The following is a 288,358-nucleotide window of genomic DNA, read 5'->3' on the forward strand; positions in this document are numbered from 1 at the left end:
ATTTTTGTTGTTAGGCTGGAAACCCAGCTACGTACAGCATCCTGAGTTCTTTCGTTTCATGGTTATTAAGGCTCCTTGCACAGAAGGTGATGTGAGGCAGGCTACCCCTTTGCACAGCTTCACCAGCAGCCTGGCCTCTTCACCAGCATGCAAGAGTGGGCTTGGAGAGAAGAGATGATGATGGCATATGAAGCTGCTTTCAGCATCTTTGTCTCTGCTAGGATTGTATATCTCGTATCAACACTGGTATCACATTGGAAAGTAGACCTGGTTATACTGGGATAAAAGCAAATACATAGTTTTAACTCTTTGCTACCCGAGGAACACAGTGTACTACTGATCAAATGGCCGGTAAATGTTTGAAAAGCACAGGCAACCTTATCATTTGCACTACTTTCAAAATAATCATTTACAAATGGCTGCACTGTCACTTACTTCGTTCTTTTCTGTGATCAAACTAAACAAGTCTATATTAAGCCAAAATAAAAGTTTCTGTGTAGTTTATTGCACCTGATTAACAGCCTCTCTTGAAAGTAATACCTTAAACTCAACCGGTGGAGGATCTAAGCTTTAGCTATTACTGGTGCTGGGAGAGAAGATAGCTCCTCAGAATAAATAAGGTTGCTTTTTTAATGATTATTTCCTACTTCACATTGTGGTTACTTTGCATAGAGTCTTCTTTTATTAACTTTTTGTTGGGGAGCCAAAAACTTTCATTCTGCTCATATTTAGGTAAACTTATTCAGTGCACAAGAAAAATCTCTGCTCAAATCCAGGCTTCTATACTTGAGAACAGTCAGATCTAGGGATTTGACGTTGTGCCCACATCTAGGGTATGCAATGGTATTTATCCCCCAAAGCTGTGTTTGCTAAAATTCTTTTCAGTAATTTGTTCATAAAGAAAAGTTTTTATGATTTAAAAATTATATTTTCCACAGCTTTGTGATCTGAGACATAAAAGATTGTGACTGAATAAGAGAAAAATCACACAGGTTATAAACAGAGAAAATTACTTTCTTTAGAGAAAGAGTTGTTGTATATAAGGCTGCACTGAGAAAAAAAAAATCCTACATAAAATACATGAACATTTCTCTCTTTCCTGCTTTATGTTCTGTCATACCCACTGTTGTCTGTTCAGGGCTACTGGAAAGATTTCACTGGGTAGTGTGACCACTATAGAACAGCCTCCTCTTCCTAAAATACATCTCAGTTCACTTTGAAGTGCATCATGCAATCAAAAATAGATGCACTTTACTCTGTGCTTGTAGAATTTTCCATTTAAAAGGAAAAATGTTGCTGTATATATGCATGCTCAAAGTCAGAGGCTTAAAAAGCCTGGCTCATGTTTTGAGAACCCTTAAGGTAAATAGTTGTTATTTTTAAACAGACCTGCCCTTCATAAAGACTGCTGAATTCCCAAAGAAAACTCATTAAAACCTCTGGCAAAGCTTTTTGGTGACCTCTAGCTGCTTCCTGAATCACCTCCGACTCTGCTAACACATAAGGTATTATATGCCCCAGCAGCAGATTTGTAAAGACCATCACTCTCTCGCTTATTCAGTGCTGATCACAAAATTGAGTATGAAAAAACCCAGACTGCTCCAACAGTCATAAACTCTGTGTGCTGATATCTAAACACTTAAAAGGCAAGTTTGACATTCGTACATCTGAAAACCTCACAAATCCCTGAATTGAGCCATTTAAAAATGCTCTGAGCTTGGCTAGTCAGAATTCAGTACCCATACATAAAAACTATGGCTGGTAAAATCAACCAGCCATTCCTCTCTCTTCTCTCCACAGATACTGCCCTCTCCATCCCACAGAGGTGAATTTCAAGTGGACCAACACAAAATTCTTTCATAAAGTTGGCAGTAAGGGCTCAAGAAAAAAAAAAAAAAACTTATATTAATAATCCTTTTTGTTTCAGCTCATTTCCTTTGAGGTCAGGAGTTAGTAAGAGATCCAAGGAGCTGGCTTAGACAGCCTTCAAATATTTAAAGGTTCCCCAAATATCTTTAATTGAGTCAACTTTAGTCCATTTTCAGTCAGGGAAAAAACCAAAGAAAATCCAAACACCAGAATATGGGGAAGACCAGAGACTAGAGGCATGAATTTCAAAACAGAGATGGTGAGACTCTAACATTTTTCTTTTTCTCTCTTCCCTCCACCATCCCCCCCCCCCCAAAAAAAAAAGCAACAACAAAACAAAGAAGCTACTGGGATAACAAAAAAGTGAGGTAAGTTTTTTTGATGGATTTTAGGTTCAGACTTTCTCCTTATATAGCTAAAGATTATTAAACCACACATCTGTCTTTGGATAATGGAGTACATTAAGTGTACGCTGAATCCTGACAAAGCCAGGCTAGTTTTTCACAAAATATTATTTGAGAATGCTTTTGCTTATACAGAAATGTCAGTAAATACCCTTCCTGCAAGTTTTATCCTTTCTTCCTTTTCTCTTTCAAATGAATGCACTTTAAGGGTCTGCCTCCCAAATTCTTTAATATCATCACATAAAAAAAGAAAAAAAACACGTCAAGAAATTTATATTGTCCACTATTCTGAATAGCAAACCAGGCAATATTTATTCCCTCAAGTATTTGCTAATCTGTCCATCTGCTTTTGCACATGTAAACTAGCCATAAGAATCAAGTAAATTTTCTAAGATGAGTGGAGTATTTTAAAGCCTTCTTACTCTTATACACATTAAAAAAAAATATTTACTTCCAAAGTTCCAAATATAAAAATCCTACTTAAAATGCAGCCTCTGAAAACACTAGTGGCAAGGTGGGAATTACAAGCAGAATAAAGTGGGAATAAAAGTTACAATGGGATTAAATATTGCATAAGAAAAAGGCAATGGGAAAACTACTTATAATTGCCAAAATACCTGCAAGTAAAAGAGTATCCTTCAGCTGTGTTGAATTTGAACAATTTCCCATTGTATCACATCATCTATTTCTAGGCCACCTATAATTCCTGCATTGGCTTGTTAGGTAAAGCACACAACAACAACTCAGTAAAACTGAGTAATTCCCTGGAAACATTTCCAGTTCCTTCTCTCTCCCTTTCTCCTTATTGCTTTCCTTTAGAAAACAGAGAAATAAAATACATTTGAAGCTATACTTTCCAGCAGAAGGGTTAGCTATGAATATCAGGTTTTAAAGTGTCAACTGTATTCCTTTTTTTAGGTTCACAGATTTATATTTATCAAAGTATTTGCAAAAGTTGCCTTTTGAAATCCCCAAAACCATGGAAAAATCAGATTGCAGAGCATTGAACCCATAGGCTTTTAAAGGTGGTCTGCCAAGAGGAATGAATGCTGAAGTATTTGTTAATAGAACTTCACATCTACTGAAGTATTCATGTTTGATGATTTAAACTATCATTTAACATTTATGGTGAACAAAAGGATTATTTCTGTGGATTGTTCCTGCTCTTCCTTTCTCCTATTAGAGTCTTTATGTATTATGATAGTCATGGCATCAAAGGCTGAACTACTTCCAATGGATGTGGGCTGCAGGTAATTCGCCGGAAGCATTGGAAGAGATGCTGACAATCATGCAAATGTGAAAAGAAAGAAAAAAGTCTATCTCTTTGGAAGCGTATAATTATCTCTCCTTGAGTAGATGCTCACCTGATTCTTATCCCATACTGCTGCATTGCTTTCTGAGAAGTTTGGCACAGCTATGCTAGAAGCCACAAAGAAGTGTCATTTTTAGATTTGGTTTGGTGAGATTTCATCCAGGAAAGAAGTGAACAACAAGATGGCCAGGTGAACCTGGGCAGGGAAAGATCTCTTACACTAATATCACAGTGCAGGGCTTTCCAGCTCCTGAGAACTGGTTGTGCTCTTATTGTGATCTTATACAGCATGCCTATATGGCAGAGGCTCAACTCAAAGCCATAAAGCCTTCACATGTGTTTAGGGCATGTGTTGAATAGGGAACTGATGCACGGTGCTGCTGCCGTAGCCTACCAGCTGAAGAGCCCTGATGCACAACGTTCCTAGATAGTTCTTAACGCACTGGACTATTATCTGCCTGTAATTTAATACATGTGTTAGTGAGAGGTGACTCTTCAGGAGAGGCTTGAAGGAGGGGAAAGGTTACATGCTTGAAGGGACTTCATAGACATAAGGTCTGGCACTGATCCTCTGGTTCATTGCTCTTCGTACCTGTGGCATATATGCACACAGCCTGGAAAACAGAGATGTAGAGCATTTTTTGTCAAATGAAGCAAAGATGTATGTCAGCAAATTGCCATGGGTATCTTTTTAACAGCAGCTCCTGGCTGTTGAACTGGAATTGCTGACAGCCTCTGCACGTTGGTGGCTTTTCCCTAGCGTGAACAGCAAGAAGCAGTGGAGCTAACCTTCAAATATGTGTGTACTGACGGAGTGATATATGGGCAAAATAAATGGCATCAGGTGAATAGGAACAGTGTTCCACTCTAGAAAAGACTAACTTTGGGACTGCCAGTCATTTGAAGGTGTTGCAAATTGAGCAGCACATCTCAGCTTTACTGTTGCAACCTCAAATGGGCCAGTGCCCTCAGAGAAAAAAACCCTAAGTAATTGCTGTTTGTTTAGGCCAAGAGCAATCATTGTGGATAACGGATATTATTTTTCTCCTTTTCTTTTTTAATTTTTTTTTTAGCTAGAAAATTCTTTGCGTGGCAAGTGGCATGTGTAAGGGTAGAGAGCACCAACCAAAGAGGGTAAAGAAAAGGTGTTCCTATGCGATTCTTCACAGCACTGAAACCGAAACATCTGAGAACAGCTTTCTTTTTTTTTCCTTTTTTTTTAAAAAAGGTGTTACTATCATGCAGCTTGAGAGCTGTAACCAGTCCAAATGAAGGAAGTAAGTTGTCTTCTACTGCTGCCTCTGCCACCGTAATTTTAAATGGTTTACTTTAAATGGTTTCTTTTAAACAACCCCATCTCCTTTCTTCCCTTTGGTGCAGCTTATTAGCATTTTCAATGACTGGAACAGCAGAAAACCATCACTTATAAAGTAAATTGTCCCATTAACAGAAGCAATGTAGTAAGGACACTATAGGTTTGCGAGAGAATGACATCTTATGCTCTTATTTCTCTTCTTCAGAAATTAATCTCTAAAGATTACATCTAAATCATTGGTAGTCACTGGATTTTTGTATGTGCATTAATATAAAAAAAAGAAAAAGGTAGTTAAATAAATACTTGAATTTTGTGTTTGTTCCATTTTTTGGCTCACTGATGAGACGTTTACAATCTCAAACCACTCCCGTCTTTGGAGTGTTGTATTTTGTTTTCCTTTGCTAATTTGTTTAGATCTGCTGTCCAGACCAGGAGAAATTATAGTTTGGGGTTCAGATGGGGAAGAGATGATGGTATCTGGCCAGCTCAGGTTGATCCATTTTTAGAAAATATCTCTTGCTCTACTTGAACTTAAAATGAGAAAGCTCCCGGGTATTGATTTTTTTTTTTAATTATCAAAAGTTGTCTAACTGCACTGTTTTTCAATTCATACAAGTGTAATGTAGTAATGACAGGATTTTGTCAATTAACGTATTTTTCTTAAATACAGTAATTTTATGAATAATATGCAAATGTTTGGGGGAAAAAATGAGAAAAAACCCTGATATTTCTTTTATTAAATATCAAACCACAATTTAGTTCCTATATTTCATTTAAAATTATTGTGTGCATTGAAACACTTTTTGAAATGCTTATTAATAATACTTCAAAAGTTTATTATTAAGCTTTCTCTACAACACTAGGGTTGAGACCAGGTGGTTTAAGTATTCTCCACATTTGAATGTTGTAGAGGGATGAGCTTTTAATACACAGAGCTTTATGGAAAAGCAGTTTTCCAAAATATGAATGTAAATCCCATTTTAACAACTGGAAACAGAGCAATTCAAGCTGTATTAGTAATATGCAAAACACAGTGATCTGAAGAAAAATGTATTAAGCTTGAAATTACTGATTCTTGTCAAGGCAGCATAAGCTTTACACTGAACCAAAACCAGCACTCTTGCATTTTAGATAGTGAATATGAATTTACTTACTTTTACCTGGATGCATTTGTCAAAAGTAATATCACTTGAACTAGTTCAGGACAACACTAATATCCATACAGCTATTTCATTTCAAAACTTTACTATAGGCATATAACTATTCAATATTAAGTTAAATGGGATTATTTGGGGAATATGGATTATTGCATATAGGGTCAGGAGTAAGGGAATCTGAGTATGAACTTTGCTTCTAGAGTTAGAAGTCAGGAAGAAAACAGAATCAGGAGTTTTAATGCAAAGTATTAATGCCTCAGTCGTTTTTAAAACTGCAAATGCAATTTTTAATTCTTGGATGGACTTTGCATGTTATGTTAAAGCAATTTACCCCCACACACCATGCTCTATGTTGTCACTTGATGCATCCTTATTACTTCTCCAGGTATTAAAGAGGTATGATATGTTTTCATTTCATTAATCTTCTCTCAAGGGGCAGTGATGAGTTCATCCAACTCTCTACTCTCAAGACTGTAAATTCTTTTCAATTAAAAAATCATCTCCACAGATGTTACTGGCATTAGCAGCAGCCTATTCTGTCTGCAACAACAACTATTGAGATATTTCAGGAATTACCCTATAAATCACTGGGCATGGAGTGATCTGCAGGATTTTTTTAAAAAAAGGCTACCAGAAGTTGAGATGTTGAGAATCTGGCCCATATGGTTTATTGTCTCTTCAATGTTTCAGTTTCATCACTGTGTCTGGGCTGTTCAATTGCATGTTAAGATAAAATATAGTGAAAAATTTAACAAAATTATTAACTGCAAATATGTTATCTACAACATTAGGATCACAAAGGTTATAGTAGAAAAGGTTTAAACTCAGGGAAAATTCTCTGTTAAAGGGGATTAAAGGGGCCATTTATTGAATAGTATGGATTTCTTCCAACCCCCTATGTGCAGAAAGCATGCAATGCGTGAATAATTCATCCAGAAATTCTATCGTGAGGTTGTATCAGTTTCCACAGTAAAACCTGGCTGTGGAGGAGGAAAATACATCAACATCTGTGACAGGCCTTATGAAGAGACAGTTGCAAAGCCTTTCAGGCACCAGGAGCAAACCAAAATATAATAAATTCACCAAGTGTCGAATTTGTGTCGGCTGAATAATGACACCATATGTCTGGGTTGCTGTGTCACTGCAGGGCTGCCCCACAAAAGCAACCCCCACACCTCCTGTTCTCACCAGCCCTCCTCTCTGACCCCCTCTCCCCCCCCAGCTTTATAAAGTGTGCGTCAGCAGGGGAAGTGCTTCAGCTACTGTTTTCCACCCAGAAGATGGATAGAGATCCACTTGATAAATATGACTCTTGGCTGTTCTTTTAAATCAGAGCTCAACCACGTCTTTTCACCCCCACCTCAAGTTAGGTGAAGCGGTCACTTCCAGTCCAATGCAAGCTCTCTAATTTATTGTCTGATGAAATGGAGGCATCCAGCCCCAAAAGGATGGTTAGCATTCCAGAAGAGACAGGCTTTTCTCGTCCTGAGGGGCATGAAACAAAACTTAAAACTGCAGTTGGAGCCGGCTGACTGGGCTGGTGGCAAACTATTGATACTCCATAGGAGAGGCTTTTTCTTGGATGTAGTGATCTTCCCTGCAGTGAATAAAGCAAATAAATCCTGGCCCAGTGCTTGTGCCTCAGAAAAAGGTGCTGACTGCACTGTTCCTACTGTCTGATCCCTGCTGGCAACTGCTAGACAAATAAAACAGGGGAAAGAAAAGGGGCGGGGGGTGTGGGGGAACAGCAAGTTTTCTGCTGTTAAATTAGATTTCCTCTACATTGAAAAACAGGGACAAAGAGAGTTCCTTGAACTGTCTGTGCTGACAGGTGAAATCACTCCAGATGACATATTTGAATCAGATTCTTGGAAAAGCACCTAAACTCTCCAAGTTCTGCTTCAAACCTCAGTTCTACAAACTGCCTCACAAGCTGCCAACTTGTATTTTGTTTTAGAAAGCTCTCGTTTGTCATCAAGAGCCTCCCTGCTCTAATGCTGTGACTGTTGTTCCTCTTACCACAAACAGCTTACCCTTGCTGGTAACTTTGACAAGTTTGTGTTTCATAAATCTCAATTTAAGAACTGGGAGTAAAAGATTTTTCAATTATCATGAAGACGGTCCTGAGAAGATAAAGAACTAGTGTTATTGTGAAACAGATAACATATTACACTGGCTGGTGACAGAGATGGTTATGTTCTCTTAAGAGAACACCAACAAACTGTTATCCTTGCAAAACAGAAGAAAATTAGATAAACAAAATGTGAGATTTTCCTGTTATTGGCTGGGGTAGAGTTGATTTTCTTCCAGTAGCTGGTATGGTGCTCTGTTTTAGATTTAGCGTGAAAATAACGTTGATAACATATTGATGCTTTTAGTTGTTGCTAAGTCACTTTTATACTAAGTCAAGTAATTTTCATCCTCCCATGCTCTGTCAGTGGGGAGTGCACATGAAGCTGAGGGATGACACAGCCAGGACAGCTGACCCAGACTGGCCAAAGGGACATTCCATACCATATAATATCATGCTCAGTGTATGAACTAGGAAGTTGGCTGTAGGAAGGTGATTGCTGCTTAGGGAATGGTTGAGCATTGATCATTAGCTGATGAGAATTTGTATTGTACATGGCTTGTTTTGTATATCTATTATAATTATAATTATTATTGTTGTTGTCGTTGTTATTATTATCATTCTCTTTCCCTTTTGCTGTCCTATTAAATAATCTGTATCTCAACCCACAAATTTTACTTTTTTCATTCTCCTCCCTATTCCACTGGGCAGCAGAGTGAAGATGAATAAGTGGCTGCATGTTTCTTGGTTGTTGACTGTGGTTAAACCATAACAAAGATCAGTTAGAATGAAGCTTTTCATTTCAGCAGAGTAAAGCACATCTGTGCAGGAGAGAAGAAAAAGTTGATAGAAAATATTACTGCTCAGAAAAATTCTATATTTTTGATACTAAATAATTTTGCTCTGGAGAAATGGAAACCAAATAAGCAGAACAAAAAGCAAAAAAAAGAAACATCTACCAGAAGAAATGAAGCCCACTGTGGTTTGTTCAGTTACAGACGTCTATCTGTCACCATTGCTTTAATGAACATCAGAATCAATTACAAGTCTGTCAATAAAAGGAGGGGAAAATGAAACCATGTCTCTAAAATAGAGGGAAATATACCATATATGTATATCTGCAATTCTGTATGTATATCTACAGGCTGTCAAGCTAACATATGCATAGAAAATTAAAACCAGAATACTCTCTAAGGAGGTCATTGAAATAGAAAGACGAAGTAAAATTAGAATAGTTTTGGCTTGTGCTATTTGCTCATTCAATGAAGAGCAAGAGATGTCTGAAAAAACTTCGGTCGAAAAAACCAAAACAAAACCAAGAAGAAGTTTGATATTTCATTGAAGATAAACTTATAATTTGTGATGAATAACATTTTGCATAGGAGGACATTTTTGCTTGTTATTGAAGGGCTGGCAGATGGCTCTTTTCTTTTGTTGATTGATTTTGTGGTAAGTAATCAGAGAGTAATAAATTATTTTACTAAGAAACTATTGAACCAGTTTTTAAGTAATAATTAAATAAATAGAATCCTTGTCAAGATCTTCTGGAGTGTCCAGTCGAAAAGGTGGTGAACTTAGAAGACAGGACACAGAGAGATGTTTATCAAATTTTAGCAGTTTAGAAGCCCTTCTTCTCTGTACAAAGTGGGCTATTCCAAATACATACCTCTTAGAAATGTAAGTAAATGTCAGGTTGAATAGTGAAAGAACAGAAGAGTGTCTTTTAGCATCTCAGTTTTATACAGCAGTCATATGGGCATGGGCATGTAAATAAGAGAGGTCAGATATTGTCTCGTTGATTTGAATTATTCCAGGTGAAGTGTCAGGGATCTCTATACACTTGGTGTTGATGTATTTCATCTAATAATATTTACTACAAGCAGAACTTACTGCTTGATTTCTCCAAGCCCTTGTGTCATCCTTCAGCATGAAAATGGACATAGTAGCAGTTCTGAATACAAATAATTAATGTTTTGGCTTGAACTAATTTAACTTGATAATGCTTGATAATTTTAGGTTTGACAGAAATAGTAATTTCTTCTCAGATTCTTTATCTGCAAGCCTCACTCAGCTCTACTTAGTCCTTTCCTGTCCCCCTTATCTGCCTCTTTCTCTTCTTTAGCAACCACCTCAGTTTCTACAAGATCTTTCTCATTTTCCCTCCCAGTGCTTCTGCTCACACTGAGATGACAGAGGTTAGCCAGCTGCTCCTGGACCACCTCACTTTCTCCTTTCTTCTCTGTGGCTTGATCTCTGGTTCTAGTACGAGAGAACACACTGCTCTCTGGATGAGTACAAACAGTTGGAGATATATGGGGAAATGTATCTGTGAAAGTGACCTTTACCCCTGGAGCAGTGTTCTTTGATGCATAAATCTCAAGGAGAGAGAAAGAGAAGGGGCTTTAGTTACTGATTAAACTCTTTTTCAGTAATACTGGGGCCAGACAGCAAAAAAAAGCCTGAGAGTTGGTTACTTAAGAGGTGCTAAAAAGTCCTTTGAAGGAAACAGACCCCCAAAAAGGCTGAAGAAACCTCACATTAATGGCTCACTGTGCTATTTTTAGCTGAGGAAAATGACTAACAGATCCACTGTATTTTTTTTTTTTTAACAGATGTAGTTTGAACTCCCCCCATGACAACAGCAGCCCAATCTGTATCCTTCTCAACTGTTCCAGGGCTTTAGGCAGTTACAGAGCATTCAGGAGAAATCATGGGAACGTTACAGTGCTGAAATAAAGCTGTGTGAGCCTATACACATCCACAAATATTTCAAGTCTCAGAATCTCAGGAGACTCATTTTGCACTTAAAACTGACACATGAAATTTTGTGAACATAAGATTCTGAGCAACAGCAATCCATTTTCTTCAGTGGGCTGCATATGAAGAAAAGGCACTGCACACAACCTAATGGCCCCACAAGCTGATTATCTCATTTCGGAAGGCTCTTAACTACTCCAAACCCAAACTTCATGTAACAAATCAGATGCAGCAGCAGCTTTCTGGGAACTGTATCATTGACTTTACTCCCTGTCAAATTCCCCACAGACTTTCAAAGCTGGTGCAGTCAGTCTTATGCATTTTGACTCCACTGAGGCTTCATTTAAGTGCATGCAAACACATGGTAGGATTAGGGACCCTGGCATTGGCTTCAGTTCACTACTGTCTTCCCTGAGTGTCTGTTGTGTAGTGGAAACTACATAAATACTCAAGAAAACAAATTAAAACACTAGTAAGTTAAATGCCAGCATTAAATAAAATAAGCACAGAAACATGATTGTAATGGCGTATATTATGCAGTCATCTCAAGTGAAATATTAGTTCCCTCGCTATATAAGTCAAAGGAATTAAAAAAGTTAGTCTGCTGGAGCAGAGATGATCTTAATTCAACAAAAAGAGTCTTTAGATTGTTGTTGCCATGGATGGTTTTCTAGACACCACAACAAATGGAATGTGAAATTTTTGTAAAATGCAACAAAATTTCATTCTCTGCAATAATTGTAAGTATCTATATCAAGTTTGACTTCATAAACCATTTCTATCCCCTTCTAAGAACACAAGGCAAAAGGATGCATGAAATGTATAATGTAACTCAGACAACCAAGGGAAGACTGAGAATAGAAGCACATGACATCAGCTGTATCATGGGCTAAAATATTTCCAGTAGAAACTTCAACTGTGTGTTGAAGCTACTAGTATTTCTCATTCTCATAAATACTAAATCTGAAGAACATTTTCTAGAGGGGTAATGTATTTCAGTGGAAACTGAGCACTCAAGTGAAAGGGAAAATAGAGGAGAAGGGGGAAAGATTTTTCTATTAACAGACGTTTTTCTATTGACTCAGTCTGATGCTTGGATGAATGCACTGATTTTTTGTTTTGGCCAGTGTCCCATCTCCAAAAGGCTTCTTAGTACAAGGTCTGCCTCCTTCACAGTTTTATTATAAATCAGATTTCCATTTCCTAAGCAGAGGTGGAGAGGTAAAACAGAAAGTTCAAATTGCTATATGACAATCTATTTTGCTATTTTGCCAGAGTGAATTTGATTTATATTATATTTATATTTAAATAACTTCAATTTCACACTCAGTGTAACAAAAATGAAAATAAGAAAGACCATATCTTATACATAGCAGCACCATTTCTTACGGCAATTCTAATGGCTCGGTAGTTTGCCACGGTGACAAGTGCAATGGACCAATTCGAACAGAACAGCCTGTTCCTGACAGTTTTCAGTAAACTGAATGTTGAACTCTGAAATAATAAACTGTCATGTATGTATATATGCCCTCGCCTATCAGAAGCTGTCTCTGGTCTTTTGTTAAGAGTATTTCCTAGTTTTGCTTCTTTACTTTTTTCTCAGAGTTCTGTTTCTCACTTTGCCCTAAATTGTAATTCTCTTCATAGAAACATAGAATCGCTTAGGTTGGAAAAGATCTGTAAGAACAACACATTGCTCTTCATATTCATCTCCCTTTTCAGTCTTGATTGTTAAATGTCACCCTCCCATGTCCACATTATTGGATTATTCATAGGAAGGGTAAATGAACAATAATTTGTTGCCTGAGATAAACAATACAAAATCAATTTTAGAAATCTATTTTCACCTGTAGATCTCACCAGCTCCAAGATTATGCTCACTAGAATATATAACAGTACTGTAACACAAAATAATGAAACAGAGTATAGGCATATTGAACTTATGGCTGCCATATTAGAGAATCTGAAATACGTAAAATAGATATCCAAAGCTGAACACATTCCCCATCAATTTTTTTATGTAAGATACTGTTTGCACCGTCAAAGAAATCCAAACATCTCTCAAGGATCTTCTAAAAATTAGACTTTACATTTTTTTGTTTAAGTAAATACTTTAAGGCTTTGATACAGAGTTGCCCTGTAGCTACAGCAGAAAACCTGTGTGTACCAGAAATCACCTCTAGGCATTGAACTTGCAGCCTCAAAAAACACCAGATAAGTTACTTTCTCTTTCACAAATCCCTTTTACACAGCAAAATATTCAAAGTGATGCCAGAAACATAAAGAAGATGAGCTACCTCATAAACTTTTGGCTACCGATGCTCACCCTGGAGTCACAAGCCCATTGTTTACCTTTTCTTTTGAAGCCTGGGAAAATAATATATCAAAGTATTTCAGGCTGCCAGAACTTTGCACACACAGACACTGGCATTGTGACAGGAAAATCAGATGAGAAAAGATGTCTAGGCTTAGGTATCACACTCTTCCCTCAGCTCTTCTTGGGAACTTAAAAGCTAGCAGGCTCAAGGTAATGATTATAAAATCTTGCAATAAATGGAAGTATTGTGCCACTGATCTAGTCTTCCTTCTGTGAACCTGCTGGGCCAAACATCACCTGAAATTTCTTCACCCAGCTGCAGTGGGAAAAGACCTGGAATGGGCCATTCTTTTTCCGTGCCCATGTTTGGCCAGTCCAAATGATCTGCCATTGTCTAGTGGAGGAGAGAACACCAGTCTGTAGCATACAATTTCTTGTATAGCAGAGGAAGTCAGTAATTTTCTAGGGTAATGTAGTGATTTGCCAGCTGTACATAGACCCATTCTTTATCAGAAAATGTGGCACAACTCATCATAAACCGCATAGCTCTAGTAGCAGAAATCCTAGCTATAAAAACGTCCTTTTTCCTCTCTCCTTCCAAGTACTGGTTTTTGCTTTCTGCACAGTTTTCATCTAAGCCTTGCCTGTCCCGAGATAAATATTCCACTTCACCAGGGGAAACCATCTGCTTCCAACCAGCGCCTTTTGGCCACACAGAACTTGTGTCATTCAGATACTACATAAAATGCCTTCAGATAGCCATGGATATAATAGTCCTGCTCTCTATTCATCCTGCAGCATTAAAACCCCTAATTATGCAGTTTAAAATAATGCAACAACTCTTCTTTCTTGGTGTAAATATTGGCCACAATACCCCTGAGACAAAGAAACTATATTTACTGTACCAGTTCTGTATATCAGAAGTTTCTCCCAAGATCACAGCCTTGACATGTCCAAGACTAAAAATAATTGCATGATCTTAATCCTTCATATGTTCCAAATATACGTGGTATGTTGTCAGGCTGAATGGAGCAACCGTACTGGTTTATTTTAAAAACTGCTCTACCACAACTTTGAAATACCCTTGTAATGAAGAAGAAGGAAAAAGGCATCCCACCAACACACACATTTCTCTGTTTTGAAGTACTAGTCCCTTCTCTCAGCAGGTTCCTTCATAAACACAGAAATTGGGCAATGGTTCTAGCTTTCTCAGGTTGGCTTCCAAATACATTTAAGCAATTGCTCTTTGTTTTTAAGGCAACCCACACAACCCTCTTGGTTCTTTTTTTACACAGAATATGTCATGTTTGGGCAACAGAAAGACTACAGCCACATATAGACACAATAGTGAAAAAAGAATGAGGCATAACAAGGCAAATATGATTTTCCACATTATGCATTCCCCATTCATTCACCCACAGCCCTGCCATCACATTCCTTCAGGAGACCACCCTATCACACCACATAATAAGGTGATACCATCTTCCATCATTCCTTGGGATTTCTCTTTACTTAAATGACATAGCATCTTTGTATTCCAGATGTTCCCATTAAAATTCATTTCAATAGTACATTGAAGATTAAACTGTTCCAAGATGTTGGCAACTACCAGCTGAAATTCCAGTAACACACAATTTTGACATCAAGATCCTCTGTTTGAGCAATCTGTTTGCTCTGGGCTATATTCCAGCAACACCCTTCTCCATTGTCCTAGCAGCAGAAATAGGAACTGTGAACATGCAAAAACCGTGGGGACCAAACCCTTCTGAGCAACCAATTCCTTGTTCTATGATGGGACAGTTTTTGCAGATGTGGTTCCTATGAGGCCACCGGTAAAAACCACCTGTGTCTTCTCAAGACTATAGGTTTGTCTGTGAAGAGGTAGCCTCACCACAAATAAGTCTTTTTATTACAAAGAACTCTTCTTCAAACCTATATTTTATTTTTACTAGAATTTTATTAGATGCAAGCAAATAAAAATAATACTACAGGCAACTGCAAAAGATTGTGATTTCAAGTGGTTCAATATTTTTGTATGTCAGAAACTGACTCATCCCTCTCTTCAGTATTATTTCCAGCATACCTTCATCTATGCATCAAGTACAGAGTCTCAAAATGCAGCTCAGGTGACTGTAAGGCCATTTGAGAACTATTTTTACCTATACAGGTTCCCAGCAGATTTAGGGAGTAAAATCCTGTTTCCTTTTTCTATCCTGAACCACGTAATAGCTTTGGTAATAAGAAAACAGACCTTCTGTACTACTAGTGCAGTCCTGTAAAACTTAAAGACTCAATATGACTGGGGAGTTAACCGGACCTATACCACTCATGTTTTCTCTTGTCAGTGGAAATTCCCTCTGTGTTGAGCATGCACCTGAAGTAGGTGACCTCTTTCTGAAAGAGCTCACATTTCTTTGGATCTTGTTTCCAACTGACATGCTTAATCTTATCAGAACTATCTGTGAGTTCATCAGTTCATTCTGGAAAGAGTTGGTGTGAACCAAATTCTCAGCCAGCCACATACACAAGCAGGAGGCACGTCAAGAAATAACTTCTTCTGTAATGTAGCAGAGTTCTTAGAGGAATCACACAAGATAAACCCAAAACTCTCACTCTGATAACACTCCTGTCCCCATCTTTTGGATCCAATTCCACCTGCTGAAAGAAAAGTTCAAGAATGGGTTTGAAAAAGGGTAGATGAATCTGCTAGCTCTCAGCCTAACTTGCCTAGGTGACAAAAGGTAGTATCTTTAAGATACACTGAATTACTTAGAAACCAGACAGTTCCGGTCTTGGTTTGGGGTTTTTCCTTGGAATAACTGAAATCACAAGTGAGACTGTTTGAAAGTGTAGTGATGCTAGTTAGATACCATAAAAATCTTCTTCTTCAAAACAGTAACCACGAAGAAGTCTATTTGACTGTACCTGATCTTGCCTTATCCCACAAAATAAAATTCACAGCTCTGCTGTGTTTGGAGAACTGTTTCCTTTTCCTCATGTTTTTAAATATTTTTATTGTACTCCATTTAAATGTACAGCAGTGCCTGAAACTGCTCCAATAAAAACTCAGAGTCCCCAATCTCACTTTATCTTGTAACATTTTCCTGGAACCAACAGTTACTGGAATTACACATCTTGCCACCATGGACCCCTTCTTTACCTGTTGCTGGTTTTTTAAGAAATATTTAGTCATGGAACACAAACTTGATCAAGCACACAGCAATGCTAGCTGCTAGAAATTGCCTTCACATTTGTTTACTTTCAAATCATTACCCTGATGCAGTGATAAGGGTGACTGCATTCACCACAAATCAAACAAGCCCCTGTCTGTGAATACACTTCAGGAAAGCAGTTGTTCTGACCAAACCACTTGTTTTTGGGGTTCCTGTAAGGCTTTTATCAGCAGACGTTACAAAATTAGATGTGCGATTTTTAAAAGATTTTCACGATGCATTTAAGATGTAAGTTACTAATATGCTTCAACCCTGACTGAACTTTAATGTATGGTTCTGTAATAGCAATGACAAGATCAACATTTTATTATTCGTTTATTCCTATCCCAGTTATAGTTAGGAAAAAAATTCTTCCAGTTTATCCCAATCCACTATAATTTTCTTTCCTCACTTTTTCCCACTTTATCTTAGAATATCTTTTATCAACCTGTTTCCGACATGGAAATAATTTGGACAAAGTTCAAACCATATTATTAGAATTATTATTAGATTTGTTCTCTCTTTAATTTGAAATCCAGAAGTATTTAGCAAAAGCAACAAGAGACTTTCTGAACAAAAATGGTTAAAGGACCCTTTCTTGACTCAGGAATTTGTCTGGGCTTGCAGACTTAATAGCTCACAATGATTGAGCTATAACAAAACCACTTCATCCCCAAGACAACTGAAATTTTGAGATAAACGCTGGAAACAAATCAAGGATTTTTGTGGGGAAACTCATGCGGTCCCGTGGAGCAAGAAGACTTGTAGGAAATGTCTTTGAAATCAAAGTTTATGAATTACTAGTGTCTATAAAAATTGTCTGCAGATGTTATAAAGTGCCCTTTCTATTTTTATTGCTAAAAAGGTAAACTGGAAACACAGTAAATGTAAAATGAAGTCATGAAAGGCTGATCAATGTTATATATGTAGAGGAGAAAACCTGTTATTTTTATTTTCTATATTGTCTGTTGATACAACTGTACCTGATATCAAGATACAGATATAACAAATCACCTCTTAATTCAGGTTAGTCCTTCTGTATATGTGCTGTGCTCTACCATTTGCTTGTATATGCAATTTAAAAGAGTTCCCATCAGCAACTCTTACACTCCCCAAAGTGTCAATCTACTTTGTTAGTAGAGCATTCACGTCTCTTCTCACATCTTTGTGCTGCCTCATGATCCCCTGCGATTTTTTGCTGGGTTTTTTTGCCTCCTTACTTTTATGCACTTCCCTATGCTTGGGAAAGACTGTACCACATCCTTTTGGCCTTATTTTTCTGGAAACAAAAGCCAAAGAGTAAAAATTTCAAAAAGGTATTAGAGAAGCCAGGGATCATGCCTATTTTCCAGTCATGCTCCTGCCACTGATACAGAGATTCAAACACACTGGAAAAGTCCTTATCTAGATGTAGTAATACTTAAAAAATCCTAAGTTAGCTAGCAACACTAGCCTTGTGAGTGCTGGAGCAGTGCAAAGTGTCTGTAATGTGCACCAGAATTTCCTTCTGTTGCCATTTGTTAGGCTAGCTGGCTGCTGTGGAGTACTTGGCACACTGATACTGTCCATAAATGTAGAGTGTTGTCCTATAAAAACTAACTCTGCAGGACTAGTGTAGCTACTCTGCCTGATCACTTTAGTAAGCCTTAAGTTATTTCATCAATTGTTTATAATACTCTCAGTTTTCTGGGTCACATATTTAGGAGATGGGAAGCATTCTGAGATATCAGCCTTAGTTTGAGTCAAAAAAACTTTAATGTAAATGTATTTCATGACAACAGCACCAAGAACAAAGATATTTTGGTGTCATAGTTATGAAACTATATTTAATTACAGCAGAAAGGGGAAAGTGGAAGAGACGTGTTTCCTTTGCTTTGCCCTTCACAAGGATGGTTGGGTACATCTGAAAATAAAATCTGGCTGGGAAATAATTCACTGAGTTTAGGTAAGTGATAAAACTGCATGCTGTATAGACTTAAACAAATTGTTCAGGCATGTGTGCATAATACTTCAAATATGTAACAGGACATTAAGCAATCTAGACTTCTTACCAAATAAAAAATACAGCGTGTCTTATTAACCCACTCTTCTGAGCATCTATATCAAAGATATTCCTTTAAGACTATCATTTTCATTTATGCCAGTGAATGTTGTGCTATATAGAGGGGGAGAAGTTAAGCTTAGTACTTCTTGTCCTTGGTTATTTTTAGCAAATTGCAGTACTGTATACATCCGTGAAACTGCTGCATCAATACAAAACACTTTGTGCCAGGCTAATTTTATATTGTATTCAGAGTGTGCTGAAGGCAAAAGTCAAAACAAGTGGTAGTCTCATAAAGCCCTCTATCTGGCATAAAATGCGAGTGAAGATGGCACAGGGTTATGGTGGAGATGGCAGTCATGCCGGGAGCATAGACTTATTTTCTTTTTTTCTTTTCTTTGTTGGTCTCCACTTGCACTGACTGAAGAGGCAGAGTTTAGAGCAGCCTGGGCTGTTTTCCAAGACGGTTTTAGGGATGTGCTTGCGACAATATTTCACACATATTCAATATATATATTTGACTATATATATATGTGACACTATATATATATATATGCATATATATATATATGTATGACAATATATTTCACATTTTCTTTGCTTGCACTGTTTGTTTGCAGGTTTTGTTCTCATCTCACCGGTTATGCTTCTACCCCTATTCTCCAAGATCACTATCCAAAACTCCAAATGGCCCAAGAGAGTCTTTCCAGACCTGTGACTCTTTATTGGCTGAGTTTGTGATTACTTTCACTAGCACCCCATCACCAGTTGTCATAAACTACCTGAAACGAAGTTATCCCAGTCAGCTCTTATCTGTATTCTGAGGCATGATGCTTTTGCCACTCTCAGATGGAGTCAGATTTTCCATTTGTGACGGAAGACAGTGATTGCTATCACAACCAACCTAACAACCACTACGCTAAACACCTACTTAAAAAACTCATGTTTTACTCTTCAGTTTAGAGTGGTTCACTATTTCTTTCCAAAGGGGCTGTCAAAATAGCCCTGCACTCTTATTTATTTTGCAAAACAGAGCTTTTAATTTCCATATTTTATGCATTATGGTTGCTTCTGCTTGTTCATATTTTCCTGGTATGCTCCAAAAACTACAGGTACGCTCTTACAGATTTGCCCTGTTTTTTTTTCCTGAATCCTGGTTACACAAGTGGCATCTTTATATTTACATGAGTGTGTGTTGAAAAATAGGCTTTCTGAAGATGTGCATGTTTCTGCTAATTCTTTGATTTCTTTGTGTTGTGGACAGAGCCCAAGAATTAATTTCTGCAATTATCAGGTGTCACCTTTGCCTACAGTTCTAATCCAGTGAAAGGCCCTACAAAATGCATTTCAAAGTGATTTTCCTTCCACAGAGGAAAAAGGTAAGTCATTCCTAAACTCCAACCATGGCTAAATTATCTGATGTTGGCAGTGGTTCAGAGACAATCTACAAACAAAACTATAATCACTATGCCTTCAGTTTCCATAGGTCTAGCCAGAAGGGATTTTTTTTTCTTCCAGAACTTATCCCATTTAATCTTGTTTCCTTTGTCTTCATCCTTTCACTCTCTCCTTCATATTTAATTTCTCACGCTCCTCTCTGAGTCATTTTCTCAATCCCCACTTTGGTTTCCCATTCCAATTATCAACCATCTGTTAATAACAGTAGGTGCAAGAAAATTCCAAGTTAATAAAGTTTGGCTCAAGATTTAGGATTTTTTTCTCTTCTAAATGAACTTAGATATGAATTAGAGTCTGAAGTACAGATGCTAAAACCTGTATTTTACCTCCTATAATTGTATTTTAGCCTAAAAACATAAGTGGTTATTCAATGATTTTTAATATCTACAGCTGAAGTGTTAGATGTTGCATCTAGATGTTCACTTATAAAATGTTTTCAACTACACAATTTAAACATTTATGTGGCTACAATCTTCTGTAAGTGAACCATTAATCTTGTCTAGAAATAAATGTTGCATACCAGTAAATTTTAAAGTGCAGCATTCTGGTCTCAGGAAGGCTTTTATTCAACACTTTCAGTGAGTGGATTACAAGAGCAAAGAAGAGCAAAGAAGAGCACTAGTACATTTTTGACTATTTATATTCTAGTCTTATCTTTCCTTTACAGCAATATGATAAAGATTTTTAAAAAATAATTCAATCAATTTTTAGAGATTGTAGTGTGAGCATTTGAGGTTAAAATGAGCCTGTGTCTTCAGTTAAGAATCGGAAACCCCATGACGATCTGAATCAGATTACTTCCAACACAGATGTACTCCAGAGCAAGGCTGTTGTAATCTCCCGGGGTGCTGGGCTTGTCCAAGCCTGGTCATGGTATGGGAGAAAAGGCCTAAGAAGGTTGAACCAAATTCAGGTACAAAGAAAGATGACCAGACACCAAATATGTTTGGGAGTTTGGCTCTTTGCCATACAGGTTTAGTGTTCTCTTTATTATTGATTGATTGTTTGTTTTGTTTAAGAATGAAGGAAGGAGAAGTGAAGACCATGACCATTTACCAGGGGCCAGAGGCACTAAACAGGGTGACACCATGAGTTACTATGAGGTTAATAAAGATCAAGACCTACTGACTCATGATATCATTCTGCTGAAGAGTGGATCTTACCCTAAATCTCCACTGTGCTCTCAGCCTTACAAATGCAGTTTGAAAGCATCTACTTCAAAGCTACTTGCCTTTCTCTCTCCTTGTTTCCAGGATGAGAGGAATTTAAGCAGAAACATTGGAGTTCTAATGATTTAGGGGAAAAGGTACAATAGATGTCCAATCACTTTGCATTTTTAACATTTAAAGACTTCATGATAGGTATGCTGTAGCCTGAAAAGTAATCTCAACAATGTCATGTTTCTCATATTATGTTTAATCAAGGTGATTCTTAGCTAATATAATGACATAGGAATTCAAAAGGAGCTGAAAGAGCCTAATTAATAATAATCCCCATTCCAAAGAGTATAGAGAAATTTGGGAAATTAGTATGAAGAGAACTAGTAGTCTTTCTAATCCATCTTTTTCTTTGAACTGCTATTCATTAGCCATGCCCTAAAGTACTCTCCACTAGCTGCCGTTCAACTCCATGCTGTTGGAATTTTCCTCTTTTGTTAGACTTTTCAATATTTTAATTATGTTTTGAAGTGAAAAATCTCTCACTAAACCCCAACCTAAACCTCCTTCTCATTTCTCATTTCAAGGCACAGTGGAAACAAGACAATAGCCATTACAGAGTTAGCCCTTTTTTATATGGCATTTGTTACATTTAAGTTTTTTCTGTCCACACCATTTTTCAGACTACAGACATCCAAGCTCTGCAAAACAAGCAATGGCTGTAATATAGCCAAAGGCAATTGCAGCAAGGGAGCTTCATTAAGCAAGTTTAGGGCAGATTTTACATTTGGAATTTTCTTCAACTCATTGCTAACTATTTAATTATTAATGACTTTATTTTTTTTAGACCAGTTAGAGGAATACAGACACCAAAATCATATCTATTACCTATCTACATAACTACTATAGTGCGATTTGTAAACACAGAGTTTTTGTTCCTCAACCCAATCTCTCCCTCTGAACCAGGGGTCAAGATACAAGTAGCAAAAAGCTTTTTTCCCCCATTAAAAGTGATGAAAAACTTCCTTATACAATTAAATGACATGTCCATGGTGGTATGTGAAAGATTGTCTCCCCACAATGCATTTTTCTTTGCAAACATCCTGTCAGCATGCTTCAATGAGTTCTGAATTGTCTTATCTCTGCCTCAAGGGGAAAAAGTCAGTTGTCTCTATAATCCTGTGTTTTAGGATGTTTTAAAGGGTGATCTAGTCTATGAGGAAGAGGCATTCTGTGGCACGTTCCTTAATCTGGGTCCCAGTGATGGCTGCATTCATAGCAGAGCAAGTGCTGGAAGTTGATGGAGGTTCCTTCTGGGCTCAGCATCTGTGAAAAGCAGGTTATGGGAAGAAGGCTTACATCAACTTAGATCTCCTGAAATGGATTTGCAACATGCAACTCAAAACACTCAGACCATGGAAGTGCTCCTGGAGTCCCCCATTGCAGTCATAATTGGAGCATAGCATTTAAAACTTTTAATGGCTGCAAGTAGGAATGTTAAACGCTTCCAAAACCCATGGGGTTTTTTTTTGGCTGTCGTTGTTGTTGCTTTTGAAACAAAGGACTGCCTCTCCACAGCCCTCCTGGAAAACCACTAAACCTGTTCTCTTGTTTGCGTGCCATCAGATGCAAAGCGTACACAAGGGATTAATAGATGACAGCCCCAAAACTTTTGAAATGAAGTAAGGAAGGAATAAATTAAATTCCCATACGCTATTTGCTGCCAATTTAATCAATTTCCTCAAAACATCACAACATGAAATGCTACAACCAAATCAGTTGTTTATCATTACTATCAGTAATTTGACAGCTGTAGCCCACTTGATTCTCAGGATTTATTAGGTGTACGGATCTGGCCAACATGTTCTCTACTCTTAATAAAGTAAATATATTACCTTGTGTTGTAAAAATCTCATCATTCAGCATATTTATGTGGACCTCTTGTCTTTGCAGTCAGTCTCAATCTGTGTTGGATTTTGTGCACTTCAATAGGCCTTAGGATTATGATTATTTTGCATTTTGCCTTTACAGAAACCACAGTTTGTTTAACAGCAGATCTATGCTGACAGGTACATTCCCCAAGTAGGAAGTTCCACCTCACAAGTTTATGTTAGGACCAGCTATAATAACTAACAGCCTAAAAATCTTAAAATATCATGTAAAGCTACATGACAAATCATTTGCCTTCTTCCACAAGCTGGTAAAGGGAAAGATATAGCTCTTCAAGTAGTCTTTCTTGGATATCTCATGTCTGGACATTCCCCAAGCATTTGATTCAGGCTAAAACATTTGTTCTTTGCTTTGTTCTGATTCCTATCACATAAATATACTGTGTCTCTTTCTAGATCCCAGGAGAGAAAATATCTCCTTTTCCCTAAATGAGGATAGGAACTATTCTATAAAGACCAGCCAGCAGACAAACCACGTGGACCTGAGAGAGTGACCTTTCATGTGTTTTGGCAAAATCCTTTCCCACACAGGGTTAAAAGCTTTTACGATACTTACCTATTTTAAGAGAGCATCTGTGACTTTCTCTGTCTTAACAATACCAAGCTGATAAAATAGGAAACTGGTGTAACTAAGCCAATAGGAGTTTTAATGGCTGCCCAAGAAAATGCTGTATGAGTTCAGAAGTCTGGGACAAGAATTGCAGTGAGACTGGAGTAATTCTGACTGACTTAAGGTGACTCATTTTGAAGATTGGCACCCCTAGTAACTTGCACTCTTTTTAATGAAAATCCACATGAAAAAAAAAATAGGAAATAATAATAACAAATATTTGTTGCTTAATACATAAATTAAGAAGGTTTTACCATTTGTTTTCTTTGGGGAATGGAACTTTTAGTGTTCACAGGCAACACAATCTTTTTGAAAAAGACACAGATTGATGGCTCCAATATATTCTCAGTGTTTGAACATACTCAGATTTTCACCTGAAGTATCCATCCGCCTTCTTGAAAGTCAGTAGAAAGAATTAAACCTTCAGTATTATTTTGGGACACAAAAGGCTTAACTCAACAGCCATTCGCAAAAGTGATCTTTACACCCCTCCATACCACAAAAACAACTAAACTGTCAGTGGAGCCACAGCAAAAAAAAATCAGGTTGACTCAGTTTGTCATGGACAAAGATGATGTAACCCTGTCAGGACCCACAGCCCAAAGTGGCCTGGGGAGGTGCTGAGAGAAGGCAGAATGGGATGGCTGCCCTGTACAACAGGACAGCTGCAGTTTTCTCACATGGCACTGGCAAAATTACCCCTCCTACGCTGGGTCACAAGAAACCCAGCATGCTGCTTCAAGCCAGCTCAGGTGCTGGGCCATGGCCAAAAAGACATGCACAATCCTGGGCTTCAGCTGAGCACCGCAGCCCAACTCCTGCTCCTGAAGCCCACCCACCAGATGCAGCTGGTGGAAATAAGGGCCAGATGTGTGAGCTGGATACATAAAATGTGTAAGCTGACATGCCTGCCAGGGTCCCATGCCCATTTATTCACACTATGTCATTCCCTTGGTAAATCCACCCCAATCGTGGCAGACCAAACCTGCTTCCGTCAGTGCTGACTGTACCTGAGCTTGCCTGTCCTGGCTGCATAGGCAAGATTTTTAATGTTGACAACACTGCAGAAGTAAAACAGGAGCAGTTCCTGAGGAGGGAAAGGAAAAGAGTATAGTCACCACATTCTCGAACTGTGGAGCTGCTTCTGGTTGAATTTGCCTTGTACCTCTAGCCATGGCTGGCTGACTCCTGTCAAGCAGTTGGAGAACCCATCCACGGTCCCGAAAAATAGGGGTCACCTATACACCCCTTGAGGAGAGTGTAGAATTGCATGTTCTTAAACAAATTATGTGATTTTAACTTCTTCCAATCTACATCTCTTAATATTAATCGTAAACAAAAATAATATTCTAACAGTAGTCTGAGCATTGGCTTAGGAACCAGCAAATCCCGTACTTTTATACTACTATCATGTTCATTTGTTATGTGACTCTGATATACTTCATTCATAAAATACAGAAATTTTTATATTTTCCAAACTAGTAAAATCACAAGAGCTATTTTTCTAATGTATAGAAAGTGATTCAAACATATTATATACTGGTGATTAACCCCTTACAGTTGTTCCTCTCTTGGAAGTCTGTTTTGTTGCTGACTCTGATGAAGGATTAGTCTTTCTTTTAACACAACTGTATTGTCTGTACTTAGATTTGTCTATTTGGACTTTCTATATATTTTGGTATTTTTAAATATTAAAATAGGCATGTTTGAAAATGATCTTCCTTGTGAAGTCTTCACTATGTCTGTTTTCATAGGTCTCTCCTGCAATTATTTATATAGCGAGAGCTATGTTATCACATAAAATCACACATGTAGAATGCACAGTATAGATTTTTCTTTCAGTTACTACATATTATATTCTTTTCATTAAAACAAAAACATCTCTTCCTCAGATGACTCTCAAGAGAATGTGAGCTCTGTGTTGTGATCTGAAGGGCTTGCATTACATATATATTTGCCTGGAGCTTTGATTATTAATAGACCCTCCTTGAGCATCTCTTAGCTAACTGACATTCATCTGAGAACACTGGATTCCTAAACTTCCCTGACCTTGCAGTATTAATTCAAGATTCATGGTCTCAAGATGAATGGATAAATAAAATAAAATATTTTTATTACGTAGTCTAAAAAGTTTTTTAATCGGCAGCAAAAGAGATGCAATAAAAATATATTCAAAAATTCTTCTCTAGAACAATAAGACTTTATACCCCAATTTACAATATTTTCCCTATTTCAATTAGAGTGAAAAAATAATTTAAATTATTTTCCATTAAAGAGAAACTTCTAGCATGACACTAGTATTTTAAAGTAAAAATAGCTATTGATTATTTTGTGTTTGTAGTCATATTTGCATAGTAAATTTTTAAAAGATTATTTTCATGAGTATTTAAACAATCAAATGAACATTGCTGTTTTATACAGTAGCATTAGTCTTTGATAACTATAATATGACAGTCAGTACAATGGTAATAGGAAACTCTGGTAGGGATAGGTATTGGATTTGTTTTATGTCAAGGCTTCCTTTGGATTTTTCCACAGATTCCCTGCTGAATGTTTTTTTCTTTTAGACCTGTCCTGAACCTCTGCTGTGTTTTGAGTCACTTATTCTGAGCACTTTGTTCCTTTGTTTCTGGCACTTGGAGAAGCAAAACTCCAGAGGAGAAGGCACTTCCAGAAAACTCCCAGGCCCTATGCAGACAACACCAAAATTCCCTTGTTTTTCAGGGAACCAGAATGTGAGCCTCAGCAATGTGCAGCAGGCATCTGGCAGCAACTGTAGAAAACTGCCCTTTTGGTGTTCTTTTCACCACTGAAGGTGATACTCGTGCTGCTAAGGAGGGCATTTCTTAAACCCTCATAAGATATCCAGGTATCTGTGGCACACAGTATGTATTGGAATCCCCGGGGTTCATTATTCCTAGCATAGCTGAATTTCCAAGCATCTAAAGGATGATTTTTCCCCTTGTCTTGATGAAAAATTTGTCCATCTGTATTGGGTTTGCATGCCAAGGTTTTGGTAGTGGGATGGCTACAGAGGAGGCTTCTGTGAGAAGTTGCTAGAAGCTTCACCTATGTCCAATAAGGCCAATGCCAACTGGCTCCAAGATGGACTTGCAGATGGCTGAGTCTGAGTCAACCAGTGATAATGGCAGTGATTCTGGGATAGCAGATTTAAGAAGGGGAAAAAAATGTGCAAAAAAAAAAGGCTCTGGAGAGAGAAGTGAGAACACGTGAAAGGAACAACTACACACACCCCAAGGTCAGTGAAGAAGGAGGGGGATGAGGTGCTCTGTAGCCCGTGGAGGACCCCACACGAAAGCAGATGGATGTCCAAAGGAGCTTGCGACCCCCATGGGAAGCCCTCACTGGAGCAGGCTTCTGGCCGGACCTGTGCACCTGTGGATAGGGGAGTCCATGCTGGAACTGGTCAACTGGCAGGGCTTGTGACCTGGTCGGGGACTCTGCTGGAACAGTCAGCTCCTGAAGGACTGCACTCCACAGAAAGGATCTGTGCCGGAGCACTTCATGAAGAACTACATCCTGTGGGAAGAACTCATGTTAGAGAAGTTCAGGGAGAACTGTCTCCTATAGGACAGACCCCTCAATGGAGTAGGGGAAAAGTGTGAGAAGAGACAACACATAATGAACTGACTGCAGCTCCTTCTCCCCACACCCTTTGTTGCTATATGGGGAGGAGGCAGAGAAAACTGGAAGTAAAGTTAAACCTGGGAAGAAGAGATGGGTAGAGGGAAAGTGTTTTAAGATTTATTTTATTATTTCTCATTATCCTACTCTGATTTTATTCGTAATAAATTTTCCCCAAGTTGAGTCTGTTTTGCTCATGATGATAACTGATGAATGATTTCTGTCTGTCTGTATCTCGACCCACAAGCCTTATATTTTCTCTTCCCTGTTCGTTTGAGAAAGAGAGTGGTAGAATAGCTTTGCTGGGTACCTGGCATCCAGACAGGGTCAACTCACCACATTGTTACCAAATTTCTACTAATTTAGGACAGCATAAAGTCCCACTTGGATCTCTAGTAGAATTTCACCAATGAAAGTTCAAAATGTTTGTGACAAGTCAGAACAGCTGATTAGTAGCATAGTTGTATATGCCATGTGTTTAAGACCAGATCTGAGGAAACAGGTGAGGAAAACAGAGCCTTTAGGCAAACAGTCCTTTGTCTAGGTGAACAAACTGATTCACAGGAGCTCTTTTTAGAAGCTGTGCTAGCAGAAGACACCTAAGCTCTAGGCCATGTCCCAGCTCCATCACTAGTCCTGAAATCCTCAGAGCTGAGCCAGATTACCCTCTCTGGCGTACATATTTCTGTCTGAGTGATGCAATGTAGCATGTTTTCAGAAATAAAGTCCATAATTTTACTTCCAATACAACTGACACACCCCTTTTCTGTAGATTAGGCAAAGGGTGCTATACATATATTAATTAAGCACTGTAAAAAAAAAAGGGGGTAAACTGTGCCCAAGGGTACTTGTCTACATAAGCTCTCTAAATTTTCCTTTGAAAGCAAATAACCCCCCAAATGCAAATAAGAAGGTTGCATTTGATGTCCCACCTTAGGAACCTAACATAAGTGGTTTGAATATATGCCTGGAAGTATCTTTTTCCACTGACAGCAGAAAAAGACCAGGGTAATTGTCTGGAATAAATTATTCACTAAAGTTAGGTTCCTGAACTTGGTATGTCTGTCTCTATTGCCCATCTCTTATCTTAGTCTACTAAAGGTGGGCAATCAGTAGCTGGTGATGAAAAAATATAAGCAATGTCACGGGGTCAAAGAATGAAACAAGTAAGCCAAAATATTTACAAAGGGACATGTCCCTATTTTTTTTTTTTAAATCTTTTGAAAATGCTCTGAAGATTTTCCCTACTAGGAACAATTTCTTCACATTCCCTAAAGTAGAACATTGCTTCTGGAAATTGTGCCTATTTTGACTTACTCAGGACACGAAAATGGCTTTGGATTAACCCAAGGCAGAACAACACCTCTGAAGTTTTTGTGTCTTTTTCAATGTCTGGAAGCCCTTCAAAGGGCACATCAACTCACAGCGAGTTAGAGTAATATTAAAACAACACAGAAAATATGGAGCAAGAACAATACCAACTCCTTCCTAGAGGTGTTTGTGGCAAATTATATGTCTGTGTGTGGCCACCAGTGGCCCCTCTGCCACTGAAGGGGAGGTGCTGTGGCTTGCAGCTGCAGGGGAGGTTTAGGATAAGGAATCAGGGCACAAAGCAAACATGTTTCTGCAAACTGTGGGCTGTGGGGCTGACTTGAGGGTGTCGAGTGGGATAGGATATAAAGGGATTTGCTCTGTTCTTGTCCAGCGTAGAATAAACTACCAGGCATGTTTGGCTGTATTTGGATAAAAGCCAGGGGTTTATCCCACGGGAAACAAATTATATGCATAAAATATGAGGCATCAAGTAATGTAATTATCCCAATTTAGATGCACTATTGACATGACACTAGTGCTTATTACTAATGAATACACTGCTAGTGAATCATTAATAATGGGGTATCTAGCTACTATGCTTATGAAAGCTTTATTGTGGAAAGGTGGAAAGTTCATTTAAGCTGTGGGATTTTGTGAGCCAGTTGTTTGCTTCATTTCTGACCTTTTCGATCAGCTATTCTGAATTAGATTTGTAAATAAAAGGACAGAATGTAAGTTGAGTTTTGCAGGAAATTGGGTGTCAAGGGTAATGGGCATATCTTGAATATCTTCACTGCATTTTGTTCACACCACACTTCCAGTTAAATGCCAGGAAAGGTGGATGGAGAAGAAGAAATAATTGTAAGTAAGAAACAAATCAGCAATGAGCAAGCCTAGCAGCAGATACACTGGAAGAAGAGCCACTGGAGTACTTACACTCTGTAGGTGTGCTGCATGACTTTAGGGTTGAATGAAGGGCTCAGGTTTTGTCCAAGACTTGTGCAAGTTCATTAAACTTCCACTGAGTCTTCTGGCACCAGAAAGTTAATAGCAATCTGTGGCTTGACAAACTGGTGGTTTCAGGGCAGAACTGTTTTTTAAGTCAGAGCTCAGTGAAGGTTGGAAGCCTTTGCAGTTGCAGCTGGTGCTGGGCAGACAAAATAGCTCTGTTTTTTTCTCAGGAGGGCACCAGCACTGCCAGCAAACCTGATCCCTTGTAGCCTGATGTTTCACTGGTCACCAGAGACCAGACAGACCGACAGAGCTGGATTCAGAGATTGATCCATGTTTCAGGCCTCTTGCAGGACTTGCTGCTACCTCCTGGGACAAGCTGACATAGCTTCTGCTTTTTTAAGCAATTCAACTAATGAGATTTTGCAAGCTCAGAATCACCCTCTTATGCTCTTGCTAACTGACTGAAGCTTTGCTGTTACTGATATTTTCCCATGCAAAAAGGAATGTCTTTTTAAAAAATGTCTGTGTTACAGGAAATATAACTTTTGATTTTTTTTTTTTAAAAAAGTATCAATAATTTCTCTAAATTTTGGGGTACTCGAAGTTACTTTATCAGTACAGAGCCTGGGCTGCTAAACAAGCATTTATGGAGACACTCTCCATATGACCACAGTGCAACCTCTAGCAGCAATTTTGCGTTTTCAAACCAGGCCCAAAATAAATGCTGGATTTCACAGTTCCATGGTCCTATGTATTTCCACAGTACTTAAGACAAAATTTCCTGTGAACAGGTCATATGTAGGAGGTCAGCTGAACATAAATTTTATAAATACCATTTTAAAAAGAAGAATTATCTCTAACATCTACATAATTAATGGAAAATCTGCATTGGATGAGGATGCCCCAGGCACAAAATTCATAGCTCTGAGCAAGATGACTTGTAGAAACTTTTATTTTACATAGCCCCTCATCTTTCTTTAGATTTCCAGCTGAAAAGCAAACAACTGTCATGAAGGCAAAATACCCTCTTACGTGTCAGTTTGTGCACTTTTTCCCCTCCTGAGATTCACTAATTCAAAATCAAATTGCATTTGCTTGGGGGTAAGCATTTTACAAGTTTACAGTCACATTTTTATTCTGAATTCCTAAATGTGGATCTAATCTGTGTGAGTAGGATTTTATCTCTGATGCAAACTCACCACCCGAAAGGACAAACTGGTCAGGATGTTTCATGACCTTGACCTTCACCTCTGATGCAAACTCACCACCCGAAAGGACAAACTGGTCAGGATGTTTCATGACCTTGACCTTCACCTCTGAGCTTGCTTTATTAGTCTGCGCTCCAAACCCAAAATAAATGTCCTCAGACTTGCTTGGTCTTTTCAGCTCACAGCCTGCACAGCCTCTTTTGCATCAGTTTTTGTCTTCTTTCTTTAATCCAGACTAGTCGTGTGAGCTGTAGAAATCCACTAACTCTTCATATACTGGACTGTATCAAACAGTTTTGATGAAGATGCCAGGTTTTTAGATGCAGTGGATGAAAAATCCCACAATAGTTATGATTTATGAACTGGAGCAGTTCCTCTTATAGAGATGATTTGCTTATGAGTAAAACAGCTTGTACAAAGACCATCCTCTGAAATAAAATGGAACCATAGTGAAAATGTGATGCATTGTTCTTCATAGATCATGTGTTAATTTAGAACAGCTATATGAATTTATAAAGGAAAATAAATAGACTTCAGGAAGCAAACATAACTTGTGAGCTAGATGATTTCTGTGTGTGCTTTCCTGGGCTCTTCTTCTCTCACTTATTACACTTCTTGGAGGGGACTGCAAGTGATTCTGAGTTTAATAGGCAGCCATAGAGCATACAATAATTCTCCTGGAAGCCAGACTTTCATTTTTTTCTGACATACTGTACATCAGGCAGAGCATTACAAACTGGACTGCAGCTGATAAAAAATGGGAGTCTCCTCCTCCTTGCAAAAAGAACAAGTGTTTGCTACGTTTTTCCCCAGCAGACTCTTTCTGTGTGAACATGCAATAAAAGGTCCCAAATCTCTGATCAAATATGGGGGGATATGGGACCTGAGACCCAACAAGGCTCTGCACAAACTACAGCCCTATAACCACCCCACGATGGCTCAGATTTCAGGATCAATGCTCTAATTATCCCAAACTTGAAAAGTATGTTAAAAAAATGGGTTTTGCCAAATAGAGAAGAAGGAAATGGAAAAGCTATTTCCAGTGTGAACAGACATGTCTATGCCATGGAGACAATTGGGGTTAGTTTCAACAAGTTGTCAGCTGTCACTGTCAACCCTGGGAGTGTTTAATCGTTGTGGTAGTGATATATCCTTCAGTATGGGAGGTGCTATTAAGGTGTTCTGTTTCCTTCTAAAAGCTTCTAACTATCCCCTTTCTTAGAATGACTGCCCTGGTGTTACGCAGTCAGTAGTTAGGAGCAAGCAGAGTACTTACCATCCAAGACTCAGGTTTTTAGTGGGTATTTTGTGCCACTAGGGTCTTGAAAATGTTTGATGTGAGGATTGTGTGGCCCCAGTTTTGTCCTTGCTCTTCTTCCAGACTTCTCGCCTTCCCAGTCTCAGTTCTTGTTTCTCCAAGTTCTGCTCCCTAAATGCCAAATATTTCCATTCCATGTACACAAATGAGCTTTACAGCATGTACACAGTAAATCCAATACTTATGTGTCACATTAGACCTACTGCACATGTGCACATGCTATGTATACTATAAATGTGCAGAGGGTCCGATGTCTATTTAAAACAATATGCTCCTGCATACAGGGCTCCACAGCCTATGCACATTTATTTTTTCACAGCCAGTTCCTGACTACTGCATGCCTTGCTCCTTCTCCTATCCTACTGCTCACAGTGGGACAATCTTCCATCTGGATGGCTGTGGAGAACAATGTGCTATATGCTGATTTCCTGTGACATCACAGCTACAAACACTGCATAGCAGGGCTGTAGGATATTTTGAGCATTTCTAAGAACTTGGGTGTCTGAACATAAGTTTCAGAAAATCTAGGCCCAACAGCAGATCTTGAAATATTTGAAAAACTGGATCCCAGTGTATGTACTTCCATCTGCTCAGCAATATGCTTTGAACAAAAAATGTATTAATGATATTGGAAAGAAGATTGATTTCAGACCACATTTCAGCTCTTCAGCAGCACTAGTTGAGCAGGTGGCTGGCATGGCCAGGGTCTCACTCCTTCGGCGAGGCAACTCTCATCTGCCCCCACTCCACTCTGCTGCAGCTGCTGGGGGGGCAGAAGAGCTCTGTGGGTGATGCTACCTATCTGGAGATCCCCTGGTGCACAACATCTTGGCACATCTCTGCACTGCTACCCTGCCACGGCAACTGCTTGCCCCATGGCATTGGTGGCTTTGTAGAAAGCCCTACAGTATCACTTGAATCATCTTTGCAGACCTGCTCGTCTCCAGCAATGTTTCTGTAGTGCTTCAAAAAAAGAAAAAATAATAAGGGACTTAAAAATTTTGGAGGTGTATTACTCTGTTCAGTAACTCTGCAGAGGAGCTGAGAAATATCTGCCAAACAGACAAGTGAAATGAACATTAAAGTAAAGTTTCATAAATCTGGAAAAGAATTGACTACAGGATGATTTCAGAGCTGTGCTCAGGAGGTTATTTTTCAGTATAAGGCACATAAAGGTACACAATTCTGCAGCATTCTTCAGGCTTTGTAATCATGTGCTGAAAGGTGGGCCAGTATACTGACAGCAGAGGTTGGCTGCAGCCATAAAAAGTCCTAAAAGGTTTCCTGTAGGAGGCACTTTATTACCCACAACACCTGTACAACCATATATATGCATATTTTTCAATCCTGCCCTGAGTATCTCACATACTGCAGAAACCAGTGTCTGTATTGAGGATACTGTAACTTGCAACTAATAAATTAATAATCCTGTGAAAAGAAAGACTTCTCTTCCTTCCATACTTTTATGGGGTCTTTTGTAGCTTGTTACTACGGTGATCACAATGTAAAATTCTGTGTATGCGTATGAGTATGTTCACATATTTTGAGGGACAGCTGCTATTATTCAGTAGTTTTCTCATTTAGATTTGCATTGGTGAATATTCTTAATGTTAATTTGTGTGCACATGGAAGTTGAATACTAAGGTAAATCAAGTGCCTTGGAAATTTATATTTGAGAAATTTCGTATGTTTCTTTGTAAATTCAAAAAGCTAGAAAGTTTTATTAACCTTTCATCCTCTCACTAGCCTCCAGAATTTCCTACATCTCATCCTGTTCATTACTTATAATAATTCACTTCCAGTAAAAAGATGTATTTCTCACTAAGAGGAAGCCTGTGCCATGATTTTGCAATAGAGTAACATTCTTCCAGTCTTCAGAAAAACACAGGTGAACTCACACAAATTAGTGAGCTCTGTTCCAACAGTATCTGTTTAATTATGCAATGGCTCTTCAGCTCATTTTTCTTGTGGTCTAGCTTAACTCCATTGAAAACATGGGCTTCAGTCAACTGAAGCCAACGTGCAGTCTAATTTATAGCAATCTGACTAATAATCTTTACTGTACCCCCTATTGTTCTTCATCTCTCTCTTAATCACTCTTCAGACCGAAGAAATGAGATAATATCTGTGTTTAACCTCTCAAACACATCATGTTCAAATTGGTTTGAACTTGGGGAAAATGAGTTCATAAGGCCAGCAAACACAACTGCCCTGCAGAAGTGTCTGAAATTGTCCATGATAATTGTTTTCATATTATCTGTACTGTAACTCTACAGTGATACATTTGCTGCCTGTTCTGGCAGAGATACAACAGTGCTATGTGGGCAAGTACATGTCAGACATTCCTGTGTTTGTAATTATGGTTCCTTGTACATTCCAGATGAACTGAAGCATGGCACAAGTGCTTGTGTGTTTCTTCAGTTTAAATCCGTACACTTGCTCTAAGCTTTCACCAGTCTGGCACAGGAATCTGTTGTATTCAGTCTTTTCTCTTCAGCATTCAGAAATTTTTATTAAATAACAAAAGTGATGAAATGTTGAGACTGTCTTCTGAACATCTGATACAAAACAGGAGGCCAAATTTTTTACTCATGTTTTACTCATTTACTCATAGTTGAATTAATTTCAATGAGATAATTTTTATGGGCAGAGTGGATAAATACGAACAAAAATAAAGACTTAGTTTTTTTTATTACATTTGTTATGAATGAATGTGACATAACTGCAAAACTGGGAAATGAACTTAGTGAAACTGTTAAGTACCACAAAGGGCACTGCCAGGGAAATCCTGGTTCCAATGAAATTAATGGGAAACCTGATGTATAGGACAAGCATCAGAAATATGGTGTATAACCACAAGAATTCCCAGGCATATGCTCTTTGTTAAACAGTTTAGAAATTTTACTTCTTTCATAAAATCTAATATTAAGAATATTTGTGTTAGTTTAGAACTCAAAGAATTTGAAGAGCTCTTCATTTCAGCAGATCACTTTTCACATGGTGGGTTTTCTTATTTGTGGTAGAAGACTTAAATTTATTTCCACTGCAGAACATAATTGTGTTCTGTGTGAAGTATTGTAGGTGAATCGGGAGTATGTGATATTTTTTTCCAATTAAAGCCAGGTTTTGGCCTAATTACATCTGAGTAAGGATTTAAAAATTTGTCTCTGACAGATTTTGTGTGTGTGATAATTTTATTGTGGCAAATAAATTAGATTCAGTCTTATGAAGCTACATTCATTGCAAGACTGGAAAACAGAACCAGGCCAAGATATCTTCATCCTTGCAACTGTCGGAAACTCCTTGTGAAACGTAGTACTCTGTAGAATATTTTGAAATAATATCTAATTTGGAAGCTGCAATGGTGGATGAGAGTTGCTCCCAAATTTTCCAGCTATATTTGTTGCCTTCAGCACGGCATTCTGCAGAAAAGCCCTGGGAGGTGGGTTTGGGAAAAATATATGATATTCATATATGATGGAGGCTATAGGAAAAAAAGCAAGCCAAACTACTACTCTTTTTATATCTGAAAAGTATTTGAGTTCTTTCAATAACTAGCCAGAAAATATTTACATTTTAAGTTCCCCATAGTCTAAACAAATTTACTCATTAAAAATAACTAAGTAATAAAAACAAACATATCCAACCATGTAAACCAAATGCAAAAATCTGCCAGTCATTTGTGAAAATGCTTTGGATTTGACTATATCTAAATTGATGCGGGTATTATTTTCCCTCAGTACCACTGATATGGTTTTACATAAAGGGTTTAATAAAATAGGTGGCTTTAGAGAAATGCAAAAAAAAAAAAAAGTGTACTAGGGTTGTTATTTTCACCTAAAAATATTAAGAGAAAAAAGCAATAAGCATTGTGGATTTTTTTAATCAAATATACTCTGTATCATCTTTTATGAGGGGAAATCCAGAGCTAAAGTTATAAATGCTCAGTTACAAATGATCAGTCAGTTAAAGAAAAAAATGACATAAATTGTGCTCTAATACACTGCTTTTCCTACAGTACACATGTAGCTCACACTGAGTCTGAGCACACTATGACCAGACTATGAGTGTTTCTAGTGATCTTGATTCTGTAAAGCACAAATTTTATCAGCAGTGTAAAATACGTCTCACCTAGGAATCACTCCAGGGACAAATACCTGTTGTTGTTGTTCTCTTACAGTGTTGTTAGTAACTTTATCTGTGTATGAATTGCAATATAGTTCTCTGATTTGTGACAGAGAGAGCATTTGGTTGTTATTATGAGTTCATTAAGTGGTATCTCATTATTTGTTACTATACCAAAAATAAGAATAGCTGAATTATTTAATGGTATGAAAAGTGCCAGACAACTTGGGCTCCTGAAAGACCAGGAGGAGGGATGCTTTTGTCAGAAGGTTGAGATGTTTACTAAATACGAATATCACATCTCAAATTTATATCAAAACATCCTTTTGGGTAACATTAATTAAAAATATTGCAATTCAAGCCTTTAGTTTCAAAAGAAAATATTCTCTCCAATTTTATCTGTAAAAATGTTGTCTAAACATAATGAGTTTCAATGCTTCCTTGCAAATATTTTTCATTTCAGCAAAACACCGTGTCCCCTGGGGAGCAAATTTATTGGCCAAAAATTTTGCATTTAGTACATTTCCACAAAATGAAATGCCAGTTTGGGCTTATTCTGTGCCTAGTATTTCTGTAATTGCATTTCTATAACTTTGTGGCTAGCTTTCATCATACTTTTCCAGCACAGCATGTTACCTAAATTAGATCAATATTTAATTATATGCATTAACAAACATAGTGAGACAAGTCTGCACAAATCTGGAACAAGATCCACTGGCTTCCAGGGAGTTCATAAGGATTTACATTATTACTAGCAGAGAGCAACATTTGGCCCTGCTTCTTTGCTGTATGCACGTACATAATTTATAAAAAATTTGGACTCAGCCTCTTCACACATTAATTTCCTTATGTGATTGCATGAAAGTGTCTAAGCCTCATCACCTAGGATACAGGGAGATTTGCCAGATGTTCAAAATGCCATTGGATTATACCTGTACCCTTTGGAGGTCAGGAGGAGTTTTGCCACCTCTTTGCAGCAGCGGTTCACCTGCTACAGGCCTGAAAGCTGGCATCTGCTCTGCTTTGCTGGATCGTTTTGTAATCATTGCTGTGTCCTTGTACAAACTCTTCACCTCCTCTTCACTCCCACATCATCCCAGTGCAGTGATTGTGCAAGCCACCAGCAGCCTGCTCAGCAGATCTCCTGCAGCTCTGGAACGTGCACAGGACAATGAGAAGACAGTTTCATGTGGATCACAAGGCACTTTGCTGTCCCAATTTGTTAGTTTTCCAGCCATTTTCAGTGTCAAACTCTTAACTGTAGATTAGGGAGCACTTTTATTTCCTGCCCCTCTCCTGAACACAGCAGTGTGGGATGCCTTGTAGGGAACTGGCCATGGGAACGCTGAAACTCTGGCATAACTTCATGGAGACAGAGAAATGCTGCTGGCCCATTTACAGACTTTTACCCTTCATGGCCAAATACATGTCCTCCCTTTCCAGAGTATCTTCTCTTCCAGGGACAGAGGAGTAAGAACCAGAGTGCAGGATTTGCTCTGATTTTGCCATCTTGATCCAAATTAAAATCATAAGTGAGGGGATAGCATTTAACTGCCCCCTTTTAGGCTAGAATGGATTTAGCTGTAATTATGTTTACCATGTCTTTAAGGAGACTTGCATTGGGCTTTCTGCTATGAAAAAGTACATTGGAAAATGCGTAAAATTCCACAGCCTGTGAGAGCAGGAAATCTTTTTTCCTTCAATATGTCTGCAGCAAGTCTTCACCTTCCTCAACACCACTGCATGATTTGCTCTCTGTAGGTATATTGACAACTTTTCTCATGTGAGAACTTTATAGCTTGATAACCATAAAAGTTTAGCTGGCTCAGCAGAGTGCTTACGACTCACTATCTTCTCCTAGTTAGGAACTTAAATATATAGAAATGCATGTACAATTCTCACTTGTAACCTAATCTGTGAGAAATATTCCTTTGAGTACAAACTTATTACTGTAGGGATACATGTCTTATATCAGCAGTGGCTTTGTAAGTGCCCTTGTCATAATAGAGCTATTATCAGTGGGCTTAATCTGAATACCACTGAACTCTGAAAGAGACTGGATCCAGTCTTCAATCAGGACCAATGAGTCAGGCCTATTTCCAGCTTTGACTGCCTCTGAACATGCAGTACAGAAAAATCGAAGTCATAGTATTATATAGAAAAAAATACTTGAATTGCCTGTGCTGAAAGTATTTTTGTAGTTGCTTTGATAAATAATGAAAAGATCAAGGCATTAAAAAGTTTTTTTCCATCTTTCCCTCATCTTTTCTCAGTGTTGTGCTGATGATGTTTAATTTTGGGGGTGATATGTTGAGTTCCATTTGTGTGGGACTGGGAATCCCTGTGGTTTCCTGTCTGCAGGAGCAGCAGACTGTCTCATACTTTACAGACCAGTGACCTTGCAGGCAGACCTTCAAGGACAGTGACTAATTACCTTCATTTATCATGCTTCCAGGCATCCTTTCAGGTGATCTGATTGAAATCTCCTACTTGTCAGGAGCTCAGAAGTCATCAGTTCACAGGGCCGCAGAAAAGTACTGAGGTTTGGTGTCCATTATTGATCTGGCTGCTAAGGAAGTGAGTTACTATAACACAGAGGCAATAAATTGCACGTGTCATTTGCTAATAAAACTTAAGTCTTCAGTATTGCCTTTAGAAATCCTAAATTCAACAATAAATTTAATTTGTTTGAAAGAATAAAGGAGCAAGCAGGAACATCACTATGTCTGACCTGTGCAACCTGTTACTATTAAACTGCTTTCCTTTAGCTTCCCAGCAACATTAAGGCATCTTGTGTAAGGCCTTTTCCACAGGGGAAGAGGTGGGGATCAGTCACCACATCTCATCAGTGAGCTCCTGCTGGAGCTTTTCCTCCTCTCATGCCACCAAAAAGAGGTCCTGACCACAAAGAAGGTGTTTAGTAGGACCATAAAAACCGGCCTGAATGTCCTGTGGTGAGGAAAGGCACATGCACAAGATAGGGATGGTGGCTGGAACGTGGCCACCATTACTTGAAAGCCTTTTCACTGTTGTTACCTTTTGGCTAGCTGAACCCTGGAGAATCTTTTAGGAAAAAAAAGTTAGAGCTAACAAGATGGAATAGCTAAAAGTAACAGCTATCACGTTTCTCAGAAGTCTGAAAGCCCACCACCTCTCCTAGCAACTGCAGGGGCTTCCCATAATATGATAACAAAAAGCTATCTGTGTTTGAAGGGTTCTATGAAAAAAATTCTTACACCTGGATTGCTTTGATGTTGTTTTGAGAAGTTTCCTAAGATTACGTTTTTTCTGCCAAATTAGTGGTACAACTTCTCAAAGCCTTGCCAGCATGTTTTCTTTCCAGTTCAAAATGTGAAAAATGTTCTTTACTTTTGCACAATGCTTTATTAAAATCTTATGAATTAATGGGATGTGGCTTAAATTCTGTAATATGAAAGTCCCAATTGTACCATTAAAATTTTAAACGTCATGCTCCTCTCTCGGTACAAGTCCTAATGCTCTACCCAGACTCTTTAAGTTTGTTTGTTTACCTGAAAGATATTTTAACTTGCAATTCCAAGCACTTAAGAAACATGTTTGTAAGTGGGACTGGATTCATTCATGCAGTAGGCACCTTTGATTCCTGTATTCCTGACTAATTTCTTTGTTACCTTTTTCAAAATTCAAGACAAAGACTAATCTTCAGTCAGAAAGAGTTGTATTTTATTGTGCTCATTCTCTATACCATTAATCTGAACTTTTCCCCTTGAAATGCCATGATTCGAGCATAAAAATCTGATGCATAGAAATAGGTCAGTTTTCAAGAATGAAAATGAAACAGTAATTTTTTTTTCAATTTCCACAAGAAGAAAAAAAGGTCAATAAAATTAATTATTGTTTAGAAAGAGATAGAATTTTTGTATTTGGTACATTCTTGGAATGGAAAATATTGAATTGATCCATTGATTTAAGATCCAAGATTTCCTTTATTTAATGTTCTAGAGCTCTGCTAAATACGTTTTCAGCCAGATTAGTAGCAGTGTAAGACTATGGTTTGCTAATCATAGACTGTATAGTATTGTGTTGCCTCAATGATATATTTTGTATCCCACACACATCCATTACTGCATAATGGGCAAGTAACTCCTTTTTGGTTATGCTCTCTTTGATATTTCCTTACACTTGACTGACATGCTCAAATACTTCTCTGTTTGTCAAATACATATTTATAATTTAATAATGCATTCCAAGAACAATTGCTTAAAGCACCAGGTACTTGGAAAGTTTGCAGAGTAAAGCCAGTGCATACTTGTACATATTTCATCACTGTTTGCCAACATATGTTGTGTTTTCCTTGACCTTCTCCTTGCTTTTACAGCTTAAACCAGAGCTTTCCTGAAATAAATGTTTCTCTTTAGGATCACCTCATAAGTTGGAGTGAAATCGCTTGGACTACAGATACTGGCTCTGCCATTTGAGTTCTGCACCTAAAATCATAACTTGAGTCCAGTCAAGTATCAGAGATCATGACTGTCTCCCAAACATTTTGGGTCTCGTACCTTGCTAATTTTCCATTCACTGAGTGAGTAGGAAGTGTTTGCATCAATGCTGTCCTACATTCCCTAGCAATTATTTGAATGCAATACAACTTACATTAAGATTCTATAATTCCCCAGCTTTTATACCTGAAGGAAAAATTGTTACTGATACACTTCAGAATGGTGATAGGATTGCAACGTTCACAGAAGCCAATGAAAAAGTTCCTCTTCCTGGGTGGAGGGAAGGAAAAAGTCTATGGTATGTAATTATTGCTTAAACTTATTTAGAAATATATTTTACTATGACCTGATCTGTTTTTGATACAGATGAAGTGCCTAAAGAATACCTGAAGAGAGATTATCAGTAACAAGGAAAAAAGAAATAATATGCAACATGAGACTCTAGTAAAAGTCTTTTCCAAATCTGTATCTTATCTCACCTAATGAACTTTGCTTGAATGTCACTGGAACGTCTATGGTCACTGGACTGCACATTCATAATAGTTTGCAGCAAGAAACAGAAGGTAGAAAGCTTTCTGTGTGATTTTATGGGCCACCAAAGTGTCATTGATTTTGAAAGGCACTTACATCCCGCTATCCCCTGACATTCCAGAAACTGTCCAATACCATTGCATGATATCTTATGCATAATGTTATGCCAGATATTCAATGAGGAAAGAGGATCTTTGCCTATCCAGCTACCCAGGGAAGTTCAGCTCTGAAGCAGAAAGGAGAGATGCTTCTTTTGGCCACTTAATAATTCTTATACATGAAAAATGTTGTTCGAAATTTCTCAGAGGGGTTCCAGTTGTTAAAGGGAGTTTTAGGAAAGATGGATTAATGGATGTAAACAGGTTACTAACTGGTCCAAACTGTACTTTATTCCTAAGGTAGGTTTACAGTTTAACAAAGCAAGAGTATATTTACAGGTGAGAACACTTTAAACCTGAAAAACTTCTGCACATAGACACAGCTCTTAAATTGAATACATTTGGCCTGATTCCAGAGTCCTGAAAGGCTCGAAGGGAACAGAAACTCACATAAGAAAATGACTGTAGTAGTGCTACTCAGGGTTTGGGTGGAGGTGAGGTGAGCAAAATTGGGGTTTTATTTTTGCAACAGAGGCCCAGCGCAATTCTCCTGAAGGATGCTCAGCAGGAAGGAGTGTGTCTGTTCCAGCTGGGCTGAGCTAGGGAGGTGCTGCATTTTGTTTTCCTGGCAAGAAGTGGTGATAGCTCACCACATCTGCTGCCCCAGGAAGGGTAAGAGGTGCAAGTCATGCTGCGGGAAAGTGGAAGGCAACATATGCTCAGGGCTGGGATGCAGCCTGGGAATCCCACCCAGAAACCGCTGACTATGTGGCTCTGGCTGGCAGTAAGGTCAAAGATCCTGGAGACACAGGCCATCACTGATGATTTGATTTAAATTCAGCCGTCCGGGTGACTTCTTAGACAATTAGCTGTGCCTCATGTATAATCCACAGATATACCTCTGTAACCCAGGGGTTGAGATAAAAAAAACTGAAATGATTTCTCCAGGTTGAAAAATAAAATCTTGTAGCCATGTGAATATCTTCAGAGGCTGTGCTTCCAGGCACAGATGATGTCAGTAATCATTAATGTGCTATCATTAGGTATCACAAGATTTTCAACTGTAGAGAAGAATTAGCGAAGTTATATTTTCAGTGCTGGGAAACTACCTACAACTCCCTGAAAGGAGGTTGTGGAGAGGAGGGTGCTGGCCTCTTCTCTGGAGTAACATGGGACAGGACAAGAGGAAATGGCCTCAAGCTCCACCAGGGGAGGTTCAGGCTTGACATCAGGAAAAAATATTTCACGGAAAGGGTCATTGGGCACTGGAACAGGCTTCCCAGGGAGATGGTTGAGTCACCTTCCCTGGAGGTGTTTAAGGCACGGGTGGGTGAGGTGCTGAGGGATATGGTTTAGTGTTTGATAGGAATGGTTGGACTCGATGATCCTGAGGGTCTTTTCCAACCTAGTGATCCTGTGATTCTGTGATTCTGTGAAATTACCAAGAACAACATAAACCAGCAAATACCTCTAAGCAGTCCTAGTCTGAGGGTGAGATATCCCAAAACCACTTGTTGGATGAAAAAAGCACAGCTGTGAGAGAACTCCACGCAAATTATGATGTAAAAAATTAAGACTGGTTCTGTGTGGCTGACCATACCCTTTTAGCATTGCCTAACTGCGGCAGAAAATTAAAATGATTTGACCTGATTGTATAATTTGTGTTATCTTTTAAACGCATATTTTTCTTGCTGAGAACACTTTTTTTTCAGAATTTTATTCATCAAACTCTAATTGTTTTAATGTCATGAACCATGAGCCATCACAAGGTTAGCCACAGATTTATTAATGTGATTGATAGGCAAATAAAGCAAGTGAACCCACTTCCACTGGGTTCTGTTGTCCCTGGAATTGATTTGCAGTCAGGATTCTCTCTTCACTGCAGTGGAATAATGCCAGAGCAGGCTTTCACTACCACCTCCTGTTTCCCTGCCTCTGCAGCCATGGGGATCCCCAGTGGGTTACCGCTGCAGGAAGGAATACAGCAAGTATAGTCTGAACAGTTCCTTGGAAGAGTTTCTCAGCAAGGTTTTAAATTCTTGTAGATTTTTTTTTTAAAGGTTCACAGAACAGCTGAAGTTGGAAGGGACCTCTCTGGAGACAGCCGTGTCCCACCCCTCCGTACACTTTGCTGTCCATTTCTGTAAATATGTGCTTTGAGGTGAATTAAATCATATAGGAGTAATCAACCAAAGCTGTTAAAGTCAATTAAACCTGTTAAATATCTGCCTTGAGATGCTTTGGTTCACCAGATGAACAGCTCACCAGTAGTAAACAAGTGACCATTCAATAAAAGTTTTGAGAGCTTGGAATTATCTGCATGACTTGAATTTTGGTGTGTGCGGCATGAAGAGCATATTTGCTCAAAAGGAGGAATACTGGCTTCTTATATGGGAGGAGGTCACTGGCGCCTGAGGAAAAGTTACATCAAAGCATGGGCAAGACATCAAGTACATGAGCACTGCCACAGTATTCGGTCAGACTGCTCCTGAACTGAAGGTGAATTCAATTGTTAAATGCTTTCCTGGGTTTGTGCTTTACCTTGCATGGACTTTGAAGGCATGACTTCAGAGATGGTTCCTTCTTTCAAGCATTACACAATATTTCATGCTATTGCAGGCTAATATAGCAAGGCGAGTTCACCTTATACACTAAATTAAAAAATAAATCTGTCCTTAATTTATTAAAAAACAAATTCATCCTGAAGTTGACATTTCCCTGCTCTTTTTGTGTATAATTTACAAAGTGATAGCCAAAGGGAAGGCATTTGAAGAATTCTGTTTATAAATGGTCTATATTATGTTTTACGTATGCAGACAGCAGCTAGAGTCTCCACGTTTAGGCCTGAGGGGAAAGCAATGGTTTCCTGCATCACAGAGCTGCAGCTCCCGTCTGTAAGCAGGTACACAAAGCTCCCTTTAACTGGCTCAAAAGGAGCGGTGAGATGAAACATGCCCACTGATGGTTAACAGATCTGTCCCTCAAGACTGCTTTTCGCTTAACATGGCATTTGTTTACACTCAGCTAAAGTTCTTAGCATTTTCAGGCCTATAAGAGGATTTGGCCGGTAGCTCTGCCGTTGATTGTCATATTCCCTAGCTGTAAATGTCAGTTACCACTTCTCTTTCTTCTTCCTTTCGTTAAACATTTTGTATATTTTCTCTGTCATTCCCAGGAATTAGTGATGACATGTTCCATTTGCATATTACTATAGTTCTTCCAGTTCTTCAGTGCACACAGAGCTTGCAGCTTTTAACCCGCTAGCGATTCAAGGGACCATGAGCGACATAATATCATTTGAATACTATTTAAAGCATCCTGTGTATTAAAAAGGCTAGTGAAAAAATAAGAGCTGTTCCCCTGGAAGGGAATATGCACACATGTTGCTTTTCTTTCATGACCTACCACCGAGCATTTTCTCTGCAGATGACAAGAAGGTATTTCTGGAAATCTATCACAGTCTAACAAACTGGAAGGATCTTGCACCTAAAATGCTTTAACTCATCCTTTCATTACCATGTGGTGCTGAGTCATAAGTGTGGCTGCACAGATGATTTCTCAGATATGTCACTGAAGAACACTTGTGGGGTTGTTGCTCCATACTGCCTGCTTAAGAAGATACTGCACACTTTCTCTGCTTCTCTCCTGTGCTAATGTACAAGGGGCAAATGGTCTCTCCCTTTCCTTAGGAAATTAGACCTTCATAATAACAGAGAATACTCCTCTGTGCAGGGCCAAGCCCCAAGCCCACAGAATTAAAGCTTCAGTCATGGTTGGATGATGTAGTCCGCCTGCTGCTTCTGCTTCACGTTTGGTGGTTTCCACCCCAGATCTCTCAGCTGTGCCATTTCCCCCCTGGTTCATTCACATACCCAAAGTAAAGTCCATTGACACCAGCAGAACTGAGGAGGCAGCAGCCTCAGTAGGAGGAGGGTAGGAGTAAGCAACCGGGCATCAGTGGCAGTTGACTTAATTTGCCTACCACAGCTGTCTTTGACTTGTTGCAACAATGAAGTGGAGATTCTTATCTACACTGAAGCTATTTCACATATGTCTACCTAGCTAAAAGTGATGAGCTTGTCTTGGCTCATGAGCTAAAGTTCCTTTGGTGTCTAGAAAAGAGACAAGCACCTTCAGAAGGAAGTTTATCTATCTTAAGTGCTTTCAGAGCAGCTCTGTCTCCCTGGATGGTGGTGAAAGCACAGATTAGAACAACGAAGCTATGTGGATTAGTCTGAGACATCCAGTACCCAAGAAAGCTTTCAAGCCATTATCTTGTCCAGATTTTAGTAGCACCAGTGAATATCCAGGAAGGGATTCACCTAGGACGTCTCTTCCTCCTTGATATGATTCTTAGGCCCCTTATTCATAGCAAACCTGCAGTGGGACAGAAGGGAGACTTTCTATCTCTCATGCTCCCTGATATGTTTGCCATTCCCATTATAGCCATTAATCCCACATTTAAAGTCAAGCTGCTCTGTCCCAGATGGCTAGATTGGACTATCTTTCTAACCCGAGATGGTTAAAATCTAGGGAAATAAACTGCATTTTTAAATGATAAGTATGGCACGCTGTCTCTAAACTAGTAAGTTCAGAGAAGCAAGTAGCTACAGCAACAGGAAGCTCAGCTCAGGCTCAAAAACTGCCTTTATAAAAAATGTTGTCAAATACTCAGTCTGGCACTCCATTCAACCAGGGCTTCATCCACAGCAGTATCCAGTAACTACTCAAAACCTAAGGCAGTATCACGCAAGTTACCTAGGTAGTAATGAAATGTACACGATCCTAGTCAGCCCCAAGTGAGACTCCGGATAGTCTTTGGCACAGACTCTGCCCTAGAAAAGCTGTCATCTATTAAAAGACCCACAATAATCCCAGCTCCATTTGTGGCCAGTGCTTGGCTTTTATGTATGATGAATTAGAAAGTAGGATGGTTCCTCCTCACACTACAGGTTTCATTTTACTACTCTTTGTGAGAAATTCCTCCCTTTCAATCTACAGACTTGGAAAGTATTTCAAAGCCTGTCCTGTTCATGTGATAGTTTGATGGCTCCTCAAGAACTAGTGAATTTAAAAAAAATTACACTCTTCTCCACTTTCAATTCCTGAAGCATATCTCAGAGCCACTCAAGTTGTTTCCATTTTGCATCACTTCTGGAATTTCAGAGATAACTTATTTGATCTTAGCTGATAAAATAATGCAACTGCATTTCTAATAATTCAACTAGACTAGCTCGACGTCTTCTATGTCAGCATGAATACTGAAAAGGGGAAATCCTTCTCACAGAATCTTTATTAAAAATGCCCCACAGGAACTTGCACAAATTATGAGTAGATGCTTACTTTTTTTTCAAACACACCTTGTTTATTTTGGCTTTTTTTTTTTTCAGTGAAACAGTCCCTTTAGTCCCTTTAAAAAAGCTTTATGATTATTTTTTAATTTTAAACTGTAATGCGCATGCCAGGCTGTACATCCTCTGTCATTCTCTGGGCAGTCCAGTGAAATCTCTGCTAGACATCGTATGCAACACAGCACAGCTGCTGTCGGATTTGGTTTCATTAGCCACTTCCTGCAGCTCTGTGCTGTTGCTGGGACATTCAGCTATCCTCCTTCCCTTCTTTCAGTTCACCCCCCCCCATTTATTCTCAATTGTGTCGTATACTGTAAGGTACGTCGGCTCCGGTGTCTTTTCTGAAAAGTTTTCAAAAGAACTAGTACTCTTAAAGTATGCACAAATGAATGTATCCAGTTTCATGAAAGTATACATAAATTAATTGCAAAGGGAAAATCTGGGCAATGGCCTCAGAGCCAGCAGGTAGCATGGCTACATTTTTAGCTCGTACACCGGCCAATTATTTACACTCCCTGAAACCGTAGTGAGAGAAAGGAAAAGACTGCTATGATTTTGAAGCATGGATGAACTTTCTGTGAAAAATTAAAAAATAAGGGCATATGCTGTAACTGGTCACATTCTGCTCTCTGAGATACTCTGCAAAAATATTAAGTTGTACAGGTTTCACAGAGTATAACTTGTCATGCTGCATATCCTGTGAAGTTGTTTGCAGATAATTGGCTAACTTGCACAAGGGTGTTGTACTTGTTCTATTTAGAACAGAGACTGTTTAGCGCAGAAGGTATTTCTTCATGACTGTAAAATACAAACCCAGTGGAAGAAGGCAGCTTGTCAATGTTATATGATAAGAACAGTAAAACTACTTATTTAGCAGGTACTTATAACTGCCAAGAAAATTTCTCCATTTACATTATTAATATTGTTCTTAAACCTCCACATTTCAAGCCTAATTACACTTCTGAAGGAGTGTTTTTGTTTGTTTTGCAGCTGTTCATTTGTCTTTTTTTCTGTTAGTTTACAAAATATGATCTATTCATTTTCAAGTACACAAAATATTTTTTATTTTATAGCAAATATTGACACTTGATTTAATAGCTGTATCTTCTAAGTATTTCTTAGATAAAGATTTGAATTTGGCACACAAATAGTTCCATGGTCTGAAATTTTCCAGCATTCCAACACCCCAGAGAAAGTCCATTTTCTTTTGTTCAGATTATCACAGTTAAGTATACTCAGCTTTTGTAGAAAGCACTGTTTTCCTAACTATCTGCTTCTCAATTCTCTCCTGCCTCTGTGCATGTTTGTGTAAGTAACCTGAGATGAGCGTTCAGTCTCTGAGGCTACAACTATTCTAGTAAATTAAAAAGTGGCAAAGGAATGTTCCCAGGCACTGGGCTTCAGTTGCCTCTACATCTAGATTTTTAAAAAGATCCCAGGGATGGTTTTGGCTCATGTCAAATAGCACTCTCCCAAACAATACTCAGGAATGGTCTAGGGGTGAGCACGGGACAGAAAGTCTTTCCAGTGGGCAACAAGAATGTGGGTACCCTGCTTTGGAGGGCAAGAGTGTGATGATGTGAACCCAAGTGCCAGCTGTGCTCACTGCCAGAGAGGGGTTCCAAGCATGTTTAGTTTATTAGTTCAGATACAGTTTGAGTAGTATGAGGGGACCTCTACCTCTTTGATATTTGACGGACCTATAAAATACCCCTCTCATTTCAAAGGAACTGTTAATGGACCCACAGAAACTTTGATGTGCTGAGATGCTTAACTAACTAAGTAGTTCTGTGACAGTCAGCAGGGTAACTCATACGCTTGAGGTCAGCTCCATCCTCATCACCTCTCTAGGCTGGAGTCTAAAGTATGTGAGCTTTGAGCTGTCTGACCTCACTGAATTTGAATCTTCACAGGACAGTCTCTTGTTACATCCTGTAAAGTATCTGAGGAGAAACAAGACAAATTCAGTCTAAATTCAGAAATGAAACCTTTTTTAATGCAATTGCTCTCTTTATCTGCACTGAACTATTCAGCTTCTGACCGCTTGTACAGTTACTCTCGATCTAACTTGCATAGTGTAGACACAGAAAAAGACATCATGTGTTGCCTCATGTCACCTGTCCCCCAGACTGATGGCAGGACCCATGTTGTCATCCAAATTAGCATTTTCAAAACTTCACAACTTAGGGACAAGTCTCACATGGATGAAGGGTAACATGACTGATTCAAAACTGGCAGAAGTCATTCACATCTTAAACGATAAAACAGAAAAGGTAGTACCTTTGTCACTGATGAAAAGTGAGAAAGCTTGTTTCACTTAATTTTAAACATCTGAAAGTTAGATGTCTGATTTAACCTAGCTTATGTTTCCCTTGAAAAAGTTACTACTCTGAAGAGAAATATTAGTAGCTTGAAGAGTGATCTTAAAATGAAAAGCTTCTGAATGTACCCTGAGGTTGTTGTACACTGAGGACCTGACTTTTACATAGCTAGAACTGCATCCTACTTTAAATCTTTACATGAGCATTTTGATATCTTTCTGAAAAATAGATGCTCTTTCATTTAGATATAATAGGCCTGCAGTTATTCAGTGAAATTGTATCTGTGTTCATATTAGAGGAACTTAACAGTACCTCTGGGTTAAAAAGCTATTAATCAATGAAATTTTGCTGAGGGATGACAAGCCCTGAATGAAAAAAGGAAGACATATAAGTAGTCATACTGCAGACACGCATGGCTTTGCATGTTTGTGTCTGCCAGAATCCAGCCCCACATATTCAACATCAGTATTTGATGTGGCATCATTTGGTACTGGACAGCGCTTGCACCAAGCAGCCAAAACAACGTTGTCCTTAATGTGGCTCTTGGTTGCTTTGTTGCTACCTGTAAGAGGTGTTAGCAGAAATTTTGCCATAACAAAAAGGGATTCCCAGGTAGATAGATGAGCTTTGATGATGATTTATTCACATGAAACTAGATGTGGTAACAACTCTGACAGGCTCAGGGTAGACAAGCACTCAGTGCAATCAATAAGCAATACAGCTTTGACCAAGAAATAGGCATCTTCTGCTAGGATGGATTAGAAGGGCACCTGAGAAAGCTGACAGGAGATTAGAAAAGATAGACATTTATTTACCACTGTTAGCATCATTTATCAACAATGGCAAATCTCAAAAAAGTGAACCGTAAATCCTGAGTCTGTAGAAGTGGAGAAACAAAATCCAGGGAAATAAAATCTGTGTGATCTATAGCAAAACCTGTTGGCCAGGGCCAAAGGCAAAAGGCTGCTGTGAAGATAGGCAGACAGAATATCCATGTCAAGAAAAAGCAATGAAGAAAAAAAGGTCTTGTTATTTATTCAGATTAGAGGAAATCCAGCGTGATATAGCCTAATGTGGCTTCCCTGTGAGGACCAGGCTGGTGGCCAGCCTCAGCACCATGCATATTTCTAGCAGTCCTCTTCCACAGCATGGACCTGAGACAGTTTCCGTAACACCAGTTATCACAGGAACAGACTGGTTAGGATGCACAGTGGTTGGTGGGAGTACTTATCAGAGTAACAGGATAATCAGTCCAGCCTGATACAGTAACAAGCAGAAAGCAAATGGTCAGGGTGCGAAAGTACAGCCTGCCAGAGCTGTATATCTTAATTATAAATAGCTGGGCACATAGGCCTCTAGCACTTATTAAAGACATTATACGTCTCCCCCAGCTTTGACTCCAAAACCAGAAAACTTTTAGAAAAAATACCAGCAACTCATTACAATGAAGAATTTCTAAGCCCAGAGAGTGCAACAGCCTTGAAGTGGGAAACACGAAAGTTAATTGCTGCTTCTCTTCTCCTGCCCCTCCCCTTTTGAACAATTTGTTGTATCTGATTGAGGCTGGCTGGTTCTATAGTGGAGATGACAAGTCTAGGCAGGCAGCACTGCTTGTACAGTAGGACTAGGAGGGAAGCCTAGGCAAATCTGTGCCAACTCATGAAGTTAAAACAATTTTGCATATATAAAGGAAACCATAACTAATTAGCACCAGGCAGGTGGTCTAGCTAGAAAACTAAAATCCAAACTAGGTCACAAGGGAATAATGAACTTGGCAGATGAAATTTTAACTGAAATCATCTCCCAAGACCAGCCAAGTGAGAGCAGAGCCAACTATCCTTATGAAAAAAATATGCCTGTGCCAGTAATTTCTGGGAAAAACAAGCCAAGGACAAATGACTACAGCTCTCAGAATGAGCATGATTGATTTTAGTCTGCAGGGCTTTATTTCTAAAGAGTTTTTTTGTTAAACATCAGTCTTATTTGCTCAGATTCACAGTGAGATCAAAATTAGCCTTCATGGTGCTTTTGGAAAATCAGTGAGGAAGATGAGTGGGGGGATATCAAATATTAAAACAAGGAGGAGGGTGTGAGAATTTATGTTAAATTTAGGTGGGGCTTGGAGGAAGCAATAGTCTCTGTTGAGTTACAAGAGCAAAAGCAGATACTAGAAGAGTACAGAGCTGGCTACACGGAACTACAATATTGGGGACTATGTCTGTTACCAGGCAGGGGCGTGGGATTTTCGGAGGGAAGAAATTGAGAAAGTGAGATTTGTGAGGTGAAAGACTGCTCTTATACTGAAAATAAGGACCGATCAAACACAAGTACAGTGTCTTAAAACTTACCATGATTAGCCTATGGGCTTTTGGAAACTGAACACCCAGATCACACTTTCAATTGGTGGTCCTTAGGGACAGAGAAATTATTCCCTCCCCTCAGTCTCTTGAAATGTGATCTTATGACATACCTTCATGCGAGAGCAGGCTGATGGGGACTTACCCACATGCAAGAGAAATAGTTGTTGGATTTGGACTTTTAAAGCTTATGAATTCTTACAAATGTTAATGTAACAGTATGTACCAATCCCCAGCTTTTTCTGCTGTTGCGGGTAAAGTATTCCACTCACCTCACTATACCTGTGGTCAGACTATATGTAATTCTCCATGTGAGAAACTTCAGCCATGCATTTAAGGCATACCAAAAATACAGCCTGTAAGGTCAATAGACTGCAGTTTAATGGAGTCCTTTGGCAAGCAATTCAGTGAAAGGCTAATTGTAATCAGCAAGCAGGAAAAGTAGCTCTTTAGCTTTAATCAGCCTTGTGGTACCATTTATACCTACTACTACAAACACTATTATTGTAATTCTATAACAATTAATGTACATTCTTTACTAAGATTATGATTGTTGGCCTTTGTGCTGCTCACATGCAGTCACTCACATATGTATGGCATTATACATATGCCTATAACACAAAGGGCCAAGCTGGTTAATACTGGCGTAACCTATTGCCAGGTAGAGCCCATATACCTGCATGAAATCTCCATCTTGCAGAATTTTAAACCCTATTTAAATATGTATAAGGCAAGACCTAAAGTACTAAGAGATCAGAGTTTGCTTGTAAAGGATATTTGGGGCACAGAATTATATCTTCTACCAGAGTACTTGAAGATCTATCTGTCCTTGTTTCTCCATTGCCAGGTCACTGATCCTTCTCCCATCCTTCAGCTCCATGATATGTAGGGCACTCAAGGTAAATGTGGTCTGGTAAACTTCAAAACTCATCAACATGCTTTGAGCTAATCCACTAACCCTGTGCTGAGGCAGATTAGCAAACATTTGCCAAGCTTACTGCTGAGGCTGTATTGGCATAGCAAACATCTGGCAGGGTAACATCTTCTGGCACCACAATGTTTGCAAGGTAAATAGGTCATGCATTAGAGAAATGTGCCCAGTCATAACAACTAGTTCTTCCCTTAGAGAGGCAGAAAGGAGAAGTGATTTGTCACAGGCATAGGAAACTATTTCATCTAGAAAACAGCAGCATAAGGGGAAAAAAGGCTAAGACTGGAAGGACATGGAAAAGATAAAGTTGATGCCAGAAGTTGGAACAGCAGCAGAAGGATACATTTTATAGCACATAGTGCATGAGAAGAGCTGTCAAGCTTCTCCACTAGGCTGGGAATAGAACGTGCAGGACTTAGCATCCATTTCATCAAGACAAAAGGAGAGTTTCATACCCATTTAATATCATGTTCTCACTAATTAACTGCAACCAAGACATTGCTCTGCTAATTGTTTTTCTTCTGTCCCTCTGGAAGTCCTCAGTTCTCAAAAAAATAACCTAGTATTTTTAAAGAAGAACAAACTAATAACTATGCAATCAGTATATCTTTTCTTTCTATGTTTTAATTTAAGCAAAATACTCTTCTACCAATATGCAAAAATCCTCTCTGAATGGGAGCTAAAGTAGCTGTGTACTGTTGGTTTACAGCTACATACCATTGCTGACCTGCTGCAGGAAACTTCAAATCATTTGGGAGCCTCCTGTAATGTGTGCACAGAGATGCGATGGACTAAATTATCCAGCCATCATAATCTCTATAGAAACACTTATTGTCGAGAGGGAAACATACATGAATCTGTAAGAACCTTTACTGCTTATATTAAAATTATTTTTCTGGACAATTATTATAGCTGTCGACTGGGGTATTCTGTTGAAACTGAGCTATTAAAGAATTACCCCGAGGTTATCTTTGTAAAACTTTTAATTATTGAGTTAAATAAAACATCAGTTGTCTTTTAATGAAATATGTCACTGCATTCAGTCTTTCCCTGGGGTTTACCACATGTTCAGATAAACAGTTAAAGACAGCTCTGTTATTATCATTATTATACTTACGGTGCCAGATAAGTGTCTGTTGCGTTCTAGAGAGAGACAGATAGTAGCCTATGTATGCTTGGACTGTCTAGCAATGTAAATGCAGGTCACAGGAAAAGAGGCTCTAGGAGAACGAAAAAGGAGGAGGTCAGCGTTTGGCTCCATAGAGCAAAGGGTCTGTGTTACAAACTAACAATACATGGCTACAGAAAAGGCCAGGCACTCTAATAAGAATGTTAATTAAGGCATTCAGTATGGGTGACAGCCAAATATTAGTCTCTGACCAATTTCATAGAGGTGCCAGATCTGAATTACTCCCAAAGCACAGGAAAGCAATGCCCCAGGCTGGACTATTCATCTGCCAGGATACATCTGCTGTTCATATGGCTCTGAGCCCAGGTGCACTGCGAATCCCATTATGGCTTTGTTGACCATGAAGTCCAAGGGAAAAGGGTGTCCAAAATGGCCTGGGAATCACATTATGGAACTTCACAAGGTTTGCCCAGAGGCCTTAGATGCTCCCATTGCTGTCAGGGCATATGCCAGCTTCATATGTTTATGGCCCTGGCCCCAGTAGGAATAGAGGCAACACCGATGCCCCTACTTTGTGAAGCAGGATTGGTCCTTGGTAGGCTGAAACGTTTCACTGACGTAAAGCATCTTCCCTGTCTTTAACTAGCAACACAGTGGCAGAGTAACATCTTTGCTATCACAGTGCTGCTGTTTTGTAACCACTTAAAGCTAAAACAATGGTTGTGCCATGAAGGAAGCATTATGTGCCTAGACGATACATACGCTGCTGCTGGACTTAATCCAAAGCACACTTTGGGTGACGTTAGAGCCACTCCATTGGCCTCCCTGAGATTTGGTTGATGCCTGTTTTAGCTCCCTGATCACCAGGCATGGTTTGTACTCTTCATACAGATTATATAGTTACTCTTTACAACTTGATTAGCCATGCCAAAGGAAACTAGAGCCTTGACAGTTATTCTCTTTAAGACGAGAAATTGATGATGGAATTGGGTAGCTTGTATGCAGTCCTATCTGGCTACAAACCCTGTGTTCTTGAACCCAGGTAGTATTAAACAATGGGAGATGACAACTTTGGGTTTAGCAGCAAAATTTTTAAGGTGGCTTCCCCACAAAAGCTCTTTTTTCTCTTGATGACTCTACTGGATCAGGCCATTCTTCAACATCCTTTCTGCTCTTCCTACCACCACATCTACACTGCCTTTCTACAAGGAGCAAAAGCACACAAACACACGCAAATGCGTACACACACATCCAACTCTATCCCTTTTAATGTAGGGCCAAAGCCCTCCTGCCTAAACTGTTTACCTCTCTCTGAGTGGAGGTGCAGGCTTGTGTTCTGGTTTTGGAAGCTGTTATAATTTCAGCTACATACTTCCACAGATGCATTTAGTATTTTTTAGTGTTTTTAACGAAGGGTGAATTAATGTGCAGCCTGTTTCAGGTTGCTTGTTTCACTGCAGCCATCTTCAGACTGCATGATTCTCTCTATACATTACTCTTTCATTTGCTATTGGATTTTCTGCACGTTTTGTGTATTTTATGCACTATGAAAAATCAATAAAACAGATTGAACAATGAAATGTTAATGAATAACAAATGAGACTGCATCTGTTTCATTTTAAGATGCATTTAATCTCCATTACCATAGCCAACAGCATGCTCTTGAATGACAATAGTTACCGAGACAGACGTACAGCCCTCGTCACTAACGATAAATTTCTGAAAAACCTACTCAGCTGCAGCGTTGCTGTGAGTGATGCAAGTCTGTTCACTGAATCTCCCCTGACAAAATCAAGTAGTCTCTCTGCAGGATCAGTTTCAAATGCCCAGATCCATGGAAGTGTTCTATGAAGTGGCTGAACCAGTGCAGCTCAGGCTCTTTCTGTGTTTTCTTATCTGCCTAGGGACACATGGGAAAGTCAAGGCGAACCAGCTCAAGGTGGGAAGTGATTGCACATAAATCACAGGATGCTAATCCCTTCTACAGATGCTCTCATTTATGGTATTGAAGTTCCATGCCACCCTTGGCAGGATTTATTTACATTTCCTGTAGGAGGCTGTGGTCTGATCTTACAAAATGGTTAAGAGTGATACCAGCTTAAGAGAAATTTCCCCGATTACTGAAACAGAAAAAAAAACCCAAAAAAACATGGTCAAAAAGCTTTTTAACTGATTTGGTATCCAGATCAGTTCACCAATCTTATTCACATTAAAGTCACACAAATAGTATGCTAGAAATTCTGGATACATTGAGATTTTATGTCCATGTTTTACTTGGGTAAAGTTAAGGGTAGTCCCATTGTAATCAGTCTCTGCCCTACTTAATAGCATTCTAACTGCAAAAGTAATTTCTAATTAACGTCCTAATTAGCTGACTCTGTATAGGCATAACTAAAGCAGAAACAAAAAAAAAGTCTATTCACAAGGTTTCCTCATCGACATGTACTTCTGCAAACTCTTTATGTAACTGTACAGTTACAGTGAAGCCTAATGCAGAATGAGTGAATAACGTGAAGTCAGTGCAGTCTCACTGGTTAGTGAGGGTACAACGCTCAGCTCACTGAAATTGTTGTATTTGATCAGTAGATTCCCTGGACTCATAGCACCTCAGAAAACACCTGGGATTTCAAGTCTCTGTAATCAGTCTTCTAGGTCAGAGACCTATGCAGAGATAAGTAGGTTAGGGGCAGGAAAGGAAGAGTTCGAAATGGAGTGTGAGTGAGTGTGTGCAAAGTGGAAGAGAAGTGTGTCAGAGACCAGTTTGGAGTGGTAGCACTTGAACCCCTCTGGGAGCTCTAGGAAACAGTGTAGGGTTTGGCAGTCTCAGGAACTGGACCCTGACATAGGGATGGACAGGATCTTCTTCCTGTTGTAGGGAAAACCTCATTAACTCTACAACAACGCAGCAGGAACTACTGATCCAGTACTACCTGACCAAACAAGAGGCAAGGACCTTTATTCTGCACTTTGCTGTGGTTGGATACACTGATGAAATATAGGAAGATCTGTTGTTAAGGTATGTGGGTCTATTCAGGAGTATTAATCTACACTGCTAAAGAATGGGTCAGCACAATTCCAGTGCATTTAAAAATGTTTGGAACTATTAAAAAATTCCCTTTCACTAAACATGTTTTCTGTTTAGGATTATTTCAACATTAGTCCATAACGTTCTTTGAATAGCAGACCTGTGTCCAGCTCCCTGGCAAAAATCGCCTTGATCTGTATTATCATTTAGACTCCACCTGAAAACATCATTAATTTAAATAAGCAATAGAGATTGAAATAAAATTCCACTCATGCTTAGCTCTCCAATGTGGTTTTGAAAAACCTTTCTTCTTTAGCCAGTCTTATGTTACATGCTGGATGGTCTTTGCTTTGACCACGTCATAAAAAAAGGCTCATAAATACTCCTCATGTGTTATTTAAACTAGTGGTACTCCCTGAGGCACCACACTTTTATTTTTAAAAATCCTTTGTGTATTCCTAAAACATTTCTAAACCAGTAGCAGAGGTGAACTTGTATTTTTACCCAGGAAAGCCATGTTCTGTCAGTGTCAGACCACAATTTTTATTACCCCATGCTGATAAAAGTAAAACAATTCTAGCGATTTCCACCTGATTTATGCACTTTCCTTCTAAAAATCATCAATTTTTGAGTATGAGTGAAAATAACTGAAATTATTTTTCTTGACTAAATGCTTTCCAAAACCAAAAACACATTCCTAGTATGCTACCACAAGCATAAGCAAAAGACCAAATGCCTCTTTCCCTAGTGCTGCCTAGGAATCATAGAATAATTTAGGCTGGAAACGACCCCTAAGATCATTGAGTCCAACTATAAATCTGACACTGCCAACTCTACTACTAAACCATGTCCCTAAGCACCACATCTATACATCTTTTAAATACCACTGAACCACTTCCTTGGGCAGCCTGTGCCAATGCTTGAGAACTCTTGTGGTGAAGAAATTTTTCCTAATATACAACCTAAACCTTCCCCGGTGCAACTTGAGACCATTTCCTTTTCTATCACTTGTTACTTGGGAAAAGATACTGAAACACTCCTCGTTACAAATATCCTTTCAGTTAGTTGTAGAGGGGATGATGTCTCCTCTCAGTCTCCTTTTCTCCAGACTAAGTAACACCAGTTCCCTCAGTTCATCCTATAAGACTTGTGTTTTAGACCCTTCACCAGCTTCGTTACCCTTCTCTGCACATGCTTCAGGAGCAAAACGTCTTTCTTGTATTGAGGGGCTCAAAACTTATCAGTGTTTGAGGTGCAGCCTCACCAAAGCCAAGTACAGAGGAAGGATCATTTCCCTAGTCTCCCTGTCCACACCATTTCTGATCCAAAGCCAGGATGCTATTGGCCTTCTTGGCCAGCTGGGCACACTGCTGGATCATATTCAGCCTGCTATTGACCAAATATCCCAGGTCCTCTTCAACCAGGTAGCTTTCCAGCCAGTAGCGATGCCAGCCCTTTAGGTCTGACCATTCATCTAGCTTTTTACCCAGTGAAGAAAACATTTAACCACTTTCTCTGGGAGAATGCCATTGGAAACTGTGTCAAAGTCTTTACTAAAGTCTAAGTCGACAACATCCACAGCCTTTCCCTCATGCACTAAGGGGATCTCCTTGTCATAGGAGGAGATCAAGTTAGTTAGGCAGCACCTGCCTTTCATAAACACATGCTGACTGGGCCTGGTGGCCTGGTTGTCCTGTGTGTGCTGCATGATGGCACTCAAGATGTTCTGCTCCATAACCTTCTCTGGGATCAAGGTCAGACTGACGAGTCTATAGTTCTCCAGATTCTCCTTCTGGCCTTTATTGTAGATGGGTGTCACATTTGCTAACCTCCAGTCAAATGGGACATCCCTGGTTAGCCAAGACTGCTGATGAATTATTGAAAGTGGCTTTGTGATAATTTTCACCAGCTCCCTCAATACACTTGGGTGGATCCCATCCAGCCCCATAGACCTATGTGTGTCTAGATGCAGTAGCAGGTCACTAACCGTTTCCATGTGGATTATGGGGGGTTCATTCTGCTCCCACCCCTGTCTTCAGGCTCAGGGGGCTGGGTACCCTGAGACCTGGTCTTACTATTAAAGATTGAAGCATTAATTACCTCAGCCTTTTCCTCATTCTTTGTCACTAAGTTTCCCTCCACAATAAAGGATAGAGTTTCTTCTTAGTCCTCCTTTTGTTGCTAATATGTTTATAGAAACACTTCATTGTATTTTTTGGCAGTAGCCAGATTAGATTCTGGTTGGGCTTTGACCCTTCTAATTTTCTCCCTGTGTAACCTCATGACATCCTTGTAGTCTTCCTAAATTGCCTGCCCTTTCTTCCATGTATCACAATCTCTCTTTTTTCTCTCTTTTTTCAGATAGTCAAAGCTCTCTGCTCAGCCAGGTCAGTCTTCCTCCCCTCTGGCTCATCTTTCAGCACATGGGGATAGCCTGTTGCTGTACTTCTAAGATTTCCTTCTTGAAGACTGTCCAGCCTTTCTGGACTCCTTTGTCCTTCAGGATTGCCTCCCATGGGATGCTCTCAACCAGGCTCCTGAATAGGCCAAACTCTTCCCTCTGGAAGTCCAAGGTGGTCCAGCAGAATACTTGGAAGGAAGCAGGGATGCACAAAAGCAGCAGTTGGGATGGACGAGAGCTTGCCTGAAGAAGAGCAGGACTGGTACAGGTGTGGTGAGCAGTGACCACAGGTACATATGCAGATGGATAGATGGGAATGCAAAATTTCAGCTGGCATAGGAGAATTTTAGTTTTCCTCATCTGACAAGTACAGATAGCAGTAGAATTAAGTTGTACTGCAAGCAGAAGAACCTATACTGACAAAGTATAGGAAAAAAAATATGTAGAGCAATATTGATAGAATATTATATTTAAGAAGATAAAAAATTAGAAACTTGGTAGGCATGATATACATTGGATAACTGGATAAACCCATATATTCCAGAAAATCTAGAGTGGTTCTTCCATGTTCCAGTCCTGCTCCTCATTTACCTTTCACCAAAGGGAAAAAAAAAAGGCAGTAAAAGACATTTTGGATCACAACCTGAGCCTGACAATTTATGACATGTGAGCTGATTGTATTATCATTACCTAAGGCAGAAATGGCATCATCCTGAATGAGACAGCTGTTCTCATCCCAGCTTTCTTCAAAGACTCAGGCTGTGGTGGCACTCAAAATTCTAACAATAAAACCGAGAGAAGGCAGTATTTGTAAGCTAAATCTTTCCTTTAGACACTGTTGCTGAGGCAGCATCTCCTTTGACACATGGAGATCAACTTGTAAAAGGGGAAACATCTTCTATTTGCTCATGGAGTTTGCTGTCTCTGCCAGCACCTGACAAGCCTTTGAAGGTTCACAGTTTTTTAATGGATAAATCCCTAATAAGCAGTTTTCCATTCCTCTAGTGCAAAGCACTAGTTCTTGCTGAGATAAATCCCTTACGCCCACTTACAGCTTTAGATGTAGATGACTTGCTAGATAGTACCTTTTAGAACAAATATTAGAGAAAACAGTTTACATAATATTTTTAAGAGTTGTTTAATCAAATACTCATATTGCCAAGACTTCAAATATCCTCACAGTTTAAAAAAAACAAACACTGAGGAAAACAAAATCATCAACTTCCTCAATCCCTGTCCAGATGTCTCAGTTACAAGGTAGCCAAGATGGAAAGAAAAATGTGAGGAAGAAAAAGAGTTTTATGAAGAATTCAGAATTATATTTGGTAAGGTTGAGGGAGATAAGCAGCATCAGAACTGGCCTAATAACATTGGAATTGAAGTAGCTTTTCCTGTATAACTATTTCTTCTTCCCTCTCTCACACTCAGACCATTCCCTTCAGATGACAGAAAACCTTTCACAACACTCTTTCTATTTAGTTGACACAATAACTCTAGGATTCAATTCCAGTTCAAATGTCATGAAGTGTGAAAGTCTGCTGGACTCTAGTTATCTGGCAAAAATCTTGACAGTAACCAACAGGGGACCCATGGCCCAGAGCAGAAGTGGAATTATAAACTCTACTTGTAGGAAGGTTTATCCCTTTGGTATCTTACCAAATTCTAGAGATGAGACTCCTCCCTGCAGAGTCACCAGCTTTAGAGAGATGGGAGACCAAAAAGTGTAATCGCCATATACTTTTGCTGTGTGATCACTGAGGTTGACAGCTATCTCTATAACTTACTGCAACCTAAACACCACAAGGAAACCTAGAGGTAGGACACAATGATACACTCTCAGGGGATATGGAAATTCAGCAGGAGGAAGAGGGATTGGAAAAAAGGAGATGGACTGTCTCACAGACATCAGAACATCTGGTTGACCTTCTGGGATCCATGGGGAACAATGAAAATAAAACTGTTGAAATAGAAATAACACAAGTAAAATGGAAATGTACATACAGTGAAACACTGACATCATTGAAAACATTTGACATTATTTGTATGTCTGTGAAGCACACAATGCTTCACAACTGTAATAATGACAGTGTCCCAAGAGCTATTTTGCACATGATATTTTCTTTACTAAGAGATAAGAGATGTTATAAAGAGTTGATAAGTCACTTAGCATGAAATGGGGAATCAGAGATTACAACCCAGCCATCCCGGATACTGGAGCTGTTTTCAGTCCTTGTTTTCCTTCCAGTGTCCTGCTGTTGAGTCAAAAAGGTATCAGCTTGAACTGAAAAGTGTTTTTCCATGATGTACGTTGGATGGAGGGCAGCAGTTATTAAGGAGAGGGACTTGTGCTCATGCTTTGCCTTCCTATGGGGCTTGAGGCAGTGTTCAGAGGATACATATGCTGTACAACTCTGCACAGTGTCCAATATTTTAGCTCTATCTCTGGAGTGGCACAAATGTCCCTGCAAGTGCAGCATAGGTGCAAGCGATGATCCCTGATTCAGGGGAGTGTCGTATGTGGCTCTGCTGCAGTCAGATGAACCCAGCTGCTCCTGCTGTGGAGCACTGCTTATTCTCCTTTTCACTCTGGAGAGAGAGGGGTTAAGCCCCAGCCAAACTATTACAAGATATTTCAGATAACATGGACTCTAAACTTAATCACAGGTGCTGGCATGGCGTACAACCTGCTGTGTAAGCCACATCATTTCTCCAAGTCTTGTTGATCCTTCTTCCCAAACTACTGCCCATTTTTTCGTTTCTGGGAGATAAGGTACGATTGCTGTCTTTCCACTCAGCTAAAGTGCTAAAACCACTTATTTATTTTGCTGCATCCCATCCCATCCCATCCCATCCCATCCCATCCCATCCCATCCCATCCCATCCCATCCCATCCCATCCCATCCCATCCCATCCCATCCCATCCCATCCCATCCCATCCCATCCCATCATTTAATTTGTTGTTAAAGATCCAGAATGGCTGTTATCTACCAAGCAACCTCAACAACACTTAAATGAAGGAACAGCAGTATATTTGCAGACTGATGTTGTCAGCATCTGGTGAGCTGAAATTCTGTGGCAAAGTTGCAGAGACCACAAGCTAGGTTTGTGGGCCAAGGCTTTTGCCATTATCCTATTTGGGTTTTTTTGGTTTTTTGGTCTTTTTCAGCAGCTGTGCCAATTAGTGTTACTAAAACATGGTTCTTTAGGATTTACTGTCTGTGCTACAGTGCTCAGAGTTTGGGGAGATCTGGCAGAACAAAACATTGGTGCTAATGGGTAAATGAAATGGCACAGTTGCATGCATTCAATTTCTGTCTGAGTAATTTAAAATCATAGCTGTGTCTTTTGATTTATATTTGTTTGCCTTCCTTTTTGCAATAAATAAAACTACAAACCACTGTAGGTTTACAAGCACATATAAGAATGTCAGAGTTGGTTACAGCCTGACCACTGGGGCTCTGTAGTTTATTTTTTCGTGTGCTATATCACTAACAGCATGCTTAAACTCTGTTTTGAAGAGGGAATGATTATTTTCATTTATAGAATTAATGCAATAGTTTCCTCCTTGCATTGTTTAGCCAGGCTTAAATTTTGCATACTGTTGTTAAGGAGTATTGTAATGAGTTTGAAAAAAAGTCTTTCTTATAGCCATAGCCATAAATACATGGTATTTTGTTTATTTTACCCTGGCCACCTTTGGAAAACATAGAACGTGAAGATGAAACCGAAAATTCTCTTTCAAGTAAAGTTACAAAATAAATGAGACCTGACATGTGACTCAGTGACTTTACTTACATTTAATAAATAGGAATCCAACCTGCACAGAAGAGCCAATATGCTATGACAAGAAGTCATAAATCTGCCATTTCACCGTTCACATTCTTGCAGTATTGCAGCACTGACTGCAAATGTAAGGAGTTGATATTATGTAGTGCCAAAAGACAAAGACCAACGGAGCTGAGGAATGTACTCTGAAGATATATGAAATAGGGCTGTATATGGAGTAGCTTGAAACAGTCATGGCAGGGCTCTCCCTGCACATTTGGTGTTGAGGCTGCTAATGAGAAAGATGTGCATGGACACATACACTGCTGCCTTTGCTTCCTGACTTATCACAACATGTGGGTGTTAGAAGATCAGGGTGATTGGTGGCTAAAATATTGATTTCGGCATAAATGTAGGTTAACAACAGAGTCTATCTGAAGATGGGTGGGAAGGACATGTGGTGGCCCTGGGCCCATTTGGGCAATCCTCATACCCACACTGATACTAACTGTGCAACTGATGCTGGAAGTGAAAGCCGAGTGCCTGGGAATAGAAACACATGGTTTGGAAGCTGAGGGCATACTTGTTACGTGTTTTAGCATGTTCATGTGTCAGTTCAGCCACAAACATAGTGCATCTTGGTTAGATTTTCTCACTTAGTTACCCTCTCATAGATTAAAAGCAATGTCATTTGGTTATTTAAGTGGATTAGTAAAATGAAGGACCAAAATCCAAATCTCAATCTCTCTGCTAAATTGTGGGAATAATTTGATTTAACTTCAGAATGCAATTGTCCCTCATTTTTTATCTGAAGTATGATTGAGGGGAGCTCTACTTTCCATTTCCAGTTAGAAAGGAGTGGATTAAATTATTTTTTCCATCTCAGAGAGCCAAAAATCTCCCTATGCTTTACGTCTCTGAATGAACACAAACCCCTGTGTCTCACCTACAAATTTAATAAAATGCGATTAACAGACTGATTTGAAAGCAGCGTTCATAGCTCGTCTTCAGATTTACATCACACAATGGAGCATTTACAGTAGTCTACTCGTCTTCTGCATAATAATTAGGCCATCATTTCAAATAAGATTTTATTTCTACAAAATTATTGGCAATTAGTTTTTCATCTGGATAGTAAAACCATCTGTCCAGAGCTATTCCCACCAGGAAACTGAGGGTTTAGAAATCCCATGTACTTCAACACTTTAGAGCGATACCACAAATATTCAGCAGAAAGCCACTGTCTAAGAGTTAAAGTCGTGCCTTGTGAAGCAGACTCTTTTTGCCAGCATGTTTTCAAAATTACTAGAATGGTTTTTAGAAACCTGACCAGAGACAACATAACTGTCCTAAGTCCTGCCAGAGGCCTACAAAATGTTTGAACATCACTCTATATTTGGTACAGATGAAAGAGTAATTAGAAGCCTGTGGAAAATATTAGTATTTGAACTGTAATTTTTTGTGCATATTTCAGGACAATATTCTACATCTCAGAACAGAAGGAAATGTATTATATACTATTATGGAAGTATTAAATAGCTTCTGTCTCAGATGTCAATGTTTAAAACTTTGGGAGTATCATTGAGCATGGAGGAGGACATTGCACCCAGTAGGAAGGAGATAAAATGGTAAGAAAAGGATCATAGAAGATCAGTTCTTCACAGACAAATGTGCATGAAAAGGTGGTAAAAAAAACCCAAAAAACCAGCATGAGGTCCGTATCAGAATTCTCTCATCACCCAATGGCTCAGCTCAGGACTTAGACTGCTCAGCAGGAAGGAGGAAATAACATTAAACCACATTCCCAAGGAAAACAAGGTTCAAGAACCAAATGAAAGTCTTCAGAAAAAGCTCTGGCTTGGGGTTGCCATAGCAGTCATCAAGTTTGTCTCATTTTTATTCTTAGTGGAAAAAAGCGCAACTACTGAGCAAAAATGCCAATGAGCTTTCATGTTCTGCTACAGTTACAGGCCTGAACAGATGCCCACAACTTTTATGGAAACCAATGGGTGACCCAATGTCTGGGATTTGTAATAGACAGTTTCCATTCAGGTTTTGATGGAAATTAATCTTTGACTTCCATGGAACTAAATTTATACCCACCATAAATTAATTTCTATTCTGCTTATCTGTATGAAAGAAAATTACAAAAAACAGGTCAGAAACTTAACTTCTCAGCTGTCATTTAACACAAAAATACGTTAGCCCGAAGAACACCTTCATTCTCAAGAATGTAGTAACATTGTTTGCTACCTGCTCCGAGCACCCATGTCCTGGTTTGGGTCTTCTGCAGAGAAATGCCCAAAGACCCTCAGCAAAATCTTGAGACCTGCTGGTTCATACGGCAACTGGAGCAATGAGGAGAGAAATCAAGTGGTGTAAGACCAAGTATTTGAGAAATGCTGGATGAAAAGATTACAGAAGGATGGATTTCAGCTTAATTGTAACAACACAAAAAAAGATCGTTAACAATCACAAGAGCTTATCTTTTTCCATGCAATTGCCATTTAAAAGGGGTATCACAACCTTGATGACTTCTGTTTTAGTTTTATTTTGCCGAGATTTCCTTTTCTTCTAGAAAACGAAATATATATAAGAGTTTAGAGAGTTTTTCATTCTTGTTCAAATATTTTCTGTCTTAAAACAAAAGCTCCAGTAAGGTTGTTACTGGGGATAAATCTAGGCCTTTTAAATTGAATTCGATACTCTCATTTTATAAGAAGATAGGAGTAGCAGTCCTAGAGGATTTACCTGCTGTGTAGTGGAGATATTACTGGACTAGCTTCCTATGACCCCAAGTTAATGACATGTACAAAATGGCATGTATGCAGACTTACAATATCTATGACAGAGGTGCCCCACTGAATGTTTAGTGAGTCACACATAAATAATGACTGCATAGACAGATTTAGAGGCTGGAACATCAATTTAATCCAATGTTAATTATTCCTTCTGGAATTATGGCGTTTATTGAGGTAAAAGGGAATATCATGATTTTGTTTCTATTCAGTTCCTCATCTTTGTACTGAGAACAGCATTCATTTACTCTGGAGAGTAGGGAGGACAGGTATTGTCTCTCCCTCCTGCTGAATCCGTTCCAGTCCACCCAATGGATTTTGCTGAGGAGAACAAAGAGCATGACAGCAATTCAGCGGCATGAGCGCATGCCTCAGAGGCGGAATGACCTATGTGTCAGCTCTCAGGACCTTCTGATTTTTAAATTAAGCAACTATACAGTGACAAAGCATTCTTGCTCTGCAAACAACATCCTTGTGTGCTTCTCTGAGAGCCTACACACACACACTCCCTCCCTCTCTTTTTTTATTTTTCCACTTTCACAAAAATATTCTGACTCTCCAAGAATATTAACAGCAGGCAGCTTCCCGGGAGTGCAACACATGGATCTGGACAGGGCTGAAAGCAGACTTGGATTAAAGTCACCTGTATCCTGTGCGAGTGGTCACTAATCACTAACAATCTGCAGAGAGGGTGAGCAGCAGGAGCTGTGCAGGACACAGGGCAGCTCCTGCCAAGTGCCTCAGCATGAGCAACCTTTGCCTCTGCACAGGAAAGGGCTTCCAGCTGTCAGTCAAAGGGCAAGATATAGTGCTCAAGCTGCCAGTGAGGGCACTGATCTGCTGCACAGGTCTGGTACTAGTAGCTGGCTCCTGCAGGTCCTTGCTGAGGTTCCTAACTCTCTCCATGGAAAGCATGCATGCCCAGTTGAAGGTCTAGATGTCCCAGTGGTGGCCAGACACAGTGACAATTAGCTTTGCTTAGTCTGACACTTTTTTGGGGCTGAGGCCCTACCAACATGTCTGGGTTGTTCTGTGGCAGAGCCAAGAAATGAAATTTGCTTTCCGAAATGTAAAGTTAATTCACTCCACCCTGGACAATTCATTATTCTTCTCCACTCCTTGCTTTGGATTAGTTTTCCCCAGATTTATGATCTCATATTTTTCGAATCAAATTACTTTTTTTCTTTCTCTTTTTAACCGCTCTCCACCTCATCTGCATTATTTCTCTGGTCTCTGCAGTCCCAGCTACTCAGTTTAATGCAATCTGTAGATGTCATCTCACTTCCATGTTAAATCTGACATGAGTTGGCAATGAAGAAAATTAAGCAGACTGGGGTTTCTTTTGCAAATGCCTCAGTTCCCACCTTGGAAAATAATGCTGCACCTATACATAAGACTGGAAATAGCACAGGGTCAAAGGCCAGCCCTTCGGGGAGCAGAAGTCAGCAGACCACGCAAAAGATTTCGAAGAGCGGGTGAGAAACTAAGCCACAAATACCTTTTCTCAGCAAAATAACTGCCAGTGGCAGTGAAGCAATGGAAAGGGCAGATTGCTAATAACATACTTATTTGTGTCTTGGGCTGATTTCCACAAGGTGTTAGTTGGCAACATCCTATGGCTTCCATGAGAGCTGACAGAGTTGTATTTTCCTTTGGGCAAATTAAAATCTTTTGTTTGCTTTCTGCTGTTATTCTGACACCATTAGCCACTTAAAAACCAGAAATGGCAATGTAGAATATTAGTACAGAATGAAAAAAATATGTTTTTTTCCCAGTGTATCAGAATGTGAAAGTTTATTTGCGCCTACATAAAATGAAATGTTGGAAAACAACTGTAAAGAAGGATGATTTGGGCAGGCAAAAGTGAGCTTTATTTATCTCATCGCTCTGCTGGTGAATGAGAGTAGGAGTGTGTTTGTATTGCAAACCATTTGTTTTAAAGTCAGTCAACAAGCTCAGTGACGTCCCTTTTTAATTCTGCTGTCATAAGCAAGCTTGGATACATATACATATACATATACATATACATATACATATACATATACATATACATATACATATACATATACATATACATATACATATACATATACATATACATAAAATTTGCAGCCACACAGACGTAATAGGGACAGGGCGAGAGGTTCAGGAGGAGCTAGAAGAGGGACTGCAATCAGCCTCCTCTTGATTGACGCTATCCTCATCTGAGGCCAGCCTTGAGTTCCAGCATGTCCTTGTCCTGGCCAAGCTCGCCATCCACACCATGAAGCTAGTGGGATACGGCAGCCAAGAGACTGTCCCATCACATCCCTGGGTAGAGCACTGGGCAGCTCCTGGGAGACCACCTGAAAGTGCTGGGTGCTCCATTCAGTGACCCTCCCTGGCTACCTACAGACCCTCTTCAGAGCTATGCAACACTCACACCTCTCCCCCCCTTTTATTTTTCAACCTGGGAGCAGATTGTTTTCCCCTGTTTATTCCCTTTTTGTTGTTCTTTGCCAAGAGAGCAGGACAGTTTTGTAGAGGCATTCCCTGGCTAAAATGAGAACAACAAAAGTGGCAGCTATGCAGCCTTGCCATTGACAAAGAACAGAGGAAGGCTGGTGTAGGACTGTGCCTCTCCCTAAGCGTATGACACAAAGCAATGTGTCTCTTGACACCCACCCTCTACTCATGTTGCAGGGCAGAATTCAAGAATCACTTGAGAGACTGAGAAAGAAAGCTTTGAGAGAACAGAAGAAAACACTGAGAGAAGAAATTTGAAGGAAAAGGCAAAAGATAATTTCTAACAATATTTTATTGGCTTGCATCGCAAGTATTTTTGAGGCAAAGCTGAGCATGCTTTCCACTCACGAAAGACATAACTAATAATCATTACTGTTATTAATTTAATCTCTTGGAACTACAGTAAAATAATAGAGGTCTAATGATTTTGACAAGATTAACTCTTAGAACTAAAGCTATTTCAGCCGAATATTGTTATCAGTGGGCATCTAAGAAATGGAAACTTCAGGCAGTACTGACATGCTCTAAAAAGCAGATCCCAAACTTATGAGCTACCTACATCATAACATGATGCTCTTCACTGTACAGGAATCCCTGCTGCCTTAGAAGATTTTAATTAAAGTAGGGGCTTTTTATGAAGTTGTTTAAAAAAGAAGTAATTTTTTGAGCCTTGAAAGGCTCAGAAAAGAAAGCCACTGATCTCAGAGGGGATTTAGTTGCCTGTTGCAGTGGACTGGTGCCATTGATGCTGCACTGAAAACGTATCGACATAATTTAACTCTGAGCATCCAACTTTCACAGCAGTGCCAAATACATAGAAGAATTTCTTTGCTTTTGCTCCCATTTGTTAATTTGTTAGCTTTAAAAGAAAGGGGTGGAAATATAAACAAAAAGCTCAATTTCATCTTCACGTTATAAGTAAGTTTGTAAAGCTGTGATTGTGAATTGCCACTGTAAACTCAATGGTCTAATGGGTTACAGCAGAATAATGCATTGCATCTGGCTTCTTTTGCTTCAAAACCAGCAGTAGTACTGTACATATAATCATTTTAAGATGCAAAAGTTTAAAATAAATGAGACCCGAGGCAACAGTTTTTAACATAAGTATGCAAATTTATGTATCAAGGGAGCTGATTCACAGCACAGAATGTGAACACAATCCCTCCCTCCTGAGACTGTAACTCTTTTTAACAAATTAAGAAAATCAACCAAGGGTAACAAAATGTCTGTATTTGACCTTGCCTCCACTAGTACTGAGTGATGTGACTGAGACGAGCCTTGTCTCACTGTGACAGGTTAGAACATGCTCTATAACTATCTCTTTGTCTCTCCCCTCCCACTCTTGGTTCCCAAGCTACAGGGTTAGTTTCATTTTTACTGTGTCAGACTTCATATTTAGGCCACATCATAGACTCTATAGGTAAGGTCAGACAACCTTTAGTTGCAGCCCTTCCATGGTTCTGGAAGCAAATGTTTGGAGCTAAGCAACACTTGCAATTTCATGTTCTTGTTTTAAGACTAATCTGTGATCAGAAGCAATGATGAAAGAGGATGTCTTTGAACATTGTGATCAGCCTCCAGACCAAACACCAAAACTAAGTCCAACTGTCAGCCCAACACCACCATGCCTAATGAACTATGTCCCAAAGTGCCTTGTCTACATGGCTATTTCAGCATCACTAGGGATCGTGATTCCACCACTTCCCTGAGCGGCCTGTTCCAATGCTTGACCACTCCTTCAGTAAAGAAATTTTTCCTAATATCTGATCTAGACTTCACCTGATGCAACTTGAGACCATTTCCTCTCATCCTATCACTAGTCACAAGGGAGAAGAGACCAACACCCACAACTCACTATGTACATTTAGTTATTTCACCTCTTTACAGGTGCCTAGTCTCGGTTCCTGGATCACTCTCAGGGCCATCAGAGAGTTGCAAAGTAGACATTTCTTCTCCTAAATCTCCTAAGAACCTCACTTGCCCGGCACTTCCAACACCTCAGATGCCAGTAGGATAGAGATGACCAGAAAATATGGCAGACATCAATTAATTCTACGCCATGCAGGGAACAGGTGCAATGCACGCCCTGTCATCGCTACTGTTTAAAACTGGACAATTACTTCAAAAAGCAGCTATGCTGACTGAATCCCTTTTCTCTCTAAGAAGACACAAACCCACAGTTGACTAAGCCATGCCTTTCTTAGCTTGCAGCACTGTCCATCCCTTTTTTTGAAATTGTACAATGTAGCGATAAAACCCAAGTCTCACTAGACCAGAAATTGAGAAGTGACCACTAGCCTCCATTCAAGGCTCTCACTTATGGGCAGCAAAGCGAAAAGGGCTCTTTACCAGCCACTGCAAAATGCCTGAAGGATGTATTTTTGCCTCCCGGCTGATCCTACTTCTCCCTTCTCCCTCAGATGATGGGAGACTTGCTGTAGCCCTGAGTGAAACGTGTGATCAATGGGAGTCATCAGTTTAGCACACGGATTGCTTCAGATGACATTCACAGGCACTGCGGCACCTAACACTCAGGCATTTATTTCTGTGAGTTACTTAGGCATACATTGCCAGGACACCATACACCAGGTCCCTATTCTGCACTGACCTCCTCTAGCTCCTCCTGACAAGCAAAACAACTGCTGCCCATGTAATTATACCTTCTGCAAACTAGATGCAAATACTTTTTATCCTGTTTAATGTCTCAGCTTGGCACAAGCAGGTGGACAACTTCCCCTTTTTGACAGCAAAGAGATGAGAGATGCTTCTGCGTTCCTGATGCAGAGAGAAGAAAGTATCAAGGACTTGCATACAAGACAATCAAGACAATAATTTAATGTGTTCACAAATCAATTTTATTAATTTAAAACAAAATTAATGAAGAAAAATTCTGTACACAATTGTGGACACAACACACTTTTTGTACAATAAGGCCCAGATAAACTGTTCATGTTTTTCAGTCTGCAAGTGACTAAAAATTGAAAAGAGCCAAAAAAAAAAAAAAAAAAGACAACCAACCCCCCATCACTGCCTACTCTGCTTGAGGAAAAAAAAAAACGCTAATTATAGTCTCAATTCTAAAAACTACCCACAACGTGCTTTAGGTATGTATATGAGTGCTGCGTGATTTCCAGCTCGCAGACTGAGTGAAGTAAAGCACATGTGCAAATCTCGGTAGGATAAAAACCTCTCTGTTGGTAATAAAGCAACCCACAAATATTGAAAACTAGCAGCAATATGATTCCCCAATAGAGAAGGGTGTTGGTGTGTTGCTACATTGGTGCTTTGTAGCTTTGTAGGTAGCTGTTTCAAGGCTGGTATTTTTAGCAATAGAAAACAAGAAGAAAAGCTGGAGAATGAACCAACAAAGCCACAGCTTCTTTTTAATGAAGAGATTTAAACTGGGTAAAGGGAGTTGGTACAATTAAAGCCGAAAAGTCAGACTAACAGCTTATCTGACCAAGTAGTTCATGGCCCTCAGGATCAGAAAAGTCACAAGTCACAGACAGACACAGTTTAACTTTTTCCTGTAAATGGGTATAGACAAAGTGAATTTTAACACCTTGGCTATTTCAGTACTTCCATTGCCGGCAATGGATGTCATATCTTAAGGAAAAACTGACTCCTGGTGGAAGTGGATTAAAAAACTTAAACGTATATGAGTATTATTGTTCAATTTCTCCAAAATATTCCCTTTTCTAATTTCTAAAAATAACAATGATGATATTTCCTTCATTTTTGGATGAAAAAAAAATATTCAGTACCAAGATTCCAGTTTAAGTCATGTTGTAAAATATATTTGTATTCTTTCTCTATTTTTTATGGAATGAATCTGCTAATTTGTTTTCCAATACCTAATAAAAGGGGTTAATATGTTAACTTTAAAAGAGGAAACAGAAAACATCAAAGGGCTCCTCTTCAGAAATATCTATATTTCCTTTGTGAGGGGAAAGAAACCAATCTGTTCATAATCAGAGTAGGTGAGAGAAGAAAAAGGTAGAGAAACAGCTGAGAAGAATAAAATCCAATTCTTATTGACACTTGACATCCATGCTTTTGGTCTTGACAAATTTATCTAAAAAAAATCCATTATCTACATATTTATATCCAACACATTGATAAGGCACTGCACAACAGTTTGTGCACACGTGGCCTTATTCTTCACCAACAAGGCATTACTATCTTTCAATAGCATTTACCTTAACAATATGTAAAAGAATCATTATTACAAATTTACACAAAAATTCTTCCTGTACATGATTGTCTCAGTGATGTACCTATTAGTTTAAATTAGACATATTTTAAACTACTCTGTAATGTGCTAAAATCAAAAGTAGTTGCTGTACCATAAGGCAAAGGCTTATAATAGCCTTTAATCCTATTATACATATCCTTAGTTATATGATGTCAAAATATAGTCTGTTCATAAATAAGTAAAGATGTACAGAGTACCCTGGGTATGAGAAACCAAAAAGTAAACCTTCTTTACAAGAAAATTACTCCACTGGTATTTTTTGAAAAATCTCAGTCTTCATTGTGCAATCAAGTTGCTGCGTTGAAGAAACGGTGTGTATCACATTGAAGAGTCTGAAAACTACAAAGCATTTGCAGGTCCTTTTTTCTTCACAGGTACGAACCTTGTATTTCCTTTTTTTTTTTCTTTCTCTATTTCTTTTTGGTAGCTAATACAGTAAAGATGAGTTGTTCAAATATTTGCATGGCTTATTTTCGTTGGAATTGCAGTACCAGCGTCAACAGCTGTTCTGAAGAAAAAAGACATGCTCCTCCGTTTACTGAAAGGGCGAGGGTTAAGACCAATTGCAGCTGTATGTCAACATGTTGAAATCACAAAGTTCTGTAGTCCAATGCTGACACAAGACACAGGCATCCCATCCACGGGCAGAAGGAGGCTCTGGGGTTTCAAAGTGCTGCTGAGCTGCTACAAGTACTCCAGTTCCAAGGCATGGTGAAGGGCCATAAGGTCAGAGTGGCTTGAGATCCTCCAAAATGGCATAGCATGCTGTGAACAGCACAGACAACATGTAAAAATAACCCCAAGCATTCTGGTATTCAGACCCACCCATTGTTTTTTGCAAGGATAAGGGAACACTGAGAGGAGGAAAAGAGTTCTTAAAACCTCAATCCCTTCATGTTTATCTCATGTCTCTGACTTACCTCCTCAGCATATATTCTTAATAATAGCAAATCTATTTACCAACAGGAACAACAGCAAACATGTCAGGAGATTATAAGGAAGGGAGGGGTTCTCATTTCTTTATAAGAAAAACAGATTTAAGCACATTGCAGAAGAAAATATTATTTCTAGAAAAAAATAAAGAAAAATAGCCTATATGAGAAACGTGGGTAGCACGAGGAAGGGAACAGAACTTGATTTAAAAAACAAAAAAGAAAGGAAGTGAAAGTATTATTTATTATGAAAATGTGTTTGTGCCTTGTGGAACTATCCCTGGCAGGTGAATTAAGAACATAGCCATAGTGATTCAGAATAGCTCATGTGTTGCTCACATCACTTTTAAAGTAATTTTCTCCCAGTGGTTTGTATAACATCACTCATTCTTAGCACTGATTTTAAAACATCTTTTCCATATGGGACAAGTTTAAAATAAATACATATTTTTTTTTCCTATTAGCTGTAATAAAATCTGTCTGGAACACAAATATCTTTGCAAAGAACCTGAATAATCACAAAAAACCAAACACCAGGAGAAAGCACACATTACCTCATCCATGAAGGGTAAAAATCTGATTAAGGACTATCTTTATACTCCAAGCCAGGGATTATAGTGTCAGCAAGAACTTTTGCATAAATAAAAATTAAGATAGCTATCAGTTTGCTTGACAAAAATATTCTATAAATCTCATGGGAAAATAGTTTCAACTCAACAATATACTGAATGCTAATGTGGTTATGTTCACCTTTTCATTGGGTTAGTTTGTGCTCTGGCTTCTTTAGGAGGCAAACCACAAGCATTTTATATCACAATTGCTTTTGGGTTCCCCAAGCATTTTATCTACTACTTTTCAGAGAGGTTTCCTCTGTCCTCTTTCAGCACTTCCTGAGTAAATTCTAATTCTACTGAAATCAGTGGCAAAATTCCATCTCTTCTGATTATTACTTCTATGCGGACCTCCTTTTTTCATTCAGGTCTTCTCCTCAAATTTTAAAGTGAGAGAAAAATTTTGAAAACAATGTGAAACACTGTTTCCAGATGCATTCTTACTGTATGCCCCGTAATTTTAGCTTTCACCTACCTCAGAAGGCAAACAACCTTAGCCAGAGCCTATCATAAACCTCTGTTTAGAAGCTGAGGTAAACATCTGTCTGTTGGTGTATAAATAATAATTATTTTTAGAAAAATGCTGCTTCAGTCCATATAATGATATTATGATGAATTGGGTTGAACTTACAGAAATGTAATCATGTAAGTAGCAGCAAATCTCTGAAGTCAGATGACAACTGTTAAGGAATGATCAACTGCTGCTCTTCTGAGAATCAGAGAAGATAATGCTGAATTAATCAATACTAATAAGTAAGATTAAAGAGTCATACATGATCAGCACGGGAGCGTAGTAAGGAATATGGAAAATGCACACCCAATGAAGAACAAGCGTTACCAAGTGCAGTTGCACAGTAAGAGGGACTACAGAGTAAAGGGGGTGGCACTAAGCAGCCAGTGCCTCTGTTTCAGAGTTTGCACTTCAGAAGAGCTCTAGTCTGCAGTCATGGAAAAAGTGACCATTAGCAGCTGGAGAGCATTTGGTGAGCACCAAGACAATGAATTCTTGTTTAGTTCTATCCAAAATATTTTTTTCCCTCTAAAATCAGTCCAGGATGTTAATCAAAGCATAGTAAGGAGGAATGTGTGGAAGTTCTGTATCAATATGACACTTCTGATCTGACGTAAAGATTCTTTATTGAAGATAAATGAATTTATTGAAGATAAATGAAGATAGAGGCTTATGGAGAGAACAAAGGTGCTTTTGGAAGAGATATTTATGATATTTCCAAAACACTTTTATACATTAAGCCTTTCCTTGATGTCACAGTTTAGCTCTGGCCCTATTTAAGAAGCAAGAGTTAAAAACTGACTGTGACACCTATTATTTCTGCATCTTCAATCTAGTCTTCCATTGCACTGTCTCTGTGCTTCACCAGCAATAGAAACTAGATGCAATTAGCTCACTGAGTTACAAATCCATGTCCTACTGTCTTTCCTTTTATGTTATGCAGACAGTCTATTCTCTCTACTCTGTTAGGTCAACTGCTTTCCAACTCGTATCTTTCCTAAAGATTCATTTCTTGCACCACATTCAGGAAACGAACCGGCAAGAACAAAAGGAAATAAAAATTCCTAATCTTGCTGTTCTATGGGCTCTCCAAAAGCATCTGTGTACTTATATCTTATGACAGACTACAACATCTCCCTCGCAGAATTTACAACATCTGATAGAAGTATTACATCAAGGACAAATAGGCACAGGCTGGTGCAGTGTTTCCCACCTGACTGCACTTGGCCGGTGGTGCTCAGCAGCGCTGCCTCCCTTTCTTGCATGTCAGCAGTCTCCCTCTTCTCTCAGAAGTCACCTGCCAGGTGAGACCTGCCTGCTCCCCCTGCCAACCAGCCACAGCTCCCTAATTCTCTTAGCCATCTTGGCACCAGCTCTGCCTCAAACACTGGGTCAGGGAGGTGTAAAAAGGATACCTAAGAAGTGGTATGGCAAACAGTTTAGTAGATGCCTGCCTTTGAGTAGTTTCTCTGCAGAAGCCAAGATTCAATGACATGGACAGTCTCCAAGGTCATACAGCAGACCAATGAATAAGAAGAACTGTAGTAATAAATTCTTGGCTTCCAGCTCCTACTTCATGCGGCTCCAGCATTATATTGCTTCCCTAGTAACAACCTCAGCATCACAGAACATATACACACCAGGCAGCTTGGGCAGTTAAAGACACTGATTGATTTAACAGAAGGTTAGCTTCTGCTAAGTCAAATCACAGCAACTCTTGCTAGATGTCAATAAGCAATATCAAGTTTTGGATTACCCTCATCTGTTTATGGTCAGATTTTAAACCAAAACGTTAAGTGGTCATTATTTTGATACATCTTTTAATTTCAAATTAACTTCAGTGTCTTCAGTTTCATTTATGTCTGTCTGTGAAAAGAGTATATCTCCACTTACTTTAGGTAGTCACAGGAGTGAGGTGTGGAATGATTCTGCCTGGAGAGCCCCATGAAAGCAAAGAGGTTGTGTAAACCTCAGGATGATAATTATTTTCAGTTCTCCTGCATATAGGTCAAAAGACCAGCAGCACACTCCCAAGAAATAAAGCATGACAGGAACGTGGTTGCTGTATGGTGCTGGAATCTGCACTGGTGCTCTCCACACACCCAAATGTGGCCAATTCAGATCTCTATCAGTCTGACCTTATGGCACAGCCTTCGTAGCTAAGAGGAGGGGATGTTAACCTGATACAGATCTATATATATCTATACTTATGTTTGTGTATGTATATAAAGTCTCACACATGTATCTGTCCCTATAAACATGCTTTTTCACAAGGCATATACAGCAATTTTCACCTTATATAAGATAACAAATGATTCTACAAAATCAAAACATTTAAAACAAAAACCTATGATACAAAACCTTATATGTTACTCCTGTATTAAAATGCCCCATTTAACCACAACTATTCAGCCCTGTTAAAAGTGGCAACACACCTGTGTGACAGAAGTATTTTTTTCTTACCAAATGACCATGCAAGAGTTTCTTTGTATACTTGTCACTTTGTATACTTAGCACACATCATGTACAACACATCTCCTATTCTGAGCACACTGAAAAATGCTAATATCTCATTTGTGGCTGTGGGAGAATGGATGACATGCTAACTGGTAATAAATATGTGGTGTAACTGGATGCATTAGTATCAAATGAAACTATAATATAGACAGCTTTTCTTACTGCATATTGGAGGAATATGTATCTAGGCTGGCAGTAAAACAATGATTTTGTATTATTGATACTATTTCAGTATCCTCCAAGGAAACATGAAGCTTTTGTCTTTTAAAAAACAGGAATTGTTTTGTAGATGATACTTTGTAATAAACACATTTATTAATTTTTTATTGACTTAATTTAGGGGAAATTCTGAAATGAAATATGGTGACAAAAGTTTGGTTTTGCTATAGAAAGCATGAAAAGCAAAATTATTAATTTAGTAACAGTAATAATTATAATATTATGAAATAATCAAAAATATTCAGGCATTTTATTTCTGGAACAGAAACAAAATTATTTTACAGTACTTATTTACTAAAAGAACAAAACTTTAACTATTTCATTCAACAAAATACTTCTATTAATACACATGCAAAACAAAGCCAATTTTTCACAGCAACATTGAAAAATGCAGACTATCCTCCTTCCCTTAAATGAATACATGCTTACACAAAAACCTTACTCCTGAGATTTCTGACGGATTCAAACAGAAAACTCATCAGTTTCTGTCATCTTTCACAGTATTTTTGTTGCGCTCCTGCCAGATTTGCTAAGCAGTCGTCTTTACTTCCTACCCCAAACCTGACCAGCACAGTGTGACTGTGACCTTAAAAGCATATTGGATACCCATTTATATTCTACTTATTGCTCCACAAAGATTTATGATTTTTCCTCCAATTTCCCTCCAAGGCAGCATGACCATTTTGGAGACAAAGGGAGAAACTGATTTGCCCAGGCTCTCCTGAATCACCTGATTTAAAATCCAGCTTCTCAGTGCAGAGAGCCTCCTCCTTTGTATCATCTCGCAAATTAGAAATGCTTTGGAGGATTCTCCTGAGTAGAAAAACTCTGAGGGTTTTTTTTTCCCTGCCTTATGACTATTTCCCAACCGTGTCTCCAAAAGGCAAAGGCAAAAGATAAGCTCAAACAAAACAAACCAAACCAAAACAAAACAAAGCAAAACAAAGCAAAATGCCAAGACAACAGAATCCCTGGCAGAAAAACCCAGAAATAACTTCTGTGAATAGCTATGTCACCACAACAGCTTTTGCCTGGTAGTAGCAGCCACCCTGAGCACCTCTTGGCTCTTAAACCAGTCTCTTTCTCCTTTCCCTCTTTTCCTGGAGAAGCTGATCCAAAGGTAGCAACCTCTGGATGAACCCTGGCATTACAGCCACCCTGGCTGTAAGTTGAATTGATCCAGAGGGGTATAATCCAGAGGGGTATATTCCACAGTTTGCAATGCAAACGTCCTGAGAATTTTAATTGTCTTATAAAATATTTGCTGGAAGTGACAGCTAGACAAAGGTGTTGATACCATGGCTTGTCCTGTGCTATGTGAAATGTAAGAGCCTGTGGTTCCCTCTGTGTATTATAATTATTTTCATCAATCAAAAGAGCCATTTCATGCAAAAACAGTCTATCCTAAAAATGTTTCTCAAAAGAGCAATGATCTTTTGAATGGTATTAAAAAATTTCTATCACTGATTATTACAATAATAATAACAAGATTTTAAATAGTTTTTATTTTTTTCTATTGTTCTATCAATTCAAGATTTTCTGTGAATGAAGGACAGACATGAAATTCTTGGTTGATGAAGAAGCAATTGATAAATTATTGGTAAATCATTTAATAACAAACCTTAACGCTCTTAGCTCCTAAACTGGAATTTCAGCTCTTTTTGCTAATGAAACACAGAATAAAAAAATATCCCAAACTGAATTGGTTTGAATTGATATGCTTAAAAATATTCATTATAGTTTACATGTGAACAACACAGTACTATTTAAAGAAGGGTGTACTGTTTATGTGCTAAACAGTGTAAAGAAATGTACATAGACAAGCCAGACTCCTTCACCGAAGTGCTGTGCAAAGGGACAACACAAACGTTGTCCCTGTCCTGAGAATATTACAAAACCCCCATGTGCTCATGAAAAGGAAGATAGAAAGGAACTAGCTAACAAAGTTCAGGGCTAAGCCAGGCAATGGAGTACATCATGGGATAGTTATGCCACTTTGGACTGATGGGCTTGGGGTGTTTTTGTGGGGGCAAATATTTTCCTGTTTTGTCTAGGCTTTTACTATTTTCTGATAGTAAAAGGTCTAGGCTTTTACTATTTTCTAATACAGTGATACTCTTTATTCCTTAGGCAAGGAATATGTCTCTAAACTGAGGCAGAGTATACACTAGGGTGCTCACTTCTCCTAATAAAGCTAAAAACAACCTGAGAAGCAGATAATCAAAAGGACATCCTTTGAGTTGGGAGCAGCTCCTTGTACCACAAGGTACTGTGTGGTTCTTGCTCTTGTCAGATGCCATGGTCAAAACTTAAAAGGCAAACTCTGCTTTCACCATGCGAAATGGTAAGCTCCTCTTTGGTAGAGTAAGAAGCAGGACAAGAATCACAGAAGCACTTTCCTTAATCAAATTAATAGTTTCTGCAGAAAGGCAGGGCTGCTGGTCTAGTTATTGACTTCTCTGGCATAGCTGCAGCAGATAATTTAATCCAGAGCATCTAACATGATCTGAATCTGAAAATTCCTTCCACTGAGAAATAATACACAGAAGTAATGTTACAAAGGAACTTTCTATATTGCTACTCCTCTTTGCAACTGGAAAGGCTTTTTTTTATGCTTTTCTGAATTACGTTTCCTGTTGAAAATAGCATTGAATTAGATAATGTAACCGAAAAGACTACTCCTGCCATTATCATATACAACACTATTTCACCAAGCAACAGAAAAGGAACAAAGAAAAGAATTTCCCCCCCGCCCCGATCTTAAATGCAGCTTTTAAAATGTAATCATTTACAGCGGGAAAACATTTCTCCACAAAGATGAAAGGGATTTCTGAAGGAGAAAGGAGCAAACTGTTCCCGTCAGTCCGCCAAAGGGATATATGAAACTGAGACTCTGTGAAGTGCCGGGACGAGCCGGGAACCTACCCACAACGCTTCGGGGGCACAAACCCTAGATTTCATGAAGTAAAGCCAGTCAATGGTTGTTAAAATGCCATGCAGACTGATTAGTTTCACTTCTCCAATTTAGAAAGTTACAGTGGAAACAGATACAGAAATACCACAGAGAGTTTCATGGTAAAAAAAGCAGCTGTGTAAAAGTAATATACCTATAAAGGGAAGCGAGAACAGAAATGCACATTTTCTTACTATTTCTCCTATTGTTCAAATAGCCAATATTATGCCTCATTACTCCAAGCAAAGAGTCTGTATCTGCTGAAGTTGGGTAGAATAGCAAGGCTAGGAATACTTCCTATTACTTGTCTGTATGAGGTACTGCTATTTATGCAGCTTACTCCACACTGAGTGAAAAAAAAGGTGAATTTTTCCTTTCTTCCCAGAGGAAAGCAAAAAGGCATAGTCAGATAGTATCCTTTGCTCAGTTAACTGAGATTATGAACGCAGGACAAGCCACAAGCAGTTACCTGAATGAAGAATCCAAACTATGGAAGCACAAGAAAACTGAAATTTATGTATCTGCTCCAGTCCTACATACTCTTTCAAGGTGAGACATATACTTATTTCATATAATCAAATAGCACACCGCCTTTGATCAGCAAGAATTGCCATATTTTGCTTATATTCCTAACATCCCATGTGGTATTTTGGGTTGCCAATGAAAATAGAACTATCAGTTCTTGGCACAAAAGCTGGGGTCCCTTTTCTGACTCCTTTTTGAAATACATCAAGCATACATAGCTAGCTTCGTGTGCCTTTTGGAGAACCACAGGGCATATCATTATTTACAGTTTTACCCAGCTTTCTACCAGGGTCAAAATGTATTTCATAAAGCAAAGATACAACATCCAATGTCAATGTATGTTGCCCTATGTTGCAGAAAAGACAATTTTGCTTTCAGACTCTTGAAATCAACCCATATTGAAAAGAGGCCATTACCTTTTTTGCACCTTGCTCTTCTTCAACACCATCCCCTATAACAACATACACTACTTTTCTTCCAAATCTTTGAATTATTCGTTCAAAACAACTTTCCTTTCCTGAAAGAAAAAGATCACACTATTCAACATAGGTGGTGGTGGGATGACATCAAATACATCACTTTTTAGCCCAGATCTCCCCAATGCTTTGAATATATAATTAGAGCTACTGAGAGAGAAGATTCTCTCCTGCAGGACAGTGTATCAAGGGTGACTGCAGCTTTACTCCTGCCATAACAGCCGATGGACAACCTTGCAATGTGCTCTGCGAGTCGTTTAGTCCACACAGACATAGATAAAGGACATATGTCCTTTAATACACAGTGGACTAGAGGTCTGCAATATCAACTTTCTCATCTTCTTCCCTAATCTGAGACAGACTTTTTGGGGAATTTCCTTACCAGGAGAATTCTCTACTGGCTCTTTACAGCCAGTATCCTGAACTGAACAAATTAAATCTGAGTTGAAATTCTAGCTATTTCTCCACAATCTGTGACAAGATTAATCACAGCTCCTGAAACAGTAGTATCCTGACTTAGAAGGTCACCCAAAAGATTTAGATTTACATGCCTGTAATCCAATACATTGGCAAGGTCCTTGATCCTGCACTACCATCCATTAATGTGCCTCATTACTTCACTGCACAAACCCACAACATGATCCCAGTGCTCCAGTCCTACATGTAGGTACCGATACTGGGAAGCTCCAGGTATTGGTACTGGGAAGCCAGAAAGAATGATTACAGTTGAGTTTTCTCAAATGTCCCCATACTGAAAGGTCCCTTCAGTTTGGTCATGGTACATGCTTACCCGCATGTTAACATTAACCAACAGGAAAAATCATGTTTTTCAAAATAGTTATTTCAGCTACTGAACAATATCAGTGTAAGAACAAATAGGTTGGAAATTAAAACAAAAATAAAAAAAAAGAGGTTTCTAGCCAGCAGAGAAGCCAAACTACTCAATGATGCCCTTTAACAGTAGCACCAAACATAAGAAACCTCAAGCACTAACTAGGTTGAAACAGTGCTTGAAAATTCTGAATCATGACATGTTACAAAAATCTCATGTTTTCCTGGGGCAGCTTGTGACTAAATGCAATTTTCCATGTATATTCCTCTGTCCTGTGTATGTGAAATAACAAGTGAATATTTATTAAAACATATTTTAATTAAAATAATATTTAAAGTATTATAACTCAAAATTTTAATTTCTTTGAAAGTTTTGACAGACAGTACCATAATATTTCTATCCATAAAATAGTTTTAAATCTTTTATGGTAATGCTTTGAAATTTTTACATAAAAGTCTTAACTGAGTTTTCTTATAAAAAACAACACCAAACAAAAACAACCCACCATTTTTTCTTGGCCATTTGAGCTTCCTGTATTACAGATACTTAAGAACACATGAAAAATGTTTTCATGTAGCTCAGAATTTTGAGGGAATCTGAGACAGAACACATATATCGTAATCACACTGAAAACTACAAGCACCATTGCCATGTGTGCCTGTGTACTTCTACATACTCAAAATAACATACTTTATATGGAACCAGAAAACAGAAATAAACATTGGCCTGGCTGAACCTTATTACAGTCAGTATGAATGAATTTAATTATATTCTGCAGTGATTATTCTTCCTTCTGGTAAATTGTTTATCAAAATTTGCTTCGGAGCCTATGAAAACAGATGGACACAGGGATTACTTTTAAAGAATTTCTTCTGCTAACTTGGGGAGACTGCAGTGCAGACTCACAGCCTGCTAAAAGTGCTACTTAGTCTCACAGTTTTGAGGAATGATGACAAAACAGCAATTACGTTTCATCTTGACAGAGGCTGCAGCAGTGCTATATGAAGCTTTCTGTGATAGATCAGGACAAACATTTGAAAAGCATTTTTAGGATGCTTTAGAATGAAAAATGTTTCAAGAGATCAGGTATTATTAATCTTTCTATTTGCTTCAGTAAATGCATAGAAGAAATAAATATAGACTACAATAAATTTTTATTTAGAATTACAGCTTTGAATGTACCATGACATTATAAATATAGCTCACCTATTTTAGTTGCACTGTAAATATTTTCTATGGGAAATACAACCCCTAGTCCATATAGCAAGACTTTTGCCAGAGCTGGAATTAGCTGAGTAGTCGTTACGAGAATGTTCACACAGTTTGTCCTAGGGAAGAAAAAATGCAAACATCCTTTTTTTAACAAAACAAAACAGAACAAGGAAAACCTTATCTCTCCTATCAAAACCCCTCACCATTATCATTGCCACTTTCAATGAAATCGGTTTTTATCTCCTAGCAGGAGAGCAAGACACAGAGTGGCATGGCCAGAGTAGATCAAGGAATAAGGAGAGGGTCCTCCAGGTTCAGTAGTTTGCCCACAGACCAGGCAGTCTCTTCTAGATCATCACCACACATCCTAAAGTTACCTAACTCCCTCATACTTTTCATACGCACCTCGAATGAATGAGAGTGAGTGCTTTCAGTGCAAGTGTTAACCAAGAATCCGTCAAAGCTTCAATTTCTGCTCTTAGTTGTAACCAAGCCTCCCTTTTTGCTGGACCAAGAAGACCTGTGGAGCAGATAAGGGCATGTCTGCACTGAAATTCAGTAACGCTCTGTCATTTTCCTTTGCTTTCATTAGCTCAGAGACAATTTTCTGCATATCGCAAACTAAACAGTTTGCTAAACACTACCACGTTAAAAAAGGAACAGAAACCAACAGTTCTTCCTTTTTACTATTTGTCTCTATTTGTTATATAATTCAAAGTCACTTGCCTCCAACATTATTTTTGTAGGTGTTATATATTTCTTTTACTCGTCTGTAGCGGAAAGCTAATTTTCTCATCCAGTCCACTCCTCCACGCACCCCTGTAGCGAGGCACAAATTCGCACTGGTGGCGGCAGCGGGAAAGCCATCTGTTCCAAAGTTATAGGTGCTAGTCAGAGATAAGAAAACCCTTAGATTAACAAAAGGCAACAGGCTACATTCAACCACCAGTTTCTCGTTTTCCTGGGTTGCAAAGGCTAAGATAACTAAAAAGATAGCAAGCTACTGTAAGCACTACAGCAGTTCATTGCCTTCCCAGGAAGGAACTCGCAAAGCAACGTCTTATCTTGTTCAGTTCTCTTGTACCTTAAATCTTGACCGTTGTCATCTGAAGACACGTCGTCAATGTGAACTTGGTCGCATTCCTAAGGTGACAGAAAGACCTTATAATTTTCTTGATCTTGCAAATCTCAAAAATAAAGTTATAAAAAACTATGAGCAATCGACTCATCAGGCATATTTTTAATTGTGGAAATCAGTAGATGGCAGTCTTGTTAAAACAACTATTTCACCTATTCCTTGTGCTCATTTCTTAGAATAAATGCACATCATCATTAGCTACTACTGTTAAATGGCTTTCGAAACACACATTTTTGTGTTTAGAAAGGAAAGTGGTTAAAAACAATTAGCATATGTGTTCCATAAATGTTCTTGTAGCCTTTCAGGTACCTTAAAACATCATGCTGCTCAAAGCTGACTCAGTCAGTGCATAAGTGTAACTGAAACCAGACATTTTGGTAAATGTAACATATTAGAAAAATTAAACCTGATGCTAACCGCCAATGAAATTATGACCTCTGATTGCTGTTGAGCCACACACTAACACAGCCTGAGGCCAGTGTTTCAGAGGAGTGCAGACGAAAAATCTGTTCCTAGTTTGCCATTCATTTGAGAGTTGTGAGTTTCCTTCTCTTTCTTTGGTCTTAGTGCATGAAAGCAGTAAGCAAAGATGAGGAAAATCTGAGCAGAAATAGCAAAATCAAACCATCGTTCTTCAGCAACTTGTATGCATACTAACACAACACATTCAGAATTATCTTTGTCCATTACTGAATTAAAACTTGTAATGCATGTTGTTTAATAATCAAAAAAACATTACGGCATTACTATTAATTTAACTTTTGGCAGAAAAACAAATAAACCTCTGGCACTCCAGATAAATCTCAATTCAGTGCTTGAAACAATAATGGATTTCAATTATTTTAATAATTTCCCCTATTCCCTATTAATGTGAAGTCCTATAACAAACAGGATCTATTTTAAACATGAAAATACTACAATCCTTTATTTTTGTATTACTGGCTTTCCTCTGGACAAATTTTTCTCTCTCCATGGATTTGTGAGGAAGAGAAGGAAGATAGAAATGGAAAGAAACTCAAACCAGCTGTTCCCTAACAGAATTAAAATCATGACCCTCAACCCTTTTTCTAAAACTTCTATTTTCCAGCGAACCCTCTCCCAGCAAGCAGCAAGCTCCAAGGAGGAAAAGACTTTGACCTTGTAACCTTCTCCTCCTCTCCTGAGGTCAACAATCTCAGATAAGAAAAAAGCTGAAGAAGTCTACTTGGCCTCACATGATGGCTGTGGATTCTAGATTTTTAAAAACATACATCTATGAAAAATTCCTAAGAAAGTTTTCAAATGCTTTTAAAAACAAGGTGTGGTCTTTTGCACTTGCATAACATATACTTATTCTTACTCCAATACATACTCTTTTATATCTTATCCGTAGGTAGCTTCTGCTAGAGAGAGAGGTAAGAGGAACAACCAGCACAGGAAAGACAATACTATATTTGCCCATATTTAACCATCATATAGCGAATTTCCTCCCACGGCAGTCAAAATGTATCAGATATACAGACAGAGCTAAAACTACAAGTGTGAACATGTTGTCAGTCTTTCAAAATCAATTTGGTTAAAAAAAAAAAGATGGAAGCTTCTTCAGCAAGTTAGCAAATTCACAGAAATTATGCTTTTTGTTTAAAACTGAAAAGAATCATCCACCTAAATACCTGCGAAGTTAACAATTCAAATATGAGTCATGCGTAACCTAATGAAGGGACACCCTCCTGCACCTGTGAGTGTCCCATGGTAGTTACTCGTTTACTGCTCAGTGACTTCTCAATGTCTCCATGGACAGAAAACTTAAGCTTGTGTTGTCAATGTAGTAGGGAAAATTATCAAGTCAATAACCTCCTCCCCTAGCTTGGAAACTATTAACAGCAACTCGAATAAGTTGCTGGAGAAGAGACCAGAAATAGGAAAAAGAAACACTTTTTCTACAGTGACCACAAAACTGAAGGAAGGAGTAGAAGATCAGCTTCTCACAGGAGTGGCTGAAAGAAGGAATAACTCAATGTATTTCCAAATTCGGCTCCCTCAGGCAGAAAAGATGACACCACTAAATCTTAGATCCCATAGCTAGAGACGACACAAGGGCTTGGAGTTTTAATTCACCCTCCAAGGTCTTGGGACCATCACATGCCCTGGGACATCACAGCTGCTCTCCTCTTTTGTCTAACCATCTGCTTGGTACGTAGAAAGTGAGAAACAAAATTATATATTAGACATAGAAATCATGGTGTCAAAAGAAAGAGCGATTTTGAAGAGGAAACCCCAGAAAAGAAATCAGAGACTAAAAATCGTTGGGGTAGAGGTACAGAAAAAGTAAGTACGCAAAGTGAAGAAAAGGTCATAAACATGATAAATTTCAGGTGAAACACTGAACATAATGGAGAGAGATAGTGTCATCTTTTTTCAGGAATAAAAGAAGAAAAAAGTAAAGTCAGGAAGGGAATAAAGTAAAATTAAAGCACAAGAGATATGTGGAAAGGATTAGAGACCACTATGATTGACACTTTTGTCACAAGCAAAGAAAGGTCACAAACAAAGCATGGCTATTTTGTTCCTGTTGAGTGGCAGGACACAGCACTGAGGCTAAATGTGAGCTTTGAGTGCCAGGTATTTTTTCACACTGTCTACCTGACTCAGGCTTTGGGCTGATTAGCCATGGGTGAATCTTCTAAGCCCCAAGCAGGGAAGGAAAACCACTCATTTAGCAATTGCTTTTTTAGCAGTAAAGCTGTCTAGGAATACCTCTTCAAAGAAGCCAATTACCTGCCCGCCATTCATTAATTGGGTCCAACTTTCTTTCAGAACATCTTGTATTTGTTTTCACCTGCTTGCTTTCATAAAATCATAGAATCATACAATGGTTTGAGTTGGAAGGGACCTTAAAGATCATCTAATTCCAAGCCCCCTGCCATGGGCAGGGACACCTCCCACTAGATCAGGCTGCCCAAGGCCCCATCCAACCTGGCCATGAACACCTCCAGGGATGGGGCAGCCACAGCTTCCCTGGGCAACCTGTGCCAGTGTCTCACCACCCTCACCGTGAAGAATTTCCTCCTCATGTCTAGTCTAAATCTTCCCCTCTTCAATTTATAGCCATTCCCCCTAGTCCTATCATTACATGCCTTTTGCGTGGAGTATTTTGTTTGTGGGAAAAGGCTACCTGAGACAATGTTCAGCCCCCTGATTAGTTATAAGCAAGCACCCACACATTCAACATACTAAATAGAGCAGTTTACTCAAAATGCACCATAATCAGGGCTATGATAAAACAAAGTTTGATGCTGACCAAAAAATGAAGTATGCACTTCTAACCAGTACATTTTTGCAAAGATATACTTTAATAAAAATACCAAGACTCAAATTCTCAAGCACTTACTGAAAAAGCTTCTGTGACAAAAGTCAACTTCAAGCTAAACAGTCATTCAGAAGAAGAAAGAAACCAAAACCTGGTTTGTTTGCAGGCTTACTATTTCTAACTTCTACTGACATATTCGACATATTTCATAGGAAATACAGTACTAGTATTCTCCCCCTAATTTCTCTGGCAAAGTGATATCTGAAATTAATATTGAAAGTCCCTGTAGAAACACTGTAAATACATGTAATTTATGCAGATGTACTTTATTATAATAAAATCAGGTTAGCAGTTAGTTCCAAAGCAGAACATTAAAATTGTTGGATTCTCCTTTAAAACAGGCTGAATTGGCAACTAAGGAGCAAAATATCCTGTGGTATATGTATAAAGATTATGAACCAAGCTGTGTTTTGTTCCTAAAGGTGTTGACCTTGCAACTGTAGCGTATCCAGATTGAAATCTTCATGAAGAACTACAAGTGATGACATGTTTGCACTGAAGGTTTGGATTTCAGTCAGGCTGAGATGCAGCTCTGCAATTTGGGATCAATCCCTGGAAAGCAAAATGCACTTTAGGGATAAAACTTTCATAAGGGCAAAGCAACTTAGGCATCCAAACTCTGTTCTCATATAGGTCTTGTAAACTGCACTGATTTTAATGAAACCCTTGCCAAAGTGCTTAATTCACATTTGAGAATGAAATTTGGGCTACTAAACATAAAAATCTTTAAAAGACCTTATTCATGGTGCCCCCTGCATGTTCTGTGTATAAGAGACAGACATGGGATAGGACAGGTATTCACAAAGGGTAATTCTGTCTAGGGAAGTGATGCTGCTTTGATTCAAATCTCTGCTGCAGATCATTTGCAGTCATGGCCAGCATTCATATGGCAAGTTCGTCAGAAGTCTGGAGCAACTGTTTTTTCTTGGTTGGTTTTCTGTGTGATCAACACACCAGCTCGACAGCCTCTGTGGGAAATGGCAGGAGAGTGAGGCTGGGTGGTGAGAGAAGGACTGGTCCTCCTGGCAGCAGCCTGGCAGCTGCGCAAGGCAGCACCCTGAGAGCCACGTCAAACAAGTGTCATCTAGAAACCGGGAAGGTTGGTTCTAAAGTCTTCATGGAGAATTACATTTTTTGAAAAAATCTGAGGCAGAGAGAAAATTTGTCTTCTGCAAAGGGAAAACACAAGTGTCTTCAGCTCAGGAACATCAGCACAATAGACAGCAAGCTGAGAAACGTAGAAGGATCTAAAAGCCTGCAGGAAGGAGATTCCAGGAAAAGCTGACGTCAAGGGACAGAAAGGAGACATTTCCTATAGACCTTTAAAGTCCAAGTTTGGATAAGAAAGGATGCCAGATAGGTGATTTAAAACATTAGTAACATGCTCAAAGATACAATGTTAACGTTGATATCCAGGGTTGTCTATGGCCTTCCAAATTAGCTGAAGGGAAAACGAGACTTTCAGCGCATGTAACTTAGCAAATCTACCTGTAGTAGTTTAAGAAGCTACTGTTGATGTTGTCCTTTTCTGTTCTCTTGTACAGCTGGCTTACATGGATCCATGCATTTGCGGTCCTCAGACCTTTCAAGTGCCACAACTGGTAGCTTAGCTTAAACCAAATCCCCTCCAGCACGTCAACTAAACCAACAGACATTGCATGTAGTAATTGAGACTTGTTTCTGTGTTCTCTTCTACCAGCTCAGCTTTGAGGCTTGCAGCAGCAGCAGGTCCTTGCTTGCAGGAGCTCAGTAAAATGGCTGCAATCATTTGCTAAGTGAAAATATGTCTCCAGTGAAACACAGTAAGCCAAAGAAAAACAATTGAAAATGAAGGACTAGATGTCTAGCCTAAGACTTGCACATGGAAACCTTGTGCCTTCTCCCCCTTCCATTCCCAAAGCATTTGCTAACTCCTTCCTGCTAACTTTTCCTCCTTTTCTTTTCTGTTTTTGTATGACAAGCCAAAAACTCCCAGAGATGCTCCACAGTCATCATTCACAGCTCTTAAAATACCTGGACCTATGTAATCCTCTGGAATCATTCCTTTAAACTAACTTATGATCTTCATAAAGATTCATATGCAAAGCATTAAGTTATAGCAGAAATGTTCTGCAAATATTTATATTACTTTGCTCCTTCGCTACCACCCGTCAAGTTGTGCACTTCAGCCATAATCATGTAAAATATGCCTCACTACTCAACTTACTGTAGGAAAATTAATAATAATAAAAACAGGAGATTAAGGAGGTTACAAGAGTTCCTCTTATCTGTGCCAATACCACAAGCCAAATGGAGTGACGTAACGGCTAGCACACTGATCATCCACATTTCTGTGTTACAAAACTAACAAAAATAAATCTAATAATTTTGCTGTCTTTAAATCAACACTGAATGTAAGATAACTCTAGACAAGTTTGCATACTATGAAAAGGAATAACATGAATCATATTATGAATATAACCTCAGAGAATGCTGAAGTATTACAGTCCCAAATCTGCTGATTATAGCTAAAATTCATTTCCACATTTGGGTAATCTTAATTTACCGTGAGAAAACTAACAACATGCTGTCAACTAATTGTTTCAATACCTTAGACTGTGAAGTCAAATGAGAGAAACGGGGGGAAAAAAAGCCAACAACCACCCTTCAGAACAAGCTATTTTCATTTTGCCTTTACATCAGCGTGCCCATTGAGACAGTCTGGAAGCTGGCCAACTCGCAGGAAATGATTGCTGGGATTCTCTGTTCCTCTCATATCTGTCATTATGCAATTATATCCACTGCTTCATTTTCCCTACTGAACAGTAGAGAAATCTGGTCATGTGCATGTGAGAACAGATCTGGCGAAACAAGTTAAAGCTCCAGTCCTTTACAAATACGCTGTATCAGAACCAACCCTAATTTAAAAAAAAAAAATTCTAGTGTACACAGCTGTGGTTTTTATGCAGCTTTTTATGACAGCAGTATCCTTGTTTATATCTTTTCCAGAAACAAGATATATACCTTTTAAGATATATATCCTTTCAGATTATTATTTGCTCCACAAATACTCATCACTTCCCTAAGACATCACAATGTTCTTTGGGAAACACAGGCTGACAGATTGTCTAGGAATGTTTTTTCCAAGGAACAATTGTATATTCCAAGGCTAGTTTTTGAATTACAATTTTTCTTCATAAATCTGTTGATTTCTACACCTTCCTACTTAAAGCTGTGATTGTCTTCCTGCAGCATAAAAAAGCAGATTGCTCCCTAGTCTCTATTCCAATTTTAGAAAAAAATGTGCAAGGATCCCAACATTATTTAAAAGTAGTTATTAAACTTGACAAGTAAATCTCTGGTTTTTACTTGACTAGAAGGACAGCACAACCTCTATTATGCAAAAGCTAGAAAATTGACATTACATAGAAAAATACACCTATTACCCTGTATATATGATGATCTTCCAACCCAAACCATTCTATGATATATGCGTACGGCCTGTTGCAAACGCTCCTCTACAGTACTTGCTAAATACACAAAAACCTCTGCACTTCTTTTCAAGCCAAGGCAATAAAGGCTGTAATGCTGAACTTCCAAACTCATCATTGCAGAGTGCCTGTTAACATACAGCACAAATCCATGTGAAAAAGCAGAGACTACGGTTCGCAGGTTCTCAATACTTGCACTCAATTGGCAGGACCTGTCATCTCTGCCTAGCCTGCACTTTGTGACCCTAACATTTTCTCTTCTTTCCCACCACAATTACTTGGCTCTGAAGAAAAAAGGTGCAGATTACCTGTGGGTCAGGCACAGGATATCAAGAACAAAGACAGTTCTTGAAATCCACTTCATTCTGTCCGCCAATTTGTGGATGAACAGTTAAGGAATTAAAAGAGGCTGTAAAGGCTTCCAAAACACTCCCATTTTAAAGTTAAAACTATAAAGAGGTGCTTTCAGTGTAAAAAACCCCTAATAAATCACAACAGAACCCCAAACCTCACCTTTTACTGTTAAAATAGCACATTGAAACAAAAAAAATAAATTTGAAGCTATTAGCTATACTAAGTGTATTAACTATTAGTTATTATAAACACTGAAGACTAAGAACTAAAATTATTTAACAAACTAATTTTCATAGCCAGTGACTTCAGAGTGCTCTCCTGCACTAAACATGTAACCCTTTCAGAACGCACAATGGATGCCATTCTTTTCTGATAGAAAAAGTGATTAATAACCTATTTTGCTTGCTTACACAAAGTACATTTGGACTAAATTCGATATTCCTAAAGTAAATAGCATTTGTTCCAAACAAAATACAGATTTTATTCTGCAGCTTTTGTTTACTGAAGTAACTATACTAAAATCAAGGTTTACATTTTCATTTCAGCTGCACCTTGTAACTTGAAGAATCCAATTTAAAAGAAAACATGACCTAGAAAAGTATCTATACAGAACAGTAACATGACAGTTACATTACAACAGTACAAGAAAGCTCTATTTTTCTAGTTGTCTTCACCTCCTAGGTGTCAAAAAGCAGATATTTCAAAAACTGACAGTGTCTCAGTATATATTACTCAATACATTGGAACCTTTCTAAGAAGACCAAAATGCAGAATAATGCGTCTAGCATTAGGTCAGCAGATCTCAGGACACAGTAAATGCAGTTCTTCAAATCCCAGAGCCTTCTCACCTCCTTTAGGGTTTAGACTTTTTTTTTTTTTGATTCCAGATCAGAGGTACTCCCTATCATTCTGAATACACTCATTACATTCCAGTTGTTCAGAAAAGGCAAAAGATAACACTATTCTACTTCAGTAATGTATGATCTTCCTCATGAAAGTGTTTTGGAGTGCCTCTCTAACAATCAATTCTTCCTACAACTCTGACAAAATAACTGGTTTTTCTATTTCTGTATATTTTGTAGGAAAAGAGAAGGGAAGAGGAGGGTAGAAAAGAGAAAGGAAAAGGAGGAAAAGGAGGGTGTCAGAGAAAGTATTTTACCCATAAATAGAAATGGCTAGGAGTGACTCAAGCAATCTGTTTAAAGAGTCTGTGTCACCACTGGAAAGGACAGTGTTAAGTTCAAAATGTCAAATTCACTTCATTTTAAAAGTTCAGCACCTCACATTGTAAATACCTTCTTTACAACATGATTCATGTTATCTGCGGGTACACACTTTTGTAAAAAGAAAAAAATTCTATGACTAATGAAAGCCAGTGAAAATAAAATATGAATGTGTTTAAAGTAGTAACAAAAGCCATGAACCTGGTCAGCATGTCATGAATTATTCCCAAATGTATTAACTTGAAAGTGTACTTCTAGGAACATACACGTTTTATTGAAACTATGTACTAAAGGTTGTTCATATATATTTAGATTTTAAACAATATCAGAATTAAACATATGAAAAAAAGATTTTTTCATAAAAGCCTGAAAACAACATCTCATATCTCAGGAAATGAGAGTACTCTCATGGTTAACCTGGAAATTTTCACAAAAAAAGATGTAAGGTCTAGTCCTATGCAACCAATTCACTTAAACACGATGTAGATCACCTTCTAAATTCATGCATTTGAATGGAAGCTACAATGCTTTGGACTAGAGAGTCTCCCATCTTTGTCGTTATCTGCTAATGGGACAAAGACAGGGATTTAAATTCTCTCTGAAAACCTTGCCAGTACAAACACTGAAAACTGGACAGCTTGAAGGCCTTTGCACAACATTCTGCAGTTTTCTTCCTCCTTTACTTTCCACCCCTCTCAATGCTGTGGGGCAGATGTTGAGCCCTATGCTGCTGCTCAGCAGCAGAAGTTGAGAGTGAGCAGTGAGGCACTGCTGCCTTGCCCAGCTGGAGCAGAAGACAACTATCTACTTTGCCAGAGCTCTAGGACTGCCAATAGGATAGGCAAGAGTTTTTGTGATACTTTACAGTCTTACATTTAGAGAAAGGGAGAAGAAACAGGAAGGCAAATAAAGTGACGCTACAAGCCTGGGAGGCTCTTGAGTTTTTCAGCTGAGCTGTACGTGTACAAAGACTAATCCACCTGATTTTCTTGATAAAAGGAAATCATATGGGATCTATTTTCAATGGCACCTAGTATGAAGGTACTCCTTACTGGCCACATGAAAGAAGTTAAGTGGTTAACAAGATGCATAAGCCTATAGGAATGATCATCTCAAGTAAGCTAAAGTGGTATTTGTTATTCTTTATAGCTCTAACACTCTTGAACCACACCAACACATTCTGCAACAAACAGGCATCATGCAGTTTGGATGGGTTGAAGCTGTTAGCCGGGTTTTGCACACACCAGCAAAGCCACAGTTCTGCCTATGAATAAAGACTTTGTTTTGCATTTCTGTTCATTTACCTCCAGCTATGTGTGCGGTGTAATTTAGTCCTACATTCATCAAGTGGAACTCCATAAGCTTTCTGCAAGTCATGCATGGTCTTAGTATCATGTAGATGAGAAACTATTCCCAGTCATCCCCTCATATACGTATCAGGGAAAATTCCTTACTATGATTTGTATTTCCTTTCCTTTCTTTCCTTCCTTCCTGCAACGAATCTGGACCACTCCTGTGGAAAACTAAATGCAAATAGATCGGCTTTGTGTCTCAGTCTGAATGTGCTAAAAAAACTGCTGTGATGTCTGCTGGAAGGTTGATGGGTTGACTGGAAAGTGAACTTTCCTGCTTTTCATAGGACTTAAAGTCCCTTAAAAATCAGTTTTCCAAATAAATGTAGTGCTGTAAAAATGAGGGGGACAAAAAAAAAAGCTTTTGGAATAATCCTATTCTGCTTTCCCAAACCTCTCTGTTGCTGAGAACAAACTACCAGAAGTTAAGTCAGAAGCTTCTCATAAAGCATACCTAGACACAGTCTGGTCAGGAGGTTCCCATTACAGACATTACAATCGGCAGGAGGAGGTGAACTCTTATTTCCGTCAAATGAGAAAAGGCATTTTTGAATAGCTATTCCTCTGCAGGGCCCTGGATGACTCTACTCTGGACGCCCAGGGATTAGTTCTGCTGCCATCCTTATGGAATTTGGGGGTGAGAGGGAGATAATTTAGCCAGCTCTGTCTGAAGTTTCCCTCTCCCTGCAACCACCCCTTGTATCTTACCAGGAATAAGGCTAATCCAACAGACGTTCCTGTAACTGCTTTTTCTTTTTTTTTGAGTTTGATGATCCAGAATTCTATTTTCAGTTTGTTCTAAAGTCCTTTCTACCTGGTTTTGTAATAAAAGACTACAGTTGTTTCTTTTTCAACATCCAGATAACCAATCAGGAAGTAAAGGGCTAAAGGTTTGCTGAAACTTTCCAGGATCCATCTTCCAATCACAGACAAATCAGACTAAGTCTGCCAAAATCAGATAGGTACCTCAAGGAAAACAGCTATTTCTCACAGCAGCAGAACCAGACAAAGTGATCTAAACGTGAACTTCTGTCCACTGTTCATTGATAAAAGAAGGTCATGTGGCAAACCCCATCACTTTATGAAAACCTGGACTGCTATATTCACAATTTTTATATTATCAGCAATAAATACTCACATGACTAATATGTATGATTGCACTCAACAATCACCAAGATCTGACTCTGCTGCCAGCTGCATCTTTAACATGATGCTTTTTTGAAAATTAGTTTCAAACAAAAAGTATTTCTTTCAGAGACCAGTTTTAAAATATTTCTAGTGAAGAAATATTTCTTAGAATATTAAAGAATGCACATGCTATTTTTGTGGTTTGAGAGAATGTGAAATGTAATATTCTTAAGGAATTTATTTTCTTGGGGATCATCTTAGTCAATATTTACTTTTGGGTCAGTAAACGAACCCCTTTACCTCAAGAGAGGTTAACCTCCACCTATCAACAACACTGTTGCTCTGTATTGGATAATTTATTTTTATTTCCTGACATTGGCACAGTTAGGTTGATATTCTTTCTTGCTGGTACATCACTGGTGATTCCAGCACAAAAACCAAAATTCATGCTATAATACTACAGGAAGGTCTTGCAATACTTCAAGACAAGGTCACAAATAAAATGTTTTAAGTACTTGTGTATGAGGGAAACAAAGAGCAGGAAGCACTCAAAGCTGCCATGTTTTCTTCTTAGACAGCTGCTATGCATTGCTTTAAAAAAAAAAAAATCAAAGTAGTATCAAGGCCCCCCATTCCCCAAAATTTTTCAAACTGACTGATCAAACAATTAAAACTCATAAAGTTGCTGTATGGTTTGGGAAGGATCATTAAATTCTATGTAATTTTACTCCTCATCTCGAATGGAAGATAATACCACTCTAACAGCGGATGCAGAATTAATCACTGGTTTAATCTTTCAAGCATTCTGAAAGCTTATCACCAACCAAACCTAAATGTAGTAACTGTTAATATCAAATAAGACCATTAACATATTTATGCATTCTCCATCACAGTTTCCTCCTACTATTTCTGAAACATAGCTTAAAAATATGGACAACAAAATATATAACTATTATACCTAATAATTATAAACTAATAGTAGAATTTAATCAAAGGGGAAATTTTTTCTCTTTTCTTCTGAATTATTTTAATTCATACCTACCAATATTTTACAATATCTCAAGGACAATGTCATAACTTTGCAGTAATTTTACTGATTTCTGAAGCACCATTTCACACCTCTGCAATTGAAAGCCTAGAAGTCTCACTAACTTTATAGACAAGAGAAATGGGAGCTATTAAATGGTACAAAAACTCAGAAGTAACTTGTTTTGGAACAGCAGTACTTAGAGGAGCAAGACTGATTTAGTGTTGTTCTGATTTCTTCTTTTTCAATGGGTTACCCCATCATTTTGTAAACACAATTTGTCACCAACACCAGCCAGAGCTCTCTGTAACTACCTTTTGCCTTTCTTTCAGATCTGTTATCCCTGCTGAGAGAATCTACTACAGAAGAATTTTTCATACTGACACCAACTGTAGTCTTGCTGTGAATTACCACATTCCCATAAAAATCATTCCATTTATTGCAAAGTTGTTGGCAGACCATAGGAATAATAGTCAACTCAGGAAACCTTTTATCCTGAAATCGCATAGCTTAACCCTTTGTATGACTGTATGAAGTTTCTACATAAAAGCTGTATTACCACACTGCTGATTTAATACTTTAGTAGAAGGATTTTCATTGCTGGCAAGTTTTAAAAATTATTTTTTCAAAGTACTTCTTTTAACTGAAAAGAAAAGAAAAGACAAGACTGAATGGGAATCAATCAAACAGTATTCAGGGGTTTTTTTTCATATGCAATGTTGCGATTAAAATTACAGTATCTATCCCAATACATGAAATAATACATTAGCATAAATGCTTGAGTGTGGTTTTGATTATAAACTAAAAATTTACAATCATATGGAACTTTATTCCCTCTCTGTTTTGCCTATCTTCCTATGCTAAAGAAAGATATATTAATTTACATTATAATGGAACAATTAGAAAAAAACTATTTGCTTTATAATTTTTTGTGGAAGATACTTCTGTTAGTCATTATATCTGCTTTGCTAAACACCAAACTAGTGGAGGTTAGGTTCAGGAAAGAGACATTAGTTTTGTTAGTCAGTCCTCTTGACAGTTTGGGAGTCAGAGGTTGCTTGTATTCAAATTTCTGTCTGACTTTATTAAAGTGATGGAACAAAAAAACCCAGTGTATGATTTCAGTGTCTTTTTTGTTCTGTTCATCAAACCTTATTTGTAGGTAATTATGGCTTGATTTATGTTTTATTCATTCCACCATAATGAGAGGTTTTGGACTTGTAAATGTACCTTTAAGAGAAATGTACACATTTGTTCTAATAAATTAATTGAAATATTCGACTTGTGTTTTTAAACTTTTCAGTCAGAGAAAATTCTTAGAAAATCTCTTACTTGAGTTACAACTGCTGCTACAATTGGTTCCCCTCCTTGCTTACCAATGTTATCGAAGGCATTATTCCCCTGTGTATCCATACTTCACATTTGCAATACAAGTTATACAAATATGCAGAAGAAAAAGAGGATTCACTGACAGAAGTAATTTTCTACAGTTCAGAAAGGATCATTTTTTTAGATATAGCTGATCTTTCTCGTGGCAATAATATTTCAGCTGAGTTCAGTACTTATCTCAGCAGCCTGTACCCTGCCCTCAGTGAGCATGTAAGAACTATCCTCTCCAAAATGCATAGTGCTGCAGGTAATGTTCAGAAGTGCCTGGATTGCCCTGTTGTGACTGGACAAGGATCTTGAAAAAAAAAACCCAACGACCAAATACTCCATTCCTTCAATACCTCATTGTTTCTTTTGTTGAGCTTTTTCATTTACACTTTTTAAAATTCTCATTAAATCCTCATGCTTTAACAGCACACATTAAGATCATTAACCACCACAGAATCACCCAGCTTCTTGACCATGTCTAAAGACAAATCTAAAAAATGCAATTAACAGCAGACAATTTTTACTTTAAAACACAGAAAAATAAAAGCGATACTGCAACAAGTAAAGGGAATAATCCCCTCCCCCTTTCTTTAAAGTTTCATTAGACCATTGAACTGGATGAAATTCAGATAGAGGCCTTATTGTAACCACACTGAAACAGTAGAAATCTCCTGAGACCATGAAACTCAAACATTTTGGGAATCAACTTGAAGCACTCCTTTTGTACTTTTAAAACAAATTGAACGGAAGATACTTCGTAATTTTTCTCCCTGTAGCAACATTTTAACAATTCCTACAAACGATTCAGCACAAACAGATCTGTTTACAACACATGTGCATGCATTTTATCGTAAAATTTAAACTATGGTCATAGCAATCACATGTAACCACACCAGCACAATCTGACGTGCTCTCAAGGTAACAGAAAACTTCACTGATAACATTTTAAATTCATGATAAAATCAAATCTAGGCTGAAGAGGTTGATAGAAATTACCTACTATACATACTGCTAAGATGCTTCTGCTGTGGTTTCAAACTTTGTACTTATGTGAAGATTGACTAATGTGTCCTCATCTTGCAAAAAGGCATGTAAGGATGACACTTAGTCTTGCCTAGCTTTCCTAAAACAAAAGGCACATCATTTTCCGACACTAATCCACTTAAAACACCAACCAGAGTAACGTAAATCAGAGGTCTGTGGTTTAAGATGGTACCCAAATTAACAAGAAAAGAATTTTTAAAAATATGACTAATCGCGTTTTCTTAAGTTTATCTTCTGGGTTTTGCATTGGAAGAGTCCAATGAGGAAAAAAAATGGTTTGCCTCAAAGTTGTGGAATCAGCACAAATTAAATGAATTACATAAACAGAAAGGGTGGGCTGGGAATGATATTTGAGTGTAAATTAATGTTGATCTTAGCTGGAATAACTAGCACTCTTCAGCACTTGCAGCTGCACTAGGGACTTAACTGGCTGTATAAGATTTTACACGTGTCAGTTTAATTAGAGACCAAACCACAAAATCTACAGCTCAGGAATGTTACTGAATTTGTGGAACTTTTTAAATGTTTAAGTTATGAACTAATAATTAGTTACTTAGGAAACTAACTGATGTGTTATGAATGAGTCACAACTACCATACAGATATCTGTAGCAGCAGACAGGCTTTTATTCAGTGCCTTTCATGATATTTAGAGAAAATGTAGAAAAACATTTTGTCCACGTCAATTCAGTGAGATATTAAAAGCCAAAGAGAAGCCTTTATACACAAGAATAAACAGAAAACAGTACATTAATTACTATCAATATTAACTGCTGTTACCATTAGTATCAACTATTTACTCATTCACTTGGCATCACTGTTCTATTATTTAGACTTCTGGGATAATTTAAATAACAAAAAGACCCTATTCAAATCTGAAATGACAATTTTCGCACTAAGAGGCCTTTGGGATGGATCACATCATTGCCTAGTTTTGTATCTAACATGCTTAACCATCAATTAGTGTATCACATCCGTGCCTACAGCTCAATCTGGATTGGCATAAGAGCTCTGTGGCATGTATCATGGACTTTGCAACCATACAAAAGTAAGTATTCATTAAAGGCAGGTGTTTATATGTATCAGCAATATAACATAAGCCAGTGTTTTGAAATCTGCTAACAGATTGACAGTAAAAGCATGAAAATACACTGCACACTTCTTAGTCTGTTAAATTTCTTACAGTGAGTTTTGCACCTCTGAATTTCCATCAAGCCCTAGATACGTTTTTTGAAAAACAGTATTGCTTCATTATTGGTTGTAAGTAAATTTTCAAAGCAGTGTCTCATGTCATTCATTATACAGCAATTTTTACATTACCCTTCAGAGCCTGTCACTGCAGAAAAACACTAAGGCTTCTGTTGCAAGTAAACCTACTATACCTGGGGTAGATCTGTGATTCCAGTAATAGACTCTGTGCATACACTGCCTTGCTGCAGCTATTACAATGACTTTGATGTACTTTACTGCTGCCATTCAATACGTTATCTCCTGTACCAGCCAATTCTAAAATCTGATATTTAAGGCTCTGCAGAACCTAGCTGTAATGCACTGGTACAATTGTTACCAAGAAAAGCTTGCCAGCATTTGGTATTTTATATCCTGGGAAGGGAACAAGAACTTGAAATCTGTCACAGGAAGAAACACCTTGGAATGTGCAATTTGGGAGAATACGTAGAAAAAAGCATGATTTTTTATCTGACAGAAATTACTTCAGGGTGTGATTTTGGAGATGAGTTTAATACCATTAAAGGGTACGTTGCTGTCTATCACAAACCATTTTTCCCTGTCGTGTATCCCACTGATGAATGGGATGCCATCCAGAGCGATATTGATGAGCTTGAGGATTGGGCCAGTATGAAACTCATAAAGTTCAATAAAGTAAAGCATAAGGTCCTGTACCCAGGCTGGGTGGTGAATTGATTGACAGCAGCCCTGCAGACGAGTTGGGGGGACTAGTGGATGAAAAAAATTGGACATGAGGCAGCAAGGCGTGTTTGCAGCCCACAAAGTTAGCCATATCTTGGGTTGCATAAAAAGCGTTGTCAGCATGTCAAGGGAGGTGACTCTGCCCCTCTACTCCACTCCCGTAAGATCCCCCCTGGAGTACTGCATCCAGCTCAGGGATCCCCAGCACAACTAAGACATGGACTTGTTGAAGCAGGTCCCGAGGAAGGCCACAAAAGGAATCAGAGGGCTGGAACATCTCGCCTATGAAGAAAGGCTGAGAGAATCGCAGTTGTTCAGCTTGGAGATGAGAGGGCTCCAGAGAAACCTTATTGTGGCTTTCTAATATATAAAGGGGTCTTATAAGATAGGGACAGACATTTTAAACAAGACCTGTAGCAATAGGGCAAGTGGTAAGAGGTAACAGTTTTAAACTGAGAGAGAGTAGATTTAGATTAGCTACAAGGAAGAAATTATTTATAATGTAGGTGGTGACACTCTGGAACAGGTTGCCCAGGGAGGTGGCAGATGCCATTGGAAGTGTTCCAAGTCAGGTTGGATGGGGTTTTGAGCAACCTGATCTAGGGAAGGATGTCCCTGCTCACTGCAGGGGGGTTGGCCAAGATGAGTCTTAAGGCTCCTTCCAACCCAAACCTTTCTATAAAATGCTCTTTACTATACTAAGCAATTTGCATGTACTTCTTCAAAAAGCATGCCTGCTTACTATTTAACTTATTTGGACTACAGCAAAATCCCAAACAGAAGCCATAGAACCGAACAGTAGAATAGAAGGAGTTCATTCCAGTTACGTACACAAGTACAACTACCCAAAACACTGCAAGGATCAGTGATATTTGACACCCTTCTGCTCTAGATGCTGGGGTGTTGTTTTAACCTGTGGTTTTAAAAAAAAACAGACTTTACTTGAAATGTATGAATAACTCAAACTGGAACTGTTACAGCTTACAAAAATCATCAAAAAAAAAGAAAAGACATTAATAAATAAAATGGAAAATTGGGAAGTTTTGTGGATGACTATTTATAATTTTTTTTTGTCCTTTTCTTTTTTAAAAAAAAAGTTGTTTGAAGACGCACATTTTCTAGTTTGTCAGCAGAGAAAGCATTCATGCAAGAATGTTCCTTAAGAGTGAGACATTAAGGAGACCAAGCTGAAACATTATTAGAAAGCCAACTACAACTGTACACAATAAAAAATATCACAAGCACCACATCTGGTTATCTCTTTTCCCTCTTAAGTACTTTATTACAGAATTATCATCCTTGTATCAGTAAATACTACCCTTTTCACCATCACCCCTATCTGTAGACAAACACACTAAGGCACAGTGATCAGGAATTACAAAGTAGTGGAAATCACAAAGAACGGACCTTGTGTCACTTCATTCTACACAAGTATTTATGTAAAGTTAAGTGCATCAGACAACCGATTAGTACATAACGCCAGCAAAGGCTTACCCTGTAAATGTTCAGAGCTTTAAGAACAGCTTCAGACACAGAAGCTTGATCTGACTCTTATTATGCAGAGAAGCTGAGTAAACTTTTCTCTTTGGTAATCTCATTTTCACAATCTTTCTCCTCCAGCTTCATGGTCTGCCTATGTCTCTGCAGCTCCCGCAAGTCCTATCACTGACTGTGGACCTCTGTACAGCTTAGTTAAGTTTAAATCTAGGCAACATCTTACCTGCCACACCTACTCAAAGCTGGCTCTACATTTCTACAAGGTGTGAGAGAATAAATGATGGACTCCCACACTGCTAACAGTGGCCAACCTGCTCTCCTGGCTTGCTCAAAGTCTGCACTTAAGGGCTGGCTTGCATCCAAGCAGTTTTCTTGCTAGATTACTTGAGTCCAGGACCAGATGTGCTAAAATGTTTTCAGAAAGAAGAGCATTTTACCTTAGAGTGGTCATGGTTCTTTGAGTTGTGCAGTAACCTGCACACAATAAGTCTGCTGAATACTATTATTCAATAATGTGTATTATCATAATGCCTACGACTCCAAATAATGCTTCAGAGTGCTACTGTGCTAAAAGTTACCAGCCTGACTCTCTGGCATGTTAGAGTATCAAGGTCTGAGGGGAAATAGTTTCCCCGTCTCCTTCAGATCAAAGAAACAGAAAATTTGGCTGTGTTTCTTCAAAGACATTCATTCCTACAGACCACTGTGCGCTATGCTGAGGACATCGTTGTGTGCATGGTGGTTACTGAAGGACCTGGGAGAAAAGTCACTTTATCTTCCTGTGGTGTTACTGAGACCTACATAGGAGAGAATTCTTAGGCTGACGAAAAGAATATATGTCCCTGTCATGAAGGGAATGTCTCCTTCAGGCCCAGAAGTGATTTGTATGGTGCATTTGCTTCCAGCAGCAGGGAGGCAGCCTAGCTTCATCTGTAAGAATTGAAGGCAAAGGCCAAAGAGGGACTCAAGTTGGAGAAAATCTGCTCTGTGATCAGGCTTCATGACCACTGGGCTAGGGTTTTGTTTCTCTTTTTCTTAGGCCTCAGATCTCATTACAATCTCCCTGGAGCACCTCGTCTTGGAGCAATCCCTTTAGTGCCCAGTGTTAGTACAGAAAGTATCACCCTTTGCTTTAGTGCCAGAAGAGTCTGTATCACAATGAGGGCCTTAAGAGTGCCTTTCCGTTTCTTTAGGGACCAGAAGGGCTCTGCGTGCTGCTGGCTGTCAGACAGCCCAGTCGCTGTTCAAGTAGTAAAAACTGTACTTCACACAGCTTTGAGCTTGCAAAGGAATATAAGGGAGAGGTAGTGTTGATGAATACTGATAGTCCGATAGTCCAATGACTGGGACCTACAAACAAGGAGAGCAAGCACATCCACATAGTAAACTATACAGACAGCAACCCACAAAGGGCAGTTTTCATAAAAAATACCTGGCAGTTAATTTCTCTCTATCAGCTTCTAGATCTGAGTAAATCTAAGCTAACAGTTACAGACCTATAGGAGTCCTGTAAGGTTTTGTTGCCATATGGGTGGAGGGAGAAGGTTTACAGGGCAAACACCAAGCATGAGAATGCAGGGATATAAATGCTGTTTATTCTTTGCTTTAAACTGTGCAAAGATGCATCTATGTGAGTCAATACCTCAATGCTTCATGACAGCTGGATATGTTCCCATATGTATAAAGTGCAAGAACTGTAAAATGTTTCACTATTAATTTAAATGTATTTAATGCAGTGAAGAGGCAGGAGAGTTAGAGCAATGCAGACAGCTGTTCTTGTGCTGCTTCTTGGCATGGGAGGACTAGCCAACCCTGCCAGCAGCAGGCATCAGGACAGAGGAGCAAAGTTGCAGCTCAGTAGTCAGGGGTGGGAAGTGAGCACCGTGACCCCTGCCTGCCTGGGCTGCCGCTCCAGCAGTCGTGGTTACAGACAGAGCTGCATCTTATGGAAATGGCATACAGCTTTAACGCAGGCAGCTTGCCGAGGGGGCATCTGTGCATAGTAATATGCTAACACAATGCCTTAAAGGTTCATTAATCTGAAGTAACACCATACTTGTAATCATAAAGCAGCTAAGCATCTCTTTGTGACACACAGAAGAGCTATGCTGTCAATTTTCATCAGGAACACATCAATATACATTCAGGTGGGTTTTAAGTAAGAATCTGAGAAGACATATCTAACTATTTTTCTTTTATTTCCTGAAGAGCCAAAGTTACTGCTTTACAATAATGCCTGATAGCAACCCCTTTAATCCTTAAGACAAATACAGCAACTAATATAGCCAAAACACTCATACCATGCTGCCATTCATTATAAATGACTCCCATACACATAGCATTACTTTGCATATAGAGACCAAACAAAGTGAATTGTGAAGCCATAGGTGTGCACTATATATCCATCACTGATGAAAGAAAAATGAATACTAAGCATCACTACTGTACCCTAATGCATTATTGCATTTCTCAGAAGTGTCACAATTAATTTTTATAGTGCCATAATATGTATCATCTTATTCTGATCTTCCCCCAAAAGCCCACATCAAAGACCTGAAATGAACAAAAAGAAATAAAAAGCCTAAAAATAATAACACTAAAAAGCAATTTTATTTTAATTACTTCAATAGAATTCAACACAGATCAAAAAAAGGTACCTTATTAATAGAAAATTGTGAAGTAAGATTTCTTTTTTTTTTTTTTTAAATAGGCTGTATAAGTGACATTTTCCACTTCACTACATCTCTAAAGGAACAGATCTAATGAGATGGCACCATTTTAAAATTGGGTTTACAAAGCACTGAATTATCTTTTTGAAATAAGGTGTTCATAATCATTCACTATCAGCAATTATCCCTTTGAAATATGTAGTTATGTGCATCTAATGATATGAAATTAATAAACTTATATTTTAAGAGGGTCAGCACATATATATGTAAATATATACAATTTTTAAAGATACCTAATAAGTGTAACTGCTCCACACATCCCATTAACATGCTATACCTATTATACCTATCATAACATCACACATTCTTTTCCAATGAGATAACTTTGCTTCTCCTGAAAGCACTACATCAATGTATTTATACCCTCCTACTGCTGTAGAGCAGAGTATGACATATTTAAATGAAAACCCAGAATTCCTATTTTGAAGCCCAAATAAAGATTTTGAAACCTAAATTTTGAGAACACTGCACAATTTTTTAGTGTTTGACCTAACAGACTTCTACAATTTCATTATGAAATTATGAAATTGCTAGTAAAGCGAGAAATCATTGCTTATGATGGCACTTAGATCAAATTATACATTAGTAAACATTAATATTTTCCTTTCCATATGTTAAAGAGCTTGTCATACTCCTTTAGTGTGCTGTTTAAGAAATCTTCCTTCGAGATCTGAAATTATTTGCCATTACATCAATTTGGAATGAATTATTCCAAATAAAACTTTAAGTGAAAGAAATAAGTCGCTTCCACTTTTTCTCAAAGAAACAAAGTAAAAACTAGTACAAACTGAGGGTGCAGTAACTAATTTTAAATCTAAGTGCATCTCACCCCTTGAGAAACAGAATACTGACTTCAGAGCTAGACAGTGAGATCCAACTTAATTTTTTTTCCAAATAGTAAAATTGCTTGAAATTTTTCATTGAGTCTGAAAAATGCCAATTGCAAATACCATTGTTATTATATACACACATAAAAAGCAATGCATACGAAATTAGAATATTAATTTACCTGGCGTGTATCCCCTACTAAATCAAAATAGGTAAAGCAGCTTGCATTGGCATCGATTCACTTTATACAGACTGCTGAAGTTTAGAATTTAACCTAATAGCACTAAATAAACTTCTATGTTGAGCTCTGAAAAGTCAGTTAGGTTATGCACAAATCAAGCAGCGCTTCAGAGATCACTGGTGCAACCCTGCCCTTTGCATTAAAAATGTTAATTCAGTCTACAGTAGTTTATCAGACAACAAAATGCTTTCCCACTAACTTGGATGACAAGAGAGCTATTCTGATTAAAGCTTTCTGGAATGCACCAGATGAAAAGAAGATTTTTATTAAAAAACATTAACTTGTGGTATCTGGAAAACTGTGCATCGTTGGCCACAGTTATGATAGATGATTGTCTGCCCGTAAACCCAGCCTCACTATATGCCAGGAAGGGTTCCCTCTGAGCCTGGGTGAGATGGAGAGCATCAGCTTTTAGGCTCCCGCTTTGAATTATGCCTAGACCCAAAGAAATGTCTACACTGCAGGTTAGACATGTTCCAAATACAGCGCTGCCTGTCCTCATATTATTTCTGGGCAAGGATGCCCGAGCTCTATGGCTTGCTGGTGATGTTGCCTCCAAAATTCTCAATTCCTAACAGCCCAGATGTTTGTGCACATGAATTGGAAAGCTTAGCCCTGAGCAGGGTCACCACTAGATTTTCCAGACTCAGTCCTTCATCAGCAAGAACAGATGCTTTAAGCCTGAGGCAGAGCCAAACCAAATTGCCCACAGTTTTCATGGAAGCCTGTCAAGCTGCAGCAAAGCCTGAACTTCCAAACCACCACGGAAGGACTTTCAGTTTCTGAGGTGGATGTGAGGAATCTGCCCTGAGGTCATAGGCCTTGGGAACCAGGCAGGCCCTGCTAATAATGGTGATGCTCAATAGAAAGACAAACTGTGGCTCTAAGAGGACACATTCCTTCAAAAATACCATGTGTCTGCAACATGCTTCAAAACACTTGAAATTTCTTATGAACTGAAAAGCCTTAGTCTGTGGCCAGGTCTAGTCCTTATGTGCTTCTTTCCACAAAGTACAGGCTCTCTTATGCCTTCACTGTGTATTTCTCTGAAGACTTCTCTATGGCAATCCACAGGCATAAACCCAACCCTCTGCATGCTGAACATGCTCTTCACTCCCATGGACAGGGTATGATCTTTCAGACTGGCGCCCACATTCCTTAGAAATAAGGACTTGAAGCTCATGGACAAGGACAGGAATACAACTGCTCACTCCTAAGTGTCTCTCTGTATGAACAAGACAGACTAGGGTATAGATACAGACTATTACACTTCCATTTGGAGATGTAAGATAAAGCTTGTTATGGGGGAAAGGCAAAGTCAGTGAGCTCCTCTGCTTCTGTGAACCACCTGGATCAATACTTTTTTCATACACATCTTCAAAATTCTTCAGTGAATAAACTGCTACGCAGTACTTTTAACGCTGTAACACGCCAATTAGCAGAAGACAAGCTACTTTCCCTAAAATGCAATTGATTAACTTCCATTAAAGTCAGTGATACTGACAAACACGTACGAAGAAGGAGCTACAATTCTATAACGTATCTAGGTATACACAACAAATGAAAACACACTGAATTTTATTGAATATGCTGGTAAGATACAGTACTACTTTCTCTTTCTGATTGGTATAAAATGAAACATAACCAGAAATCAGAAACAGATTTGGAATATAACTATCATTGCTATACTTTTGTACAAATCTGAAAAATCAGTCCCATCCATGCAACTCACTAATGTTTTTTCTTGTACCCAAAACAATCCTATCTTTACATACAGCTACCTCAATACTTTAAAGTTTAAAGAAATCATTTATTATTTTGTAAGTATAAAAACCAAATACTTTGCTAAGGACTGGAAGTAAAAATAAAGCACATTTAAATAAATTTCATTACATTCTAAGATGCCAAATCATCTGTGAGTGATTTCTTTTTAGATGAAAAGAAATCAAAATATAGGACAGATGTTGGACAAACCACATTTGAGGTCTATCACACACTGGCATTTTTCAAATTATTTTGGCTCATCTATTAAATAAGGTGTATTTTGCTTGATTTTGAAAAGGGAAACATCAGGAAATATTTAAAGGCCAATTGCTGCCAATTAACTTTGATCAGCAAAAGTTGCATTTGAATCTTTTAGATTCTTTTGCCTGTCTGGAATAACACACTATTCTAAAATCTAGCAAAACAACAACTTGATGATTAATGTGTGTTGGCAGCCTCACCACAAGCTTGCTTAACAGTTGGATTTTAAATAAACAGCTGTCTTCATTATGATGGGAAAGAAATCTGACTGTTTTCATGTTTTTATGTTATTAAAATATGATCAGAAATCGCTTTTTTCCCTTTTAAGATGAAACAGCCAGGCATTATGGTGACAGCCTCTTTCAGCAGTTCGGATAGTTTTAGAACTATCTCACAAGCATCGCCAAACCATAGCCTATGTAGGCTGAAAAAGCTCTTGGCATGCCAACATCAGCTCCTTGCCTCACGCTGCTTGGGAGAGGCAGAGAAACCCCAGTGCGTAACAAATCCCACCTGCTGCCAGGGAAGGCAGAGGACCCCCAGAAACAGGCTGCTGAGAGAGACGGCGTATACAACATTAATGATTTCTCTCAGGTATAGAGGTAGTGCTTGCCCACAGTGGGATATAAGTGAGAAAACTGTACCCAGACATTAACTGTTTATAGAAGGTGAAGTTTAATATTTAATGGCCTATGCAGAATATTAAATTCTAATGTTTATACATGCTTTTTGTGCATCCACTTCTAAAACTTGTCTACTATGGTCATAAATAGCAAGACATGTGAGAACAAACCCCCAGCATGTAAACAGTTGCAACCTTTGAGTGCCAGTACAGACATTTAGTGTAGATATTATTACACATCCTGATGACTAAATTATACAGATATTTTCTGAACTTTTCCATATTAAAAATGTGAAACAAATATTTTTGAAATAATCTAATAACATGTAAAGAAAGACAAATATTAAATTGCCTCTATGAAGAATGAACACTTACTTCTAAGTCGTTAAAGAATAGATGAGTGTCCGCCAAATTGAAAATCATCTCTTCCATTCGGAGTCCAAGAGATACTGAAGTGGGTGGATCCTTGAAGAAGAAATGAAGTAAGTACATCATGCCTAACGTACATACTGGAATACAAACTGGAGGAACTGCTTTTCAAGAGGAATTATTCTATGTGTTAAATGCAACATCCACTTGACCAGTTTAACCTCAGCAACTCTCTACTCTTGTACTCTAACACTTAAGAGCAACACTTAAAAATACGCCTTTAACTTGACTGCCACCATGGTTCTGCACTGGGACATCTGTGGTCGCTCTCATGCCTCCCTAGCATGGGTTCTCTGCCCTCCACACAGAAAGGGTAAATCCATTTCACCTAAAACTTCTCCAGATTTTACAACTGTTTACAAGCTTTAAGATCAGCTGGGGCATGATAATGCTATTGTGACTTAAAATAAACTCTCACTGGTCATGCGTGAAAGGATTCATTCCAGGGAATACCTAGTGGCTTTAAACAAATCACTGTTAATGTTTTATTGGCAGATGGCAATTATATTTAAAACCACTCCTTGATTCTCCACAAAACCATGCTTTAATTACGCTTTCAGTTTGGCCCACCCATGCAGAGTGAACAAACCTATTGTTTGTTATTAATACATAACACACTTTAACTTCTCTGCAGAAATTACCATAACAACTTATTCCTTACTGAGCTAATAAACTCGAAAAGCATGTTCAGCATTGTGGTTACCAAATGCATTACAGATGTTTGTCTTGTTTTGATTTTTTTTTGTGTTTTATATAATTTCAATCTGAAAAATAAAAAATAAAGTCTAATATATACATTTGATATAGAGTTTCTCATTTATAATGCCAAACATATCCAAATGCACAGAAGCATGAGTTTTGAAAGAAATGTTCTATTATTCCATGACACGCACTATTAACAACATTAGTTTGTTAGGAATTGTATTTTAAATAGAACTGCAAAAGTGACAACCTGTATTTTACTTAAAATAAGTTAATATCCTAAACCTGATGACAACTTGAAGTTAAAAACCAAGAGATACACTCACTAGTTTCTTTTTCCATCTCTCAATCAAATTAATAGGTGTTTCAACACAACCTCTGATCTTTGAAACATTTTTCTGTAACTACTGTGTTAAAGGCAGAATTTGTCAGTAGCCAAGAGTTAGAAAAGAACGGTGATTTGGCCGCCTGTTGGTCTTCTGGAAATGACAAAATCCAAGTAAAACTAAACAGAAAAAGAAGCATTTAGTAGAAGCGTTTGGAAGCAAAGCTATGTAGAACAGACAAAACATTTATTCTTGAACTCACATATGTTAAGAGTAAGTTTTCCAGTTATCAAAAAAAAAAATACCCCTTATAAATGGGGAAGAAAAATTGCATCATGCTATTTTAATGAACTTTGCCCTTAAAAATAAACCTTCTATTTAAACTGGCAGCACCAAGAAAAGAAAATTTGGCTTCTTAATTCATATGGAAAGACTTTAAAATATGAACAAAAGCATTCAGTCTCTCTATTTGAATATTGCTCTATTTGTAGGCTTACGCCTTCCTTTATTTTACTTTTGTAGGCATTTGAGGTGGAAAGCAGGTGATATTTTCTTTCTAGCTAGGCCTAAGGCTACTTTTCCTTCTGACATTCCTGCTTATCTTTGTGCCCAGTTACCACCCTGACATCCTTCATAGCTCATTAGACTTTCTTTCAAAAACAGACAAGAATTTTTCTTGTGCCTGAGCACTAAGAGAAGTCAATCCACAGAAGTCTCTGCTCTAGCTGCTTAAGAGTTAGAAGGACTAAGTGTCTAAGATGCAAATGAAGATCACTAGGTCCATCTTGATTATGTACTGCTAACATAAGGGTGTAGAACTAAACCCATTCTGAGCTTCCATACATAAGTTAGAACATCATTTTGAAAAGCAGAATAGACAGACAGACAAAGCGTTATATTGGCTAGGAGCTGATAAGGTTAATCTTAAACAAATGGTTGTGACTATGTATTTAAAGTTTCAATCTATGCATGACTTAAACATTTTTATTAAATATTTTATAACACCTCTGAGTCTGAAAAAACAGCTTTTTGTAAAGCTTTCTGTGAACATTTCAGTCCAAGGTATTTTTAAATGGCAGACACAAAACGGGGATTTCTCTAAAGTAGTATTAAAATAATGCCATTTATTAGGTTAATTTAATCAGGAGAAAATCAAATAAGAAAATCATTGGCACCTACTGAAAATGTCAGATTAAATATTGTAAAAGCTAAAATAAGAAACAGAACAGGCTGCTTTTCAAAGAAACCATGATTCCTTAATCAAACACAATCTTTTTCTATTTGAAGTTCTACCTAGGATAAAAACTGTGTTCAGCTGCAGCTCTGGATACCTACATTTCAACAGAAGCAAAAGCCTTATCTGCATTAGGATTTTGAATACCTGTGTAGTCACAATCTTGCAACTGCTCTGGTAAAAAGCACAAGAGCCTTGGTTTAAGGCATTGCAGTACATTTAATTCTGGTGTCAGATATTACAGTGGGAGCTGAAAACTTTAAAGAAAGACAAGGGTAGAATAAGGGTTTTTTTTAAAAAAAAAAAATAACCCAAACCTTCTTTTGCAATTTTAAGCCACTAATTGCTAACTAATTATTGGGAAGTATCACACAATGAGGAGGAAAGCTAACAATCTGTTCTTGTTGATTGGGATTTGTAGGTTCAGGTGGAGTGTCTTTTCAGGTATGGTCAAAATCGAGTACAAATCTCTGAGGGAGGTACAGTTTAGCTAAAGAAAAGAAATACCAATGTCAAACTGCTTAAGCAGTCCTCTTGTTTTGAATACTGGTACTGGAGCCAAAACATTGTCTGTATGTCATTTCTAAATTCTACCCACTTGATTGCTTTGTTTTGTGGAGAAACAAGAAGTTGAAAAACAGGAAAGTTCACTTTGGGTACAAGGCTTATTTTCCACTTAAGCCTACAGGTCACAAATGAAGGGTTAAGTGAAACCAGGCATTGTTTTTCTCAATCTCTAAAATACATGAAACGACAATAAAATAGCTTATAATTTTAAAGGAAAATTCCTTTAAATCCTCTGAATATAAATGCTTTCATGGAAAATGTAAATGCACATAAGGACCACAGTATTCTAGAGTAACTACTGAGACTTATTTCCACCTTCTCCAAGATACTAAAGAAATGCTCCCACTTTTTCCAAATTCCAAAGTTCAATCAGCTGACATCTGGCTGAAATGCAAGTTTCGAGGTGTTAGAAGCCCTAATGTAAAATAAAGTAATTGATAAGTTGACATTTGCTCTCTATAACTACCTGAAAGGAGGTTGTAGAGAGGAGGGAGCTGGCCTCTTCTCCCAAGTGACAGGGGACAGGACAAGAGGGAATGGCCTCAAGCTCCGCCAGGGAAGATTTAGGCTGGACATTAGGAAAAAAATTTTCACAGAAAGGGTCATTGGGCATTGGAACAGGCTACCCAGGGAGGTGGTTGAGTCACCTTCCCTGGAGGTGTTTAAGGCACGGGTGGACGAGGTGCTAAGGGGCATGGTTTAGTGTTTGATAGGAATGGTTGGACTTGATGATCTGGTGGGTCTCTTCCAACCTGGTTATTCTATGATTCTATGATTTGATCAATAGATCTCTATGCATAGTGAAAAAAATATCCAGAAGTAAATGGAAATGCTTTGTTGTTTTTTTTTTCTTCCTTTCTGGAATTATAAATCATATTCATAGACTAGTTTCCTACATTTCCATGAAATCCACAAAATTCAAGTCACTCTTAAATAAAATGAAAAATAAAAATGTAGCCATTTACATCATGACTGCACAAACTGAAAAAATAGTATTATTTTGTTCTAACAAAGGTGACGGACAAAAGCAGGGAGAAAGCAGAGCACAATAGCAGCAAAAGGAGAGCAGGTGATAAAAACAGATGAGAAAGCAAAATTATACAGAAAAGGGTGGCACAAGCAAGAAGTTATGAGGAACAAGGTAGAAAGGAAGGAAAAGAAAATCAATCCCTGTAGCAGCAGGGCTGCTCATCATTCACAGTCATTCACCATGAAATTCACTCAGGCATTATCAAAACTGCTGAATGCCAAGTTGCCAAATCCCCTAGTATTTAATTAGGATATTTTTGCTTGTTTGAAGAGCCAGCCTTTGTATTTTAATGATTATGTGAACAGCTTAGATTTAATTTTTGAAAAGGGCATTTCTAGTCCTCACCACAGTGCAGAAACACCTGAGAACGTGATGTTAGATTGCTCAAAAAGCAGAATACACATGAAAAGAACAAGAATTTCCCTCAACAATTTTTTTTTCAGATTGACTTAGGACCTGGATTTCAGATTTTGAAAGCCAGAAATCATTAAGAAACAGTCTTTAAAAAAAGTGCACCTCCTGTTGCTGCAAATAAATCCTACAGTTCTTATCTGATAGATACATGTTTTACCACGTTTGCTTTGAACATTTGACACTATCTTCCTCTAGTGTCTATGGAAATTGCTAAATGTTGTATGAAGCTGTCAGTAAGCCAAGAAAAATTGTGATATGAATGAAATTTAAAGAAAAAAAGCAAGAATGGCACACTTTCCGTGACTGCATGTGAGAGCCAAAGGCATGCATGTTGCTACCCCTCAACAGAAAGGGTGAGGGGTAGCAACTCTACCACTGCCTCTTCCACAGCAGAAGCATTAATTGTCATCATCTCCCTTAACATCAATGGTTGGTTGTCATTTAGCAATGCAGCCACATGGCATGCAATCAGAGTGATCCAGATGAAAGCAATATCTCAAGAAAACAGTGTCAGCTGTGATGGAGCTGCAATCAGGAGTCACCAGCCTTCTTGCAGCATAAGTATCTATTAAATCTTTGCAGCTGAATACTGGACACTTTCTTCAACCTCAAGCATCCAGTAAGAAAGGTATTTATGATCAGGCCCCAATTAATGAAACCACTATAGAGAACTAGTAACAAATGGAAAAATGTGCTTGCACAAATACTTCTGCGGCAAGGACTAAAAAGAGTTTTTCTGTGAGCACTGGGATTTGTTTTCCCCATCCTGAGCTGAACTAAACTGTCACAGATCTGGTGATATTGAGGTGCCATGCAAAATCTGCTTTTGGAGGGAGTTTGTCATATCTTCACAAAAGACTGAGAAACGGAAAACAACTTTCTGTAAATCTTTAGTACTCTATAATGCTACTGTCTATATCTATCCATACAATAACTGTCAAAACATTTAAAGTTCTAGCTAGTCTTTTTACTACCTAAATAGAAACTAACACATAGGAAACTAAGGCTGTTGAAATGACTTGAGTTTATAACATACAATGAAAAACAGTAGTTATATTCCTTAAACTGGTAAGCTGCTATTACAGCAAACACTTCTGAAAATACACCACACCTGAACAAGAAAGGTTGCAAAGAAGTACAGCTTTAGATTTTTATATAACTGTTCTTATTCACCAAAGACTGTTTCTCTCCCTACAGTCTGCACACATATTCATCCGTGCAGTTATGATTTACAGACTGTGTATAACAGAAAGTTTTGAGTCATAAGCAGACTTCCAAAAATATATGTCAATATGTAGATTAAACAAAGTTAAGGTAAAAAAATGTAGACTAATCTGTGTCCAAAAGTATTCTTCCTCTTGCTTTCTCAACAGAGAGTGCAGTCCATTATTGATATCTCAGAATGAAATGATATTTTTGCAATCACTCCTGGAGTTCTTCACTCTGAGGGAGCTAGTCCTTTACAGATTTTGATTATTTCAACAAGTTTCCGACACACTGTACCTACAAATCAAACATCAAGTAGTCAAGTTATCACTGCCTACACTATTTAAATATTTACGGAATATTAAAGCTTGGTAAGTGCAAAGAACAGACATGTGAAACAGCATTACTTCTTGATTTTTATGTCCTGAAACATTAGTACCACTTTGTCTCTGGAAAATCAAGTAATGTTCTGGTCTTCCTTGTGTATCAACCATACACTAGCAAATACTACTGAAAATTTCCACCAGTTTCTTGACACTTACCCTTCCATATCTGTTGGCATAGGACCCTGTAAGCAAGGAATGGAAAATGATGATTGTCTCATCCAAATCCCAAATGAATACTCTCTGTAAAAAGAGAATCAAATGAACGTGTTCCTCTGTGAAGCTGATACTTAAATTGGAAAGTTAGAATTTGAATCAGTAAGTGCACAAATAAGAAAATTGTATTGAAATGGTTATATATTAAAACCATAGTCTCCTTGCCATTTATTTTCAGAACTAACAAGTTTTTTTCCAGAATAGGGTAATACAATCTGTTAGCTTTTTACTACAATTGCTATTATACCAAATTTTTGTATTAGAATAAAATTATAGTTATTGTCAAATACACACACAAAATTAGATTTATGATGTATTATTTTAAAGCCAGATGTGCAATAGAAAGCAACAAATGAAGAGAAAACTCTGAAAATTAAGTCTTCTGGGTTTGAATTCTGTATTTCTGCAAGTCTTACAAAACAAAGTCCATATAACTGCTCTTGAAAATGACCTCTAAAACCAAAATAAAACAATCTTTTGCTAAGAACTTAAATCTGCTTAACCTATGTCCACTTTAAATTATTTTAGACATCTAAAGAATGAAAATAATTAACTTAGATGTTGCATGTGTAAGAATTTATTGCATCACTAAATAATTCGGCTCACAGCCAATGCAAAATATTCTAATTTGTCCTCTGACTGCATGCAAAAGCATACTTTAATAAAAAATAAAGCGTTCAAATACAAGTATTTTAAATCCTGGTGGGACTGTATTTCCCATGATGACAAATGGCCCAAGCTTTTGGAAAGGAAAAGCAACGCAGTGTGAACACTTGTAGCAATGGTGTGTCACTAAAGATGTGTTCTCAGCACAAAGTAAGGGCAACTGAAGGGAATGTGAACATACCATGAGAGAACAAAACCCACTATTGTGCTAGAAGTGTCTCCTGTCCAAATGCAAACTTTTCTTTGACTTGGGAAAAGCTTGCGCTTTTTTTTTCCTGATCCAAAAGAGAAAGAAAATCCTGTATTTTTCAGAGAAAGCAGGTGCTCTTCATGAAAGAGTATCTTTAGAAGAAAAAGTCTATCTTCTACAAAATACCATTAGAAAAAAAAAAGGGACCTTCTTCACATGTAAGTAATACTCCTCTGCAAAATAATGACAAAATAGTGCTTAAAACAGGTCAAAGATTTTTAATATAACGTACCTCTAGATCAGAGTCAGGTGGTGGTGAAGGATTATTGTTTCTTCTGCCACGTCCACGTGATTTCCCATCTGAACTACGACGCAATCTATCCGAATCTGAATCTTTAATGGGTGTTGATGGACTGTGGATTGTACTGTATTCTGCTATGGTAAAGAAATGACATCTTTTAGACTTCAGAATTTCCAACTTGTTTTTTACATGTGACAGTAAACCCAGGATGTTCACTAAAGAGTCCTAACTAGAATAATTAAATCTACCATAACAAGTGACAATACCGATACATAAATTACATCAATTTCAAGTTAAATGTAAAAACAGAGAAGTAAATTATTTCAGTGAACAAATAAAAATGGAGTAAATAAATAATGCCTTCAAATCATAGAGAAGATCATACCACTTCATAGACAAGATTACACTTTAACAAACAATTTGAAGAGATACCTGCTTTTTTAAAAAGAACATTGATTTAATTTTACACTTTCAAACATGGCTTAAGATAAACATTATGGCAACTGGAAAGAAAAAAACATTCAAGTGTAAAAAAAATTACATATACAAATTGAAACCTTTTCCAAACTTCCTGGTTTCAGACATTTTACTTTTAGATCACTACAGTTGACACAGCTTAATAGAATTCTTTCTAAATGTGGCATGAAATAGAGTCCCAGGGTAAGTTCAATTAGTAAGTTTTAAATATATATAATTTATGAAGATTAAATATATAGTATTCTTCTAGAGCCTACTCAACAGTGAGCATTTCCAGTGAGTACCTTCAAGACAGGATGCAATTCTTTATGAAGAATATTGTAAGCTAATTATCATGCTTCAGCAAAATTTATTTACAAAAATATCTCCTATTGTTTAACAGATAAGAGGAATGATGATTTAGGTAGATAAGAACAACAAGTTTTCCTGAAAACATGCTAGGAGGAAGATGTTTTGCCATTCTCAACATCCATAGACTCAGTAACAGTGAAGCTCTTGAAATTAAACAACAGAGGCATCCAGCATGAATTATCCTTCCTAACTCATTTAACTAGAGTATGACACTCCTCAGAAATGCAACACCTTTTTAGATCTCTTTTGAAGACTTCTTTTCTCACAGTCTTAAGTTCAAAGAGAAAAGACTTCTTTTAATAGTTATTGTTTGTTTTTCCTAAAACACCCTATTTTTTTGTGAAGGCATCTGGAATTCTCAGCCTACAACTCATTTAACAATTCTACTTCTCAGTTAACATTAAATACTCTTTAGAGTTCAGTAGATGTGGACATTTGCATCAATTTTGATTTACTTTTTAATCAGTCTACACCATGGCATTCCAGTTTGAACAGACAGGTATACATCTCACACAAGGGATCCTTTCTCCTAAAAAAACAATCCTGTTGAGGTCAAAGGTTAGATTAAGGCGGAGATTCCAGACATCTGTGTAGCACCACATATTCACAGTTACTCAAAATAATAACTGCTGCTTCTGCTGAAAGGAAAAGGTCTTGAAGTTCTCACATTCAGGCTTCAAATCTACACTTAATGGAAATTAGTATATATTATGTATTTCATATTATACTTTTACCTAGGTATCTCAGGCTACATGAAACAAAGCAGAATAAGAAGTCGATGTAACTCAGTAAGATGTAACTCTAGGTAAAACTAAGAATCTTCAAAAAAAGAGTCAACCTTTACCTAGAAGATCGATATTGTGTATGTGCCAAACAGTAAAAGTCAGTCAGCCACATCAGCCTACATCACTGAAGAAAAAGGTTTAAATGTTGAAGACCAAGGTATATTCCAATAATAAACATTTTTCCTATGACAATGTACACTTCAAAGTATTTATTTAAACTAATAATTTGAATGCTGACTGCTCTTTCTTCTACTATACTAAAACATAAATAAGATAACATAACTCAATTACGAAACCAACCTTTTAAACTTAAGTGCTATACATTATTTTTATTATAAAAACCTTATTAAAAGAAATAAAAAGAAAAGAAAGAAAGCATTGTACAAAAGTTTTGAAATAAGTTATAATTCCATAAAATAAGTAGATGAGAATTTCTTCAACAGGTATGTTGTCCAATGATGTTCTAACTATGTGCCCCAAAATGCAGATGTAATGAAAAAATGCACTTTCTATTGACTGAAATTACGGTTGCTCTTGGTCTCTGACAGTATTTTTAGGAATTTGGCTTTAGATCCCATTTTTTTAAAAAAATCTACAGATGTGATATGCCTAAAAATTTTAAGCATTAAACTTGGGGTAGTAATAATAATACTAAATAAAACAGGGAACAGATAGCATAGAAAAAGTATAAACAAAACTTCATGACAAATAAATAAAACCAAGCAAACGTGAAAACGTGAGCACATAGAGCAGAGTGTGGTGAGGATGGGGAAGAAAGTGTTTGTAAGAGCCATACAGCTTTCCATTTTTTTGAAAAACACCTTCATTTAAACACATTGCAAAAAAAATTCAAACACAGGGCTGCAAATTTGTGTGGAGGCTCATTTCCATCTCCCCTTCTCAGGTGCAAGTCATCTGTGTGAATGGGCCAGACCCTCACCTGACAAAAAGATTCCCAGTCCTGCTTTGCGACCCCAAAGCTGACCAGCACAACTGAGGCCAACCTTCTGGGGCCTGCTGTACCTGCATCGTTCCCAAGAGAGATCTGTCTGTCTTGCTCTTATGGATCTCTCCAGGGAATCTACTGTACTGCTTTAACAGCCATACCTTTAGAAACAAAACAAACAAGTTCAGCATTCATTACAGCAATTCAAGTTCTATCTGTGAACGTGAAGAAAAAATTCCTCCTTTCATGAGGAGGAATTTGTTCATGAACAATCTTTCTCTCCAAGCTGGACTCACTAATCTAAAGTGAAGCGAAGCAAAGCTTTCCTTTCCACGTTCTGCAGGCTACTCTCCCCTGGACACCTCTTGGCAGGCAACAATTTGCATTTTCTGCAATACTTTCAATAAATGTTAGTTTCAGGGTCCCTAGATCATCTTTGAAGGAAGAAGTGATACCTCACTGGTTGTTTATCAAAGACCTGGCCAAACATTGCATGTGAACTGAATACACAACACTGCTGATACCTGGAGCTTCTGAGCCTACTCAGGAGACGAGTCTGTTATGACCAGTGTGACATGGCAGTTACCAGTTGGAGGGAAAACATGACATAGCATGTCAGAAACTTATTCCATGTATGGAAAGAGAAAACATAGCATGTACTCTTTGGATTAAGGCTGCTTGACAGCAGCACGGCTGGGTTACCAGCTCACTGTCCAATGGTTGCTCTCAAGTCCTCATAAGGAAACTCAATTAAAGAATCCAGTATCCAGCTGAGCCCTGAGCCTTGACAAGCCCAAGGCCTGACAAATTCTGGACCAAGAAAAACAACAGCGGCTGAGGGTACTTGGTGTGACACTAATATCTGAAGTACTGGGAGTGGTCCATAGGGAAAGGTAGAGCCTGGAAGGAGCTGCCAACATTCCCCATCCCACATTTGTGCAGTTCATCATTCCCGCCTAAATGTGTACTTCACACCTGCTCCTATTCAGATCACATCTCCATTTTTTGAGTGCTCATCCTCTCTCCAAAAAGCTCACAGCCCCTCTCAGCATGGTGTCATCTACATATTTAATAGGCAAACACATTCTGTTCAGTCATCTAAATGATTAATGAAAATGCTGGGCCCAAGGCAGACACCAAGGAATGCTGCTGTAACCATCCTTCTATTTTAACAGCGAGCTCTCACTGACTTCTCTCTGACCATGGTTTCCTAAACAGCTTTATATCATTCTGCTGAAGTTTCTGCTAGTCTGTTTTAGCCTAGTTTGCTTATAAGACTGTTAAAGGAAAAGATTTTACTGTCAGAGCAGAAAATACTTGCTGAAATCAAGCTATACAGCCACAAAACAGGCTATTGTTATACCCATTATTCTACATTCATTGATAGAAGGAGGTTAGTTTGTTCAAACTCAGTGAATTCATAGTACCAGACTTATTGTAGTATTAGCCAAGGTAATTATTACGTTTCGAATTTAACTTTATCCTTTTCTTGAACATAAAAAACAGGTAGGTGCAGAAGAAAATCCAGCCCTCCACAAAATCATGAGCGGAAGAGAGGATGAGGATCAGCTCTTCACTGCTGTTGTGGTTTGAGCTAAATTAGAGTTAGTTTTGTGACTCTAACTTAGTCTCACCTAAGTAACTTCATTTTCTGAAAGCAAACTGCATGTTATTTAGACAATTTCTCTCTAGAAGTGCTAACACGTGGCATTGGTATGCAGAAAGGCCAATGCTTATACTTATTCCTATAGTAACCAAGGTCATCCTCAAACTGGTGAAAAAGAGCCACATCTGCAAGGAGGGGCACACAGGACAGGTGACAGGTGACTGTAAACTGACCAACAGAGTACTCCATCCCATATACATCACACATTATTTGCTACAAAACTGAGATATCATGAGGGTCTTGCCCTCTTCTGCGATGTCTGAACATCTAGTGAGGTCCTTGTCTGTCTGTTGGCCCCTAAGCCCCGAGTTTTGCATTCCTCAATCCAGTTCCTGAACCCCGACCCCTCCTAGCCACAAACCCATTCCCTCGTGTCTGTTCTACAGTATTTGTAGTGATGTATAGTCATTGAGGGGTGGGGGCACGACCTCATAGATTTGTATATATTTTATTGCTTTCTAATTATTTTCATCATCATCATCATTATTATTATTTCATTAAAACTGTAGTTTTAGTTCCCAACCTGCAAGTCTTTTTCCTGTTGCTTTACTTTCCCCTTTCCCTGGGGGTAGGGGTGAGAGAATTAAGAGTCCAGCTGCACAGTTTTAGGTGCCGAAATTAGCCCAGTGGGGGCTAGACCATGACAATTATCTGTCCCAAAACTAAAGTAAGGTCACCAAAGGAAGATCTCAGCAGCCACACTAAACACCAGGAGCAGTACAGATAAAAGCTAGGAGATTTGCGGCACCTTTTACCAAAAATTGCTAGGCTCTCAAAGGATTACAAGGGTTCAAAAGCAGCCTGGAGACTTCACTGGAACAGAAGCATGCAGGGGTGTTACAGCCATGCTGCATTAGCAGGTTGGGTCTGTGGGACAAAACAAGCTGTGGCAATGATCCCAGGCTTTACTGCCTGTTTCTGGGATGCAATTTCAGTGTAGATGCAGCCTGATCTAGTCTCCCGAGTATTCTCAGTAGGTGCAGAGGAATTAGGTGCTGTTCTGGAGGATACTTTCCAGGTTAGATTTGTCTGGAAGGACTCTAGCTGTGTGCTCTAGGACTGCTCCACTAAGCCAAAGCTCTGCATCAAACCAGACTCCTGCATCAAACCAGACTCCTGCTCCGAATTAAAACACTAATGTAGGCACACCCTGAACATACAAACAACAGCAGCTTTGGAAATCCCCTGAGATTAAAATATCTGGAAGCTGGAAAAGTGCTTAGGGCAAATCTTACACAACCTTAGCCTGTCCTTACTCCTCCCAAGGTGCCCGCTGATGGCCAGCTGTGGCAGGCAGGGTACAGGGCTCGCTGATGTGTTGGTCTGGACTTCTACAGCCATTTCTGTGTGTTGCATGTGCCTTCACAAAATTATATTAATACTGTAGCAACAGTTGTTCTTCTGCATCCATTAACAGACACATAATTTTAGATCTCTCTGCTACAGCACCTCTCTGCACTCTACTCCAGACTACCTAATGCTAAACGTTACAGCTTGTTTCTGCTTCACACACAGTTTCCTCTACCAAACCTTGACCAAGTGTAATCGACCCAACCTTGACTTCTCTAATCAGTCAGAAAAACATTTTAAACCCAAATTCTATAAAAGTATGCCTCTTTTACCAGGTGTGACTGGTACCCCATGCTCCTGACTCCTGGTTTTGTCACACAGAACAATTTTTCATCATCTCATAAATAAGAATACTTGATTACTCACAAATAGACGATACAGCCACAGAGATACAATTTGCAAAACCATATTCTGCAATTCCTTTCTGTTTATTATGGAATTTTCCCCTAAGTAACTGCCATATTTTCTTACTATTAAATTCAATGTACTATACGCCAATAATACCAAATGACACATCTGGGAAAAACTAGCTATCCCAGAAATCCCCAAATCAAGTCTATCCCTAGGCAAATCTCACTGGCAAGTGTGTGGGTAGAGTTCTTGGTATTGACAAAGGCATTGCAAATTTCATGAGACTTTTTCCCTACTACACTGAATGGGTATGCAAAAAAGAGTAAATGCACATTATCAAAATAATCATATCTCATGTCACAAGGTAAATCACATGGATAAGATGGGTCTAGGATAGTTGGTATAGTCAAATGCCTCTGCAAGTAGGTATGTACAAATATTTTCCATTTAGATTGTGCCCAGATTAATGGCTTTCCCTCAAATCTTATATATTAATTTTGAACAAAGACTTTAAATCCTCAAGCCAGTCTAGGTTCAAGTCCTGTACACCAAAATAAAAATGTATGACACAGGTGTGTTGAATATGCCAGCCTCATACTATTACTTTCTTACTTTTGCATAAATAAAACTATACACAAAATCTCATGACCACTATACAAACTGCCTACATACAACTGGACCAGGATTAAACAATGCAGCAGACTCATATAGGTATTTGAGGATTTTCTTTTTACTTCTCTATAAAAAAATACGACTACTACATTAGTAGTAAGTAAGTAAAAGCACTAAATAAGTATTGCTAGAAATATAATATCTATTGACAGGATGATAGAAGGATGTCTTTTGTGCCGTTTTGACAAAATGTCAAAATCTTCATCTGAAAAATTAACCTAATGTTTCTCTATGAAGACTATGAGCATACTATTGTGAACTTGACAGAAGCCCTCAATATTCCGCCAAAAATATTGGCAAAAATGTCTGTTTATTTCAGGGCTTGGGTGACTTGTTTATTTAGGATCATCTATTCAAAATAATGAAAAAACATATTAACAGTATATCATGTATAATAGTATACATTATGAAAACAACTATATTATGAAGCTCTATAGTGGTCCAGATTTTCTTCTCCAACTTCCAATGCTAAAGAAGAAAACATAAAACAATTCCATAACAGGCAGGTAGAACTTCACTCCATTGCAGGCATTTCTTCCTAACTCATTATTTATGCTTCCCAACAATCTGAAATGATTGTTACTTTCAGTCCTCCTAAACCTAATTGTGAACTTCCTATTTATCAATTTTTAAAAGTCTGTTGAAAAGTGTGTGAAGTTCTTAGCCTCAAGATATCTTGTGACAGTGAGTCAGGCTATATATTGTTGGATGCTATGCAAAAGACTCAAGATTTGTACAATGTTAATGTAAAAATAGGAGAACAACCATTATCAGAAAAGCAAAATCAGTGCTAGACTTTGCCATTCATCACTGCATCCAAACTCATTTCTGTTTTTACAGTTTTTCATTCCTATATAAATATATGCATAAACTCTAGATTTACTCTTCATTTATATTTATAACAAACAGCAAACATTAGACCATTAGTACTGTACTGTGAATACAGCAGTATTTGTTATGTGTAATAGCTCACATGAAAAATCAGCAACTCGCTTTTCATACCGGGGATAACCTACTTATGTATGGACTTAAAGGGCATCACAGAAGGAAACTAAGATTCTGTTGTTATTCTCATAAAAAAGATTTTATTCTGTAAAGAAAAAGAATTATGCAAGGGGAAAAAAAGCTTTGAAAATTCTTAAATTTTAACTGAAACAAGATTTCCAATTTAATTTGAAGCAAAGTGCACATTAAAGATTTGAAATATGATTCTGAGACCTATTGTTTTGTTTAATTATTTCCTGATTATGCCACTAGCAAAAATACAGCTTTCTGTTCACAAGAAAATAACATTAATTTCTACATCTGATGTATGGAGTGAAGCAGTACCAATCTCTGGGCAATCAAAAGGTTTTGTCATGACTGAGGAACAAGAAATTTTTTGAATCCACAAAGGAAAGAGAAAGAAGAAACACTGAGTATGGAAAATCTCAGGTTCTTCTGCAGGAATCCCTGGATGTCCTGGATAGCATGGCAAAAACTTGCACATTTAACTAAGAACTGTGGGAAACCATAAAAGGATTATTTTATATTTGGACAAGGAATTAAACATATTTTAAATGAAGTTACCTGAGATTTCCAGGTCTACAAAACTATACCAAAAATATCACAAGAGCTCATAGTAGATCTGCAGGTGACACTAAGGTTGCAGGAAGTATCGATCTGCTGGAGGGTAGGGAGGCTCTGCAAAAGGATCTGAACATGCCAGATTGAATCTGAACATGCTGGATTGGCAGGCTGAGGCCAACGGGATGAGGTTTAACAAGGCCAAGTACAGAGTCCTGCACTTGGGACGCTATAACCCTGTGCAGCACTACAGGCTTGGGGAGAGTGGCTGGAAAGCTGCCCAGCAGAGAAAGACCTGGGGGTGTTAGCTGACAGCTGACTGAACGTGAGCCAGCAGAGTGCCCGGGTGGCCAAGAAGGCCAATGGCATCTTGGCTTGTACGAGAAACGGTGTGACCAGCAAGTCCAGGGAGGTTATTCTGCCCCTGTACTTGGCACTGGTGAGGCTTTACCTCAAATCCTGTGTTCAGTTTTGGGCCCCTCGCTACAAGAAAGACATTGTGGCTCTGGAGCGAGTCCAGAGAAGAGCGACAAAGCTGGTGAAGGGGCTGGAGAACAAGTCTTACAAGGAACAGCTGAAGGAACTGTGAATGTTTAGACTTTAGAAGAGGAGGCTGAGTGGAGACCTTACCACTGTTTTCAACCACCTGAAAGGAGGTTGTAGAGAGGTGAGTGTTAGTCTCTTTGCCCAAGTGACAGGTGAGAGGACGAAAACAAATGGCCTCAAGCTGCGCCAGGGGAGGTTCAGATTAGACATTTGGAAAAACTCCATAGAAAGGGTTATCAAGCACTGGAAGAGGCTGCCTAGGGAGAGGTGGTTGAGTCATCATCCTTGGAGGTATTTAAAAGACACATAGGTAAAGGGCTTAGGGATATGATTTAGTAGCAGACAGGTACGGTTGGGCTTGATGATCTCAAAGGTCTTTTCCAACCTATGATTCTACAATTACTTTCTCTCTTTTCATGTTTCTCACCAGATTCTTCTGTTTTACTTACTGGCCAAAATTCATGGGAACCACCTATGATCTATTCTGGTGCCTCTATAAAGTCTGAAAGCTGTTCTGTGCTTGTCCTCGTATAGTTCAGAACTGCACAGTTTATGTGGCTTTTCAAAATACAGAAGTTGGATATGTATATATAGGAATATCAATATCCAACAAGAACAGCTGCAATTCACCAGCTGGAGCCCATCCCACTAAAGGAGTGCACCAGCCTAATGTGATGGCTCTGCAGTACTTCCTATCATCCCTAATACACAGTGTTCCAGTTGTGGCACAGAATAAGCAGCTAAACTTGACCAGATAGGGTAAAACATTCTACAGAAATCTGCCTAACTGTAATTAAAATTTGGTTTAGTTTGCTTCTTTGTTCTTTGGTTTTGATCCAAGAGTGAACTTCCTTCTCTCTTATACACCTTTCACTTTTTCCCACTTCACTAGAATTCCCTTCCTCCATACTGATCCCTCTTTTCTGTGACCCCAACCTTGCTTTACTGCCCAAGTATACTGTGTATGAGCTCAACTGAGGATTATGAGAAAGTAATAACAAAAATTACATTGTGCAAAGAGAAATGGCAGACAGCACTGGATTCACTGACAAGTCCTTGCTTCTCATCTACCAGGGTTTAAAGTTTGTGCGGCAGCAAAAAGTTCTCACCTAATTTTAACCTAGGAACCCAACACTGATATGTCAGCCACCTTAAACTGCTCTCATACCAGTGGAGAGAATTTAGCATCTCTGGATTAAAACTGTAGTTAAACTGAATTCGAAATACTGCTCTAGAGGAATACAGAAGAAGACTAAATGGGGTCTTAACTTAAACACATTAATACAAGCAAAGATTTTGCAAAAAATCAAGACTGAGATGATGAAATGATTTCATTTTAATATCTTGATAATAGCTAATACTTGTTCACATTCAAATCCACAAGAAAACAAAACTAAAAAAAAAACAATTAAAGCCAAAGTAAAAAGTATAATAAATATGCAGACTCCAATACACATCCATATATTTTAAAAGGCACAAACTCCAACATTCATTCATATATTTAGAAAGATTCCCTCCTCAAATACTTTGTACATGCATGTGGTCTCATGTACATAAACACACACGAGCTGTATTTTCTTCCCTAGTTACTTTCATCAAGTGTATCAAAAGAAACAACACTGCATACCTTATCTTCAGGTACACACTCCGGCAGAAAAGCAAGAGTCGTAGCAAATCATATTAAAGCTTACATTGTACATGCAAGATCAGTCCTACGAAGTACTCTGAGAAAACTAAAAACAACTGACCCCAACAAAACTCTGCAGCAAAACCTCCAGACAACATTGCAAGGTCATAGCTGCTTCTTACCGCATTATTGAGAAACCCATCTGCAACCTTGGACTTCCTCTCTGACAGATTTCAAACTTCTGCCATGTACTAACTACTGACATGCTTGAACCGTTAAAAAATGTATTTTTTTTTTTATTAATGAGAAAAGGATTTTTCACCCCTCATTTCCAAAACCAGCTGGAGTATTTTGGCATAAATGTTCAAAAAACATCTCAACTAGTCAAGCACTGCCAAATTCCAGCAAGAAAGGTAAAACAACTGGGAAAAAGGACAAGCCACTGAAAATCTTTTCTTAAAATGGAAACACTTGTGCAATTTCAACTCCCCATTACAAGCATTATTATGTCTTCTGAAAGCAAAAAACACAAAAGCTCTGTTTCAAGTGGGCAGTTGAGCTATGGTCTGAAGGCCTCTCGATTTCAGCCTTACTTAGGAAAAATCAAAGGAGTTTATCTTAATGCAGACAGAGCTTAAAAGCATCAGGTTCTGGTTTAATGCAAAGACCTTCCCATATCCTGCTATTTTTAACACAAGCATTTTACAAATAAATGCAAACAACTTATACTTCACACAAGCTTTAAAACTTTTACTGATCCCAATTTTTCTTTACTCTATTTTCTGCTAGAATCTGTGCAAGATGTGCCACAGGCTCAGGATTAAGAAATTATTAAAAAAAAAATCAGTGACTACACACACACAAAAAAAAATCCAATTCAACTCCCTTTCAACTTACAAAAACGTGCCTCATAGGGACCATAAAATCCATGTAATTACCTGCTGCAGGATCTGTAACCGCTTGACTGGTGATGCCAGATGGTGGTTCTTGAAGCTGGTATGTTGCATTTGTGGAGGGTGTTGTTGGGCTGGTGTTGCTGTTTGTCATGTAATGTGAAGGATATGGTGAGCTATTATAATACTGTGCATATTGGCCCTGGCCAAAACTGGGATAAGAAGGATATTCCTGCAAGACAAAAAGCAACCAAATAGTCCATCAAAGTTTTGCTACTTTTTCGTATGAATTCCAAAATATAACTAGAAACACATGTCAAACTTTCAGCACGTATGCTTCCTGGATTGGATGCTGTAGGAACTAAAACTGGGAGGCAGTAAAATGAAATCTAAATTACACATAATTCACTATGTCTACTCAAACGAATAGTTTATTAGGCACACTACTGAAGACGTGTGAATAAGAACATCAAGCACAGACAATTAGTTCTACTATTGGAAGATGATGAATTGAAGAAAAAGCTTTATAAATATTAATTTAACTTGAAATGGTGCTAATTTAATTAAAAAAAACTATTTAAAGGTTACATTTTTTCAGTGGATGAGAAGTCTAAGTTTTCCAAAGTTTCCTTGACTCATATTTACAAATTTACCTGCTGTGAACTATTAAATCCAGTAGAATTTGTGAGTGAATTATTTCCGGCATATATTCCTGATGATGTTGTAAAACTGCTGCCTGAAACGAAATGAAAAATTACGTGAATTACTAAAACACAGTAACAGAAAATAACTTCCACCATGTGATCGTATCATAAGGATACGGTGTATTTGTAATATTTCACATATGTTGACCAACTTGGTTGTTCCTACACCCTGTATTTCTCTCTGGCAATAAGCAGAAAAAATTGAAATTTAGACAGGAATTTGGAGCCACATCAGGTCTGACTGAATATTAGGCTATCCCACCCCTCTGAACAATTCCCACTGTTGTGGGAGCAGTAAGGGTTTCTTCACTTTCAGTTTTTGTGGAACAGAAGATGGATGCCGTCTGTCTCCCCTTAGTAAAGCGCACTGACCCTGTCTCTTTTGCTGCTTTTGAGAATGAGGTCCTTTCCCCTCCCTGAACCTTAGGGCCTGAAGGAACAGCAAAAGCTGTAACTCCCCACTCTGAACAGCTCAGCCTGACTGCAAAGCCATGAGGATTTGCTAATTGATCATGGACAGCCTTGGGCTGCAAATCTTTTTCTTTTATGATAGAGTCTATTGTGCATGACACAATGGAAAAAAAAATACCTCTCTGAGAAGGGAGACCCAAGAATGAATTTAGCTCAGAGACTGAATTATCACTTTCACCTCCTTCCTCCCAGAGCCATGAGTCACCAAAAATAGACAGATGGGGCTCTTGTTTAATACCTAACCTGAGAAGCTGTTCTACTAAAAGGGCAGCAACCCCCTTTCAGCTGTTTTGCCCTCACTGGTTATAACTCGGGAGTGACACAGCCACCAGCTGAGACATATGGATGTACAGGGTGAAGCTACATAAGCCACCAGAAAGTCTGTAATGAGGCAACCTATTGAATTTGTCCAGCAGGAGAGCACCAGACAGCTTGCAGCTTGCATTAAAGCCTCCCTTGCCACCAGAACCTGCCTTAGTGCAAAGATATACCGAGACCTTGGTAGCAAAGGTTTGCAGGTGAGCAAAGAAGCAAGGAGGAATGGAAATCAACAGGGAGCCAGGCACAGACACACTGACCCTCTGACATACCCAACATAACTCAATTAACAACCAAATTCTATGCAGAGGTTACTGATTGGGTAAAGTGACGTATCTTGCAACTCCAAACAGTGAGGAATGCAGGCAGAGCTGCGTGCTTACTTGAACACCCAAAGGGAACTTGTGACCTGTTTACTTTTTCAAACAACAAAAAAACCCCAATAGGTACCCTAGCTATAAGAAATCATATGGAAAAATATTTAAATGCTTCAATTCCAAAAGTTACTAAAAACACACACAAGTTAAGTCTCGAAGTAGATGTGAAGGATGTCCAACAGCAGTGGGAATAAAAGATTAAGCTTAAATTTAACACGTGATAATGACTGTAAACATTTCTCTTGTATTTGCTGTTAGTGCAAAAGCTCTGTGGTTGTTGATAGATGCTACTAATCCTGTGAACTAAAATCAGATTACTTCAGCAGAAGAGTTGACATCCAAGTTTAGCAGATAGTACAGATAAACAGCACTAATGAGAAAAACATGTTGGTTTAAATTTAATTTAAAATTGGAAAACAGATGTTATTTTTTATTATAAGAAACGCCAGACCAAAAATACAGCTGAAAAATATTTTAAGTTGCAAAACTTTGAAATGCTATTTTATTTCTAAGAGGGCTTTGGCTGGGAGAATGTAAGTCACTGTGTCTCTTTTCACTTATGAAGTTATTTCTGAGGGATGCAGTAATACATTCAAACACAAGTTTTATAGGTGCATGGTTTGAACCATTCTGGAAAGATATAAAAGAAACTCTCACAGTTCTCATATAAGACTTCACATAGAAGAAAAAAGAATAAGAAAACAAAATTCTTTTTGAGGAATACATTATCTTTCCACAGAAAGTCTGGCAAATAATTTGCAAGAGCAAATGAGAAAAGTAATTACATGCCAGCCAGCATCTCTCCTTCTCAGACAAAGACACATACATACTAACATGCAGATCTTTCTCTTTCATCTCATGGTCAGCACTGGCTCCTATGGAGGAGGGGTAGGGGTCTCCTAGACCGTAACAAACATGAAGCAGGTTTCTCAGAAATGTCGTTGTGGGCCACCCAGAACTACTGGCCTAGAGTTGTTTTTAAAATACTCCAATTTTGCCATTTGTTTTTTAAATAATCAGCCTGGCCATGGCACGGCATAGATCTGATGTTCCTGCCTTAGCTGAGCAAACACAAAAATGAGAATCTTTACAAAACGTGTGAGATTTACTGCCCCAAGTTCGCCTGCTACATAGCTTTAAAATGTGATAAAAGCTGTAATTTGCAGGTCAAAGGTCTATTTTGCAAAGAGCATGGACCCACATTAAAGTCGGGAATCCCAGTCAGCGTCAGTAGACAGCCGGACCCTGCTGAGACCAGGGCGCGGGCTCCAGGCGTGGGGCTTGCCCCCATGCTGCCGTGAGGTGCAGGATGCATTCCTCCCCAGAGTATTTGCCACAGAAGTCCATTTGCTTTCCTAGCTCAGTCTCCTTGCCGTGGGCTATGTCTGTCATCAGGGTACAATGTATGTGGCAGAAGTTTAGACCAGCTCTCCTGGGATAGCCTAAGACAGCCAGATGGGCTATTTAAACTCAAGGTTTCTTCCGTTTGCTTACAGTGTTTAAAAATCCTTGGCAATCTCCCTCTTGTTGTCCTAGTAACTGCTTAGCTAACCAACACAATATTTTTATACTGTAAAATAATGACTGAATACCTTAACATTTACATTTTTATGGATGAATTCCCAAATCAATTGGTTAGTATATCCTCAAACATCATAGTCTTGGTAACTAAACCAATGCTGGTGCTCTAGTATCCTTCCAGCAGTAAGATACTCAGGTGCACAGTAAAAGCCAAGCGGGTATCACAACCAAAGGGCTCTCAAGAAGACAGTTGCAAATGGTGCTCCTTCCTTGGCATTTCTCCTAGCTCTTCTCCACTCCGTTTACCCTCACTGAACAATGCTTATAACTCTGCCATTAGGAACAACAACCCATTCCCACAACCATCAGTAATGTAAGTGGTCTTTCAACATCTATGAAGCAATTTACATGAAAAACTGCTTAAGGAACATACTTGTTAAGGTAAAGCGGGGGAGCAGGGTGATGAGGCAGCAGAACCACGTAGGTCCCCTTCCCATCCTCTCACATCTTCACCTCCCATTGCAGGGATGATAAATTTGTAAAAAACAAAATCCCACTACCAGAATAATCTTAGCAAGGAGTCACAGGCAGCGATTTTCCTCATCATTTTCAAAAGCTGGCAGTCTCTCCCTCCACTATTGTTTGGTGACTAATCACGCTGTAATTTTAGCAGGGACAAGAAAAACACTGGGTTTAACTGGCTGTACACGCATTGCAAGGCAGCTCCTTTAGGTTGCAGAGAGACATTCACCCCAGGGAGGGGAACCAGAAGAACTCCCAAACTTTTGAGTGTGAGGCAACCTTAATCAGGGAGCATAAACATGGCAACTGCAAGGGCGCTAGGAAATCCCCTTTACTGCAGGCAAGAATGCCAGCAGGGCCCTGAGCACGCTGTCATGTAACACTTGGTTGTGAAGTAGGTTGTGGGATCCGTTATCTCCATTTAGCAGCTCAGCAGCCACACACAGGAGATGAAGAACAGCTACTGCAGGGCATGACAAAGCTGAGGCTGCAGCCTGCTCATATTCTGCTTGAAGGGAAAAGGATAATAAACTCATTTCCCTCTCTGGCGGTTTCTGCACAAACAAATGAACAGCAGCAGCACTACTTCCATCTTCTGTCAAGAGAATCAGTTTTGTCCTTAAATAATAGCTGAAATTATGAATAAGTTCTCCCTCCAAAATGAAATGAGCAAAGGGAAACAAAGATTCCTGTTTACTTTTAATATCTGTTCAATCAAAAGAAAGAATTAAGTCAATTTAAGGTTGTTTCAAATTCAAAAGTTAGCCTAATGAAAACATTAAAAGGACACATATTCTCATGTATAGCATAAATACATACTGTCAACATTTAACTGCAAGAAAGACCTGTTTAGCAATGTGATTATTTTCTGCTTAGCTTCTAACAACTCCACCAGTATTTTCACTTGAAATATTCCCCTTCTTTCCATTCTTATGGTCTGTAAGGTTTTTGTAGGAGATCAGTACTTCACTCATCCACTATGAGCACAACAGAAATGCAAACATATCACGCGGACTCTCGGACTCTCCCACTCTGACCTGCGGCTCTGCTATGCAAGTCAGACTATCAGCAATCTGCTGCCTTCCCTAGGCGGGCAGCTCTCAGCCGAAGAGAGCCAAACACAGCTGGAGCATATCCAGGCTTGGACTCCCTCCTCCCTCAGCCCTACAAACAACACTATTGTGAAACCAATGCCTCTGACCCTCCTCTCGTTAGAGCTTCAAAATTGGTCATCTTTAACACATTTCCTTTGCAGAATATTTTTAGATCCTTGCCTTTCAATACATACAGCTGAAATGCTTTCCAAGTTCTTACTATTCCATCTCTTGACAACCACTTCCCCTTCATGACCTCGACAATTCTGATCTTACATATATTTTGCATATTGCAGAAAACAAAGCAACACCCTTTATGACAGACCTCTACATAATTCATTGAAGGAGTCCTAGCTTTGCTCTACCAATGCCAGAATTCACTACTTGCTCTTAAAGATTTCCAACAAGCACTCTTTCTCATTATCCCATGTTGCTTCTCCTTTCCTCCCTCCATCAAGTGAGTTTCCCATAGACATCTGCAAAAATACTTCATTGTCCTCCCTAAAATATCTTCTTATTGACATCCCTCTCCTCTTTATCTTACAAAACCTCCACCGTTAGAGCTGTTAGATAACCAATATGAAGTGGAAGAGGATGACAACTGTTTATTATGCCTAAACTGTGTCAGTTCTATTGTTATATTAGGCCCTAATAAGCCTCCCTGTTTTATTTTACCCTCCACCTTCTATGGGGACTATATTTTCATTTGGCTGTGTAAATTAGCAAAACAGTATTTGGTTTTTGTAGTGTGGCTATCTGCAAAAAGCAAAACCAATAACTTGGTTATGGTTGTATTACTCTGATGAGTAGAAGATCACCACTATTCAGCATGTAGATGAAAGTCTGCACACTGTTCTTATACTCTCTACACGTAAGCAATATTTTATATGTCAGATGGTCACTTCTGCCCTATGGAGCTCCTGAACACACAGCTCAAAAAGGGATTTAGAAAAAACCAACACAAACCATTTCTTTTGTTTCCGAGTGAAGGACTGGATCAATATAACCTTAAAGGCAGCGAACAACAGCAAAACCTCATCCATTTAGTCTCTGAAAGCACTTCTGCCTCAAGACATTTCATGGAGCATTTACATGATGGTACAAAGTTTAAATGGAGCCTGATAATAATAAAGAGAGTCGCTAAACTTTTGAAAAATGTGGTTCAGTTCTATGGGTGATCACTTACTTCAACAGCCTAAAATCTGCAACACACCTGATTTCAGCTGTCAAATTCAGGGGTGAAAAGTCCTGCAGCAGATATCCAAAATTAGCTATTTGTAGCAAAGATGGTATTATTGGTAGTAAAAAGTAAAAAGATTTTTTTTTTTAAAATATCCCTTAAAGCTGTGAAAATCCAGAGCCACATACATCTAGTAGTTACCCAATACAGAAGGGGAAAAAGGAACTAGGAGAAAAAGGGGGAAATATATTAAATAAACTAAACAGGCAAGGCTACAAAATACAATTTATAATAATAGCCTGCACATACAAAGACTTACAGCTTTTAAATAGACTTCAAAGAAACAGACTTCAATCGTTATTCCGCTACCTCCACAGCTGCAGTAGGTATTTTTATCTTCTTCTCCCTCCCCGCACACATTCAGGTGTCAAATTATATTTGGCACTTCCTAAATTCATAATCCTGACACGTTTTACAGGACTTGCTTTGTCACATTGACCATTTGTTAAACTATTGCTATTCAAAGATACATTTTTACTGTAATAACACTACAACACTTCACTACTCAAAAAAGTAATGAAGTCTCTAAGTGAGGGATCTTCCAAACTGCTGAGAGCTGGCCTGATGCTACTCTCAGCAAAGGCAGTCATCATTTCAGCTTGAACTGCAATAACATCAGAGGTAAGTGCTCACACAAACATTAATTTTTATCCTAGAAATGTAAAGGAAAAAAACCCAAGTAATAAAGCATTAACTGTATTTAATTAGTGCTAACATCTACTTATACAGACCTTGCATCTGGTAGCTATAGGGAGCCTGTCCAGGTTGAGGTGTGCTAAAGCTGGCACCGTAGCTTAGAAATCCTGTCTGTCCAGGTGACTGTGATTGTGCCAATCCACCTTCTGTCTTGATGCCTGCCCACAATGCACCTAAATCAGTTAGTGACAGCAAATCTATTTGTTCATATTCAAACAGGGATGGAAAATAAAATCACTTAATTAACAGCACTTTTAACATGTATCTGCTATTGCATGCATGAGAGAACAAATACCAAGAGCATGCACAAATAAATGGGGTAAGGGAAATCTATAAGCACACATAAAACTGAAGTTCACCAGGGAAAGGTTAAATTCAAAACTGTGTTTCCAGTAACTGCAAAAGAAATTTATACATGAACAGGAAGCTGCATTATTCCTTCTTTCCTTTCCTGCCAGAGGCTGACTTTTCCATATTTTCATGACATTTCACAGAGGAAGATTAGCAACTTTATATGATTTTAATGAAGCATAACGTAGTCAAGCTCTCCTGCCATCCACCCATTAATGACATAACTGAGACCTGCATTGTATAATATTCCTACACAAAAATTACATGGCTCTGAGGGCAATGGCTTTCTAAGGAATTAGAAATGGCTAGAGAGAACTAGCAGCATTAAATGTAATGATGATTTTCAAAGCTAATTAAATGCTATAGGAGGCATTCAGTCTTTTAACAAATAAACACCTAACAGACAGAAACTATTCCTGCAGCAATCTCCCAAACCAGGAAAAACACAACAGAGAGTCATTAATCTAGACTGACAGGGAAATCCATTACACATCACATCCCCCTCTCATTTCCAAATTTAGTAATAGAAGAATCCAAAGTCCAGTCAAATGAATGACTTGCCTCCCAACTTCAGTGATTCTTCCCCTGATTTGTAAGGCAACAAGCAAGTAAATAGAAGCAAGTGAAACACTGAGGAAATGCACACAATTCAGCCTCTGTCTCTTAGTTTTAATTACAAGGTTGTCCCAACATGAACTACCATTTAAAAATAATTATAGCCAAAGCAATGGAAAAGTAATACAATACTCTGAGGTTTCACTGTGGCTTTCCTTGATACCTCATTGTTCAGAAACCACCATTATTTGAACTGAATTAACTAAGTGTGAATTAAGTAACATTCCTTTGAAAATGACTGTTAATATAAGTCTATTTCCTGGTTATTGATTTTTTTTTTTTTAAGAAGATTGAACAACGTTTAAAGGTAGAAGAGAGCTGAAAAGTTACTGTGTTTGCGAAATGTCAGCAGCTCCCTATACAGAAATAGCAGAAATTCTTCTGTGATTTAAATAATTATTTTTCAACTGTTGTCATTAACTGCACTTAGTTCCTTCTGTCAGACCTGCTAACTGCCAGGCTAACTCTGTTTGCTTGTTCTTCCCTGGTGCTTACTTGCTGCTTCTGTTTCATATTACAATTAAACAATCTGAATGACGAATCTGACACTTCGTTTCCATGGGGAAACTCCTGCTATGGATGTTTCAGCATCCCTATTTGTTGTCTATTTAAGGGCTTCATGAAAAGTTGATTAACTATTGCTTAGAGAATGGCTAACTAAATCGAGCATTAAATTTATAGCCCAGCTTTAATGGCCTGATTCAACTGTTCATCTTAGACCAGCGTGAGGAAGCAATCAAGGGCAGCAGCAGAAGGATGCCACTCGAGTGGAGACAGCTTGGCACTGATGTGCCGTTTTGCAAACCTCCATGCCATAAAGAGCCTTTCATCTCCTGGTACCTACTCTTCTCACCTGCTCTCATCCAGGTAGCCTTCACTCATCAAACCTTGATGCTCCCTTCTCCTTCTCCCAAATGTAATGTATGCAAGGAAGCGGGAAGGGGCAGTAAGAAAACATAAGGGGACTGCCAGTATCTAGAAAGAAAAGAAGTTGGTAAGCAAAGCCTTTGCTTGTGCGGGTACCAAAGCAGGCAGGAGGAGGGAGTTTCAGGAAATTCTCCAGCCTCCTCAGGGGCTTTGCAGATGAACCAGAGCCAGGAACCCCTGGGAGGCAGCTGTCAGTGGCATTCCCCTCCGCCCCCCTTCCTGCCTGCTTGGCTGCACCACGGTGGAGGTGGGGCAGTGGAAACATGAAGAGGCTAGAGGTGCATTTGAGACACCACCTTCCCAAACTCTGCCCTAGAGAGAAAACTTGAGGGATGTTGATATGTGAATTTACGAATACTTTTTTCTTCCAATAATCCCCAGAGTAAAGAAACAAAATGAAAGAAGTTCCTCACTCCAACTCAGAGTTTTTCTTTTCACATATACATCTCCTATCTTTATTCCTGCTGGGAGGTCTCAGCCTGGAAGATAAAAAGGCATGGGTCTAAGCTGTTGACCCAAGATGAGAATTTTGGCTCTGAACAAGGCTTCAGTTCTTGTCTTGTTGCAAATTAGTGTCCCAGTGTTCCCCATGTAATTTATTTTGGGAACATAGACTATATAATGTGTCTTAAATATGCAAAAAAAATATACGGTGCTGTATATATTACTGCTATAAAGTACATCAGCAGGGAGTACCTTAGCCCCAGACACAAGGCACTACCTAAAAATAATAAAATGCACTAAAATCCACTTGGCTTAGGAGTGAGGAGATTCAGTGGTTAGGCAAAATTATCCAAAATCCTAGGCATGGAGGATGGACTGGGAAAATAAACAGAACAAAACAAAAGAGCAGGCAGGCATGTTAACCCCCGGCAAGCAGCTGCCAAGTAAAGCAACTCTCAATTATAGCTCCGACAACAACAAGACAGCTAAACTCAAGTAGTGAAATCAAGGCCTTGCTGAAGTCAGTGGGAGTTCTATAGTTGATTTCAGTGAGGTCAGGACTTCATCCAAAGAAACAAGAGAAAAAAAAATGTCACTGTTTGGGCTGCCCAAGCCACCAGAGCCAGTGAAGTATGAACACAAGGTGGACACCTTGTTTCCACAGGAGGAAACAGGTCAAGAAAAGCGCAGTGGGGAAAGGGGTTGACCATTACCACATCACCTGATCCAGCTGGAAAGAGCAGACAAGCTCTAATCAGCAAGATGAGCTTGCAGTGGTGGGGGAAGAATTCCCATCTCCTTAGTCTTGAAAATGTACTTCAAATACCCTTAAAGTATTTTGTTTGTGTAAGTTTAAAACGTGGAATGGAACTGAAACATCCCATTCATATTTGTAACCATATTTTTGGCAATAAGTGATCGCTGTGGTCATAGGAAGAATGCTTCTTTGGATCATAATTATTGATGACATATTAACGAAACCCATTTTTTAAAGTAAGGCCAAGTAACAATCTATATCTTGAACCTAGTGTTTTTACAGTAATCTTCTGTAGGATATGATTGAGACCCAGTAGATTTCAACTTGCAGATTTCAGGACAAAACGTTCAACAGTTTTGCACTTAAAAGTTTTAATGATTTTGACTGACACAGTTTGTACTGCAAGTTCTGTCCTATTTGTATAAAATTTACATTACTGAATTTGTCTTTACAAAACATATCACTAAAAGCATGTGGATTGTATATTTTTGCTACATTCCCCCAGAGAAATACAAGACCTATTTTCTAATAATGCATCTTCACTGCTGAACTGCTATGCGGTCTGCCAGCAGACAGTCTGGCAGCAAAATGGTCTCACCCACAGCAGCTTGGTTTTAAATTAATTCTTTTTTTCTTTAAAGATTTGCTACTTAGTACTATCTCCTTCATCAGTCAGACAGAGCTTTAATAGCAATTTACCTCAATTTTCACCTCCAGGGTGTTTTAAAACATTGCAAATGAGATTTTTTTGGTGGGGGTCTTTTTGAATCAGCTCCTCACCTGCTGAAAATCAGTGCAGCTTCACTGATTCACCTGGGTTCCAGTAATCTGGATCAGCTCAAATTCAGACCTTTATTTTCTGACTTATCCTTATGGCATTGCTGGAGAGCAGAGCTCCTCGGCAAGTCACTAGGAGCTCTGCCTGTGTAATGGAAGTCCCTAGATCTCTTTCTCCACTTCACAAATAAAAAACCTAATGAATCTCCTTGATCCCAAGAGAGTCATCCTCTCAAATAACTTCTTAGTATTTTAATACATAAATAAAGCATCACTCTCTCTAATGGCAAAATTACCAGTCTTTCACAAGTAATGCTTGAGCGCAGTTGTCCCGCTAAACACTGACACTAAGATCATGTAATCTTGTTCTAAGAAATATTTACCTCAGGAACAAAATAACAAGGACATGGTTTCTTACCATATGAAGGGATTCCATAGGGTTGGCCAGGCTGGGGGTAGGTTGCATAAGCTGTAGCTTGTTGCATCCCCGTTGTAAACTGTGTCTGCCCATACGCAGCCATCGCTTGTGAAGAGGGGGTAGGAAGAATATGTGGGTATGGTCTGCTATTGATTACAAATGACAGAAAATAGGATAGACACTACATTAGACAGACATGTGGGTACTTATTTTTAGCCTTATTATAATCCCGCTGCTTCATTAACACATAATCATAGGCTGTGTTAGACAACAGAAACTGTAAGACAAAACAACAAGAAGTCAATAATAAAAAAGAATAAGTAAAATAAGAACTTCCCAAATATTTTTCAAATACATTCTTAGCATTTAAAAAAATATCAATTTTTTTTTCCCCATAAGCTGCTGCGGTTTAAATTATGACTTAACAGATGGACCCAATTATTATTTTAAATGAGGTTAAAATCTGCCTATTTCAGTTATTATTATTACTACTACTACTATTATTATTTTTAAAAGATATCATACTTGGAAGGGTAAATCTGTGGTGGGGAGAACTGGTGTGTTTGTCTTGGGCTGAAACCACTGCTTCCAATTGCTGCACCAAGGAGAAAAGAAAGCACACAGAAGTGTAAATACACACACCAAAGATAAATATTATTTTTCCTAATAGAATTTCAAGGTATTAACAAGATTTTAATTAAATTCAAATATCATTGATACTTTAGATAGAAAATAATTTATCAGGAACTATACAAGAATGCTTAACATTAAAATCTTGATTACAAATTTCAAATACTAAATTGCTCCTTTAAATATCTTGTGAGCAATAGTTTGTTCTTTGTTCACACACAGACAACATTTTCAATGCGAACAATCTATTTCCTAATGGAAACATTTCCCTTCATATTTTCAAAGGATTATTAATATCTCAAGTGCAACATTTTATTAACTTTTAGAAATTTTAAGAGCTACATTTTATGAAGGAGATTTATGCATTCCTCGATTGAAAACATATGGCCAGCTCCAGAGCACGTGCCTCTTTTTTTTATTTAAAAAAAAAATTTCCATAATGTAGATGATGTATTACTATATTCCACTTCCTTCTCTTTTCCTCCATCTTAACTTCTTTCTTTTTTTTAATGCTTTCACACTTTCAAACCTCTCATTATCGCATAAAGGTGTCATGACCAATGTGCAAATTTCTTCAGCGAAACACTTAAACCTGAGAGCACGCTTCTCCCAGCAGCCCAGCCACTGCTGACCCAGGGCTTTATGCTTCCCCATCCCAGTTCCGTCCAGTATTTTTGGATGCTGCTGAGAGCACGGTGGGTGTGCTCGTGGGCTCCACTCTGGGAATTACTTTTGGGAGCAATTCATTTTCTGGTTACCGTTCGGGTGCCATTTCTTCTCTGGGTCCCATGGCTGGTTTTGAAGGCTTTGCCAGGAAGGGGTCAGCTGCAGGTTATGAGACTACTGTAAAATCAGACAGCCAGAGAAACAACAGGCCCTATTGCTAAGTACTTGGAAATAAACAAGGCACGGATAATTACCCTTCACCAGCTACCCCTTTCCTGGCCAACTACAGGAAAAATCTATCATCTTTACAGGCTGGGAGCGCTCGCGAAGCGCAGGGGGAAGCAAGGAACCTCTTTCCATGCCTTGCACACCTGATGGCTTTCTTTTCTGTGGCCTGTGAGGGAAGCTGCAGACATGCCAAATGTTACGGTCCAGCCTTTAGTCAGATCACCACAGAATGAAATGCCATGAAATGAAACATACTGCCTTTTCTTCTTTCAGAGATTTAAAATGCTCCATAAATTAAATTTTTTTTTTGCCTTTCCAGTTTGCTACTTTCATATTCAAGAGCAAGTGCTGAAAATGGAGGCTGTGACAAGATCAGAAAAGGCTTAGCTACTTGGAGCCTGACTGGTTGCAAGATGTCAAATTTTGCTACTCTGGAAATACAACCCCACAATATCAGATCCTTTTTTCATTTGATTTGCACTGCAAAAATGACATGGTCAAAATACCACAGTCGATACATAGGTAGGCAAAACTGTACAATCATTAGGCTTTTCTCACAGTGTTTGTCTCCTGGACATTAGCAGTTAATATGTGTTTCGCTTCCAGGAAGAAAAACAACCTGATGAAACAATGAATACCTTGATAATAAATTACAATCAATGAGAAAGATGTACCCCTCAATGACAACGCTAATCACAGAGGCAGGTATACTAATTACTCTGGGCCAGAATACTCCCTAGTGAGACTCCCATCAAAGACACCAATAGACATCAATAAGCCTGATGCTGTAATGCTCCTTACTTGGGGAAAACTCTTATTGAATTTCACTGTCTGAGTAAGATGAACAAAAATAGGCATAAGCTATAACGTGCACAAGATGTTTTAACAGCTGTGCACAGGTTTAGAGCACATGGGATAAGAAAACAGTAAATGAAAAAATGCTAAGCTTAAAACCTTTGTTTATTGCTTACCTGATCCTGAGAAATTGTCTAAAGACCCGTCTGTGGTAGTAGTACTAGCAATCTCACTGCTGCTCATTGGTTCGGTTTTAACTATAGAGATAGAAATAAAATATATTCTATATGCACCTAATATTCTTGCACACACATGCACACACACACTCACTACAGCCACAAATTCAATAAAACAAAAATTTGCCAAAAATGTTTCAAATCATGGCTATCAATATTTCGCATTTTATGTATTTGCATATACAAGCAATGCAAAGTACTGGCAGCTATGATTTACACATACATATAAAATGATCAAGAGGGTTATTTCTGTCCCCAAGGAATAAGAGCCACTGTAACAAATCAGAAGTCCCCATGCAACTCTCTGCACCTGTCCTGATTCCTCTTAATCCCACAGACCCAACAATAAGGGTCCACATTTAGATCAGGTCACGCTGACAATTACAGGCTTGAAAGAAGGCAATTTGAATGAGACAAAAAAGGAAATAATTTTTTAATAGGTTTCTCTGAGGGCTGTTCACATTTTTTTTATGCATCCAAATAACTCTTCAGTGGAAAAATGAGAATTTGTGATGAAGTAAAACACTTTTCTCATGTTGGATTTCCCTGCTTAAAATGAAAACCAACTTCGTACTCAGCAACCCTGAATAAACAAAGAGGGCACAGTCCTCACCAGATACTTCAAAGAATGCTTTTACATTTTATTCCCTCTGCACCCGTGACCCAATGCATCTTGTCAGAGAGTGAAATAAAATGGAAGCAAGAGATTCTCTCCTGGCTCATGCTGTTTCATAATTAGTTATAAATTAATGACTTTTAAGAAAGTCTCAGGCAAATATAAAAAAATCCCTTTCTGATACTCCGACACAATCTCTGTAACAACAGTATTCTGATCCAGGGAGCAAGGACAGGGCTGACCAGGCATGGATGCAAACAGGCACAACATCTACTCCTAGGGAGTTATCAGATCAGTGCTGCAGTCTCTCAAATCCATTTTTACATGCCTAACTTTTGGAGTTAGAGCACACCAAAAGCAACTGAGGATGACATTTCGGAAAACAATGGAGCTGATTTTACTATCAACAACCCACTCCTTTCACTTGTGTTGACACACAGAGTCACTGCTTCCTACGCACAAGTGCTGTTGCATACCTGACCTTTCATCGAGGCAGTTCAGTAACACTGCGAAAAGTGAATCCAAGAAAACCAAGGTAAAGTGCATCCTATTTGAGATGGAAAGCCTCAGTGTCATCATGACATTGATGTGCATGTGTGCATATATGTATGCCTTATACACATGTGTTCAGGAATTGCAACCTTCACTAGCAGAAAACCTTTTGGTTCCAGGTTTGTAAATGGTGAAGGAGAGGTACCTTCCTCTTTTGATGAAGAACCTTTCCTTGCCAATCCAAATTCTTATTTCCACATGCCTCACTGCTTCCTTTACCTAATCTCATTCAAGGAATTTACATGCAATCTCTCAAGGTTTTACTAATCATGCACTATTTTCTTTTGACCTTCACACAGGATGTTTTGTCTGTGCATGCTAACTCAGGAGATCTATACTAGCTCCACATAAAATTCTGCTATGCCTGCATTAGCAAGCAGTGCAGCCCAGTTAAGAAAAGTTTCAAGGAGTTAAACGATTGGTGCAGAGGGTCCAGTATGCACAGTTTAGGCATTCTGGGGAGAGTTATTTATGCTAGGTTTAGTCTTGTCTCAAAGACTGAGCACCCATCAGCAGCTGGAGAACATTACATGCACTTTCCTGCAGAGCACCTTTTGTGAAAGAAGTTAAGTCCAAGAGACTCCACAAGGTCGATTAACCAGTGGTAGAAAAGGGTGGGAAAGACTTCCAGAGTGCACTCATGATCTTAACTACAACTCCAATACAAATATATTTCTAAAAACACAGCATACAACATATCCAACATCTATTTCATAACAAATAACTGTAAATCTAACACACAGATGCAACAAAATACTTGTTGCAGTGCCTATCACAAGTACTTTTCCAGAAACTACCAGATTTTTACAGCAAATTCTACAGTTTGTTAATCTAGATACAAAGAATTATAGCATCTACAGTATCAACTGCTTTTTCTTAGAAGCTTATCATAGCTAAATTTTTACAGTCAGACTAATACCTCTTTTATAGATTACTCCACCTTTCTCAAAAATCTGAAAGTCTTCTGAGCCTAATTTCCATAACACAATTATACTGTTGGAAATAATAATGAAAGATTCTTTTCTCTATAGCTGACAGCTGTGGCAAAGTCCAAGGAATATGCTGAGCCACCTCACACAATACAGAGACCTACAGCATCATTTGTTCTAGATAAAGATTTTTAGGATAATTTCTTTCCAAGTGTATCAAAATGCCTCTCATCATTGTTTTAAAAGCCTACTGTAGCTCTCTGGATCTCAAATCATTCAAGATATCTGTCAAATATCTCATCAAAATTGAATTTCTCTCTGTATGACTCATGAACAATATTTCATTGCAACAATGTTTATAACTGAATGCTGTTGAATTCTAGTTGCTGACTGAGGCGCACACAAATTTTTCATAACGACAATTTCTGATGTCTCTTCTCTCAGCTGCTGTACTTCCTGAATATGCAAAAATAGTATAAGAAAGGGTGTTTGCGTTATTACTGATCTGGACACCCGGTAGTACGGTGATAATAGACAAGCCCTATCATGCCACCTTTATGAAGAACCATGATCTCAACAGACCTCGGTGCTGCTGCTAGTTGGGAATTTAATAAAGGTGGATAGGAACTGAATAGCCATCCACTCCCCAAGCATTTTAATCACAATGACAGAAAATGACTGCATATTTTCTTCTGTCTGAGCCTAAGCAGATTTCAAGAGGATAAAAACTTGCTGTACAAAGAAATAAACTAAGAACAACAGTCATGTTTTCACTCATTGGAAATAACTACTTCAGGGACTCCTGCTGCAAAGGAAGGTCTCTCATTTGCCCAAGGAAAAAACTGACCTGCAATGGAGCATATTTCCTCTCAGAATCACAGGGGAGGACAGCTGCAAAGGGATTTCCTAAGGTTACAAGTCTGCCAGTCTAGCACGGTAGCGCATCAGTAATCCACGCCTATCGTAAGAGATGTATGGAGCTGTCCAAGGAAACAAAGCTTTGGATGGGCACAGTTCTGCTCCTGCCACGTGTTCTTTAAACATGTTCTGGATTTCAGCTCTCCATATTTTCCATGACAATTAGCATTTCTGCAACATGTCCTAAGCTTTCACAGGATGACACTGGGCAAGGAGTGGGAATATTGCCACATCAACACTGAACGTGCTGCAAGCTTGCCAGTGGCTGTCAACAGCATGCTCAGTTCTGGTAGAGACTGCAGAAAGCAAAACAGGAGAGTTCCCATTCTGCTGCACTTTTATGATAACAGACCTACACAGAGTTGCAGAATTATCAGACTTGCATCAGACAGTCAGACTCTGATTGGCGACATGCTACCAAGTTTTAGTGCTGGCAAAATCATTCTTGCAGTAAAACAGATTATCAACAAAAAGTTCAGGAAGAAATCTAATCTGCTGTGAAAATTCAACAGTTATTTAGAATTACTGACATATATTTGCTTTATATACCAAGAAGCTTAAGGAGCTATGTCAACAGAGACAATTTTCCTCCTTATTTTTCTTTTCTAGTAATTTACGAAATACTAAAAACAAGATTTAAAAAGAAATCGTATAAGAAAGCAACACAACAGAATAATAGGAAAAATAGGAGTAGCAGATAATACACATGCTAGCTCTGAGAAAAAAAAACCACAAAAATTCTGAGATAGCATAACTGCTGATCCAACGTTATATTAATTGTCAAGATATTTCTACTTCAGACACGCAGAGACTGCAAGTGCAAGGTGTCACGTGCAATGTTCGAGAGAGAGAGAACTTCAGATCAGAACCCACAAGTCCATGTGGTTCACTGGCCAATTGATGACTTTTTGAATACACAGCTTGTCATGAAGTCACTGGTATTCATAGCAGTAAAGAGTGCTATGAGGAATAAGATGCTGGCTGTTTAAAATATTAATTTAAAGAAGTAACATTTGACTATTCCTAACACAAAAGCCATATGAACACATCATACAAATTGCGCCTTCAAGAATGTGAAAAACAAGGTTTTAAAATATCTTTAAAAAATTACTTTGATTATCTGAAATACATATAAGGCTTGCTCTGCTGAACTAGTCTTTGTTAACAGCTATGCTATATACATTAAGCTAGAAGAGAAATATTGTAAACATGGCTGAGTTATTAAATCAGTTTTACTTCTGCAGTTTTAAGACTAAATTAATACTATAATGTTATAGCCTTTGTACTATATGAGTAAGTGGGCAAAATTAAATCATTCCTGGCTGACAGCTCTCAAAGTCCACAGAGCACAAGGAATCTCAATGAATTAGGGGAGGCTGTTAGTTTGTTTATAGACATACGTATAAATACAATCTCTGGTTCTATTTTGTCTTAGGGTGACATCTTCAAATAATGTTAGCAGCTAAGAATCAAATAAGTACCTTGATTAAGTACTTCATATATACATTATTATTCATACATTATTTTTACTTGGTAGCATCTTCTTTCCATACCCATTAGAAGCTCAAAGCTCAACAGCAAGTTCAAAGATAATTGTCACTAACAAAGTGACAAAAATTCTACCCTGAATCTCTAAGGTGATGGTATTTTCCATTATTTTATTCAAACTCTGAACTCTTTGCACTGAAAAATCTTGCAGTTATAAATAGGTTAAAGATTATATGTTCTGTATAAACACATTACTTAACAACACTAATTCCTATCCAAGACATTCTTCTCTCTTTTTATCACAGGCTATCAAATTATCAGCTCCTGACCATGAAGCCTGATAAACTCACTTGCTCCTGCTTCTCAAAGCAGAGGATTTTTCCTGAATCTCATTTATCTGGAAAACACCAGAAGGTAATTACTACTAGGTAATTTCCAGTCTAAATTTATGTTCACTTTTCAAAGAAAGTCCCTGCTCAAAGCAGCACATTCTAGTTCAAGCCCAGACTGTTTCCTGCTCTCCTCTTCTCTGATGTCAGAAAGCTTCAAAACTTCTGCAACTACTGACTAAACCTACCTTTCACTGCATGCACGGTTCCCCCACAACCCTCATCTTCCTTTTATGTTATGCATTACAGCTGAAAGAACCTTAATGTCATTGTAACCCGCTCATCTAGCAGTTAAAACCTTAAATTTACCAAGAAATGCCGTCACCACTACCGTGCAAAATCAGAAAGAAAATTCAAAACCAAAAACATCTGGGTGGAGATAACTTTTGACGGTATTTGTAACTGCTAATCAAGTTTTAATCTGGATATTCATCTGACAGGTATAGTCATGAGTTAGAATAGTCTTATTCACTGCTGTTAGGAAATGAGAATATCTGAGTCAAACTAATGTTCCTACCCCTTCACGCTCACTTGACCATTATATCTCTCCTGTCCAAAATGAGGCAACATATATCCATAAACAATCCTTTTAGAGGTGTTATGGCCAATTTCCTTTCTGTCGTTTTCATTCTTAAATCTCGATTGGGAATTTGACCATGGTAACTCCCCTACATGTGTGCAACCATTTGCATGGCGTCTACATAAAATATCCATGCTCTTTAACCAAAGCCAGTCAGAACGATCACACAGTCTCACAGACCAAGCCATTAAAGAACACTGTCTTCTGCTTCCTCTACATGGAAGGCTTCAAGTGAACAGAGTGTGTCATGGAGAAGTCAAGCACTTTCTACATTTTATGTGTGCAAGATGCAACACTGAGGAACGAAGACAGAAGCAGAATGACAAAGTGGGATCTTTCATAAGCGGGAATTAACACCCTCTACTTTTGGCTAGAGTTTGAGCTCCACAACTGCCAGACTTAGAGACAAATTCACAAGATGGATAGCACCAGCTTGCATTCCCCTCCACTCAGCTTGATCAAACCAGGTGGCATAGGTACTGACTGATAGGAGATCAGATGATCCAACTAACCCTGAAGTGTAACCAAGTCTCAGGCAGTTTTCTGACACTACCAAGCTCCATTCAGAGTCTGAGAAGGCATGTGCTGCAAAAATGTTTATGAGAAGCTTGCAAAAATATATTATATTAAAATAATAGTGCCTCCAAGATGTTCCTTTTTTTTTTAAAGTCCTTTGTCATTTACAGTATTTTATTTCCCTCAAATGTCAATAGCTATTGACTTTTCACTTACATTAGGCCCTTTCTTTTGGTAAAACGTTATTTCTAAACATGGATGTACCCCCGTTTCAATTACAAGTTTCATGCCACTGAGCTCTTCATCACAAACCCAAGCCTACAAACTTCAGCACACATAAATACACAGAAACTCCAGGAATGAGAAATTAGAAGACACCAGAACCCAAGCATCATCTCCCAAAGGAGCATCATTATGTCTTGACTGCCATCACCTAACAAAACTTTGCACCCCAAGGTACACAAAATTATGAATATCTATTACTTATTAAAAGAAATTAAAAACTATTCACTGCTGGTATGCAGGCTCAACTGCAATACTGAAAGACTATTTTGAGTGCTACGAAGTATTGTTAGAATTACAATGAACACTCAACATACCATTTACTTGCAGAGACCTAAACCATGTGCCGTAAGAAACAGCTCATTTCCTCTCTATAGATTTCAACATACTGCACCATCGCTATTTCTGAAAATACTGAAAACAAGTTTGACTCTTCTATAATACTGCAGCTCAACAGCAAACATACTACACAGCACTGCCTTTTGAAACCCTGAACATGGATTTACGTTTACCAGACTTAAAATGACCTTTCTGAGTCCACACCATGAGATCGTGACATAGTGGGGATCTTTGAATGCCTTTGTGTGGGATCTTATTCTCATGTTGCAGCAGGTACTTAAAGAACGAGAAACCCTCTTTCCCAAAGCAATTTTGATGTCCAACTCCCTTTGAAGCCTCCCTTCCTATGTATCTTTCAATTTGTTACCCATTTTCCCTTCCTGCTTGATATGAAAATGCCTTCTATCCTTCCTTCCAGACACTCAGAAATGAGGGCAGAAGCAGCTCTATACTGCTAACATGAACGAAGTATAGTTGCTTGGAAAACCACAGCTCCTTCTCCCAGTATTCATCTATTTTTTTCCATTGCAGTTGTATAAAACATCATCATGATGGATTACAGGCTTTTGTTTCTCACTCTATGTATTCCATCAGAATTCACTTACATTCTTTCAATAAAAGTAAAGAACACTGTAGGCCGTTGTCCACTATGGAAAACAGCTTTCCCACTCCTTTCAAATTTGTTGATTACTCACAGTCTTCCCCCCTCCGAAGTACATCTACCAAAGTGGGCACTGTTGTTGGAATAGCCACGAGCTGTCTGATAAAACTTAATGAATGGTGATTTTATTAGCTTCTGTTGTTATTGTTTCTTTAACTCCTTCCATATCAATCCACCACAGCAATTAGCTGACAAAGAAAGATTAGAGATAAGGCACAACTTTGAACATTTTGATCCTTGCTTGAATTATCTCCTTTTTTTTTTTTTAACAGATTTTTTTAGGCAAGTCACATGTAGCCAAATTTTTAATGGTGTCCAGTGTCTGCTGTTCCCTAGAACAGAGGGTATTCTGTGGAAATATACTTAAAGAGATCATGGAAAACTCATATACTGCAGTATTCATATTATCAGCACCATCTTGGCATGCCAGAACAGATCTTTCTGTGTGTTTTCAGCCAGACATTTTAGTATTACTCCTCTGCATTTAACCCTGGGCAATTTCTGACTGGTCAGGGTCTATAATTTTCTTGTTACTTCCTGATCACTGGTTTGAAGACCAAGCTGCCTGGCCCAGAGAAGAGGAATTAAAAACCAAAGCATCAGCAAAGTAATTAGTTCTTATTAGCTAAGATTTTTTTAAATTAAGATATTGAGGAAATGCTACTTTTCTCTTCATCACACAAATATCCAGAGCTATGAAGACTGTCTTGTTATGTACAATAAACTTACAACAACTGTGTTTTTAATACAGAAATCACTATGCTCTAAAAGAATACTGTAGAGGAAACAGAAGTAGTAAATCTGACTTGTATAAAAATGTTTAGATAGAAGAAAATAAATAGCAGTCACCCAAAACCCCCTGAATTTCTTCAACTGCAGTCCTTGGCCAGCGCTACCTGGTCAGTTCTGCACTACAGCGATTTTGCTCTACCAAAGTGAAATTAAGCACATAAAGAGTTACTATACCAGACCTGCACAAAGAGATCAAACTCAAGACTCAATCACATAACTAAATTTTCATCCAGCGCTTTGAAAATTTACCACTAAGTGTGAAGCTAAAAATATTACCTAATAACTGTGAACTATCTTCCAACCACATCCTCTTATAGAACAACATCAATGAGAGCTAAGTCTGAAAATGTGCCTTAGAGGAATTAATGAACATATTTGTTTGAACCAGGGCCATTTCACTTTGGGACGGGGGATGGGAGGGTTTTTTTTTTTCTCTCTTCCTCATCTAGTGAACATATCCTGCACTTCAGGGTATGGAAACTTGCCTAAATCACACCCATAGTCAATTCAAATTTAACATATCTTTACAAGATATGTATGACACACAAATACCTGGAGGCCCTGTTTCTCATTCACATGAAGGTCCCTTATGCCACAAAGGGAGGGATTTTTCATGTTAGTAAGAATAAGTGCATAGTAGATTAGATGTTGTTTTCACATATTGTATTTAACGTGTAAAGGTTCAGCAGTTTACATCTCAACTCCATGTGCAACAAGCAAGCAAACCATACTGCAGCATTTTAAGGAAGTTGTTTGGTAAGCCCTTACGACTGCATCCTTACAATCTGCCACTTGTGTCTCAGCAGCATTCTGCTTCAAGAATCTCAGAAAAAAAAATTATATTTCACCCTTCTTTAAAAAGAAACCCTTGCTTCATTCATTCAATTATTTTCTTAAGCCTTTCTCTTTCTTTGTTTCTTTTCTAATTTTCTTTCAATGTTTAGCAGCTCAAGGAACCCAAACTAAACAGTTTTTTGAGATAAAACAGATTAATAGCAAAATATCCACCTACAGATTCTTAGGCATCTGCTTCACTCAAAAATGTGTCTCTTGGCACACATCTAATTCAGAAATAAATTATTCAGTTATGCTTCTTTCACAAATATTTCCTTGTCACTTAAGAGCAATCAGAGACAGGAATTTTCCGTTCAGAAAGTTTAGATGAGAGTCGCCAAGCACAAGCTATTTCTCAGGACATTTTCTGGACAATATCTGAAAACGCATGCTGAGTGCCCATGCCTGCTGTGCCCACCACAGCCACCCAAACCTGTGGGGCTCTGTGTGCTAGGGCTTAGCAACCAGTCTGCAGTGCTGAGGAGGGTCATGTCACCTGAGGGAAAATTGCAAACAAAAGAAAACCATTTGGCTTTGTCTCAGAAGGTAAGCATGTATTGAAAGTTATAGCTTTCTTGGTATAATTCACCCAAAATGAATAAACCAAAACTTTAAAATTCTAATATGAGATAAATCAGTTACTGTGATTTAATTTACTTTCTTTGATAAACTCTGTTACCTACTGAGAAGCTGCTATATTAGTTCCAAAATTATTTGCCACCTGAGGTCAGCGCATGAATAGATACAATATATAGCTAATTTCCTGACAAGGTGATATTAAGCACCTCATTTTTCAGAGTGTTTGCCTGCACAAAACAACTACTTAGAACAAGAAGTCAAGCCAGATGGTGAGTGCCTTTCAGCATTTCAAGGAACACTCCCTATTTTCATGCTACTAAAGAAACTCCAAGCTACACAGAAGGTACAAAAGCTGGTGAAGTTTACAGCAAAGGCTTTCGTGAGCAAAAGGAATTTTAATTTGAAAGGGTAGAGCAACTTTATCCTGTACCAAAACCGGTATACACCTGATAATATGATATCAAATATAATAATATATTAATATACTTTGGTATAAAAAAGAAAGAAGGCTCATCTGTGGACATTAAATATTTTTCTGCATAAACTACATTAACACTTTAAACGCTTTATTTATTCTTTATTAAATATTCTTTTTTTTCTTTTTCAAATGGCCTAAAATTTTATTGCAGCTACACTTCTGCAGCAGTAGCAAAAAGTAAATTAGAGACAACTCTGGCACAAATGTCTGTTAATCTGATAACCCATAAACCCTCCCCACTACAGAGGACTCAAATTAGAATGAATAACAGAGATGTTTGGGGAATTGAGGGGGAACGACATCTGTTTGATTGACATGTGCCTTTCCTGGAAGAATGCAATGCCTGTCCATAATCCTAAACAGTCTGACAGCAGTAATACAGCCCAATTCTTAGGAAAAAAAGGTATATATCTGCTACAACAGTTGTTTAATTATATGCTTGTACTGAAAAGTAATATTTGAAGCTGTGCGACTGTTTTCTAGTAATGCATTAATACCTGTTCACAGAGCTAGGCAAATGTCACGTACGATCTTCCATACTATTGCCGTAGAAAGAGTATTTTTAACTGCTTATTATATAAATGTTTCTGTGTTTCATTATATGCATTATTATGTGTATTATATTACCAGCAAAGCTGTTGGGTTGTTCTGCTGTTAGTATTCTACTGAGAACAAACATAACTTATCAACTGCCTGACTGCTTCTTGAAAAATAGGTATCAGTTTACCCCATTGAATTACTACACCTGTTTGAATTTTGGCCACTCTATCAGACCAGCAAGCTAGCCTGAGGAAATTTCAACACTCAGTTTTATTAACCTACTTGACAAAACTTTCATAGCCTTAGGAGCTTGCAAAAAGGTGAGAACATAAATACCAAAATAGTGAAAAAGACTGAAAGACTGTGTTTTGCTGTACATCAATTGTAAACACCTCCTTTTTTTCCTCATCACTAAACTATCCTTCCAGATTTTGTGGAATTCTTTTTTTTAAGCTCTGCACATACTACTTGCTCATAGAATCATAGAATCATAGAACAATTAGGGCTGGAAGGGACCTTAAAGATCATCTAGTTCCAACCCCCCTGCCATGGGCAGGGACATCCCACTAGATATATACTAGATATATACTAGGTATATACTAGACATATATATAAATGAAAGCTATTGCTGAGACTTGATAATAACTAGTGATAAACATTGAACATTTGCTCTATATGACATATTACATAAATACATAACACTGGAAATAGTAAAACATTTTTTCTATATAGATTACTGAGTGCTAGAACACCAATGCAACAAGGAGAAAAAACAAACTATGAAACACTAAAAAAATGGTGGCTCACCTTCTGTGCCATTGGGTGTCATGGAATTATTATTTATATGGGAGTTATCAAGTTTTGGACCACTGGGGGATTCACTACTACCACTTAGTCGGCTATGCGGGCTGGCTAGATCCTGCATTTCCATAGACCTGAAAACAAGATGCAGCTAGTTTCAGTGACATATTCAGCATGGATTGCAGAGGAATAACCTATATGAGACGCAGACTGCTATTAATCGACATCCTGAAAACACTTAGTAAAAACTGAACAGGTTCTCCCAAATTGATCTTTTTAAATGCTAAACTAATTCTGTAACTTCACACATGACTGCCCAGCTACTGTAATTACTCTTGCAGCTTCTAACAGAATCAAATTTAGGTATGAAGTACTGTGCTTTAAACATTTGTGTCACCTTGTATTTCTGCGATACATACAAAGATGGAATCGCCAATATATGAAGACATATATTCTCTTAACAACAAATTAACACACTGCTTTATCAAGATTTACCACTCAGTGGCAATATAATGGTACTCCAAACCAAAAAAAAACACTTGAAGCAATTGTGGAAACCTATCATCTACTGACAGGGAATGAGATATTCCTGATGTATGTGTTTACTCTGGCAAACTACTTAATTGTTCCTCTGTTTCCGTTGAAACAAATGCAGCATTAAAACATTATTATGTCTGCTCACTTGTTTGCTTTGTGGATTACATAAAGCGTGTTCAATTGAAAAGGGATATGACCAACATACAGTGAATCCATATAGGCATTACTATGCCTTAGCACTGCCGTATCTCAGCAGCTGTCACTTACTTAAAGTAAGGAGGGAGCAATTCAGATTTAAAGCAAAAATTAGTTTATACAGCACACAAGCAGCTGAATATTTCTGATTTACATATTTAATAGCCTCATAGAAAAGGGCCAACAGCCATTACCACTATGACATATCCTCTGCTTGATGTTGGGGAAGCTTATGATTGAAGTGCCCCATCCTTCCATTTCTTCATACCTAAAGCTTTGATAATGTTATTTGATGTACTCAGTCTAAGTAATTGCTCCCAGTAGAAATTTCTTAGGTTACTGTGCCTCCAAGGCATCTGAACCAGTAATTTTTCAGTTTAAAAGAAACACTTAGGCTCTTTTAAAGACTATTAAAGTTATATAAAAAAATTCCTCCCACCTTAATAGTATAAATATCCTCAAGTCTAAGTGTCATTTCAGCTATGAAGTAGTCACATTTTAACTGAGATTTTATCACAAGATCTAAAAACCAATCCTTCACTTTATATTTCATTACCCAAATCAAACTACACATAAAGAGGAACAATGTCACAAAGAGTCTGAAAAGCCGGTATCTAATATAAAGTCAAACAACTTAGTGAAAAAGTATACATGCTCGTGGTTTACAGACGTGGTTGCACATATGAAAAAGCAATGCTCCAGCACTTACTCATCTGTTTAATGCGGAAAACAAGAATAAATATTTACTTCTTATCTGCAGTTGAAAACAACAATAAAAGGCTTGTAGAAAATTTGCAATTTTCAATCAAATCCTTACCTGCAGCTTGACAAAACAGCAACATCTGAACTGGTTTGGGACTTCTGCACCTGTAAATCAGGGAAACAAACAGAAGCCTCTGTTACTCTGCTTTACTTCGAGGCCTTAATTTAAAGAAAGGCTATCACCATGGATGACAATTCTGTCCTTTAAGCCCAAGAGGAGAGGAGGAGGGTGCGGTGCCCGTGAAAGGCATATTGTCTTTAAATTGAAGGCTCAACTGTTGTTTCCCCAGCAGGTCTCTCTCCCTCCTCCCCGCGCCAGGGGACGGCGGCCAAATGACGGGATAGTGATTCATCAGGGGCCCGTGACAGCTGCAGAGGGGCTCACTCCTCCCACGGCACCACAGCCGCACACCCTGGCGAAGGTAACCCCACTGCGCCACCCTGCCAAGGGCAGAGGGTGGCTCCAGCCCTGAGCCCCCCAGTGCCCTCCACCCCTCTGGCCTCTTCTTATTGACAACCGTGTTATCTTTCCCTCCCCATCCCCTTAACTCCTGACAGCTTCTTGCCCTCATCACGCTGGCTTTCCTCTTCCTCCACTCTTGGCCATCCTTCCTCCGTGCCTGAGCAGCAGGGAGCCAGCAATACAGCTCACCCCGAAAGGTGAGGGGCAAAGCAAGCTGGAGAGGCTGACGCTATTTTTGGGGAGGAGATACAACATGGGGCAGGCCTAACTATCATAAAGATCTTCAATATATGACGAATGGTACCACACAACCATCTCCAAAACAAACCCGTGTAGAACCAGGGCAAACTGAAAAAAACCAACCACACATTATTGCACCAAGGTCTTGCTCATAAAAACTCTGGTCACTAGTGAGTTTTCTGATAAAATTACTTTAAAAAACACTTATGGCTAAATAAATAGGAGGAAACTGTAGCATTTACCTCTGAGGTCCCTCATCAAGAAGAGGAAACTGGTTCCACTGGGAAACCCAGCAATAATTTTCCAGTTTAATAAAACAACTCCTTTTATAACTCAGGTGAGCAGCAGATTTTCACATCCTACTAGAAAAACACTGTTGCTCTGCTAACAGACTCTTCTCTGTAGCTCTTAATGATTGTCAGCAGGTGATAAAATTCAGGTGAAGATACACTGCTAGAAACTGTTAGCTTAAAAGCACACGAAAGCTTCTCCAGGCAAGGTATATATCCTCTTAATGTCTGCATTGAGGATCCTTCATGTGTATTTCCATTCAACCTGAACTGACATCTCTTAAATGATCACAGAGCAAAGACAAGAGAGATGAGGCATTTTAAGTGCCATAAAAATCATCCAAGCAAACCCTACTTATGTGTCTATAGGGGTTTTTTTTGTTATTTTTAATCACAGACAGAATTACTACTAGCAAGAGTAAACAACTGCTAGGGGCAGTCAGGCAGTGCAGAACATTACAAATGATGTCAAGAAGCATGCAATAACGCATGCTGAAAAACATCAATCTTTTTATAAATGGGTACTTGAAGTACTGCATAATGTACTTTACAATACGTCATCGCATGCCAAATCAAACTACACGAGCACATACATTCAAAACTGTGCATTTTGTTTTCAATTTTTTTCCAGTTCTTTACCCCAGAAACTGCAGCAGAGTGCCTTAGGATATATTTCTGCTGTTACTTCAAAACACCTGGAAAAAATTATAGGTGAGAACTAAGTTTGCTTACAGAGCTATCTTCACTCCCTCTTGCACAGGATCCTTTAAAAAATATCTTTTATAATAGAACCCCCCCCCTTTTCCCAATAAATGCTTTAATTAACTGATATTTTCCAAAGTACCCTACACTGTTATTCATAATTCACTGAACTATAAAATACAATTAATCCCTACTATTTTATTTACCTAAATTAAAAAAATAATAACTTCCGTACACTTACAAACATATTCATCTATGTGCACGTGTGTATAGAGTGAGAGAGATTTCACTTAAGGATTCATGAGAGAGGGCAAAAAAACCCTATTCAGTCCATTTATAGTGAATTAAATATATACCTTATAGCCTCTAACACTCTATGATTTGTGAAAGTTCATATCCACAATCTTCATTTTCATTAGATGTACTTTAGATATATCCCTTTGTGTCTCAAGGATTATTTAAACCATGTGTTGCACGTTACCATATTTAAAAATGACTCTTTAATCAAAATAACTTTAAAACAACTAATCCTCACTTAGGCTGGTCAGCTGAATCCACAGAGTGGTCCAGGAAAAATAAATCTACTCTCAAGAATGCGAATGCAGACAACAATTAGACACAGATGTGAGTGAAATTAGTTACAGTTTACAAAATGCTACACTTCACATGCTTTCAGTTTTTTATGTGTAGTACAAAATTACAGCGTAGTAAGTAACCACACTTATGACAACCAGTTCATAGAATAAAAACATTTCTGGGTGGCGTGTGCTTGCTCTCATATATTCTCCTATTTTGCCAACAGATTTCTGGAAAATTTAAGTTCTGCAAAATAACTCACATATCAAACAAAAAGTAAAAAAAAAAAAAAAAAGCAATGGCTTTACCCAGCCAGCCAATGAGTAAGTTAAAAAAAGCAGCAACAAAATTGGAAAAAAAAAAAAGATAAAAAAGAACCTGTCACTCACCCTTCATTTTCTGCGCTTCACTTAAACTAAATATGTCTTATACGAAAAACTACATACATGCTGTCCTTAATACCTCAAAAACATTACTGTGTAGAATTTGGTTGTCGTAAGTAACATACACGTCTTTAATATGGATTTCAGATCTGGGCACTATGGCGAGAAAAAAAGACAATGATAGCAAAGCTACATTAAATTCATCCTTTTAAGAATCTTAAATCAGTAACATCAAATTCTGATTAGTTAATGAGGTCTTTTAAGTTTGCCTTTTTTTCTAATTAAATTTATAATTCTTCACAGATGTAGGTTTTGTTGATGTTCAATTTGTCTCTCTCATTTTGTTAAACCTCACATAGTACCCCACCAATCCATTGAATAGCCACATTAAATCTGTTAATACCATGCTCTTCAACCCCAGAAATTATTTCCAGAAGGCAAACTTGCTTTGAGAGATCATCAAACAAGACTTAAGGTACACATTTTATCACATTTTCCCTACCACAGAGCTCAGGATGCAGAGGAAAATTCATGACTTTTGCACTGTTTATTATACTTTGCTAAATTACAAATCAAAAGCATCTGACAGAAGATCATGTATGAAGCCAAAAAGTTAATAATGTTCTGTGAAAAGTAAACTGTAAATGGGAAGGGATTCTAAATTTCAGCAGCACAGAGCAAATAAAATGTAGGTACTTGCCTAAATTACAGGTTTTCCACCGTATTTTTGCTTGCTAGGAGCAATTTTTTTAAAATGGCTATAATTTAAAACATTTTTCCAGCTGAAAAGAAATTTTCTAAGTGAAAATAAGAAGTTAACCCAGAAAACCATAGCCAGCACACGTGCTTTTCTTAGAACATAGTTCGACTTTAAAAAAAGCAAATTTCTAAGACAATCGCAGTTTTCAAATCAGAGTGCTTCTCCTTAGGGAAAAAAAAAAAAATCTGTCATTTTTAGCGCTGGAGGGGGGCGAGGGGAGGATTTTTCATTCTTCCTTTTTCCCCCACAGCACTTTCTGCCTCCTTGAAAGTCCTAAGCAATCGGTATCTACAGATGCAATGTATTCAACAGCCAAAATGTTACAAAACTAAAATGCAAATTGGCTACGAAAAGGCACCTTGCTGGCAACACATAAAACTTGGTAATACTTTCACTCTTTTTGTAATCGTAAGGCTGGGGTTTAAGTGAGGATGCAAAGCTTTTCCACTAGATAGTCACATCGAAGACAAACTGCACTTATTAAAGCAGAAGCAGGTAATTACAGTTATTTAATTTTTAATTACTAGTTTAAATTCTTCTAAAAGTGCAGTCCTGCATGCTCATTTAATACAGTTATGAATGAAACGTTTTAAAACCCCAACACTTTCTTCCCTTTAAGAAAGAAGTACTACAATGTGACAATGCTCCCATTATGACCAGCCATTTAAGAATGTCTTTCTGCTTTTCCAAGATTTTTTTGGCTCCCGAGAAATATTTCATACTTATTGCAATTCAAGCAAAATGATTAGTCATTCTTTTTTCTCCACTCTCTAAAGGCGAAGCGTGACTCAAGCCGTCTGTCACTGCGCAGAACTGCTGAGAGGGGATGGCCGCTCATTTCCAGACCCTACCAGGCCTTGGGAAAACTCTGACAGCAGTGAGGTGTTTGGCTAAATACTGCATGTCATGGGTTCGTAAGCAACCATTGTGTGCGTTTATATACATATATAATGTGTATACAAACACACACATATATATATTTACAGACACATACGCACGCTATTTATTTATTTTACACATCCATGCTCCTGAGTTCTGGCAGATGCTTTGTAAGCCGACCCAGTATGGGACAGAAAAGATTCTCTATAAGTGGTATCTAACATTAAAAACTTCCAATTATACGCTACACAACATCTGCACTTCTTATCCTAAATTTTCCTCCGTGATCATTTTCAAATTTCTACAAGGCACATGCAATATACTATGTTTATTTTTTTAAATGAAAGCCTTTATCTCTTCCACTTGCCTCCTTTTTAAACGCTTACCTACCAAAAAAAAAAAATCACCAAACCCCAAGCACCTTCTAAAAACACTTTCAAACGCATTAACAAACACCTTTAGTTTTCCAGAACAAACCTTTGGCCGCAAAGGGCAGTCTCTCCTCTTTTTGGTGTTTGTTTGTCAGAAACACCGAGAGAAACACGGACTTGGGAATGTTCTATGGGTCTCCGGAAGGCAAGATGTAAATTTCATGAGACTTCAAAAGGCCTTTAACTTCCTCGTTCTAAGATTATCCTTCTAAATAAGCCACCTAAAATGTCAATAAACGTCAACTAATTCAGTTGTGCAGATGTTTATTCTGTCCTCTTGAAAAGTTCTCCTGGAGGGCTCTCCGTGTTTTCCTTGGTGTTTGGAAAATTTAAACATATTAGGCGAAAGGATTTCCTGCTTCAGAAAGCGCTGTCAAAATCTCTGTCAAGCATTCTTCCTTCCGACCTTCTTTAATTATTCTTTTTCTCACGCTCCTGTGTCTCTTCCAGAAAGACCTAACACCCCCCCCCCGCCCCACGCCAGCACCGTCACGTTATTCCTATCTGCCGAACTCTAGGAAATCAAACAGGAGAATCCCCCAACCTGGCCGATCGGAACAGACAGAACCGCCTCACATCTGCTTTGCGGGCAGCCCGCACAGCTCAGCCTGAAGAGCGGCCACAATTAACTGCTGCACGTAGTGATTTATAATCGCGCGCCGCTCTCCTCCGCGACCAAGTGCCCTCGCACGGTAACTCCCCGCCGCCGCCGCCGCCCAGCTCGGGCTGCAGCCGCTCCCTCCCCTCTCTCCCCGCTCCTTTCCTTCCCCCGTCCCCGCCGCCCCGCGCCGCCCAGCCCAGCCCGGTACTCACGGTGCGCGGGGTCCGCGCCGCGCGGCGCTGGCGGCTGGGAGCGCGGCGCCTCCCACGGCGGGGCAGGCGCGCCCCGGGGCGGAGGGCAGACAAAGCCGCGGCGCGGCCGCCAGCCCCGCGCCTGTTGGCTCAGCCCTGTGGGTCTGCCCAGGCGCTGCCGGGGGGCACGCTGCCGCTCCGCGCCCTCTCTCCTCCTCGCTCCACTTTTTTTGCCTATTTTTTCTTTCCTTTCTTTTTTTCCTTTCCCTCTTTTTCCTTTCCCCTCCTTTTCCTTTCCCTCCTTTTCCTTTCCTTTTCCTTTCCTTTTCCTTTCCTTTTCCTTTCCCTCCTTTTCCTTCCCCTCTTTTTTCTTCCCTTTTTTTTTTGTTTTTGTTTTTGCAGCGCAAACCGCAGCTATTCTCCTGTCCCGACCTTATTGGTTTAAACTGCAATGAGGCTTGCGCGGGTTGGAATCTACCTTCCCGGCTGCGCGCCCCTCCGCACCCATCCCGCAGCTCACAACCCCTTTTGGAACAAGCAGTGAAACCCCCTCGGGTCCCTCCGATTTAATTGTGCGTAGATATGTCCCCTCTAGTAAAACTGGGTTTAAACAAAAGCCCTGCTAATAGAATAACTGGAATTAAACCAACATTATATCAATGAGAGAAGCTAAATAAGGATACACGCAGAGGCTCTTAAGAATACAACCAGCATGCACGTCCGGACATGCAGTTTTGATTGGATATGTAACAGATTTGTTCTCAAATATCTGAGATTCTTGCGACCTTGTAGAGAAAGGGTCTGCTAAAACTGTTTAAACCAGCCTTCTCCGATTTAGAGGTATTTCTTAAACAAAATATCCAGAACTTTTAAAATGGTTTACACCGTACAGATATTTGAAATATCTCTACTTCTAAAAACAGTTGTAAGCATAGTCGAATTTCTTTTTTAACTTATTAGTACTCACCTACTGAAGTTTTTAAATTTAAAATTGTAAAGGCCCTTCCATAGACCTTGTAAATATCTTCAATGAAGAGTGAGACGGTTGCATAGAGTTAAATTTGTGCATTAAGTAACAGTAACTCTTTAAAGCTTAGCTTTTACCAATCAATAAGTAATTAAATAATTTAATTAGTAAGCCATTAACCTGAAATGGGTTTATGATACATTTCTATTACAGCACTTTCAGTTGCTTATAATTAAGAAAACCCTCTTTTAAAAATATGTACATTATGTTAAAAAGCATTCTAATGTACACAATAAGTAAATTTGAACAGGGTTCTCTGGAGCATTTCCACTTTGTAGATGGTATCTTTCCATTCATGTAACACTTATTTTTCTACTTTTTCTTCAGCACATGTAATCCCAACATGATGAGGAAAACAGCATAATGATTTGCAGTACCGTAAAAAGAAGTCTTAATAGTGTGCCAGGTCTACAACACTAAATAATAATAAAAAAAACCTTTATACTGTAGAAATAGACTCAACCGGCACTTTTTTTTCTTTACAAAAATCTGTGATTATTCACTGCTAATACATCCTTACCTTCAATTAACTAATCTGTGAATGAAAGCAATACTTCTAGAGGAGGAATGTCTTCTGGCTACTACATCCCAGTAAGCGAGACATTATTTTGTAGTAAGTACACTGGGAATACTTCAGGAAAGCAGATCAGTTTGCAAAGCTACAAGTCAACCTCGAGTTGAAAAGGCACCTAGGATTTCATTTTCTTTAGCAGAGAAAAGGGATCTCGGGACAGTCGCACACCATATATGGGAACCCAGGTTCCCATATAAAGCAGCTTTCGATTGGGCCCCACTGCGTAGCCAGCACAAACACAATCCCTTTATTTCTTTATAGTCACAAACCAGACCTTGCGCCAAGAAAACTATTTATGATGGTCTATATTAAACTGTGAAAGAGAGACGAATTACTTATTATGGATACATGCAGTTTTGTCAGGTAAAATTCACTGAAATCAGGAAATGCAAGGCCATGCAATCATTCTAAACTATGTGCTTTTTGGAATAGCCACAATCCTCCGGGAAATGTTTACCACTGAAGACTTTAACAGGGTTAATAAAATCATTTTTAAAAAACCCTATCCAATCCTATACAGAGTTAAAGACGTGTCTTGCTTCACTGTCTCGAGGAGCTCCATCTATGACATGAAAAAGATCAGGCACATACTCTTAGGAAGCAGAAGCGCATTTTTTTTCCTGGAAAAAGCTCTCCAAAAATATGATATTGTTGTTGTGAGGTACCGTCTGACATTGGAAAGTGTAATTCAAAACCCTCTCTCAGAAATAGTTACACTTAAATGATGCTACGGAAAAAAAATTAAAAATATGACTGTGAATGTGAATGCATGTGAATTTTTGCATAAATCCACTTAATTCCATATTTTTAAAATAAACCCAAAGCACAAATATATGAATAAATTTTACTATTTTGAAGGTAAAGCTTATTGAAACAGGTTTACTATTGGTTAGAGTTTGTAGTCACTAATGGGAGTTTTGTCTAAGTAATAACTTCAGGAGTGTGCCCAGTCTCTGTATTTAATTAAACTTAGACAGATCCACACACATAGATATAAAGCTTGATGATGTGATGATAAACATGGGATAAATTACACAGAGGCTAAGATGATCAGAAAAAGGGTGCTGATGATGCATTGCAAGAAAAGAATCGGCTTTGAATTTTTAATCTCTTCTGCAGTATGGCATGTAAGCAGTATGGGAACTGAAGCCATATAAATGATCTAGATGGGGAATATAAGATAAAGTAAGGTCCTCAGTGTTTATACAGTCATTAAACAGTGCCTTAAAGTCCTTTATCTGATGTCTGAAGATTGGGCTTCAGATTAGTGTATATCATTACCCCTTAGTATGGTCCTAACCTATGAACTTATCCTACAGCTGATACTGTGGACCAGATCCTCATCTGGTTTAAGCGAGTGCAGTTTTTTTATTACAATAACTAATCTAATTATGCCAGATGAGCACCATACCTATTTGAAATCTAATTGAAAGAGGTTTTTTTACTTGGCTTTTTTGTTTTATTCTTCCAACTAATTGCATACCAAATCAGTGTGGGCTGGGTTGTTGATCACTGGCACACAACATCAATTTTAAACCACAATTAGAATAACACTGGGTTTAGAAGAGAAATTTCAGAGAGGTTTTTCTGTATATGTTTACATCATGCCTGAATTTGCCCTGATTCTGCATTCCTGCTGATGCAGCTGGCATCTCAAGAGTCATAAGTAGTAATGGACCAGGCCTATTATATAATATCAAATGCACAACAAGCAATCTAGTATATTTTTATAATTTTTACTCATGCAATATGATTTTAACTCTTTATGCAGTGCTACACTCTTGTTTAAGGACAAGTAAAGTGAGTTCACCCTTAACACTGTATTTTGTGGGTGCTTAGATGCCACAATTACAGATGTGCTGATAATTAAGAAAAAATAGCTATAAGATGGATATGGAACAGTGCGATGTTTCCACATTTGGCTCTAAGGAGGAAACGCTATTGAAATTTTCAACGCTATTGAAATTTTCACCACTATTGAAATTTTCAACACTAGAAATATGCCCAGGAAGATCACACTCTGCACTAAAGCAAAAGATGCTTCCCATCACTCCCAGAAGCTAACACATGGCTTTTCCAATAACAACTGCAATGCAATGTCAGAACTCTCCAGAGCAGGCAATATCCCTCCTATGTCTCCATACAAGTTTTGTCTTACACATAGCAGCTGTTGCCTAGAGATGTCCCTGGCTGGAGCAGAAGTTTGCAACATTTGACAGGAGCCCCTGTTGTCTCTTGCTACTCAATGAGAAAAGGTAAAGAGACTTTGGTAAATACAAACAAAAAAAAAAAAACAAACCGAAAGAAATCAACCATTTTAACTGTTCCACCCAAAATCTATCATTGTAATTGAGATGGACAGTTTCATTACATTCTTTTAAGGTACACCAGATAAAATTAATAATGCATTAAGATCTATGTGCATGCTGCTAACCATTGTCCTTAGTAAAAATACTTATAAATTGCATGCCTAAATCACATTTTTGCTAGATTGCAGTACAGGATCATTTTGTATAATTTAAAATAGGAAACAGTAGACTTTATTAATCTTAAATTGAGCTTCAGCTTTTTGAATAAATTAATGGCTTTATAGTATTCTGAAATAGTTCTTGACAACTATGACATAAACAAATGCAGAGATTTTCCATAGAAGAAATGGTCTAACCTTAGTTAGACAGCAAATGCCTCAGTCTTTCTCATTTTTTCACTTTCCAAAATAAAGGGATGCATGTTTTTTCAGTAGTTTCATTGCAACTTAAAAGCCTTATGTAAGGGGAAGGGAGTGAAGGTAGGAAGGGAAGCTTTCCTATACCAAGGTAAATTTTAAATGTATCTGTCATCTTTCTTTGGTACATTGTAGCACTAAGCTGAAAACTTCCTACATCACTTTTTGCTTCTAGAAATCTCATCAAGGTAATTGTGGTTTTTTATCACCACCAAAAATACTGGTAAGTGTTGGTCTCTAGATCATTTGAAGTAGATGCTGCAACCAAGAGTGATGTCATTACTTTTCCCTAAAGACTAAGATAGCAGTTTCATGACTTGCTGGGAGTAGAGCTGCAGGATCTACTCTTAGTCTAACAGTAATATTGTTGGTTTTCTAACTACATCAGCCTTCATTTAAGAAATGTCTTATCTTTTAAATTGAATCACAGAAAATTAGTTTCCATTTTCAAATAAAGTTCCATAGTTTCATAGGATGATTTTTAATACTGTCTATAGTACCTAAGGATCAATGAGAATGTCACTTTTTTTTTTTTTGCACAAAAACCTAGCTCAAAATATGCATAAATATGTTAGTAACTATTTATAAAAGTAGTTTCACTGAAGGCAACATAATTGTCTTTGAACAAAATTACTTGGAGAGTTAGCTATTTGCAAGGTAGGGGGTGAAATGAAGGGAGTAAATTGCAACTTGTGAGCATCCTTGAGAAAGAGCTAATTTTTCTGATTTCCATTCAAGCTTTTACTACTGCTCAGCATGGAAACATAACTGCCTAAAAATTGAAAATAATCATCCTTCACCGTAATGTGTGAATGATAACTTGCTTACAAGAAAGAACAATTCAAATCAAATGCACCAGTGATGATGAGCCAGCAACCTAATGGGCAATAAAAGCTATACACAGTGGGTCCTCAGAAGACTAAGTTGCACAAAGAATGCAGTACAAACGAGATATTACAAGTGAGATGACAAAATAATCAAGTCCCATTTTTCTGTAAATGCTATAAAACACATCATTTCACACACATGCCATTTTCATATAGTCCATCCTCCCACAACTATTTAAGCCTTCCTCCTCTTTCATCTAATGCTACTAGAAAAAAGTTAGAATTCACAAACCATTGCAAATTTTTTTCACAGCAATAACTTACATTTTTGCCAGTAATAGAAATATAGTGCACTGTATAACATGAGTCAACTCAGTAATGCTAGACTGTCTTTTCTCCAACTATTTTCCATTAACAAGAACAAAACTAGTTTTGTCAGCACCTCTTTAAGGGTGAAAAGGGAGATGGAAAGTTCCTGTTTGTTTTTCAGGTCTGAATTAAAGTCATACTCAGAATTCTTAATTCTGCAAGAAAAATATGTTTGTTCACTAACCACAGAATCAATAGGTTTATTTGTTGCAAGTTCCATTTTGTTATTTTTCCTAAATGCATTCTGTATTTTTTTCCTAAAGCATTATTCATGTCACTGTTCAACAGTAGATGGAGCAGTGGATCATTACTGTATTTTAGATATTTGTGTCAATAATTGCATAATTTTTCAGCTGATGTCATATAAGACTAGAGAAGCAAATAAAAAATTATATAGAGAAAATAATTGTTAGTTGAAAGATTAAGAATGATGAAGGAAATTGAAAGAACAGCAATCTGGGCTTACTTCAACAGATTATTAAGACAAGCTTGCATTTATGACTCATCTAAGTGATTCATAAACACACATTCAAGTCACAAACCTTGTGTTAGTTGAATACCGTAAATACGTACGCCCTTAACCTTGATACATTCAGTCACACATATTTTTCTTATGACAAACAGGAAGAGGTGAAATATCTTATAAAAGTGAAGTTGATAAATATTCCACATAATGAAAGGAAGAAGTGGAAGTCTAAGTTAAAATAACCATTACAAGGGCCATTTATTTTATACTTTCATCAAATACTTCTCCTGTAAATTGTTACTATGAAATTTACCACAATAAATTCTTTTGAAACCTACCATAATTACACCACGATCCTTGTTTGTTGAGCAGGGGTTAGATTCTCACCTAACTTTAACCACCTAAAATGAAGTATTTAGTTTAAGATGATCATCCCCAGACCACATCTTCAGTGGAGACAGACAGACACTTTAGTTGAAGTGTCATGAGAGGACTCAGTTCTGAGGTTTCTCCTCTTCATAGACACAGATGATGGGCTTAAGCTAGGTCTCGGGTTTTGATGGCTACAGCTACCCCAAGAATCTGGACTTTGTTGAACCCAATAGTGTAATTTCCCTGAAAATCAATTTGGTCTCAATGGTAATTGTATTCACAAATATTTCAATTGCCACATGCTCTATTTTGAAACTTTGTATAATTACTTAGAGTCATACTGCCAATATTTGTTGTTACAAATCAAGGCCAAAGGAAAACTCCTCAGATGGCTTCAAAGTCCCAGTTCTCATATCCAAGCCTGGCTCCCTCCCCCGCTTCCTTCCAGCAGCATTAACTTTTTCTCTGCAATCTCACAAATCGGAAAAAGAGTAACCTCTAAAGCTGTTTTAGACTGAAGGTCAGAATTCAAAGGATTGGTAACTTTATCCACAGAGCCCTGCAATCACATTGCTATTGGAAACACACCCAGAAGCACCAGCGCTCGAGATGTTTTTATTAAGCAATGTCAATAGGTACAAAATTTGAAGGATTCTTTTCCATACAGTAAGGTTTATCAAGACTCATATTTGCAAGAGATCAAATTGCTTTCTGCCACCGAATTTCAGTTTAATGATCTGAGGTAAGGAAACTGGGCTCTGTGTTACATGCTAATGAAAACAGCAGCTTTCGTTTGTTTACCTAAATACTTAAAGAGAGGCACCTCTTAGAGCCAAAATGTAAACAAAGCTTAAACTCTCTTTACTGCTTGGATACTTCCAAGCTGCTAATACGGATTTTCTTTTAATTAAGTGCATTATAGAGGTTTTCTACATATATTTCCTCCTTAACAATCTCACTTTCCAAAGAAATATTTAATTCCTAAACCAATTACTCATAATTACATCTATATTTTCAGCCCACGAACATAAGATGACAGATCCCTTTCAAACCTAGGCTCAATGGAAAAAAAATCAGAGGGCAGTCAGTACTTTTTTCCCTGCAAATCTGTCATTAAGTTAGAGGGAAGTAGGTTAAAATAAGGATTTCCAGAGAGTTTCACAAGAATTAAGAACAAGCAAAATTTTTATTTCAATATCTAAAAAAGCAAATCATTTATCTTGCCCTTCCTGTCTTGTGCCATATTTGCATGCACAAAAGGCTAAAGTGCTCCTATCCATCTGAGTGGTTCACGTGATGAAGTTCTGAAAAATGTGTCTTTAAGGATGTCTTGCCTTTTATAGTACAGGAATCTCTGTATACAACAACATCCTGTAAATAATGTTTCTAATCTAGACACAGACAAATGAAAACACATCTTGCACTAGGTGCCAATTTATGTGTTGAAAGACACAACAAGGTACAGCACACCAAGCAGACACAGACCAGAAGAATGCAATAACATAAGAAGAGGACACAAAGATACACAGAACAGAACTGTGTGAAGAACTCAGAACAAAGGTAGATAAGCAGATATAAACAGTTTTTAACTCTTATAATTTGATTTTGTAAAAATCATAATTTGGCAGTTATGCGTATAAAGAATGTGTGGAGTGCAACTCAGAAATGTTTATTTATCTTCAGTGCATCTGGTGCCATTTTCCTTATACTCTTAGGCAGGGTACCTTTGTGTATCTAGTCTGATTTTTAATAAGTGTTTGGGAAAGCAGCATTTCTTCTTTTTAACCTCTACAATTTCAGGGGTTTTATTTATTCATTTGTATAGACAATCTTCTCCTTTTCTTCATCTATCTTCAATAAATGCCATTGCCGAATGAGAAGTATGACTGCAGGAAAGGAGCGGATAAAGGGGACATGAGTGACGAAGCTGGTGAGGGGCTGGAGAACAGGCCTTATGAGGAACGTCTCAGAGAGCTGGGGTTGTTTAGCCTGGAGGAGAGGAGGCTGAGGGGAGACCTCATTGCTCTCTACAACTACCTGAAAGGAGGTTGTAGTGAGGAGAGTGATGGCCTCTTCTCCCAGGTGACAGGGGACAGGACAAGAGGGAATGGCCTCAAACTCCACCAGGGGAGGTTTAGGCTGGACATTAGGAAAAAATTTTTCACATAAAGGGTCATTGGGCATTGGAACAGGCTGCCCAGGGAGGTGGTTGATTCACCTTCCCTGGAGGTGTTTAAGGGACGGGTGGACGAGGTGCGGAGAGGCATGGTTTAATATTTGATAGGAATGGCTGGACTCGATGATCCGATGGGTCTTTTCCAACCTGGTGAGTCTATAATTCTAAAATCCTAAATTAGAGAAATCTAGGAAAATTTAGTAGATTTAGTAGCCTAAAAATGCACCTAGTCTGATACATACTCCACCGTTTATTGAAATAAAGTAAAAATTATACTACCAGACAGAATGATGCAAGTGACGTATTAAGGTGCCTGGGACACAAACAAGGGCTCCGTTGCCCTGGCTGAGGACACTAGTGATGCTGCTGTCATGTCAGTCCCTGCCTCCTGCTCCACCAAGCCCCAGTGAGCTATATGGCCATACAGGAAAGCATCCCTGGCCCCCACAGCTGCTGATTAATTGCTTCCGACCCCTCGCTGCAAAGGAAAACAAATGTCCAGAATGAAGGCTTTCTCTCCTGAACCTTAATCCACACCTACAAAGGGTTTTGAACTCAGAAAGAGGCTCAGGAACTCTGTGGTGCCGACAGTTTGGAAGGGGGGAAATACAAGAGATGGAGACTGGCTGCCCCTCAGCTGGGTACAGCTTGGGCTCTGTGATACCCAAAAAAGCTGCCCCAAGCCAGCAATGATATCCTTACAATGCATTTCTCTTCCCTCCTGTCTCCCTTCGCATAAAATCCTCATTATTTTTAGTTCTAATCTCTTTTTTTTTAAATAGGAAAACACAATTAATATTTCCACATCCAAAATACTATAAAATATTGTGTATGCGTCTTAAAGCCTGAATTAAAATAAGATCAGCTTCATGTTGAGTTTCTTTTTATGGAATTGGCCTCAGACATATGTGGTATACCAAGCACAGCAGGAGCTTTATACAAATCTTTCTGTATTAGTTGATGAATTCCAGATTTTGGCTCTTGTTTTTCTGGTTAGTAAGTAAATAATAGTAAATAGTTCTGCTGTATGCATCATAAAGTAACAACTGGTAGCTCAAATATTTTTTATGGTAATCTGATATGACGTTGCCTAAAATTGTTTCTATCGTCTGATGAGCAGGCAGGATGAAATACATTTCAGCAGGTCCTATGTTACCAAGTTCCCGTCAACCAGTACTGGGGTCTGCTTCAGCCTAGGCCACCTTCCTGCATTCTGATCCAAAGGATGGGCTGTGGTACCCATTGTACAGTGTTGGTGTCTATCCTTACAGGCCAGGCTACAGGATCCAAGTCTAGTAATCAGTTTGTGTTTGGATGCACTTAAGTCTACCAAGACACCAGCTTCTCAAAATTTGAATGGGTATAATCACTTGAAGTGAATGGCAATGAAAAAATAGCTGAACATTAATATGTAGTAAAAAAATGTTTCCCATTAATTTAGTAAGAGGAGTATACTTTGGAGACCTTGGATAAGAGGTTTGAAGATTGCTGTTTACATTTGGTTTAGAAGTCACTACTATGAATTTAAAAAAAAAAGGAATAAATCACAGTGATTTAAGAGATTGGTTTGAGACAGTGATTTGCTAAATCTTTACACTCACCTAAGCTTGCTTGTAACTTTGCAAGACATAAGTTTCTTTGTTGTAATAAAACTGCACTGCTCAGCTTAAAAATATTCCAACTTCAGTTCTGTTTAAGCATACACACAGCTTTTCTCCATGTATAATACCTGTAAATTCTCAAATAGCTGAGAACTAATAGTAATGAGAACTACTAGCAGTTAGAAAGCAGTGATGCCATTTCACAGTCAACAAACATGAAAGTACATGTGTAGACATCAGTGGAAAAATGATAGCTGAATAAATAAAAAAATGATGACATCCAGACTTTATATGATTTCCAGCCAAGGAGAAGCAGCTGATGAGCTCTTCTATAAACAGCTGGGGTTAATCTCTAGATCAATGCCTCCTGTTCTTGTGGGAGACTTCAATCTGCCTGATATCTGCTGGAAGTACAATAGAGCAGAAAGGAAGCAGTCTAGGAGGCTTCTGGAGTGCATGGAAGACAACTTCCTTGCACAGCTGGTGAATGAACCAACAACGGAGGGTGCCCTCCTGGACCTGCTGTTTGTGAACAGAGAAGGCCTTGTGGGGGATGTGGCAGTAGGTGGACGCCTAGGACAAAGTGATCATGAGATGATAGGGTTTTCTGTTCTAGGTGATGTGAAGAGGGTGGTTAGTAGGACAGTAGCATTAAATTTCCAGAGGGCAGACTTTGAACTCTTCAGAAGGCTGGTTGGCAAAGTCGCAGGGGAGACAGTACTTAAGGGCAAGGGAGCCCATGAGGGCTAGGAGCTCTTCAAAAAGGAAATCCTAGCAGCTCAGGAGAAAGCCATCCCCATGTTCCGGAAAAAAAGCCGGCAGGGGAAAAAAACAGCTTGGTTGAACAGAGAGATCTTGAGGGATATCAGGAAGAAGAGAAATGTTTATGAGCTTTGGAAGAGGGGACAGGCCTCTTGGGTGGACTACAGGAGGGAAGTGAGATTGTGTAGAGAAAAAATCAGAAGGGCTAAGGCTCAGCTAGAAATCAAATTGGCAAAGTCTGTGAAAGATAACAAAAAATCCTTCTATAAATATATAAATAATAAAAGGAGGACTAGGGAGACCATACAGTCCCTATTGGACGCAGAAGGAACAACAGTGACAGGGGATGAGAAAAAGGCTGAGGTACTTAATGCCTTCTTTGCCTCAGTCTTTAAGTGTAAAGAAAGTCGTTCCATCTGTGTACAAACCCAGGAGCTAGAGGAGCAAAATGAGGCTCCCATGATCCAAGAGGAGGTGGTCAGAGCCTCGCTAGCCCAACTAGACACCCACAAGTCTATGGGGCCGGATGGGATTCACCCAAGGGTATTGAAGGAGCTGGCGGATGTGCTGGCCAAACCCCTTTCCATCATCTTCCAACAGTCCTGGAAGACTGGGGAAGTCCCACTGGACTGGAGGCTGGCTGATGTTGTGCCCATCTACAAGAAGGGTCGCAGGGAGGACCCAGGGAACTACAGGCCTGTCAGCCTGACCTCAGTGCCAGGGAAAGTCATGGAACAGGTGATCTTGAGTGCTATCATGAAGCACATGCAAGAGAACCGGGTGATCAGGCCCAGTCAACATGGGTTCACAAAAGGCAGGTCTTGCCAGACTAACCTGATCGCCTTCTATGACAAAGTGACTCGGCTGCTGGATGAGGGAAAGGCTGTGGATGCGGTCTTCCTGGACTTCAGTAAAGCCTTTGACACAGTTTCTCGCAGCATTCTGCTTGAGAAACTGTCTGCCTCTGGCCTGGACAGGCGCACACTCTCCTGGGTGGAAAACTGGTTCGATGGCCGGGCCCAGAGAGTGGTGGTAAATGGAGTTAACTCCAGCTGGAGGCCAGTGACAAGTGGGGTTCCCCAGGGCTCAGTGCTGGGTCCAGCCCTGTTCAATGTCTTCATCAATGACCTGGATGAAAGCATTGAGTGCACCCTTAGCAAGTTTGCAGACGACACTGAGCTGGGTGGAAGTGTTGATCTGCTGCAGGGTAGGGAGGCTCTGCAAAGGGATCTGAACAGGCTGGACCGCTGGGCAGAGTCCAATGGCATGAGGTTTAACAAGGCCAAATGCCGGGTCCTGCACTTGGGGCACAACAACCCTATGCAGTGCTACAGACTAGGAGAAGTCTGTCTAGAAAGCTGCCTGGAGGAGAGGGACCTGGGGGTGTTGGTTGACAGCCGACTGAACGTGAGCCAGCAGTGTGCCCAGGTGGCCAAGAAGGCCAATGGCATCTTGGCTTGTATCAGAAACGGCGTGACCAGCAGGTCCAGGGAGGTTATTCTCCCTCTGTACTCGGCACTGGTGAGACCGCTCCTGGAATCCTGTGTTCAGTTCTGGGCCCCTCACCACAAGAAGGATGTTGAGGCTCTGGAGAGAGTCCAGAGAAGAGCAACAAAGCTGGTGAAGGGGCTGGAGAACAGGTCTTATAAGGAGCGGCTGAGAGAGCTGGGGTTGTTTAGCCTGGAGAAGAGGAGGCTGAGGGGAGACCTCATTGCTCTCTATTACTACCTGAAAGGAGGTTGTAGAGAGGAGGGTGCTGGCCTCTTCTCCCAAGTGACAGGGGACAGGACAAGAGGGAATGGCCTCAAGCTCTGCCAGGGGAGGTTTAGGCTGGACATTAGGAAAAGATTTTTCAGGGAAAGGGTCACTGGGCACTGGAACAGGCTGCCCAGGGAGGTGGTTGAGTCACCTTCCCTGGAGGTGTTTAAGGCACGGGTGGACGAGGTGCTAAGGGGCATGGTTTAGTGTTTGATAGGAATGGTTGGACTTGATGATCCGGTGGGTCACTTCCAACCTGGTGATTCTATGATTCTATGATTCTATGATTCTATATCAATCTGGCATAAGTACGCAGGTGTCATTTGCTCAAGTGAAGAATCAATTCATTTACTATCTCCTTTAGCATATGAAAATGTGTTTCTTTCCTCCCATTCTAGAACGATTAATCCACAGCATCCTTCCTTTCCTAACACCAAATGCAACTATGCCCACATTAACATCTCTGCAAGGTTCCTTCTACTGAAAGAAGAAGTGAATCCAATAAATGTTGTTCACTTGAATGAATCTTGGATTAGCTTCATGATTTGAATATCCTTGCTCGGGTTGCTTTCTGAAGTGTGTGAATGGACTGAAGAATTTAAAGAAACAGATTTTGAAACATTCTTTTATGAAAGTTTGAAAGAAACAGGTATGTTTTGAAATGTTCAAACTGATATTGAACCTTTAAAACTGATTTATAATACCTTAACTCTCATATTCCAGCCACAGATGGACTACCAGGTAAAGGTTAGCATCTTATTAATGACTGTTGAAAAACATATACAAGGAAAAATAAAATTATGACAAGGTGTTAATATTATGAGTAATTATAGTGGATAATTATGAATTGAATCAACAAGATAAAAGGAACATTTTTTCCTGTCCACCAGAAAAAGACCAAGTAACCTCAAAATGTTCCCAACTCCATAAATTTGCCTTAGCTTTCAACTTAGCTTACAATGCAACCCAAATAACTGTATTGGAATGAAGTAACTAATGATGTAACATTGGCACTGGTGCTTAAATTGTGCTACTGAGCATATGTGCCATTTCTCCCCTTGCAGAGCTGAGCACTGTGTTTTGGCTACCATCCTCTGCTGCCGACGGCCTGCCAGGATTCAGAAAACACCACAGCACCCAAATCCTTATGCAAATGCAATTTGTTAGCATCAGATACTGCATCTCTCGCAGCACAGCAAAGTGGCTTGGCCAGGAGAGGTGGAAAAGACTTCTTGATGGAGAATAGGACAGCATGGTGGTGAGTGGGCCCTCCTGCAACTCAGGACCTACCTGTAAGATTAAACAACAGTCTTCCAACCACAGCTCTTGCTACATAAGTCACATCGTTTTCCTCCTAGGTGGCACTTGAATGACTCAGTTTTGGAAGCAGCAGCAGCAGCATGGAGGCACCTACACAAAGGACTTGAGTTCAAATCTGAAAGCTACCATGTGGCGGGATGCAGCTGCACCTTTCATACAAGCATGTGGCAGGAGAAACCACAGTATCTCCAAAGTGCAGGTGGACTTCTGAAAAGGGATGAGGGCACAGATGAAGGGAGGCACAGATTCAGGCCCCATGAGAATTTCTGCATGTTTTCTACAACTAGTAAAACTTGCTTTTAATCTAGCTTTCAATAAACATGGCCTCTCTATTGCAACAAAGGAAATATTTCCTGAAGAAACTGAATCTCTCACGAAAACATAATTTTCCTCACCCATCATTTTCACAAATATTTCTACAAGACTTCATCAATACAAATTTTATCAATGTACTTACCAGAATACTCATCATATTTATCAGAGTGTCTATCAGAGTTACTGGATGTGATGATGATGAAAATAAAACTAATTTTTAGGGGAAAAAAACCCAACCACAAAAAGGAGCTGTTCCTAAAAAGAGAGTTTTCAAAATTTCCCATAATTTCTTTTAGCCATTTAGGCTGAAACAAAAGAAAACCTAACTTCTTTCAGCTCTAGGAAACATAAATATTGATTTATGATTTTAAATTTTTTCTTTTCCTCATCTGCCTGCAATCACAACTCTGACTTCATTAGCTGACATCTGCTAAATGCATCTCAATCATCTTTTCATAACTGCACCCTGAAAGAGTGTTTCATTTCTTCAGTCTTGATCACTTTATCTGATTATTTCTCCATTTACATAATTCCCTGTTAGCTCCGGAAATTACTTTTCAGAAAGTGTTTATCAGAGAAGTCAATGAATTGTCCAACACACTGGTGTCTTGCTCCTAAGCACATTATAAATTCTTTCTGAGGAGTCCATTCTCCCACGCAGGGGTGACTGCCTTATTGCATGTCGGAAGCTTAGTTCCCTTCTCTTGACTTTGAAGAAGACAGAAGGGAGTGGATGTATTTATTAGATCTCTTTTATGCTCACTCTATCAGCTCTCTTGATCTGAACCACTGAAGTAGGAATCACAGATATTCTGAATTATATCGGCAGCAGGGACAGTCCCCTGGCAATACAATCTCGCTGGCATTTTTTTCATAGCAGGTTCTTCTATCCAGCTGTCCATGAGCTGCTGTCAACAGCTGGAGATGCCCACATTCACCTAGAACAACTTTCCAGCCCTCTCCCAATTTACCCTTTTGCTAACCAATTTACATAATTTGCCTTTCTTTACACAAGCTAGTTAAAATTTTCCTTTTGTGAAGAACCACATGTGTTTCCCAGGGGAATCAATTCTCTTGAAACAGGCTTCCTAAAGAGGTGGTAGATGCCCCACACCTGTCAGTGTTTAAGAGGTGTTTGGACAATGTCCTTAATGACACCTTTGATGAGCCCAGAAGTGGTCAAGCAGTTGGATGAGATGATTGTTGCAGGCCTCTTCCAATCACAGAATCAGAATAGTTAGGGTGTGAAGGAACCTTAAAGATCATCTAGTTCCAACCCCCCTGCCATGGGCAGGGACATCCCACTAGATCAGCCTGACCAAGGCCCCGTCCAACCTGGCCTTGGACACCTCCAGGGATGGGGCAGCCACAACTTCCCTTGGCAACCTGTGCCAGAGCCTCACCACTCTCATGGTGAAGAAATTCTTCCTTATGCCTAGTCTAAATCTGCCCCTCTCCAGTTTATACCTGTTCCCCCTCATCCTGTCACCACAAGCCTTTATGAATAGTCCCTCTCCAGCTTTCCTGTAGGCCCCTTTCAGGTACTGGAAGGTCTCTATAAGATCTCCTCTGAGCCTTCTCTTCTCCAGGCTGAACAAGCCCAACTCTCTCAGCCTGCCCGCATACAGAAGGTGTTCCAGTCCTCTGAGCATCTCTGTAGCCCTCCTCTGGACCTGTTCCAACAGCTCCATATCCTTCTTACACTGAGGATTACAGAACTGGACACAGTACCACAGTACTCTAGATGAGGTCTCACAAGGGAGGAATAGAGGGGCAGAATCACCTCCTTCAACCTGCTGGCCACGCTTCTTTTGGTGCAGCCCAGGATACAGTTGTCCTGCTGGGCTGCAAGCGCACATTGCCGACTCATGTCGAGCTTCTCATCGACCAGCACCCCCAAGTCCTTCTCTGCAGGGCTGCTCTCAATCATGTCATCCTCCATCGTGTATTGAAAGTGGGGATTGCCTCAACCCAGGTGCAGGACCTTGCACTTGGCCTTGTTGAACCTCATGAGGTTCTCATAGGCCTGCTTCTGCAGCCTGTCCAGGTCCCTCTGGATGACATCCCATCCTTCTGGTGTGGCAACTGCACCACTCAGCTTGGTGTCATCTGCAAACTTGCTGAGGGTGCACTCATTCTCACTGTCAATATCATTGATGAAGATATTAAACAGCACCAGTCCCAGTATGGACCCCTGAGGGACACAACTTGTCACGGATCTCCATCTGGACTTTGAGCCATTGACCACTACTCTTTGTATATGACCATCCAACCAGTATCTTATCCACTGTACTGTCCACCCATCAAATCCATTTCTCTCCAATTTAGAGAGAAAGATGTTGTGGGGGATTGTGTCAATGGCTTTACAGAAGTCCAGATAGATCACATCCATCAGTTTACCTGTGTGCACTGCTGTGGATACCCTATCATAGAAAGCCACTAAGTTGGTCATACAGGATTTGCCCCTGTTGAAGCCATGCTGGCTGGAGGTAATCACCTCCATGTCATCCATGTGCTTTAGCACAGCTTCTAGGAGGATCTGTTCCATGATCAAAATAGTCCATTCTGTTTTATTCTTATTCTATGCTTGTATTTTCCCTAGAATAAGAAGGTCACTTATATTTTGCTTGTGATGTTTAAGTGATCACTCTCTCTGATACTGACCAATTTGTTGTACATTTCTCCTCATCCCTTTAACCATTCCTACACTGAGTTTTGCTAGGAAGGGTGTGAGCAGCTCAGTCTGACTGGAGATGTGACAGTTTCCTTTTCCAGTTAGGGTCCTGGGGAGGAATTTCACAGTTTCACAGCTTCAGAGGAGGAGGATGTTTGGGTTAAGGCAATGTTATACAGACTGAAAGCATAACATTTCTTTTCTCTTGATCTTTGTTTTGTATCCAGTATTCAGTCCATAGGGCAGAGAAGTTAAGATAAACTGACAAAGCCTATGACAGACTAATTGGTGATGGAATTATCTGACGGAAGCTTCCTCCTTGGCTTGACGAGACTTCAGAATGTGGAAACTACTTGGCAGACATGGAAGCACAGAGAGCACTGCAGAATTTCTGCTTTTCCTGACAAGTTTTTTTAAGGTTATATTGATTCAGAATTATATTATCCTCATTTTGCAGGCATCACCATTCTTTGACCTGCTTCATCCATTTTGGGAAAGTAAAGGTACTACAATAACACTAACAGCTAAACTTAGTTCTGAGGGTCTTGAGGTTTGGATGGGGTGCAGTCACCAGATATGTTCTTTTTTTTTCGGACATAACTGCTTCATCTTTCATTCTTTCCCTGAACTGAATTGACGATCAGGACCTGCAAACCTAGCTAACTATCTTGCTTTGGATTTATGCTGTCAAATAAAAGATCAGTAGATACTAAAATCAACACCATTTGTGACTTTAATTAAAGATAAGCACCCTGCATCTTTTAGTAAGCAAGTAGCCAGTAGGACACTGTAGATAGGTGGGATCTTAAGCAAACACATACCCCTTTCCTTTTACTTCCTTCACCCTTCTCAGGTCATTCTTCAGTGCATGTACAGTCTTCATAATACAAAGAACTAGTTTAACCCAATGTTGAGATAAAATTAAGACTCTTAGTATGCTATGAGAAAGTTATTTGATATCTGGTGATCCGATTGGCATAAGCTTCTCCTCCTGAGTGATACAATCATCTCCTATTTTTTAAAAAACCTGTCTGCCCAGCGAGGTGGTTGAGTCGCCTTCCCTGGAAGTGTTTAAGGGATGGGTAGACGAGGTGCTGAGGGGCACGGTTTAGTGTTTGATAGGAATGGTTGGACTCGATGATCCGATGGGTCTTTTCCAACCTGGTGATTCTATGATTCTATGATATACTGGACTATAGATTTTAAATATCTTTGTTAAAAGTGCAAGCAGATTTAGTGACTTCTTTAAAAACTAAATTAGAAAAGCATTTCCTTTTTAACTAATTGCTAAACTGTTTTCTTTTGTGTTTAATTATTGCCTTAGTTCGTATGCATTTTTTATTACTGGACAAAAGCAGAGTTTATGTCAATAATTAAAAGCATGTAAACTACATGATTACTTTGTATTTACACTGGCTTTTACTTCATTGTCTGCATTTTATTTCTGATTGTATAAATATTCATACAGAAACACCCAGGGAAATTTTCAGTGGTGCGCAGAGACTACAATATGCAGTTGCTTATTAATTATAATAAAAGTCACATGGCTATGTTCTCACACTCTAATTTGAAAATTTCCCTCCTGCTTTCCACCATCTAAAATACCTGTTTAATTCCAAGTATGCACTGTCTGCATCTCCCACCCTACAATCTATAAACACATAGGAACATGCAATCTTTTCATATAGATACTTCAGAATGCTCCAGTGGCGTTTTATACTCAAAGAAAAAGGTTCCCAGCCTAATCAGAGTGACTAAACTCCTCATGCTTCTCCTAATCCTCATCTCTAAAGACATTACCATTAATTTCTTTGCTGAAATGCCTATTTAGATACATTGAAAATTAATATCCTGGGAACTTCTGACATCATTAAAATTACAATTACCAAAAAAGTAGGATTAAAAGAACCACTAAAACCAGAATATCACTTAATCAACCCAGTAACCCATCAAACAGTTCCAAAAACTGTACTTTGACACTCCTCCCTCAGAAGCTAATGACAGCAAGTTATAAATGAAAGATTTTTGTCATTTTACTATATTTGAACTTTCTCCATGTGTGCCAGGAAGGTCAGCCAGGGTATTTTAGAGGAAAGCTGTGAGTAGAGAGAATTACAGGCTTAGAGTTACCTACTGTCTTGCCAGAGATTCCCTCTGTTTTATAGCTCCTAGGCTTCATTTTTCACAGTTGCTGCTTCTAACCAGCTTTTTTCACATCTCCTGGAAACTGGGAGTGGAGGAAGGGAGGACGTTTTTTTTCTCACTCAGATAACTAAAGGGATTCCATGGCCAAGGAGGCATGGATAGTGAGCACAGGCAGCCAGTTGGAGCACAGCCTGCTTAAAGCAGCACCTTAAAACAGGCTGAAATCTAGTGGTGAAGCAGCTACAATGGGTTTGAAGGCTCTTTGTTGGGAAACTTGAAGAGAAGATCACAGGGTGGCTTAAGTAAATGGAATTAAGAGACAAGAAAGAAGGGAAGCACTGGGCTTGGAACCACCGAGGGTATATGACTTGGGGTTGACACAGACTAATCTCTTACCAAATTCCCAGTCTAGTGAGAGGGACACACAACAAGCTGTGCCTACCCAAAGCACCCCCAGGGCCAAAAGGCAGCTAGCTTGTACTGAAGACCTGCATGCCTCCAACCTTTCCATCGCTAGTACAGGGCAGGCCCATCCTACAGATTCACAGATGTCTACTGAAAGGTACATTTGTCTTTAGCTTTTAATCAGCCAAGGATGTCTATACATGTTCTCTATGACCTGTCTGCCTGTCTTCACAAAACCTGAAGGCGTGTGATATTTTCAGTTTGCTAGCTATCTGTCTAGACTAGACTGAGATTTCCCAACAAATTGAAAAGTTATTATTAGGAGACATAAAGCTAGACAGACCTGTACAAAGGCTGTGGTTGCAAAAGGTTTTGTTTGGTTTTTTTTTTAGGAAACCAGGTTATAACAAGAAACTGCCTGATCTCAATTTACAGTTCTGTTTAGTTTTTTTAATGAACTTCTTCATTTTGCTGACAGAGTAACTTCATTTTACGTAGAAAGACAGTTCCCCAGAGGGTAAGATCTGTCATTTGTCACAGGAAATCCTTTCAGTCCCTACCTACACAAGCAAAGCTGTACCTCAAGAAATCAGGTTCATCCAATAGAACTACTGACAGAAGGAAAACAATATTACAAACACAAAATACTTGCTCAATTTCATTCTGCATTGCCTGCTATCAGGGCCCAGCTATGACTGCAATCAAGAAGTCACTTTTTCCATATTATGGATCATTTTAATTTTTATTTTTCATCTCAGACCTGATGCTGTACACAGCTGGACTGTCCTATCTCATACGTGGACCACATTGCCTTTGTCGTCTTCATCATGTAGCAGCATGTCATGAGTAAGAGTGGTATCAGTGAAGAAGATTTTTATTTTTGAGCCTTCATTCAGTCTACTGTGATGAATACCAGAAAATAAAATCAAAGGTAGCACAGAAATATGATGAGGGTTGATATCACTAGGAATGAAGTAAAAGCCACAAGAACAGACACCCTGTACAAGCTTGTGATGAACCTGATTTTACATCAAGTAGGTCTTGAAAGGACTTTGTTATACAATCTGCTGGAAAGCCTTAGGCTGTCAGCTTGTTTCAAGGAAAATGGGAAGTATGGTAGCAACCTGAAGGCTTAAAATTATGCGGAAGAAGCTTTGCATCAGGAATAGGGAAAGCAAGAGACTTTCTCCCTAGCTTAATGCTGATGCTTCAACAATTTCTAGCTATTGTTATGTGTATTGGTAAAATTACCAATGTTCTCTTGAAAAGGAATCTTTTTCTGAAACAAGCAAATCTCAAATCAGAAGTCTTTTCACCCAAACTAAACAAAGTCTTACTTGTCTAATAATATTTTAAAAGCTGTAAGAATAAAAAAAAGCTGAAATGTCTTTGCATTTAAAGTGTCCTAAAAATTTTACTGCATCCTGCAATTTTTCTGAAAACCCACATTTCCCTCTGTTTTTAACAAGTTTTTCCTTCTTAACATAATTTCCCTGATACGACATTATTTTTACTCCCATTTTAACTCCTCTATGGAAATCTGTTTCTAGTTAAACAGTTATGGAAAGCAATAGCAATAAACAGGCAACAAAGGTGGAAAATCCAAGTAATATTATTACTAAACTTGATATCTTTCTTGTAAAACATTTTAAAATTATATTAACTCAGAGCCATACCAAGTTCATGCTGTTCTTTATTAATAAAGACATGAGCCCAAAGATTATAACAACCCAGATTGGGTCACATCATGTGTTTTCATCATGGGAGTCAAAAATAAAGCTTGAAAAGTTGAAATTAGTAGCTTTTTAACATACTGATACCTACGCAGTTTCCTATTAATTGTTGCCTTTATTAAATATGAAAGCAAAAGAATGTTAATGAAAGTTCATAAGCTGTCAGCAAATGGTAAACTATAAGCCGACATACAAGTTTTTTATACCAATCGTAGAATCATCACTGCCATTCTATTTTTCCTCAGAGATCATAACCTTGCTCAGGTGAAACTGTCAAAACTTGCATCCAAAGTATTGAATAGCTGTATCCAAAAAAACCTGCTCCATAATATAAGCTGCATGTACAGTTTCTTTCATGTTTCAGCGTCTGAAGGTCTCATAAGGGCCACTGTTCTTGCACCAATTGCATATTATCACATGTGAAAGGATTAGAGGAGCATATGGAGACTCGCAACAACGGACAATTTACAAACACTGACACCCGCATGTAATATAGCTGTAAAAATTGAGTACACCTATCAATTCATTTGGCCTGACTGGATAACTATAGTTTAAGCAAGTGGGTTACAGATGTCTCAAGCATGCTATTTCACATTCATTTTCATGTTAATCTCATTTTCATGTCTCAAAAGTAAAGTTCAAAACTGCCAACTGATTATACAACAGGAAAAATGAGAATAACTGTTGTCAATTTGCCAGAGCCCAGCATACACTAAGATGGGCTGTTCCACAGTCAACTGCAGCATTGAGGTTTCAGAATGCAAAACACAGCAATTGTCACATCTTTGACGAAGCTAAAATGAAGGTTTTACCGTACCTTACTGAAAAATATATTAAAATGCTGCTTTTAGGCTGAGATGTCAAATATAACTCAGCCTTTCACCATTCAAGAGTTTGCAGATGGGAACCTCATTGCAGTGTAATGTTGCAGAGATTTTGGTATAATGTACTATTTTTTAGCTTTGCTCAGAAGCTTGATTCTGTGGAGAAAGTATCAGAGACCCCCATTACTACTTATGGTACCTCCTCTCTCTTCATATATGATGTTGGTGCTCAACAGAGGAAACATCCTTGTGTGTGATCTTGCATATGGGGCTTACATATGAGCATATCTATTAAAGTGGAAGATGGGTGGCTGTTCTGGAAAAGGAGAGCCAGATTCTTGGCTGGTAAAAGCAACATACCAAAAAGTAAACTTGAATTCTGCATATTGTCTAGAGAGCTGTTCTAAAGAATGTAATCCCCTCACAGGAATAAAACTATCATATCATGCCCACTAGGGTACACTGAGATTTAATTAACAGTCCTGGCATTCACAAAGAAAGTACCAAATAATAACAACTGTTTTTGCCAAATGCAAGCAGTACTCCTTTGTTTTTATTAACAGATGCATCATGTCTTATTCCTTCAAGTTGAGGATTCAGATGTTCTATAATAATTTATGCAATCTTGGGGGGACATTTATTTAAATAATCTAAAATATGCGGTCTATTTGGCCTGTGAATTTCAAAGTTAATGAAGCAAACATCCTCTTACATGTATATGTGAGGAAAGAAAAGGACATAAATCTTCCTGTTTGACCCCCGTTCACAAGTGAACATGAAACATGAGGACTTTTAAAGCAAGATAGAATTTTTTAATGTATTAAAAGCATCTGCTACAGCTACTGCTACTAAAAAGCCTAGTGCCCCTCACTTTATCACTGCACTGTATATGGCACCTTGCAGATGACTTAGAAGCTTTTATAAGCATGCTATTTCTAAATGGGGAAAAAAAGGAGAGGAAAAAAGTAAAAGCAATCTTATGATGACTTCGCAATTTAGAAAAGAAAGCTCTTTGAAATGCTGCCCTGAGCCACACAGAACTCCAGTTGAATAATTAATTACATATTGACAAAGGTCTTACAAAATAAAAGCTCAGAGCTGTATTGACATTTATATCTTCTTAACATTAATCAGAAAACATCATTCTGCTTGAAACAATTATTCACAGCTTATATGTTTTAGCCTTCATACACAAATTCTTACCAAGAAGATAAGTGAATAATGATGCTTTGTGGTTATATACATTAACAATTTGCCTAAAACTTAATCTTTGTAAGCAACTAATTTATATCAAGAGAACATTAGTATCTGCTACAAATTAATAAGAAATTATTATATGAACATAGATATGAGCCACAGTGTGCTGCAACTATTTCTTTGAATTATTCTATTTAGGCATTACATCTGAATTTTTGTGCAATCAGAAACCATTAACGCAAAAATACAACCAAAAACGTGAATTAACATGACTCTTCATGGACTTTACTAGGTAAGATGTAAGAAGATGCACCAAATAACTGAAAAATGTGCAATTCTATCAGTGCGCTGCATTTCAAAAGAAGAGAGAAAAAAATTTTCGTACTTCTGTTTTCCTGTTACGTTTGCAATTAATTGAACTAGGATGGCATGTATATTTCTGCCAGAGCTCTTCTATTACAGTACTTCAGATGCACTTAATAAATTGCACCTTTCATGAAAAGGAAAGGTGATGGATTGAAAAATGTTTAGAACAACCATGCATAATTGATAGGTTCCCTAGTGCAAATAAGTGTCTAATAAATAATTAAATTTAATCTCATTATATGAGTTTTCATAATGGGATAATTTAATTAAATGAAAGCCAAAGGGTTTCTAGGGGTTGAAAGATGCTGCTGTTGCTATATTTGGCTAATGGTCTGGGGATAGTATAGTGAAGAAGGGTAATTCACATGGGTGCATGCATTATTTAATGAATCCCTTTGAGATGGAGGAAAGGACAGATCAATGATAACTTGTCATTTTATCATTGCTTACAATGCACTTTTAAACAACCTGGGAAATGTTAAAAACAGAGAGAGAATCCCGTAGCCCTTTGCAATGCATCAGGCCTCTCTCTGCCAGACACACGGTGAGCGTTATCTTTTGCAATACACAGTTTCACTCTCATCTAACATTGTTAATTTTTTTCCTTCTTTCAGACCAAAAATAAGAGCAAAGCCTTACAAGCTCCTGTATAGTTAGGTCAAGCCTGCTCCTAAGTGAAAGTTATAATGGATACAGCATGTATATCTGATACTAAAAAATTGATAGCTGTGTCATGTGGGACCCATTAACAAGCTTTTTGAGTGGGCTGAGTTTTGAACTTTAAGTCTCCAGAAGCACTTAGCTAGGCTAGGATACTAAAACCATACAAGTCTAAGTAGTTAGCTCATTTGTAGGTGATCAGTTATGAATTAATATGAATACTGAAGGTTATATCTTTTCAGATAAGACAGAAGTGTCATTTTGCACATAGTAAATATGCAATACCCAAAAGCTAAATGGAGTAGGTTTGCAATCTGAACTTCCACTTTCTAATGACCTGTAGATGCAGAAGCATTTTCTCATTTAGAAACTTTTATCTTTACTGGTGAAATCTAAACACAATGACTGCTGTACTGCCACAGCGTTGTGGTTTGTCTCTTCCAGAGAGTCTCATCCATCTGATGGTACCAGATGTTGATCACTTTTCTAGAACAACACAAGAGCAATACAATTGCCCATGGTTTTGCCTTCTGAAGCATAAAGATTATGTAACATTAAAAAAAATCTTTTTGTAATTGCTTTTGTTATCTCTATTATACTTTTTAATATCCTTTTAAATCTTTCTGAACTGTAAAACTAATTTTTCTTCTGAGTAACACAGGCTTATTACTTGCACAAAGAAAACATGCTTGTATCAGTGAAATCATTTTAATTTTTCATTGGTGCTGTGCTCTAAGCAGAAGTGACAATGAGCACAAAAGGATGCATGAATCTCTCTAAGAGCTCTGGCTATAGCAGCTTATACAGCCCTTCTAAATAGTTCGCATCAAATTTGCCAGTTCTATCAGGTCCCACAATGATTCTTCAGTCTTTCTTAACCTTCTTCAACTAAATCATCTTTGCTTAAATTTCTCATCTCTCCATTGTATTTTTAGTTGATTAATAAGTGTATTTATCAACATACTTGTATAGGTGCTGAAGATTTTGCATGATAAATTTCAATCTCCTATTTCTATTTGTTCTTTATTCTCACAGCCACTTTTCAATCAACACAGAAGTTTAGCAGTAATGTGTTTCTTGAATTAATTCTTGTGAGAATCGAAAGCTTGATTCAACATCCAAATATAACGTATCTGTCTGGTTTGTGTTCACCTTCTCAGTGACCCACATGAAGAACGTAGAAGCCTCACTGTGTCTCGCTTATGTTCTCCAAGGGATTTATATCTCCACACTTACTGGATATCTCACACAAAAACATGTCTCAGTGCTTTTCAGTATTTTTTTAACCAACCCATTCCTAACAATGCCATTTGGTCATCTTGCCATTATTTTGTTTAGCACTTCCTTCAGCATTGTAAACACAAACAATTACTCAACTTTGTATAAAATGTAGGTGTTTAATCTTACACTAACAATGAATGATTCATGAGTCATTACGGAGATGTAGTACCTCTTCTATTCTCAACTCTTCTCAATATTTAGTTTTTTACAGTTTAATGGCCTGACTGATTAATGTTTTGACTTTTACAAATTTAATAATGGAATGATTTTTTTTTTATTCCAGTGGGGATTAGCAACAGGATCCTAAGAAAAATTATCGCAAAATATTTTTTGCTATTTATCACATAACCTCTTCAATCTATTTCTCTACAAACAAACAAAAAAAATATACATGTTTGGGAAAATACAACGGGCTATATTTTATGACTTGGGTGCCCAGAATTCAGTAGCCTGACTTCTGTGAGAGTTAAGTATTCTCAATTCTTATTAAATGAGTTTCAGAGGAAGAGGACTGAAATTAAGATGTTCTTTTCTATAATTCCACTTCCTCAGGCACAGCCATCTACTTAAATCTCTGGGAGGATTTGTGTACATTTTATTACAGCTTATTTAATTCAAACAGCTGGGAGGCAAGATCTCTGCTGATTGTTCACTAATGGGTTATGTCTTTCAGAGAACTAATGAAGTTCTCCATCCATTTCTCTGCTTCTCTAAGTAAAACTCCAGTAAACCAAGCTAAAATACACATAAGGCCAAATTTAAATGGTGTGCAAACTTTAAGGGATTTGGGGCAGAGGGATTTTCTTTGTGTAAGAATGGGACCTTCTATTTATTTTTCCTATTAAGTTACAAATTCCAATTCCACCCCCAACCCAGAACTAGTATTCTTATACCAGCACCTCAGCAGACTATGTCCAACATTGCAACTGTGATCATACAATAGATTGAAATTATAATCTGTGATTTCTACTCCCTACTACAATGCTTTTCCAGACTCAAAGACAAAGTTCCAGTAAGTCATAAAAGGAAAAAAAGAATCAAATGAGAAAATAAAATGGAGATATTTTGGTGGAAATTGAAAGTATATCTAATTCATACAATTCCCCTTTTCACAGTTTCTTTCCTTTATGAAAACTCCTGTCAGCCACCTTAAGTCCAAACTTTGGCAGTCAGAGTTTTCACATGGTACTCCAGTATCTGTAAAATTTAACATTGCTATGTGGCTGAATAGTGACTCCATGTATCCTTTATCAGTAAAATCAACACAGTACAGTATGGAAATATTGTAATTTCATCTCGCAAATCCAGTTTTTTCCTAACCAGTGATTCTACACGTCCACATCTTCTAGTAAAGAGTTGGTATCTGGCACTAATGAGTACATCGGCTAATACTTTCATAAAGATCTGCTTTTTGTATGCATGCACTACTGAATCTCAATGCACTGGAACTAGGAGGAAACAAGAAATGCATGTAATATTTGACCTGTTAAATGCATCCCAAAACTTATTTTTAAAACTGCATTTGTACTAAAGTTATCGTGCATTTGGGGTTTATTTGGTTTCTGTATTATTTCTTTTATTTTGTAAATCTAACTTTGTTGAACTACTATCACTTAGAGCAGAAAGCAGGAGTGAATCTACTTTATGATGACATTGCGGTAAAGTTTGTAAGACCTATTCAAAATATATAAATTAAACCTGAGAATGGCTCCCAAATAAATGTATTTTTTACTATTTCCACAAATCACATGAACCAGTATTCCAGCCTGGCTTTTATGTAAAACAACAGGCAATAGCACATGAACTTACATTTTTAACTATTTAAGACTGAAATACAGGAGCTATCTCCATTTTTTTTCAGTGTGTCAATTCATATCTCATAAGTTTGTTCCCTTAAACATAACTTTAATAGGCCTCAATAATCAAATGTAAACCCACAGTTTTACTGCCATTTCTGGACTCTTTCCTGCTGCTGTGAAGTCCTTCCCTAGACGATTTCCATGACCTCAGTTCTCCATGAGACATGCTAGCTGGCATAATGAACAACAAAACTTCAATTACACTAGAGAAAAAGTCTACTTAAAATAGAAAGGAACCAAAACATTAATATTTTTCCTGCTTGCAGCACAGGAGGGATGCTCTGATAGAACTGGTCAAAATCTGTAGAACTTGGACTGGGGTACATGTCGCTAACTGAAGCCTTCCCAAGGCACTACAGGGATACTATCAAATGAATGTCAGCAAATCTGCTCAAAGAGCAAACTGCCCATCTATCCATAAGTAGATACTGTTCATCAGTAGCTAGCACTAAATCTAAATGATCATGATTTCTGTATGATTAAGAAGAACTTTGTGATCTGCTCCCTTCCTTTCTCCTGCTTTTCTATCCATCCATCTAGTATATCTCTCCATAGTTTCACATGGCACTGAATCTCCTGCAAGTCTTCCAAGGATAAGAACAAAATGCTCAGCTACCGCTCATTTCCATAAACGCAGAAATCCAAAAGAAAATCTTTCCACCACTACATATAGCCAAAGTAAATTGAATTTTTAGAGTAGGAATACTACATACTGTGGAAAGAATCTCCAGATACCAAGGATAAAACTATCAGAGATTCTCAAGGAATTGCTTATGTTTCCTGCAAACAGTTTGTGTTCAAAATGATCTGTTGGATATACTTTATTAAGGTTTTATGAAAGCTTCAGCAACCTAGCCAGAAGTCCACAGATCCCCTGCAAGGACAGAAATGCTGGAGGCAAGCATAAAGTTGTGACAGATGAGCAAGGCTCTGAAAATATCTATGAATCTGGTCTTTCTAACATGTTTCTGTAATTTCTGGTATGCTCAAACTGCTGCATGCAAACTCATTAATACAGCTGTACAACTCAGTTCTGCATTCTTGAACTATGGGTCTGTAAGTAACAGATTTTCACTTTTACCTTTAGGCACACACAGGATCTCCTCTGTCAAATGGAAAATGTAATTGGATTGATATAGGCAATGCTTATTTTTCATCAATTTTAGCATTTTACTTTGAAACAAATGTTAAGACACACCCTTGAATTCCCTTTGAGAATATATGAGTATGTCCCCACCTACTGAGTCCAGTCTCAATCCAGCCATAGAAACAAAACAGTTTTGAACGCAAAGTTATGAGGACAGCTAATGGCAATGTGGAAACCCATTCTCAGGAAGCTGATATTCATTCATTTGTGAAAAAAGAAACTGTTCATAAAATCAGATGAACCACTTTTAACAATATGAACATTTTAAGACATCTCATGTTAAAGTGTGTTCTCATGAATATATTAAGTGGAAGCAACACATGAGAGGGGAGATCCACTGATTTTTGGAGTAACCTTGCACGAGTCCTGCAGAGAAGGACTTGGGTGTGCTAGCTGATGAGAAGCTTGACATGAGCTAGCTATTTGCACTCATAGCCCAGAAGGCCAACTGTATCCTGGGCTGCACCAAAAGAAGTGTGGCCAGCAGGCTGACAGAAGTGATTCTCCCCCTCTTCTCTGCTCTCATGAAACCCCAGCTAGAGTATTGTGTCCAGTTCTAAAATCCCCAACATAAGAAGGATATGGAACTGTTGGAATAGGTCCAGAGGAGGACTACGGAGATGATCAGAGGGCTGGAGCATCTCCTATATCAGGACAGGCTGAGAGTTGCAACTGTTCACCCTGGAGAAAAGAAGGCTCAGGGGAGACCTTATAGCAGCCTTCAAGTGCCTGAACAAGGCATACAGGAAAGCTGGGGAAGGACTTTTTACAAGGGCATGTAGCGATAGGATAAGGGAGAATGGCTTTAAATTGGAAGGGGGAAGATTTAGGTTAGATATTAGGAAGAAAGTCTTCACAATGAGGGTGGTGAGACGCTGGAACATGTTGCCCAGGGAAGTTGTGGATACCCCCTCCCTGGAAATGTTCAGCACCAGGATAGATGGGGCCTTGAGCAGCCTGATCTAGTGGGAGGCGTCCTTGCCCATGGGAGGGGGGTTGGAACTAGATCTTTTAGGTCCCTTCCAACCCAAAGCATTCTATGATTAATGTAAATAGTAGATTACTCTGCATACTAGTCTTTCAGATTTCCTACATCATTTGTTATAAAATAAGTACACTTAAATGTCCTTATGCAGCACATATTAAAAGCTCAGATGAAAACAGTCACAGATTTTAGTCAATAAGGCATAAATTAAATTGTCTCCAAGTAGATCTTGGCTTGATACATTATATTTCCATTCAGTAGACTTTGACGTGGCGGATTGTAATGGTTCATATTACATTAGTAATTCACGGAACAATACAATACCTGTAATTCTAAAACTATGTTCAGACACAGGAAAGAGGGACAGCTGTCTATTCCTCTCCATTCATCACCTCCAGCTAAAACAACCAGGAGCTCACCTGTACTTCCACTAACATAGTCCAATAAGTGATGAAGCACAGAGCAGTTAGCTCCACCATGATCTGTCTCTGCCTCCAGTTCCACTTCTCCTATCGGGAAAGGGCATGAATGGTACAAGAAATTATCTCTATACTTTCCAGGGCAGAGACGGAATTCTCACTACCAACCAAGGATCCAGCTGGCCATGTACTACAAGCTGCAGAACAACCTGATGACCTGGTGAAATCACTGCTAAACCGATAAAATGCAATAGGTTTCCAGAACTGCTTCTGAACATCTCTGATGGAACCCTTTCCTTAAAGTCTGAAGAGACAATTTATCACTGTTATGTTCCAGCAGTGTCCATGAAGTTGCAGTTGCAGTAGGACTGCAGGTCTACAGGGGTAGAAGCACCTAATACCTGACTTAGATGCTGTAAATGCTCCACATATGTTTTTAAGGTCTAGAGTTTATACACAATGTTATCTATCTCTGAGTATCTAGGTAGGTATTGATATAGGTACACACATGCACATAAATACTGCAACTAACTCTCCCAGGAATTTTTAGGTTACCGTCAGCAGTTGTTTTGCCATACTTAGGCAGTCCCACTAGAACTTGGAGAATGGATAGCTAAAAAGTGGTATTTATGATTTATTAAATCAAAACTATGCTGAAAATCAAACTCTAATTACAGTATTGCTTTATTTGCAGTATTCCTTCTGGTGCAGTGAAATGGTAAGGAAATAGTTCTTGTAGCTTTTTGGTAGTTATTTTGCAGAACTATTTTCCATTTGCTAAGTAAGTTGTGCTACAGAGCTTTCTTAAATAAAGAACTGCACAGTTCAAATCATAAAATTACAGCACCATGGGTTGTTATTTATATCAGTGATAAATATGCCACAAAGATTCAGAGAGGTACAGAAACATACCCCTGCAGGATTATCTATTAAAAACACCAATATATATGTGTCGTTATGGGAAAAAGCTCTCCCTGTTCTCTTCCCTTGATGAAGGTACAGTTTCTTCAATTGGAACAGAAGGCTTACTGCTGAAGTTAACAAAGAACATCTGGTTTTCATTTGAGGTACATTCAAGTGTTCATTAAAGTGTCCTTGTTGGTCATTTCCAGACTATTTTTTTCCCTGCTTCACAATGGTTTGTGTCCTAACACTGTGGCAATTACAGCATGTTACTAAAATGGTCATCGCCATTGTACAATTTCTTTTGCAAAACTGTAAGAGAAACAGGAAAGAGAACCAAATGTAGATCTCATCTGATTTTGATGTAAGAGCAGCTTCTACAGCTCACCTTGTTCATACTTCCTAGGGGTGTTTATTTTCTGAAATTATTCATTTAGGCTTCACTGAACTTTAATACAAATAAATTTTAAGAAATGAAAAAAGAAGCCTTCATACTGTCTGCAGGGAGGCCTTGGAAACTGCGTTAGGTTGTGAGTTATTAGTATTAGCACTAAAGGTGCTAATACTTTGTCACTTGCCACAGATCTGGTAAAAAAACAACTGAAAAAAGAATACAAAACCTTCGTATTTTTTCTGTTAACGCATGATCATCCTTACATGACCAACCTAAAATTCTCCATTATAATCTGTAAATATTTTCTTTAGATTTGTGTTGCGGTGTTCTATAAAGTCATTAGATGCATTTTGTAGAAATATGAAGTTTAAGAATATATTAAATATTGACTTTAGTAGTTTATAACTAAATTTGTGGGAAAGTGTTAATTATTTAATTGCACAAAATTGTGTGCATTACTTGTAGTCAGAGTTTAAATTTACAGAAACTGCTTCTCTGCTTTAAGTTTCTCTCCTAATGCTTGAAGTCAAGAAAATTCAGCAGGGTGCTGTTACTGCATCCTATGTAAATTAACATAAGTACAGATAACAAAACTATAAGGATTCATGACACTTGACAGTATGAAGACAAGACTGCCTTTAAGCACTCTTACAACTGGAATTAGACTGAAACCTCTCTGAAATGTGCAGCAAATATTCAGAGGATGTAAATGTGGGCTTTAAACACACATAGAACGTGCATTCTTACAGCTTTCTCAAAAACGAGAGGTATTGTAATAGTTGTAGGTTATGCAGAAGTGGTTCAGATAGTTGGTAGGTGTAATCTAAGCATTCTCTGAGTGACCAGGACTATAAAAACACTTCCAACTCCTGCAGTCTGACAGCAAAAGGGTGGCAAGGCTGTTCCAGGAGAAACAGCTTTTCAACTTACTTTCCAGCTTGGCTGGTAGAGGCCTAGAAAACTTAAATGTGCACGTGATTTAACTACTAGGGGAACAAATTACACAGTAAATTTACAGCTTCCTCAGTATCAAGCTGATTGATATGAAATGTCAATCAAAATCACTCAGCTGTTTCTGAGAATGATAAAAAAAGAAAAATTCCACCTACATGCAAAATAATGATTTTTTTTTTTTTAAGATAGACTATACATCAGAAACATGAAATTTATTTCATGGCAGCAATTATTAACTTCCCTATGAATGGGGTAAAAATAACCTAAGAAAGCTAGGACTGGTGAGACAGGAGTTAGGGATGCAGAGACTTAAGGGGCAGTGCAGGACCTGGGGTCGGAGGACGAAAAGATCAGAGGTGGGAACACCCCAGGAACAACCACTACAACTGACCACGAAAAAGAAAAGTGACCAGAAGATCCACTCAGGAAGAAACATCAGTATTGACAGAAGGACAGTGCTGAGACTGCTTGCTGGAGTATGAAACACATGGGGTGCCCAATGGAACAGCTCAGGGGTTAACCACAGCCTTTCCGAAGAGAAGATGCCTGCAGATGGCCTATATGCAGTAATGTTCAAGTATTTCCCTGGCCAGCCCAATGATACAATAATATGCACTAAGAATGGGGGGGGCAAAGCTTTGATAAACTTTTACTGAAGCAGATAAACATAGCCCAAAAGTCAAGGAAGAAAAGCAAACAAACAAATGCATAAGGAAGGGATAGGAAATGATATGACCATGCTTCTAAAGATAAAAAGAATAGTGAACAGAAACCCTGTTTACATATTCTGCATGTGATCGTTAAAGTCAGAATAATGGATATTTATTTAAGGTGGAACACTTCCTAGAAAATAAAAGGATTTTGCATGAACACAAGCATATTTTATCAATAATTTTGCTAGATCCTGAAAGTGGTTCACTTAAAACATAATTTTTCCGAACAGTTCAAATTTGTGCCACCTCCAGTCTTCTTTTTACCTCCTTACTGTTCACCTGAATTAACATCATCCGTAGTATAAAAATATTACCCAATAGGGATCATCCCGAAACCTTAATCTTCCCAAGTATTTGTCAGCCCTTACTTACAACAATATTCCTGTGTCTGTTGAATGTACTCCTTACTTAGGGTCTTTTTATGCAGCAAAGATTAGTGTATAATAATTAGTATTGTTCACTGCAATTATCATAACTAAGTCAAGTATTCAAGAAAATGTCATTATTATAGGAGTTTTCTGTTCCCCTAATAATGAAAGCTATGGTAGCTGTAGACACCAAGCACATCACAGGACCAAGCCTGTAATCAAACAAACTTCTCTAAATATCATTGTTCACATTCATATGATTTTTAAAAAATAAACCAAACTTACTTACATATATTTTTAAATTAGCTTTTAGTTCTTACAAAATTCTACATAATCCAAATATTTAATTCCTATCTTACATGTGATCCATGTAATACGTCTGCTTAAACACTCTCATTTACTACAAACAGAAGAATAATTTGTTTAGCTACATAATCAGCAGAGAGGCAGCACACAATAAAAGAAAGCATTCTAGCTTTAAAATGAATAAAAATTGATTGTGTCCCTATAAAAACTAAATTGGCAGAGTGTTAATTGCATTTCACATAAACATCTGTAGCAGTTGGTGACTCGTTACTGTGCTGTAATGCAATACAGGACACTTAGGAATAAATGCATCCTCTAGATGAGTTCACAGAGATTTCCTAAAACGCCTGATGAGATTGTAAAAATCTGATTAGTCAGAACTGCTAATGACACTTAAAACAAAGGGAAACCTTTAAATAAAATTATTTTGCTTTTCTTTTCTCTTGATAAATTATATGCAAATTACAGTTGATTGAAAAATGCCTGCCTTGGAGGGAAATCCATGCTAATGAAGGAAAGGTCATCACACAATAAAAGTATTTACTTAAGATATCTGCAGGCACTTGAAAATTTGGAAGAAGCTAGTTTTCTTTGTGTATATTAGTATGCTGGAATAGGGAAATATACTCATTCTTCATATTATTTGTTGTTATTATAATGCATGAGACTCTCTCCAGGAGGAAAGCAGGGCGAGTTGCTTCCCTGATGACCTCAAAGTAAAGACTCAGTACTCACAAGATGTAAACACATATTTAAATATATGCCCTGTAAGCAGTTCCCTCAACTTCAGCCACATTAGTTAGATGCTCACTGAAAGTTTCTAGAATTCACTGTCAGGTCAGAAAATTGAACCTGTATTTTTAGTATCTTTCACTTATCAGAAATTAAAGTTATACTTAATATATAAAACAACTGCAACATCTAAGCAGGCAGCTGCATAGATATGAGAAATCAACTACTGGAAAAGTAGCAGTTCTGGAAAAATGGCTTTGGAGCACATCACAAACCGAGTCTAAGCAATCTGTGAAAAAAAGTATTCATCCTATTGTGACAGATAAAGTGCAATGTCAAAAGCAAGACATGTGAAGTAATCGTCACACCCACCACCACCCCAACACAGCCTCAGCTCCTTTTAGGTAACACCTCAATAAAAATGTGAAACAGCAGGTGTTCTTGCAAGGACCCACAGAGACAAACAAGTTGAGGAAATGAATTATTAGGAATGACTTAAAGAACTGAGCTTGATGGATCTAGACTTGGTGGATCTAGAAAGGAGAAAATTGAGAAGAGGTACTACAAATCCCTACTAGTTCCTAAAAATCTCTCACAAAAAGGGCGGTAAATTACCCTCTGTGAAGTAGGAATGGAGAAAACTCCAGCATCACAGGTTTCAAAGAGCGTATTAGACTAGAATCCAACATGATTGGTACAATGTTAATTAACGTGTTTGATCCTGCTTCATAGATAGCGATAGATGAAGTGATCTGCTGAAGTGAGTTCTCTCTCACTTATGTTTCTATTAAAACTGTTCAATTTACAGTCAGCATATTTACAATATTATGGTGATATTTAATGTAGTAAAAACATCCTTAGGAAAGAAAAAGTCCACTGAAAGTTTTAAAAGGCTGGTTTTATTATTATTAATAGATCAATTAAAATCAGTCTCAATTGGTCCTCAAATATACACAAGAAACGTCCTTTACAGATAAAAGGTAAAGTAACCACTGATAAGCAGAACAGGACTTTCCTTGTTGTGTAATTTTTAGTATTACCACTTAGACTACTGGATCAGCTGAGAATGGGCTTTATCCTCCTTGGATTTCTAGAAAATTGAGTAGTCCCATTCCTGGCAAGTGTCTGAAAAATACTTTTCTATACTCCTAAAAAGAGAAACTCCCAGCTTCAAGCACTGGTTTTAATAGAAGAAACTCCCAGAAATTTAGCAAAAGCTACAAGCTGCAATCACCAAACAGAAAATATAGGAGTTTCAAATGAAATAAACATGTTTTCACTTCACTGTTAGAGCAACTGAATATTTTCTTGTGTCTAACCTCACTATAGAGCAACTGTATCTTTTCTTGTGTCTAACCTCACTACATACTGTATTTCCCTACCTCCAATAGATTATAATACGGCATTGCAAAGCAGCTTGATCTGAAGTGTGGCTGATGCAGTACCTTTCAATAAATGAAAAATGAGTGGACATATGGAACCACTAGAATCTACTCTTAATCTATTAATGGAGGGTCCTAAATAATGAACCATAGGTTTAGCCTGTTGGTAGCTGCACTGATTATAATGAGACCATTTACTCCTGAGGTTAATGCTTAAGCTGATCCAGATTCTTAAAGCAATCAGATAAAGCTGGCCAAAATGTGGTGCTAGACAGAAGTGGGTGTTCAAAGGGATTTCCCTTCAGCGAAGCTGCCCAACAGCAAGTTTTCAGTTGGTCTGCCAGATAATCTGTATTGCCAGCAAGGTTCAGCTTGCAGAAGATGACAACCCTCAGTTCCTTTGGGACTGAGAATCAAGACAGGTCAGCCCCATGGAGCAGAAGGATTCTTCTGTCACTGCTTCTTCTGAAAGCACACTCCTGCTATCTTTGATTCTCCTAAGTATGCAATGTACCCTGTGTAGCTTTTCATCCGCAAAGCTTTTAGGATGGAGCTCCTACCGGGAAGATGTTTGTCCACCTCTAGTTTAAAATTTACAGCCCCGTGAAATAAAAGAATTTAAGTATTCACAGCTCACCTGATTCCAAGTCCTCATCAACCTAACTACAAGGGATTCAACTTGATTTCTTCCTCAAAGACATCAAGAAGTACAGGACATAGTGAATTTGTGTTGTCTTTCCTCACTGAAATTGTCCCATCTGCTGTGGCATACAACTGAGAAAAGACAGAGAAACCACTAAAGCATTCCCACAGAGTAATGTTCTTCCCTGAAATCTCAGCACAATACCTCTGATTTTACTTAAATCACTGATTAGAAAGCATGCCAGGAAATACAGTGGAGTCCTTTCAATTAATATAACTAATTTCTGTGCATCTCTCCTAAATAAGTGAATATAGTTAAAATACAAATACCAGTTGTGTGCAAAAAACAGCCACTAATGAGCACTAGACTCTAATAAGCAAGCAAGCACAGAAGCCAGCCCATTAATAGTTACACAGTAATAACAACTGTAAATTTTATATAGCATATTCTAATCAAATCTGTCATTATCTTGAGCACTTTGAGCCCCACACTGGGCTCCAAAAAGGACTGTCATGGTTTAACCCCAGCCAGCAACTAAGCACCACACAGCTGCTCACTCACTCCTTCCCCCCCAACCCCCGCCAGTGGGATAGGTGAGAGAATTGGAAGAGTAAAAGTGAGGGCTGACACAAAGACCTTTAAGAGGTAAAGCAAAAGCTACACATGTAAGCAACACAAAACAAGGAATCTATTCACTGCTTCCCATTGGCAGATAGGTGTTCAGCCATGTCCAGAGAAATTGGACTCTGTCACTCATAGTAGTTACTTGGGAAGACAAATTGCATAACTCTGAACATCATCCCCTTCCTTCTTCTTCCCCCAACTTTATGTGCTGAGCTTGATGTCATATGGTATGGAACACCCCTTTGGCCAGTTGGGGTCAGCTGTCCGAGCTGTACCCTCTCCCAGCTTTTTGTGTACCCCCAGCCTACTCACTGGTGGGGTGGGGTGAGCAGCAGAACATGACTGGATTCTCTGTGAGCACTACTCAGTAGTAACAAAACATCCCTGAATTATCAGCACTGTTTCCAGTGCAAATGAAGAAAACAAACCCTACCCCAGCCAAAGCCACCACAGGGAAATCCCTCTTTTTCCAGGATGCATGAATGACAATCCCTTGAACAGGTAAGTTCTAGGTACAACAACAAAATACCGATCCTTTTAGCATATGAACATAGGGATTTGGCTATATGTTTATATTTCTTTCTCTGACAAAGTAAAAGCTAATGTTTTTCAAAGTAGCTGCAAAAGGGACATCACTAGAACAGAGATCTGTCAAGTAAACTTTTTGAAAAAGGAACAGCAGAAAGGAAAAGAGCTGGTTCTCCGAGCATTAACTGCAATATTTTGGTCTTAAACACGGCAAAGCAGTTTTCAAACTCAGTTCTTTAAAATCCAGTAAAGGTACCCTTCTGTAAGATCTGAGAAGGTTCTATATTTACTGAAAACAGATAATTTCTGTTCTTTAAAACCTATTACACAGACAATCTGTAAAATATCCTTCTGAGATTGTGTGTTGTAGCAGTCTGTGATGACTACCTACTGAAGTACTTTCAGTGCATCATAAAATTAAATTATGTGTTCCAGCTCATTGGCTCCTAATTTAGATAAAACAGTAAGATCTGAATTCATAAGGCTGGTTGGTCTGCAAGGGGCCCCCTGTACGGGACTGTATATTAGGCTATTAAGACTTTAATTTTATCCAGGTTGTGGTTATGTCATGCGCTTGAAGTGAAAACATGATTGAATATTTTGAGAAAAAAATGGTCAATGGAGTGCTTATATGAGCATTTACGGGGAAAGCATTCAGACATGGTGTTTATGCAGACCATAAACAATTTCTAATTACATCCACAATGTCTTCTCTATTAATAGATTATGCTTTCTTCTTTTTACAGATTAGCATTTAGATAAGAGGGACAGATTGTATCAGGGTTAAACACTGTTTCAAATAAGCACTGGACTTAAACTGAGATATGGTAAATTGCTTCTCCCTTGTATGTAACAGAATCATCGTCTTCTCATCTGAAAGGAATAAATGTGAACATATCTCTTCCATGGAAGCAATTTTCCATTTTGTACAACCATTCACTCCTCTCTGTTACATTTTAAATAAGTTCAGTGCAAAGAGCCTACCACAGAGAGTTCATTTTTACAGAGTGTTAGTTCAGCTGCGACTTCTCCTGAATGATTTAATACATATAGCTATTATGTAACTCAGATTGTCTTCCCATGTTTTAATTTATTCAGTCATTTCCTTTTTAAAACACGTGCAATAGGGTACAGCATACCTCCTGGTTGTGATTTTGAAAGCTTTCAATTTATTAGTTACATTTCTGACACTAAAAAATATAGTTCTAAAAATACAAAGATTTAGAACAGTTGGAAACTGCTGTTTTCATATTTTACCCCTGTCTTGCATTAAGGGCTTTTGTCCCAAGGTGAATGTGGTAACGAAGAAGATGTGATTTGGATAAACCCTATATAAAGTATTTTTTTCCAGAAATGCACAGTTTGTCAGGAGAGAAAGTTATGAGAATAAGAGAGACCCACCAAGGATTAAAGGAAGGAAACTTGGAGCTATCTCTCTTACAGCATTCAAGTATGAAGTCGTCCAACTCATTAGTTATCTTATTCAACCTTGACTTTCATTTATATGGTGGACAAGGCTACAAATTACTTCTACAGGCCTACAGAGTCTCTTCCTGAAAGGGATATCATTAGAGAGAAAACACAGTAGTCATTTCACAGTAACTTGCAAGAGGAATGTGGTCAATGTTGGGAGCTTATCGCAAGAAATGAATTATTTGTTTCCCCTAATAAACATCCTATTACACTGACTACTATGTTTAGGCTCAAGATTGACAAGGAGGTCTTGCATAGCAAAGATTTAGCTACTGTCTCATGGTGCTGCAGGCCAGATGCTGAAAAAACTTGTCTCACATGGAGTTGTTTTAATATTTGTATAGCAGCCAGGCAGGCGGGTTTCCTGTATAAAAAGAACATTTGAACTTTAGGCGTCAACACTGGAAGAATTCATGTTCTTTAATTAGGTCACTGATCCCTCTAAATTTCTGTCTTGACTAGACACAGAAACTTTTTCCGGTGCTCAAGACAGTCAGCCTGTCCCCTCTGCTTCATTTGAAACAGGATGTCTTCCAGGCACATTCATCTATGTCCCCTAGACTTTGCATTGCCACTTACATACGTACAGGGTGTATATAAAGGAATACAAAATCCTATAAAATAAAATCAGTCATGTTGTACACTCCTTTTCAGGGATATATGTGATGAAACATGGCATGTGGCAAGAGGGAGCATGGCCCACAAATATCTGGATAAGATAATTTAATTTTTAATCATCTGAGACTCATAGATAGTTGCACATGACTTTTAAAAGTGTGTTGGTCTATTAGCACTACGTAGTATAATAAGAATTTAAAGTTTTATCATAGAATCACCAGGTTGGAAGAGATCCACTGGATCATCAAGTCCAACCATTCCTATCAAACACTAAAGCATGTCCCTCAGCACCTCGTCCACCCGTGCCTTAAACACCTCCAGGGAAGGTGACTCAACCACCTCCCTGGGCAGCCTGTTCCAGTGCCCAATGACCCTTTCTGTGAAAAATTTTTTCCTAATGTTCAGGCATGTTCTATACCATTTTTGTGTTGGTCAGGAATTGTTGTTTGGGCTGTATTTTATTTTTAAAATAGAAAGAAAAATCATGCTTTTAGTCATTTTTTCAGTGAACATCAAGAAATTTCATCTATTATTAAAGCTTTTAAAGGGACTAGTACTGTTTAATATCTTCATCAATGACACAGACAGTGGGATTGAGTGCACCCTCAGCAAGTTTGCAGACAACACCAAGTTGAGTGGTGCAATCAACACTCCTGAAGGATGGGATGACATCCAGAGGCACCTTGACAAGCTCAAGAAGTGGGTCCATGTGAACCTCATGATGTTCAACAAGGGTATGTGCAAGGTCCTATACCTGGGTTGGGGTAAACCTCAGTATCAGTACAGGCTGGGGGAAGAAGGAATTGAGAGCAGCCTTGAAGAGATGGACTTGAGGGTACTGGTAGAATAAAAGAGAGACATGAGCCAGCAATATGCACTCACAGCCCAGAAGGCCAACTGTATCTTGGGCTGCGTCAACTCAAGCATGGCCAGCAGGTCAAGGGAGGTGATTCTGCCCCTCCACTCCATTCTGGTGAGATCCCATCCGGAGTACAGCATCCTTATCTGGAGCCCTCAGAACAGGAAAGACATGGACCTGTTGGAGTGGGTCCTAACCCAGTTGAAGAAGTCCCTGCTTATCGCAGAGGGCTGAAATAGATGACTTTTAAAGGTCTCTTCCAACCCAAACTATTCTGTGATTACATAGGTAATTTACTCCTGCGGAATGGTGTGGTACCCATAAGAGAATTGCTTCCCTGGAATGTATTACCCAACTTATCAATTTTATAATCCATATGTGCAAAAATCTGAAACCATATTTTACCATGTGATCTGACTTTTAAAAAGATCCCATGGAATGCAACTTGGCATCTAATTTCATTTCCTAGAAAGTGTATTTTCAACACAGGATGCAGATTAGGGATTCACCTTGCACAGTGACATACCCGTTACTTATATTTAATGTTTACATGAAAGAAAAGTGAAGATATGTTTTAATTTTTTTATTTTGCTTTTTTTCAAAATTACACAGCAAACAAAAATTCAATTTCATATAAAAATAAAAAACACCAAGTATTTTACTGTCACACAAGCCACGTGTCTCTTATTCTTTGCTTGATAACATTTGAACCTGGCAGACAGATGGCAGCTTCCACAGTGTTAAGGGAAAGAGAAGCCTAACTAGAAGAGAGATCCTGATTAGCTTTTTCTATAGAGGAAAATGTTGCCTCATAATCTCAGTCAGATTTTAGATAACAGAAAATCCACACAGGAGACAGCTACTGAAAACTGAGCTTCATAAATTTCACTGAAGTCCACTTTTAATCTGATGTATTTCAAAACAATAGGCTTTGAAATGCATGATAAACTAATAGACTCATCCACTACAGACTAAGTATCAACTGATAGAAACTGGTATTTAAAAAAGGGAGGAATGTGGGCCATGGAATTATCTCATGTAAGAAAAAATGACACAAAAAACCAGAGGCTAGTGCCTCTGAAATTACTGATAATCCTCTTGCCGACTTGAGCATGTTCATAGTTTCTTTCATTAACTTTGCATTAAGTCCAATCATCAAAAAAAAATACGTATTTCATAATTCACCTAGGTATACATAGTCTGTGATTAGGCCCCTAGACACTAGAGTGAACTACTTATATGTTGTTTGAATTATGACAAATTAATAGTTCAGAAATATAGAAACAGACGGTCTGCAAAAGCACTGTTTGTTGTAGGACTAATTATAGTAACACTGAAATGATCTACTTACATTTGGTTCATACTCAAGATCTTCCTTGTAAACTTGAAAGCTCACAATCAAAAATCAACCAACAACGGAATACAAGGGAACAGCTTGACAAATGACCTGACCATCACCTTGGCCACAGTTCAGAAATGTCAATCACCTTAAAAATGAGTCTTAGCACTAGCGGTTTTCTCAATAATTTTCTTTCAATCAGATACTTACAGAAGTTAAGCATAAAATTCCACTTTACAAGTCCCTTTCTGGGAGATGTGACCTAATAAATCAAGACTTTGAGATTTTTAGTGATTTAATACTTTGTTTCTGCAAAGATTAATAGATAAATACAGAAGGAATGAAAGCAAGGGATTCAGTATAAACAAATGGAAAATTCAATTAGCATTTAGAACAAAATTTACTTTAATACATCATTTTTCATGTATGTAAACTTGAGATCCATTCACCGCTTACTATACTACTGAGAATCTTCCTACACATCTTTCCCCATTCATATAACACATATATAACATACATATATATGAATTTACGGTTGGACTCGATGATCCGGTGGGTCTCTTCCAACCTGGTTATTCTGTGATTCTGTGATAATGATAAATGTCTTTACACAATCTGTATGCTTTACAGTAAAAGATGTCACTGGCATGATGTTTAAAATAACCACATAATCACAGATATCACTAAACTACTGTGTTCATCACGCTGAAGAGAACTGCAGCAATATTCAGCCACGTGCCTTATTGCCCCCTTTGAATACCTGCATAAGTCTCATTAATAAGAAACTCATAACCGTAAGGGATGCAAAAATGGTTTGTGTATAAAAAAAAGTTTATACCGAAAAAATCTCAGTAACACCATTTTGGGTTTTAAGTAGGTTTTTAAAACCTGCCTATTTTTTAAGTAGTCTTTTAAGACCTGCCCAAGCCTTTGAGTTGCTTCATGGAGTTTCAGCTACTGTGACTATTCCAGAAACTGCTGGGGAAGAAAGGCATCAAGAAAAGATGAAACTTCAGGCCTTCAAAAATTATTACTATTTTGTGTGCATGTTAGAAAATAAGAAAAAGTAGCATTAATACTTAACATCTAGGTTCAACAAATATGGGACCTTAAGGGAAGTATCTGTGACAGTCCCAGTTTAGTCCCAAGATAACGCAGACTACATTATAAAACTAAGATTTAGTGCAAATTTAGTGCAAATAGCATTTTGTGTTAAGGACGTCCCCAGGCTTAAGGTCAGCAGGGTAGCAGTTTATTTGCTGGAAATCTTCCTGCAAGTTCGAAGAGCCTACAGATTATAAACTAGTTTTTGGTAATTGTTCTTGAAGTCTCCTTAGCAATTTCAAAATTAACTATGTTGCTTTTGGCATTCAGTAGCGTAAACGAGCTAAGGTGGTAAAGGCAGAGGAACTGCTAACATTTTAACATCTATATCTATATAACTCAATTTCTTCAACATTCAGTCTCTCCATGTCTCAATCATGAACACAATATTGCATTCCTTATCATACCTTATCTTGTGATATGTGCGTTACAGAAGTCCAGTGAGAGTGACTGAAGAGTTACGGCTTTTTGTCAGTTTATCAGTAAATTTCCTCATTTAGTGATTATTGCCATTCTCTGCAAACAGGGTCAACAAATGGAGTTCTTATAAAAATCTTTAAAATAAAAGGCAGAGAACTAAGCATCACCGGAAGTAGGGAAAAGCATTATTTTAATGCTGCGGGTATTGAGTTTGTTTTGTACATTACATAATGGGAAAACATTTGGGCCCTGGAGCTCAGCTGCATTAAATAGTTCTTGTGGTTACCAAATTTTTTAGCTTAGCTTCAGCTTTTAAAAGTTGCCACAAAAGTGGTTTTCTGTTTTCTACACTGTAGGGGCATAAACATTATCAATTAGACCAACTGACATAAAATTGCTGGTCATTCAAACACAAGAACTTCCCCCAGGAATTGATAAAATTCTATCAAGCTCTCAGATGTTGAGGGCTCTGTTTATGCCATAAGCATTACACAGAATCATTCAAAGTATCATAATTACTTTGCATTCTTCTGTGAGAAGAAAAAAAAAAAGCACACTTGAACTCAATTTCCTTTTTCAGTATAACCAGCTATGGTTTACATCCACAATCTGCATTCATGTTTTGCTGTTTGATTTCTTTTTTATTTAAATGGGCATTCAGCCAGCTTTAAATATTACAGATTTCTAGGCAAATGTCCACTGATTGCCTTTGAAGCTTATGGATGAAAATGGCATTGAAAAATGGTTCTCATCTGGAAAGACTATGCTGCAAATCCATTAGCGGGTCAGGGAGCCGATCTGCTCCCTCCCAGCCATACCTCTCTGGCAGATCAGTGCAGGCTGCTCTCTGAAGTGACTCCCATTTGTTTTGTCACCTCAAACAGCATTCAAATTACTTTATTTTCTAATAAAATCTTTCAGATTCCAATAAATCTGCATTTATCCTAACACTGATAAGATTTGATAGCTTGTTACAAATATTACTTGCAGACTGCCTGTTTCTCCCACAGGTAGTGATGCAAAGTCTTCAGGCTAATGAATGAAGAACTGCTTAGAGAGCTGTCAGAATCAAGCCTTATGCATGTGGTAAATAAGCAAAATAGGGAGTGTGTAAAAACTGAATATGGAGATTTTTACATTGCATAATGTTATAGTCAAAACATAAATAGTGCTTGTAAATACCTCTTTTTTCTTTCTGATTTAATAATTCAACAGCAATAACTAAAGCATAAACTCCACTGTTTCTTCTTTGCTTGTCATCAAGTCTCTTGCACAATGTTTTCGTAGCCAAATAAACAAACTGACTTGCATGGAAAACTGAGGAAAAGAAATAAATTACTTTCTAAGGCTTAGAATGTCTCCTAACTAATGTGAGGTCCTGTTTCTTTGGAAGACTCAGAGCTCTCTACTCTTCCTTGGCTCTATGGAAAATAGGCACGTGCATTTGGATTCAGCATCACATATAAAGTGAGGAAAAGTCATATATATATTGTTCCAGAAACACTGATAGAACAAGCATAATAGTACATGCACACTCTTCTGTTGTTGTTTTGGGATGTTTGGGTTTTTTTAAGGGGCTTTGTAATGTCAGTGAAGTATTGATACATTAAAAATATTAATTGATATTGGTGTCTAGTATACCATCAGTGTGTAAGGAAATTAATAGTAATAATAGATAGAACACCTGGTTCAATGTGGAAAATTACACACATGGGGAAATGAAATTCACCGTGACAGTAGTGCAGTACCAGTTTTCAGTATGTTAATCACAACTTAGAATGAAGAAATCAATCCCATAAAATCTGAGGTTTAAATTGTTAATGCAAGCAGTTAGCTATGGTTAGATGAAAGCACTGGAAAGCTGGAAAGCCCATTAGAAAAAGGCAGAATTTACTGAAACTCAGGTCATCAGTGTAAGATATTGTGACTGACTATCACTTTTTTGACAAACTGAACACAATTAAGCAGGGATAAAAATTAAGTTGTAAACACCATTTTTTCCTTTGTGGCAAATTTGCAATTCTGTGTTGTTTCCCACTGGAATTTGCTGTGACTGAATGGCAACAGCTCTCAGGAGCACCTGACAATATACACAGCAAGACTGGCATAGTGAATGTTGGTCTCATCCTATAAGTGTTTTTTATGTGCCTGAAGATCACTGTTCCAACAAAATGCCTCTTTCCTCATAGATAAATTACTGAACATAAATTATACAGTAAAAGAAATTACTTTCAATAGGAACATCAAAATATGACAACTGGCTATACAACCAGACATGTTCCTATTTAACACATCTGATGTAAGGAAGCTATTAATTTTCTAAATGCATGGCCAAACTTCTTTGTAACACCTGACACAGCATTTTGTTAGGGTAATAAAAGAAAGCCTGACAGCTGCAATTTTCTAGAAATATGGATTAAGCCTTTCACTATGCTCTTGGGAAAGTTTCCTCTTCTATAAGCTTCTATAATTTGTTTTAAAATGGCTTGCTTCTAATCATTCAGACACAGAGTACTCCTGCATCCACTCCAGCTACAATTTATTTTTTGGCATACATACATATCAAAGCATTGAAAAACAAAAGTATATTCTTCTACATATTCTGACACTGCTTTGAATTAAAAAAAAAAACCAAAACAAAAACCCAAACAAAATCATTTCTTTTAGGTACTCGTCACACTGAGGATTATAGTAAAAATCACACTGATAAACTTGAACAACACTTCCTCTGGAAAAAACCCAGATTATAGTAACTGAAGGGGAACATTGCAGTGAAAGTAGCTGGCTTCCCCTCCTGAGAATGAGACGCACTGGAGCCTTGTGCTGTCTGGTGACAGGAACTAAATATATTATTCTGCATTCTCCATAACATTCCAATTTGAATGTAACATGCCAGTAGTCATGGTACAAGTGAACAGACAGCTGCCATGAGGAAGGCATTTAATGTTTGAAACAAATATTAATAGAAGAACTACATCTAAATATAAAAAAATATAAGAAATACATGTGGCAACTAGTTTTGTATTTAAAAATTTAAAATATTTTTTCTAAAATTTGCATTGTTTAAAATCCAATCAAGTTAAAAGGTAATAGATTCATCTACTATCAAAATTTCATCACATAGGCCTGTGTTTATGTCATATCATTTGGACATGGTAGCAACAGCAGATGTCTAAAAGTAAGTCTACTAACTTTGTCCAATTTTAGAAAGAGCTAAAGAACAAGTTTATAATTATCTTTCTCTATCCTGCCATTTCCTTTGTCTCTCAGCACCACTTTGTATTAATTAAGCAAACTACTCAATAGACTCAAAACTTAATAAACATATTCTAAAATGTTGAGTTATCATGAAATATTCCCACGCTATACTCTGACCAGATGAAAACAAAGAATGTGGAAGTACTGAACAGTGTCATTTAAATATGTGCTCAGTATTTTAAAATGCCAGTCTGCTATAGAAAATAATCACCCTAGAAATTAAATAGTTCAAAAGCATACATTTTTTCATAGACTGTATAACAGTCATGGTCAAATGTGCGTGCGCTAACAGAGAATAATATGACTTAAGAGAAATCACTGCATTTACAGATTGCAGGAGAAAATTATGGATCAAATTCATGTCTTTAGCTGTGCACATTATACTCCCACCTCCCCCTTGGAGACCGATTATACAGAATTCAATTCTAGACTTCAGAGCTTTATCACTGCAAAAGTGTTGGGGTCAGCCCATGGGTGTTTTGGGTGTTAGAGTAGTTCAACTTTCATATATGGCACTCTCTCACTCGACTTGCAAAAGGAAACACAAATTTAACATTCAGGACTGCAAGACACAACTCTTAGTGCAAATTCTATACATAACACAAGTTTACTAGAACTAGCTCAAATTAGTTGACTAATACAATAAGAGGGAAGCATTATACAATACAATACAATAAGGGGAAGCATTACTATCCCATTTTGCAGACAAAAAATAGGCAGAGGGAGACAACATGGTATCACTACAGTCACACAAAGAGTTTGCAGGACAGCCATGGAGAAGATTCATATATCCCGGTGCCAGGTCAGCGTCTTAATCACAAAATCCTAGACCTAGACCTTCACCAAATTGTCACCTAACCTAGACCTTCAGTTTTGACAGATGCAGTGCTGTTAAAAATAATGAAGTTTTAAAACTCCTTTATGAACATTAAACTGAAAGGCTCTGCTGAATGAAGATAAACCCCGATTCAGAAGCCCAGTACCTGCTCTTTCCACGCTCAGCCTGTTCATGATCCTAATGGTCCTTGTTTAGCATCCCTCCAAGAGCATCTACAGCTTTGCTAACACCACCATCACACACTTGAGCATAGCCGTGTTTATTTTTGTTGGCAGACCTACACAGGTCCTGTAAAACACTTCTTAGCACTTAATTTACTCAGATGTTACTTTTAGACCTACAAATGACTCAGAAAACAAATGTTAAAGTACAAAATACATCAGGTTTGTCAGCACCACTTGTTTCTGACAGTTCTCTTTGACTTATAAATGTAACTCAATTTCTCAGCAGGGTGCAAGACTTACAGGCAGAATAATAATGCCCTCTCAAGTAGTATATCACAAGGATTTGGGGTTAAAGACACATAAGTGTGAAACATTTGCCAAATAACCCCATAAAAAGGAAAAAATACTAAGACAAGAGCTCTATAACAGTAAATGCAATAAAAAAGCATGGCAAAAGTTTGTAAGCCTCTCTAGGTAACAGGAGTAACAACTACATAAATTCTCCCACCGAGGAGTCAGTTTGACATGCACTGTCCCCAACTGTTCAGCAAAATGAAGGACGTGATTTCTATTTCTAGCAGCTGTCTCTAATGCTGAATGCCCTTCGCACGCTTTGGAGGGAATAACGTTTTCCTACTTAGCTGCTGACAATGAGAAAGTAGGGTGGCACAACACATCAGTGGTTGAATAGGATGAGTGCAGGAAAAAAAATCCCCAAAAAAGCACTGGCCTTTTGAGGAAAACAGCAGAGATCCACAAATTATTATTAGCACAAGCTGATAGTGAATGGGAAGAAAGCCAAACGTGTACCAGAGCTTAAGTAAAAGACTCAGGATGACCTAAAAGGCCTTGGTGTAAATCTGGCATTAGTGTGAAGTAAGCAAATAGTTACAAAGCTCATTGGCAGAAGACAGGTACATAACTGATGCCTCTCAAAGTCATCCTGGGAAAATGTTCAACATGCATTTTTAATTTTATGTCAGGTCACATAAGACTTGAAAGCTCAGAGGTACAAATAACTTCTCCAGCATGAGCTGGTATGATCTTTGGTCATGTATAAACATCAGCTGGAAGAAATTACTGTTCTCGCTAGTAAATGTGAAAACAGAACCAACAAATCAAAGGCTAGGAAAGGCAGGTGAAGGAAGGGGCACTTTTACTTGGAGGTAAAAAGAGGGAGCAAATGACTTGTCCTTCTTTCTTCCAAACTTCCTTGCCTCTCTTACAGTTTGGAGTCATCGTCCACAGCGTTTTACTACCCAATCATGCATTACACCACACAGTGCAGTTCCCACTTTTCTCCTCACCTTCAGCTTGCTTATCACAGTTTCCCGCTGCACAATACATCAAATGCCATAACATGCAGATAACAGCTGTAAAACATAAGGAGAATGGACGTTCTTGGTATAGGAGGTTTATTAAAATCGTGTTAGATACAAAAAATCTGACAGACTAAGAGGCCCATGGAGTCACAGGCATTAACGTGACCCATCTCACTACACAGTGACAAGCAGTAAATACATCTTGCCATTGCAAGTACAGAGAAGCCATCACACCCACCCATGACAACAATCCTCACACAGACTGTCTAAACCTTTAATAGAGAAGAGCAGTTAATGCTTCCAAAATATTAAGATATTACATAGTGCTTTTCTTTTGCTAACACTTCTTATTCTCTTCCCACTTATATGCTGAAAAAGTTCATGGGGGAGGCAAAGAGGGGAATAAAATCTTTCTGTGGTGTCATTACGGTCCAACTTTCATTGGATTAACTCTTCTCTGGAAGAAGTCAGAGTTCAAGGAGCAACTGGACAATGCTCTTAATCATATGATTTCGTTTTAGGTAGTCCTGCCAGAAGCAAGGAGTTGAACTTGAGGATCCTTATAGGTCCCCTTCCAACCTGAGGTATTCTATGTTTCTACAGGTCTAGTAAGAGGCAGAAAAAGGATTTGGAGGTGCCATATTGCTGGTGTCCTCTTTCATTCTTGATGATAAAACTAAGAAGATACAAAAGGAGGGGGAAGCACAACTAAAGTATCAACAGCTTCTGTGTTTCTTGCACAATTTTAATTGCAATTTGTTGACCAAGTTGAGGTCATGATCTTATCAGTCATTCTCAGTCATTCTACCAAACTACGCTAGCACCAAAAGGCTTAGTTTTTACAAGCTTTGCCACTCATCTTTGCTCACATCTTCCTGACTTGCAACTGGTGCCAGTGCCCCCAGTTTCTGCTGTTTTGGTCAAAACTATTAACCCAAACTGAACATAAATTCACAAAAAGTTTCAGTTTCAAAACTATTCTTTTTTTTTTAAACTTTAATACATTCTGTAAGAAAAGTTCTTAATATTTTTCACTTAAATTTGGTTTTATTTTTTCAACCTTTTATCCCATCACTTTGATCTTATAGGGACACATTGCTTTACCTTAAAATCTTACCTCATTTATCTCTTTAGTTCATCACAGCTACATGAACATTTCTACTCATCACTGTAATGAGCTCTGCTGTTCAGCTCATGCATACCATCTGAAAAGCAAAATTTTGTTACCTGAATTCTCAGATGGAGAAGGGAGCTCTTTTTGGTGACAGCCTGTTTGGCTTAACTGTTCAAACGACTCTTTCTAACAACAACAAAAAGCTTTACTCAGATCTCACCCTAGCGCTGTACTGTCACATCTGCACAGATTATAAAACCTCCCACTGTAAAAGTTACCGCGGGACACAAAGTGCTGTTCTCTGTCATTGGCACATAATACAAAAGCTTTACACATTGTCACAGGGTGCTCTGGTCTCATGTGGAATGCTTCTGAGAAACAAAGAAACCTCAAACAAACTGAAAAATCTCACACGATAAAGAAGATTCAGTAAGAGAACCTGTTGCTCCAAATAATAACAAAATGTATACTTTGCTTGTTTTACAGCTTCATTTCTGTGGTTATTTATGCTGTAAGGAAATGGCCCCCAAAATGCTTTCTACATACCAGAGTTTTGTGACCTACTTCTCCCTGATGTAGTTTGGAGAGGTCTCCTTCACCAGAAAAGGCAGGAAGATAAAATAAAAAAAATATTCATCCTGTTTTTTAAAAAATGTGTTAGGGATGTTGAAATATCCTGTTCTTGATGTTGTTTTAGCTCTGACAGAAAGAGAATTCTCATTGCTTAGGTGGCTCAGTTTTTCACTTTGAAGAGGCTGCTGCATTCAGCAGTGTCAGCAGACAGAAACCAGTAGCAGGATACCTGTGTGGGCAGGAAACAACACTACTCCCTCTGTCTTAGACATGAGCAAGACTGTGGCTGCTCACCTACAGGCACCAAATCAGCAGAATCTTTCAAGAGAATATTAGACAAATTGAATAGGTTTCTAGGCTTCTACTTAATTTTTTTTTACAAGACTGCGTGAGAGATGACTTTCGGAAACATACAATTAAATCACAAAAAAGAATTAGACCAATATTCACATTGGGAGGGACTCGGATGCCAAGACTCTTATAGCATATTAGGCAGGAAAAGTTAATAACCAACCACTATAATCCATTACCAGGAATATTTTTTCATTTCCTAAGAAATAAGAAGAGGTTTCAAAGGTGCAAGCATGCATTCGGTCATACCAGCAGACATGCACACACTACTGACCTATTGACAAGTGGCATGGTAGGTATGCATCTTAGAAGGTGTGAACTTTGTGCTTTTTAACTGTATTACCTGGAAGCCAAGATGCAATTAATTGCCCACATTTTCTGGGTTTGTATTTTTATACATAATACATGCAATTTGTAGATCTCGCTAAACAAAGGATTTATATATACAATACAGTGAACCACACTTGTAAGAGGTGAACAATCTGTGCCAGTACACTCAATTTACACTCTGAAAAGATAACAAGAGTACAAAAAGACAAAATTACTAAATAGGTGGATAAAAGGCTAATAAAAAAATAGGAGCAATTCTGATGTCTGAACAAGGCCTCTAGTGCTATTTTAGACATTCTAGACACCTGCACAGAACTAGGAGACCTGTGCAGAGTTGCAAAAGGTTCAGGCTTCACTGGGGCAGATGCTGAGGATCCAGAGACATTACAGAGGCCAAGCACCATACATTAGAGCTAAATACCTGAAACTGGAAAAAAGCTTAAGTTCTATAGATTCAAATGCAAACCTAAGAGAACACAGGATGAAAAATAAAATAAAATAAAATAAAATAAAATAAAATAAAATAAAATAAAATAAAATAAAATAAAATAAAATAAAATAAAATAAAATAAAATAAAATAAAATAAAATAAACCAAATGGAAGAACCATTGGCTGTTAAAAACTGTAAAAAACACTGGCTGTAAAAAATTCATGAAAAGCATATGAAAAGCCAACACTTGCCTGTGATAATAAAGGAAAGCTTTGTCAAGGTAAGGCCGTGGCAGTAAAGTGAAATGAATTATTTGCATGATACTCACTATGCAAGAAGATAAGACCTCAACAGGACTAAACCAAACTATCAGCAGAGGAAGCTTTGGGGAGGATTAACAAAATGAAGAGGTAAAAAACAGCCAGACCCAAAGTTCACCCAAGAGCTCTAAAACAATGGAAGCATGATCAAATCAGCTGCTACAATAAACAAGAGAATTGGTAGGCACACGGGAATATGATGTAATGGGGAAGAGAAAGCATGGCTTTGTAAAGAGAAGTCATAACTTCAAGATTACTAGCGTTTCTTTAAGAGGTTAATGATTATTTGGATAAGGATGATTTGGTTAATGTAGTATATTTAGATTTCTGAATAGCTCTCACAAGCCAAAAGCTCTTAAACAATTTGTCACAAGGTAAAATAAAAGGTCTGTTATGAATTACTATTTAAAGGATGGAACAGAATAAGTGAGCAGTTTTCACAACGGTTACTAGCAGAGTTCCAAAACGACCTTCTTTATTAAACATAAATGCCCTGGAAAAGATGGCAAGCAGCAAGGTTATAAATTTGCTAATCCACTCACTCTCGCTTAAAGTAAAACTGCCTACAGAGAGCTGCCACCATGGTGACTACACACTACAACAGCCAGTGAAATCCTGTGTTCATGGATGCAAAGTAGAAGACAACTCAAACTAAAGATGAGCAAAGATAAATGCTGAACTAAACACTGTTCCCAAGAAAAAGATCATGGAGTTATTGCCAAAAATTCTCTCAAAACAACAGCTCAGTGACCAATGGCAGACAGAAGGACGAATATAGTGTTAAGAAACATCAGGAACAAAACATAAAGTAAACCATAAAACATAATAAAGCCAGTGTGCTAACATCTTGATTCTCTCACATACAGTGCATCACCAGCCTCAAGGTAAAAAAAAACAAGGCTCTTCAGCTTGGAAGAAACATCTCGGTGTTGTGAAAACAACAGAGGTCTACAGAATCAGGAATGATTGCAGGAAGCGAGATAAATTAATTATTTCTCATGTAAGGAAAACTTAACACCCCCATGGTTTTGCGGCAGTTATTAGGCAGAAAGCGTAACACAACAAAAAGACTTCCTTAGAAAACACATAATTAACTTGCAGAACTCATTGTTATAGAGGCTCAAAGTATAAACTTGTCCACATAAAAGCAAGTTCATGAAGGACAACATTAAACACAATGGTTCGGATGTCTCCTCCATCCTACCTAAAGCAGGATTTTCTTTATTTCTCCTCTCTTTAAATGATTGCTGCTGTTAGACGCAGAACAGCAAGCTAAGTTATGTTATCTAACCCAACACAGTAGTACTTACATACCTCTTGCTCTTCTCTGCCAGTCCAAATCTGAGTGTTCTCCAAGCTGGCATAGAAGGCTCCTCTTTTCCTGTCCAGCCTCAGGTGTCTGCTTCTGAGTAGCTATTATCTTTAACCCTACTTAGTCAGACCAAAACACTGTCAAATTAATTACATTCATCAGAGGCGATTATTTTACTTAAAATTGCAGATGGAGAAGAAAGTGAAGAGATGGAGAATCCAGCTACTAAGAAGTGCAAGATCTTCTTTGCTCCTGATGATCAAAAGCGGATGCAGTCCTGGCAAATAAAAGACAGCCTTTGAGCAACAATAAACAAGACAAGCTAAGAACAGAAAGAGCTGGTGTCCAGTGCTGCAAGGATTTGGCAGCGTGCTTGTCTTCTGTTTATAGAAAGCATAATGGCAGTATACAACCCTTCCAGGGACTGAGTGGAGGATTTATGCAGTGTCTGCACTATATAAGCCAGCTTGATGTGCCACTTTGCTTTTACAATGCCTTACTAAAACCAGAGAAAAATAAATCAGAGATCTTACATCTTCTCCCTTTCCAAAATATCGTTGCAAATGACACAAATCTGATGTACCTGTCAGCCTCCCACTAAATATATATTGTTCCCAAAAAAAACTAATAAGCAGATAAATAGATGTGAAATAGACCATCCCTAAATTTAGATTATTTTTTTCATGTATGAATAACTGAAGGTGAAAGCAAGGCATATAAGCTTTAACTAGTTGATTCTGAATACAGAGATTCTTTTAGATCTTTTAAATTATTTACAGGCCTAAAAGGGTGGTCAAACATGAAAAATATGTCCAATTATTAAGAAAAAAAAACCAACAAAAAATAGAACATGTTTGCTTTCCTAAAAATATCCACAGTATCAAACATGCAAGAGCAAATGCCTGAATCTATAAGCACCCAAGCAGTTCTTAATCTAAATTTTTTAATACCCTTTTATTTTCCCCAAATGTAACTTTTAGATTATGTTTAAAAATTATTCCACTGTGTAAGAACAGCATGCAAGTATGCCTGAAATAACTTACTCTCTCACTCCTTTTAAGACAGATTGGGGGGGAAAAAAATAAGCAAATTTTTATCTTCAAGCAATTTCATTCATTGACTGATGACCATTAAAAAAATTTATAGCCCTATAAATTATAATCAGGATAATCAAATCCTGCGCTTTGGGGTATGAGCTGATCACCACAGGAGCTGAGAAGAAGTTTTTGCCCATCTGCTGCACTGCACAGTTGTATAGCTGCATTGTTGGTATGATGGAAAGTTCACCCTATGTGACTACTGGTGGCAGAATATAAGGCTTTGAATGCCAAAAATGTCAGAATGACAAATTCTGCATGATTGATGCGAAATCCTTATGACGCTTCCCCACTCACTGCTGGACTCTGCTCCTGTACTATGTGCAGAGACTGAGAGACCAGTGAGTGTTCAACTTCCAGGACAGTCTGAACAACACAGCTAAAGCAAAACAGGCAGAAAGTGAACCACATTTTTCTCCTACAAAATCTGAATTTTAATTTCTCCTGCTGTAAACAGGTCCTTGACTGACTAATCTTACCCCCACCAAATATAATTTGATTTTACTGTAGCCATATATGTAAACATAATATAGGAAAATCATGGCATTAACATTATTAACTACTAACAAAATTATAGTCCTCAAGTAAAAGCTGGAACATAACTTAATTTAATCTAATACATTCCATGCACACAGACACACATATATACACTCACACCAAAATAACATTAATTTAAACATCATGTTTCTGCAATCCACTAATCTGAGGTCAGTATACATAAGATTGAAAACTGCACTTAGACAGGATTTTTCTGTCATTCTATCGTATTTATCTACTACCATAGGACAATACTAAGCAAAAATATTTCAGAGAAATTTGAAATCAGAAGGAACTTATGTTTCAATATCCTATGTAAAATAACAAACCAAACCTAGGAGTTTGCTGTGTATGTAGGAGTGATACGAGCAACAGCTATAGCCCAACTAAGTACCATAGAGCTTTAAGTGCTGAATTTAAACTGCCAGCTTAAAATTGCTATCCATAATGTCATCAGGACACAGACACGAGTCCCATAGCAATGCTTTATGGACCCTTAAGCCTGTAACCTCACTGTTAGTGCGCAGAGATGGCATTTACCCTCTCCCTCATCCAGGATTGTTATATCTGTACAGCTCCCAATAACCACTGAAGATGTCAGGAGGAAAAGGGTGAGTTGGTGACCTTGCCAAAATACTGTTTTAAGGAAACATACTTCTACTAAGCATGGGTAGAGAAGTTCACTACTGGCTTAGTGACTCCTCCTTACAGATGACACACTTGCTGCTGGGAAGCTCTGTCTTATATGTGAGTCAGTGTAATGGAGATGAAGCTGGGAGCTGGAGTTGGTTTGTGTCACTATTCTAGCTAAATAGAGGGTTGGACCTGTCACATAAACCTGCATGGTAAATTTGAGACAAAATTTACAAGAGCATGTCTCTAAAGAAGTTACTGAAATCTGTAAGCTTGTTCCGCACTGCCTTTAAGATATACATTCAAGCAACTGAACATGAAGTACCTGAATGTTTTAGTTTTCTTTTTTTAAATATTTGTGCTCTGTCTCTCCACCTAGGAGTGCTCATAGAAAACTATGATTTTATGTACGCATCAAAAACTTCCCCTCCGTAGCTAGAACTTTAGACTAGAAAACTCACATAAGAAATAAATTAATTTCTGCATTTACTTGAATGGCAGTAGGACAGGGGGTGTGAAAAGACAGGTATGGCATGAAAGTCTCTGTACCTGCGTGAGTATCCCAGCTTTTGAAGCAGCAACAGAAAACATCCTTCTAATAAAAAAAAATATTTTTTCAGGAAAAACAGTATGTACTTAAAAAGAGAGTTTCAGGTAGTTCACTCAATATTGCATATCTCTGTGCTAAAGTTTTGGTTTAGAAGTGAATTTCAACAAAACAATTTCAGTATGTGCATGTGTAAGTAAAGCAGTGTGTGTATGTGTAAATACTGTATACCCAGATGCAAACACTCAATGCATCGAGTAAACTTCAGCTCTATGCCTTAGTATTCAATTCTGAGTCTGGTTACCTTCCGGATTGCTAAGTCTTTCTAAATTAGAACAAGCAATTTCTCTTTGTTTTACCTAATATTTGAAAATGGCAAAAAAGTCCCCTGGGTCACTGAAAATTATCCCTTCATTCCTGCCGCCTGTTTCAAGTCAGTCAAAACATTCCAGACTTCAAAAGGGGGCTTTGCCTGCTTAGGCCATTTTGGTGTCCTTCTACGGTTGGCCTATGAGGGATTGGTTATTTGGATAAATTAGTTTATGGAGCCTGCTGGCCTTCTAGAAGACCTCAGTGTCTGACTGCAAATTAGTTCTAGTGAACATGTAGAAGTCCCTAGGCAGACGAGAAGAAATAAATGGTGATAAAATCTAATACTACAATGTTTGTAATGTGATTTTATTCTGCTCTGTAGCTTGTAAGCAAAGCTAATGTTGAATTAAAAATTTTAAAATATAAAAATGTCTATGAAAGCACAAAATCAGATCAGCATCCAAGACACAGAGGAGCGGGCTGGATGCTAACTTTAAAGCTAAGCTTCCAGCAGGAATCTTTTACAAGAACAAACAGAAAAACTCCCGGTTTTCCACAAAATCAAGTAGGTATTTACATTACAGATGCACCCCTGCTTAAGCCAGGAAGTCACACAGTTGAGTTCTACTGGAGTTTGGGCTGTGAATAAACTGCTATGCACTCTTTTAGTGCATAGTTGTACAAATGCCTAAGGAGAGTTTATCCTTAAGGAAGAAAAGCCGGAGAGCCAAAACTAACAAACATGGTTCCTCAAGTGGAACAATGGTCCAGAAAACCTAGTAAAAAGGAAAATAAACTTCACTGGCAGTTTGCTTTTTACTTTAAAGGGCTGAGCTACAACTTCATCGAGACTTTGAAGAGACTTCATGCCAAACAATATGTATACAGTGCATGTATATAGTGGCTGAAAAAAGTCAGACAAATTGTGTATTTTTTTTATACCCATATATATACCCATTTTTTTATAAGGCAATCTAAAAATGTCTCACACCATAATAAAGACAAAGATCCAACTCTGAGGAAAAAAGAGGGTTTGCAGCTACCATCAGTAGTGGTACCTGTTGCCATACCACCAACGAAACGCCTGCAAGGTCTCTGCCTGTTCCTAACACCTGGACTACAAGGTCAGTCTGTGTTACACTTGAGGTGGGATTATTTTCTAGGATAATTGGCAGAAAATTACATTAAAAATATGAGCTATGATTAATGCTCCATTTAGGCTCTAGTTCTGTAAAGACTTACCAATATGCACAATACTATAAGCTATGGGTAGAAGTACTTTTGTCAGTGGTACAAGCATCGTTGTGTATGACACTGCGGGGTTTCTGCCACTGATTAGGAAAAGTAAATTTTAAGTAACAATAATTCCTCTGTGGTGTTATTGCAAACCCAGATGAATTAATAGTTTGTAGTATATGAGGTACGCCCTTCAAACTGTCCACAAATAGCTTACAATTTTCAAGAGCACTTTTATTAGAATATTGTTAAAGAAAAAAATTTTACTAATAGTTACTGATTAAGCAGTTACCATAGTCCACATAACAGCAGCTCATTTCAATTTGGGGAAATTAAATACATCGGCTAGTTCCAGATGTTCATTAGTTTTGACACCTACCAAGTGTTATAAGTGAGTTTTCTGGCTTATGTTTCCAATATCCTACCAATTGCAGAGAGGGGAAGGGGAGGTGGAAGGGTGTGTGCGATTCCATTTTATAGGCTCAGTTACAGACTGTGATTGCACGCTGTTTGTTGGTCATTGCCTTGCAGAGTTTTCCAGAAAGGAAGCATGTTACACATTTTTTCAGAATAACAAGGGAACACAGAGGAGCGTACAATGCTGTGTCAGCCTTTGAGAGAAATTGAAGTAGCACCAATATGCATGATTTTCACAGGTGACAACGCTATGAGTTTTCAACCAAAGGTAAAACACTTGCACTTTCACTCATTTTCCTAGTAGACTTTGTCCCCTCGTGTAAGGAATAGGTAAAGTGATGGCATGACAAACATCCTGTTAATGACATTGGTCCAACCCAGTAGCAATGCCTACAGGCACAGCCATGCCACCACCACTGTAGTGGCCTCTGAAACCACTCCCAAGCTGCAAACACATGCTATCAAGTCTTGGCTCACCTTGAAACAAAATGAACTTTCTAGCCCTTATGGTAGCAAAGATAACCTTGAAAACGTGAAAAGAGTGTAATCTGATGCTTCAGTAAGACTGCAAAGAGCCTGAAACAAAGACGGAGAGATGTGAACTGCCCCAGCCATCTCTCTCTGGGCCCCATGGATTCAGCATTTCTGTGGTCATGGAGTCTGGCGTTTTTCCAAGATTCCACAGAATCTTGCATGTTTGCTGCAAAATTCATTATTTTGCTGCAGCCAGGTGCTGGATGTTTTTTGGTTTGGGTCTCCCCCCTGTCCCGTTTTGTTGCTGAAACCAGATTCTTTCTCTGCATCTTTCCATTAGCAGAAGAATGATGTGAATTTTCAGTGCAAGTGCCACTCTGCCATGCATGGCATGGGGTAAGCTGGAGAGTGGTGTCCAGCAAGCAGCAGGGAGGAGAAAGAAGTTGGAAGTATACAGCCAGGCTGCCCAGAGCATCGACTGAAAGCTGAGGTTTGGGGGCTGCAGGGGGAATTGGAGAAGATTAACTGTTGAAACAGACTAGGAGAACCTCCTTTCATGGCTCATTGGGTGCACACTGTTTAGATCTAACTTGACTGCTGAGGGCCTCAGAGTCTTCACTCTGTTTTCCAGATGGGCAAAGTCCATCCTGAAAAATACTCGATGCTGAAAATATTTCTTGGAGTACAATTTTGCAAGGAGAATTTTCAACTATAAGCCTGGATGGGGTAGAATTTCGAAGTATTTTATGCTAGACTAGAACTTACTATCACTACCAAACAGAGACTGATAGGGAAGAAACACCCTCCAAAATTTTCCCAGAGTGTAAAGTAATGCTGAAAACATGCTAATATTTACTTGTGAAAAATTCCTTGTGCTGAATGTTACAAACTAATTTTTTTAAAAATGCATTTTTAAAAAATCAGTAGGCAAATCAAATTAAATAAAATGCCTGCATAATTCTAAAATTCTACCACAAATGTAAGCCATTAAATTTCACATCAATTTTTAAAAATCAATTTGGTATAAGGCTTACTGTTACCCCTTCTCAGTTTCCTTACAATCAAAATTTCTCTAACATCTAAACTGACATTTTCAGCTCAAAAATATTTAAAACAAGACGTGGTTTTGTTCTTCTTGGGTATGTGTGAGCAGTAAGGCTCACTAAAAATGACTAGCAGGCAGAAAAGCCTCCCACAGGAGGGTGAAGAACAGGACCAACAAACTCAAATGGAGGCTGGAGCACAAGGACACCAAATCTGGCATGAGATGCAGCCCTGTGCATGGCGTTTCAAAGTCTAAACATGTTGGCTATGTATCAGGCTTGCAGAGCAAGCAAAACAATAGCACTTTGTTGGTGTTTGCTGCAAAGTGTTTCAACTGAAGAGCCTGCTGTCAACCAGCACCCTGGATCCCTTTTTGTAGTACTGCTCTCCACCCATTCCTCTCTCTATTTATACTTGTGCCTGGCATTACTCCATCCTAGGTGCAGGGTCTGGCATTTGGACTTGTTAAATTTCATCCCATTAATCACTGCTCAACGCTCCAGCCTATCTAGTTCCCTCTGCAAGGCCACCTGTCCCCTAAGAGAGTCAGCAGCGCCTCCCAGTTCATTATCGAGATCGCTGTTTTGCTGACAAGCTGAAATCAACCACCAGTTTATTAATACAGAGATACAAATTAAAAATTACCCATATTTTACAAGGATTGAAGAACTCTTGTTTTAGCTTGATAAAATACAAGTGGAACATCTTTTCTAGGTGCATACATCATTAACAAACAAGATTTAAAGCTTTTTTTTTTTGGATTTGGAAAGCAAGAAACTGAACATTGATGACTTTTTCAGGCAGGATAATACAGTGAGATCCTCTGTCTAGCCAGTCTCAGATTTGTGTTATGCTTCTTTCTCAGGCACCTAGTAAAAGAATGGCTAGGGCAGATGTAGTGTTCAAGTTCGCAAGCTCAAGGTTGCAAATCTGTTCCTACAGAATATGAAACAAACACACAACGGTACCATTAGGACCACTTCTTCAGGTGATGAAAGTGTTGCTTGGATGCTAAAATTCCCTCTTAGCTGTACAAATGTAATAGAGAGCAGAAGTTAGCCTACAGGTCTTACTACGGTATCCTCTTGTGCACGTTAACACTCTCAGGCTGCATTCCCTTCGCAAACACCATCCACTTTCTCAACAGAGAACTCTTTGCAAAAAAAAAATGGTAAAGCACCTACTCTTCTTCTCTCACATAGTGCTATCTGATAAACTTTTCCCATCTTCTTTTCTCATTCTCCTGCTACTTCCTCTGTTGTCCATCTAGCCCTATTTTCCAAAAACACTGTACACCTTCAACTCTCAGTTGCTGAATAAAGCTCCTCCCTTGCCTGCATGTACTTCCATGGCATAATTTGTATTGGCCATTTCCAAAATTAATGCACCTTTCAACTGGTGCTTGTAGAAAAGTTTTCCTCTTTTCCTATGGATTACCACCAGGTTTTAGAGTGGCTACATGTGTATGGCATCTTAAATCCCAAACATTTTTGTCTTTCCATGTTGTAATTGCAGAGTGCCAATCTCTCCCTCACCTTATCTTTCTTTTTTCCTGTATGTGCACAGATAGAGTAGAATAAACAAAAACAGTGTTCATGCCATCTTCTTTATTTTCACTTGAGACTATTTTGCCTTCTGACCACTGCTTTTAAGAGATGTCCACATTGATCAACTGCCTGATGCAATCATAGCACCTCATCAAATTACAAATGAATTAAAGAGAGGCCTAATAGCAGGATTTGATTCACCAGTTTAATACCTCCATTTTAAACCCATCTAATGACATGGCAATCAGAAGAGTCACGCCCCACAATGCCCTGTGTAATACACCTTTGGGTTCTCGCAGTTATAGGGGCCTAAGTGCTTGTTTATGCAGCAAGTTCAGCATTTACTGGTTTAGATTTTGATAATCCTGATAGCATCCATGACTACCACCCACTTGGGTAATGTGAAGGGAAATTCTGAGCAGATGAAGTGTTTTACAGGCTTTCTGGATTAAGTGGTGAAAAGAAGGAATGGAATGAATAACCCCGACAGGAGCGCTGGTAGTGCCAAACCATGAACAAATATTTCCCTTAATACTCCTGTTATGTTAAGTGACAGTTACATTTGTCATTACATACAGTCTCAGCATAAGATTACCCGACCCAAACCCACTGCTGTATGCAAAGCCCAGGCTATGCCGGGCATACAGAAAGACAGTATTGCACTGAAAGCCACAGAAAATCCCGGCAGTGCTGGGGAAAGGCTTTTCATGCATAGAGGAAAGCCTGATTCCAAACAGAACAAGGACTGAGCTTGGGTGGTGCTGAAAGCTCTGGGACTGCAACTGCAAACAGGACCATCCCTGTTTGGCACCAGTCGGTAACCATGGCCACCCCTTTCTCTAGGATTGAAATGGTCCTTTCCACACATTGCTGTAGCAGCAATGGATAAATACCCAAATGTACTCATAGAGACAGACTGTGGAACAAATGAACATTGGAAAATAATCAAAGCCATATTGCTTCAGACAGTAAAAATGACACTAGGCAAGAAGTGTAACAAAAACATGCAACACAACAGGCTTCTTATTAGGAGGCTTAGTTCCTTCTACTCTGTTGCTATGTGAAAAACTAACATAAGCATCAGGGAAACTGAATATATAAAGGGAAGTGTGAGAGATGATGCAGAGTGTTGTCAAATGTAGAAAATAAACAAATCAGGAAAAATACAGGAAACAAATCTAATAAAATTCACTAAATAGTAGATTTGGGAGTTACTTTATAACTGGTAAAAATAAAGCAATTTCAGTGTGTACCGTTTCTGCTAAAACAATACAAAATAAAAACATATATGTAGAACTTCGACGTTCACTGATTGCCAAGAATGATATCACAAACTAAACTAACAAATCCATAACATACACTAACCATTTGCCTGTGCATGAAATATTATTTCAAAACGTTATTAACCGTGTCTAACAGCTTGCAAAATGTTTCACTATTTTGACCTCATAAACAGGCATTTACAAGAAACAGCAATGCTGCTGGGTTTTTTAGGAAACACAAATTTTGCTTCTGTTCATAAGGCTTTGCAGGTAGGAGCAGCACCCACTTCTCCCAGAAGCAAATTTGTATATATTCATGCAGGCACAGAGAAATAACTTCAAACGGCAGGATGAAAACTTTCTGGCAGATCAAAAGTTAACAATATAAATGCAGCAAGCAGAATACTTCTTCAAGAAAGTAACAGCCATCACTTTGTCATAGGAATCACTGAAGAAAAATATTTTTAAATCTATATTTATTTTCTGTAGCTTTAGCATAAGCCTCCACCTCTCAGTAAATGTCATCGTTTACTGTTTCCAATGACTAGAAGTGCATATAGCTTTCTAAAACTTTCCAGCCACTTGGCTGCAACAAAAATAATTACCACTTAAAAGCCATAACTTTTTTTTTCATAGGACTGACAAATAGTTTACTCACAGACTTCCCATTTATTCCCTGGGGGTCTTCCATCGAATATTTCTTCTTCCAAGTTATGTACAGGCTATTATTTACACTGAGGTTCAGACAGTCCTAGTACACACACCCACCTGTGGAAAAGACAGTACCACATTGCCATATTAATTTGTTGCCATGAAATTAAGAGCTGATCTTTACGTCTGCAACTTTGCCATGAACTGACAAGTATTTACAAGTTGGGAGCAGTTAGTTATCTTCAATGAATTTAATTAACTTTGGAAATAAATAAAAATCCACAGAAGCCAAAAGCAGGCAGTGAGAGCTCCGTTGTGCTCATTGTCGGCAGATGAATAAAAAGCAGCCAGGAATTCTTCTACTGACGGTATTTCTGTGCCAACAACGCATCCTTTCTTTTTTTTTTCTTTCCTTTTTTTTCTTTTCTGATGAAGCTCAGCCTCTCCCTTATATCTATCAATGTCAATTGTACTTTAATGCTAAGAGGAAATAATAACAAAGAAATATGATTGTAGATTGAGCTAGGATAAAAGAGAAAATCCACAAAGTTTTCAAAATGTTGCCCTCAAGCTACGGATATTTTTATACTAAATCTCTCCACATTTACATTAGGTCACAGTCCTAGACCCGGTAAATTACAAATATGTGATGCTTTGGGTCCTCTCACCTTTGGAAACAGTGGTCTTTGATGTTAAAAATAACAGTGAAGTGCTGAGATTAATTATCAAAGGCTTACCCCTCCCAAACAGATATCAATTAAAAATATGATTTCCTTACAGAGGTAATTTTCTTTAGAATAAAATGCTGTGAACATTTTAAAATTTAGGATTAATCATTCAAATAATTCAAACAGACTCAACTAAAATCCTCATCAGAAAACGCTCATCTTTTTTTAAAATACATAGGGCAACTGCAGTGTGCTAAAGAATAATAAAAATGTAAATAACTTGTTCCACTCTGCGTGTGTGTGTGTCTGTATGTATATGCTTTATATAGACAGAGATGCGAATAGCACTTTGCTTATCTGTGACAAGTGAAGATCCAATGGTGTGAAGATCCAATGGCATGAAGATAATAAATTTGTATATTTTTGGATCAGGACCTAAAATCTTTTCCTGGCTAAACAGGATTCTTGAAAAAAAAATATATATATATTCAAGTCCAGTTGTTCCATGCAAAATTAATCCATCCTGGACACTACTCACTACACAAATTTGGCTAAGATGCTAATATGAACTATGTCTCGGTAATGCATCCACTCCCTTCTTTCTGGTTTACGATTGAGAGATCAAATCCAGTCCCACTCCTGCTGAGAACAATGGCCAGTCTGAGATATTTCTATGAAATCAGGGTTTGGTGCTCGTATTTGTTCTGACACCAGATTACAGGTTAGAAAACTATTCAAGGCTTTAAAAAGTGACAATTAAAGTTAGGGAGGAGAAAGGACAAGGAATTCTCCTAACTATATAAAAAAAAAATAGCAAAGAGCAGATGAAAACAGTTCTCTCACAATGCCCCACTCCTAAGCAATGACTGACATCTGCTTCAAAAACTCTTTTATTGCAAAATTCAATAAATGGAAAAACCGCACAAGCTGAAAGTCTGCCACTTCAGCGACAGAATAAAATGGAGCCTTTTCTAATGGAAAAATATTCAAAAGTCAATTGATGTAATGCTGGTATGTGAATGACCTGACAGCTTTTCAGATCAGTAGTGCTCTCTCTACTAATGGAAAGAAAACTTTACCAAGACTGGTAATCGTCTACATTTAAAAAGCATTTTCTATTAAAGTCCATAAGGAAAAAGCATATATGTTTTAGAGTAGATCGTAGTTCAACCCATAATTAGGTGACCTAGCTTGCAGAAGCTGCTGTGGCAAACATTTTCTCTCTCTGGGAGAGGTTCTTATAACACATCAGCATCAAAAGAGCCCACTACTGCATATTCTGCTCTGACGTATTCTGCCCTCCAAGTCACTGCAAAAATGATTTAAGAAAAGGTCCTATATATACCCCCACACACTGTTAGGGGGAAATACTTGTTTTTCTCAGCAGACACCAGAGACCTCTGGCAGCAGAATCAAACTAGCAGCAACATAAGGGCTTAGATGTTAATACAGAACAGCTGATTTAAAAAGAAAATGAAAGTAATACTAATTTTGAAAAATTCAAATTTTAAACGAGCGACTTTGTTACCCTTCTTATAATTGTCATCTTAGGTTATTTTTAACTGTTAGTAAAGCTTTACGAAAACTAATCAAATTCCTTTGAGTTGTTAATGTATCAAAAAATACAACTAAATTACATCAAGTATCTTCTACGGAGAAGTTGTTGTATGCAAAATATGCCATCTAATATGTGGGGAAACATCTCAAATTGTTGAAAAAGGCAAGATCTAAATTGAAGGGAAGTCATGAAAATACACATCGCCTTTTATGTTACTATACTACCTTGGAAATCATTTGCCTGGTTAAATGCTACTATGATTAAATACATGATTGTAGCAGTTAGAATCCCGCCAGCTAGAGCAGTACTACTGTACCAGGTATGGTAACTGGCAGCCCCCTTTTCCAAACAGCTATTAACATTTTAAAGGGAATAAAAAACCCACAAAGAGCAAAGAAGTACAAAAAGTGGTTTACAGGGGGTTTTATTCCCTTGCTGAAATATTAGCCAACACCATGCAATTCCCCTCCCCCCCTCCATGGACCTAAACCTGTGCCTTTGCAGCCAGGTGCAGGACAGTTGCCAACCGCCCTCCGGCCAGGCTGCGGAGGTCGACAGGAGCTTCAATAAGCTCCTTGTGTGCAAGGACTGTCCCTGTTTGAGCACCCTCTTGAAAACCTGACCAAAGTGAGCAGCTAATTGCGTGGAAATAAATGTTAAATGCATTCAGGGACATAAAATAATCCCTTAGGGCTCAAAGGTACCGGTGGAAGGTGATCTCTGGCACAAACAGCACCAAACACAAAAGGTGGTCACCATAGTTTTGGTCACCAAACACAAGGGTAAAAAAAAAGTAACTGGCCAGGGCTGACTCAGAGCACTTAGACACCATGGTTTAAGGACAAGAAACCTAACCTTTTATGCTTGCTGAGCTGTTCTCCATAAAAGCTTTGCATTTCCCATGCAAGTCTTACTCTGCCACTACTACTCGCATCTCAGAGCCGTCCCAAGGCTGCCGTAAACACATGTTCAGCTGCAATGAACCCTCACTGAACCTCACCGTGATCACAAACAGCAGGAACACAACAATACCATGGGCTACCTTAGCCTTTCCATCACCAAGGAGAAGGGAATTAAACTTTTTTCCTTTTTCCTGTGCCACCAGCAGAACGGCTCTAATGTAGGACCTCCTGGCTGATTATGCCATTGAGGTCTCCACTTTTAGTGTCATCAGTGGATGCTGCTTCATTCTTGTTATCTTTTTGAAAAAAAAAAAAAAGTTTGTCAGACTGATCATGTTTTCTCATGAACTGGGAGGATTTTCTAATAACATCTAGTTAAAACTGTTATCTCCCCAAATTGTATCTCACTCATTCTTGAGATAAAAAAACAAAAAACAAACATGAAAAACCCTAAAACTCACAAGTGCTTTATCATTTGGTAGAGAAAGAAAGAGGTTATGATGCTGGGCAAAATGGATAGGTTTTACCATTTAGGTTATAATGTGTGATATTTTACAGTTAATGTTAGGGAACTTGATGGTTTCAATTTGTGAAGTTTCCTTTTTAGCACTTTAGCTCACTACATTCACTCCATTCCCAGGTAGGTCTCTTGTCCCCCACCTCCACTTCCTTTTAGGGTGTTAAATTTGGCAGATAACCTGAGTAGCATTTAGAAAACAATTATTTCCAAATGCTAGGAAAGAAACTTGCCAAGTGTAACAGCTAAAAACCAAAAAAAAAAAAAGAAAAAAAAAAAAGGAAGGAAATAAAATGGAAGAGGGAAAGGTATTTTTAAAAAATGAAATTTAGCAGAGCACTTTCAGCAGCTTTATAAACAATTAACTCCGGCAGTATGACTGAAGACCACCTCTGATTCAGCCTGGAACTCCTGCACATGCAATACAGCCTTGTAGTGACCCTCAGGGACGCCCTTAGGAGGGACAGTTGCCCTGATGTGCAGGACCTGACATGCTGGAAGACATCTCACACCAGCTTGCAGTTGGTGTCACTGATCTGACCTAAACACAGATTCCAGGTTAGCTCCAGATCTCTCTGTGGGTATGCAGCCTGAGGGCAACACACTCTTCACAACAGCAAGGGAAGTGGGTCACCACTTTCACACCCTTGTAAATATCCACGTCCATCTCATCAGACCTCTTTTCCCCAATACTGCTGATCAAAAACGCGTGGAGTGACAGGATTTGTGACTGGAGTAAACTTGTAGGAGAGAAGGCTGAAAAACTTTCATTTTATGGGCTTATTGGTAAGCTTTCTTTTTTGAAATATAGAACAAGCATTCCAGTGTCCTGGATAGGTAGGTATAACAACAATGGTACTTATACTCACCCTGATATCTAGGTCAGCACCAAAGTAATGTCACTCTTTTTAATTCAGTAATACATATTTATTTATTTATTTGTTAGTTTATTTATTTATTTATTTATTTATTATACTACCTGGGTGCTTACTTTTAACTTTAAAATAAAGAGGAAAAAACAGTTAAAAACTAAAATAACGTTGTTTCCTTAATGTTTTTTTTCCCATTGAAAACTAACATTTCTGGTAAAGAAACAGGAGGCTTTATCTGCCTACACAGAAATCTTGCTGGTGCTGGACCAGATCAACAGAGGAGACACAGTGCATAAGGAAGAAAGACAGAAGAAAGAACTATAACCACAAAGAACACAGCACAAGCAAATTATATTAATGACAGTCTGGGTAGTATAGCTGTACTACATTTTGAATGCTGATAGTATTTATAAAATTGTTACAACACTGTAAACCTAATTAGGTCTTGAAGAAGCCGTTTGAAAAGAGTCTGTGTCATGTTTCTCCCATATACAATTCGGATCAACAAGAAAAAGGGGGTGTTGAGAAACCAAGAGCCACAGTACTCTTCCAGATCAAGAATCCTCTTGGTGCTGTCTCCAACAAAGGCCATAAACAGACACTGAAGAGCATGAACATAACAAGCATATACTACTGCCCCAGTATTTTCCCAGCTTCCTTCTTTTTTAATTTAGAGGATTTCCTGAGACTGGTGGAATTCAGCTGACTAGCAACCCGAAGTACAGCTCTCTCAAGTACTTGTCCATCTTCCTCTTCAACCCATCTAAACTTTTCAGATTCCTAAAAATCCTGAATATTTTCTTTTTTTGGTGGGCATTACTGAGTACTGAACAAAGTGTCCACCACTTCTTATAGCTGGCTACGACTATTTTGCTCAGGGTCTGGCAGCTTACATTTGTCTCTGCAGGATTTCATTTGCTATTTTGTTGTCTAGTGACTTGTCTCTTAAGGTCTTCTAGTAGTTCTTCGCAGTTTGCTCACTGGGAAGGCCAAAGGTTTAAAACTGGAGAACTACAAGTTCTAAAACTGAAAGGTAACTGGCTTAGAAGCAGTCCTGATAAAGTCTTTGTGTGGAGTCCCTCATCTACCATGGTCAGGAATGGTTTGAACTGCAAACAGCCCCGTTGAGCATGAGCATCAAGTACCGAAGTTGGTGCAAGTGATGGCTGGATTGCCGAGTGCGTCTCCCTGACAGAGGCTCCCAACAGAATGTCTCTGTTAGGAAGCTCCACAAAGAGCCAAAGTAGAAGACACACATACATATATAATTTTAAAGCAACAATGTTATTCTAAAAGCAGAGTTCTCCAAACATAGCAAAAGATCAAATTTTTCATTGAACACTAAATACACATGAAAGTCAAACTGTAAAACAGCATTAAAATTATACTGGCAACTTGCTTGCCAGAATTTGTTTTAAATTACTTACAAAATCACTATGATGTCTAAACTACAGGGTGGGATCAACATTATTTTTATCTGAAATATGAGTTGAAACTGTTCAGCAAAGAAACATGCTAACAGTTTAGGACAGGAAATAAAGAATATTTTAAAGGTGAAAATGTAATGGAAACTGACATTCTTAAAAATAAAATTACCATTTACAATGTGAATGCTGTGCCTCAAACAGGATTAAACAGCCTTGCTCTTAGCATTCCATGGGATTTTTATTATCAAAGAGTACCAGGAATGCCTACTTTCCCTGGATTTATTTATGCATAACTAACAAAAAGAATAAAAAGTGAATGCAACAGCCAATTCCTTTGCTGCAAAGGTTTTTTTGCAATACATCCATTTTCTAGTTTTATGTGTCAAACACACTACAAAAAGTGAGGGGGTCCAGAGATTAACACTGACTATTAAACCAAGTGTCATGGTTAATGAAGAATATGAAAAACACACAAGAAAAATGCTGAGCTGTGAAACATAACATGCCACTGGAATACTTACGTAGCTCAGGAAAGAAGTGTAAGTTGCTTTACAAACCAAGCTTACTTTCAACCTGTGTGGTTCTGTACAATGTTTTTAATAATTATATACGTGCTCTAGGAAGCTTTTCTACACCTATTATAAATTTAGATTAAAGGCAAGGCATTACTTATTATTTTACATGGGCTTTTAAAATAGTTTGTAAAATATATGCAGTCTATAAAAGTTTGTGGTCTAACAACAAACAACTGTACTGCTTCTGCACAATTCAGTGCAAACAAGTACAGTTTTGCTAATCATAATTACAACAAGGCTTTAAGATTTACACAGAGCAACTAAAAGTAATTTTCCTCTATGTGAAGTCATGTTTTATTCTAATCAGCTTTTCAACTTGTATTTATTTTTTTGTAATAAATCAAATACATTTGAGTCTGAATTGTAACAACCTTCATTAAAGCCTAGGCTTCCCCCAACATAGTGAAAGCATTCATGTAAGAAATACTATTGGCAATATTTTCAGCAGTGGAAGCTACTGCATCATAGAGAGCAGAAAAATGCACCCAAATAGGATGGGTTAAAGAAAGCATGGTTGCAGGTGAGTCATCCTGGCTATGACTGGGCAATGTCACATCATCTCCCAGTGCAGGGGGATCTGAGTGCTGGGTTAGGGTCAGCTGTGGCCCCATGCTCTGTGAAAATCAGAAATTGCCTCTGGACTAACCCTGTCCTTGGGAGCAGCAAAGCTGCAGTCCTGTGGCACAGCGCCACAGCTCTGGTGTTTCTGCATGAGTGGCACTTCCAGTATTCACACTGGATTAACCACCAACTGAATACGCGTACCAGTGACTTCCTCGCATCTTCAACAGTAAGGCTAAGGATGGTGCTTTCTTATTTACCTGCTACACAACAAGAAAGCTATCCTGTGTCTTGAGGTCAACCACAATCTTCTTTGGTAAGCCACAACATTCACATATTGCAAGAAGGATCTTATTTTCAATCTTTCCAACAGATCAAATGTCAGAAATCACATTTTCTACCTACAAATACTTCTCCTTCTCATCATGCAGTAAAGTCACCTACTTGCAACAGGTGCAAAGAAGTCTCTTTTCTACATTTGGACTCCTCTATGAGAAGGGAAGAAGGAAGACAGTCCTTTTCTTTTTCATCTTTCAATCTCTGTTAAAGTCCAAGAGAAAGACAATGAATGGACAAAAAGGCTGTACCATTGCACTGTCGAAGTCACCAATGTGAGGTCCAGTGGGATATTTAAAGGCACCACTTCAGGTTAAACATCTGTAGCTATTTACAGTTACTTATTTATTTCTTTGTTAATACTGCAAGCATGCTTGTGAAAGACAGTAAGCACCCGGCTGCACCTTTAGTAACCTAAATACCTTTGGAAGCCTAACCCATAGTGACCTAATATACCAACAACTGACTAACTAAAGGTTAATTATAAAACAGAAGCAATACTGTATTTACCTAATGACAATGCCAGCTTTCCTTCACCTTTCTTGCACTACATCCTTGAGCTCTTGCCTGGCTCCCCAGAGAGCTGTCCCTGTTCGAAGCAAGTCAAGGAAAGAGGGGCTAGCAAGAACCTCTCTTCTCTAGCCAACAGTCTCTTCTTATGAAACTAGAAGCTCACCAGAAGATTTATGCCAAACTTGGGCAGTTGGTGTGACTATTACAAAGGAGGAGAAGGAAATGGTTGTAAGAGTATTTATAGGACACTCGGTTCCCTGGAAAACAATGCTAAAACCCATTCTTAAATGCTGGTTTGTTCAATTTTGTTATTTCTTGTATGACAGATGACATTCTTTTCCCCTGATTTCTATCAGATTGCATTTTCATGAATTCATTAACTCATCAATTTTAACATAATAAAACCAGAAAAATAAAGGATTGGGAAACTTCATAAATGAGTTCTGCTTACACAATTACACAAAGATGGATCAAGTTTTCTTTTTCAGAAAAAAATGCACCAAGTTCAGTCAAACAGCAATATTTAGTTTCTGTTCTCCATGTCTCCAAGCTGTATCCACCAATGAGAATGAATCTTACACACATTTATGAAAAAAAACCAAAACACACAAGGGCAAAACACAATTGAAGTTAGATAAGTCATTTAGCAATTGCTAGCATTGTCTTCCAGCAACACCACTCTTCTTACAAGCTTGCTTACCCTAATACTGCTGCAATCTTTTTTACCATCACAACTCAAGATAAAACTGTAATTATATTACTGGCTATAGTAACATATCAAGTGTGAAAAATTTAACAGATAATAGTTGTTACCCATATAGCATTATTTTTAAAATTTGTTACGAAAGAGTAATTACTGTTTCATCAAACAGGGCTATAACTAAGTTTTAATAAATATTTCTTAATAAAGTAGAAAATAAAGAACGTGCTACACATTCTGAATAGAATCTTTCACTTTCCTTTGAGAACCATATAGCTTAAAAGCTAAAAAGGAAGATTTCATTCACACAAAATCATGCAATCCACTTTAATATACAGATAATAAAAAGCTCAAGCTATTGAGCTAAGGAATTAAAATTCAGAAATTTCAGGAACTGTGCCAATTGCCTAAAGTGGCAGTAGGTGTGACTCGCTATGGAAACAGCATAGGAAGGACAGAGAAACAACTTCGTGTTGGAAAAGCTTTTAAAAGCATATGAAGGACCCAGCTGTGGCCTCCTTGATTTTAAGGACCTTACACACAATTTCCGTTCTTAGAAATAAAAAGAGCTTTCTCCTAGCTCACTTCATTATAAGGATAACTGCAAAATGCAGACCCACCTCACTGGGTGGGAGTTCACCTCCACAGTTTTTCCAGGCAGCTCAGCGTGGTGGGGGCCCTGGGTGGGCTGGGCAGGGGCGCTCCCTGCTTGTGCTGCTCACACACCCACCCGCTGTTGGCTGGAGTCTGGACAGCAGCTGCCCTCAAACTCCCTCAAGAATTGCCCCTGCGAGTGTCTCTCCCAAGCAGCCATAGGAGAGCTCACTGTCACACCATCAAATCTAGGCAAAACTTTCTTGGTTCAACCCCTAAAGGCTTTTCCTGATAGCTTGACTTGTATCATAGAACTCCATGGCAAATTCACATTTTACATTCTCTGGCCATGGAGTAGGTTTAGCACTTTGAGACAGAGCAAGAAGAGGCACTGTGTCACAAAGAAGTTTTTTTAAAAAAAAAGGTAAAAGAGCAATTAAAGTGTCTAGACATCTGAGAAATCATTATCTTATGATGTTTGATATATCAGATTAAGTGTTCAAAAACAAAAGGAGAAATAACGAAAGGAAAGAAAAAACCCAAGCTTTGTAATTCAACTTAAAACCTTAATTTTGTACCACTCTCCCTCTCTTTCTCTAAATCCAGAAGGAAAACTTATTCTGAGGAGGAATATTTATGGATTCTATAATTAGGTAATTGAATGAAAGAAACAGAGAAAATAATATTAAATTCTCTAAATGCACATGAAGCAGGAGTTTCCAGCTGGCTTAACTGGAATTCTGATTCTAAATTACCTTACAAGTTCTTAAAATCCTCCTGCCAGAGGAGTCTGTCCCTCACCTTACAGAATTTGCAGCGTAACGACAGAGCCACAAACAAGAAAAAATGACTTGCTTCCTCCTTTTCCTCCCTACCCTTTTCATGACTGAGTTTACATGGAAAGATGCAGGTAATGAAGAAAATCAGGAACGAAACATCAGGCCCACAGTAAATAATACTGCTGTTAGGAACCAATGACTTAGTTTCTGCTTAGACAGGTAATAAAGATTTTTATTGATGCCATCACAAATTCTACAGCTCTGAAGGTGGCCAAAATGTTCATAAAGACATTTTAAAATTTTGTTCAAGGATGCAGATACTTGCACTGAAATCTATGATAGAGTAAGATGTTTGCAAGCTAGGACAAAGTTTTGAGGGGCCCATATCCAGAGTAGTCTTCAGAAGAAATACCAGCTACTTCCATAAGCGGCAACTCAGTTAAGGGCATTTCAATATATATCACCCCTCTGTCTCTTATTTTCTGGTACAGCCAGACTACCTGCTTCACCACTGCTCTGTGATCCTACAACTACCCTCATTATGGTTCATGCTGACACAGCTTTTGGCAGAGAACAAACGGCTCTAATCTGGAAATTGTTTCACAGGGACTTTCCACACATCCCATTCTCTTTTTTAAGAGCTTCTCACAGCACCGAATGACTGATTTCTCTTCTTATAAACATATTTTTTATTTTAAAAGACTACGGAAAGTGAGAGTCTTCAAATGCAGCAATTCTCCACTGCTGCTTTCACTAAAGCATTTGTAACCCTGAAAGTGTTTTGCTACTAAAAGTCAATGTGAACTACTCTTCTCTTTGTCATTTAAATGCAACACTATGTCCCTTAAAGCCTAAAAGACAAAGTAAAAGCTTAATGACACATTTTAATAATTGAAGAAAACCCTTGAGTTTTGACTTGGTGATAGAAAAACTGAATATTAAATTACAGTTTTAAAGAACAGAGTATTTCTAGTAAAAAAAACCAAGCTTTGCCTCCAAGACCAACACCACTAAAGTCATCTTGTAACCAGCCGCATCCAACAGTCCTTTCAACGGGCTGAGGTGGTGGAGGGCAAGAGGAAAAGCCCAGAGGGCGCCCTGAGGAGCCGGACACCTGTGCAGGTATCGAGGTGTCGTCTCCCTGCCCCGCCCACTCCTCCCCCCGAAGCAGGCGAGGGGAGCATCTCTGGGAGCATCTCTGGGAGCATCTCTGGGAGCATCTCTGGGCGCCTCCGCCGAGCCGCCCCGCGGGGGACCCGCGCACCTCTGCCAACGCTTGCTGGGAGGCGGCAGGCGCAGGCAAACGAGGGGAGGGTGAAGGCAACGCGCTCTTCACAGCCCCCGCACCCGCAATTTGTCCCCTCGGCCGCCCTCGCCCCTCCCTCCCTCTCTCCCTCCCCGCCGCCGCCGCCCCCCCTCCCGCCGGCCCCCGCGGCGGCTGCGGGGGATGCGGGGGACGCGGGGGACGCGGGCAGCCCCGGCGCGGCTCACTTACTCCGCGGGCCCGGCGATAAGCGTGGAGGAACGCGGAGCCGCGCTCGGCGGGGAGGGGTTTCGGGGAGGCGGCGGCGAGGAAACTTCCCCCCGGAGCGGCTCGACCGCCCGCCCGCCGCCTCCTTCTCCTCCTCCTCCTCCTCCTCTCGCCGCTTCGCCCCGCGCCTGCCCGGCCGGAGCTGCCCCCCGCCTCCACTTTGATTGGGTTTTAGCTGTTTTTTGAGAAGCGAGGTGCTAATAGAGAGAGGAAGGATGGGCCCTGAAGGCTTCCTGCAGCGCTGCTGGAGTCCTAAGGGGTGGCTGGAGGTTTAAACATCCCCAAACGTAGCTGGAGACTCGGTCGCTTTCTTGGCAGCGCGGGAGGGAGCCCGCAGCATCCCCGGGGCGCGGGGGGTTATCTGACACCGCTCGTCGCTGCGCTGGGGAATCCAGCGGTGCCCTTGATGAGACAGGCAGAGAAAGGCATCGAGGACAGCATAGGAAGGCTGCTCTGGAAGAAGCGGTGCTGTGCCTGTGGCACCTGACCCCATCGTTCTCGGATTATCCCTAAAATCAGGGTTTATGCACATCATCCCCTCCTCACCGCCTATGAAGAGGGGAAGCGTGGGTCTGAATCCTTGTGTCTTTATAAGGTACAAAGTCAGAGCAAAACAGTGGTGGAACATTCTCTTTGCTTGTCCATCACGGAGGTGTGAACATAGACCCTGCATGCAGCTTGAAGCACAGGTATTTGAGTCTAATGTAAATTAATGTTCTCAATTTGGCAAGTTGGTCCACTTGGAAGCAGTATCGCTGTTGGGTTTTTTGGGTTTGGTTTTTTTTTTGCTATAATGATGAACTTCACAGTCCAGGCCTTCTCTGCTTCTTCAGTAATTAAAATGTCAAGCATGGGGCCATGTACAAACTTACTGACAAATTGAGAGGGACTCCACATTCTTTTGGAGTTACTTTAATCCACTAGGGCATATTCTGACCTACCAAATACAGGATATTTATATATATTTAAAAATCATTGAATATCGTATATATTTAAAAATCATTTACCGTTCAATACAATTTAAAGATATTAACCAGAGAAATATTAAACACAGCTTACTCCAACTCCCATTAAATTCGGTAGCCAAAGTCACTTTGACCCATGATAATGGGAAATAATGGATGATATTACCTCAGATGAGCATTTTTATATTGCATGGAAGCAGATTAAACTGCCCTAACATGTCTTTGGGGAGAAAATGATGTATGGGTTGTAAAAATTGTTGTCCACTGATTATAAGAAAGACAGACTCAAGGGAGGTAAAGTCGCAGGTCCACTTGTTCCTTTCTAGTGGAATATAAAAGAGAAAAGCACCTGTGGATCCTAAACATCTCTGGAAGCGAAAAGGAAAACAGGCTCTCTGTAACATACTTCTCCTTGACTCATAGAATAGACCTGTGTGGCCTAAATGCAACATTGTATAGAACAGTTTCTTCAGAAATTCACCATCTTTGACTAACAGGTGGTTGACTATCTGTGATTAAATCTGTCTTCAAATTCAGGTATGGGGCTAAGCATATAACCAAATTCTGTCCTTTTTCACCTAGAAATCTTGCTTGGTCAGAATTAAAAGATTCACATTTCCTAGGTATTTGCTAAGTTTGAGCAAGCAGTATTAAAAAACTGTACATTTATCCAGTATATTTAAGAAGGCCTCTGCCAGAACACATCTAGGAGAACAGGGATGCTCTTATTTTTGTGAGGGATACCTCAGAAAAAAGTTTGAACGTCAGCTCCAGCATGAGGTTAAGTGTTGCAGAGATGCATGAGAATGGTGGCAACACAGCCGCAAGGAGGGCTCATCATAACTCTTATAAGAGTCCTGAGCCTACTTATGGAAGTAGAAGAATGGACTTCTTTCCTATAGGAAGCCCTGGACTTCACTTTGCAGTGTTTCTATTGTCTTTCCCCTTCTGCAGGTTTTTAGACTGTTAATGTTTTTCAGAAGAATCAGGTGGACCTTATGTAATATTCACGCACTGAGTAAAAAAATCAACATAATTACCCTTCACAATAAATGATTGAAAAACTTATAGGTCAAACTGTTTAAAATTATGCTTAAAATAGTGCTCATATTGCCATTCTACTTCCTAGAGGCTGGTCTCAAGCTGACAAGCATCTGCTGTTGCCACTGGACTGAAAGCAAGTTGTGAATGTTCCCTCCCACCTTAAAAGCTGTCAGCTCACGTGCTGCTATTGTTTCCTTATCTGAAATAGAAACATCTGAAAAATTAAGTGGCTAATATAACCTATAGTGTTATCTAAAAACAGTTTGGGTCTTCCTTATATAGTGAATGAATTTCAGTGGGAATAGTAAGAAAATGCACTAGCGCTGACAACTCAGAGCCCCAACATTTGGAAGTCTGGTGTCTCTGCTAACTGACAATAGCTACCAGGTAAACAGCTTCTTTTCTGTTACTCTTTCACTCCTCAAAACAAGCTCCTCTCCAGATCTGGGAGCTCCTGGCAGGTAGAATGAATGGCAAATCATAATGAAGGCTATGGTTTGGCCAGAAGCGTTAAGACTTAGCACACCATACAAATTCTCATCTGAAATAGGAGTATCAGGAGCCAATTTCTTGAACATAATTTATTCCAGACACTAGCTGGAATAAACAGTGTTCTGTAACCTCCTTAGATATTTTGCCAGTAGGGAGCTGTCTTTACACTTCTTTCAACTAAGTTAGTGATCCAAATACAAAATTCATCACTCAATAATACAATGTGGTTTTACAGACTTGAGGATTTGAGTTCATTACCAGAGATGTTGTGCCCTATCTGTATGGTTTTTCCTTCTGTGTCAGGTCCACTGTGGCATACCATTTGCCTTGCCCTGAGGAGTGAAAAAAAAACCCTCAGCACTCAGTCTGTACTGCGGTTTAACTTTTTAGAAGCAACTGAAGCATACATTCAGTTTCTAAAATACTAATTGTTTTACTTATGTGAGGTTTCATACTAGGAAGGGAGTATAAAAGGGGACCTCCTTAGTGGGCAAACGTCCTCATGTCTGTTTCAGAGTGTTTTTTTGTTTCCTTCAGTCGCAGAAAGACATTTTTAATGCTGTTGCCCCTAGTCCCCAGCACGATGTATGCAGCTGTGACAGAGGAGCTACATGTTGCTCTGGCACAGGCGTTGTGAACAAAAGTACTGCCATGAGTATAAACCTGACTTACCCATTCAAAGAAGAACAAATAAAATTGAGCTCCTCAGTTCCAGAGTCAGATGATGTCCTCAGCTATACATAGATGTAACTACAAGCAATTTTTTTACTATGAGAAAAAATACAAGATTCAAAGTAAGAACTTCCAGTAATTGTTTCTAATGGAACATGGAAACCTTTCTGAGGCAGATGCTACTGGGTTCCAGTATGAACTGGCCCATATAAGGCCACGTTTACAAGCTACATGTTTCAACACAGCTTCACTTGCTCCTTTAGAAGATCCCACCAGAAGACAGATAACACACAGCCCACTCGTAAGTGGATCCATTTAATCTTCTAGCTCCTGGTAATGCTTTGTTTGACTCCTCAAAAGAAACCCTTTTCATCTGTAGTGCTTATGTTTTCAGTGTCTCCAGTGTTTTCTGTTATCCTCCCATGATATGTAGATTTAGAAAATAAAACTTTAAATATCCCTCCCTCTGCTATGTTGTTCATCTTTTCCCCAATACTCTGTTAGTTTGTCAGTATCTTTTTAACAGGGAGTTGTCCCAAATTCATGGAGATGGAGGGAGGTGGGGAAAGCAGCAATTTAACATAATAGGGAACAGCTAAAAAGATCCTCCAAATTCATAATCTGATAACTATGTTGCTGCAAACAGAAACTTCCCACAGCTTCTCAAGTCAGTGGTAGAAGTCCCTCTGATTTTAATTGGGTTTTGACCACTTTTTCAGTGTCTGTAAATTCACCTCTAATGTTTCCTAACACCTAACCCTGTAAACACGTTTATTTGTAATTTTAATGAAACTACTCACGGAGCTATTTATGAACACATGGATTTACAGATGTTTCCTCCGTGAACCAACTGGCTAAAACCAGATTATGAAGTAGATTATCAAAGAAATACAATTTTTTTTATTCTAAACTCTCTGGTAATTTTTATTGTGCCTATGTTTATTAAGGTCTTCAAACTGATTACTTCATGTGAAATGGAATTCTTTCCTTAGCCTTGGTCTCTCCACAATTCTAGATAAGGTTCTTCAACAGTAAAGGCCAGAAATCAGAAGCCCGTGTGCATAACACAGGTATTCATGAGAAGCTGAATCATTCAGTGTAACAATCTAATTGTTTAAGGGCATATTCTTCAAACATGGACTAGTGCATTGGTTTTGCATGATACCACTTGTGGAAGCAGTTTAGTGCAGAGTCACTATTGTAAATTTGGAGCAGTAGTTTAGCAGATATAGGAGTTTAATCAAAGTGTATTATTTAACGATCTTGGAAAATATATATATATTTGATATTCCTCATTTTCCTTAGAACTTTTTGGCTCAATTTAACTCCTAACAGTCCATGTAATTTAATAATTTTGCTGACCATGTGAGTCCTTCTTCTCTGTCATTATTATATCCTCATGGGCATCATAAAATATAATTAATTGGTATATTCAAGAAAATTGTATTCATACAGGATATTCAACTGCCTTCGAAGAAAATATTAGCTCACAAGGCAATATTTATTGTAATTATGAGGGAATAAAAGAACAGTATCCCTTTAAGGAATAAACTTCCATGAAAGCATTGCATCGCATTTCTGACAGGTTAATGGGAAAAACCTCCATCCTTAGGTATCCAGGGTGAGGGAAAATGTTTGAATTTAAGATTACCTTCTCTGAGTTTATTCAGACCTCTTCCGAGCACAGGTCTGGAAAAAAATCCAGAAAGTGAATTTATTGCAAAGAAACAACGAAATGGCGAGTTTTACCCTGCAAACGTGCTAGGAACAAACCAGGGAAGAGGGAAAAGCTGTGGCCGCCGCCTTCTGCCCTGCTGCCGGGCTGAGGAGGCTGAGTCCAGCCTGCTCTGCTCTGTTTCGAACACTCCCCTCCCGGGATGCTTTGACAAGACTTCCCAAGCTCGAGGTCCCACGGAGGACGGGGGGCAGGGGTGATCCTGCGAGGGACGTGGCAGGGACCTGTCCCACGCAACGGGGCATCGGGAAAGCGGGCTGACCGGGGCGCAAAATCACGTCGACGAGGGCAGCCGCCCCCTTCTAGCCACTCTGGGCCGACCCAGTCGTCTGGCAGAGGGGACAGCCCATAGCACCTTGGGGCGCTCCTCCAACGCTGCATCCAGCCACTCGAGTGATTTCTTACTGCCAAAAAGTGGGATATCAAACGAGCGCGGGGGAGGGGGAGCAATGAGGAGGGACAGGGCCGGGACCCCAAAACCTAATCGGCTGAAAATTGAGTCGTTGCTCCTGCTTAAAAGCGCCTTGAACACGAGTCGCTCTTTGATCCCTGTGGCCGTTTACAGCGCCTGAGCGCGGCCGTTGCTAATACACGCATACACGCTTTGAAGTGATGGAAATGGTCTTCGCAGGCACTAGTCACTATTTTAATAGGTCTCACTCTGGCTCGCTTGCCGAAAGATGTGAGCGAGCCAAAAGTTCAGCGCTCTTCCGGGCCATCTAAAATGTTGGGTCGCTCCTCCGAGAGGGATTTCGATGTGAGGCCAAGCGCGAAGGGACGAATGAGCGCGTATGTTCCAAATTACATTTTCGACAGAAATTCAGATCTACCGGGTCGTGTTTAAATGCGAGGTGGGACAGCGGTAGGGGCGAGGGGGCTCAGCGTGCAGGAAACATCACTGGGAAGCCTGGAATGTAACAGCCAGGATCAAAAGTTAATAATGGTCTACTTGATGTGAAAAGTGAGCTGGGGATGCCGGAGCACGGGAGGGAAAAGAGCCGGAGCGCCCCAGCCCCGCGCAGATAGGTCAAGCTAAAAATACAGCGCAGGTAGGAGCGCTTCGATGTCGGTTTAGGGGATTTAAGCTCTCGAGCGGGGTGGCTGAGCCCGCTCCGGCTCCGCGGGGGATGCTCCCCGCGGCTCTCCGCCCCCCGCCAAGCCGCGTAGCTGCCGCCGTCACCCGCGCAAAGCCGGGCGAGTCCCCGCGTTCTGCCGCCCCCTCCCTGCCCGCAGCACCCGGGGGGACGGCCCGAAGCGCTGCGGGTCCCCCAGCAGCCCCAGCGGGGCGCAGCGCCCCGGGATGCTCGAGGGGCTGCCGGGCTGACCCCCACCCGCAGCCTCCACCCCGGGCTCGCCCCGCCCGCTCCAGCGCTGGGGAAAACGAAGGGTTGTGTGTGCGCCTTCCTCCGGCTTCCAGGGAAATGCTCGGAAGGAGGAGGTGTGCTCCTCTGCACCGGCAGGCCGTGGCTCGCTAAAATTACGCTGTATCGAGCCACCTCGTTGCCGGTGAAGCTTAGAGAAAAAAATATTAGCCTCTAACGCAATCAAAATATTTCAGCCCTGCCAACTTGTTTAACGATATTTTTTTTTTCCTAAAAATAACTCCCGTGTACCGCTTAATTTCTCCGGCTTTAGCATACGCTTTGAATTAAAACTGTTGACAAGATTGTAACGAATATACTGATTGATGTAAACACGGCCTGAAACAAATCCACACCTGCTTCTGGTTCTCTGACAATGCTGATCAAAGCCCCCCGAGTCCGGCCAAGGTCTTCAGCTTCGGGGTGTGACGGTGCCAGGGTGCGAGCACCTTGGGAGAGAGACACAGAAATACTGGGTTTGAAGCAATTTGGGGCTCCCCAGGTAGGTTTGAAGAGGCACCGAGAAAAGTACATTGCACGCAGTCGTTTTCTCCCTCCTTGGTCGCATCCCAACCTCCAGATACGTTCAGCTACTGAGAGAAGTCTGAAGTCAGCCCACTGCCAGCGCTAGAACGAAAAGGCTAAGGGAAGCCAAAAAAAAAAAAAAAAAGCCTGTGGTCTCAGTAAACTACATTAAATCAGGGGGCGTTTATATTTAGGTGGATAATGAAGCGCGTAAAACGGTAGATAAAAATCAGTTGCTATGGACTGTCTAGGATTTCGTGCGTTTTTATTAATTTTCAGAGGAGATTTGAAGATTTAGGTGAACTCCCCGTTTGCAGCGGCCCATCCCGGCGGGAAGGGCTGGAGGAGACCTTGGCAGCCTCTTCGCCTGCCGCAGCCTCCCAGCGCCCTGCCTGGGGCTGGACCAGCCCTGCCCCGGCCCGGCCTCTTCGCACAACGCTGAACGGAGCCCAGAGCAGCCTCGGGGGCGGGGATGGGGGGGTGAGGGTCGCACAGGAGCCCTCGCTCGGCCGCTGGTGTCTTGGCTGGAGGTCACCTCTGCGGGGGCACCGGGGAGGTTTGGCCTCCCCAAGGCGGAGGGGGGATGCTCCCAGCGGTATCCCCGTCTCCCTCTGCCTGACTGAGCAGGACAAGTTCAGCCCAGGTCTTAATACAAAGCAGCTGCTCTTGCAGCCTTCCCGGCTCCCCAGCTCGCCCCCCTGCCACCATCTCCCCTCGTCTCGTTTTCCCCCCGCTCCTCCTCCTCCTTTCTGCTCCCAAGGGCGCAAGCACCAGCCGTAGCAACCGGGGAAACAGGAAAGTCCTGCTGGATCCCCGGGCAGGTCTCCCCGGCCCGAGGGGAGGAGCGGGGCGGGAGCGGGGAGGCGGCCGGGACCTCCGAGGGGAGGGGGGGGGTCGCTCCGCATCAGGCTTCCCGCTGGGATTTGTGTTCTGTCTTTCTAGCAGCGACAGTTCGCGGGTGGTTAGTATTTCCAGTGAATCCCCTGTCTCTGGAATACAGGACCGTAGAGCAGGGGAAGGCTCTGAAAAGCCGTGTTCACACGGGCAGGGTTTTCCTTGCGGGGGGGGGGGAGCACATTTCCACAACAGCGTTAGCCTAAATCACGAACCCAAACTTCAAATGCCCCAGCGACGGCACCGCGGCCACCTGGCAGCCTCCCCTCGAGGGACACACGGTTCCCCTTCGGAGGTGCCCAGAGAACCCGCGTGTGCCCCCAGGGGCTGCGCGGGATCTGCGCGGGATCTGCGCGGAGCCGGCTGCGCAGGGGCAGTCTGGCGGGGCGAGCAGGTGCTACCCCTGTGGGTTTCACCGATCATCTCGATTCTTTCCCTCTTCTCCCCCTCCCCTCTCCCGCCCTGGTTTTGGCTGGTTTCACAGCTTTCCGCGCAGCGCGTCTCGCTTTGCCCGAGGCCGGTCGCAGCCTCAGCTTCTCCGCACGACTTTCTGTGCCGATTCTTTCTTATATTCCGTTGGTTTTCCACGGGATCATATGCGCATAGATATACAAGGTTATTTCCAGGTGGCCGATGGCTCGGACTGCAGACCGGTTCGCTTCCTTTGTTTGGCGAAGCGGCAGCACCGGAGCGCCCGTCATCACCCCAAACCGCAGCGTTTCACTGTCGGGGTTGCCCTGCCCTTCTCCCCGACATGTCCGCGGCCGAGGGGACATCCCGCGACCGACAGAGCTGCCAGCATATACACGAGTGTTTCGTACCGTGTAGAGGCTCAGGTCGTGCCGCTGGCTGAGATACCTGCCAGAGTAACAAACCGAGGTGTGGATCCAAACCTGCCCCCCCTAAAATGACACGGCACAAGCAGCCCAGGTGGCTCCTGGGCTGCCATTCACCTTTGCCACTTTAAAGCACTTAAAGCCACTTTAAATAGTAGTGAGGATTTTAATGGCAGCCCCGCATCTTTCTCTGAGCACGTTGGTTTCTGTTGCGCGCTGCTCCCTACATAAGGGGATCAGAAACGATGCTTTCTGTACCAGGGCGTAAGAACGAGATCGAAGTGTCATTTGGGGCAGGGACAAGGTGTAAGTTCAGGGACAGGAGTTTTGCTTGCCGGGCACTCGGAGTTGTGCACGCCCCCCCCCCCCAACCCCTAAACAAACAGCAACAGTAAACCCCAGATACCAATAAACTTTCAAAAAGAGCAATACGGTTTAAAATCTATCGAACACAGAAAGCAGAACTATCCCCGTCATCGAACCACCGACAAATGCTTCGCTACGTACAAGAGCAAGGAGGGAGAATCGTGCCAAAAATGCACTCATCCAATAAACTTCTTCACTCCTATGGCTAATTCATAGAATCATAGAATCATAGAATCATAGAACAACCAGGTTGGAAGAGACCCACCGGATCATCGAGTCCAACCATTCCTATCAAACACTAAACCATGCCCCTTAGCACCTCGTCCACCCGTGCCTTAAACACCTCCAGGGAAGGTGACTCAGGTCCCGGCTGTTGGAGGTGACAAACACCCATCCCAAAGTGGCCAAACAATACTCTTTAATATACTCGCTGTGCAGGTAAAAGTGAAGAGCGTTTAGTCTCTGTAGTTTATTCCTAGGTTAGCATCACGGAAAGGGAGTTTTGCTTCACAGCCAGAAGCCCTAAAGCTGCAGATTTCTTCCTTCCCGACTCCGGTCTGACACCCACGAGTGACTTGAGTGTGTGTGTGCGTGTGCACCCTGGAGTATGACAGCGTGGAAAATGCACTATTTCCTGAAATAATAAACAACCAGCTTGTTCAAATAATCCGGCTTTTGCTGTGTTTTGTTTGTGGAGGAGTGCTTACCTCATGTCTACTCAGGTTTCCAAGCACAAAAAGTCTGTAAACACTGCAAATCATCTCGGAGAAGTGTTGGGTTGAATTCTATGAATCTAGAAACAGACACGTACTGCTTTTTTAAAGAAATAAAAAGCCATATAGTGAAGGGGAAAATAAAAGAAGAGAAACTGAAACAGTATTGGAAATGTCTTGGCTCTGGTCAGCAAGGAAACACTCTGTCTTCTTCCAGCGTCACTTGATGAGACCATAAAGAGACACATATTGTGCATTTTCTCAGGTTTTCAATGTCCCCCACACATATAACGCTAGCAAGTTTCGACAGCTATTGCCAGGGCTCGAGCTGGTTTTCCTCAAGTGAAGAAATGTATCTTTAAGTGGGAAATCTGCCATTGGCTAACCACAGTCAGAGATGTCTGCTGGGATAAACAACACTGTTAATTCCTTCAAGCTCCATCTGTGGAAATGATAAAGTGCAGCCATTATGGAAGACTCCAAGGTTAAATTAATTAGGTTCCTCCATTATGCTGCAGTCTTCTGAAGATGATTGCTATTTCCCTCTTAAATGCCATTATTCCTAGATCTATCTAGCAGCTGATGCAATTGAAGTGAACATAATGTAAAGTTAACAACACGAATAACACTTTTTTTTCCACGTATATTTGAATGGAGCATGCAAGGGCTATACTGCCAGCTCCCCCTTTCCCCTGTAAACATATGATGTAACCTCGAAAAAAATTCAAACAAATCAGTGGGTATTTGGATACTTCTCTTCTGCGAAATCTTGGATCAATACTTTTGTTTCATGTTTTCATGTTGTCAGTAATGTTAAGGGATTCAGTTACAAACTCTTGCCAGTAAGAAAGAAAATATGCCCTGCTGTGCACCCTCCTAAACACTTCTAAGAAATAGTGTTTTCTTTTCATTTGGAATGACTATTTTGTTTGCCTGCTCTGCCCAAGCGAGCGAGACTATAGATTATTGGGAGACACATTTAATTCCGCACCGTAACGCAGGCGGCTGCGCCCAAGACCGACACACGCCCTGCCGGCGTGGCAGAACCGGGCGGGGACAAAGGGGGGGAGCCCGGGGGACACCCAGGGAGGACATCCAGGGGGTACACCCGGGGCCGGGGCGCTGCCTCCCTCCCCCGGGAGCCCTGGTCGCTCAGCCCGCCCCGTCTCCGTGCTGCGCTCCCACTTTGGCTTTGTCGGATTTTATTTTATTTTATTTTATTTTATTTTATTTTATTTTATTTTATTTTATTTTATTTTATTTTATTTTATTTTTGTTTGTTATTATTTTTTAATTTATTTTATGTTCTTAAGGTAAAGTGTTTTTCTCTGAGCTTTTGCAGCCTTTCATGGGTCATTATGGCTTAATGCAATTAACGTAACCTTTTGTAACCCAATATCAAGTACTTCCAGGACAAATCTTTAAACAGATCACTAATCGTAAAACAAGTTATGGTGTCCGGGAGTAAAAACGGAGCTATTTGCTGTTTGCGCTCATACTTTCAAGCTTCTCATCCTCCCTCCCCCCCTCCGTTTCCCTCCTCGCCCGCTCTCGCATCTCGGCTTTATAGCATTTGTCGAAACGCTGCCTCATATTACCGTCCCCCATTTATTTCAGTGCTCTGCGTTTACCCACGAGAAAGCCAGCACCGGGGTTTTACAGGTTTCCTGACGACGGGAACACGTTGGAGAAGGAAAAATCCACCGCGGAGGAGGAGGGAGGTTGCATGTGAGTCTCCCCGCGGGTAAAAGAGGAGGAGGCGGCTGGGACCGGCCCCCCCAGTTCCCACCTCTCCGGTGGCCGAGGTGAGGCTGGGGGGGGGCTCAGCAAGCCTGCCCCCCACTCCATCTGCGTTTCCTTGGCTGTCACCCCCACTCCCTCGCATCCTGAGTGTAAATTGGGCAGAGGGGGTAAAAGAGAAACCATAAAACGTGTCGCTACGTTCACAAATGTATTTTTTTTCCCTCCTTGTAAAGCTTTCTGCAGCACTCGTGATGAAACGGGTTTGGCTGAGTAATTTATGTTTTATTTAACTACGAAAGGCACTTTTTGGCCTGCTCTTTGGTTCCCGCTGAGCAGTTTGGGAGTAAATCCAGGTGGGATATTTAAATGTGGTTCAAATGTCACACGGATCATTTATAGGTTGTTCAAGGTAGAATCAGGTCCATACCCAAATTCAGGTGTATTCTTGCATCTATGCATATATTTCTGTAGGTGGCTGTTATGTAGATGGTGTCCATGCAGTGTACACCAAAAGAGACCTGGCTGATTGCTGTGATACTCAACGTAAAAAATGGAATGGAAGAAGCTAGAAGTAAATCATACAGGAGTTCTGGTTCAGAGGAATTACACTTTAGTACTTAAACTATTAGATTCTGTTTGGATCGATTATTTAATCTGCCACACACCATCTCCATACTTTTATTTTCCTGATTATGTGTGCAAAATCGGTCTTGTCCTAAATTCAATTTTACAGCCAAGTTTTTGTTTGTATTCCTAGTTACCCCAGAGGAAACAGAATCCCTCCAGGAACATGACAACACAGGAAAATAAGTTGCAGTGTCACGGGGTACTTGGGCAATATACTAGAAAACCCTCAAAATATGTCATCTTTTAGTGTTTTGCATTGGACTTTTGTATGTTGGGAACAGGAATTAGCTCTACGCATTTATTGCAATGATGTATTTTCAAAAAAAAATGTATCAAAGATAATATTTAAAAAGGTCCCAAGTGTATGTTTTTGAGGGAAAATAAAAGAATCACTGTATCCTGTCTGCCTTTGGAGAGACTGACAGGTTTTCAAAGAAGTCACGCAGAATGCACAATGCATTCACCTTGTCTAGTTTAATAGAGGCAGAAAATGATTAGACTGTGTTTTAATACTTGCTGTACATGTGATGTAGGAAGCCAAGCCTCAAAACAGTTTAAATGTTGATATACCCAGCTTGAAAAAAAGCTTGTCAAATAAATCAAACCATTCTGGGGGCAAACTCACGTTGTTTTTAAACCACAGAGTGGGGCAGTGGGCGTGGTTACTCCCATAGTTGAATGGTGAATGTAAAGATTTAAAATACATTTTGCCACACTGGTTTCCAGAGGATTGTTTTGGCCTCCTATTCCAATAGCATGAGCCAAAACTCTGGTCAATGTTTTGACAACAGAGCCAGGAAAAACAGAAAAGGCTTAGCCTGTGAAAAAGAAATGAAGATATAGTGAAGGAAAACAGTAGTCTCTCTGCCACTGCCTTACTCAATCCATATGTGGACTTAAACACAGGAAATACCCACCATTCACCGCAATCAAGCCAGAGGCTTGTGCATCAGAAAGTGCCTTGTGGAACTAATTGGACTCTATTTAAAGATTGTCATTGACATAGGAAAGCGTTTTGAACTTTGAAATGAGAACATATAAAGAATACAGAAAAAAGATAACCTGCTCCAAGAGTGTTCTTTTTTTTTTTTTCTTTATATATATTCACCACAATACTACAGTCTTAGGATGTGCTTCTATCATGGCTTTTTGCATAAGCTAATTACCATTTTGTGATGTTTGTGTTATTAAACTCTTTACACTTAGTTTTCACCTAATGACTTTCTGACACGGTATGCTCCAGGTTCACTTCAGAGTGGAAGAAAATCTAAACATCATCAATTTGAAGTGATAATAAGCAGTGTGCGTGGTACCTTTCAGGTAAAGTGTACAGGCAAAGTTTAAGGAGAAAACAGAGCTAAAAATAATTGGTGCTACAGTGTTGGATTGGGTTGTTTTTTCATTTTATAGATCTGAATGGAAACAACAACATTTGTCCTCACCAACAAGTATCTGGCAGTGTTTACTTTAGCGCTCCCATGCCAACTATCTCCTTGTGAGGTTTGGGTGATGCTTTTCCTGATTGCATTATTTTTTAACTTAACTGTTGCGTTAAGATTTTTAGCATGGTGAGACACTATTATACCTGATGAAACAATGTTGTAATGGCCAATTAAATTCAACCTCTGGGCAATTTTCAGTGAATTCACGCTCTTGTGAACCCCTATGATCTCTGCCCGTTTGATTTTTCTTCCTAGTACTTTACCTCAATCAGAGGCACCGTTTGTGTTTCAGATTGTTCAAACTCCTTAGTAAACTGCTGTACTGTTGGGTCTGGTCTCTTGGCTTTCCGGATAGACTGGTGACATGTTTTCCACAGTTTTCAAGTCATCAAATAGGGCTGCTGTAGAGCTGTCTACTAAATAAATCAATTTGTCTACATCAACCACACAAGTACTGTGGCAGGACTGGGGAGAGGCAGTTTAAGTACTTTGGATGCTGTCTGTACCTGAAGTGATTTTATTTTCATTGTTTGCCTCTTTGATCCCTTTTTTTTTTTCATCCAAATGGTATGGCATACAAATTTAATGAAAAATTCCTGTTCCTGAAGCTGCATATTCAAGACTTATATTTGTCTGCAGCAATTTTCCTTGCCTGCTCCACAGCTTCAAATAAGATGTAGGATGCCTGAGGGTCACTGTTCAATTTTTTTACCTGTTTCTATTGCTAAAATGCTCTGAGAGAGCATACCAGCTCTTCCTCAAGGGTCAGTCTTCAGACCACTACCTCCTAATCCCACCTACCAGTTATTCTTCTAGCTTAAGCAGCAGCCTTATCCTGCCACTTATATTGCAACTTTTGCAGATTTGACTTCAGAATTTATGAACCATTCCTTGTATTTTATGTAGTCTGCTGGGGGACAGAGCAGGGAGAAAGTCAGTGTGTAAATATGTAAATTGGGATGACTTTACAGACATGAGTCAAGTCTGATTGCAATATAAACACAACTGATTATTGTGTTGGTAAATGCCTGCAAAATGTATTTGGAGTACAGTAGTCCATATGACACACTCAGGAAGTAACTGAATGTGTAAGAAATCAAGAACAGTTATTTACCAATAGATAAAATTGTTCCTTTTCCATACAGATGATTCTTAATTTTTTTTCAGTGTGGAAAGTGTATATGTAAAAGTCTTCCAAACTCTGAGCACAGTATATGCATCCACCAACATTCTTGTGGGAAGAAAAAAGAAAAAGAGATTTGGCGTCTTGATATCTGGACTATGGGCAGGTGCACTGTCATTAATTTTTAAAAAGGGAACAACAGACTATGGACACTAAGATCGTATTCTGAGAGTTTGTATTTCTGGTTTTAGAGTGACAGCAAGTGAAAATCATACCTGAAGGTCAATGTAATTAGATTTCTAAGTTAAGTTATCCATTTTTTTCCTGGTGGAATGAACATTAGGCCGATGTGCATTTAACACAGTGAAATTGAAAAGTTTCGGCTCCTTTGCTGACTTGGTAGCAGAATTTCCTTGGCCATTTGCCCATTACAATTCTCCGCAAAGCCAGTGTTTACACTGATCCATTTTCATTTGCTTTTTCACTATAGACATCTAAACATATAAAATGGTTTCATTCTGTAAGGAAGCAAGAACAACACCACAGCAGAGAGATCCTGCGACAGAAAAAGAAAGTAAAGAAATAAGGGGGGGAAGTGTAAGAGGAAAAGCAAAGATAAGTGTGTAAGTGTGTAAACCTATTTCCTTTGAATGACACTTGATAAAAACTATAAATTACAATATACATAACAGCATAGCCTTTGCTAGGTGTGTCTACATCTCATCCACCACATGCTGATCTGCTGTCTTGCACCTCTGCAGCGTTGGATGCCATGGAGACAGGAATGGAAAAGAGCGGGGAGATTTGTAATTATTGTGTAGTAAGCCAAATTGAAACCAGTGTGAAAATATGAACTCGAGGGAGGATAATATTCTCAAAAATCATAACTGATATTTAGCCATGGCATCAGGATGCTGAAAGCAGTGGGGACTAGTGGGGACTATCCTGAACCTGCTGTATCTTAGTCTTGGCATTAGCATATAGGACTTGAATTTTTTTCCAAACCCTGGTACTGCCAGTTATGCCTGTGGACCAGCCTTTGAGCCTGACTACTTTAAAGAAAGGTTTTAACTCCTCCAAATTATAAATAACTTCACTGACGAGTAATGTGAATACAGCAACACAGATTACTAAAACCAGACTTTTAATTTGTAAATACATAGTATCTGTAATAGTTGTGGGACCTAAAGTATAATTTGAAAAAAACTACTGAAGAAAGAAAGATTTATCTTACAGCACATTGTAGAGTTCTTAAAATAACCGTGTAATCAAGTGTTAAGCCCAAAACAGTTAAGCTGTCTTGGGAAACATACTGCTACAGATAAGTGATAGATCCTTGGCTCATGTAAACAGATGTGGTTCTGTTGATGTGCTCCTCACACAGCTGTGGGCTCCATAATAACCCACACACTGGAAAGTGCTCTTCCCCCTCGTTGGCCTAATGACTCCCGAGTGTGTTGTCTATTCTTTTGGGAGACGGAAAGTACGGATCTCAACATGTATGTGCTCTGAATTAAGGAAAATGCAGCTGTCAATGTGTATGAAAGTGTGGGTCAAAATGAAAATAACCAGTTTATGTCTACTACTCTGTGTCTTCAGTTGGGGAGGGGAGGTACTATTTTACGCATTACATTTCCTAATATTCCAGGGTAAATGGCCTGGAAAAATCCAAACACTGTTATTTTTAGACCTGTTTTCTTTCTCACCCTCTCTTTTTTCCCCCTTACCCACTCCTGTCCCCACAAAAATTCAGGCCAATTTCAACCATGTTTGAGAGAGAAGGAGAACTCCCAAACATGGTTAAGTTCCAGGAACTGCCATGAGAATTTGTGGTTAGGTGGAAGAGAAAAAGCATATTCGTTCTTCCAGGTAACTTGGCCCCTGTTAGGCAAACCCAGCTTTGCTTCTGCCTGGCAATGGCCAGATGCATGATGAACACTCATGGCCATGTATCGACCAGCTCACCAGTAAGCCCATAGCTCCGGTCTCGCTTCAGGCAGCACTCTCTGTTGCCAAGAGGGATTATCAAGTAGGGACTTGAGAAATGAACTGGGTTAATACAGTGGTAGCGTATAGAGGATGAGAGCCACAAACATACAGGGGATCAGGCTCTCTTAGCTACTCACAGAACAGCTTGTTTTTTAAATATACCTAAGGCACTTCTTACATTTTTTCCTAGACATTGAGTCTAATGTTTATGAACTATAATCCTTGGATAATTTATCACTTTCAATAAATAGTAGCATTCGAATTTCATGCTATGGCTTTTTCAATGAAGTAATTTAGTTGAAACAGGGTCTATGGTATTTCCACACCAATACATACATTTGCTTCTTTTAAAGGACAACATATTAAACTTCTGTCCATATTCTCCAGTGTCTAATATGTATGTTAGCTTTCCAATTCTTCCTACTGCTTGCACATATATTTTAAGAATTTTCAAATTTACAAGTGATTGATGTACATACCATTTTTAATTTGAATGAAAAGTGTCTAGGAAATGACCCATTCAAAAAAGCAAAAGAAGAATCATGGTAGACATACAAGGTTAAACTTTTAACTTCTCTTTACCTGTTATTTTTGCTTTCAGTGTAAAAGTCTGGAGCTGGCTTGGGTGATTTGGTGGTAGAGCACTACCACCCCAGGGGCTGGACTTCTTTGGTCCCCTGTACAGGCCAGAGAAAGAAGAAGTGGCTTCCTGAGGGAAGTCAAGAAAAAAAGCTTGTGCTGGGAGTCCTGAATTACTTTCTGGAGCAACCTGTCTTGTTCTATTGACTATGTGGGAGCTGGAGAGACTGATTCCCAGCTTAGGTACTACCTTCAAATCCCTTCTGATAGATGGTGTAAACAGCAGAAGTGGAGGAGGAACTTGTTCAGGCCCTGCTTTTAGCATGAGACCAACAGGCTTTCTTTACCCCTTGAGATAAGTCTAAAGAAATGTAATTTCTCTGTGAAAGAACATGATTAGGACCCTTAGCTACATGAACAGACATGCAGTCTTCCATTGCTTCTCTGTTCAGCCCATACCAGTGTGGCTGATGTGGAGATGACCATGTGCAGAGCAGACAGAGAGGTTCCCTCATGGGCTCTGTTGTTTTCTATGTCCCTTTCACATGCCTTCCCCTCCACCAGCTTTCCTGCAGTGCTTTCACAGAGGTGGTTGCCACCTTCTCCAAATGGATTTTTCTTGCTGTTTCTTCATCACTGCTCTTCTGTGGTCATTTGCCCCTTTGGAGAGCTGAACTGCTTCCCCCTCTGAATTCGTAATGCTTCTGGAGCCTCTTGGTACTCCTCTTCCTCGGCTCCTCTTCCTCTTCCCTTCCTCTGCCTCTCAGTGTCTTCTTAAGGCTTTCTTCTTTCATCACTCCCTTTTTCCTTTCTCAACTCATCCCTTGGCAACCTAATTAATTTTCATGGTTTTTTTTTTTACCATCACTAGGAGGGTGGCTACCAAGTCTTTGTTTCTGTTCCTGACAACATCCATCTTTTTTGTCTCTGGGATTCTCAGATTTCACCCCTCAAGTCTATCCAATGTGGAATTGCCAACATTTTCTGGCTAGCTTGCATTGCAATTTTCTCACTGTTTAAATGAAAGAAAAAAAAAAGGCAGGCAAACTTTGTGTCTCCTTTCTCAAGAAAATTAAGAAGGTGTTTCTATTCTTGGTGGCACACCAGGTAATAAAGAAAAACCTTGCTTTATTCTGAAGTCAGGCCAGACTGTATATATTTAGATGTAGCTGCTATGGTGACATTTACAACAAATCATTATCATTCACATGGAATAATCTGTCAAATATGCAGGGATTTAAATATTTTACCACTAAAAATTGCCTGTGCTTTTCTTAGTTTTATGTTGAAAATTCCACATAGTTCTTAAAACAACACTTTCTCCTCCAATATATATTTTCCAAAGCTGTATTATTGTAAATTGCTATAAATGATCATCATTTGCGTGGGAGAGAAGGGTGGCAATGAGAATGCTTATTCCTCCTGAATAGCCTTTGTTTTAACTGGCAGAAGACAACTGAGACCCTTCTGCTGAGTGTGTTGTGCAGAAGGACAGAGAAGAGATGGAGAGATCTCTTTGTTCAGTGGTGATTTGGCTTTAAGTGAACAATCTCACAAGGCTGAAACTAGGAAGGTGACTCCTCTCCAGAGAATAACTGAAAATAGTTCCATCCAGTTTCATGGGTAGTGATAAGCCACAGGCAGGATGGATAGGTCAGGGATAGGAAAGCAGAGACACACATAGAAGGGACAAGAAGATAGCATGAATCAAACAGTTGTCAGTTTGCTACTGATGATGGGAACTGTCTACTGGCTCCAAAATGAAACAGCTGCATTGATAATACTTCTATGGTATGTTGGACATAGAACTAGATAATGGAAGCTGTGCCTCTAATGTGAAAGAATATGAAATTCTACACAAAGATCATACTAATTTATAGGTCTAGTGACCTTTTTCTACAGTGTCAGTTCCTGGATGTGTACAGCAGATGAGAGGCTGAAGGGATGTCACACACCATCTACTCTTGTGGTGCAGGGAAGATGACCAAAGAAGAACAAGATGACAGATTTTTTCCATGAATAAAGATGTGGAGGACAAAATTAGAACATGATTTATTGGCATTAAGGTACAGACAGAACTATATTACTTTTTATGTTATATTTAATCCTTTGGATGAGTACCAGAAACAATTCTTTGTCTGAAATGAAAACTCTGATTTTCAAACGCCAAAAATCCAAGATTTTCTTTTAAAAACCTGAGAAGCCTGAAAACAATAAATGTTCTGTTGCCTCAGATCAAGTGATGGAAAGCTGACGTGCCGAAGTCATCCTTCTGTTCAGTAGAGAGTTCTGCAATGTTTGTCTTCCCATTAGGGAGGTCAGTAGAACTGAGTACATATTATAATGTACTTCACATGTTTGTTTCAAAGATGAACTTAAGACATATTTAACATCTTCTGGAAAACCTTGGAAATATGATGGGCTAAATTCTGGCCATGCATATGAAGTCTGTACCTAATCTCAGAATGTAGAAATCAATTTTGTAGCCGTTTCATACAGCTCAAAGGTTACCTTTCCTGCATATCCTCCGCAAAGCAGGACCAAGGACAATTGGAACAGAGGATGGAGAGAGGACTGTGGTTTTGCAATATGTATACATCGCCACTACATTTAGCCAGGGTAGCTGCACGCAATGACTTCATCCATCCTGGCATGCCTGAAGCGCGACCTCAGCTCACTTTGGCTTTGGTTTGTGTTGAAGGTTCTTAGCAGGTGCTGGCAGCTCTGTGGATGTGCCACAACATATATAGCTCTCGCTTCATCCAAGAGCTAGGATCGGTTTCATGCTGACCCTGCAAATTACATTTGCGCTATGTGGAGTTTGTCCTGTTGTTGTTGTAGCTTGGATGATCTAAGTTTACAACCAAGTCAAGGCTTGTAAGAAGAGCTGGTATCTTTTACTAGACATAACTGGGGCAACAAAGCAAAAAAGCAACCCGTGAACTTCCAGACAGAAAAGTCTGTCTTGTCCCTCTCTAGTGGCAAACTAGAAGTGCTAAAGAACATGTGCCATCGCCTGCTATTTTATCATCATACATGCAGTTTTTCCTATGAATTTTTAAGAGACCTTTCCCTGGACATTCACAACAACACAGGACACTGATTAGAAACAGAGTCTTTTCTTCTGTTAAGTCATGCTCACAAATGTCTGTAGTAACAACAAGTGACAGTTTTGATAGGAAGTAGCAGCGTGCAGCAAACAATCCTGTGTGGAAGTGTCAGGGCTTCCTCTGTACATCTACTAAGATGCTTTGCTTCAGCTGGAGCCCTGTCTTTCAGGAAACCATCCATTCAGCATGCAATGCTTCTGTTTGCACCAAGAGATCTTAATCTTCTCCGAAATCCAGTGCTGTGTTTTTATTCACATAAACTTCCTTCCATATGGCAAAATTAGTGCTGGTCACAGAAGCTATGCATACAGTTGCAGGTACTAAAGGCTGATATGAGCAGATCAGCAGAGCAAATCTGTTGGTGCTGTGGACCAGGCATGTGTCAGACAGGGTTTGCTTTGGGCTAGTTAGTTCCTGGGTCTGGGACTTGTTAGCTGTTGGAGAGCGTTAGGTGCAATCCTGGAGCACATCTGGCTTAGTTTCCTCAAAAAAATGTGTATTGAATGTGCTCTCAAACCATTCTGTGCTGTGAAGCAAAGCACAATGAATAGGAACAACTGGGAGATTTGTTCACTTCTGGTCTGACCTAAAACACTGCTGTAGCTTCCTCTGGAGCACACCAAGCTATAGCATGGCTCGTCAGAAAGACTGTGTCCTTCAAGGTGTGCCAGCACTTCTCCACTTTGGATTGTATTTGCTTTTCTCAAGGAGGCACATCTTCCTTCAGGAGACTTGGGATGTGGATAGACACTTTTGCTTCTGACATTAAAATAATAATAATAAACCCAAAAGTTATTATATAAGTCAGGTTCTAATGGGCATATTCTAACATCACCTGGCAGTTTTTATCCCTGAGGCTGGGTTACAAAGCCATAAGTCATCTATGACTGTGCGCTCTGAAACTTGACTAACCCAGAAGATACTTTTTAGAGAGAACTCCTAGTCAGACATAATACTTTTGTATCTATACAAAAGGAAATATCCTTTTTTTAGTATCTGGTGATGTAACCATAAGCTTCGAATAACAAAGAAATGGATGACATGCATTTTCTACCCCCCTCCACCCAAAACCCAACAAATAAACCAGTTCTAAGAAACCCAGTGCTCCTCACCCCTAAAAAAATCTAGGAGCCTTTTACGAATCTATACTAATACGTTGAATATAAGGAAGTGGGAAACAATGGTGTGAAACAAGGCTGACCATACTTACCCTAATGAGAGATATTTTCATTTTTGTAGTGAAAGTAACATAACTTAAAAGGCTAAAACATTCAATTACCTCATCTTTGCTAAAATGTTTTAATCACCAGCCTAAATTTAAAATATAGGAAGTACTAGAAGTGCAATTGTTTCAGGAAATGTGAGAAAGTGCCAAGAAATACATTAAGATTTTTTTTTTCTTTACTACTAGGGTTAAGAGAGTATACCTGTCACTACTGCTTTGCTAAAGACTTTCCTCTGAGAGTAGTCCCATTGATTGCGGCCAGAAGATGCTGTCATTTTCCAGCACGTGAATTTGTTAAGATACTTTTATGAAACTGGTGTAAAACGTAACAAGAGGTAATAGCATTAGAAAACATTGTGGATTGTTTTTTTGGGGGGTGGGCAGCAGATGTCATACTTGCTTCTGCTTGCTAATTCCACCATAGGGTTTTTACGGACAGTGTATGGACACTGTGAGCCTGAAATAAAAAAAAAATGGTAAAGGTTGTGAGGGTTTTACACTGATTCCAAGCAAATTCTGAGGACCTTCCCCGCACTCCCCAGTTTCAGCTGTGCACTGACTATGCTGAATTGCTAGACTTGGCTTTAAAGCCAGTTTGAACTATAGAAAGTTTGGAGCAGACAGAAAAAAGTACAATGTGTGCCTAAACACATTGTAAAATAAGAAATGTAAACTATGAATATGGAAGAATAAAACAGAAATTAGATTTCCAACGTCTTCATAAACCATAAAATATGTCCTACAAGTAAAATAAAATTCTTTGTCTATGCCAAGCATCACTCCATGGTAATTTTTCATTACATTGCATCCTTCTGTATGAGCCACTAACTCCTGTTTGTAGCCGTCCACAGGTCTAGACAGACAAATCTTTGGAGATCTATTCTTTTTGATGGATTTATCAGATTTCCAGCCCCATTGCAGTGAATTGCTAAGGTTAGTCCACATAACTAATCCTGTGGCATCAGGGTGAGCAGCTTACTCACTTGCCTTCCCTTTCGCTTAGTCTTGTTTGAAGTGAGCCCCCCACCTCGTAGTTATTATGGTATGGAAACTGGCTGCCTCTGCAGTGTATTTAAGACCTATATGGTACACACACAGAAGAGCATAGAAAAATAACTCGAACAAAATCCTGTGCTCCTTTAATACAATGTGTGTTGTTGCTGTGCATGCTTTTGCATAGCATGTCCATTGTGTATCCAGCAAGCTTAATACTGAACTCTATGAAAAACTCTGCTGATTTAAGATTGCTAAAAAGGGCTTTAATAAAGTTGTTTTCTAACACGGTAGTTTTTGTTTATTTTCAGAGTTCAAGAACACTGTGGTTCTGCAGTCCCGGATGTGTAAGGTATTTAAAAATCTATTCCAGAAACCAAAGCAGTTCTATCCAAGGTACATCAAGGGCTAGATTCCAGCCACACATTCAGTATAAATAATGTAAAGCCATCAGTCACATTTTATAGTAAGCAAAGTAAAATTGAAGAAGTAAAGACAGGCTAATAAAATAATTAATATTAGTGGAAAATAACTGGTGTACAGTAGCAAATAAGTTTTTGTAGACATACCACTTAACTCTAAAAAATATATATACATACATATATGATGGCTACAAATGAGCTTGTGATTTTCTTCCAGAAGTATTTGAGCAGGAAGTAAAACATTTTCCCAGTGGATGAAATAACATTCATTTTTGCCAATCTAAGCAAGGCAGATTTAAATTTTATGTGTGTCCAACTGCTTGTTCCCCCTCGGCTAATAACCTGCCTCCTGGAAACATTTCAAATGAAAAGGAGTTCACAGTTCCTAAGCCCAGCTCTGAATATATCTGCCATGCATGTAAACAAGAAAACCATTATGTTTCTTGTTGAGATAAAGAATACCATGATAAGTGGGGACTTTTACAAAACAAAGGGCTTCCTATTGCGAGTGTGGATAATCTTCCAGAAAACCCTGTGTTTTGGCAAATCACACCAGATTAATCTATTAGGCATCTCCTTTCATCATCAAATTTCCGCTGCCTATCACAGTGGCTGCCTTATCAAGCACCCTTTTCTCAATAGCCGGCCCATTCCTAAGATTTCAGGTGCTGGCCTTCCACACTCGGAAAACAGGTGTCCCCACTGTTTTCAGGCAGGAAAGGTCCCTGCACAGAAGCCTGGGAAAGGGCAGGGGTATCAGCCGCTGTTCTACCTGAAGGAACAGGTAACAGGAAACTGTTGATTCAATGGGCTGAACTTAATTGGCATGCATTAGTAAGCACTGAGTGTTTTTTGTGAATTAAAAATCCTCATAAGAATTCTTCCTGACAAAAGTTTTGAAAGGGGAGGATGCATGCCCAGAGATGCCCTCGTAGAAGCAGCCAGTTCTTGTAACTCTATTTTGTGTGCTGCATTCTCTTGGTGTATTCCAGAAAACATGAGCTAGGAGGTGAGGGCAGCATGTCAAACTTTACATAGTTATGTATAATTCCTGAGCTGTTAGGCAAATTGCCTATATTCAGAAGGAAATGGATTTCAAATATCAACTAAAGGCTAATATTCCAAACCAATTAGTATGATTGATCAGGTTTTTGAGCTTTCAGTGCCTCCCCTGGCCAAGCTTTTTTTTCTTCTAGTGACTGAAACTGGGCATATGGTTTCTGACCAAACTATTCATCTGTGAAACAAGGTCATACACTTGGTCACCTAGAAATGCCACAATATGGAGCGCAGACAGAGCTGGGTGTATGAAGAATGACATTTTAAAATTGATAGAGAAATGTGGTTTACAGGAGCCGGTAAATCCTCGCTCCTCTTATTTCATTTCAGTGTTTATCTCTTCTTGTCAAGGCAGCATCAAGCAGCTCTTGCCCTAGTGGATGTCTCAGTGCTCGCTTGCCTTTTCCAGCAGAAAAAAACTCACTCTCTGCTCTGAACCCCGCTCCTTAAAAACTGGCTTGTTCAGACTTTACTGTAATAAAATCAAGGCAGGCAGGAAGGCTGGTGTAGTGACAGCAGGAAGAGCCCGTCCGCTCTCAGCTCCTTGCTTTGACAGGAGAACTGCTCATAGGCACCAGGATGAGCTCCCAGCTCTGCTCGGTGGGTAGGAAGCGTTTGATAAGCGCATGCCTGCCCTTCCGGGACTCCACAACACAGGCTTTGTTTCATCTACAGATGATTAAATGGTCTATGGGGCAATTACGAACTAAAGGAAGGAATAGCCTGCTCTCTCCAGGCTTCCTCAATCAGCACGATTGAATTTCTCAAAGGAAGGCAGCAGTAGCAACGGCAGGCTCAATGACTTTTCCTGAAAAATGTTCTGCAGTTTGGGATTGAGCTTTCATTTAACTACTTGCTGTTTCATTTTATTAAGTGCAAATTGTGGCTTAATAGATTTACAGTTGCCATAAACTTCGGCATCATGAAAGCTGTCAGAGTGGCCAGTTGCACAGCATATTACTTGTATGATGCTAGAAAGGGTGAACTGGACAAGCTAGGCACTGAGAAAGTCTGCAGAATGTTTTAACAGGCCTGTACATGGCCTTTTGAGAGGCGGGCAGAGCTGAAACACAAGCAGTTGCTCTGTAGTTTCCTTTTGTTCCTCTCCTTTCTAGGAATTAGAGTTGATGTGAAAGACCTTGATTTGTCTGCAAATGAAAAATAGAATATTTTTGGCTTTTCAGACACAAACTTCGTAAATTAACTCTGCTAGACAGTGGTTACCTATGTCCAAAGACACAGTTGTTTGTTACTTTTTTTTTCTCTGTGTGTCCATTACACCATAGCTCTGTTCTGCGCTCAATATACTGTGTTTATTTCCATACATACCAGCAAAAACTGTAGACATACTAAAGGGAGTTCAAAGAGAGACATCAAGGCTGATTAAAGGGCAGGAGGGACAGACTCCTGTAAGAACACTGAAAAAATTAAATACGAACGGATTGGTTAAGCAATGATGGGGCAGTGGGCATGAAAGCCACCTGTGGACATTTTCCCTAGGACAAAGTCCATGAGCTGTGCAATTTTTACCTGTGCAATTCCAGGTAACCTCCCTCCTGGTCAGGAGACTGATTCACCATGGGTGAAAGGAAGAGCTGCTTCCTTCCTCAAACAAGAAAGAAGGGCTAAAGAGAGGAAAAGAAGACATGTTTTCATTTTATTTGTAGGAGGTTTTTTTCCCCTTCTTAATAAACCCTCCTTTGGGAGGCTATTAATTTCAGAAGTCGGCAGCTTTTCCCACCAACCATAGTTTTTTTGGCAAATGCCTAGGGCCCCTCTGCGTGTTGCTAAAGAGTTGGCTCATTCACTCCAGACAGCAGAGGTAGGGATCTGGGTTACCCCCCAACCGGGTACGTACAAAATGATCTCAGAGTTTGTCAGGAAAGTTCGATGCTAGAGTAAAGCAAGACTGCTACAGCTCTGTGATGTTTCATCCCCTGAGGAAAGAACTCTCCCATGTACGAGTATCAATGTAGAGGGGAAAAAAAGAGCTGGTATCTTATGCAGGACAAACTTTTTCCCCCTGTGTACACACAGGGGTATTTCACATCCTTGGCTTACATCAGCAAATGTCTCCATATGCACAGGTGCTTCCCAGACATGAAGAGTTACAAAGAAAAGCTGTAAGTCAAGGGAAGAACCTATTTTTGCTGTTATTGCATCCCGAAAAATGCTTGCTTTTGGCAAAGCACTGAATCATATGTATGACCTTTCCTGGGTGACAACTGTACCAGTGGAAAATAGATCAGAGGACTAACTAGTAGGTAAATAGTTTCTTGGTGCAATGATCTTGTGTGAAACAAAGCAATTTATGTTAAAACAAATTTAATGGACAAATAGTTGTACGGTGACTATACTGGGAGAGTTAAATCATCCACAAAGTGTGTATTCATACCATTTTATGATGACTTGTAAACAGGCATGGAACTGCCAAGAGGGATTCAGGAGACTTATGCCCTTCTATTTTGCCAGCGAAGCTAACGAGCCTGCGGCTTACAAGGCCAGTGTACCCTTAAAGCCTATTCCCACTCCTTTCCTGTCAACAGCCCTGCCCCATCCAATAACTTGCTGTGTAGATCACGTCAGAGGGACTGGGACAGAATTATAGTGGGTTAGGGTACGTTCAGAGATGCCCAAATCATTACCAATAAAACCCAAACCACCTCCTAAAAACAAATAAAACAAGTTTATTTTCTAGACCTTCTTGTGGTCTAGCTGTTAATTTATACTTTTAAGGAAACCAAATAATGCTTCTAAGGCAATTTGTAGTTAACTTTGCACTGTACTGTCAGTCTGTGAAATGCAACCTATTCCTTCTAAACAAAGTTAAACTGTGTGCTTTCTCTGTCTTTAAGAGACACAACCAATAAGACATTTTTTCCCCCCAGTTATTTCATGTGTGAGTTCAATTCACTTATTTCTGAAAACCGGATCTGACTGTATGAATAGAATATAAGAGTTTTAAGGCTCTCAGACTGCTCATCTAATTGCTGTATAAAACACTCAGCATTTTTGTGGCAGAAGACCATTTTGAAACAGTTCAAATATTTCAGAAAATTGTCTAGATCTTCTTCACTTCATTAGTAAATGTCATGCATACAGGTCATCAGAGGACTTAATGGTGACTACGCTAATAGACGGCTGCCAGCGTGCTGTGGTGAGCAAGGCCATTTGTAATTCTCATTAACAGTTCTACAATTTTCGGTTGTATGAAAAGTGATAACACATCAATAAGGACTTTTTCTTACTCCTCTAGGATTAATTTGCACTGACCCAGAATTCTCTATTTGCTTAACACAAGCAGCGGGCCACTTTGATGTTATCTGCTTCTATAAACAATAGCATACAGTTCTCTCCTGGGCTAAAACAGCTCTTATTCTACTGAGAATTAGCTGTATTAATCATTCTGAAGTCTAAGAGTGCATGATCATAAATTGTGTGCAGGGACCTCACTTAGTAACTCCCAAGACTCTCATTTATCAACATTTTTTTTCCTTTCCTGGATATTTAGTATGTAGGGAGTAATTTATTTCTGAGCCGGTGCTTTGTGATGTCTTTCATGTTGAAGTAAAGTTGGAAAACTTTTTGCAACAAATATAATTTTTCTTACTTCCTTAGTGTAAAACCAAAAATTACGGACCACAGCTACAGACTGATTCCCTCAAGTGGCCAGAACAGAAAACACAGGCCAAGCTTCCAGTCACTGAACTCTGGATTAGATGAACCAGGCAACGGTAAATAAAAATGAGAAATGCACAGTAAAGATGCTTTTGCTTAGTTATTCATTTGGAGTTGTAATAATATGGGACATCTTTAAAGATGATATCTGCTAAACTTTTCATACTGTTCTCAAATGAAGTCGCTAAAACATAATTAAGATTTAACTAAAGTAAAATGAAATTTTCAGTGAACACTACCTTAGTTTATATTATTCCAGGAAATATCTGACTACCGGTAAATGATGTTTTTGTGTTTAGCATTCTGTGGTCATGTTCCCACCAACAAAACACAATACAAATCTGCCAAAAAATGCAAGGAGGGGAAAATACTGTTTCATATCAGCTCAGTGTTGATATCATACCACGTATTTCATATTTTTAATGCAGTTTTTATTTAAAGTCTCCCCTCACTTATAAAACATCTTGCAAAAACATACAAAGTCAGAGCACACAGAAATCAAGCATAGAGGCAGTGAAAATGTTTGGTATGACAAGGTGAAGGCCTTGGGTGTTCAATGGCTGACTTTTATCCACATGGCTCAATTTCTTCAGCTTTTGGGATTTTCCATTACCTAAACCAAAAGTGGGAACAGAGGCCCTGATTCTGCTTTTCTTGAGAGGAGCATGTATGAAGTATCTTCGCTGACTTCTTGGGGAAAGTCCAAATTCAAGTCATTTTGATGAGAAAAGCGTTTTGGCCCAACCTGGGCAAAATCAAACCCATGAGCACAGAAACCGTTCTAATTTTTTTCCTAGTTTCATCCTGAGCTTAACTTGAGTTTCAAAGCTCTCACTGTTTTATTGTAAACATGTGGTTTTTAAAGTACTGCACTGCTCCAAAGTTATCTACATGTGAGTTTATTTTATATTAAGTACTTCAAAAAATGTCTGAACATAAAATGCCAACAGAAACAACAAAAATATAAATAAATCACCACATTCAGCAGAAATGCTTTAATTTAGAATGTAATAAAGACAGTCAAGGTTTGAAAAGTTTATGCCAGAATGTAAACTGAAGGAATTTAGTAATTTATTTTTTTCCTGTAGACAGCTTTGCTACTGCAGCCAAAAGAGTCTCAAAGATTGTTAAAAATTAAAATGAAGAAAAAAAGACACAGTAGAAAAATGTTTATTTCTCCTGAAGAAATTCTGGCTTCTGCAATCTGGCCATTGCAAACATTTATTTTAGTGAAGGTAGGCACTGCTGTTATATTCACAGATTATTCTTCTCTTCCCATAAATAAGTATTCAGGAGCTGTGATCTATCCACACCTAGAGCTGTACAGTCTCACTGATGTCTGTGAAATCATGAGGGCAGCTCCTATGAAAGCTCCTCATGCTTAAAATGCTGCCCTAATTCTTCTTGGTTTTCTAAATACAGAAGAGTTTGCTTCCAGATTCAGAAGGCAAAATTCTGCCAGCAGTGATGGGAGGCACCCTGGCTGATTTTAACCTAGTAAAACTATTGGTAACTACCCGTGGAAGGTTTTTTCTTTAGGACTACTAATGTTTTGCACATATACAGCAGTTAGTGTCTATGTGATGCGATGCAGATGTGTCTAAGCCAGATTCACCTCAGTGTTACAAAATGCTGGGCACCCTGGTTCACTAGATTGGGTGATGGGTCATTTTGTGGGAGGAATGACTTTTTCTTTCCTGTCTCAGGTAACACTGCACCTGACTCCACAGAGCAATGCAGACATGCTTACAGTGCAGTCAATCTAGAGCATATCAGCTCATCTTTAAACTCCTGTGGATGGGTGCTTGACACAATCCTCGAGTTATTTTTGTATCACCCATGCACTGAGAACTGTACCCCTGACTGAAACAAGTGTAAATAGGGGCTTTCAATTGCCTTCTCCTCAATGCATGGTCAGCGTGCTTTTGACTGCTTATTCTCTGCTCCTTTGTATACTGCTGCTGCAGTGAGATTTGATCCGGGTTTATGCCTCGAGCATTATCTACAGGATCCTGTGTCTGCAGTCTGAGAGAATGAAACTATCTATCTGCTTAATTTAGGATACATTTTAAGAAGTTACAGCACTTCCACTGCCCTTGTCACTCACGTTTGCATTGGCATATCTCTGAAGAACTGCACAATTTGAGTACAGCTATTAGTTTAATTATTTAAGTCTTGCAATCATTATTATTACTTCTCCCAAAACTTAATTCCTTATATTAATTTTGCACTTTCCATTAGCTGTCACAGCCTATTCATTTGTACTTATAGGAAATCTGTCTTTTGTTCTAAAAGCGTGTTCCCAAAGTTTGCAATGCTGAAATATGTATTCACTTATGAGAGCCCAAGGTTGGCATTACGCTGTCATCTAAGTAGGAAGGTGGGGATGTAAAATTGTGCTTGCTGAACATTACAAATAATAGACAGCAAATTTTAAAGTTCATTTGGGTCATTTCCTTCCATGGCTGTATTCAGTGGCTCACCTGAATGAGTGATTTCATGGTAGTATGGCAAGGGCCGTACAGACCCAAGGGTCTATCATTGAGAACTCCCGTACTTCTACTCCCTGGATATCTCCATGAGGGCAACAATGCTGACATGATATGGATGAGATGGTTTTTCGGGTGCCTATGGAAGTCTTTTTTATATGCATTTTCTCACTGGCAAAAGAATTTGACACCTCCGTCCAAGAGACCAGAAGGCTATCTCACTTGTGGAATACCATCTTTTAAAGAAATATCTGTTTAGACTCTAAAATATATGTAGTTGAAATTATACTTTCCTGTGACATCACACCCACATTCTCTTCAGTGATTTAAGAATGGGGTCATGGAATACATGTCCTTTGCAAAGGCAGTCTTCCCTTTTGGTGTTCCCTCATGTTCTGGGTCCCTGCTGAAAGCACTGGCATTTCTCTAAGTAGGTTTTTCTTCAAAAGCTTAAGAAGGGATATAAAGGGGAACAGCTGCTTTCAGTTCCAAAATTGTATGTCTGGTAGTCAGGAGCAAAGGATGGCTGCTCCTGTTCAGACAGAACATCTCCCCATTCTTTAGAAGCAAACTTTGGCAGATCAGAAATACGGAGTATTTAATTTTGGTGAGAACACTGGCTTGAATAAGCAAGGCAGAGACTTGCCTTGAAGAAGAGTGGCCTCTGAAGAGCTGGTATGTTGTGGTGGTCCCTCTAAAATAAACAATTAGAATCTTCCAAAAATCAGTTTCTCCTTATAAATTGCCTCTACTGTAGTTTGGGGGTTGGAGGTAGGAAGGAAGCAGTCTTTGATCAAGGTTTGTTTTGAACCTATAAAACTGAATAGACAAAACTTGATGGTCTATGTGGATAATTTGCTCCCCAAACATCCTTTCCTAATGGTTCCCTTCCGGGACTTGGCTCCCTGGAAGTTTGGTTTCTTTCAAGGTGGAATATGAAAGTGATAAATGAGGACTTGAGGAAGAGATCACTTGATGGGAGGATGCAGCCAGATTTTAGAAACAGAGGCAATGTCAAAAGCTTCATTTACAATCCAGTTGTATGTTGAACAGCAGGAAATGAGGAATCTGCTCCCTGTCAGCAGGTACTTTACAGACCCAAAGTGAAAACTCAGATGAAACCATTTGGACAGATATTCCATTCCTCAAATGCTGGCTCTGTTTTTGACATGGTGTATCAGATTCTTCAAGAGAGTGGAAAGGAGAAGATGAATGTGGGAGGGCTTCAAAAGCAGACCACAAATACATTGCATGACAAAAAAACCCCAATAGGCATCTTTTTACTTCATGTTGTGTTTTTTTTAAAAATACCTGGTGACTGCTTAAAGTACTGAATTGTAGAGGACCACCAGACTATGCTGAATTTAGCAGAGCTCTAAAAGGAATTGGAAAAAAATATAGAGATTACAGTCTGTTGAGTTGGAAAGCATCCAACATTGTTCCCAGGATTTAGGTGATCTTGGATATTGGAGTGTTTAATATTTGATTTGTGAATAGTCTCCAGTTCGGTTACTGTGGGATGTAAAAAAAAAACCCCAAACCAGAAAAGAAGTACAGAATACAGATTTCAAGGATTTTAGAAGTAAGTAGAGGAAGGAGAAGATTATACTATGCTTAATCCTACAATTTCCTTGCTGCTAATGAGTTATGGGAGGATATACAGTTCTAGCTTCTGAACTGTGAAGGGCAAACTGGAATACACATTCTATCATCCTAAAGAAAAATCTGGTAATGCTGTTCTCGGAACATTCCTTGTGGGACTCCTTCTGACAAGGAGTTCAATAAACACCTCCTGTTCAGAAGGTCTGAGGGTCTTGAAACTGCTCAATATGAGAAGGAAACAAAGACAAACATTCCTGCTGAACCTGCAGCCACTTAAGATTTGGAAGTTTGGTATCATTATTTATAGATAATACAACCACTGCTGTTCAGGATAGAATTCTGGATATTGCATCAGGCAGGGAAACAGGAATTTGTGGAGCTGGCCAGGGCTCTGGCACTATTGAGAAGATACATGCTGAAGTTTTACAACCCTTTCCAACAGGCTGAATGTGACTGGTAAGAAGCAGAGGTAGGGATGAAGCAGGAGCAGGTTAGGGTGACAAGTCAGGAACGTGACGGCCATCAGTAATGACAGCTGGAGCTGTGCAGCTGCGTAGGCAGGTGGCTTGCTTAACACAGAGGAGGAGACTGCTTGGGTTGAGCTCCACAAAAGATTCAGTGTTGTCTGAGACAACATGAAGAAATGGCTTCTGACATTGAAGGAGAAATAACTCTTATAACCAGTGGCCTGTAATGAAGAAAAATTCTCCCTTGCTGTAAAGGATAAGAAAATTGCTGTCAGTGCTTTGGTGGAGAAGGAAGGGACAGACAAGAGAGAAGGTGAAAGATGTTGCCCCTTTAGCGAAGAGAAGCTCTCAAACATGATGCTCATGGTAGAAGATGAATAAACATCTTACTACTTCTGTGCTTCTGCCTGCATTCAGCTTTCCTTAGATGCCAGGTTTGGCTTCCCTAGCAGTTCCTGTGGCACTGATACCTGTGAGTCACGCTCCTTAATCATATGAAGAAGTTGTGCAGTCATTTAGAAAAGGACTGAACATACCTCTTGAAAATGTGTATTACCAGCTATTGTATTTTTTAAAAGATAAGCAATCATATATAATTAGTTCAATATAACTTTTCTTTCTTCTTCTTTTTTTTTTCTTCTTCCCTTCAAATCAGCTGCTTGGAACATGCCCCTTCTGCTTCACATCTGTTTCAAGATATGCAGTTAGCTTCTGTTTCCTTGTTATTCCATCTGCAGTTTCACAGCTGCATGTGTCCTACATGCTGCTGTTTTGTTCAGTGACAGCATTTAGATTAAGTTGTTATTTCTTCCTATAGTCACCATTCTGATAGATGTACATGTATTTCCAAACCCACCTAGGGATCAGGATTGAAATTGTATCTACCTCAGTATAATCTGCTACCATAAAGGACAGGCAAACCATATTTTTTCCTTTGAATTAGTCACTAATTAAAAAAAGGTTTTATGTATTTTTATGTTTAAGTTAATTTTCATACCGGAGAGGTGATGTAGGTATTAATTTTTTTATACCCGCGGCCTAAGCACTACTAAAAAAGCTTTTAGTCTTTTGATGACCACTGTTGGTTTCAGAAACTCAGCAGCCGAAGGAATGGAACGCCAAAGTTTTTCTCCAAGTACAGATGTTTTGACCATTTTAACAGATGGCAATATCTCAGCCATTATCATTATGTCATATCACGGCACATACCCAAAGTATTCAGTAGGTTCCCAGAACTTAAAAAATAACAACACTAGGTATCAGATCTGGTCTGTGAGAGACATGTACTCAAATAAAATACAGGAAAATGAAGAGATTTTAATATTATCAGACCTCAGGAAGCTGTCGCTGTTTGAAGTGCCCATTTAGGTTTGTCTTTGATATTCTTGCTTGATGAGAGTACATGATGGCCATAAATCCAATTTGGCAATGATTCTGAAAGGTCACCTGTGGATATTGTTTTTCATGGTGTTAAATAGACTGTAATGGTCTCATTATTTCTCCAGAAGGACAAGTGAAAGTCCCACTGGTCTTCTTGCTGTCTCATAAATAATTAACAGACTGTTTTAACTGGGTATAACCTTTGTACAGAGTGGCTGAACTTCACCGCATAGCAGAGGCAAAAGAGATTCAGAAAAATATCATCCATCATTGATGGTACTAAAACATTCAGGTAAGCTAGGAATAAAAATAAAAGACTAATAATCAAGCAGTTTTAGAGGCAACAAGAGCAATTGCCTTTCAGTACACATCTGAGTATTTTTAGCATCTTCCAGCATCCAGGTTATGCCTATATTTTTCTACATCTTCCTGCATGAACACTCGAACATACGGATTTTTAGTAACTGTGGAATAGATGAAAAAAAGTTCAGAATGTTTATTTTTCTCTTCTGCCATAGGTAAAATCTTAAAGAAGAGCGATAAAAGAAGGACCAGATTTTTTTTATTACCAACATAAAATTCAAAGGTTTCAAGTGGGGATTTCTAAAATAAAACTGTGTGTTTGAATATTGTAATTATTTCTTGTTTAGAAAAATGGTCCTCTTGAACCTTCCATTTTGAGCATCCTCAACAAAATATCAGAGTCTAAAACTTTTACTAGCTCCAATGTCTAAAAAAAAATGCAGAAATCTGCCGCATCTTCCCTGAAAACTTCCCGGTTTTCTTGGTAACCACAGCTGATGTTAGCAATAAAGAGTCAGGTCTGAGCTGGCAGAAGATTTTTCATCACAACCAAGTGAGAGGGGGAAAAAAGCTATTGCTGTTGGATAGAGGAAAGGTAGCTGTTGGATAGAGGAAAGATTGTCTGGAAAAGAAATGCTAAGTTCCAGCCATGAAATTGCAAAAAATAAAATAAAAAGACTTAGACAAACAAAATCAAAGAGGGAGAGATGAAAAGAGTGGCAGAGAACATTAGACTCTTAAAACTCTCAGTTTAAGAGAAAGTCAAATACAGGTAGTCACAGCTTTGTTTGTCTGTCTGATGAACTTAAAATCTTCAATTCTGAACATTTGTACTCTCTGCTTGGAAACAAACAAATTGAACTTCGTGCCAGGTTTCAGAAATATAGAATACTCTTTGGCTATGGTGACAAGATTGAGAAATTACTGTATTTGAGAGAACTCTTTCTTTTCTGGTCTGTTTTTAAACTGAAATGTAAGAAAATGAACTGCGTATTTCCGTTGCTACTATTCCTCTTGTCTCCTTTGTTCTCCATTTTCAGAAATGAAAATATCTTGCATACAAGTTATGGTGAGTTTATATAGAGGAAGAAATAGTTTAGCAATTCTGCTTTTGAAGTTCACTTCCATGTAATTGTACTCTCTCCTTGGGCCTTATAGTCTTGAACTGATGAATTCATGATAGTTGGAGGAAAATGAAACTTCTGAACACCCAACACAGGAGGAGATGTGGAAAAGTTTGCTCTTGAACATGCTTCCTCTTTTAGAATGCTTGTAGAGGCTCCGCAAAGCAGAGAGTCTGAGGTCAGGAGAGGAGGGAATATTATAGAACATGAGTATCGGGAAACTCCAACGGCTTCTCTCAGACAATTGACAGGAATATCAGTTCCTATTCCAAGCCATTAGCTGCTGGTGGCAGCATGTCTCTGAGGAAAATCGTGACACCAACAGTCATTGGAGTCCACAGTCAGGCAGCTTTCCATGTGGAGAACAGGGGAGGTTTTGAGCTGCTTTGCCCTGCTGATCCCTGAACTTCATGGCTGTTAAAGGACTTGCTCTCCTGCCCTTCCTGCCAAGAAAACAAACATTTCCTTTCTAAGGAGACACTCATAAAATCCCTAGCTTAAAGAAGTCATAATAAAAAAAAAAATCTCAACAGATGAAGGTTCATATCTTTCTGGAAACTCTTTCCAGTACTCGGAGCTCCTTACAGTCTTATAGTCAGCATTTTTACAGCACGTTCTTCTTGTATTTCTAACTGTTTTTTTACATTTTTCAACTAATATATGTGAAAACAGTAGAAGCAGAAACACAGCATTCAGGTGATTTTATTAAGCAGCTGTAATAGGTCGTAGTTGCTAGCTGCATGCCATGGAACCTTAGTGGTACTGCTCAAGACGTCTATGAGGTGAATGCGGACTGCTCGGAGAGATTTATTAGGCTCTTAACCTCAAGTTAAAAAGGAAAGATAAATAGAGGAAAATCTTCTCCCAATAGACCTCAATTACTTACAAGGAGTCAGAACGCACATTGAAAACATTACAGTTTTTATCCCAAGCTTCATTATTCTTTATGTAACTTTCTTAAAGCTGAACTGAGGAATTACATTGAGACTGAAGTGGGGAGCTTCCTCTCCTAGAAGGAAAAACAAAATGAAAACAAAAGCCAAGAACATTTGTGTATGCTGCCCCCCAGCTCCCTGCATGTACACACATACACACCCTCACAGAGTTGTGGAGAGGTCCATACCTGTGAAAATTTTTGCTCTGCCCTCCTGTTCAAAAGCCCTTGTACACTTAATGGACAGGCTCAAAGATTCATAAAAACAAGTCCTTTTCCTGACTTCCGGAGGTCAAGCCTCATATATAAGCAATTTGAAGAAAGAGGAAGAAAAACCTATTAGTACTTGCTGACATATTTTGTGCTCTGAAAAGATTTTGAATTTTCCATTAATTCCGCGTTAAAGTAGGAGTACGCAGACCTAAAGGTGACAACTTGACTTTCAGCAGCAGCAGCCCAATGGTGAACATCAGCACTTACTGATCATGCCTCGGCATTAAGTAATGCGGTTTCTGTGCAACCTGAGGGCGTAACTATGGGCTATTTGCAATATCCCAGATTTCCCCCAAGGTCTCTAATGTTTATTTAAACTCTAGAAACTGAGATGTGGATTTTCAGTCATTTTAGCTTAGAAAATATTGTGCTTTTACTGACTGTTGCTATTGTCTACTGAATGCATTCGTGGGATGGAAAGCAAACAAACCCTAAAGATGCAGGTGTGTGATGTGTTGAAATCTGATAGGTCTTGCTGCCTGTAAGTAAAATAAACAGAATTGACTTAAATTAACTTAAATGTTGACTATAACCTCAAAGTATTTTTTCCTTTTATCTCTTCAATATATACATTTTGGTGACATTTAAAAACCCTAGGTCTTAATTAATTTTCAGGGGGAGTTCTTTCTAAACACACAGGACAGATTCTGATCTTCTTTGGTGTTTGGTGGCGTGTAATGACAAAAGAACATCATCCTGTTTCATCATTTGTTTAAAGGGATTTTACAAAATTTTCCCATTATAACAATTGTATAAAATGTGATTTGGATCTGCCTTCTTACTGCCAGACTGCAAACATCACAGAAACTTTAAAAAAACCAAAGAGCCAGAGGCTACCTGTTCTTTTGCACAGTGACTGCAAGCTGCCAAGGCTGGACCGAAGCCAGCCTTTGGGTCAGGTTTACATTATTGCCAGCAGAGAAGAAAAATCAGATCCTGAAATAAAAGGTACCATAGTTAATAAGAAATTGAAAATATCTGATTAGCACATCTGCAATTAATCAAAGCCGTCACAAATAATTCGATGAAATGTAGCTCTTTGCTGAAATCTATTTTGACTCAGTTTACAACAGCCTGAACAATTGTGCTCCGCTTCAGAAAACAATTCTCCTAGCAAACAAAGAAGGATTATTTTAACCCTACATGGGATGACAGCTTTTTGTGTGCATAGTATGAGACACAGTATGTAGCATGTTGAACATGTTTCCATACCACTTACAGAGAAGATTTATGTATTTCTTAAGGGCTTGTACCCTTAACGTGGTGGACTGAGGGCCTGGGAGACTGAATGAAATAAAGGTGTGTTTGGTTTGGTAAGCACCTGGATGAGAGGCTGCCAAGGGAAGTTTGGGGCCTGTTGGAAGTGTTGTATGTAATACAGAACACTTTCTCTAGGCTCTGTGTTTGATCAAAGCTCTTGTGCGGTTTTGGAAGAAGCTGTGTCCATAAGGAAATCCCTTTTTCATTTAATTTTTGTTTTATTTTATTTGAAAGTAAAACCAAAGCTCTGACAGCTTATTTTAAACCTTAAAGAGCCCTTGCAGCCCTTCATAAGAAACTTAAAACAGCAGTAATGATGCTCTGCCTTCCTGGATTTCCCTTGTAGTTTTTTGGGATTCATTATTTTTCCCTCTCCGGGAGATGAAAGCTGGCTCTGAGGTACAGAATGGGTGCCCCTGGATTTTTGGTAGGGAGCGAGCCATCCCTGAGCACCCAGAAAAGCTGTGATCCTATGCAGCATTGTGCAGCTCTTGGAGGAAGGGAAAACTGGTAGACCTAAAGATTTAAGAACAGTGCTCTGATCCTCATCTGCTTAGCCACAGGAGGAGGTAAAGCAGCAGGAGGTCTCCTCCAACTCCTGCTATGAAAACAAGAATCTTAATGCAACTAAAATGTTTACATGTAACCCTGCTTCATTTCACACTTCTTTCAGTGCTCCTACCACTGCCTACATTTGAGATCAGCCACTTCACCTCTCTACTTCCATGGAGGTCTGCAGTGTGACTGTGTCTCCATCAAGAAAATTCTCTATCATGGCAATCTATTTTAGAGTTTCAAAGAATTGAGACTGTGTGAAAAGAAAGCATCATGTAGGTGATTGAGGGACCATGTCTGTACACATAAAAAGTAGTGAAATGCCAAAGGGTTCCAAACAAATGTTCAGCCCTATCTGCTCTTCTTTTTCATGTCAATTCCATAACAGATTTGGGATTTTCAAGACATATACGTTGAAGTGTGCATGCGCACTCTAGAATCATGGAATCATAGAATCATAGAAGCACTAAGTTGGAAAAGACACACTGGACCGTTCCTATCAATCACTAAACCATGCCCCTCAGCACCTCATCCACCCGTCCTTTAAACATCTCCAGGGAAGGTGACTCAACCACCTCCCTGGGTAGCCTGTTCCAGTCCTCAATGACCCTATCTGTGAAAATTTTTTTCCTAATGTCCAGCCTAAACCTCCCCTGGTGGAGCTTGAGGCCATTCTATCTTGTCCTGTCCCCTGTCACTCGGGAGAAGAGGCCAGCACCCTCCTCTCTACAACCTCCTTTCAGGTAGTTGTAGAGAGCAATGAGGTCTCCCCTCAGCCTCCTCTTCTCCAGGCTAAACAACCCCAGCTCCCTCAGCCACTCCTCGTAAGACTTGTTCTCCAGCCCCTTCACCATCTTCGTCGCTCTTCTCTGGACACACTGTGCAAACACTTCTCCATTAGATAGCGGACTTGTATGTCTTGGCTCTGCACATGCTATTTTCTTTTTTCCCCTTTGATTTCTTTATAGCACATCATAATGTAATGTTTAGACCTACAAGTTGCTGAAAACTGATTTGTATAAACGACACGGTCTGTAGAACAGTACCCCAAAAGTACAAGTTCTTGTGGGAAACGACTATGCTTGTCACATCTAGTAAGCATCTTAACCACTAATATCATTGTGCAAAGATAGGAAGGCCAATAATAAATAGGGCAGTAAAGATGAAATGGATGTGTTTTACTGTATAAATTTCACAGAATGTAATGGAACGCCCTTAGGATGACTTTTATGTAGCATAATAGCAGGTTTATCTCATCTTAGTCAAAATGTAAACAAACAAGACAAAATACAGCAGAACTCTTGGTATGTTGTTAACTTGATATGACAGAGTGTGATAAAATTGGATATAGTGTTGTTACACTTCTCTACAACCACAACTTTGGAAGTTGTACAGATCTTCGAAACAGCACTTCTTCATGGATAATAAAATAATGTGAACAATGAATATCTGATCCGAATTTTGGTGGATAATTGTTATTGGAGTTGTGAGTATTCCCATGAAGGCAGCCTTTATTATTGCTCATGGATACATTTTATAACTCTCTTTTTTATATATTGCTGGCAAAATATCTTGGGTGGAAAATCGTGGGCAATTCACATCAGTAAAATGTGCAGGCCAGGAGTTTTGCATTAACGTATCCACCAGGCTGTAGTGAATTTATAACCCCCTAAAACAGTACAAAGGGTTTTAATATTGGATATAAATTATGTATAAAACACTCAGCGTGAACTGTTGTCCCTGTATTAAGGCAGGTACACCAGGCATAAAAAATAAATGACAAAATCTACATTAATGTTAAGAGGTCAACTTTAAACTGACAAAATCAAGGAAAAGCAGAATTACTGCTCAATCCTTGTGTCACTCATTTTCCTCCCTACTCAGTTCACACTGGGTCATCCTGCTTCTTTCTGAGCCAGAGGAAAACACAGAAGGGGCAAGCAGGAATCACTGGCTTGACTACACATGGGGCAGGTGGCAACTGTATTTCAAACCATTCAGAGATGCTGAGGTTCTGGGAAAAGTGCTTCTTTCTTCAAAACAGAGGAAAAACAGGACAAAGAAAATAAGCATCTATTGCCGAAAGAAGACATATCAAGCCAAGATATATCACATTAATGGTGCATTACATCCGTTTTCTGTGAGTAAAATAACAATAGCATTGTTAGGAGCAAGACTTGAAGGGTAAGTGTGAAACAAGGTTAGCAAGGAGAATTAATTATAGATTGTACCTCAATGCAGCACTTGGATCATCACAGTTACACCATCACTAATCACTAACATATCAACATTCACATTTCAGAATGGAGATAAAAACCATCAGAACTACAGAGTGATGTTATTTGCTGTAATGCAGTATCTTACCTCTCCTTCAACACGAAGATGTGAACATACCCTTACAATCACACATATACAGTGAACATAAGTCATATTTTTAAAGACTCAGTATGTAAACTTGTCTTCAGAGAAGTCAATGAGCATATGGGTTACATCAATAATATTTCACATTCAGGAGGGACTAATGTGTTATCCTGGCTACTTGGTGGTTCCATCAGATCACAGAATTTCACTCTTTTCTGGTAAAGAATTGTTCTCCCTTGTGTCATCCTTATTGACAGTGATTAGATCAGCACCCAAATTAGTGAACATTTTCAAACTCAGAAACCTGTGACTGAGGAAGAAAGGTGTTCAGCTGAAAGGCTTCAAGTGACAAAGACCATAAGGGATTATTTTGCTTCAGGGAGCAATTACACACTTAAATAGTAATTTTAGTCCCACCTGCAGCCATTGTATTGCATAATGTTCTAGTTTTGGAGACCAAAGAGGTCCCTATTGCCACATGTAAGTAATTACAGATTGTGATCTAGTTGTTTTTATGAAGCCAACAATCCATAACAACCTGGCTGCCAGTTACACATGGAAGGTTTCAGTGATCTCCTCCTGTACCTAAGTCAATAATTACCAAATCAAAACCTTGACTTATTACTGGGACACAATGTAGACTCAAGTTTTCTAAAGAGTTTGTACTTTTTCTGCTGCAAAAGAGTTTGGAAGGACAAAGAAATTTCAGGTCTTACTTTCAGCGACTACAGTCTTTACAGGTGAGAAAAATATGATGATACCTGTAGGTTGGGACTGCTTTGAGAACCTGCACACATTTTTTCAGATGTGGCTGTCTGAAGATGCTGTGTCCAGCTGCTGGCTTTGGAAAGCTCTTTCAAGGTAGTTAAATCCAAATGTTTCTTCTTTCTGCTATATTACTACAAGGGCAAATATATGCCCGGCATGTATGCTATGTTTCAGAAAGATCAGCTTTTGTAATATGAATATTCATAATATGAATCTCATAGAAATGTTGGTAAACTTTGAGAAAAAAACTGCCAAGTTCAGTTTTCAAAACATTTGTGGCACTGAAGTGGCAAAGTTTGTATGGGCCTAATCAGTGTGTTTCCTCCTATGTTTTGAGTTTGAGGGTGGTTCTTCCAGTATGGGATTATTCATACTCAGGGTCCTTCTTATATTGCTAATTGAAAGGTGGGTCCTTCTTGTACTCCGGGGAATAGGATCTGGGTGGTCTGTAGGTAGCAGCATGGAGGCTGAGCACAGCTGTTTCATCATGTCCTTTCTACAGTCGTTACCAGTTAGATCCCTCTCATAGTACCATGTATAAGTGAAGGAAGCATTTTCTGCTTTTAAGTAGTCATGAGGAATTCTGAACCAAAGACTAATTGCAATCTAATGCAATCAATACATTTCACTTAATTTATTGGTGAGACTCCAAGACAGCAAAGTCTACCTTATTATAGTCTGGAGACATCATTGTTGGAAATATGGTGCTGAAACTGAAAAGGTACAGGACTGGGTAATAGAGCTACTATATAAAATATCTATCCTGCTTTTATTTTCAGACTATTTGTCATGAAATAAAATTGCAGCAGAAATCCCTGTGTTGGCTGAGAACATTTGTGCTTTTCCAGGCTTCCCATGAGGAGGAATGGCTTAACCTGAAGATGGTCCTGAAAACATTAAGCAATAGCCCTCTGATTTGAGCCTGTGTGGGTCAGTGAAACATGATATGGTATGAGCTGGTTGTACTATATAAACATCTAAGATGAAAAATGAAGCTGTGACTTGTATTTGAAGGAACAGGGAAGGGACAATATGATGTCAAAAACTCTTTGAAAAGGTAGCTAATTAACCCTTCTTCCCAAATCTAGAAGTCAATTAGAAAAAGGTAATGATCCCTGAGCAATAGTTACGTGACTGTGATGAAAAAGCTTTGTGCTAGGAGAGGAATGGTATGTGCAGTGAATTTGCCAGCAGTAAGTGATACACTTAGCCAATATGGAAACATTTGCAAATAATTCCTGTAGGAGCAACTTTTAGGTTCTGAGTGAGCACAAAAATTCAGCCATACTTTTGACTTTTCTTATTTGAAGTCTAACAACACTTTAAATGCTGGAATTTAAAATCTATTCTACAAATGTCTATTTTGTTACAGTCTTTCATGAGGGCGTTATGGCTTTCAGGTGCAATAAACTACCCCTCTTTGTAACAACACCCCTTTATAAACACAAAGCAAATCGTTATGTGGAAAGGGGAGAAGTTAAAAGCCCTAAATCTTCCATTCCCAAGGATAATGTTACCTTCAGATAAAATTTATTTTTTATATATGTATTTACTACTTAAATGTAGTATATTTCCATTGGGTTTAACTGACAAGTTTTTAGGGAGTTCTTTATTACTGATTTATATATATACATATAAACGCATATATACTCGTGCAATTTTTTGCTCCTGTTTCCTAGCATAAAATTATTACCTTCCCTGGAACAATGAAAATGCAACTGCTTTTTAGACCAGTGACTATTCCTTCTTTGAAGAGGCTCATAATAGGATGCATGAAACATCTGGAAGAATTAAATCAAAGGGTGATGGAATTCCCACTGGAGAACACATGTCAAACAAGAAAGAGACTCTTGTGGAACAAATGAGATTTTGCCCTGAGAATTAGCAAGTACAACAGCTAGGCTTAACATTGAATTGAGACAAAAACTCCTAAGAGGCCTATTGATAGAATTTTGAAAGATCCACTGTGCTTAAAAAAAGAAAAGACTTTGTGTAACTTAGTCTGCAAGAAAAATGTCTGGTTTTCCCATCCACAGCCACTATTTGGAGCAATTCCTGAGATCCACAACGATCTACACATGGGAAGACAGTCTGGGAGATAAGCAGCATCTAGTAAGCACAGCATTCAATTACGAAAACACTCGACTATAGGGGTAGGCTTTGTTACAACTTTTTTAACTATGTTGTCCACTAATCAGTCAGGATAGAATCATAGAATCATAGAATCACCAGGTTGGAAGAGACCTACTGGATCACCGAGTCCAACCATTCCTATCAAGCACTAAACCATGTCCCTCAGTGCCTCGTCCACCCATCCCTTGAACACCTCCAAGGAAGGTGACTCGAAGTCAACTAGGGAACACCTAGGATGGAGTTAGGGTCTGCAACTCAAGTTGCTAAGTTTTGCACTGATGTAATTCCAGTTGTCGCACCAAGATTGAATTTATTTCAGTATCTTTTTCAAAAGATGTTTTATCAGGCAGAAGATCAAAAGCAACTTCAGAAATTCATAGTCTCACACATGTGTCTGTTCTCCTTGCACAATCATATTCAAATCTCATTCATAGTTGCCAAACAAGAAAAATTTAAAGTATTTCTTTGCACCAACATTAATTTCCCCCAAATTGGTGATGAGTTAAATCAATAAATTTAATTCAGTTTAGATGCGGCTCTGAGCAACCTGATCTAGTTGAAGATGTCCCTGCTTGCTGCAGGAGGGTTGGGCTAAATGACCAATACACTGGGTCCTTATGCCTTTTTAGCACACCAGTTTCCTGGACTATCATTCTTATGATGGTTTTATTTTTTCCTTTAAAAGCTTTCTCTACAGCTATTCTTCATGCAAATTTAAGAATTCTTTCCACTTTGTAGAACTTCTGAAGTATGTTGCTACATTTGCAAAAGTATGTTTCCAGACATGCTGGTTTTCAGCTTTTCCATTTGCAGGTGCAAATTGTACCAGAAAGGCATGCTGCTTTTCTGGGATCACAAAATTAATTGGATTTGTCAGCAGTAGTCTTATTTATGTCTCCAGTTCAAGCCATAAACATTTAGTCAGTGCTAAAAGTGGCGATTGATAGGTCACTGTGATGAAATCCTTTGCTAATGCTTCACCTTCTGAGAAGCTTCATGTATTCAAATAACCTCTTTAATTTCCTACTCACTGCTTCATATTTCTCTAATCATTTTTTTCTTAAAATAAATTGATGATTTGTTCTTCTATCAGTATCCTAAAAGTTTATGCTAAAAAACATTTTTTACTGCCAGTTTTTCAAATAACTTAGAACACAACAGTCAAACTGTGCTTTTTTTTTCTCTCAAACACTAAAGACTGTAGATTGTTATGAGTAAATGCTGTAGTTAATAACAATGAATATTTGACTTTAACATCAGCAGAAATTATATTTAAAATGCACAGGCAAAGAGTGCAGTGACAACTCACAGGCACAGTGTTTACAGCACCAGTGTCTTAATTACAAGGTAGAAACATAAAGTGTACTATAAAACAAATTACAGTGAAACACTTGAGAAGTTCGCAACAGTACAAGTAAGACTAATTCTGCAATTCAATAAAAGCAAAATATCACATTTTCTTCTTTGCGAAGAGCAGCAACATTCATGTCAGCTGCCAACAAATGAAAGATCTTAATATATTCCAGTGAAGTTTCTTTCAACAGAACTTCTGATTCAGAAGTTCTTCTAATCAAAAAAGCATCTGAGCTACTCCAGCATAGATATTTTAAAGCCTATCAAATGGCATTTAAAACACACGCACTGTTCCATGACAAACTCTACTTTCCCTTCTGTGTTAAAGGTACAAAGCGTCTCCCAGTAATTAAACAAAACCCTAAAGTCTTGACCATTGTGGCTGCTAAAGATCCCATGCACTTTTCAGAAGAGGAGGGGTACTAACCACAGTTTCCTCCACAAATTACCAGCCAGGTAATTGCACTCAGCCTGCCTAGAAACTGCCTGTCCAGCTTTCCCCTGAATAAGCTGTTTTCGTTCACCCTCTTACCGAAACTGCTGGAGAGCATTGCAGGCACAGGCTGACAGCTGTGCTCTGTCTTAATGCTCTCTTGCTTTGCTTAATGTATAAACACTGCTACTATAACACAATAAAATGGACAAAGTGACAGAAATATATTTGCCATAAACTTCAGCTATAGCAAGTAATCTAATAAAAGCATTTGTAAACTAAGCCATTAATCTCTACAGAAGATACTGCTGTGTAGTGGGTTATCTGTTGTACCAGATAACACAGAGGTGAGGTGAAAAGCTGATGGTCCCCAGTTCACACATTCAAAAGTGTGTGTTCCATCGGTGTTAACCAGGGCAAGAAAAAGAACAAATGTCACCTATGCAAGTAAGACAAAGAATTATCAAGGAAACTCTGGCATTCACCTAGCCATATTTTCAAGCATGCTTAAGAAAGGCTTTTCTGGTTTCTGTCTTCTTGTAACTTGATGGGACCCTACAGGAGACTAAGATGTTCAGACAGAAATTCAATGATGGAACTTGGAGTAAAGTGACACAGCTTTCCAGATACACTCCAGAGATATTTAATAGGTTCTGTCATAATCCATATGTTCTCTTCAAAAAAGGGAATAAAAACCAGCTGCCTTACAGTAAATTCTAACTGCAGTATGAGTTAATTTTAAACTGATGTAACATTCAGTCAGTTTTCATTTAAAATGACAGTGGGTATCTATGCCAGAGTAAGTGCAGATTTGTAAAAACAGATGAGGAATGGTAAAATGTTTTTCCTTCAAGACAAATATTTCTTTTTAACATGAAGCTTTTAGATAATAGATTATATGTTTAAGCAAAGAAAGACTTTGCATTCTTTGCCATACTGATGTTTTACTAAAGTACTGTAGTCTGGGACTCTGTCAGGAGACCCTCACGGATGTGGCAGATCAGAGATGACAAATGATGTGGATGCCAGTTCTGTTGGCATAGACACTGAAACAACGTTCTGGCTCTGGCGGCAGCAGGGTGGTCAGCACAGCCAGACACTTGGTGCAGTGCCTGCTGACTCTGTGAAAGAGGGAGGAAAGTAACAAACTAGATTCTGTTTGTTTGTTTATTCCTACTCTTTTAGCCTGAAAGAATTGCCTCTGTGAGGTTTCAAGTAATTTAAATATTTTCAAAGATCATCCCCTATGAACTGCAAAAAATAACCAAAATCCATGTTGAAGTAACCAAGACCCACATTACAAAATACAGCAGGCAGCCCACTACTGCTCCTTATTCCTACCATTCAAACTGCCCTCAGATTCCCAGAAAACCACAAATGACCAGGGAAGAAATTAGGCTTATAGTGTGCCCCAAAAAGCAAAAGATTTTGACTATGCAAGTCCAAGGATGTAGTTATCACAGGACAAAAGTCCCAATAGTATGGCGTGTTGGAGTAACTGGGACAGCCATGCCATTCAGACCCATTCTGATATCTTAAAAAGCCTTCAAAACGTTGTTTCATCTTAGGTCTCAAAAACAGCAGATCGGACAAATAATTATCATGTATCCTTTTTGCCTGAGTCAAAGGATTTTTTCTTCCCTAAGTTTGGGTCCCAGCTCCTACAGTGATCAAGCCTTAATCATGATCTTACATGTGGTGGCAAGGCTGATAAAAACAACACTGCAAAGACTGTCGGTATCCAAACAGACAACCTGGATGGTCCATACAAAAGCTCTAAATTAAGTTCGACCACTCAGGAGAAAAGTTTGGGAGTTACCATTTGGTAGCTGAATAGGCCAGCTTAAGGTCCAGAACTGGTCTTAATGCAATATAACATTAGTAATTGTGGAGGTGAACTTAGAAACAGACAACAATTATGTCAGATCTTGATTTTCCCATATTTTGAATAGTCTCTTTACCTTGGCACTCCATTGAACTAGACAAGGGTGGTTAGAGGCCATATATCAACTGCCACATAGTAAGAGTTGTCTCTGAATTCCCATAAAATATCATAGAAGAGTCTGATAGAGGTTGGTGAGATTAGCAGATGGTGTTGGGAAGGTAGACAGAGGATGATTATTTTCTAGAATAACAATGCACTCAATGCAATTATTGGGCATTACATTTAAAGAAAATCAAAGAAGAAACGTTTTGTCCTAGCACATAGTTAAATTATGGAAGTCAGTGGGATAGGATGTTGAGCGAGCCAAAGAACTGAACTGACTCAAAAAGAGACCAGACAAGTTCCTAGACTATAGATCCATTAATACAATTGTTCATATTTAACCACAGACTCTGGAAACCCCTGAACTGTTAATTCCTGTGAACTATGAAGATGTATTAAGGGATGGATTGCTTCCTGTAACTTGTATTATATACCCTTCCTTATTAAAATTAACACCGTTAAAGACTTCATGCTGGGCTAAATGGACTTTTGGTACAAAAATACAGAAAATCTTCTGAGTGGGAAGTGGGCCGCAAGTATTAACTGACAAAACAGGTCATGAACAGAAAATACAAATCTAACTGCAATTTTTAAAAAGTAGTTTTTGTGAATAAGCAAAAATGGAGATACTATCAGGGAAAACTCTACTATCCCAAAAATAACATGTAAAATTGGTTTTCGTCTGTGACAGGTGAACTTAATCTTGAATAGATGACCTATCGTAACACTAAAACAATTGTTTTCCCTTTAAGCTTCTGACTATGTAAACGTTGTGCACATGCTTACCTTTAAGCATGTGAGTTTTCCCTTGAGGGCCATGTATCTTTTCCCAGTGCCATGTAGATATGATGTCCACTGGTTTCCCTTTCAAAGTTGAGTAAATTGGATGCATCTCAGACAGAGATGGCCATTATGCAACACTCTTCCAGTCACTAAGAAATCTTCTACAAATCTTTCTGCCCAAAATCTCAAAAAATGTTTCTTATTAGCAGCTCCAGGATAGTTAATACTGGAGCAGCAGTGTTGTGTCCACACCAACCAAGGCTGAACTTGAGTAGTGTTATTTACTTAATTGATAAAACAAAAAGTGTTGTGTTCCGTTTGTTTGTCTTTTTTTTTTTCTCTTTGTGGATGCAAAGGCAAGCTTTGATTACCTGTTGGGCGGATTGGAAATGCAAAAGGATTTTCTTTGATTTTCTGTTTCTCCTTGCCTGTCTCTTCTGTCTCTCTTTCTGCCTTTTTTTTTTTCTCAGATGCACATAACAAATCCATGCAGTTTCAGACCTCTGGATCAGGCAGGACCTTGGGAGACACAGGACTCCTGCCCATTATTACAACTCTTATTAGTGAATTGCAAAAAAAAAAAGTGGTTATTCAAGATATTTCCTTGCTTGCATCTATTCAGTCTCTTTGTCACACGAGAATAGGATACTTTTCATAAAGCCTCTTCTGTAGCTAATTCTTATGAGGCTGTGAACTTTTGGGAAAAGCATAGCATATTTCACACAAAGAACTCACACTGATACCTTGACAAATACTTTGACACCTATCTGTAAAATATTACTCTGGCCTTTCCAATGGCCTGCTGGTAAGATATGATATACATTGTCAAAAATAAAGGTGAATGGCTTAATGATATTAAATTAAAATAAAGGAATTAGGAAAAAAAGTAGAAGTAGTTCTGAATGCACAATCCTTATTTGAATGGAAGAAACCCCATCCTTTATTATGATTAGCTGTTGTACATTGCAGTAAAATGCAAAGGGCTGGAAAGTGTCATCATTTAAATCAGAGTACATTATTTCTCTCTGAGCTTTCAGATCTCCAACTGGAAACCCTTGAGCGGGGGTGGTTTATGCTGAAAGGCACACCATAAAAAAAATGAGTCCTCTATGCCTCACTGGTATCTTCTTTCTGACATCTGAAATGATGAAATACAATTTGCAAACGTGCAAGAGTCCTGTGATAGAGGGAAACATTGCATCAACTTGCGGCAGAAAGGAACAAAGGTCCTGGTTGCACATGGTGGGCACGAAGGTGTGTCAGAGCAGCAGGGAGTGGGATAGAGACTAGGTCTGCTGACTCCTGCACCCCCATGTCAGCAACAAGACTCTTACTCCCCATCTAAGTATTTAATTTTATATTTATTGAGTGTTAACTGTGCAAACAGAGATTCTATTACTGGCAGTTACTGCAGTTAATTAGTTCAGGGGAGTCCAGTAGCCCGCATTACACAGGAAGTTGGGTGATAGCACCACAGTAAATCGTTTTGACCTTGAAATCTATAAATCTATGAGACCTATAAAGAAATCCCTCCTAACACCATTAGGAGTCTTAATCAGTGTAGGGAGCTCAGGATACAAAATACTGTACAGGTCAGAGCTACGTTGAGCTTTAAACACTGATTTTTCCAGGGCATGATGACCATCTTGCATGGAGAAATTTAGTAAGTGACCTTGTGATGCTTGTTTCACTGTTCTCCAGATTATAGTTGTATTTTAGCCTCTGAGTAGTAATGGGTACCTAATACCTCAGCTGACAGAAGCAGTATCTACTCTTCCTATCATGTAGAGCATGTCAGTAGTGGAGTCCTGGATGGTATCTAAACAAGTTGACAGAGACCTAGGTTTTCCAAAGTTTCCATGATGCCCCATGCCCATGCCGATTTCAACACTTGACTTGACAAAAGAAGCTTTCATTTTTGATCAAGATGAGCCATATAAAGAAATGTCAGATGGTATGTGGAGCCTGGCCCATGCTTGTTATGAGAATGGATTCCTGCCCTTGAAAATTCAAATGAAAATGTTTATAAGGAAGTTGGTAAGGTAGAATAAATCCTTCTAATTGAGTAACCTTATCTTTCAAACAGTCTTTCTGAATTCAATGCTATTTACTTTGGATTCAGAGTGAAAAAATAGGGAGTTAAAGGACTGATGGGCTTCACGTTTCCCAGTAAAGTAGTGGCATTGTAGAAAAGGGCAGAGTATGAGATGGTATTTATGGAATATAAATATCTGTTAACAAAGCATGAAAAGACAGCTATGCAGCAATGATTACTCCTTCACTGTGGGAATTCCCATGGAAACAAAATTCACATCACTTTTCACTCATCTGTTTAATGCAAAATGGGATTAAACATGGTTAGACAACTCTTCAAATATAAAGGCACTCAGTGGAGGCTGTAGGAAGATAGACAAGAGGCAGCAATAATCTGCAGCTGTCCCTGCAGAGGGAAGATCTGCAGAGCTCCAGAGGATGACTTGTGAAAGTGCTCCCCCAAACTACTGAGCTGTATGTGCTAAAATTCCTTACTTTTAAATTCCTGCACTGTGAGATATTCTTTGAGTGTTCAAAGGCTGGAAACTCCAGCATCCAGCCACATGTCATAGGCCTGCTGTTCCCCAGCTTCTCTCCCTTGCAGCCCTCATCCCCAGCAGTACCCTTCACCCTACTTTCTCCCTGCCCCCAGCCCCACTGCATAAGGACTAGACAGAGAGGAAGAACACATCCCCACATCCAAGCAGTGCATTTCTTCTTCCTGTGCATCTACTTTGGCTCCCATTCTTCTATCCTGTCACATCAGAAGAGATCACCTTTGCCTGATTCTCCATTTTTTTTAATTCCACTTACCATTGCTTAATAAAGTTATTCTCACTGTCTACAACCCTCTGAAGCCATAGGACGGGTCAGTGGAAGTGTATGGTCCAGCTATGAGAAAAGAGTAGACAACTTAAGTTTTCATTTCTTAAGAGTGCAGAAGGCATCATTTGAGAATCTTTTGTGACAGGAAGAAGGTACATAACATATTCTTCATTTATTTATAAGACCAGGACTGTGTTCAGCTCCCCTTTCTAGTGGTGTAACTTTGAGCCATGCACTTAAACCAGTGGTCTTATTCCAAATGAGAGAGTGAGTGTCTTGACTTTACATGTTTATTATTGTTTGTTAGTCACAGTTTAATTTTAGATGCATTAGTAGCATGAAGACTTTTGTTTGACCACCCACTGTTCACAGCGGGATAGAAATGGTGGCATATTTCCTTGTCCAAAAGGTGACACAGATATTCATGTAGATAAGTACTAAATATACCCTTCAGTCTGTGCTTCAGTGCTACTTGGATATTAAAAACACTAAAATAAAACCAAATAATGTATAAACAATGTGAACTAGAGCAATCCCTAGTTTACAATAAATATCTGTCATGCAGTTATAATACTATTTGTTTAAATTGCCTGCCAGCTATGTTTTGTTCTTCTTTGAAGGCTCCAATATGTGTATAATGCTTTCTGTTAAGTCTGGATGACTCTCTTAAATGGCAAATGCACCCTACTGACCTTATTTGAGATAGCTATTTGGGCTAATATAAATTTACTGCAGAGCCATTTACATTTCCTAGCTGTTCTTTCTACACTATGTTTACTGAATGTGACAAGTATAAGTAGACCTAAAGTGGATAATATTTTTCATTATGTTTTTGCTTTAATTGTTACTATCCAAGCTGCTGCTTAGTTTCCAAAAGAAGCAAAAATGCAATGTAAATTATCTTACTAACTTAAAGTACTGTCATGCAGCAGTCTTCTACCTGAACAGTAGGAAAGTATTGGTTCATGATGTACGTATTCAGTATTTGTACGCACAGAATATGTTGTTCTGAAAATCTGAGAGACTCAGATGGACCATGACAGATACTCTTGTCCACAACAACAGATGCAACTGTGAGAAGGAGAATAAGTCAGTCTGCTTAGCCTGTGTGAACACCAAGTTGCAGTTGCTTTCCTGAGCTTGCTTCATGGCAGGTCCCTAGAGGATGTACAGAGCAGGTGACTTACTAGCTCTTAGCAAAGAAAAATTCATTTTTAGGGAGCAATGATTACTCCTTGGAGTTGAAAATAGTGGTACATTTGGATGTATCCCAGGCTGCATCAAGAGAAGCGTGTCCAGCAGGTTAGGGGAGATGATTTCCCCTCCCCTACTCTGTTCTCATGAGACCTCACCTGGAGTACTGCATTCAATTTTGGAGTCCTCTGCACAGGAAGGACATGGATCTGTTAGAGTGAGTCCAGAAGAGGGCCACAAAGGTGATCAGAGGGCTGGAGCACCTCCAAGGCAAGAACAGGCTGAGACAGTTGGTTTAGTTTAGCCTAGAGAAGACAATACTCTGGGACAACTCATAACAGCCTTCCTGTACATAAAGGGGGCCTACAGGAAATCTGGGGAGGGACTCTTCATCAGGGTCTGTAGTGATAGGATGAGGGGTAACAGTTCTAAGCCAAAAAAGGAGAGAGTTAGATTAGATATTAGAAAGAAATTTTTTACTGTGAAATTGTTGAGGCACTGGAACAGGTTGCCCAGAGAAGTTTTCCTTTAAAGTACAATATGACTGATCTAATCAAGGTTGAGACATTTATGACTGTTCCAAACATTTTAAAATATGCAAATGAGACTGATTTTCCATAACCCATCAAGCAACCCATGTATAAAGTCATAAAGCCATCCTATAAACACGTCTGTCTTTCTAAAACCCAGAAGATCAAAAGGTTTTGTTGTGCAATCAGACCAGCCAAAGACTCATCATGTGGTGACTAATGATAAATTCCACAACTGGAAATGCCTTACTGAAAATCCCTTGCTTTTAATCTGCTAAATAAATTAGACAGCTGCAACTCTTTATTGCTACTGCACCTGCTATTATGAATAATTATTCATGCTATCAAAGCAGTCAGGAAGAATGACTAACAGTGACTGCGCTACGTGAAGAGTCCTCACCTTCCTCCCTGCTTCTGCAGTAGAGCTGTGCCCCAAAGAACTCACAGTCCAGCTCTCAAACAACACTAAGCAAGTCCCAGCCACACATTTCATTCCTGGAGCCATCCCAGTAAAGGAAGGCTTTGAGGAAAGACTCAGTTATTTTTATGGGAGCAGGAGATAAAACTTTGATGTTCCTGTGAGAAAGTATAGAAATATTTGTTTCAAAATGTCCCCAACAGATGAGATTGCAATTGCATACTGCTCAGGGACTCAATTTAGTGGTGAAGGAGAGATATGAGTGGGGTATGATGGCCTTGAAAGTGAAGACAAGTAGTTTTTACTCGATATATAAAACAGAAGTGAGGGACTCCATAGAGCAGCTTATGCATTCAAAGGGCTAAACTAAGCAGAATATCACAACAAGGTATGCCCATAAGTTATGATGGTACTAAAGGTTATTTGTCAAGGCTAGAGAGAGTAAAATTGTAGCAAACAAAGACAGAACTTGAATAATTTTTTGACTGTCTGACTACTTTGGAAAGGCCATTAGAACTGCCATACAAATACAGCAATAAGATTAGATATGAGCTTGAGAGAGAATCTCCAATCAAAACTGCATGATAAGCCAAGGAGCAGTAGCCTCTACAGCAATCAAAGGGTATTGCACTACTTCCCTTAACTTTATTGAACCTGACTAGCACATAAAATGAAGCATGTGATTCCCTTTGAAGTCCCAGAAAAAAATAGCTTGCTAACTACATGCATGTGATGTAAATCAACAAAAATCAATTCTCATGCCTGGGAGCAGAGGTTTAGAACCCTTCTAGCTTAGACAGAAACATTAAGCTAAGAGTGATTCTAAGGTGAGTGGTTGCCATTCAGAGCAGGACAGGTGTGCTACACTGCTGAGTTAGAAGAGTGCCAAAGTTTTCTTCAGTTGCTACAAACAGGGTTCTATTGGTCTGTTATTTTGGCTTAGTAGGAAATGAATTATTTTGCAATCTGATAATTGAACTATTGTGGTGGCCTTGGAACTTCTCCATATAACAGGTTTAGAGCTATATATGTAGATGTTAGCAGATGGCAGAGAGACTAGAGCTTCAGCTTAGACTGAAGATGTAGGGTATGTGACTTCTCAACACAGACATGACTGGTGAACTTATGGTCTGGGCTTCCTGAGGGAGAAAAAGACACTTGCACCCATGCCACACTCTTCAAACACAGAGAAACGTGGTAAGAAATAAGTCCACCTACTTAAAAGAGGAAAAGATCAAAGCTAATGCTATGTCTAGTGCAGAATGAAAGCAGAGTTGAAGAGAAGGACTGAGAGTTCAGTTAAATGTGGGGAAAAGGCAGCTGGAACTATGGATGTGGTTGCAGTTTGTTTTAGTCACTGGGAAAACTGCCTGCACTGCAGGAAATCTGTAAGACAAAAAAGTAGATGATAGAGGAGGATCAGGTTTTATTTCTTCATTGAAGAAATGAGTCAGTTATTGATGGAGAAAAGTGATAGATGAAGAGATTCTTTAGGTATATTAGTAGAAGGCAGGAAAGAGGATAAGGAGAAGAAAGATGGGAGAGCAGTGGAGAAACAAAATTAGTAGACTAAAAGTCATTAGGTTGAAGAGGGTGCGTTATATAGAGGTAATGAGTGATTTTACTCAAGATCAAATAGTTTTTGAAAAGGAATTTAGATACGTCA

The 288,358-nt window shown here is 38.9% G+C and overlaps 1 protein-coding gene and 2 long non-coding RNA genes across 4 annotated transcripts; 2 read left to right on the top strand and 1 right to left on the bottom strand.

Moving 5' to 3' along the window:
* Positions 1 to 70,724: 70,724 nt before the first annotated feature.
* EYA1 (EYA transcriptional coactivator and phosphatase 1) lies at positions 70,725 to 222,459 on the bottom strand. 2 transcript variants are annotated; one of them, XM_069854231.1, is made up of 19 exons: positions 222,368 to 222,459; positions 153,783 to 153,832; positions 152,240 to 152,367; positions 150,269 to 150,331; positions 140,880 to 140,960; positions 138,910 to 138,979; positions 138,385 to 138,530; positions 134,131 to 134,268; positions 127,806 to 127,888; positions 127,198 to 127,384; positions 115,914 to 116,056; positions 114,709 to 114,792; positions 108,634 to 108,723; positions 84,011 to 84,069; positions 83,653 to 83,813; positions 83,332 to 83,446; positions 82,921 to 83,042; positions 80,823 to 80,923; positions 70,725 to 72,903 (listed from the first exon to the last, which is right to left on the bottom strand). In XM_069854231.1, the coding sequence occupies exons 1-19, from the start codon at positions 222,398 to 222,400 to the stop codon at positions 72,823 to 72,825; spliced, it is 1,935 nt and encodes a 644-aa protein (XP_069710332.1). In that variant the 5' UTR covers positions 222,401 to 222,459; the 3' UTR covers positions 70,725 to 72,822. The 2 variants fall into 2 exon arrangements, with proteins under 2 accessions (XP_069710332.1, XP_069710333.1); XM_069854232.1 differs by lacking the exons at positions 150,269 to 150,331; positions 152,240 to 152,367; positions 153,783 to 153,832; positions 222,368 to 222,459 and adding an exon at positions 150,014 to 150,033.
* A 22,298-nt stretch (positions 222,460 to 244,757) lies between these two features.
* Positions 244,758 to 256,260, top strand: LOC138718615 (uncharacterized). The gene is made up of 4 exons (XR_011337119.1): positions 244,758 to 244,809; positions 245,114 to 245,224; positions 255,521 to 255,669; positions 256,176 to 256,260. It is a non-coding gene; the product is annotated as an uncharacterized lncRNA (long non-coding RNA).
* Positions 256,261 to 259,921: 3,661 nt separating this feature from the next.
* LOC138718616 (uncharacterized) lies at positions 259,922 to 261,560 on the top strand. The gene is made up of 3 exons (XR_011337120.1): positions 259,922 to 260,072; positions 260,911 to 260,965; positions 261,427 to 261,560. It is a non-coding gene; the product is annotated as an uncharacterized lncRNA (long non-coding RNA).
* Positions 261,561 to 288,358: the final 26,798 nt, after the last annotated feature.

Source organism: Phaenicophaeus curvirostris, chromosome 3 (genome assembly GCF_032191515.1).
Source record: "Phaenicophaeus curvirostris isolate KB17595 chromosome 3, BPBGC_Pcur_1.0, whole genome shotgun sequence".
NCBI classification, from domain to species: domain Eukaryota; kingdom Metazoa; phylum Chordata; class Aves; order Cuculiformes; family Cuculidae; genus Phaenicophaeus; species Phaenicophaeus curvirostris.

What these genes read in the sequence shown, in the direction of transcription:
- EYA1 (XM_069854231.1), bottom strand. Translation starts at nt 222,400, where the DNA reads ATGGAAGACCCCCAGGGAATAAATGGGAAGTCT. An exon ending in AGGGAATAAATGGGAAGTCT is followed by an intron (nt 153,833 to 222,367) that starts GTGAGTAAACTA and finishes CCTGATTTACAG; the next exon opens with GTGCAGAAGTCCCAAACCAG. An exon ending in GACAACGGTCAAGATTTAAG is followed by an intron (nt 83,814 to 84,010) that starts GTACAAGAGAAC and finishes ATCTCTGACTAG; the next exon opens with CACCTATAACTTTGGAACAG.